Raw genomic sequence first — 243,793 nt, 5'->3', positions numbered from 1 at the left:
ATATAGCCTTAGAAAATCATTTCCCTTCTTTGGGTTTCAGGGCTCATTTGACAGAAGAGCAGGGCAGGATGAGACACTAAGTTATTACAGAAAAGAGTTAACATCCTGCACAGGTCCTACGGAACTTGCAGACAAGAGAGAAAACGAGCAGGGGCTAAATCCTGAGAGGCAGCCTGGAGTTCCCGGGGAGCAGCGGCTTAAAAGGACGACTCGAAAAGACGTCTCGAGAAAACCAGGGTTGCGTTTTGCCTCGCTGCTCTAGAGGACAAGCTGGGGCGAACTGGGTGACGCTCACGTCCAACCTCCGCTTTCGTTTCGGACGCCGTTCTTCAGTCTCCACAGCACCCCCTCGTGCTCGTGTTGTCGTCCCCACCAAGATTGTCCCTTCTCTCTCACCTTACGGCGGGCCTGGCAGAAGCTTGCCGTCACTTCCTCCATGCGTACAGCGCTTGTGCCGAAGCGACGGCCACTCTTCCCCTTGGACGGCCGCGCGGCCGCCGATTGGCTGCGTGGGCACGTCAGCGGAAGGACGCACGGCGATGCGTTGCTCCTCCCTCCGGTATTCCTGGTTTCGGCCGAGAGAGCTGAGCCGGGCTGTTTGGCCAAGTGCAGCCAGTTGCAGCGTGCTACCGAACCAGTCTGCTGAGCCTGTCACTGCCGCCCCGGGCGCCGTTACCCACCACCCCAGACCTCGACTCCTTTCGGCTCGGCCCGCGCGCCCCAGGCCCTTCCCGGGCGGCGCGACGGGAGGATGAGCGGCGGGCGGCGGAAGGAGGAGCCGTCACAGCCGCAGCTGGCCAACGGGGCCCTCAAAGTCTCTGTGTGGAGCAAGGTGCTGCGGAGCGACGCGGCCTGGGAGGACAAGGTACGCTGGGATCTGGCGGGGTGGCGAGATCGAGGAGCCGGCTGGGATTCGGGGACGGATGGACAGACCCGAGCCTGTCCGGGTCCTGGTGCGGCCAAGTATCTTTGGTGATGGGGCGGGTGGCCTAAGGGTGTCAGAGCGAACTTGGCGGACCCGAGCTCGACAGCCGGGCTCGGGGCTCACCGCAGAGTGATCTAAAGGTCAGGCCACTTGGGTCACGCGGAAAGCAGCGTGGAGAGGGCAGAGGATATGTCACCCGCGGGTAGGGCGTGTTTCTGAACAGTGAGAGAGAGCTGAATTCGACTTGACCTCCAGTAAGATCTTGAGGGATTTAACTTCTCCAAGATAACACAGCTGTTAGCACGAACTGTAACGGTAACAGACATTTGAATGCTTTCTATATCAGGTGTTCTCCGTGCATTACCTGACCTTTCAGAACAACTCTGAAGTGGGGGTACGGTGGTGCATTAAAAGGTTTAGCACACAGATGAGCTGCCAGTGCTTTATTGTTGAATGAGAAGTACCGAATACTTTAAATGTGAAAGCTGAGAGGGGTGACTGAGACCACCTTGTGTGTGTGAGAGAGAGACAGACAGAGACACAGAGACAGACACCACCAAATATTTGTGAGGAATGGTTGGGGCTTCCAGATTACCATCACAAAGAGCTTAATTTCATTTGGTCTGAAAAGAATATTATATTTGCAATCTTTTCTTTGTTTTGTTTTGTTTTTTTTTGGATTAGTAAAATGGGTTTTCCTTCCTGGAGTTCCACTAAAGTGGGGATGGTAGGTACTTCCTGAAGGTGCCCCAGCCCTGCCCAGCTCTTGCAAAACCTTTCTGATCTGCTGTGTCATTTCTTTTTTTTCCTTCTATAAGGACTAGTTTCTGCAATCTAGGGCAGCTCAGAAACCTGAGTCTACTGTGTCCTTGTATGTGAAATAGATATACTGGCATCTGCCTCCAGCACTTTTATTTCTAATCTTTTCTCTCCTTTGTCACTTACTCAGAGTTCAGTTTCCAGAAAGAGGGTGCTGAGTAGGTTGACTGTCAGCCTTTTTGCCTTAGGTTAGTCTGTTTAGGTCTCCCCAGGTCAGATAAGAGTTATCGGTGGCCATTAGCACAGACCAACTGTCACATCCATTTCATTATAAGCCATTGCATTTTTGTAGCTTCTCAAAAAAGGTAAATGATTAAAAATTTTTTTTTATTTAGAGCACAGCCCTTAGAAGTCATCACTCAAGATATCTAAATATTGGGGGTTTTTTGTTTGTTTTTGTTTTTTTTAACCACATTTTGCTATAAAAAGTGGAGATGCAAGAGCCACATACTATTGCTTTTGGGGGAAAGTCCCTGGAAGATGTGTTCAGCAGGAAGCTTTTCTGTTCCTCACCTTTTACTAGAGGCTCTCCTGCGGCACCCACTCTAGATAATGCATGCAGTCTCTTTTTTCCTACAGGATGAATTTTTAGATGTGATCTATTGGTTCCGACAGATCATCGCTGTGGTCCTAGGTGTAATTTGGGGAGTGTTACCATTGCGAGGTTTCTTGGGAATAGCAGGGTAAGTCTTGGGTATTTTGCATTTTCATATCATTTCTTTTCAAATAGAGATTTTGTTTTCCTTTTATGGAAAAGGCCATTGCTACATTGGAAGATTTTTTTTAAAAAGTATGTGTGTGGGTGTGTGTGTGTGTGTGTGTGTAATGACTAAAGCAAAATGATGGCCTCATGATGGCACTCCTGGGTCTGGTGTAGCACTCCTAGGTTCAGCAAGCCCAGGAGCCGTCTTAGGCCAGGCATGTTAACTTCCCGAAGGCTAGGCCAGTCCATTTGTTCATGGGTCCGAAGTGGTCTCAGGCAAGGAGCTGCCACATGCCTGTTGTTGGCAGGCATCATCTGGTTTTAGTCTGACCTTTGTATAGAAGTTTGGAAAGTGGAGGAGCTATTGTACTTGATGACCAGTTGTGTGCCACTATGCTGGATGTGCTGAATCTTGGTTTAAGGCAGTGAAAAAGTAGAAAGTTGGGCCCTCCTACCTTTACTGTGCTCCTGTGCCCAGTGTAAACAGTTAACACCAGCCGCTGGTCATGGCTCAGCCTAACAAGCCACTGAAAGTGAGTCCACATGCCCACCAGATTGAATTAAAAGGATGTGTGGGAGTTATCTTAAGATAGGAATTGTGGGCAAGCTATGGTGGAAGCCTATAATGTTTAATCCTTTCACGCAGGAAATACAAACTGTCACACCTATCATGGGAAATCACATTGATTTCTTTTTAGGGGCGATCACATCTCTTATTCCATCACCCTAGGGTGAAAAGAGTGAAATAGATTTCAAACTCATTTGAGTTGCTTGTTTTCTCAGAAGATATCCCATAAGGAATATCTCTCTCCTAACCAAAAAGGTTTTTGATTTATGAAAACAAAGCATTTGTACAAGGAAACTAGTAAGGGTTCATCCTCTGCCTAACTTTGGCAGAGTGGACACTTGACGAGGGATGGTTGAAGGTGATGAGACAGAGGACCTGGGGCTCACGGAGGACTTCCTAGGTTGGAGGTGGTATATAGATAATATTTTTAGAATGTTGGTCACCCATTTGAACTTCCTATAAGAGAAAAGGCAGACGAGGAAAATATCAGGGAAAGGGTTAAGGCATTCTAAGGGCAAGAGGGAGTTTCTTATCTTCTAAGGCCTCTTCTCTTGTCTAGGAGATAACACTGGTTCAGAGCCCCCTGCACCTGTCATGTCTTATAGGATTCTTAAGGAGTTCTCTGAAGCCACCCAATCTGGAATAATATAGCAAGGACTAGAGCTAGTCTAGTTTCCTTCCCACTGTGGTAGATGAGTTAAGCTGCCCAAACAGACCTGTCTTTAAAACAAACAAACAAACAAAAAACTTTATGGAAAGGTCTGGATTCAAATTCCAGCTCTGCCACTTTCAGACTACATAATTTTGGGCTCACCTCTCTGAGACTCAGTTTCTTCATCATTAAAATGAGGACAATAAAAGTATCTTCCTCATAAAATTGATGTGTGAATTAAATGAGATAATGCAAGTAAATTGTTAAATGTGCTTAGTACATCATAAGTGGTTCACTGCAATTATATGATTAGCTTTACAAAGAGTGGTAAAATATGGCTATTGAAAAAACAGAAAATGAGGTGTTCGGGGGTGAATTCACCTTGGAGTGTCTCACCCAGAGTCTTAGCGCTGCTTTCTCAGCACTGCTTCCCGGGGTTCAGTCCCACACTGTCCTGCCAGAGCCCAAACTCAAATCGCTTACTTCCTTTGGTTGGCACCTTTTCCCCTGTTCTGGGAAAGGGCCCAAGGACATTGATTTTTCCGCACACCTCTCCCCTCCATCTGTCTGACCCAGCTGCCTGGACTTGAGGGCAGAACTGCTCTGGTGCTCCGTTCTGGTGACCCTCTCCTCCCCACCTCCTGCCTTAGCTGCCCTCTGCCTTAACCCCAGCTTGGCTTCATTTTCGGTGTGGCCACTAGTTGGGACCCATTAAGGTAAAACCATTTCCTCGGGTCTCATAATTTTCCTGAGAACTGAGCGATGGCTCTGTTCTGTCTGTTGAGGTTTTGCATTATCAGAAGGGCCCTGTCCACCCCTTCCTGCCTGTCTCTGTCATAGAGCTTGGCACATGATGAGTAGGTTCTCAGTGAATGATTCCCATTGACCCTTGAAAGCTGGGCCATACATTACTGTTGTGTAGCTTTCCAGCCCTGAGATCAGAATATGTTAAGAGATCCCTATTTTTGTTAAAATTCTGATAGGAGTTTTTAGGATAGAATTTTTAAAAACCCATTTGAGAGTCAGTCTTGTTCAACCCCCAGTCTAGCATATTCATTTGTCTACACGTTTGTGTGTTGTTCTCTCCCTCATTTACAATGTAGAAGTTATGCTTATCCTTAAAGCTCTGTTTGAGCCCTCCCAGTCCTTTCTGGACCTGTCCCCCTTGACCACCAAACCTTTAAATATCTATGTTTCTGTGACCTCACTTTCTACTTAGTGTGTAACCCTTATAAAGCAGGGTTTATGTCAGCCCTTTTCTTTCTCGCTGACATTTCTTTATCTCACCTTTCCCTTGTATTTACTTCCCTGTCTCATCTCACTAAGCAGCCACTCTTACAGCCAGAAACTCTCAATGATTCGTGTCATTCTCCAGCCTCCGCTTATTAGCTGCGTCCCAGAGTGACATTTCAAAGTCTCATTACTAGTCTCTCTCTAGAGTCACTAACTCAGTCTGTCCAAAATAAAACTCTTGTCAGAGAGAGAGAGGTGCCCGGATTGTCCAGGTCCCAAGATTTCTGGCAGAAGATAAGATGTGGCCACAACATGACCAAGGGACTCTTTCATGTAAAATCCAAGAAAAACTATCTGTTCTTCCTGGTTCCCAGCTTCTGTTACTGGAACCATTGTACTCCCAGGCACTTCAAGCCTTTGGGGAATTTTCCTTCCCCATTCAGCCATTGTCTTCATCCCTGTCCTCAAATTTTATTTGTGCTCGTTTCCTGAAACAGTACGGGTCTAAACCAGTCTCTCAGCTATGGTTCCTTTTATTCAGGAGAAAGCCCACATTTTCACTACTTAGAAACTAGACTTTTTCAAGTGTGCACACTTAACTCCCCCCTATGCTGCTCAGACAGCCCCAAGATCTGCCCCCACCTTTATAGACTAATTTACATTTCTCAGCATCATTGAACTCCCCTGCCCTACACCAGCCCACACTTCATCCATTAGGAAGAACCAGTTCTCTTTGCATTTTTCCACCTCAGCCTTCAGAAAGTATATGACCTAAGACATGCAGTCCCCTGTTAGATATTGTAACTGGAAAGATCTAAAGTCTTGATCACTTTATGAAAGTTACTTTTTCATAATGATGGTACCAAGGGATCAGTAGAGCTGGGTGATACATTATTGCTCACTGCATTCTAATTCTTGCATCAGTTAAATAACACATCATGAGGGGCAAAGACCATCCTGGAGGTACTCACAAACCTCTGGTTTCAATTCTACTCTCGCTGCTGTTTTTAGCCCCTAAAAGATGGCTAGCTGAGGGCAGGAACTGTCATTTTCACCTCTGCATCAAGTGCAGTAGCAGATAGTGGACATCCAGAAATTCCATTAGGAATTATGCAGGGGCTGCTTTAGTATGCCCTTGCTTGCTCAACTAGGCCATGATGCAACAGCTTAACATATGCTTGGCCCATGGCCACCCTCTACCTCATTTGGAGCTACCTGGAGAGCCATGTCAGGTACTAGTCCTGTTTGGGGTGGCTCAGCAGCCAAAGGGGCTTGGAGAATTTACATCTGCTTTTTAGTTTATTTTTGCTTTGGCTGGGCAACTAAAAAGAGTTGTTTCTTCTTTAACCATGCAACAGTGAGTACCTTGATAGAGCTGGACTGTAGTGTAAGGAATGCCGAGTCTTCTAAGCTTACAGTTTATGTTTGGTGCTTGTCCTCCCCTACTCCAGATTCTGCCTGATCAATGCAGGGGTCCTGTACCTCTACTTCAGCAACTACCTACAGATAGATGAGGAAGAATATGGCGGCACATGGGAGCTCACTAAAGAAGGGTTTATGACATCTTTTGCCTTGTTCATGGTATGTGTAACTGATAGTTTTACAGCAAGTGTTATCATTTCATTTTACAGCAAGTATTGAGCCACTCAAGGGGAGCCTACTGATTGAGCTACACTGTCATTTGGGTACCATTTTTCAAAAGGCTCCTGAGGTTGGAGGGCATGTCTACTCTTGAGTACATTGTCCCAACAGATCTGGTGTGATATACTCTACAGTTTCCCTGTGCTGTGCAAATTCAGGGCCTGTTGTCAGCTCCTATATCTGATTCTCAACTCAGGCTGCATATTAGAAACAACTGGGAAACATTTAAAAATATTCATGGCATTATTCATAATAGTCAGAAAGTACAGTCATCAACTGATGAATGGGTAAGTAAAATGTCATATATCCGTACAGATTATTATTTGACATAAAAAGGAATGAAGAAGTACTGATATGTGCTATAATATGGATGAACCTTGACAACATCATGCTAAGTACAAGTATCCAGACAAAAGACCACATGTTGTGTGATTCCATTTTTGTGAATTGCCCAGAATAGGAAAATTCATACATACATAAAGTTAGATTAGTGGCTGCCACTGGCTGTGGGGGATGGAAAAGGGGAAATAACTGATAATAGTAACATATTTTCTCTTGAGGGTGATGAAAATATTCCAGAATCAGTTAATAGTGATATTTGCACACCAGTGTGAATATACTAAAAACCTCTAAATTACATACTTTATAGAACATAAATTACATATCAAAGTTTTTTTTAAAACTTATAGACCCTAGCCCAAACCAATACAATAAAAACCTCTGGGAGGTGGCACCTGGGCATCTACACATATATTTTTTTAAGGTCCCAGGAGATGTAATAGGCAGCCAGTTTTGAGAATCTGCTGTATTTGATATGGCACTGACAGAATGTGATGGTGGTTTTGTTTTCACATTTGTTGCTGATCCTAACACCTAGCAATACAGTCTGCTTCACCTGTATTGTTTCCACATCCATAATGCCCCTCCCTGGATTGGCAGCGGAGGCTTGTCTGGGGTCCCTTCGGGAGCACAGGTGGGCGGTCCTGGGCTCTGTTAGAGACAACTTTGTTTCAGTGAAATTTAGGTCCCCAAGCAGGTTATGCATTGGATAGTCCCTGGGAAGCCTACTGTGCACGCATCTTATCTGACACTGTTTTGTGGAATAGGGGCCTACATTGACCAGGTGACCTATGAACATTGCTTGTCTCTCTCTAGGTCATCTGGATCATATTTTACACTGCCATCCACTATGACTGATGGTGTATTCGTCCCTGTCCGGTCCAAAGGACCCTCTTAGTTACAGCGCAGAAACATGATTGTAGGGGTACCCCCAGCCACGTGGAACCTGGAAGACCATGTTTCCTGGACCAAGAATCAGTGTGTTGGGCGTCAGAGTTTTCTGCAAGAGTTGTGACCTGAAACTTTTTAAAGAACCATCCATCTTTTGGGGAAGCATTTCTGAATTGTCCATCACCAACCATTTCTTCTTGGATACCATCATGAAACACCTGTTTGCCGATTGGAGCTGTCGTTTAAGTTGAGGCACCTCTGGATCCAGATGAAACATTAAATTGTCTTCCTCACTTCTCCATCAGGTGTACAGTTTTTAAACTATCAGTGGCAATTCAAGTCTTCTGAAAACAGTATGGCAGTATGTGCGTGGTCTATAGCACAGTACAAGCAGCATCTAATAAGTTTCCATTGTAGAATATTTTCAGATACTTGAATAAATCAGATCTTTAATTGACAACCTGTTGGTGATAACTGGTAAAGCGTTTCCCACTTCACCTCTAGCCTGAGAACCTAGTAGGAACACTAGGGTTGGTGCCCTCCCATCCCCATCCCTCTCCCTGCTCCCTTAGCACCTCCAGCCAGGCCTCTTTTCCTTTATGGGTTTAGGCTGTGGCCTTGGCTTTGTGGATAGAGGGTTCACCACTTTCTGTTGCCTTCGTGCTCCTTCCCAGCACTGAGAGCCTCACATGACCTTCCTGGAGTGTGCCTAGCTCAGAAGGTGTCATTTCACATTTGGCCACAAGATGGCAAGGCCATTGTAGCTGGTAAGGCTTGGCCAAGTCCAAATGATAAGCCACAAAATGAAATAGAGATCTTAAAGCTACAACTGTCCAGGGAAGGGGCTTGATGGGGACATTTGAGGACCTAGACTGCCCAAGGTCCTTCTCTTTGTTCTGGTGCTGGGGGCGGGGGGCAGGGAGGGCGGTCTGGACAGCCCAGGTTCTGCTGCTGTGGGGAGCCATCCACAGTCCTACGTTCTGAGGTATGGTCTTATACTGAGTGAAGCTCGTACATTTTCTTTAAAGGATTTTTTTTCTCTTTGATGCCAGTGGTTGTTTCCACCTTGTGGGTGGGGCTGGTTGGCAGTGTGGGGCCGGGAGGCGGTGTTTAAATAGGACTCAGCTGGCAGAGGAAAGAGTGCTGAGAATCCCAAACTCAGGCACTGACTATATCAGACCCCAGAGAAAGGTTGGTCTCTCTTGGGGGACCTGGCCCTGCTCTCAGTTGGGCTGTACTTAAACTAGAGGTTGCAGGTTGGGCCATGGCACTGGGGCTGAGATGAAGGAGCAGAGGATACAGGCGGGACCCTGAATGTGCCCTGGGCCCCTGCCCTCCCCTCACTCAGTGTACAGCCTTGCCTTCGGGGTGCTCAGGCTGAGATGAGTTGGGATTCTAGGTGCTGTAGCCTTGGTTCCCCTTTTGGCCTCGGCTTGGAGTTTTGATATCGTCCAAGGAAACATCATCATTCAGGGTGATGTAGGAGCTGACGGCCTCCCGGATCCCCTCGCTGAGGAGAGATGCCTCTCCTGTGGCAGATACTTCAGAGAACAGGAGGGAGCTATGGAGAGGGGAAAAGAGCTCAGTCAAGGAGCTTTGCCCTCCCTGCACTCAACACACAGTTCAAGTCATTCCTGCTGAAAATGCATAGTGGCTCCCCATTCCCTGTCAGATCAAACCCCAGCTTGACTTCCCTCAGGACTGGTGCGTTCTCTGTTCAGTCCCATTTTGTCTGACCTTACTTCCATCCTGGCCACCTTGGATCCAGGCATGGCCGATGTCCACGCCTGCTTTCCTCCCTGCCAGTATCCCCTACATACCTGCTGAGCCTGGGCTGGCCTCTACGAACTCAATCAGAGCTCACTGCCCCGCCCCCTGCCCCCCTTCCCACCCCCGGTGTCCCTCAAGGTGGCAGGCTCATTCTGGGTTGTGGATTCCCAGGAGCGAGTCCTTCTAATTCTCTTTTGTTCCGCCTTCATGTCCTAGGGGTCCCCTCACCTGTCTAGTTCTTTCCAATTCAGTGGTGTTTGCTGCACAGGCACAGGTAGGGGTATGTTCTTGCCGGGAACTGGGCCAGCTCTCTGCATGACACAGGGCTCCTTGAGGAGGCAGCAGATGTCATCCGCCAGCTCTGAGGAAGAGACCTGGACCCTTGACATGGCTGACTCTTGCCTCCCCCAAAACTCCCACCCTCACCCCAAAAGATTTATACACTTGGCGGGTGTGGGCATGGTCTGAAAAGGGTGACAGGGCACGAGTCCCAGGCTGTTGGTCTTCTGGAAGCCAGGATGCAATTAAAGGTCATTCTGGGCTAGATTTCAGGAGACTTAATTTACTATGATTTTGGGTAAGTTGATGGACCTCCTTGAGCCCAGTTTCTGGCTAGGAAAGTGCTAGGAAGAAGAAAGGTAAAGAATGCTTGATCTCTGCTGTACAGTAAGGATCTACTGTCTGAACTACCCCCCAGAAAACCTCTGATCAGTTTTCCCAGTTTCCTCTTTTCCCGTTGACACTATGCCCTAGTAACTATATCCACCAGTGCTTGTTACTGAACAGGTACCAGGAAATGCTAAGAATCAACTAAATTACACAACAGCCACAGCTCTGGGAGGCCCCTCTTCTGTCCGGATATTCTTCAGTAGGCTAAGTGTCTATAGGGCACACTGTCTGCCCACCAGATCCCACATCCCAGTCTACTCATGGAGGCAGGGAAAGGCCATACCAGAGTAATGGTCCACCAGGGCCTGGAGTGAGGGGAAAGTAAGGCGTGGCGAGATGTACAGCCAGCCATTGTCAAGGCACTGGATCCTGTAGTGTCTGATCCGGTCCCAGGATGCAGGGCGGCTGAGGCGGACTGACAGGGAGTAACAGCCTAAGGAGAAAAGGGTCCAAGGTGGGATGGGAGAAGAAATGAGGGAGGTGGCCACAGAATGGCCCAGACGGAAGGGAAGTGGGCAGGGGGAGGACAAAGACTTGATCTTTTGGTCATAAATGACCAGTCATGATACACGGGCCTCCAGTAGTTTTCAGCAGGATGAATATGAGAGCCCTTGATAACTGTGAAGTGGGATTCATTCTTAAGTCAACACTTCATCAAACCCAAATGGGAAGTGAAATAATAGTGATAATCTATTATTACTATCATCTAATGATCCAAAGCTGTCTGTAGCTTTCATTAATTGAGTGCTTACTATGTGCTTTATATGATTATCTAATTCTCATAACCACCCTATGAGGCAGGTATAATTATCCCCACTTTATAGATGAGAAAACAATGTCACAGAGAACCTGGAAGAAGAGGCAGTTGACTCTGCCTCTTCAACCTTTTCCTGTGGAATGCCAATAAAAGGCAGGAGTGAATCTCAAACCACAGGCACTGCTCAGTTTTAGGAAGGATTTATTTTGAGGACATGATCTAAACATTCCCAATTAAATGGCAGAGATGTTTCAAACTGGATTTTAAAAAGTAAGACCCAACTATATGATAAACACACTTTCTATATAAAACATAGGCTAAAAGTTAAAAAATAAAATGTATTATGCAAACAGTAATCATAGGAAAGCTAGAGTGGTTATATCGATATCAGAAAAAGTAGGATTCAAGACCAAGAATATTACCAGCGATATGAGGAATATATCAAGAAGACATAAAAGTCCTGAATTTGTATGTACCCAATTATAGATTTAAAATATTTGAAGTATAATTATAATTGGAGATTTCAACATTCCTCTCTCAGTACTAGATAGGACAGAAAATCAATAGGAATAGAAGATTGAACAATACAATCAACCAGTTTTACTTAACATAGAACACTGTGCCTATAAATAACAAGCCAAGGTCAGTCTGAGGTTTTTCCCAGTATATAAAATATGTAAGGAGCCCCTGTTGGCAAATGGTGCTAGACTCTAATTATTCATAAAATCTGGACCCGCAGTTGATCATTAGGAGTTCATTTCAACAGATATATTTTTTCTAAGGGTTCAAATCAAATGAATCTTCCTTCTCAGGGCCCACACCAATCTTAGAGAGAAAAATTCAGTCTTTCCCACTAAGTATGATGTTATAGATTTTTCACAGATGCTCTATGACAGGTTGAGAGGATGTACCTTTCTGTGGTAGGCAGATTAGCCCCCACAAAGATGTCCAACAATTTTTCCATATTTCTCCAGGTGATCATGTTTTTCTCTTTTATTCTATTAATACTGTGAATTACACTGATGTTCAATTCTTAAATAAACTTGTACTCTTGGGATGAAGCCAATTCAGCCATAATGTATTATCCTTTTGATATTTGCTAGATTCAATTTGCTAACAGTTTGTTAAAGATTTTTTTGTTTATGTATATGAGGCATATTGGTCTATAGTTTTTTGTAATGTTTTTGTCTGGTTTTTATATGAAGGCAATGCTAGCCTCGTAAAATGGGTGGGGAAGAAAAAACAGAGAAAACAAAAGAAACAAAAAAGAAAAAGAAAAAAAGGTGCAGAAGTGTTCTATCCGCTTCCATTTTCTTAAAGAGTTTGTGTAAAATTGGTATTATTTCTTTAAATGTTTGATAGAATTCACCAGTGAAGCCATCTGGACTGTCATCTTTGTGGAAAGTTTGAAAGTTATGAATTCAATTTCTGTAACAGATATAGGGCTATTCAAAATTTCTATTTCTTATGTCAGTTTTGATAATTCGTGTCTTTCAAGTTCACATGGAATATTTGAGATAAGACTATAGACTGAGCCATAACAAATTTTAAAAGATTGAAATCATAAAAGGTACATTCTCTGACCACAACAGAATTAAATTATAAATTATAATAACAAAGAATCTGGACAATCCCCCAATACTTGGAAATAACCCAGGGATCGAAGACTGAATTTTTCCTTCTAAGATTGGTGTGGGCCCTGAGAAGGAAGATTCATTTAATTTGAACCCTTAGAAAAAATATATCTGTTGAAATGAACTCCTAATGATCAACTGTGGGCCCAGATTTTATGAATAATTAAGAGACTAGCACCATTTGTCAACAGGGGCTCCTTACATATGTTATATACCGAGAAAAACCTCAGACTGACCTCAGCTTCTCACACTATGTTCTGCTTGTTTAGGATGAGTCAACCACTGTAGGGGAGCTCCAGTTTTGTCTTTTGACCAATGGATTGACACCTACCCCATCCAATCAGAACTGCACAATTGAATCTTCATTTGCATCTATACCGACCAATCAAAAACTGCACAAATTTGGAAACTTCATTTGCATGAGATTGGACCAACTGGGAACCTTCTCTATAAAAGGCGGCCTCCCCTTTGTCTTGGTAGACCATACTTTGGGTTTCTACTAGAGCCTGTGTTTCCTAGTTTGTAAATGGTTTCACCTGAATAAAGTCTTTTCCTCACCTCTGGAAATTTTTGTTGACGTTGGGAATAAAGCAAAAATGTTCTCACCAGTTCACTTTTTGTACTAGAGGTCTTAGCTAGTGTAATAAGGCAAGAAAAATAAAAGGTATATGGATAGAAAAATAGTTAAACTGTATTTATAGATAATATGATCATATATGTAGAAAACCCTAAGGAATCTACAAAAAAGCTACCAGAATGAATAGGTGAGCTTAGCAAGAGTATAAGATACAAAGACAATATACTTTGCGAAGTCTGGAGTAGGGTCTCAGCTTCCTTTTCCTTGTTCTCTACCTGGTTCTGGAAGACTTTTGACTACTGTACCTTTAAGAAGAGTCTCTTCAGGATCTGTGTTGTAACCCTGATAAAGCTCTGTGGTTGGAAAAGGGCTTAATATCTGAAAATAGGTACCAGAGGCCAACCAACCCAGCTAAACTAAGTGACCAAGTTCCTACATCCTCTGCATGATTCTTGAGCCACCCCACCCTGGCCACTGTCACCACAGTTAATAGAACCAGGAAGGGTAGCTATACCGAGGATGTGGCTGGTAGGCTCAGGGATAATAAACAAGCTCTGTCAAACCCGTGTGGGGCTGTCAACCCCATTGTGGGGACAGGTCACCTACCACAGCCATCTGTGACTGGCCTATGTGCCTGGTATCCTGCTGTTCCTTCTCACTGCATGCTCTGGCCAGTCCCAAATACCTGCTGCTGTTTCTCAGTTCCAGGACATCTCCCTTTTAACCCAGACTCCCTGCGTTCAAATTGCACACAGACCAGGTACCATAAAAACCCTGATGCCCCATGCTCACTAGCTGTGTCTTTAAAGCACATTATTTGACCCCTCAGATCTGTTTCTTTATCTGTGAAAAGGATAATAATTGTCCCAGTCTAACCAGATGATCATGAGGATTCAGGTGGTGAAGTAGGTAAACCATTTAGCAGTGTCTGGCATGTAGCAAGCACCCAATAACCCTTATTAGGCCCCTGGTCCTTAGCTCATGCTGTTCCTTTTATATGGAACTCTATTCCACCAGAGTGACCCCCAGCCTTCCTTTTACAGCCCAGTGCTGCTCAGACAACTACTCCAGAACATCTACACTGCTTGGGAGAAGACTCAGCTCTAGGTTTGCCCAGGCATAGTGCTTTTGTGGTGCCAAGGGTCCTGCTGTGATCTGTCCCTAACTCTATCCTTTACCCTCCCACACACACAAACACATAACCACAGTGAGCATCTTGAGGGATGGTTCTGATTTATCCTCTTCCCATCTCAGAAAACACAGCACTGTTAATCCATTACTAAGCTCCTAACCCTGGAGTCAGCCCTGACTACTACCATTCTCTCACACCTCACATCCAGCCCAACAAAAAACCCTACTTACCATATTCAGAACATATCCAGAATCTGACCACTTCTCACCCTGACAGAGCCTGCAACAACTTCCTATGTGGCTTCCCACTTCTACCTTAGACCCTGCCAAATCTGCACAGCAGTCGAGGTATCGAGTCATGTCACTTCCCTACTCAGAACCCTCCCTATCACACTTAAATTAAATCCAAAGTCTTCACCCTGGAAAAGCTCCATCAGGTTTAGCCAGTGTCACATCTTGGCCCGTAAGGACTTCTGGGGTCAGGCACCATGTTTTCCCTGGTGTGCTGATGATGATGCCAGAAGGAGGGGTGAGGTTTACAGTGGTGTGAAAGATCAGATTAGGAGCTATGTGTGAGAGGTGGACCTAGCAGGACCCCCCTGAACTTCCTCTGCTGAGGTCTCTGAGAAGCTGAAAGCCTTGGAGATGCTGCGCCTTGGGCCCTCCACTGTGCAGCTTGAGGACAGGAATCACGAGTTAGCAGTCCTGACCAAGAGATGCTCCATAAGTGTTTCTCAACTGACAGAAGGGACAGAGGTGAGCCTCTGAGTGGCAGGAAGCAGGTCTTGCTCATCAATTTCTCTTAGAGTGTCCAACACAGAATAGACACAAGTGTGACAGCAGGCAGGCAAGTGGATGATGATGTTGGGGCCTGGCCTTAGCACTGACATCTAGAGCAGTCCTGAGACCTCCACAAAGCCTTTGAGGCCCCTTTACAGACCAAGGTTTTGGGCCTGACTTGGGCTCTGCCATGGCTCCCCCACCAGGCATAGAACACAATTAGGTATGCCAGGAACTGGGGGGAGGGCTTTCCTCCTCCTTCTCCAGGCTCTATGTAGGGTTCTTGAGAGCTCATAGGCCCCAGGCCTTCCTCCTTGGTCCATACACAGTCCTTGTTGAATTCCCTCCCAAGAGGTACATCTAGACCTTGGCCAAAGAAAAGCTGGTCTTGATATCACTCGCTTAGTCAATCAATAGTTAACTACTGTTATTTATATATGATAAGATGCATTGTGTATATGTAAAACACATTGTCTCTTATTACTTAATTCTGGGTTCCCTAGATTGGAAACATGTTTTCAAACTTGAAAGAACATAAGAACCATCTGGAGAGCTTGTGAAAGATTTCCAACCTCTGTACTCAGCAGTCTGATTCGGTATGTCTGGGGTGGGGTCCGAGAGTTTGCACTGTCAGGAAGTCCCCCCAACAATTCCTGTACATTCAAATCTGAGAACCACTGCTCTAAGACGTCACTCAGGCCCCAAGAGCTTCAGCATCAAACTTTTTTTGACCACAAACCACAGTATGAAATTTTACACTATGACCCAGGATACAAATAAAAGTTTGATGAAACATATTTTCCCCAACCCCTGTGATGCAATCCCAATTTTTTCTGCTATATTTCACTTCACTCACTGGTCCAGATCCACTAAATCAGGATTACAGGGCCCTGGGTTTCGATTCTGGCTGCACATCAGAATCACCTGGGGCGGGGGTGGGGGGCAGGGCTTTTACAGAGTCTCTGGGGGTGGGTGCAGGCATCAGTGGCTGATAAAGCTCTCCAGATGATTCCAACATGTAGTCAAGGTCTAGAGCGGTTCTTAAGGTGTGGTCCCCATCATCTACAAACTTTTTGGAGAGGTAAATTCTCACGCCTCGCCCCAGACCTACTGAGTCAGAACTGCTGGGTGTGGGGCCAGTTCATTGCTCTAACAAGTCCCCCAGGTGATACTGATGCCCACCCAGATTTGAGACCCACTGGTCTATCACCAGTGAATTAAACTGATTCCTTGGCCCACAGATGAGTCATGGCCTGCAGCTTGACAAACTGTCCAAAAAGAAGCCCCAGATGAGAGATTAGAAATTAGTACCAAGAAAACCTTTGGTTTTCCTATATAATTGACAAATCTCTTCTTTCTTTGATATCAAGAGCTACATTCTAATCTATCCTGTTTTGATGTTGGCTATGCAGAAGCTCAGAGTCAAATCTAAATTTAATCCTACTAACAATGTTGATCCTTATCTGCTTTCTCTTTTCTCAGCTATTTCCACTGTATATGCTCCTTTTTAGAAAGGGGCAGAGTGACAATAAGAGCTGGTCACTGTGTTGTTGGCGTTGAACCAGACCAGAGAAGGGGTGAAGGTGAAGAGCTGAGCCCGAAGCACTTCCTGTGGCTTTCGAAGCTCACCGGGGCCCTGGTCTGCAGCACCCCTGCCCCTACTCAGCTTCTCCATTGTGGTTTCCTGTTTGCAGCTACTACACTCGGACCAGCCCCCGCGCAAGCCTATGCGTGTGTGTGAGGGTGGGATGCTGATGCTGCATGGAAAATAGAAGGGGATAGCGAGAAGTCAACTCGGGGGGCTTCCCAAGGAAAGGAAGCAAAGGTAGGACTCGCTTGCTGGAGGGGCCCCAGAAGGGAGACTGAGTAGAAAGCAAAGGACTTGACAGCCCACCACGGTTGGCTCAAATTAGGGCAAGCACTGGAGTCTGGTCCTCATCCCTGAATATCTTCTTCCTAGTCCGCCACTGTGCTTGTAGTTCCACCAATATTGTCACATGTGGGCCTTCCTTGTTTGTCGGAAGTGAGATGAACCCTGGCTGGGTTTAAATCCCAGCTCTTCGCTTCTTAGCTGTGTCTATGCAAGCAAAACGTGTCTCTTCCCCAAGCCTCAGGGTCCTCATCTGTTAAATGGGGATAATGGAAGAGCACCACCCACAGGGTTGTTTGACGGCACTGAAAGGGCCAGCGCAGACGTGGGCACTGCCTTCCCTTCAACGTCCCTCTTTGCCCCTGCTGTAAGGGACTCAGGGCAGCAGCCCAGAGGGAGGCAGGCGCATCAGAGACAGACTTCATCAGCTTTGTGTTTTGTTTGCAAAGGCCTGGTGCCCGAGGTGAGAGAAGTCTCATATGAATGTGCAATGTGACACATCCCTACGCCTCTTCAGGCCTCTGTTTCCCTATCTGAACAGCAGAGAGAGGAAGATCGTGAGATGACTTCTAGTGGATTTGCGGCTCTGGCTGGCTGGTGACCCAAAAGCACAGAGACCTCGTCAACTTTCCGCCAAGAGATCAGGATCATGTTGTGTCTTAGGGAGGAAAGAATCATAGCCATCAGGGCAGGGAAATCCTGTGACTATTACTAGTCCCAGTTGACAAGTGTTGGCTGAGCCTGGATCCCTACTGTGGGTCATTCATACCCACTGTTAGAAATGCAGGTTATTGCTCTGTTGCTGATGAGCTCTCATGGCAGCAACACGGTGGCCAGTCAGCTAGACTGTCCACCTCCAATGCCAAGTACTCCAGCCTTTTGCACTTGGCCTCCGACCTCTACACTGAAGGCATATCACACTCGGTTCTTGGCATTCAAGGGACGAGCCCGAGGTGGGGCTGAGCTTACCCACCTCTCCTGGTCTGGCTCTCCCGGATGAGGAAGGCCCCTCCAGAGTTTCCAGGCAGCAGTAGCAGTTCCTCGGCTTTCTGCCTGCTCAGGCCCTCATACAGCCACCTAAGGGGAAGAAGCAGAGAAGGACAGGGTTAGCCTGGGGGCGGATGGGCCAAGACTCTAAAGGAACCCCTCCTCCCTCTCTGGGCCTCGAGTTCCACCTGCACCATGACAAACTGGCCTCTAATCTCCAAGGGGCCCCCAGGTTTGTCCTCCTGGTCCTGGTTCCAGGGGCCTCAGAGAACAACCTCATGGGGTCGACCCCAGTCTTTTCTGCCTGGAGACCTCCCTCACTCCCAAGAGTCCGTCCAGGGAGTACAGGAAGGTTGGGTGATCTCGGCCTCTCTCCTATCACTATCCAGTCCCCCCAGCACCCCTATGCTTTCCTCTCACATTTCCAAACCTTCGCTTTCCAGGAATTGCGCTTTTTTTTTTTTTTAATTTTAGTAAATATTTTAATTAAACATTTTAAAGTTTAACTTTGTGGCCAGAGGTATGCGGGTGAACCTTTATTCGGTGTCACTGAGATCTAACTCCCATCGAAGCTTATTTGTGGATAGAAAGGTTGGGACTCAAGACGTTCAAGACGTTCTGAAGTTTGAGAAAAAAACCAGTAGCCCTTCAACCATCAATGTGCCTCCCAAAGCACAGCTCTTTCACAGTCCTCCTCCTCGGTGCCTCTTTCCCTGCTGGGATTTCGATTACGCCGATCCTATGTTTTCCTTCCTCTTTCTACTTAATCCCTCACCTGTATATGTCCCTGAAGGACTTACCTGCAATGGGAAATTTGGGGTAATTTGGCAGGAATTTTTCGGTTTATTAGTGTATTAGCCTCCTAACTCCCTAGGGTCATGCTCTGTAGTCCCAGCAAAGCCTGTGGAAAGTGACTCGATGGAAGTGGCTATCTCCCTGCAATTCTGTGACATTCCGGTCAAAGCCAGAGTCAGGGTTGAGTTGATTTCAAGTGAATAAATTTGAGAAGCTGTGACTCGCATGGTGCCAACAGCGAACTTAGCCTAATTTTATAGTAAATAAGTCATTCCATTGACTTATGAAAATTGTCATATGTCTTATCAAAATTGAGGATGTAAACAAAGGAGGAGCAAGGGAAGGGGACTGTTGGAGGTAGTCACTGTTTCCTTGGCTTAAACTAGGTTTCACACTGTGGATGCAAAACTTCCAACCAGTAGGTCCAAGCCATCAAGAAATACATGGCAAGGTGGGCTTCGGCCGGCTTGCAGACCTCTGTGTACGCTGAGCCTGCAAGGTATCCACACGTCGCAGGATCCCTGTGTCACTTTCATCATGAGCCTCAGAACAGGAAGGTCATGCAGTGCTGGAGCTATACTTTCTCTCAGAACTGAAGAGTGGCTGTCACAGCAGTGTACGTGCACAGAGACACATTCCTGATTGCATCGTCAGGTGGATCCCACTGAAAGACAGTTCGCTTCCCCTCGCTCCTGGCATAGAGTTTGCTCTGGAGTCAGTTTCTTTTGTCGCTCACTCTTGGCAAGAGGCTGGTGCTTGGTAAGAGACCCTGTGCCCCGTGTCTGGCCCTCCCTGGGAGGCACCTCTTGGAAGGGCGGGCCCCTGATGTAGGGTGCTGCCCCCTTGTTTTCTTGCCTCATGCAGCCTGCTCCCACCTGCGAGTCCCTTTCAGCAATCTCCACCACCACATTCCTGCCCCAGGCCCCTCTTCTGGGCTCCCAAGTCTCACAGGAAGATCTGAGTTAACTATCTACTCCTCCAGAGGGCAGGGTCTGGGTGTGATTCTCTTGTCTGCAGCTTTGCTCAGTACAGGACTGGGCATAAAGGACTATACAGGAAGGTCCCCTAAGGTGGGGTCTGGGGTGGAAACTCACCCATGAGAGATTTTGGCCACCTGGACGCTGGGGATGCTGTACTCTCTGCCTGAGACCTCTGACAGCACCGTCCACCAGTCTCCGTCCCTGCAGAGAGAAAGGAGGGGGACGGAGGGCTAAGATTCACAAGGACCCTCCAGGCTGGATCCCACCTGATTCCCAGGTTTCCTTGCACCAGCTAGTCCAGGTACCTCTTGGGCAGTAGATGGCATAATTCAGGGCCCCCTGTATGGCTGACCACCCGCTGCTTCTCCCTGAAGGCATGTCAAGCCGCCTGAAATCCCACCATTAGGGCCAAGTGGGAGCTCAGCACCAAAGGCCGTCCTCTTCTCTTCTGGAGGGAGGGGCCCCTTCTCCCATCAGTGCATCTTCAGGTACCAGAGGAGGGAGCACAGCACCCTGCCCAGTGCCCCTGGAAGGACTTACTCAGAGATGATGGTCAGTGGCTCCCCCAGTCTCAGTGACAGATCTGCCTGCTCGCCTACCGGGAAACTGCCCAGGGCCACGGCTGTGGGCTTGCACCTCTCTGAATGGAGGGACAGAATAGTTGTTACCCACTTGGCCAGCTCTTCCCTAAGGCGAGAGGTCTAGTGGAGTCTGTTTTCCCACCATCATCAACCCTCCTACAGCCACACCAGACTGGTTCCATCAAGTCTTCCCAGACACATGTGGAGACCCAGGTGGAGCTCCTCAGAGACCAGGGGTCTCTCCTTCTCTGAACTGTCTGCAGCACAGGGCTCGGCCATCCCATGGTGCGGGGAAACATCCGATGCCCAAGTAAGTAATGCAAGTCTTGTGGAGGGTATCTGCTGACAAGCGTGGAACCAAGTGGCTGGGAATGGCCCCTTCCCCTCCTGGAGCCCTGGCCTTGCACCTCTAGATGCTGCTCAGCAGCATGTGCTGTCCCCTTGATTGGCCCCCTTCACCTGGCTGACTCGTCTTCATCCTTCACTCCCCAGGTGAAATGCCCCTTCCTTTGGGGCATTGAACCCCTTAGCAAACACTCTGGGTCAGAGTCCCTTAAAACACACTGTTGCCACAATCAAACACGATTGTTATTGATTATTGGTTAAGCACCTGTCTCTGGGACTTGACTGTCACTGAGGGCCAGGACTGTGTCTATCTTGTTCATTGCTGTGAACCCTGGTCCTGCACAAGGCCTGGCACCTGGTAGAGCCTTAGATTTTGGGTGGATGCAAGGCTGATGGACACAAAAGACTCATGGAAGGGTTTGCCAAAAACCTATGCTTCTACTGGAACCAGAGGTAGACCTACCGAGAGGCTAGTCCTTCCCTGGGAGACCCTGGCAGAGTGGGGACCACAGTTCCCCTCAGGCCCTGTGAGTAGGGAGGCCCCAGGACACCTGCTGTGGGGAGGAGTCACGTTCCTCAGCAGCCCAGGCATGACTCAGAACAGCCTAGATTCAGAGGAAATGAGGTGGAGGTCTGTGTGGTTTCCAGGTCTCTTCCTCCTGGGCCTGCTGGGCCCCAGGCTTTCTGCTCCGATTTAGAGGCTAAAAGAGGGCAGCTGCCTCCCCAGCAGGAGTCCTAGACCTTGATACCTGTGGGGCTAGGAGAGGCTGATGTAAGGGAGATAAGGATATGGGGGCCGGGGCTGAGGAGTGGAAAGGAAGCCCCAGCCATTGCAGGCGATTATTCAGATTAGGGACAGCTCCTGGCCAAACGCTGATATGCAGTCATTTGGCTTTGCAGTCTCCTCGTTCTGTTTAAGTGTTTATGTCCTTCCTCCTAAAAGTGCTGCTTGGTTTAGAGTAGCCTTGTTATCTGTGATGGTTAATTTTATGTCTCAAAGTGACCAGATATCTGGTCAATTGCCAATCTAAATGTTGCTGTGAAGGTCTTTTTTAGATGAGATTAACGTTTAAATCAGTAGACTTTGAACAAAACAGATTACCTTCTGTGATGGGGGTGGGCCTCTTTCAGTGCAGAAAGAGAAATGGACTGAGGTCCTATGAGAAAGAGGGAATTCTGCCTCCAGACTCAGCTGTGGAATTCTGTAGAATCAATCCCTTCCTGGCTCTCTAGCCGGCAGGCCAGCCTACCCTGCAGATTTCAGACTTACCAGCCCCCACAATTATGTGAGTCAACTCTTAAAATAAATTCTTAAAATAAATTCTCTGTAAACGTGCGCACGCACACACACACACACACACACACACACACACACACACACACACACACTCTTGGTTCTGTGGTTCTGTTTCTTTGGAGAACTCTGACCAATACATTATCAAAACCTCAAATCAGGATGTAATTTGAGAAAAGATTTTTGTGGCTATTTTGGGGAACAAGAAACAAACTAGTTTTGAGATCAAAATATTAGAACTTATTTTGATTGTCTCATTGTCCTAAAAAGTAGAATTTTTAGTTAGGACTATTTTAGAAAATCAGTTATAGATTCAGTATGTGCATTGCATGTGCCAATTTTTTCCAACTGCCATAGCTCTAATTTTGCTTCAAGTGTTTCACAGCACCTCTCAGGATAAGAAGCAAGATTCTGGAGCATCAGAATCTAGTAGAACTTCTTGTAATAATGGAAATGTTCTATAATTGTCCTGTTCAATTAAGGTAGCCACTGGCTTTGAGCACTTGAAATGTGGCTAGTGTGACTGAGGAGCTGAATATTTAATTTCGTTTAAATGAATTTGTTTAAATATAAATAGCTGCATGTGACTGAGCTATTGTAATAGACATTTCAGCTATGGGGAGGTACAGGAGTGGGGTTGATCTTAGAGTTTCCAGCTCAGTCTCCAAATAAACTGGTTGAGGAGGAGGGAAGCCTTGGGAGACACCTGAAGGACCATCATACCTGGAGGACCATCATGCCTGTCACTGATTAGAACCTGTCACTCTCACATTTTCTATTTTACCTGGTCGTTTAATGTTATGGCTAAAATGTAAGCTCCACAAAAGCAGGGCCCTGCCTGCATGGTTCACCAGGGAGGGCCTGGGATACAGCAGGCGCCTGGTGACACTTGAAGTTGTGTTGGAGTGGCTGGTTAAAAAAGACCTGTGGCCTGGCTGTCCCAGACCTCATAGCCTACCTGCTTGCAGGGGCACAGGGCCCTGGCCTTGGACAGAGGGGCTTGAGCTTGGGCTTGGCAGGGTTTTCCTTCTGCTGGGCTGACTTCCCATTGTTCCTCAGCAGAACTTGCAGAAGCACCTCATCAAGAGAAATCTGAAAGAGATGCTATGATGGGGAAAAAGCTGTGGTTTAAGGCCTAGTCCCCAAACGCCTTCCCACCCTGGCTCAGCCCTGCTGACCTCCATGTTGAGGCATACAAATGATCTCCCTCCCCTCATGACCAGGCTCCGGCCCCTCTTCCAGACCCTGAAGGCTCTCTGCAAACTGCACCTGTTTTCTCTGCATCGCTTCTCTGCACTGCCATAACCATGCTCAGTTCTGTTTCTGGGCCTTTGTGTGTACGGTGGACCCTCCTATTGGCTGGAACACCCCTTTTCCCCTTCAGGCCCGTCTCAATCCTATCCTTCCCGAGCAAGCTTTCCTGAATCCCCAAGCCCTCGCTGATCATTCCGATGGCCTTCTCAGAGCCATTCCTGACCTGAGATCGCATTCTGCCACTGGGTGACAGGGGACAATGACCAGAGTTCACTCTGGGCACACCAGGACCCATGACTAGAGGTGGACAAGAGGGATCTGAGGGGGCTCGGGAGCTGGTGTCACAAGCAGCTAAGGCGACACTGAGCATACTGTATCGGTGTCAGAGGGCAAAGTAAAACGACTGGAAGACTCTGTGACATAGTGATGACTTGCAAGGCTTTGGAGGATTGGCTGTAGAGCCACTTCCCTCTTTTTGCCTCCATTTCCTCATCTGAAAAATGGGGATAACAATACCCGACATGTGAGTCTCAGAGATAACGCATGCGGAAAGCCTGGCCAGGGCCTGCTTTTCTCTTATCATGCCCCGTCACTTCCCAGAGGCTGCCCCTGGGAGCCTTGCCTTTCCTCTCCCTTGGCTCCCTGTCGTGTTCCTTTCCATTCCAATTATTCATTTATTAAAGCTTTTACTCGTTCAATCTGTTACTTGTTATTCCATAGCTCAATGAGTACAGGGTCTCTTTGTGCCCGTTTCTTAAGCATTTCATGACGTATTTGGCCCATAGAAGGCACTCAATACATATTAACTAAATGGATGAAATTATTAGCTCTTTGGGTCTTATCCTTAGAATAATTTAGATTCCCTGGTTTCCAGGGTAATGCTGATTTTTCCCAACACAATTTTAAAATATTTCGGGGAAGTGGTTCGATTCTTTCAGAGGGTTTCATTCTTTTCAGTAGACTTAAGGCATAATGACACGAGTTTGGTGACATGGCACACTCCATGCTGGCCTTTGAACCCTTCGCCACACCTGGGTGAGGATGGGTCTGTCACGATCATGGAGTGACGTCCACAGCCTCACAGCCTATCCTGCCTGAGGAATGAAGAGCCTGCCTTAGAGGAGGGAAGGACTATGCGAGGGGCTTATGCTCTATTCTGCAGTCCCGAGTCACTGACGTGGGCATGACGATGCTTGTTTGTTGCTGCCTCCCGTGGGCAGTTCCAGTATTCATGGGACAGGGGCTCCTGAACACAAAACCCACCTTTAGGAAATGGCTCCTGACAGCCACTTCCTGTTCAGACTTTGGGATCTCGAAGCGTTGGCAGACTGAGATCGGTGCTCTCTGCCTCCACAGGTCTGATTCTCTCACTGACAGGGCGCCCAATTCAGGTCATGTTTTGACACTTAGGCTGCTCCCCAGCCTTTCTTTTCCCCATGGGTATGAAGTACAGGCCCTATGCTTAACTGTGCAGATATCCAAAAAATCCCAGGGAAGATCTTTCCTGGGTAGCATGAATAATTCAGAACAACCTGGAGCTGTGTGACCTTAGGAAAAGCATGAAACCTTTCTGAGTCTCATCTGGAAATCAGGGATGATATCAAGTCTATGGGGCTTTAGTGTGTGGAGGGGGTGTCGCAGAGCCTGGCACAGAGTGGGTGCTCAGTAAAGGTTTCCTTTCCCCCCTTCAGCAAGATAAAGTCACCACAATCACCAACTGCACTAAACCTAGAAACTTCTTCACGTAGCAGGTGGAGCTGGGGGATGGGCCCGAAAGAGGTAAAACTGTACTCAGGCTGGAAGCCCCCAGCACTCTCTGCTGGCTCCCTTCACCTGGTCTGGTCAGGAAGCCACCTGGAGGGCAAAATTAAGACCATGGGGTGGGCAGGCCCTAGGATGAGGAGGTATTGGCCAAAACTTTTTAGAGAACCTAATCATTACACAAGTATTTAAACAATTTACTATGTGTTAGGCACTTTCTAGGGGACCTGGGCCAGTGGGTGGAAGAGTTAGTAAAAGGCAGCTAAAATCAGTACACTGCCCACAACTGTATTTTGATCATCTCGGTTGATTCTTTGAAGGTTGGCAAAGTTTGAATCCCATTTCAGATACAAGAACCAGGGCCCAGAGAGGGCGACCTCGTGCTCACCGTTATATAGTTGGTTGTAGAGCTGAGTCTACAATCCACGTTTTTGTGTTTCGAAAGAATTTCTCAGCAGTGAAATAAGAGTAATGAATTTAGATTGAGCTAAAAGGTGACCTCCCTCTTCAGCTAAGAAATATCACCCTTTTGAGAGGAACTCATGGACTCTAGAGCTGAAAGTGTTTAAGAGATTATAATCCAGACTCCTCTCATTCACTGGTGTTGGAAGGCTAGGGACCTGGGAATGTCCAAAGTCACATAGCAACTTGGTAACTGAGACGGGACCAGACCAGGCATGCAGACAAGCAGGAGGGAACAATATAATTCTCCAGGACAGTCAAAGGTGGAGAGCGGAGGCCTCGGTTCCTTCAGGGACATTCACAAATCACCCCTCTTACAGCCTTAGCAGAACCACTCCCTTTTCTCCGTGAGCTTGTTTTCCAACCTTGAAGCCCACTTCTAGTCTCTGAGGGGACCATCCTTCCCCACAATTCCAAACCAAAAAACAAAAGCAAGCATACTTACTGGTTTCCTGTCATCAGAGGCTTGGGGTGGGGGCTCAGCTAAGAGGCATGCTTTGGCTGAAGATGTTAGGGCTTTGAGGGGCCCATCTGGAAGTCTGCCAACATCCTTAGTTCTAGGACATCCAGGACCCTCTCGACCTGGGAGAATCTTCAGCGAGAGGCTCTCAGTATCGCTTTGGGTAGCTCCACATCTGTCTGTGGTCAGCAGTTTGTACACTTGGGATGGGACAAGAATCCCTTGCTCCTTAGAGACCCCTGACTGGGCGGTCCTCCCAAGCACAGCTGGGTCTGGGAAGATGGCTCAGAGTTTTGTGAGCAGTCATAGGGTCCGTGGAGCTCCCGGCTCACATCTGCAGGCTCTGTGGTTCTCACAACCACCCATTTCCTCTGACGGCATCACAGACCATCGAGGAGCTACCTTCCTCAAGTTCCTGTTTCTGAGGAAGAAGTGGCTGCCTTGTCATGATCCTTGAGGGAGAGGTTTCTCTCTGGCTTTACGGCTTGGTCTTGCCCAAGGAACACAAAACCTTGGTAAAATTTAGCAGGAGTTTTCCATGCTTACCTGATCATAATAATCAGGTGAGGGGCTTGTTAGTATGATTCCTAGGATCCTCCCACATCTGAACCCAAGAGGAGCAGCCTGGGAACCTGAATTTTAAACACTCCAAGTGATCCCTTTGACTGGCAAGTCTGGGAAGCACTGCCTTGGAGTGCTGTCTCCCAACCTTTACTGTGCATAGGAAACATCCAGGGATCTTGTTACACAACAGGGTCAGGTTCAGTGGGTCTGGGGCAGGGGTTCAAGATTCTGCATTGCTAACTACTTCCAGGTGATACCTATGTCGCTGGTCTGGGAATCACACTTTGAAAGACCTGTGGACAGCGGTTTTCCAAGTACGATCCCTAGGCTAGTAGCCTCAGAATCATCCAGGATGGCACCAGCAAATTCCCTGGTCCCATCTTAGATTTACTGAATCAGAAACTCCGTGGGTGGGTTCAACAAGCCCTCCAGGTGATTCTGATGCACACCCCTAGCTTGGGAATCACTGAGCCACGATAAAGCAGCTCTGATAGAACTGCCTTTGGTTTTGGTATTAACCTCAGTCATTGAAACTTAAAAAAAATCTCCAGCTCATTAAACTCTGCATAACCACACCCATTTGCTTTTCTGTTACAGGGGTCCCCAACCCTCGGGGCTGTGGACCAGTAACTAATGGTCCATGGCCTGTTAGGAACCTGTTAGGACCTGGCTGAACAGCAGGAGGTGAGTGGCAGGCTAGCAAGCAAAGCTTCATGTGTATTTGCAGCCGCTCCCCAGTGCTAGCTAGCATCACCGCCTCAGCTCCACCTCAGATCATTAGGCATTAGATTCTCATAGGAGCACCAATCCTGGTGACAAAAAGATTGGGGACCACTGCATTAGGGGGCTTAGTATTCCTGGAGGCAGTCACTTTTTAAAACATAAAATGACCCACTGCACTGAAATAGCTCCTGCCTCCAGCTTAAACTATGTAGGCTTTTTTGGGGGGCTGGCCAGCGGGAACATACCCCTTTTTCCCAGGGGAGACTGGTTTGAGATTTAACTTCAGGAACTTGGCATGGAGAGGAGCCACACTGGAGGTGAATGCTCTATAAGAAAATTTTAACCACCGCATTTGAATGGGTGACAGCTACTGACAGATGTGGCCTGTGGCAGAGAGGGAACTAAGCAAAGGCTCACCCTCCTGCTCCTGCCTGCATGCCACTCTGATGTCCATTACCTCATCTGCCAGGTAGACTTTTAGACTGGCCTCAAGGTAAGGTCCACAGAAGCAGGAAGTAGGGATTCTTTGGACTAAAAAAAATCCCACATTATACTTTCTTTCCACTCAGGAAATCACCTAAGTTTTAATTTAAAAGTTTAGCTCTGCCACTTATTAGTTTGTGACTATTTCCATAAAAATGACTAGTGTGTAGCTCACTGGGTCGATAGAAGGAATATAAAGGAAGTTGCTAAGGGCCTAACCTGTAAGTAGGTGCTCAATAAAAGGCTGAAGAAAATATGCAGATGCATTGATTTTGGAAGAACTGGGAATTTTTCCTAGCTACATGGCTTTGGCCAAATCTTGTAACTCTCCTCAGCTGTTCCTTGTCTATAAAACACTGCCCACTTTGCAAAGTCGCCCTGAGAACTGGGTAAGACCATTTATATGGAGAGCTTTATACGCTCATCATGTGTAGGGTCTACCTGGCTACTTCCTTGCTTCTCACAAAGTAGGCACCCAAGATTTTTTTGGACTAAACAGGAAGGAAATGAAAATGAGAAGAGGAATGAGTGCAGCAAAGACCAATGAGGTGCATTCAGTTGGGGCCTGACTCCAGGCACAAATCTAAGGTAGGAAAGCAGGTGACCATCCATGCTGAGTATGGCCAAAAAGGCTACAGCAATGAGGGTTTTAAGAGCAACCGTAACCATCAGACCACCTCCAGCTCTGGAACTGTGTTGGCCTGCGAGGTCGGAAACTCCGCTTGATGACCTGTATCTGGTCCATGTGCATTTGTTTCATCTCTTCATGTCATTTTACAAGTTTCTCCCACAGACATAGCAACCTTGATGTACTATGGCAGTAGCAGCTCCTGGATCCTAATATTGACCCAAGATGGTGGCCTGCTGAACTCATTCTTCGTGGGTACAGAGACAGCCATTTCTGGAGAAATAAAGCCTGGTCTGTCTGAGGAACCAAGTGGTTGCAGATTCTCACTGAAGGGTGGGACTCAGCAACCCCACACATTGCCAAGATCTCAGCTTCTACTCCCATCACAAAATGCAAAGTCGGGCTTCTCATGATTCTTGGTTTGAGGAAAACAGAAGTGTGTCAGATGCACTTGGAATTCAATCCCTGCCAGGCTTCTGGTATGACCTTGGGCAAATTATTTATCTTGAGTCTTCGCTGGGTGGGATAATCAAGTATGTAAAAACGCCCAGCACGGAGCCCATATACAGTAAGCCTGGTCCCTCCCTGAGCCCCAGTGAGTGGCTTGAGAGAAATAACACCAGCGACCGGGTAACAATTAGACATATACAGCTTTATTTAATAATCTGTAAAAAGTGGTACTCTGGCAGAGTGACGCATTCCCTATCTCAACAGAAAGCGAACGCTATATGTGAAAAGCCCCTTCCTAAGATTTGGAATTGTGTCACCCTGCACTTACATCTTGATGCCCTCAAGAGCTGGGGCCTGGCTCTATGGCAGTTGGTTTCACCCTCTACCCAGTGATATACAACAGTAGACTGAACATAATCTTACCTGAACAGGCTAGGCTGCCCTTACAGATTGGCCCCTTCCCTCCTACCTACAAAAGAGTTCACAGGATTAAAGGTCTTTCTGAGAAATGAGTTCTATCTCACTTTCACTAAGTTTCCATTAAGTCTGCTTAAATCAAGGTTATACTTATTAAATATGATATTCTGTTAATGTCTGTTCCGCTCTCCCCTGTCATTTCCTTAACACCTACATAACTTTCAAGCCACAGCTCTCCCTTTTTTGAGGATGAAGGGATGGAGAAACACTCTCCATTGTAGACCTGGGAGGCACTTCTTGTGGACATCTGGAAGTGGTATCAGATACTGCAGCGACGGTTTTGCTCCAGGAGAGCGAATGCCTGGCATTTTGTTTTTCACCTTCCTGTGCTACAAGAGTCCGGTAATTAAGCCACACTCAGCCCTTGGGAACAGCTTCTTGTTGCATCAGAACCTCATCATCCATGAGCTTCCAAGAGTACATATCCCTCCCTTTTGTTTACAGAATAGTGTATGTAAATTCATTTGAACAGAAGGAGGTGGCTGGCCATCATTCCCGCTTCTCTATGTAACAGGCTCCCTTTTACTGGTCACGATCAATCAATAGTCCAAATAGTAATTATGATCTTCCACATTCCTCAGAGCTGCTCCTTCCAGGAGTCACTCTGAAAATCCTACTGACCAATTTGGAACCAAAAGAGAATGCAGTGGCCTACCCAACCTAGAAATCTGTTCTGCATACTTCCCCTAAAAACATCATTGAAAATGAAAAAAAAAAGTCCCTTTTTTTTGTTTTTTGGGGTTTTTTTTTTTTTTGCAGAAGCTCTACAGGAAAGCATGTCTAAAATTACAGAACTATGCACACACAAACACAGACACGTGTGCTCACACACATACATCAAGATCAAAGAATCTTATCAGATACATAGTTGGGAGAGCATGGGGTAAAGTTGACAAGGAGATCTGATCAGCTAAAGATGTTGGAATGTTACAGTAATGTCATGGAAGTGGTTCTTTGTACATACAAAAGGGGTGGGGGCAGGCAGGCAGTGAATAATAAATCCAAGATACTAGAGAGTAAGAGTCAGTGGCCATGCATGAGTTAAAGACAGATGCCAGTTTGCTGGATGAAATGTTATATTATGGAGTGGCTGTTTGAAGGAGAATGGACTTGCATGGTCCAGGGAGGAGCATCTGCTTAGCAGGACACCTCCATGGTGTGGTGTCTGTCCAGAACATCAGGGGACTCAGAGGATTCTTGAGTTCCATCTGACTGATTGCTGGTGAGAGATCGGCTGAAGGCACTTTCTCCAGAGCCGATACTACTTGAGGTTGAGTGGGTTCGTGATCGGACGAGCCGGGTCATGCTGGCAGATGGTACTGTAATAAAGAACCAAAACCACTAGAATATGGAGCCCTGGTTAAACTCAATTAACCCAGAAGTTTCACCAAAGGCTTTCTGATTAGTGTTTCCAACCCATTTAAGGTGACACCCAAGACAAGACACAGCCATCTTCACTTTGTATTATTTGCTCTAGGTGAATGGCTATATGTAAGGCTGCTTTAATCCTTTGGATCTGGTTGAAATCTCAGCTGATTCTAGTACAAAGCAGAACAAAGGGAAACCTAAGTCTAAAGTATAGCCTCCTAGCTATGCCCACACCATTCATAATGAATAATTAGGAAGGAGGCTTTGGGAACCCAAAAAGATAATCAAAACCTGCAGTGCATGCAAGACTAAACCAAAAGAAAGACAAACCACACGAGTATGGAGGTATTTCACAAACACAGTGCAAGCCCGATACAACAAGACTACCATCCGTGTCCACAGGCTATCCGTGCTACCTGGGGAGGAGACATGTAGGAAGATGTGGGTGCAGGGAGGGCTGGTAGGCCTGGAGCTGGCCTCTGCGCAGGCTGTGAGGTATAGGCTGCCTGAGAAAGAAGGGCTCTGGGGTGGATGTTTAACTCAGACTCGGGTTCTGCCACTGCTTTGAACCTAAGGTCCTTCCAGCTTGGCCAGTATAGGGCCTTACCTGACATAAAATTCCTGCCTATCTTCCTGAGGCACTAGCCATTCCCCCAGCTGTCATTTCAATGATGGGTTTAAAGATGCCATCACCTGCATCTGGGTACAGGCTCTGACGCTATTTAGAATCAAGGCTGCCCTGGAGGTTAATGCAAGGATCAACAGGTAATGGTGGAAGAGGAGCCTATAAATTTCAGCTACTCCTGTAACTCAGCTGGGGACGACGAGAGGAAGTCTGGTTATTACTACCCACTCCTGTCTTCCTTTCTGGGGGCCCAGGGTTGGATCTGTAGGCTAATACTCTTGGGGCACAACGAGCCACGTTCTATCGGGCTCTCACTGCATAGGAAAACCGCGGACATGCTGCAGGCAGCCAATGCAGCCAAGAGAGCGTGGCTGGGAGGCAGGGGCAGGGCCAGCACAGAGGAAGGTACCTGACTCGGTGCTCAGGTGACTGAGCTGCACATACGGGACTGGAAGCAGGTGGATACAGGAAAAGGCAGGTTAGTGACCTAAGAGTGCCAAGCGGCAACCTCAGCTGCCTAGCAGACACTGACAGAATACTTTAAGTCAGAAATCAAGATTATTTTAAGGTTTCAGAGAAGAGGTGAGGCTGACGGATTCTTCAATAACATCTCAGATGTTATATCCCTTGACCAAAGGTAACTGTTTTCCCCTCCACTATAAACAGCCATCCTGCTTTGGATCAAAATGGGCTGGAAGATAGTTTGTTTCCTAGGAAACCTAAGAGAGAACCAGACAGGAGAGGGAATCCTGCTCCTCCCAGTGAGCCAGGGGGACATGGTGTGGGCTTGGTTGGTAGTGGATCACACACAGGGATCACAGAGCCACTCTAGACAACATACACATCTGCCTGCCAGGTACAGGGCGGTACCCAGGGGCCCAGCTACTGCCCAGGCAGCTGCCCAATGGCTATTATCCACACCAATACCAAAGACAAGAGAAAACCCCCACATTGGGTAAAGAGCTCTGTACCTGGGTGGAAGAATTTTTCTTCTTAAAACTCCAAAAAAGGCGCAAGTGTGGATTTCAGTGACAAATGATAAAGCTCAGAGCCTCACAAAACAGAGAAACCAGGACAGCAGCACATGATATGAACACATCCTTGAACTCTCTCTAAAATACTTTGCAAGTTCATCTCTTGTGGTGGAATAGATTTAACTGAAATGACTACCCTTTTCTTCTGGAGTCCCTGTTTTGTTTCTCTAGGCCAGGAGTCTTTAACCAGCTGACTTCAAATGTAAATCATAATTTCAGATTCACAGCTCGGACAGCCTAAGCTCCAGTGGTTACAAATGTGGGCTCTGGAGTCAGACTGCCAGGATTTGAGTCATAGCTATGCAGCTAAATTGTTACCCTAGGAAATGTGGTTACCCTCTTTGAGCCTGTTTCTTTTTCTATAAAATGAGACTAACAATAGAACTTACCTCTTAAGGTTATAATAAATACAGAATACCTGGCATATAACCCCTCTAAGTGCTTAATAAATGTTAGCTCATCTTATACATGTGCCTAGATGAATGCTCCATAAATATTTTGGTTTCCACTTGACTTCAGGCTAGCTAGCACAGAGGATTGAGAATTGTCCTGAGAACTGTGGGCTCCCACGAGATGTCAAAATGACTCCAGCATTAATAAATCTTTGCTAGAAAGTTGTGTACTACTCACTGTAGCCCATGCCCTGCAAAAAGTACTTGAAGGCCTCGGTGAGCTTCCCGGGCTAGAGGGACAAAATAAGAAGTCATTAATCTTTGCACAGGCAATGAGGTACAGTCAATTGGGTGCTTTAAAAATACTTTCCTTACCTGAACTACTTGAGGCAGTCCACCACAGTCTGCCATCTAGAAAGAGGAAATACATGGAAGTCAACTGGAACTTATACTTAAGGGAAATACTTTGACTATCCAAGAGTCCTTTCAAACAGGATAGGATTGAATTTTAGGTTCCTTAATCTAATGTTTAAGTGCATCCAAGTGTACATCTTCTCAATGCACTTCTAATTAAATTTTTTTTTGCGTTACCTCAATGTACTCTTATATAAAAAGACTTAGATCCTCGCAATAACCTTGGATAGAAGCCTGAAAAGATGCATTCAATACAAATTAATCAGCAAGGTGCAGAGCCTGGCTTTCAGGCCCATGGTGGGAATTTTCTGTCTGGGGTAACAGTGAAGTTAACCATGACTTTTAACGATGGTTCTGCCTTCACTTGAAGAATATTACTTTTAGAGTCCTCAGTGTGACCCTAACTTCTCAGGGTTCCATGCTTTCTAAGTTCCCTCTCAAGTCTATATTATCTTTATTCCATGACTAAGGGAATTTCTCAAATCAGGTGATGTTGAATTTGGCCAACTTGCTTGGTCAGCCACTTTCCTCTCACAGCTAGACTTGGTGAGCCTCTCTCTCATTTCATAAATCTTTACAGCTGGTTATTCTCACCTGTGCAAGTATTTCCAGAGTAGGGCTCTGTTAGCATGCATCAGAATTACCTGGAAGACTTGTTAATGACTCAGACTCTTAAGTTCTTGCCCTGTGGATTCTAGGGTGAGAGTCAAGAACTTGTAATTCCAGCATGCATCCTGGTGATGCAGATTCTGTTGGCCTGCAGAGATCACTGTTTCTAGAGTATAATGGCCAACCGTGAGCCCACCTCTTCCAGCTGTTATGCATTCTGTACTCCGATAATATCCTATTCAGGCTGACTGGCATTTTTAAAAGAGACATGAACCCTGTGGTTTCTATTCACTAGTACGAAAACTTTCTTTGAGTAAGGGGCTTATTTAGCAGATGGAATGCCACAGAAGGCACAAGAATTTGAGATTAACAGGAATAGTCCCCCGAAAATTCTAAGAGCAGGAATAAACATTTAACCTGATTTAAGTATAAAATACACCTAACTGGCACAGGTTATAGTTTCATGAAGTTTAAGAGTCAAATCCAATTAGAACCATGAAAGAGTTGCCATGTCAGAGAGAGACTACTGGGAGAGACTATTTCCAAGCTTGACATCTATCAAATAGTTGGAGAGTAAGTTCACTCATGCTGTTGTGGATAGAATTTTTGCTCTGAAATAATGACATCCATGGCTACAGTACAGTTCAGTTTTGTGCTTTTGGAATACAGAATCAAACCTGCAGTAAAGAATTTAAAACCACATACTTAAAAAAAAAATCATATTTTAGACTAGTTCATCAATCACTTGGACCTCAGAACACTGAGTTTTGTCACCTCAGAGCATTAACCTCATGTTATATTTCCAGGAACTATGGGCTGCTTCTGGTGACAGCACTTCCCTTTCAAGCAAACTTGAAAGAGGGAAGAAAGCAGAGGTCTTTCAGGCTGAGAAAGCGGCAGTAAGCAACATAAGATCAGCACTTAAAGCTACAGTAATCCAAATTCAAACTAGGAAGTCAGGTCCCTGAACAATTTACTAGAGGTCCTGGAAAAATCAAGATTGATGCTCTTGACTGAAGTACAGTCCAAAGGGAGAGAAACTTGATACTAATCCTAAAAGTGTGGTACAAGAATTGTGCTCTATTTGCCCTGAGAAAGAAAATGCATCCATCCTCATCACTAGAATGTTATCAGAAGTTTCCTTGTCAAAAAGTTGAGGAAAACAGACACAGGGCTATAAACATATTAATGATCTAAAAATGTACAGGAAAAAAAAATATCAATATTTTTACTGAGGATTACCATTGTGTGGTAGGATTATAGGTAATTTTTAAATTATTTCTTCTTTTCTCTATTTCCCAATTTTCTACAATGAGGATATATTCAGGAAAAAAAAACATTTTTAAAAAGAGAGGGAGAGAGAGAGAAGGAAGAGTGTTCCTTCTTTCTGGGCAATTATTCCAAATATACAGTAATTTGAACCATGTATTATAAATTTACTCAAAAATGGTTGGCAATGAGGAAAGAAGATACATTACCTTTAGTAAAGTTGTATTTATAGGATTCAGGCGAGAATTGCATTCAACCTTAAAAAAAAAAAAAAAAAACTTAATGAACTGCGAGAAAAATAAGAAATAGCCTGGCATAAGAATGATCTTCCGGGATTAATAGCTCAGTCTAGAGGCACGTGAAACAGCCAAAGAAATTGCCAAAATATAAAGTGGGAGAGCTATATTTGTATGATGCACTTCATATCTGGTATTTCTGGGTAGATCTAAAAATCTGGATAATTTCATTTTCTGAATCTGTTATGAGTCTTTAAAGAACTACATATTGAATTTAATTCCTCCTACATGGGTGGAGTTATCTACTTCTTTAAAAAGTGAACTGGATTACGGCCATCACCTACTGGGGTCCTGATGGCTTCCCGCACAACTGGCCCTGACTAGCCCTGTGCACATCCCGTAACCATTTCTCACCCCCTTCCTGTGCCCTGCAGGTCGTGGGTTTGCCATTCCTTACACCCTGAGTCTTCTTCCTTGAAGTCTTTGGCTGCATCTAAAGTTGAACCCTTTATGGTTTTTCTCTCACAGCAGTCATCATACACAATGAAGCAACACAACCTTGTGTATTTACATGTTTGGTATCTTGTACTTTTGTATCCACAAAGGCAGAGACCTCAAAATAAACATTTAGAAAGATAAATCTAGGTTCAGCAATGTTTTATGGCCAATTTGATCAACTGGATCTCTCCTTTTACACATGCTTGCCAAATACACATATACAAAACACTCAAGAGTTTGGAATCTAGTGGGGTGAAAACATAATACAAGGCGGAATGACATCACTTTAAAATTTCACAACTGAGGTGAGTGAGTATAGCAAGAGTAGGGCTTCTAGATAGAAAATAAGAAGGGGTAAGTGTTTCGCGGTTTCCAGAGTCAGGGGGAAAGCATAAGCAAAGACCCAGGGGATGTGAAGTGAATGTGTATAATACATGTGGGGTTACAGAGGCAAAGGTGGTGTGAGGATGCAAGCGGGGCGAGGCTAGAGAGGCAGACTGAAGTTGGCTGTGGAAGGCAAGAGCAGAAAGTTTCTGAGGTGACAGGGTTTGAGCTGTTTTAGGAAAGTACCCAGTAGTGGCCTGTATAACAGACTGTAGAGGCAGTGAGCCAGTTAGGAGTTACTGAAATTACCTAGGTGAGAACCAGCAATACAGCTGAACTTTTGCTCTGGGAATTGTTGACAGTAGCATAAAAGCCAGGATCACCAAATCAAAGTTTTTGCTCTATACAAATGAAAATGCAGGCAGTGATAAACAAACATACCAGTTTACTATAAAATATGCATTAACCCTAAAGGATAGTATTTGAAAACTGCCAGGCACAGTGCTTACCAGATATGCAATACATACTTCCTGGAAGAACAAACTCCAAAGTCTGGATTTAATAAAAGAAATCATGCTTTCTGTGGTGTACCACTTTGTAATTTCTATAACTTTACGAGAAGTCTCCATATTTGGTAGGCCAAACACAATGATTGTTTTATGACATGTCTACTTTTTCCCAAGCTCCCAAATGCAAAGACTCCATCTTATTCATTTTTGTATTCTCCATAGCATCGAGCAAATTGAAGCTCAAAAAATGATGCTGAATGAATAAGTGAGCAAGAACAGCTATCGACAGTGACCAGAACTTGTGGTTTCTTCATGCATGAAAAGCCCTTTAATCCCTACCAATTTGTGAGATAAAGTGCTCTGGCTGGGGAGCTAGGTCTGAATCTGTCTAGAAGAGCATCTACTTTGTGGTACAAATAAGGCTCCTGGAATCCTTCCCTACTAACACCGAAGGTATGAAAATCGGAAAAAGGGACCTTATGTTTATGGGCTAACCTATAAAGTCTTGGAAAATAATTGGAAATGTTACTTTAAGTTCATGTTAATTTAAAAAAGACAAATAATGGCATTATTAGGGAATTCTGATAAGGATATTTTCTAAAATCAACACTATCTTCCTGTTTTAAGTACATGTTTATGAAAAAAATGTTTTGGATAGATATTTTCATACACCTATCTCTACCTTTTCAGCCAGAAAAGAGAGACCTTTATAAAACTCCTTCTTAGTAAATTAGGATCATCACTATAACTTTATTACTTTTGGGGGGAAAAACTGTTTTTTAACTTTAGGGTCACTCACCTCTGTGCTCAAGCCACATCATGTACTTTACATCAGACATAATGTTTTACAGAGCAATTCAGGGTGGTATGAATATATTCTAATGTCACATTTATCTAACCCTACAAACATTCCACCTGCCCCACAAACCTCCTGTGTGTCTTACACCCCCAATTAGTTATTAGACTACCTTTCTAAAAAGCCTTACTCCCTAACATTTTGCTCTAAATAGGAAGTGAAGCCTGCCAAAGAAAACCACAAGCAAATGCTAATAGACATATGCAAAACTATCGATTTCATTTGTAAATTAAAGTGCAAATTAAAGAAGTGGAACACCATTTTTAACCTATTGAATTAACTAACAGAATTTAAAAATCCAATGCTGGACAGAGTGCTGTGAAACAGGCACTCTTACATTGCTGGTGGCAACACAATGGTGTGGGCATTCTGGAAAGGAAACTGGCAAAAAAGGTACCAAGAAACTTATGAAAGTTTATGATTTTTTGACACATTAATTCCATTTGTGGAAATCTATCTCAGAGAAATAATCGAAGATTCTGGCAAAGATTTCATAAGGATGTTCAACAGAAACATTATTAAGAGGGCAAGATCAGAAGTAATCAACAGGAGAATGAGGTTAAACAAACAAAGGTACACTTACAAGACTGAATGTTCTATAGACATACTGTCTTTATAATATGGGAAAATGCTATCGGTAATGTTAAGTAATCAAGTCCCAAAATCTTGTATATCTAATACAGTTCAATCTATCTTAAAAAAAAAAATAAATAATAATAATAATAATAATAATAATAATAATAATTTGTCTTTGGGTAACTGGATCATGATTTTCCCTTCCATCTATTTCCCAATTTTTTCATATTTTCTACACTGGGCATATATTATTTTTACCAAAGTACTATGTGTTTGAGGAGGTAGAGAAAAGCATACATGCTCTCAGCAGGCTTCCAGCCTGCTGACACAGTTCCAGATTTATGGTGGCTGCAGAATGCCAAGGTTGGCAGAAATCTGACAACAAACAAATGGTGTTTAGTTATACTACTTGCCACAAAGTGAACTGCACCACACAAAACAGTATTGATCCCTTTCTCATGAAACCTAGTGATCAATGAGGAATTCATTTCCCAAAATGGATGATAAAGAGCAAACTCTGATATGTATAATAAGAAATAACAAAAACTAGTATTAGTCAACTGTTTCTACTGCATCAGCAGCAAGCTGCATATATTTTATTGCATTTTAATCTCATTAATCTTCACAACATCAGGGCATACTTACCACAGCCTCAACTGCAGGTGAATTGTCCCCTACCACCAATAAAGTAGAACACCTGAGGAAAGGCAAAATAAGTGGTGACACTCAGTAAGCTGCACACATGCGCCACTGAACACAGAACTCATCTATGAAAGGCAAATATATTTAGCAATATACAGGGGAAACTGAGAGACTTACTTTAACGTCTTTGATTTGTTGTCATTTTGGCCCAGCATGGGTCTTTCAATCTCCAGGTCTCTGCGTCTAGAGAAACAAAGGAAGCAATGCCCCTTTCAGGTAAATCATGGCAAGTCAGGTTATTTTCTGGTCATGAAAAATAAAATGTCAAAACTCTTCTCTCCTTCACACCTGAGGAAAGAGGCCCTTGTGCAATCTGTTCACAAGCAGCCATGTCAGTGGCATCCTTAGTGGTACAGAGCAGAAACAAGGCTTCTAGCTTAACCCTGAGGGACTCTGTGGGACGCTAAAAGAAGGCGACTTTAAAACTCAACAACATTACTGAAATCCTCAAGTCCTAAGTATTTAATTTTCCAGCTAGTTTATAGGAATAAATTCTTTAAGAGAAAGGAAACTTTTGGGGGGTAAATTTTCCTTGTAACTAACATAGTTTAGTGTAGTATTTAGTAAAACTTTCTGATCTCAACTAAAAAAAAAATGAGGCTCTGTTATATTGAGGAAGAACCTAGACAGACCGGGATCAATACCTGGCTTTACTCCTTACTGATTGTGTTACTGTGCGTAATTTACAACTGACTCATGTCCTCAATCTTTTTTCATGTACCCAGAAAGGAGAGTTAACATTTTAACCTCGGAGAAACTGGTCCCAAGATAAGAATCAGGCTCTCTCAGTGGCTGGGGCAGATGTGACAGGTTTTGGAACACACAAACAAGAGAATTTACTAGTGTTCACGTGTTACTTCTGCCTGATGATAAGATGTCAGCAAAGAGAAACTGAATGAAGGCCCAAGACTTCTACCTTTTGTCTCCCCTACAGGCATTTTTTTGTGCCACCTCAAATTGCATGTCTTTGTGCATGTACATAACTTTAGGTACAGTTTGTCTCAAAACACCTAAAAACCACAACTGGTATTTAAGTTTGCCTAGAACAGCCGTTGGTTCATTTGTCTTGAAATTGGTTCTCCTGTCTGAAAGCCCTTCTTCTTCTATTGTGGTGAAACAGTATGAAAGCAACCCCATCACAAGACATTGGAAGAAGTAGTTTATTTCCCTTTCCCCTTTCCCTTAAATGTCCATTATCTTTTTAGACCTGGTCTGCATTAGTGAAGGTATAGGAAACAACTGTACCCATTATAGGAAGCCAGGAAGAGATGTAGGTTTTCTTGGTTGATATCTTGGGCAATATGCAGTCTGTAGGTTTGAATCAGATCCAGGTTGGCCTGCAACTCTTCCTAGAACAATTGAAAGACACGGGTAAACTTTTGAGCTACAGTACGAATCTATCTCATTTAGTCTGCATTCTCAATGTCCAAAGCCCTGTCCAAAATGGGGCTGGCTAAAATCTTTTTTATTTGCATCATCCAGTGCCACATTTTGATGAATGAGGGCACCAAAGAATTTATGATGGAAAAGGCTGGTAATCAACTCCAAGCCAAGCGCAAAAACTTGGGGATACGCCGAATATCATTACCTGAAGCACAGTGGAAAACTGTACTAGACTTGGATTCAAGTACTAGTTGTGGAACTTAGAACATCTGACCATTTGGAACCCTACTTTCCTTGTGTCTGTGTTTTTTTCATGTTCTGCCATTTCTCATAAAAATAGAGATAGTGTCTGTAAACTGAAGATAATAACTAGCTACCTGATAGGGCTATTTTAAAGATTAAAAATGAAAAGTTATATGAAATGTAAAGTATAAAATAAATGGGACAGTAAAATTTCTCTTAACAGCCAGAAACCTATATAATTAACTTATCTATACCTTAATTGATAAAAGCAGTGTATTACCTGTTTAAATACTAATTAATAGTAATAATATACATTATAGAATTATACACATTTCATTTATGGCATTTTATTAAAGATTTATTTAATCTTATTACTAATACTATTAAAAGTATAAAATTCAAGAGAAACAAAATGGTATATATAATAAAAAGTGAGTCTCCTACTACCCACTGTCCGATCGTCCCTCTCTTGCTGGCCTTCTCCGAGGCCATCAGAACCAGCTGCCAGGTTTTTGTGTACATAAGAATATATGTCCATGTGCATGCGTACACATGCACACACCAGTAATCAGTTTTAAGCAGAAGTGAAATGTTTGCTTGGAGGAAAGAAATGTATCAGGGATAGCAAGAGAGTCAGTTAATCCAGGGCAGTGTGTAAAGGTTACCAGCAAGCTTTGTAGAGAAAGAGAGAGAAAGAGAACATTTGTTTGCTTTCTCACTACCGTAAGGGTGAAATGAGCCAAGAACACAGTTGGAAACTGACCAAATGGATTAGAGTCTACCTGAAGCTGAAGGGCACTGGAATCACTCCAAGAAAACCTAGTAAATTCCTAAGATATAACAGGAAAAGTAAACAACAAATGAAGCACACAGTAATTAGGGGTGAAATGATGTAGCCAGCTCCCTCTCAAAGGTCTGAAGAGGAACTTGAGCAGCAAAGCAAGATAAAAAAGGGAAGAAATGATATTCTATAAAAGGGATAAAACTTGCTTAAGTGCTAATGGAATTTCTTAGGCAAAGTTGTTGTGTATAAACTGTCACCCACCTACCTTTTTTAAAAACACAAATGTTAGACATACCGTTTTACACAGTGCTTTTCCACTTAAAGTATGGTAGACATCATTCCTTATTAGGACATTTGGAGCTATCTCACTTATTTAAACGACCTGTTTTCCCACATCCTTGTTAGTACGAATGATCACTTTCTAATTTCTGCTAATTTGATAGGTTAAAAAAGGGATATCACTGAGGATTTTTTCTTTTATTAGTGCAGATGAACTTATTCATGTTTAAAAACCTTCTTTGATTGCTTTTCAAAGCAATATAAGCAATACAAACATTTGCTTGCTTAAATTTTAAATGATTAGGCCTTGTGATAACCCATTGTCTGTGACCTCATTTTTTAAAAATTAAATTTACCGGGGTGATATTAGTTAATAAAATCATATAGATGTCAAGTGTATAATTCAATAATACATCATATGTGTATTGCATCGTGTGTTCATTCACATGTTTTCAATTAAACATACATTATATGTTTTTCGAGGATGTTCTTGCTTTACAGAAATCATTAAAATTCTGGTCTTAGCCTCCCCTATTTGAAAGTGTTTCTAACATATTTGAAAGCAAATACCTCAAAGCCTCATTCTTCCATGTTGGGCACTGTAAGAAGGCCTTAGAAGTAACTCCTTTGGCTAATCAACCTCCCACAGGTATCCTACACCAAGTCTCCACCCAGGTTACTTAATATCCCTGAATACCTCTTATAATTCCTTCCTCTTTGCGTTAGAGAAAATTATTCCTCTTCCCTGGAATGATCTCCCACTTCCTCTCCAAATCTAAAATGTTAAATTTTATCTATCCTTTATGGCCCAGCTGGGATACCTCTTCTATCCTGAAGCTTTCCCTGATCCCCAAATCAGAAGTAAACCTCTCCTGCCTTTGAATTCCTCTCTTAAGGCATCCTGGAATGGTAGAAAGAGGAAAACAAACTTCAGAGTCAGGCACATCTGGTTCAAATCTCCTCCCCTCCATATGTTATTAGCTACTGACTTTGTGTAAACCAATTTGTTTTTCACCTATAAAGTGGGAATTGATTAATACATATAAAACGTCTGTCTGAAATTTGAAGGCAATCAATGTATAGTAGTTCTTATTCCTTATCTTTTTACCTGTGTTATAATAGTATTTCTGCATATTTCATCTTCCAGAATGAGCTTCTGGAAAATGAGTCATCTTATATAAGATGAGTCATCTTATATAAGAGACCTTCGTCTCTCCCAGAGCACTTAGAATAGAATTTTGTAAATTTTGTGAACTGCTTTTTAAGGTCTGTAGTCAAAATCAAACATGTTATGTCTTCAGGAAAGTACCTACTGTACCCAGTATTATGTAGTGGAAAGATCGTGGTCTTTGAGAATTATAATTAAAGATGTTGGATTAAAACAGCTTTGCTTCCAGAAAAATCATAAAAATAATATCAAGAATTTTCTTTACAAGTCATAAACTCATAAGGACAAAGACAATAGGAAAAGTCACAACAGCGATAACATTCTAAAAGTGGGAAAACAGAAGGAAGATTGTAATCACTCATTTAGCAGACTCAATAAGGCTGCTAGGCTGGCAGTGACGAGAGTGAAAGAAATCAGTGAACATGTACAAAGAAGCTTAAAAAGGCTCAAGAATTGTTGGCACCAGTTCTCTCAAAGCAGAGGGTAAAGATGGGGCTAACAAGGGAAGATTAGTTTAGTAACAATTAAAATACATGAAGCAAAACCAAACAGAATTAAAAGAGAAACAGACAATGTCAACAGTAATAGTTGGGAACTTTAATATCCCACTTTCAATTATGGATAGAATGATGAGCAGAAGAAGGAAATAGAAGAATTGAACACTATAAACTACCAAACCTAACAGACAGTTATAGAATACTCCACTTAAGAGCAGCAGGGTGAACATAGTCTTCTCATGGTGTACACAGAACATTCTTTAGGACCATAAGTTAGGACATAAAATAAGCCTCAATAAATTTGAAAAGGAATGAAATATTAAGTGTATCTTCTGACCACAATGAAATGAAATTAGAAATTAATAACAGAAGGTAATTTGAGAAATTAAATAATATACTCCTAAATAACTAATGGGTCAAAGAAGAAATCACAAGGAAATTAAAAAATACTTTGAGACAAATAAAAATATCCAAACATAGTGGATGCAGCTAAAGTAGTGTATAGAGAAAATTTGTAGCTGCAAATACTTGTATAAAAAAGATCTTATATCCATAACTAGCTTTCCACCTTAAGAAACTAGAAAAATCAGAGCAAACCTTTTTTTTTTTAACAGTAGAAAAGAAAAGTTTTATTAGAAGGGAAAGTACACTTCCAGACATGGAAGTAGGCCTGAGCAAGAGAAGTGTGGCTCAAAAGGCCCAGAGCAAACTTAAAGCAAGCAGAAGAAAGCAAACAATAATGACTCTAGTGGAAATAAGTGAAATAGAGAATAGAAAAAGAATAGAGAGAAATATGTAAAACGAAAACTTGGTCAGCTAGATTGACCAAGAAAAATAGAGACAAGATTCAAATTACTAAAAACAGGAATGAAAAAGAAGACATTACCATCAGCTTTACAGAAATAAAGATAAAGGGAATATTATGAATAACTGCATGTCAACCAATAAGATAACCTAGAAGAAATGGAAAAAGTCCTAGCAAGACACAAGTTACCTATAAAGTACCTCAAGAAGACTCATGGACATGGACAATGGACTAGTAGTTACCAGAAGGGAGGGTGAAGGGAGGAAGGGAAAAATAAAAAAATAAAATATTAAAAAAAATAAAGTATCTCAAGAAGAAATTTAAAAATCTGAATAGATCCATAATGAGTAATGAGGTTAAATTAGCAACATAAAAACTTTCCACAAAAAAAAGCTTTGGCCCAGATGGCTTCAATTGAATTCTACTAAACATTTAAAGAAGAATCAACAACAATCCTTCCCAAATTCTTACAAAAAATAAGAGAGAATATTTCTCAATTCATTCTAAGTGGCCAAGTATAACCTTTATACCCAAACCAAGGACATCATAAGAAAATTACAAATTAATATCCCTTCTGAATACAGACACAAAAATCCTTAATACTAGCAATCATGAGCAAGTGGGATTTATCCCAGGATGCAAGGTTGGTTCAACATACGAAACAAAAAAAGTAATATACCACATTGAAAAAGAACAAAAGTCACACATACATCTCAATAAAGAAAAAGCACTTGACAGAATTCAACACATTTTCATGATAAGAGTACTCAATAAACCAGGAAGAGAACTTCCTTTACTTAAAATCAGAAACAAGACAAAGATGCGTCCACTCTCATCACTTCTATTCAACACAGTATCAGAGGCAGAGGTTCTAGCCAGGACCTGGAAAGTCATGTTTAGGCAAGAAAAGAAATAAAAGGTATCCAGACTGGAAAGGAAGAAGTAAAACTATGTCTATTTGCAGAAGACATGATCTTGTATATAGAACATTCTAACGAATCCACAAAAACCATTAGAGCTAATCAATTAGTTCAGCAAGGTTGAAGGATATAAGATCAATTTACAAAAATTAATTGTATTTAGGCTTATTCTCTGGAAATGATAAAACACAAGGTCTTTAATCTGGGAGATCACAGACTCAGATGTCAGTAGATATACCATACAGAAACAGAAAGGTTAAGTGTAAGTTTAAAGCCCGAATGTTGAGGCTCTCAGGCATTTGGGTCCAAGAATACTAATGTCTGGTATACAATCTCAAAATTTACCTGGCGAATCTGACTAGTCCCACAGAAAGGATCTAAAAATGTTGACATTAGGGGTTTCCCAAAGAAATGGCTGGTTCTGACTGCCCATAGCAATAAGCCTCACGTGGTACCCACAGGCCTTTTAACGATCCACTCTCATTAAATATGGTCAGCCAGCCAGGGAGCAGTAGCTATTTGGGGAAAGCTCCTGTGCTTTCAATCTCTGGTTTCCCAGCCTCAGATGTACCTTCCTTATAAAACAGGAGCTAAACTGCGTAAACACTTTCCCTTTGCCACTCCTTTTAAAAAATTTAGCACAGGAGCCAGTGGCTCAAGTGTCAGGAATCTTCATGAACCAGCTGCTGCTGCACCCTTAGCCCATACTCCCCGCAGCCAAATGCAGCTTCTGTAGCAGCTCAGACCTTATTTTAGACAAATATCTCCCTCATCTGGTAAGTGGCTCTATGGACCAGTTATGGCCCTCGCACTCTGGCAGGTTTCTTTGCTACTGGTTGGCTATTTTCTGTGAGAACCACATCTTCAAACAAGCCAGGCTCTTGGGCTTGGTGGTGGGGGATCAACTAAGTCAGTTGGGCCCCTCAGAGTCCTCTTTTACCACTTTGAGAAGTTAACTACCTTCTACTAGTTAACAATATTTTATTTTAAATTTCCTCTGCTCAAAGTATGTGCTTTCTGTCTCCTGACGGGGCTGTACAGAAACAGCCCACAGGACGGGGAAAGTGTGACCTGAGGGCTGCTGAGTTGAGTGTTACCAGGCCTGTATGCGAAGCCCAGGGCTACATTTTTAAAAAAAGGAGCCAAAATCTGGAAAGAAAGTGTCTTCTTTCCACTGTCACCTTGCACTGTTCCTCCAGTATCCTTTATAAATTCTAACACTATCAGCTGGCAAAAAAGAAATGTACAAAAGAAAGCAGTCACGGCACAGATTTGAATAACATTTACATAGAACAATAGTGGAAATGCTGGAAATTTATCTAATCCAAATTATGTTACATTGGAAAGGTGGAGTGGTGGAAACCACAAATGTGTGTCATGGGGTCGAGTGTGTATTAGGGATAGAGAAAAATCATTTTCCATAATGGAATGCCAACAGATAATACCTACAACTAAAAACGTAACAAGTAGAAACATCTTTACATGTAAGCGTATTTAGAAGTAGGCAAAGAGAATTGAGTGCATATATCCAAAAAGACATGTATGAGAACATTCATAGCAGCTTTATTCATAATAGTAAAACAAATAAACAAACACCCCCCCCCCAAAAAAAAACCCTCCCAAACCAAACCTGGAAATAACTCAAATATTCATAGGTATATTAACACAATTCACTGCTATACAGTAATAAAAAGAATGAACTAATACATAGAATGACATGGATGAGTCTCAAAGACAATATTTTGAAAAAGAAGCCAGATCCAGAAGAATGTACACTATGTGATTCTATATATATGTAGTTCAAGAACATGCAAACCAGCCTTTACAGGTAATATAACAGTAAATACCTTGTTTGGGGAGGGGGATTAGAGAGTAGGAAAAGGTACAAGGGAACCTTTTTAGGGTGATGGAAATGTTCTATATCTAGCTTTTGTGGTAGGTACATGAGAATACATGTACATTAAAGGTCACTGGGATGCATTTTTGATTTTTGCCCTTTATGTAAATTATACCTCAATTAAAGAGAGAGCAATAAGGAGGCAAAATCCAAAATAGCTAAAAGAATTAAAGTGGTTATCTCTAAGAAGCAAGAAATGGGGAGGGTGGCAGATTCTTTGTATTAAGTCCTGTAGAACATCTCTACTCTAAAACATGTGAATTTGTTAAATTCAATAAAATATAATCTAAATAAAAGACTGAACTTTGGAGTTAGTCTGACCTGGATTCAAACCACTTGCAATCTGGATAATGGTGGCAAGGTTATGTGGCCTCTCTGGCCCCCAGTTTCTCCTTGAAAATAGTCTAATAGAACCACGTGAAAAATATCTGAATTTGAAATACTTGTCAAAGTGCTTTATACATAACGAGTGCTCAGTAAATGCTAGTTTCCTCACCACCTACCACTCTCCTCCCAACACACAGACTACAGTTGAGTGCACTTTACTCCTACTTATTTATTCTCATCTTCTCACAGCTCTCCAACCTCACTGCTCATTTATTCCCTCGCTCCTTCATAAGTCACATGAGATACTGGGATTTATAATAAATATATATTTGGTCTATATTTCGTTTCTGGCACAGAGATCCTAAAGCCCTAGGAATTTTGGAAGTGAACAATAAAGTTGTCTTGTTAATGAGGTGGCTTTTGGAAAGCCCCTAAAAGATTTCTGAATAGGGCTGGTTGCCAGGGAAACCAGTCAAGTGATTAGAGGATTGGAATTTTCACTCCCACTCTCTGACCTCTAAGGAGAGGGGAGGGGCTGGAGACTGAGTTCAAAAGCCAATAGCCAATGATTTCATTAATTGTGACTATGAAGCCTCTATAAAAACCTGAAAGTTATACGGCTTGGAGAGATTCCAGGTTTGTGAATACGTGGAGGTTCTGGGACAGAGGCATACTCTGAAGAAGGCACGGAAGCTCCACACCCCTTTTCACATACCTTGTCCTACGCTTCTCTTCCCTCTGACTAATCCGGAGTTATATCCTTTTGAAATAAATGGGTAGCCTAGTACGAAAATGTTTCAGAGTTTTGTGAGCTGTTTGAGCAAATTAATCAAACCCAAAAAGGGGGTTGTTGAAACCTATGATATACATACAGCTGGTCTGTCAGAAGCACAGGTGACAACCTGAACTTGTGACTGGTATCTGAAGTGGCATAGTCTTGTAGGACTGAGCCTTTAACCTGTGAGATCTGACAATATCTCCACTGGGTACATAGTATAATTGAGTTGAACTGTAGGACACCCAGCTGATGTCCAAGAATTGCTTGGTGGTAACTGGTGTCAGAACTGTATTATCCAATTGACTTTCTCTTTGAAAATAGGACTGGGATCCCCTCTCTCACCCAAAATTATCCATATAAACTGTCTCTTTCTCTGTAGACTTCAGTTTCCTCACCAGTAAAACATGGAGATTGAATAGGATAATCTCTAAGGTTCTTTTAGTGTTAACATTTCTTGTTTTTTGTTTTTTTTTTTTTCTGTGAAATTTATGTTTCTGTGAAGCCTTTCCTAGACCTCATTTTGGCTCTAATGATGTTTAGTGAGGCACGTGATGTTGTCAAACAGTAACATATGGCATGCTGCTTACAGGGAACAGGTGTGTGTATGGGGTAGGGGTAGGGGTGGGGATGATGCCTTCTTTCATCTCTCTACAAATGCCAAGAGCCACGTGGCATTGAGTTAATGCTTCTCCCCTAAGACTGGCCTTTCCTGGGCCATATGCACCTCATACGGCACTGAAAGTATTACCCACTAGGATCAGGTGAATTCTAAGGCACCTCTTCTTTCCTGAGATAAACCCCTTCTTTGCATGCAAACCAATAAACATAGCTCTCCTGCTTGGAATAGGCACTTACCTGCCCAAAGTGATGAGCCAAAATAATGTCCACAACATTGGTTGTCAAACCTGAGATCTAAAAAGATAAAACTTTGTGTCAAGGGACTAAGTATACGTACAAAATTATCAAGCTGTCCATTAAGACTAATGTATTTTACTGTATATATGCTATCCTTCAATAAATAAAAACACAACTCAATGTCACATATTTTCCTGAGATAGTAGTTTCCAAAGACATGAGAACAAGAAACAAGTCAGAAAAAAATGAAGTTTTGCTTCCAGGGTAATAACATAGCCTGCTTTGAAATAGGCAGCTGGAAAAAATGGGGCCACAACTTCTTTGAAAATTTGAGACCAAAAAGTCATAGCTATTAGTTACTTCATTCCTGCCTGTATTTCTGCATCTGTACTGTATTTATGGATAAGAATCAACTTATAAGCATTTCCAAGCTATCCAAGAGACAAAAACAAAATTTTTTCTTTGTCTACTTTTTGCTATCTTCATTTCAGGGAGTGGGAGGAAACTGCTATGTTTACAGAATGTTACTGCATTTCAAACATTTTTCTCTTAATTTTCCCACTTCAGAATGATGCAGATCACAGTCTAATAAATGCAGCAATCTGTGTAAATCTGTAGATTAGTCTATTTTCAGAAAAATTTCCAACTCAAACTTTGTTGAGTCCTCTTAAGCCTTTTTTGTTTGTTTTATGCTAAATTACGACTTGGATCAGAGGTGAAGTACTGAACTGGGGATGGAGAAGAGATGAGGGGGACATTCTTGGATATGGGTGGAATAGGATCACATAGTCCCCGGAAGTTTAAGGAAGAAAGAAGTCCAGGAATCTTCACATGGGTGATCAATGATCCACAGATTATAAATTAAAAATAATTAGAATTAAAAACCAATCTCATTTCATGTTTAATACTTATAAGGTTATTCTAAAGTTTTATAATTGGATTAGGTTGTTACACATTATTGAGAATGTTCAGGTAAGTTTTAATGTACTCATGCTAGACAGAAATCAGAATAAATTTTAAATAAGTCAGATTATAAAAAAGAATCTCCACGGCATCTGGAAATAGCATTGTTAATATATTTCATTCAAAGCAAGGGCATACAACATTTCTCCAGAACTCAAATGTGGGGAGAAATGGATACATTTTTTAGAATCTGGTCTGCTGGTAGGTGAAATATTTTAATATTTTAAAATAATTATGAAAGCAATCAATAATGCTTATAATAGAAAATTAAGAAAATGTGTTTGCCTACTGAAATACAGGTAAAAGAATGTGCATAGGATCTTTATTTATAATAACCATCTAACCACTCAGTTAACTAGTTTGTTAATTGTTATGATCTTTCCTTGCGAGGATCTCTTCGGGAGACATGTTTTTTATCTCTACAGGCGAGGAAGGCACCTGGTATTCACACAATATACTAAACAAGTAAAAAGAGCTACTGTTACACACATCAATGACACAGACAATGATGAATCAAAAAACTATAGATAAAAGAATACATATTCTATTATTCAAACTATATGAAGTTTAAGAATAGATAAAACCAGTCTATGGTGACAGAAGTCAGAATAATGGTTATTTCTGGGAAGGAAAGGAAGTATTAATTAAGAACAGAATTGGAAATATTCTGTATATCAACTGGGTGGTGATTACAAATGTAAACATTCATCAAGCTGTATATCTCTTGCCCTTAACTGCATATCCCTCAATGAAATTAAAAAAAAAAAAAAAAACAAAAAACAAAAAAACAGATAAGCCTTTCTGAGAAAGGACCTAGAGATGAGCCAATGAATACTATTTGGTGCTTACTTTGGAAGCTGCCCAGTCAATCCAGCCTTTAGCACATGGGTCAACATTAATGAGCACAAGGCCTTCAACAAGTTCTGGATGATTGAGCTGAAATCAGAGACAAAGACAACAGTATGAAAGTTCCACTCTCAATGTTCTTCTAAAAATATTGGAACATGGTTTAACTAATTCTTACTATGCCTTAATGCCTCATTTGAAAGTAAGACTTCAGAGAGGTGCTAGGAAGAATATACAAAAAATAGCTCTTTAAATCTGACTTAGCATCTGGAAAACTAGTTTGTTAATTGTTATGATCTTTCCTTGCTAGGATCTCTTGGGGAGACATGTTTTTTATCTCTGCAGGCGAGGAAGGCACCTGGTATCTCTGCAGCTGTTTAGCTCATTGTGGGTCTTCCCGCTGGGGAAGTGCCCTTGGAACCACTTGACGTAAGGGCTGCTGAGGCTTAAACTGGCTATTTCATACTCATATACCTTTGTTCCCAAAGGGGCTTCTTAAGGTTTTTTTTTTGAAGCCACATGATTAAGTGACACCACACCCAGAAGACTGTCCTATCAATCAGGAGGCATTTGAAAAAAAGTTCCTTAAATAAAAATCAATTGGAACATTTCTGTATAAACTCAAAACTTTCTAGCTTATTTCCCCTACTCTGATTACATTGATTATGCTCACTACATAAAATTTAATAAACAGAGAAATTATAAAAGGCAGAAAATAAAATTTCATATTATCTTACCACACAATATCAATCCCTGGTAATATTTTAGTAAATTTCATTCTACTCCTTTCCTATGCCTAAGACAAACTTTAGGTGAATCTGTATTCTAACTTGGTTAACATTTTAGTACATGTCAATCTCATCATTACAAGCTCTTCTTACAAAATTTTAATGGCTGTATAAAATTCCATTGTAAGTATTCTCTAAGAATTACTTTTTATTGATGAGGTACAGCCCTCATTTGTAATTTTTCAGGTACCGTAAGTATAAAGCAAGGCTTTATTCAAACCTATATCTGGAACTGATAGAATTATTTTAAAACTGACATAGACCCACAATAGTATCTGGTCACTTAACACAGCAGTAAGAGCTGTGATCTAGGCAGTAGCTCAAAGGTGTTGAGACTAATCCACCATGTACTTACTGCAAATTTGCTGAGGATGTAAGCTCCAGCCCCGACTCCAATCCCAATGATGCTTTTCACACTGTGAATGAAACACACGAACATTGATAAGGTGAACTCATTTGGAGGTAGCATGACATAATAGAAAGAACACAGTGGGGTTCAAATCCTGGCTCTGATGCTTACCAAATATAGAATTTCGTTAAGTTTCTTTAATTTTCTGAGCCTTGATTCCCTACCTATAAAATAAAGATATAATCGCCTACTTCTAAGTTGGTTTTAAGGTTAAATGAAGTATCACTAAAACCTGCAAATCATTCTTGAGATCTCTCTCCGATCACCTCCATGTCTAACACAACATCAAGTCCTATAGAGCCTACCATCAAAATATTTCCATCTGCCTCCATTACTTCACTCCATTCCCATGACAGTATTTGGTACCTCTTGCCTGACTATTATAATAGTTTAACTGGTCTCCCTACTTTTTTTCTTCTACTCCTCTCCAACCCGTTCTCTCTACAGCAAGAGTAATCCTTTTTAAAAAATTGTAAACAGTTTTATTGATGTTCAATTTACATATTTGGAATGGTCATTTTAAAAGATTAAATTGGATATCATGTACCTGCTTAAAAGCCTTTGTTATTTTTTTTTCTTTTGAATAAAATCTCAAATTCTTACCCGATCTGTGAGACCTATATAATCTGGTTCTCGTCTATTTCTTGAATTTCACCCCACACCTTTCTCCCACTTGTTCGTCTGGTCGAGGATTTTTGGACATACTACTCCTTCTGTCTGGACTCCTCTTGCTCTGGCTCTCTGTCTAGGTGCTCTTTTTTATCCTCCAAGTGTTAGACTAGAAGCCACCTTCTTAGAAAGGCATTCCCTGACTAGCCTTACCTATGTACCTCCTGCCCTAATTCTTTATCATTCCCCCACTGATTTCTTCTATAGCACTTTAGTTGTGATTATTTGCTTACTTGTTAATTATTTCCCTAAGACATAAGCTTCATGGAGGCAGTGACTATTCTGTTTTCTCACCATCACATCCCCTAGAAAGTCCATAAACACTTTATGAAACAACTGCAGAATGAACCTACCATAAGTGGGTAAGAACAGGTGGCAGCATTTCAGCCAGCTCATCCATTGTGGGGTACTGGTACCTGAAATCCAGAAGAATACCTCCGGAATTAGAATGTACCCACATTTCTCAACTACAAGAACAGCTAGAAAAGTATAGAGTTCTTAGATAAAAGCATTCCCTTTACCAAAGGCTCAAAGAGGTGATGTGCAGTCTGGAAATGATTGTGGCATGTTGTGCAACTATTTACGACTGCCATGCTAAGAAGAAAATAAAAGAAACTACATGTTTCTATGAACAGTCTCTCAGACTAAAGGATGCCATTTGAAAAAAACAGGTAATATGGTTCTCTCTCAGATTCCAAATCTCTGACAATCATGTCAGTTGGGTTTCAGGCTCAGTAAACTTCCAACAGAAAGAATCAACTCAGGAAGTAGCTCTTGGCCCGCTGCTTATATTTAGGCAGCTAAGTGCAAAAGTAAACAAAGCTTAGCATATTGGGCTTTATGGGACTTAAGCATAATCACAAATTCTGAGCTCCTCATTATGAATAGTATTTGTTTACTTAGGCGTAGGATAACACAGTTACCTTATGGCCTTTGAATTTATGAACTATTAATCCTAAAAGGTCAAGCAAGCCCAGGAATGTATTTAGACTAGGAATCCAAGAAAAGTAGGGAGTACCCACAGAGATTACAGAATTAAAGATAGAAAGGGTCTTAAGACAACCTCCTATATATGATGTAGGATCTGCTCTACATCTGACAGGGAAGCCAGCCTGCCTCTACTTGAAGCACTCTAAGAGATGAAGCGCTCTTGAGCCATTCATGCACAGACAAAGGAAATGGCATCTAAGTCTCGTTGGATAAACTACTCATTGGCCGATTTATGTTTGAGAGACACAATAGCTTGGACATAGTCAATACATGGATTCTGGAGCCTGACTGCCTGAGTTAAAATCCCAGCTCTGCTGCTTATTTGTTATGGAACCTTGGCCAACTTAATATCTCTGGGCCTCAGTTCCTCGCTTGTAAAATGAGAATAATAGTAAACCTTAATACATGTAAAGTATTTTAAAAAGTGTTAGGAATATTGCTTAAGTACTATATAAGTGTTGGCCATTATTTGTCTGCAATGTTCTATTTAATGGCAGTCACTAGTAAAGGTAGTTCTGGAGATGAGTAAAGGCAGAGGGGAAGAATTAGCATTGTAGAGTTTGTTTTCACTCCTCCTTCAAGGTCTTCTCAATAATTATACTGTGCAGGGAAGAGCTGGGGAGATTGGCTCTGCCACACAAAGCAGGTTTAGGATGAGGCCAAGAGCTCTTAAGTCCAGTAAAAATGCACCTCTACCTGACAAGGCAGCTCAGAGGGACGAGTCTGGGCCTAGGTATTGGGCGTTTCAGGGAGGAACACAAAAATGACGATTGTACATAACAGTCCTCTCAGAGCAAGTAGAGGAAATATAAGAATGGTTGGTTGATACCTACAACTGTAGGTTACATAACATCAGCTGGGAAGGGAAGCACACATTACTTCTCCCACTGGACTCAGTCATTTGCTCTTCTGAGTGCATGTCTTCCCAGATCTTGCTTCTGGCCTTACCCTGTTGGGAAAGAGGGTGCACCTTCCTGTTGCCCTGGGGCATCCACATGACAGACAGCAAAGTGCTGGGTGATCTCTTGCATGTCCTCAAAGTTAAAGAATGCATTGAAACAGGATTTATCTGCAAGAGGAAAAATATGAATAAGTCACAGTCTCTCCATTTCTCCCCAATTTTCTTCCAGTCTATCAATTCTGTATCATCCTCTTTCACTACCTTTTAATCACTGTCCCACTACACTGAAGTGTCTGAACAATCTGTCTGATTCAAGCTGCCCTAAAGGCTGAATACCAGACATCTCAATGACCTGAAAACAACAACTAATTCTTAATGCCACACAATATCTATAAAGTAGAAACCAACCCAAGCGTTGCACAAAATACTGTCATTTTTCCATGTACTTTATTCCCTTACCTGACATAGAGACACTGACTATATCCCACAAACCTGGCTAGAGCGAGTATCTTGGGCTGCTTACATTTACCATGTGAAAGACTGTCTCTTGGAAAAATTGTTGGGGTGCAAGAAAGGGCTGCTGCTTCAATTGTTACCCTGTTACTATAACTGTTTAAATTACTTCTTAGGCTATACAAGCTCTAGCACTAGACTGTAGCTTTAAACGCAGATCACCTCTGAAAGGAGAGAAGCATGCAAGAAAGTACTAGTATACAGACTCCATGTGCCTGTGGCAAGGGCCAGAATCTTTAACTACCGTCTAGAAAAGTCCACTTAAAGTCACTGATGACAAGCTATAGCAAGAGTACTTTTACCAATTCACTGAAGAGTTTAATATAAAGTTAATTACAAACCCTGGATTTTCTAATCTGGAATATGCAAAACCAAAGTAGCATAGACTTAAGAAAAAATGATTTCAGTTCTACTTTCTTAACCAGTTCATTATATAACCTTCGGTCCTTTTGCAAACATGACACACAGGTGAGATTTAATTCCAGTATCCCCCAAATGTATTCTCCTGCCCACTTCACAGGAACTTTAATCCTGCCATTAACATATGTAGCAAAGAAGATGGACTATTAAGGAAGAAAGGAGAAAACTTACGTTCTATTAGAATACTAGGATCTCTTACGTGTGCTTTTTTTTAATATACAAAGATTAGGTATTCTAATAAAAAGGTATAAAATCAAATACATACGATTGAGGCCAATGTCATGATATGTGAGAATAACTGGTCTGTTTCCCTTCGGAAGGCCTCTTATAGTGACGTGGACCATACCATGAGTTGTTTCTATGTCATGTTCCTGTAATGAGAGAATGTAAGGTCTCAGCAAAGGCAGAATGGACTTCTCAGATTGCTGAAGTTTCACATTACCTGATTCACTGCTATTTTCCACCAGCTGGGGCAGGATACATCATTGAACTATCAGCATACCAGAGAGATGTTATATTATGCAGAATATTCCTACTTTCTAATTCCTTCTAGACAAATAAATGAGGGGGAGAAAATTTCTTCTTATCTACAAAACTCACTTTCATACGTGGGGGAAATTAGAGATCTGTTGAGAATATATTTGCAACTGGCTACTGAAAGGAGATCATAAGTTGAGTAAAGAGCAAGTAAGACCTGGGGAAAGAAAAGCAAAGGAAGCAGAAGATATAGAGTTGCTGGGTAAAAAGCTGGAGGCTTCAGAGCCTTTAAACACATGTTCAGCAACTGATAAGTTCAGTAGACACCTATGGTGTGTATGCCTAAAATCTCTCCCCTTTCCTGGGAGCTGCTCTTCTGTGTCACCTATACATTACAGCAGTGGCTCTTTGGCTGTCATGTTTATGAACTGTAACCTAATGGCCACAGCTTACTGGAGTCAGGTGGGCATCTGGTCCATGCTGGATCAGCTTCCTTCCCTGAGAATTAGTAAATGCAACAAAGAGATTCCATCCTCAGCAGCTTATATTATGGTAGGCATTTCCGCTGCTCTGATTCCTGGTTCTAGCTTAATTTGAGACATCCCTGGATTGCCACCGGTTTAAGCTAACTTTGGTAGGTCTGTTCCCTGCACCTCAAAGGATCCTAACAAAAGCAATGGATAAAGTTTACAGGTCAGAGCAGAGCTCAGGAAATGAACAAAGCTGAAACAAGATGCAATCAGAGCTGCTAAAACCAGCACTAAGAGTGGTTGGGTACAAAAGAAAAAGACTGTAAACAAGTTAATTGAGATTTATTCTAATTTCCTTCAAAATCTGTATTTCTCAAAAATAAAAAAATTATGCGTAGCTTAGTGAACTTTTGATGACAAAATCATCCATATCTATTTTAGAAAGTCTTATAGTAGATAAGATTAGCTATATCAATAAGAATCCCAACAAAGGCAAAGGGCTTTCAACTTAATTTCCTATAACTCATCAGAGTCCTCATTTCTTTTCTGATGTGGGACACAGAACAATCTTAGGCTAAGCCTTTGACCATCGGTATATTTCAAATCACAGGCTAGAGCAGATATCTCTATTAAATCACAAATGACTCAAAATTTCTGCTATTCTCTATTACTGATACATCCTATTCAAAGGCTTGAAAATGGGAAGAAATGGAGAGAATCAGTTATCATGAACTGGATATGAAATAAAATACAGGGTTTGGATGGGAGGACTATAAAGACAAATTCTTGTTACTGTATGAGCATATGTCTTGTAGCAATGTCAGACTTATTGAGGAAGCCCTCAACCACTACCAGGCTCATTCATTAAACAACTATTTATTGAACCCCTACTACCAGTGATGTACACTGCAGCCTTACTTATAGTGTCGAAATAATTGGAAATAGCCTAAATATTCACCAATAGGGAAATTGATAACTGAATTATGACATAATAATATAACAAAATACAGATAAAAATGAATTAACTAGAGCTAGAAGCATTAATACATAAAATCTTGAAAACACAATGCTACATAGAAATGCAGGATATGTATATAATACGTAGATAATGTGTATTATCTACATTTTTAAAAAAGCAACACTATATAGATATGTTTATGTATATCTATATATAGATATGTATGTTTACACATATTTAAAGCATAAAAACTTGGAGAAGGAGGAATGTAAACTAACTTTAGGACTTGTTTCCTCCTGGGAGGTGACAGATTTGGGAAGGCAACACAAGGAAGCTTTGTTCTTTCTCATGTTTTACTTCTTGAGATAAAGGATAAATAGGAAGAGAGAGAAACCAGCCCCGGCCAGATGAATGACACTACAGGAGAACCCAAACTGGAGATGATGTCCAACAAGTTGTCATCTTGACAATGTAGTTGCTGGAGAATTCCTTCTGTCATATCCAAACCTTCAGCAGAGACTTGCTTAATATTCCACCTAGGCCTTAGCTGTGCTACTGAGACCTGAGGGAAAAACCGGTTTACTTTGGCCCTAATGTTAGCAGAACCTCCTAAGGCCAGGTAATTGATGGGGATAGTGTATATGGCAGTTAGGGATACTGAGCTGTAAGGAAGTTCAGGAGGATGATAATGAAAAGGGAGATGTAACAGATGGGGTAAAAGAGAACATGTTAAAAGTAGATGAGGGAATAGGGCAAAGTAATTACTTTGTCATTCATTTCATCGGATTTCAGGTGGCCTGAAACTCAGAGTTGAAATTGGCTTACAAAATTTCAACTTTTTAGGGAGATCTCAGCTCCTACCTTCCATAATATAACCTCAAATTGTGTAATGACCAAAGTATCAAAGGGCCAAGAGCCCTGGGCTCTATTCAATCCTGTTTCCCTATTTGGAGCAACCCTTGGTTGTTAGTGTCTTACACAGTTTCTCTTCATTTCAAAGTATGTAAATATAAATGTTTTTAGCAGAATAAAGAATATGGGAAGAAAGGAGACACTCACCTCCATATGGATTTCTAAATATATCCTTTGTAACCCTGTGTGTGAAGAGCTTGAAGAAGACTCCATCTAGAGATGTGTATGCAGAGACCCTGGCTACAGAGCTGATTCAATGATTAGGCCACTGGGAGAGGGTAAAGCTGCTGCCACCTTTCTGTTTTAGTCAACTATCATCTGTTTCACAGCTGTTTCTTCCAATTACCTCACCCTGCATCCTAGCATTCTAGAGGGTGTGACTACACAATGAGTGTTTGTGCTCAAAGGGCACAGCCCGAGGTAGTGTTAATAGGCTCTCATCACAGATTTTTTTCCAATACTTTCTGATTATTTACCATATCCAAGGCTATGTACTTGATCATTTTATTCTCCAGGCTTATAAAAGAACTTGAAATCATATTGGTTCCTGACACACTTTTCCATCCTGGACTGCCTTCCTCTGAATCAAAGAAGTAGTTTAAGACTTTTTTAAAGAATTTAAGAGTTTAGGATATTACCATTATTTGATAATAATCCACTTTTACCTTTTTTTCTTCAGCTAAATGTACTGTCACCAGAATTACATAATCTGACTTTTCATATCTCTGAATTCAAATTTTGATCACTTCATATCTGTTAGTGCTTCTTTTTCTCCCTGGCCAGTCTGAAACAATTGAGGTAAACTTATATGAAAACATACTCTTGAAAATGTCCACATTTTTATTAGTATGAAATTTTATTGTTTCTAGTATAAGCAGATTACTGTATGAGTCTTGGTAGTATAGCTTTTATTATTATATATTTTACTATATTATATATTATATTTTTGATTTAATATCTCCACGATTATCCTACCTCTATGTAGTGGTATAAAGTTCATTTGTATAATCTTATTTAACCACCTAGTAAAAGATCGGCCTCCACAATTATTTAGCCTTTTGCCTATCAGTAAGAACACATTTCCCTTTTTAAAATTCTGTAATACATTTTCTCTGTCTCTAGCCTCGGTTCTCTTCCCTCTTCCCTCTTACATCTTTCAGCCCAGTTTAATCAACACTTTCAATCAACCCTTACTTTTACTTTTCAACCACCCATAACTCTCAAGCCTTCTCACAAATCATGCTCTTCATTTGAAAGCTGCTTTTGCAATATGTCAACAAAAACTCTCTCTTTTCTTCTTCAAAGCCAACTCCAATATCTTCTTCATATAGCCTTAGATAACAATGAGGAGAAAGAGAATGAATGAGTATTTAACCTACACACAACAGCTCAGAACACCTTCAGAACATGGACTCTGAGGAAAGTCCAGGTAGGAAAGGGCCCAGGTCTGGCCAATTCAAATGGTTCAGGACATACATATGACCCATACACACATGTGCTAATAAGCCAATAAGAATCCTCTCCTGACCTTTTCCCTAGAATTACAGGTAAAGATCTTCTCTTTGCAGTGAGGCTGCTAAGCTGGAATGATGTGAATTTGAGCAGTTGGCAAACATCAAGCCCATGATGGGACAGAGGTTGTCAGAAAAATAAGCTCTCTCGTGACAGGGAAAAAGGGAACTGAGATTGGGGGTAGTGATTAAACTACGAACAAAACAAAATAAAAAACTAAGCTTTCTCTCTAAGATTCTTTTCTTCTCCCCAAAATGAGAAAGTCACCTACATTAACCTCCCCCACCTCCCTCAAAAACCAACAACAAAAGGGTGGAAGGTATCACAAGGGGAGGAACTATAAACAAAAGTCATCAGAAATGAAAGGCAAAAAGCAAGAGGGCAGGCCAGCAATAATTCTAGTTTTCCTGGTGGGGTATACAAAGAGAGGCAGTGGTTGAAAGGTAGATGAGGACCACATTCACATTCTTCAAGGCCAGGGGAGGAACACAGAACAGATCAAGATCACAATCACAATTGCAGCAGGTAGTCAATCTCAGTTCTCTTCAAACACTTCTTTTCTATGAAGGGAACTTTCGGGATATTTATTTTACTTAATTCTAATTTTGTAACAATGCCCATTCACCAAGTGATTGGCAAGAGTTTAAAGCTGTTTAAAACCCTTTAGAAGAGGCCAGTCAAATATGTACATTTGAATTATGGTACTAAAAACCAGTCCTCACAGTTGGGTTCTATAAATCAGTCCTCTAAAGAGTTACTCCAATTAGCTAGCCAGCATGGAATTACTCAGCCCTTGGCCATGCCTGGGTTATCCTAGGAACAAGAACGCCTTTCTTGTGAGTTCTCTCCATTACCAGCCTCTTCTACAGAAATGATATATCCTGGTAGACAGCAGCTTTTCACTCTCCATTAATATTTACTGAGTACCCTTCTGGTGGAAGTGAAAGGCAATTTGACAAGATATGTCAAGAGCCTTAAATATGCTCATTCCAAGAATCCATCTAAGAAAAAAACCAAAGTGTATATAAAATGTATGCCCCCAAATGTTCAGTGAATTGAACATATTCTAGCAATCTGATTTCCAAAAATAATGAAGTAGTTAAGTCATGATACAGACATGATGAAATAATAGGCAGCCATTAGAAATTTTTATGAGTAACAGGGAAATGAGATCATGTTCTAACGTTAAGTCAGAAAGGGGGATACGAATTGTATATCCACCAATGTGACCAATCAAATCAATTTAAATTAATTATTTTAATAAAAATTATACACATACAGACACATATCTCAACACTAAACATTAACATGGTTATCCTTGGGTCACAGGACTATGAGTTTTTTCTCTAGCTATATTTTTTAATTCTAATTCTCTGTGCTTTCCAAATATTCAAATATGAGCATGTACTCTTTCAATAACCAGAATATAAAGTAAAAACTAGAAATAAATATAGAAGAATAAGGGTAGCTCTAGGTAGCAGGATTATAGGTATTATTTTTCTATTTTCTGAATTTCTAAATTTGTTTCTGATTATACACAAGATAAGTGTTATTTTTTAAAGTAATATATCATATACACAGAGAAACTATATCATTTAATTCCAAACTTTTGAATACTCACAAGGAGAGAATTTATTCAGCACTTAAGTTAGATAAATGGATAATAAGCCTAATGATTCATTGTTTTAGCTAGTAACAGGCTCTTTTCTCATCAGTTCTAATCATATCACCTCTAATCACCCCCTTCCCTTGTTACTCTTATATCCAAATAACTGCTGTTTACCTCAGAGGAGCTATACAGCAATGAAGTCACTTAGGACAATCAAAGAACCAAGAGAAATGGTACACTTTTAATTACATTTTCAATTATTGGTGGGGAGGGGGGAGAGGTGGAGCACGTAGTTGATTGATTAGCAAGGAAAACACAGGAGGAAAGGTCAGTTCAGACTAAAGTTGTGAGCTTGGTCGATGATGCTAAGATAACTTCCTCATATGTCATCAAAGACTTCTCTAAGATTTTCTGAAGCAAGACAAGAGATCAGAAGTAGCTCACAGTTAGATTAATGGACAATACCAATGCCAAGGCTCAATGCCTTTCCATTTAGTGACTTTAAATTTATTCTGCTTTGTCTCCTAAGAATGCCCAATGGTCTCTGAGAAGCCTTCAGGAAAACTGGGCCATTCTAGACGTCTCACATCACAGTTCCTAACTCCCAGCTCTTTAATCAGCCTGTTGATGGACTCTTGACCCAGCTGACTGCAGTCTCTAGAATGTCACATACGCCTTTAACAAAGAGACAGGTGAGAATGGCCGTAGAAGAGCATTCATGAGTGCTAGAAGGAGGAAAAAAGAAGAGCCTAGTTTTTTCCTTTTAAAACACAAAGAATCTGTCCATTCAAAACCAGTGGCAGACATGTGACACTGACAAACACTTGTCATCATTCTATTTGTATCAGAACTGACTAAAAGTTATATTTCATGAGGCCAGATATGTTACTAAAACTTCACCCAAAATATCTAGCATTTTTGCCAGACTATTTTTAAGTATTGATCTAAAGAGCAAAATCAACAACAACAAAAGCGGAAATAAACTCCATAGACATAGAGAATATTTTGAGGGATACTAGATGGGGGTGGGGATTGGGGGGGATAAAAAAAAAGCAAAGGGATTAAGAGGTACAAATGGATAGATGCAGAATAGACATGATGATGTAGAGTGTAGCATGGGGAAGATGGTTAATAATGTTAATAAATATGTAAGGGGAAGAGGGGTACTAGATTTAGTGGGGTGATCACTTTGTGAGTTATGTGGATCCCTAATCACTCTGCTATACAACTGAAACTGGTATATTATTGTATGCCAATTATAATTGAAAAAATTTCATTGAATTTTACAATGTAAATACAAGAAACTAATTGTTTATTATATTTCAATAAAGAAGGAAAAAATCAGAAAAAAGTGATAATTATATTTCTAAAATTCAATTTAACTTATAACTAAGTATATTTATGCATGGAAAAATCCTAAAAGGCATATATCAAAATATTAATACTGGTGAAACAGCAGGTGGTTTTATTTACTTTTTGGTATTTTCTTACCTATTTTGTAATTTTTCATATTGCAATTTTCCCTTTTGGGGAAGGGGTGCTCAATTTGATGAAAACGAATTCTTCCATACCTTTGGTAGCAGTATAAATATACTATTTTTGAAATTCTTTGCCCTGAATTTTACTGTTACCCTTTCTCACATGGTCTCCTTCTAGGTAAATTATATCAAATATTTACGGCAATCAAGTTCAATGGGTAACCTAGGATCCAAACCATAACTGAAGTTAGATCGAATTAAAAACTAAACCTAAATTTCACTGCCACCATTTATAATATGATTAAAGAACTAAAATGAGTAAAGGACTACAGTAAATGATTCCCTAACAGTGCTAGGCTGATTATGTTGTATGTATAAAGTACTAAATAAACAGTCACATGAAGAGGTGTTTGGCCCTGGGATTCAGAAATCTGCAACAGTGCTATGAGCCTGCCCCTTCCAAAGCAGGTGTCATTTTTCCTGCCAAGGAACCTCAGCTTTAAGTATAGCTCAGCTCCTTACAACATCTCAGCTCTAGACATTTCTAGGTGGGAAAGAAGAGGCAACAAATTCAGGAAGAATGGTGCTTTTCAACTCCAACTTCACCCAATGGTAAGTTAAGAAACCTGACTCTCAATTTCATCTGTAAAACAAGAATAATAAAAACCACCTTGTGATATTGCTCCAAGGACTGGAGATGATGAATGTTTAGTATCTAGAATAGGTATCAATAAATTATTATTATATAATTGGTTTGTCTATATGTATTAGTTCTTTCTTTTGATGTTAATGACGTAGAGAGATTCCACTATAGTTAACATAAAATGCATATCTGAAAAATAACTGTTTGCCTGTGGGTGTACAAGTTGGCTGAAATCTGGAAGCAAGGAAGTCAGTTTCCTAAAACCTTCCTTTTCTGCCTAGTACCCTCTGAGCCTGCTTCATGCTGCTTCTGATAGCCACTGCTATGACATCATCCCAAAAGTAAGAGAATTGGGCTGCTTGGGTTTATAAGGTTCCCATTTCCATGCACTCATTCCTTCCTCCCATTTCTTTCAGGGTCAGTCAATAGATAAAGTAGATAGATGGAAAACTGGTTCATTCTATTGATTTTCAATTTCACAACAGAGCTATAGCAAAAGCAGTCTATAAAATATCACTTATGAATATACTAATGAGTCGGTTTCAATTTTGCATTTCTAAACATAAAGTCAAGAGAAATCTTCATTTTGTATTAAAAACACTTATGTTTTTCTTTTAGGAAAAGATTTTGTTGTTAAGTCTCCCCTCCATACTGCCCCTTCCCCGCCTTCTCTGCAATGAGGTGACAACCCTCCATTTGACACTTGTGGCTGGGGTTTCCAATATCACTTGAGGAAAGGGGATCATAATCACAAAGGCCAGCTCAACCCAATAACCATAAAATGGGCACCTGGCAGAAATTTTTTTAATATAATAGCAAATTATTTTAAATAAACTTGATCCGATAACCAAAAGAACATGAAGGAGCCGCAACTGCTATGAAGAGAGATCCACCTCCACAAGACCAGCAGCACAGGGAGGGAAGCACTGCAGAGGGCCTGCACACAGCCCCCCTTGGTGCTTGTACGGTCCTTACCTGACAGTCAAAGTCCTGGAAGTTTCGTGTACCATTCTGTCAACAGAAGGCAGAAAACACAGTCAGTTTCCCATGTGGCTTCCCCAAATGTGCAGCAAATTTAGTTCACAGTGAAAGCAGTGCATGTGCAGCCTCTTGGTTGCCATTAAACTAAAATGGTTCTTCTCATCAAAAAGCTTCAGAGGCAGGGTAGGTTTCTAATACGGGTTAGTAAAAGGTGAGCCTTCAGAGGTGAGATGACACTTCAGAGGGCTTCCTATGAAGATAAAAGAAAGGAGCCTGCTTTCTCAGGAAAGCTTGTAGCTTCTTGCCTCCCTATCTTAGGAGAGCAGTGAGAACTTGTGGGAAGAGGGTAAAGCATGGATCAGAGTCTGAGAGCACAGTCATGACCCACAAAGAAGCACCTGAGAGGAAGGGGTTAGAGACCAACCCCGAGAGAAACAAAGGAGGACACAAGCCAGAGTGCCCAGCCAGAAATTAAAGAAAAGATTAAGAAGAGAACAAAGATATAGATAGAACAGAAATGGAAGACTTGACATTTAACAGAGAAGAAAGGCAGTGTCACTGAAGGAGGGAAAGAAAAACAAGACAGGGTTTTTAGTACATTGGCGTATCTGTTGCATCCCATGAAACTGCTGAATCATTTAAAAAGTAGAACATAGTCAAAAGACCCAAGAATTCACCAAGCTTCTAAAGACAGATTACTTCATAGTAATGTTGATTGAAAAGAAAAATCAATGGAAATGACTCACAGGCATTTTTGTACTATTTCAGATGCCAGAGTTTCAAGAATATGACATAAGTATAAAAAGGGTAATAAGTGATGTGTTTGAGAGGGGAAAAAAAAAACCCTTCTGACTTGGTTTTACATAAAGCAAAGCCTGTCCCCTGAAAAAAAAAAACCCTTTATTTAGAAACTACATTATCATAACATATCTATTCTGTTAACCAATGGCTTCCAGAAGGTGTGGGGCTGCTAATAAGTACTTTCCCAAGAGCTGTCCCTCCAGAGAAAATCTAGATATCCGATTGCAAGGAATACTAGGTAGTTCCATTCCCCTTCAAGAAGGTCCTTAGAAACAGTTCTGTATCCCACTACCCACACTGCTAGCAGGAGGAACAGAGATGTTAAAAGCACAGCCCAGTGTTGTTAAAAATAAACACGCAAACAAACAAACAAACTGCCCTCGTCATGAGAGGAATTAGGAGAACCATGTAGGATGCGCTATAGCAGCACTATCCAATTTGCAAGCATTAGTCACATGTGGCAATTTAAGTTGAAATTTAAATTCAGTGTCTCAGTTACATTAGCCACATTTCAAGTGCTCAACAGACACATGTGGCGACCGTATCACTGGGCAGTGCAGACAAAGAATGTTTCCTTTTATTGCAGAAACTTCTACTGGACAACAATGATCTAGAGGCAAAGCTTTTAAAGGAATAAGGTTATGGATGAGCAGCCCCTTATTTTTCTAAAGGTGGCAGTAAAACCACAAGAGCTACCAATCATCTGTCAATCTGGAGAAGACAGAACAGGAAAGAGTGGTAGAGACAGCTAGTCTAAAGTATCATTCCTGGCATTAAACCAAGTTCACAAAATAAAATCTGATGCAATCACAGCATGGAAAGATAACTAAGACATCGTGCAGATGGGACTGAGCAGCACATTTCCAAGGAATATTGTCACTGGTAAAAAGATCACAGTGTTCCGTGCCTCCCACTAGCCCCATAAAACGTCTGAGAACTCCATTAGAGAAATCATTGTGTTTAATTTCCAGTTAGACTATGAGAAGGAAAAGGAAGGGCCCTTTCATGAACTAGGGTAGATGGTTTCAGTAGGCTATAAATGACCAGCTGGTGAGCCCCTGGTTCCTAATTCAACTCGCACCTTCCATAGCACAGGGCCTAGTATAAGTCAGATGCTTGATATATATTTATAAAACAAATAAGCCAGTATAACAAAACGTTGAAATTTCTTTGTTAAGATTTTGAGTTAAAAACAACAAAAACTCAGTTTAAAATATGATATGGTCATTAGATAAAAATGAAGATACAAATGGTCTTTATAGTTTGCCCTCAACTACATTAAAACATGCTCTAAAAGACTAGGGAAAAAAATACCAAAACATTAACAATAGCAGTTATTTCTGAATAGAGAGATCACAAGTGATTATAATTTTCTTTATATTTTTCAATAATAAAAATGCACTTCCTCTTCTGTAATTAGAAAACTAGGATAAAAAGTTTTCGTATGGTACAAAAATATGTTTTGTAACTTAGTATTTTGTAATATAAGATTTAAAGATTTATTTAATCTTTTAAGGAATAATTTATAATGATGTCAAAACAGATTGTGGTAGGCCTTTGATCTTACAGGGTTCACAGAGGTTCCTCAAACATCTTTTAGAAGGATTAGAGAAAATCACTCTAGTTTGAACTAAAATCTTGGTCATGGAATACAGAGACACAAACTCTGATGAGCTATTTGGGAAGCAGCTGTCACTGCCTGCATGAATTCCCCTTCTTCCCAATCATGTGGTCATAGTCACAAGGCATTCTGTGAGGCCCTGAAGCTTCTAAAATGAACACAAAGAGAAATGCCAAAAGTGGAGATGATTCTCTCTAGAAGCCAAAATGATCTCTTCTTTATTGAGTACTGAGCCAAAAAAAAAAAAAAAAAAAAAACTACATGCAACTAGACTCTCAAAAAAAAGGTACTAATATTATAGGAAGAGTACCTATCACTTGTTTTGTTGGCCTATTTTTTTTTTTTTAAAGGAGATGCCAGACCCTCTCTTAGAATGGCTTCAGGCTTCACGATTGATCATCCTGGAGAAAGGATATAACTGGTTCAGTTTGACAGTATTTGCCATTCAGAGTTTCTGAATGGAAATCCTCAGCTGGACCCCATTCGACTGGTAAACTGAAGCCATAGTCTCTGAACTCGTTAAAAATTTAATACCACTCACTGGGTGTATTATACAAGGAGAAAGACTTCCCCGGGGTCCTTCCCTGGGAACTTATTTATCTCTTATATTTGAGGTACATGATTCTACTCTAATAAAACCTTTAAAAGTCTCAAGTTCTGTGTTTTCTTTTTCTTTCTGTCCATTTTGAAGATACCATTAATTACAAGTTCAGAGAGATTCTTGCACTAAGCAGACTTAAGTAGCAGAAAGAGATTCAAGAAAAAAAAGTAAGATATAGAATAAATAGGTGAGAAGACAGAAAAAAGCGTTAAGTCAATGAAAAAAAATGAATTATTACTGAAAGTTGCATTCAAAGCAGAAGCTTGCTAAGGGAAGTGCTTTCTGGTAGAGCCTCATGCCAAGTATAGAAGATAAATGAAGCAGCTCCAGAAGGTAAACTGAAAACAAGTAATTCTATTAAATACAAGCCTGGAGAATAAGTGAAACACAACTAAGAATAGGTCAATAAATAAAGAGAAGTATGAAAAAAAAGCCAGGGGGAGGGCAGGGAAAAAGTTTTAAAAACCAAATAATTACTAAGGAGAAGATAAATGTGGTTTCCTGGAACAAGACCTAGTTAAGAGGCATATAAAGTTTCAAAAGACTGAAAGCAACAGATATAACAGAAAGGAAGATATGCTACATAAGACAGTAGAACCAACTACTAACAGGAAGAGATAAGGGGTAAATCTACCTGTTCTATGAACGTTAAGGGGGAACAGGGGTTGTGTCTGATTTACCACTCTGTCCCCAGTCCTGGCACTTAGTACATGAAATAAACTTCATTTTATAGAGATTATGAGCATCTCAAAACATATTCTCAGTTTGAATAAGAAATGAATATCGAAGAGGAAGGATTATATGCAATTGATATGCTGGGAACTAAAGTGGGGAAAAGGAGCTGTTATAACAGTAAAAATTTTAGAAATGAGCTGATTTAAAAATAATTGTCAGAGAATAAAATATGGCATTTCTATTTAAAAAAGATAATAATCGTTATCAACAGAAAGTGGAAAAACAGGGAACTGTACAAGCGGAAGGGTAAGACAAGTCCAGAAAATACGGTTTTTCTTTATTAATAGAATATAATGAATTAATCTAAATTAAGAAATTGATGTTTTACAATCAGTACACCATTTCTAAATAGAAATCTGTTCAAGCTGATAATCCAAAGACAAAAGTGAAAGTTCTATATCTACCTATGCTAGTGTGTGTTTGTATGGATATATGTATATATATATTTTAAATATCTATATTATTACCTTTGAAAAATACTAATTAGAGAACTGAGACTTCATAAGGAAACTTATAAAGAGGTCAGATAATTTCAACTCTAAAATAACCTCTATCCTAACATACTATCAGGCTAACAGTATGTGTCACTGACTCCCTGCATTAAAAACTCCATGGGCACCATGCTGAGCTATGGCTAAGGCTTGGGCTCTTCCCACCATCTCCTGCTGATCTTGTATAAGGTCTGTCACAGCGGCATCACTACGTGCTTGGAAACTCACTTCTTGCTCCAGTTCCATCTAGGGCATTTCTGATAACAGATGTGATGATCACCTCCTAATTAGCACATTAAGGGACACCTACCCTCTAGTTTGCAGTAATTTAGCACTTTGTGAATATTCTTTAATAAAAAATGTCAATAAATCTGTTTTTAATTTTTATAAAAGAAACCTTGGCATTAACCCTTTGTCTCTGATATCTGGAATACATCAGATTCCAGATACAAAAATGCTCATCCCTGGGTTTTCTCTTCCCCCTCATCTCCTCACATTTCCAGTGACTAGTTGAAAGGGAAAACTTAAACTGTAATAGGGTCTACCTCACTTCCACTGTAACAATCAAAAGAAAGTAAATAAGTTGTTTCTGTTCTCCCTATTAAATATTTATTTCCCTTCTTGATATTTCCTCAGCTCTCAGAGGCCAACTGTGGCCTTCTACTTATTTTCTCAAGCCTGGCCTTTGGCTTTTACCAGGCTCACTAGTATTTAAACCAACAGAGGGCAGGGAAAATGAAAAATGAAGCACAAGCTAGTCAGCTCTTCTGCTTGTTATGAGGTCAGGTGAGGCAGTGGGAACTACCAGCTCTAAGAAGTAGATGATGGTGGCAAGAGCTCTAGATTCCAGATCCAAGTTTACATCAACAGATGTGGGATCTAATCCTGGCTTCACCATCTTATTAGACACTAACATTGAACAAGTCTTATAACCTCTCTAAGCCTCGTCTATAAAATGGAGTTTAAAATACTTTTAAGTACTAATTTCATAAGAAGTTAAGAGATTCAAATAAGCTAACATTTGTAAAAATGCTTTGAAAATGGTTAAATGCTATTTTTTAAAAATCATTTCATATGCCTGTGCAATTTCTGCCCCGCAAAACAAAGATAAGTGCTGGTGGGTGCTTCTTTTCATCACTGGAGCCAAAACAAGCATGACAAAATTATCCACTTCTTCACAATTCTGAGCCATAGACAAAATTACAGGCATACTAAAATTAAATGGGAAAAGTACCAACAAATGACAAGAGATAAATTAACATGAGCCTCACTTAAAGCTATTTTGAGAATGCTTCTTTATAATTATCTCAAGACAAATTTCTCCCTAAAGCTTGGAAGGGTATAGTGATATCTTTGGCTAAGAGTATATCTATTAGGTCTATGGCCATGCCACCCTGAACAAGCCCGATCTCGTCTATCTCGGAAGCTAAGCAGGGCCAGACCTGGTTAGTACTTGGATGGGAGACCACCTAGGAAGACCAAGTGCTGTAGGTATAAACAATAAAAAAATAAGAGATTGTAAGCTGACAAGGTACTTGCAATCTGTGACGTCAACCAAGGGTTGCCTTGCCTAAAAAAATAAAAGAGTATATCTATTACGAGAATGGAGAGAAAGATGAAGTGAAATAATACACATCTCTAGGCTTCTCCTTAAAGAGATAGGGCAAACTATCGAACTGATGCCAAAATATCTATAGGGTTAACATAATAGAAAGGCCTCAGGTTTGGGAGTAAGAAAGACATGGGTTTTAGTCCTGGTTCTGCCACTTACTAAGTGGACAAGTCAGTCTTTCAGTCAAATATTCATCTGCTAAGTGTATAATACTACTATCTACCTGAAAGGGATACACTGGTGATTGAAAGATAGAAGGTATGTAAAACACCTGGCTTATAAAAGGTGCTTAATAAATAATAGCAGAATAGGCTAAAAATATTCCTCAACAAAAACCACAAAAGATCTCCTATTCAAACCTGAAGGCTCAACCCATGACAGCAGTGGACACTTTGCCCCCTAGGAGACGTTGGATGGTATCTGGAGACATTTCTGATTGTCACAACTGGGGGAGGGGGAGTGACTACTGGCATCTAGTGGATAGAGGCCAAGGATACTGCTAAACACCGTACAATGCGCAGGTCAATCTCCACAAAAAATACTTTTCTAGACCAAAACATTAATAGTGCCGAGACTGAGAATTCCTGCTCTACAGCAGGCATTCTCAAGTACTCAATCTGAGTAAGCTACTTCACCTCTCTTAGCCTTAGTTTCCTCATCAGCGATATGGGAATAAATTGATCTGTGTGCCCTATATCACCAAGCTATTGGCAGGATCAAATGAAATAATGGATGAGAGGCATTATCATCATTATACTTTTCACAATGTATGCAAAAGCACCCACTTGCTGGGCAAGGGCAGAAACACTGATATACTGGGATGGAAAAACTAATGCAGGCAGAATTCTTTGTTTGAGAATGGCACCATCCAAAAGGGCCTCTTGTCAATCTACTTCTTCTATAAAGCTGGGCTGGAGCAGGGGAGCTCTCATGCACAGTGATGGGATAAGAGCACTTCTCAAGGAGAGAGATGGAGTGTGAGAAGTGTATAGGAACATCGCAGGCATATCAAAGAGGAGCGAACAGATGTTAGGAGGCATTAGTTTCGTAGACTGGGCTGCCTGAGTGGCTTAAACAACAGAAACTTATTTTCCCACAGTTCTAAGGCTGGAAATCCAAGATCAAGATTCCAGTGGGTTTTGGTTTCTTATGAGAACTCTCTTCCTGGCTTGCAAATGGCCACCATCTTGCCGTGCCTTCACCAGGCAGCCATCCCCGTGTCTCTCTGTCTCTCTGTCTGTTGGTCTGTATGTCTGTCTATCTCTCTCTTTAAAAAGCCACCAATCCTATTAGATTAGGCCCACACCCTCATGACCTCATGTAACCTTCATTACCTCCTTAAAGGCCCTATATCCAATAGTCACATAGTGGGAATCTGGAGGGAGAAGGGCATAATCCTGTCCATAGCACTTGGGCATACATCAGACACAGCCAAGGCATCACTGTGGCCTCAGAGAGGAGTATCCAGACATTAATTCAATGCTTTTCTATGGTCACATTCACTGAATCTTTCCTTTTCCAGCTGCTTTCTCTATGAGCTAGCTATCCAGTCAATTAACTCCTGCAACTCTTTCATTTAATTGCCTCTTCAGGCATCCTGTGGACTTCTGGGGTTAGAAAAGAATCCTGCTCTTATTTGTGCCCCAGGCCTCAAACATTTGGGACCCATCAGGTCGTCATGGGTTTCCAACACTGGCTTACTGTAATCACTTTAGGCACAATTCTCGAATACGGAGTTTTTAAAAAAGCTCAACCACACCTCAGACCAATTCAATCAGAATCTCTGGAGGTAGAACCTAGGAACTGGTAATTTTTAAATCTCTCCAAGTAATTTGAATAAGCAGTCAAAGTTGAAGACCACTGATCACAGAGGTATGTGTATGTGGTCTGTTCTCTTCCCTTCAGATTTCAATTTAGTTGGTCCAGAGTGAAACCAAAAAATCTATATTTTTAAATAATTCCCCAGCTGATTCTGGTGATTGGCCAGATTTAAGATAAGTTACTGTCCTCCTGAAGCTAAACTCTTACTACCACCTGCCTTATACCTGTTCATTTCTGTGGCTATACATAAGGTTTATAAACGCAGAGTTTATTTCCTTCCTCCTCTTTGTGGCATATCATTTCTGGTATAGCCCTTCACATGCACCAAAGGACAGTACTTAATGGAGAGTCTTTTGAACATGTGATGGGGAAGCAACAGAAGAAACCAAGTGGGGGCTAAAAAAAGTGTGCAGCTTACCAAGGAAAAGAGCAAGAAATCTGGTGCAAGATAATGGAAGGGGTGAGAGTGGCAATGGAGAGATGACGTCACAGGGAAGAAAATGAGGCTGAAAGGATTCAACAGCAAATTAACAAAGCACATAGTTAAGTCAACACCACAGAAGTTATAGGTGAAGGGCCTTCTTTTGGACAAAAAAGATCACAGGCAACAGCATGTTTTGGTGTACCCCTCATCCCAATCTCACCCATCTTTACCCTCACACTCTTCATCAATACTTCCCTCAGGAAAAGATGCCATGCAGTCATTCACACCAAGTTACAAGAGTATTTTAATAGAGGACAATCACAATAAATGAAAAGAACAGGATTGAAAAGAAGGAATTTCAGGCACGTTTACTTAATAGAGAGGAACAGGAGAGAGAGAAAAAGCCTTTTTCAGTTTTTTGGTAGCTTATATCACTGTGCTCTTTACTTTGTGTAGTTCTCTAACATTAACAAAAAAAATGAGGTAGATTACAGACATCCAGGCATCCCGGATGAAAACCTCAATGTTGACAGCTCACATCACATACTTGACATACTTTAGGGAGAGTGTTGCAGCCTCTGTACATCATCAGCCATAGATATTAAATTTTCCTCATAGAAACTGAAACACAAGACACCTGGGTTCTAAGTCAAACTCTACTCATATTTCCTACTTAATTTGGCCTTACTATTTTTTACCTTAATATCTCTATCTGTAAAACAGGAAAATCTCAAAGATAACTTGATTGAATTTGGCCAGTAGAAACAAGTAGAAAGGAAAAAGAAGAAAGGCATCAAAAAGAGGGTTAAGAAATATATTTTTAAAAACTTCCCTCTATAGAAAGTCAAGGTAAATATGTTTTGAGTTAGTTACTATTTAAATATAGAAAACAAACTAATCAAAGAAAAGACATTTTAGTGAAAACAGAGTTGTCTTTACCTTATCATTTAGAAGTGGTTTGATCTCTGTGAGTTGAACATCCTGAAGTTCATCCATGAGGATAGATGAAAGTAGAGGATTCTCAAGAATAAATCAGTAACTCTGAAACAGAACCAAAGGAAGTGAAGAAAGAGGCTTAAACTAGGAGCTGGAACTATAATAGTCATATTATATTCATTCACTCAAATATTAGAGCTTAGTATGTGTCATGCACTGCTCAGGGTGCTAAAGACATAGGAAACTACATAGTTATTGAAGACAGATTCAAAATGCCCTCCATGATCTCTACCTCTTGTATTCATACCCTTGCATAATCCCGCACCCCCCGCCCCCACAAGTGTGAGAAGGACTCAGGCTGACTGACACCTTGACTGCAATCTTAGAGTACCCGGTCAACCCATGCCAGACTCCCAGAAACTGTGAGATAATAAATGTGTATTGTTTTAAGCCACTAAATTTGTGCTAATATTTTTATGCAGCAACAAACCGTTAATACAATAGTCTTTGCCCTCATGGAGTACACATTTTTATTACAAAAATGTTTAAGTAAGAGAATAGTATGTTCTTAGCTACACTCCAAGAAGCAAGAGTTTGGAGGGTGAATTAAAGGGAGGGCAAAAACTGAAGGTTAACGCTATAGACTAGAATGAGGCCTTAAAATAGGAATGGCAATGGGAATGAAAAGGGAGATGAACCAAAGCTAAGCTCATTAGCCTTCACTTAGGGAATCACAGCAGTGGATGAAGAGTATGGTAGCCAGCCACTAAGGTGGTCTCTGAGGAACCCAATGATCATTGACTCCTGATATTTGTACTCATGTATAATCTCTCACACAAATAAATCAGGGATGGCCTGTGTAACTAATAAAATAAGCAGAAGCAACAATATGTACTTCTGAAGTTACTTCATAAAAGGCATTACAGTTTCTGCTTCATGACATTGCAGTCTTTATTCACAAGCTCTGAGAGAAGCCAGCTACCATATTATGAAAACACTCAAAACATCCCCCTTAGGAAGCCCATGTGGAGAGGAACCAACTTGCCAGTACCAACCTGCCAGCCATGAGAATGAGCTACCTTGCAAATGGATCCTCCAGTCCCAGTCAAGACTTAAGATGAGTGCAGCCTGAGACATCTGACTGCAACCACGAGACCCTGAGCCTAAACCACCCTACCAAGCTTCCACCCAAATTCCTTATCTGCAGAAACCATTAGAAATAATAAATAATTCTGCTTTGGAGCAATTTGTTACATGGCAATAGATAACTAATATGGAGAGGGAGAAGACAGAGAAAGAAGAGTTCTAGAAGAAAGATGCTGGTGTGCAGAGGGCAGGATAATGACCCCAAAATCCTTCCTCCCTCCCACTTGTACGAGAAGCCACTGAGAGAGGCTGCAAATACTGCATATTACAGGCAAGTGATTCCCACCTAGACTTCAAAGCTCCAGGCTTATCTCCTCTGCCTTGGCCCTGAACTCATCAGTCAGGAAAAATGCCAATTCAATGAGTTGAGGATTTAGCTATTCAACAACTACATATTGAGTTCTCATTGTATAAAGAATTATGAAAAATACAAAAAGGTCTCTGCCTTCCAAGAGCTTACTAGAACAAAGATGACAGATATCTATAAAACTAACTACAAAATGAGAAATAAGAGAGCCACAGGAGTTCAAAGGAGGAGTAATTACTTCTGATTGGTGAGAATCAAAAAAGCCTTTACAAGACATCAGTTTGCTATACTAATAAACCTTTTTTCTTTTTTTCTCTCCAGGAATAGGATTACATGTTTTGTCTTAGCTATGGAGAGGGTATGTATTCTAGGTTACCTTTTAGCTGTTACTGATCAATACACCAAAATAAATCCTGCTCCCAACTGTGCCTACATGAGGACAGACTAACAAAAGCCCTTTTAGCATTCCTTCAAAGGACTCAGAGGATGCCAGTTGGGAGTACTCCTCAACCTATGGCTCCCACATGCCAATAACAAGCATCCCAACATTTGTGCCACTTAGCACAAGCCTAATTAATCTTCCTACAGAACAGACCCCAGGCATCTTATAAACTTGATTAAGCTACTAAATGCCCAGAGGATGAATTTTCGTTTTTTTTTTTTTTTTTTAACCAATTACATGTCAAAAAGAGATGCAGTGGCTTGAGTTTTATCACAAACTACAGCCAGTACCTACAACTCTCTTCTTTACAGGTCATGTTTCAACCCAGTTAACTAAAAATATTGGTCTAACTGGGATCTACTTGTTGTCTGTTTATTAATCACACTATAAAGTGTAGCTACTTTCCATTTGTAATTCACTATCAGTAATTTAAAATGGTGATTTTAAAGTTATTTTTCTTATTACAAAAGTAATATGATAGGTGCTCACTTTAGAAAATATAAAAACTGCAGAATAATGAAAAGATATATTAGTCCTTCCATCTAAAGACAACCAGTGTAAACAATTTAGTCTATTTCCATTTGCTCTTTTTTCTCACGTAAAATGATGATTTCCTTAAATTCTTTTTCCAACCTACCTGCTTTATACCCTACTCTAACTGCACTCACTTCAAAGCAGGGCACTTCAAGATGTTGATCATTCAAATAGGACTCCACATAAGGCTTGTCAAAGAGGAAAGCCTGAGGTGCCCTCAGCTCCAAAGTGGCGTTCACCTAGTGTTCCCATGCATTTTTCAAAGATGAAAAAAAATGTGATGTTTGTGCCAAGACAAACACTTAACAAATTAAATGAGAAGGCTGTCCTTATTCGCTGGGCCCAATGCACACTCAATGCAGGGCAGTAAAATGCTACAGTGTGACTTAGGAATTGGCATTAAGACAAAAGATATTCACCTTCCACATTACAAGAGACCTAATGCATTCTTCTGGAGATTCAATTTTTGCTTAGTTCTCATTGTCCTGTGCCCTTGCCAGTGAACAGTTTTATAACACTTATAAGAAAACTAAGACCACATGGTGGAAAATTCCATCTCCAGATCCCTCGGCTACCCAGACTGGCTCCCTCCTAGGGATCTAAGGCCTGCAGTTCCCTCATCTGCACAAATATATGGCTGCCAGATCTCATCCTGGTACTAAGGTATATTAATATTTTTAAAAGGCTAGTAGGGATTTTATAAAGTGCAGTAAAAAACAGAATATTCACACTCTTTCCCAGCTTTATGAGGTAGAGGGAGGACTGAAAAGTAAAAACCAAACACCCTTAACCTGAGGAAGTGAGCCTCGTACCAAAAAGCTAGAAAGGGAAAGGGAGAAAGTAAAAATCCTATACTGTGCCAGGAATTATAACTTAAGCACCTTACATTTAATTCTCATAACAGTCCTCTCACATAGATCTCTTCATTTCTTACTTCATAGATGAGAAACTTAGGCTTAGGGAAGTTGAGAGACTTTTCCGATATCCCACATCTAAGTAAATAATAGGGAAAGGATATAAAAACCTTTGCTTCTCCCACTATACCACAATGTTTATGCCAGGCTCCATCTACTGGCTGCAGGGTCCTGGCAAGTTTCTTCCCTTTTACCCATAAGAGTACCTCCTTGAAGTAAAGGTAATAAAAAACTGGAACAATCCTATACCACCAATGATTTGGATGCCTATGACTTTTTAGAAATATAAAAACTGACATTTCTGAATTTAAATGTAAGCAAAAATGTTCCTAGGATGGCTGGGAGAGGCACCAGTGTTCTTTGATATTCACAGTTAGCACTGAAAGAACTTTTAAAGATCATCAAGACTACCAACTTAATTTTTGCACCAAAACTCTGAGAGAACAGGAAAAAAGTGTGTGGGTGGGGTGGGGGAGAGACTGGTTGCAGTGGTGGTGAGATGGCTAGGGTTCTGCAGAATAGTGTAAGTAAAGTCCAGTGATATATTTGAGTGCAACCTTTGTTCACTCAGAAAAATGGATGCCCAGATTCTTCCAGTCATGGGAAGAGATCATAAGAACATCAGATGTGGACTCTAGACCCAGGTGGACCACAACCTAGCTGAGTGGCACTGGGCAAAGCATTTTCCCTTTGTAGACCTCAGTTTCCTCATCTGTCAAGGGAAGAGGTTGGGCAGGATGACCTTTTTAGCTGGACAGTAGACATTCTATATCCCAGAAGCTCCCTGTAAATGCAGTATTTTAAATTTTACATTATTCTCCAAGGTAAGTGTTCCCCTGTCCCCAACCTCATTTGATTATTACTACAATCCTAAGAGGTCAATAATTTATCAAACTGATGAGGATCAAAGACTACCTAAGGTCACTCAGCAAATCAGCTGGAGGGCGCACTTGGCCTGATCCCAAGAACATGATGGTCTCAGGCTTTTATCTCACTATGCACTGTGTCCACTTAGTCAGAGAAAGTGCACCGAAGTTTCCAGTGCTGAAAAATACTGCTTTGCTCCTTAAAAAAAAGACAGTAAGGAACTATACATACTACTGGCTTTTTAAACTACAAGCTGTCTTGTTTTGTAGCTTTTCCCCATGACAAAGGTAATTTGTTGGGCCTTTGTCAGGCTTTGCCAGGATGTACTGATGCCAGGCCACTAGTTTGTATTCTAGTAGCAAAGTCAATCACTTTTGGTTTTGGCAAGACTGCAGACAGACAACCAAAACAGAATGAAAGCAGCAAACAAAGAAGGCATACTGAGGAGAATGAGCTGGAAAGGGCCAGCTGGAGCTGGTGCTGAAGCAGTTATGGATGAAAAGCTGTAGGAAGTAGCCAGAAGACTAGCTGAGAAAGCATACAGTGGTGCTCCAGTAGGAGGCTGACACACATCCTCTCTTTTTACCTATAAATCACTGGCTAAATGAGTAATTATTATAGCACTTTACAATTTACAAAGTACCTTTACATCTAAGATCTTACTGGATGATCGCAATGGCACTGTGAGGTAAAACACTGGGGCTCTTGGATTCTATTATAGGATGAGGAAACTGAGGCTTAAAGAGGTGAGATGGATTGACCAAAACAACACAACTAAGAAATACAACAGCTGCAACCAAAACCTAATTTTCTTCTGCTCTCAATGCTCACTCTATGCCCTGTATCACATTGCCTCTCAGGTTATTACAGATGAAAAGACCTGTAGGTGAAAAGGAGAGAAATTCAGCAGACTGCCTCACTGCACCCACCCCACACTGAGGACCTCTTTATCTCTGGACCTAAATTACACTGAGTAGTGAGGATCAGGCCACAGGCTCTAGGATTAAACCCTAATATGAAGTTAATAACAAGAAAGCTGAGATTTGGGACTGGAATTTGCCTTCGACCATTAATTCAATTGAGTAGGAGAGATTAAGTCTAAACAAATCACTACAGTCCAAAGCAGTATAAACATGAGCCTATGAATTCGACAAACCCTAGGCAGTTTCTCAGCCTCGAAACCACTAACATTTTGGGCCAGATGATTTTTGTTGTGGGGGACTGTCCTGTGCATTTTGCCCCCAGTTGAGAACCAATGCTCTAAGGGTTAGAGAGGTTTAATGCAGTTTTGAGTGCAGAGAAAAAGATTCATGGAGGAGGTAATATTTGAAGAACATTACTAGGCCTTGAATAATAGATAAAATTCCTGTAGGTGAAGATCAAAGAAGACCAGAAGAAGGAATTCTAGAAAGGGAGGATCACTTAAAATGCAAAGAGATGAAAAAGCACAGGTCTGCTGGAAAATGATCCAGTTTGGCAAGAGCAGAAGGTTCCTGTTGTAAACAGATGATAAGGCTAAAAATGTCCATTGGAGTCAGGTCAGAGATAGCTATCTATCAACTAATATTTACAAGATATACATAATGAGATAGTTAACAATATAAGATATCACACAGATATTTAACAGTATACAAATCAAACCAGTGGCACTGCCTTATGTCCACCTCCCCAAGAGGACAGAATGTCACATCTCACACTGCATCTAGTGGCTGCATTTACTCAGAGCTATACCAAGCCTGGAACCAGTGCGGAGGTGGGAGAAATAATTAAGGACTGGGATAGTAAAGAGTTTCCTAAAGGAGTAAGAATGATGGGCTCTATATAGATAGATGGGCTCTATATAGCTGGAAAGGAAAAGAGGACATTTCAGGTGAGGACATCTGGGCTGGTACAGAAAGAAATGCACACAACATATCCAGGAGACACCAAGAAAAAGAACTCAGCTGGGAAAGAAGACAAGGCTAGTCAGAACACAGAGCCCATGAGTCAGACTTTTAAGTATGGACAACCACTGAGGATTCCTGAGGAGAATGACAGAGTTGTTTAAAACATAGTCATCTTATCTGGTAGTTATCTTAGCTACACATTAGAAAGAAGGGGTGTTTCCTTCTTTGAAGGAATAGCAATTCCCAGGCCCCAACCCTACAGATCCAATTTAATCAGGCTAGGATAGGACCCTAGTATTGTTTTTAAAATTCCACATGCAATTCTGTGACTCCAACATGCAACTGTGACTGAGAACCGGCAGTCTAGAATCATGCTTCATCTTTAGATGAGAAGAGAGGCCTAGAAATTTAACTGATTTAACTATATTCACACGGCTAGTTACATGAAGGTTTGGGACTGGCATCTGGACTCCTATTCCAAGCTCTGAAAGATCTCGCAGAGTGCTGGGCTAAGTTCCATACTTCAGTCTGTAAGAAGCACAATTATCTGATGACTTGGCTCTCAAGTATTGCCAGGGTTAAAGCCAGAATTAATCTAATCATAAAACTATTGACTTAAGCATCCTCACAAGCATTGAAAGTAATGGATGTTGGTTTCATGGCTGTCTCCTGGGGGCCCTTAAGAAAGGGTCTCAGGGGACTCCCCAGAAAGCCTGATAAACAGGCCAAACCACCCAGCTCCTTGGAAGGAACAATGACTTTTTAAAATACAGCTCACTGAGCTTTTATACTACATAAAGGAAAGTCTGGGTACCTCTTCACAAGAACACTGAGATTCTATCCCATAAGCAAAGCGGAGGGTGAGGGGGTGATCAAAGGCAGCTGCTAAAGCATGCTCACAGACCCTCATTTTAACAGGAAACACCCCTTCTGGTCCTCAGCCCTAGATAAGGGCCATCCCACACACCTTGTGTTTTTCTGAAAGGGCAGCACACTTTACGACAGGCCCACCTTTCCATTGTGTCATTCCTGGATTCTGGCGGCAGGTAATAAATGGGAAGTCTGCAAAGACTGATGAGCTGGGATACTGAGTCATTTCATTCATTCCAGGGTACTGGTACAGACAACTACTATAAAAAAGCAACACCCATCTTGGAGCTTTCTCATTAATCCCAGATACCCATCAACCAGCTGAAGCTCTAACATGGGGGTCATTCCTTGAAAACAATTTGTTCTTTAACACAGACTTAGTGGAGCTAAAGAACAATCCAGAGTCCTAAGATGCAGTACTTACTACTCATATACTAGCCTAATCTATTGAGCAGTCACTCTATGCCAGATACCATGATAAGCACTTCATTCATTATTTCATTTTATTTTCCAACACTCTTATAAAATAGGTATTGTAATTCTCCCCATATTACAAGTGAAGAAACTGACACAGCTAGTAAGTAGCAGAGTAAGAATGTGAATCTGAGTAGCCTGCATGTAGAACTTGCAGGCCTCTATAAACAACTTTCTCCACTTGATGCCAAATGGTCATTATTCTTCTACTTATTTTCTCAGGTTTGGCTACTGGAGTTTACCAAGATCTTATTGAGCAAAGAATTTTGAAACGGAAAAACATCATAAAAAGTTTAGGTACCATTAATACAAAGTTAGGTATTATTAAGTATTATTATTATTATTATTAAGCATTATTATTTTAATAGGAGAGAATTGCACCTATCTGGGGGTATTTGAAAAGCAATCCTGTTGACTGTCTTAATCATCCAAAGTCACATTTTAGTCAACACTGTGGTTAAACTCACGTTCCAACACAAACATTTAAAAGAAGCAACACCTTCAAAAGCTGAAGAAAGCTTTCTCAACTGCACAGAGAAAAAGGCAATAGCCTGATACCTCCCTTCTCTCTCTGCTAAGTACAGTATTATGGCTTCACATAAAAGCATTCAACCATTTATCTGTAAGTTGAAAGTTCAGATTTAAAAATGTAGAAGCATTATAAGGATAAAACTGTCATTTTAAATAAACAATTGTTTTGAAAGCAAATGGTATTTCTGGAAAGATTACCATATGACAATGGTATTTCTGGAAAGATTACCATATGACAATTACCAATTAAAGGAAAAGCTGACAAGACTCCTAATCTTAGGTTATCATTACAAAAGGGAAGCAACTTAGTACTGTTTTTATGAGCTATATCCAATTTTCCTTACCTTGATTTATTATGTTTATGAGTTTTTAGGCCATCACCCTCCCAGTGCCCCCAAAATATAGCTAATGCCTTCAAAACCTGAAACAGCATTTCTTTAAAAAGATATTGCAAAACTTACAACGACAAAAAAAGTCTTAAGTAATAAAATCAAGTGTGAGGAGTAACAGTAGTAGAAATTTTTACTTGATCCATTGGAAACCCCAAACTGTAGACTGTGGGCATTTTTAGGTAGTGAAAAGATTATCATCTAATGATATAGCCAAAGCCTAGGGGAGGTCACCCCCTCCCCAGGGAAGATAAAAGAGCCCCACCATATGAAAAGATAGGGAGAACACCCAATCCATATCATATGTTCTTTAAAAGCAACCAAGTTTAACAGCATAGCCTGTCTGGTAATGTAAGTAGTATGTACAAAGAATTCAACTCAGAATGCAACAAAGCCATATTTCCTTCAGAGTATACCCTATGCAGCCATCGACAATGGATATTTATTTAGGACTGGTAATAATATGTCATCAAACTCTGTGAGGCACTGTGAGACACATGACAGAATTTTGAGTGGACTGTACTATTCCTTTCTCACTGAAGAGGTAAGGTCAAAAGACATAACACAACCGTGTATGGTATTTAAAACATCCTCCATGCACTCAGTTAACTTCACGTAACATGTAATGGCCAGACTGTAGGTAAATATTATAAACACAATAGAATTAGCACTATTATTAAGAAATAAATTTCACTTACCAAAGAAAGCCCTGAAACCTGGTAAGTACTCATACTCAATCTAGGTTAAGTTTTCACATGTTATTTCCAAGCAGTCTCTTTTTAAAAAGGGGGGGAGGGGAGGCATGGGAGAGTTTAAAAAGATCTTTCAGGATAGATGACTTGATATCCAGTTCTGCAATAAATCCAAAATGTTATCAACATTTAGACTTGAAAGTCCTTGACATACCCCTTCCTTTCAGCATTTCTGTATCACTATTCAGGCTTGTCAATTTTTCCTCCAGAATCTCTCATTTGCTCTTTTCTTTCTGGTTATCTTCATCTCTTGATTGGATTTGCTAATGTATTCATTCATTCCTCATTTACCAACTGTCTATTATCTGTCATACATAGACCTAGACCCTCGTCCTTCCTCTTATGAAGCTCAGGATACTCAGTAGAACTATTATCTGCCCATCTTGATTGCCAGATTGTAAACTTTAGCAAAGGCTTTGTATTTCCAGATCCTAGCAGCATCTGGCATACAGCAGGCACTCTAAAAATGTTTGTGACACTAGATTACTTTAGCAAGCTTTTTTAATCCATAAATATTTTAGTACAGCATGTATCTTCAAAAAGGACTTTTTTAAAATACAAAAGCAGTATGTGCACAATGCAAAACCCATGCAGAAAGATATAAAGAAAACAGTGAATTCTCCTATCCCCTAAATCCCATTTCCAGAAGTGACTACTACTACAGTTTGGAATGTATCTTTCCAGAACTCGCCTATGCTGGTATATAGTATGCACATATATACAACCACACTTTTTTGAACAAGTTCTTTGATAGTTTCTCATACAAGCTTCTCAACCTTCTAATCCAGTGATTCTCAAAGTGTTGTCTCGGGATTAGAAGCATCATTAGGGAACTTGTTAGAAATATAAATTATTGGGCCCTACTCCAGACCTACTGAATCACACATTCTGGATTTTGATAAACGTTCCAGGTGATTCAGGTATGTACTAAGGGCTGAGAACCATTGCTCTAACCCAGTCAAGTTACTGAGGTCAAGCAAGTTTTCTTTTCTGTCCCCTAAACATGTCAAGCATTGTTATCTTGCTTAAGTTTTACCACCCTATTTCAAAATGCTTTCCTTGTCCTTTAATTAATTCTGACCCTACCAATCTGTCAAAGTTCAGAAAGTCCTAACTCCTCCCCAAAGCGCTCCCACTATCACAGCTCATACTGCTCTCTCTCGCACCCCTCCCAATCCTTATGCCTAGTCTTTCCACCACACAATTTAACAATTAGGTACACACTATTTTCAATGTCAGGGAACAGTTCTTTACTATTCCCCAACAGATCATAAACCTTGAAGACACGAATCATTTTTGTTATCTCTTCCTCAACCCTGTGCTAAGCACATAAATGGAATTTTAATAGAGTTGCTGGTTAATGTCTTTACGTATGAATTCATTCATTGGAAACACTGCTAGAACTTTTAATGGATAAAAAATCTGATTTCAAGTTGTAGCCCCAGTTTTGTGACCTTGGACAAGTTCACGTTTTAGGATGAGGATTATAAAATGGAGAGGACTGTACTCAATGACTTGATGGTTATTAAGCTTGAACAGTGTTATGATTTTATGACATGTCCCATGTTGGAATACCTTATTCCATTATACTCATATTACTTTCCTTGTAATGCTATTATGGCAATTTTTAGACCTGACTTAAGTTACAGTTAGATATGGTATTTCTTCTCAGTTAGCTAGTAAGTTCTTTCAACAGGAGCCATGTTTTATTCAATGGTGAATCTTCTACCATGCCCAACAGCATACCTTCCACATAACATTTCAATATATTTGCAGGAAATTATTTTAAAAAACCCTTTTAAAAGCTTCATTTATGTAGAGAGCCTGTGCATAGATCTGCTGCCTCTCAAAGGGTCTTTTTGAATACTTATTATTATAAATACTATGAAATGATTAATGATAAAAATTGTGATTACTCTGATAGCATGAGGGGCAGTCAGCCACATAAGGCAAAGAATGTAAAAGTGAATCTAACATGCATCTAGGAACAGACTAAAAGGCCATAAACCTCAGGCAACCTTACTGTAACATGCTAATAAAAACTGCTCTGTACACTTGTGGCATATACCAACTCCACCGTTGGAGATACACAGGCTTCATAATGCAGGACCCTTATTTACAAATTTTCGGGAACAGGGTGGACTGGAGACCTCTGACTGGTGAGTAACGACCAGAAGGTGAATCTAAAGGCAGGGGCATCACAAGGAAACATTTTTTTTCTTTATTCTTTTCTTTCTTTATATTGTATCTATATGAGAAGATGGATGTTAGCTTAACCTATTGTGGTAATCATTTCACAATATATGTGAATCAAACCATCATGCTATATGCCTTAAATTTATAGTGATGCTTGTCAACTATTTCTCAATAAAACTAAAAAAAAAAAATGAAGGAGGGACAGCAAAGATAAATGGAAGGGCAAGAAGGAAGAACAGAAGGACAGCAGGAAAACACTGCTCTTTGACTAATGAAAAAGAATAGCAGAAATTCATTGAGTCTTTATCAAGGGCCTACTATGAACCAAGCACTTGGGGCTGCAAAAATGGCCCCTGACCAAAAGGAGCTAAAAGCCATAACGGGAAGACTAAAGCCTCTACCCTACTGTATGCGTGTATATATCTAATTGGGAAAATCAAGCAAGGAAGGATTCACAGAGAAGGTGGTGAGTTAGTGGAGCTTTGAGGTATATAAGGAAGATTTGCTAAGAAAAGTTTGAGCTACTTATTCCGGGGAAGAAACATTCACATATTTTTATAGCTGTTCCTTTGAGACTTTAAATTATGGAGGCTTCTTATATTCAACGCCACTTTGTCAATGCTTTCTCTTTTTACTTTACCTTAAATATTAAGATGTTCAAACCCAGTGTTGGAACAGAGCCATTAGGCCCCAGAATGAGGTGAGTGCTCGCCAAATCTGCTCTGTCACCTCCATATGCAGCCAGCCCAGCTAGCTTTCCTGGCAGCCAGAAAAGGAAGGCTAATTATATCCTCTCGGGGCCAGGCTAGGGGGAAAATCTGGATGCAGGCATACCCCCTGTCCTGCCAGTAAGCCACCGAGGGAGAGCTTCTCTCCCTCTTAAGCCATGAGTCTCCAAGTCTACCTGTGACAAGGAAGCCAGCTCTGCAGGAAAAAGGGGTGCATGAAAAGGAAGGGGAAAGCACTGGATAAGGAAATGCTGAGGTTATTAAGTGAGATAATCTTAATTAAATATTTAGCAAGATCCCTGGCACAAGGCAAGCGCTGGATGAACATTAGCACTTACTAATAACATTACTATTACTATTATTATTACAGCAACACTTCAATTGCACGCCAACAAGAAAATACTGTTTTTGCAATCTTGACAGTGAAGTGACTCCAGAGATAAGTGTATTTCAAATTTTTCAAAGTGCAAGATGAAATTCCAACTGTAATGGCCTGAAAAACCCTGAGACAAGAGCCAGCCCCGCCTCTTGCCAGCTGCGTGACCTTGAACCAGCGCTTTACCTCTCAGCCTCAGTTTTCTCATCTGTCAGGTGGGGTGAAGAAGCCCCTCCCTCTAAGAGTCGTCGTCGGGTCCCGCCAGAGGGTACTCTTTGCTGTATCAGGGCCGCACGAATGTAAAGCGAGCTCACTGCCCATCCTCCAAGCCTCCTTGGCTCTGGAGTGGGTGGGACAGAAGGGTGCCTGACACCGAGGAACACCGAGCCCCGCCTCCGGCAGAACAGGAGCGGGAAAGGGGCAACCAAAGATGTAGGGCGCCCCGAGGCTCGACCCTGCTGCCTGCACTCTGTCGCCAGCGGGTTAGCCACGGTGTGCCGCAAGCTGGGCTCTGGGAGCCGCCAAGGGAGGCCGGGCTGACCCCGGTGCCGCGGGCCGGGAGGGTGGAGGGCGCCGGAGGGATCCAGAGAAGGTGAGCAGCGCGAGCGCGGGGCCCCGCCGCGGAGCGGAGACTAGGCGGGGGAAGAGAGCAAAGGGAGCGACGCCCCCGCAAGCAGCGCCGCGCGTCCCCAGAGGGCCTGGCTGAGGTGCTCACTCACCTGAGGCGCGGGTACCAGCCGTCAGTGCAGCAACCGCGTCGGCGTCGGCGGCAACAGCAGCGCCGAGAGGGGCGGGGGAGGCTCTGCGGCCGCGCAGGCGCACTGAGGTTGCCAGGGTTGCGCAGGCGCGCCGGGCTCGCCTGCCACGGGAACTACCAAGATGGTGGCTGAGCCGAGAGGGGTCTCCGGCACCATTTTGGATGTAGTTTTTCTGGCTGAGGATTGGCTTTGGAGAGGAACTTTAAACTAGAACGACGCGGTGGGGAGGTCGTTGAGTCTTGCGTGTGGCCGACCTCCTCCCTATTGCCAAGTCACATCCTTATGAAAACCCTAAGAAATACTATCTTTTTACAGGGGTCCAGAGCCGTTACACAAGGTACATGGCTAGCACAGTGCTTAGCACGGGAAGGGAGATAGTAAATTATTGCTGAATGGATAGTGACTTAAGCATTAGAATCCAACAATCAAGGCTCTTAGTTCCTAGTTCTCCATTATATCACTCTATTACAACGCCAGCCACACCATGTCATTTCTTGGGTGCAAAATAAGAAATCGAATTTTTTTTTTCAAAATTATTATGCACATTAAGCTTAATGACCCAACAATTTACATAATACCAAAACGTACAGGACCAATTCCCTTTATCAAGAATTTATAATTTAATCTTGTGAAAATTAATAAAGGAAAACATCGTTTAAAATGGAGTTGGGAGTCCAGAGGGAGAGCCCTCGGGCACTAGTACTTAACATGAACTACAGACTCCAATAGGAAGAATTTTCAATTACCAACTTCAACAAAAGAGACGAAACTTGCAATACCACAGTAAAAAAAAAAAAAAAAAAAAAAAATTCGACCGATTAAATGTGGAGCGCTAATGAGCTTCATTAAGCGATTCATGAATGGAGTAGTATCCCATCTAGCAAGTAGAATAGTGCTTTGTGGAGCTGTGCAAAATGGAAGGTTTTTATAGGAAGAAGACTGAGGCAAGGGAACTATTTTTTTAAAAAAAGGAATTATTATTGGGCCAGGACACCTGCTTGGAGTGGGGATAGAACACAAGGGAAGGTTTTTATCATGCAGGAAAACCTGGGCGGCAACCTGGGCTCTAGGAGCTACCAAGCGAGGCTGGGCTGACCCCAGTCTTCTTTCCATGGGGGATGCGGACAGTCCACATGACGTTACCTGATTGGTGACCAAAATATTCCAGACAAGTAGATCAAGATTGTGTTTCTGGGAGATGTCGAAACTGCAATTAAATATAGGTTTGTTATCCTGGGCTTTTAGCAAGAATGATGCCATTGTGGACCTGTGGTTTTCTTATTAACACTGCTCCAACATGAGGAAGATTTCCTTCATTGCCCAGCAATTCGGCCAGTGAAAAACTGTCCACACCCTAAACTCTTGATTTCCTCCAATGGACTTTTGTTGGAAACAACCCTCCCAACTTCTTCCTTTTTCTCTATAAAGCAGTATTCTTCTGTTTGCTAGACTTGCCTGTGGTTTTTGCTATAGCATGCTTGTCCAGAATTGCGATTCTCTGATATTCCCAAAGAAACCCATTTGCTGGTAAAATAACTGGCTGTCTTATTTTTAAGGTCAACATTACATCACCTGGGCATTGATGGTAAGAGCAATAAAGATTACCCTATTCTCTCACATTGTTTCTTAAGTATCATTAACTAAAAGATATTCTCTTAACTAAATTAGAATGTAACAAATATTACCAAACATATCAAGGGTAATAACGGTCTACAATATTGTTATTCATCAAACCCAATTCCTGAACCAAATTGAGGAGAGGAAAAACTAATATTAACTGAGCACAGCCTTTTTATATATTTATTAACATTTACTAAGTGCCAAATTAGTTCTAGTTCACCCTCCACTACCATCGATATGTCCTTGGTTAAGTTATTAAGCCTGTTCAATCTTGAGTTCCTCATCTATGACCAAAAAAAAACAGAAGTTATCTCATAAGGTTATGGTCTGTATACATGTAAAATGCTTAGGACTTACTATTTTTCTGGGCTCTATCCTATTTAGCTGTTGGAGACAAAAACACACTTCTTATGATTTTGAACAAATTCTTATGAACAAAAAGTGCAATAGTGTAATAAAATGGAGGAAAGCATGATCACCTTTGAAGAGAAGTGACCTATCCCCATTCTACAGATGAGGAAGGAAATTGGGGATAAAAGATGAAAATTCACTTCAAACTCCATGCTCTTTCCATTATACTACTCCGCTTCTCAAAGTACAGGAAATTAACACCACTCCTCTGGTTCATAAAAGCCCCAGCTTTCCTTGGGGGCTCTCCAAAATTTCCCTTCTTGCTCTACTCCGGACGATATTATCCACTCTCAAGGTTTCGATAACTAGGTATCAGTAACGTCCAAATTTTATCTCTAGATTTTTCTACCCAGTTTTCCAGTCTAGTTGACTTCTTCACTTGTATCCCAAATTGAACTACTAGCTTCCCCATCTCATTAACGGCTCTATTATCCACCCAGTTATTCAAGTTTTCACTCCCGCCATCATACTGTCACTGTTCTAAACTTAGATTATTTAACCCTTATAGAATCCCTGTGCTTCATAGTTCCCGTGATTCTCCTAATCTTACATATGAGGTTAAATAGCTTTTTCTTTTTACAAATGGCAGCGATAGGCTTCTAACTACATGCCTATTATGTTCCAGACACTACGAGGATCTTACCCCACTCACCCACTGCCAACACCTAGTGCAGGCCATCATTTTCCATCTAGACTATTGCAATAGCATAACTGGTCTCTCACAACTATACCTTACTTGCTCCTGTTCTCCATACAGCAACTAAAACGATCTTTTAAAAATGAAGTCCTGATCCCATCTCTCCCTCTTTTAAAACCTTTCTAATGACTGAATTTGTCTCAGATGGCTCTTCTAATGGATTCAGCATGCCTATGTTACTTTTTTTTTAACATGCTTCATTCTCCCTCCTCAGGTCTTTGGAAATGATCTTTTTGCCTCAAATATTTGACCTATTTAACTCCCTCATCCTTTTCAAATCAACTGAAACATCACTTTTGCAGTTGTTTCTTCTTATTCCGTGTCCCCACTAGACTGTGAGCATCATGAGAAGAGGTCCCATGTCTGCTTGTTTTTTTGCTCTCTAGCCAGTTCCTAGAACTGTGCCTGGCATACAGGGGAGGGCTCTGTAAATATATGAAATAAGGAATTTAAGTCAAAGCAAGAAGGTACTAATTGGTGCTGAGGCCAAGGTTTAAGACTTAAGCTCATGACTAGGTATTTAAATGAAAAAGGTTTTGTCCTACTAGGAGGATCAGAGAATAGGAAACATTACACTCTTTCCACCATCTTGCCATGCCACCATAATGGTATGCATGAATGTCCTGGCTGATGCCCTCAAGAGCATCAAAAATGCTGAAGAGAGTGCAGGTGCTTATTGGGACGTGCTCCAGTTTCTGTGATGGAGCACAGTTACATTGGTGAATTTGAAATCATTGATGATCCCAGAGCTGGGAAAATTGCTGGGAACCTCACGGGCAGGTTAAACAAGTATGGAGTGATCTGCCCTAGATTTGATGTACAACTCAAAGATCTAGAAAAATGGCAGAACGACCTGCTCCCATCTCGTCAGTTTGGTTTCATTGTACTGACAACCTCAACGGGCATCACAGACCATGAAGAAGCAAGACAAAAACACAAGCAGGAAAATCCTGGGGTTCTTTCTCTAGAGATGTACTACATACATGCAAATAAAATGCCTCAATGGACAAAAAAAGAAACATTAACAATAAATTAGTTGGTGTTTTATCAGTAACTAATGCTGAAGCATATCTCTACACTATTGTTCACTTCCACATCTTGGTAAAGAATCCTATTTTCCTTACCAAGATGTTCTCCCTTTTAATTTTTTTTACACACTCAAAATGTACACAAAGACAAGGAAAATCTTTTAATTATGTACACCTTTATAATGCAATTATTAACAAATATAGAGAACAATGAAAAGGAATACTTAGCCCTCTTCTTGAATCCAGAAGATTTAAGATGCTGACTCAATATTAAAAGCTGAAGCACACTATAGGCATTAGGACATAGAGAATAAGTGGTATTTCCTTTGATTTAGACATCTTGTGAAGTGATATAAGTATCCACATGATGTTAAACAATGCCCACAATTTCTCTACCTAAAGTCACCTCAGGGCCACACTAGAAAATTAGTCTCATTCCTTTACAACCAGAACCCAACTTGACCCCCAAAAGGTTTCACAGGATTTGATCCTGAATAACTCTGGAATGACTTGAAAAACATCTACACAAGATGAAGATTTCTAATGACAAAGAATATTTAAAAGAATTGGCTACTAGTTCTTAGGTGATTCCAAAAATTTAAAGTATTTGCACATTCTTGGAAAAAGTATCTATACATTTTTTTGGATGCATAAATGTTGAAACTTTAAAAAAAAAAAATCAAAGTGCTCTATAGTCAGCCAGTTATCCTTAAAGGCAAAAGGGCAGATATCAACGGCCCATTTGCCACACAGTCACCATGCACTGGGACACTCTTCCCATTTTTCTCCTCTAGAGCACCTTGTGGCAGAAAAGCTGCATAAGGTTACTGACAAGATTTAGAGCAAGGTGCAGTAGGCAGCTTTTGTAGTTGGAGCTTGAGCAGTTTTCGAGCTGGTGAGGGATCTAATTGTTGCATGCTTCTCTTCCCTGCAGAGGAAAAGAGCCAAAAAATAAATTTCAATTAAATGCAAATAACATTTATTGAAAACATATTGTATGGACTCTGTGCCAGACATTATAAGCATTATAATGACAAATAAGAGTCTTTGTCCTCAAGGAGATGACAGACTGATAGGAAAGCCAGCAGTAACTACAACCATAATATATGTGAAGAATAAGAAAAGGAAGCTATATATAGCAATAATATAGGGGTGGAGTAGGTCAGAAAAAACTATGAAGAAATACTATCAGTGTCACTTAGTGGATTCTTGAAGAATGAAAAGGGGGAAAATGCAGTGGGTATTAAGTCTTGGATTTACAAAAATGAGATGGTTTGTGGGGATTTTATTCTTAGTCTACTATGCTTCTGTGGAATTTACATCTAGAATTTCCCATTAACTTTGAATACCTACAATATAATAGTTATTGTGAGGGGGGAAAAATCATTTGATATAGACCTTATCTCTGAGACCATATGTTTGCAAGGGCAGTTTGTATCAGAGGATTATCACTCTGGTCCCCTCAAGAGACACACTTACCAAGCTGTACTGACACCTTCTGGAGGCATTGGGTACCTTCGTCCATAAAGGCGTGCAGCTGCTTGACTGATCCTTGCAGTTCGTCCATCTGCAGATGAAAGACAGTTGTAAGCTTTAAGGGTCCATGACTTCTTTGATGTCCCTCAAATGTTACCAGGTAAGCTCCTACTCAGGAGCTTTGCTTTTACTGTTCTTTCAGCCTGGAGTTCTCATGCCAGGCGTATTCTTTCTGATCCACACCCCTCTTTCCCACATCGCTCTATGCCCCAGCTGGCTGACCTGGATAACATCTAATATGTCCTGACCATGTCTTGTGGCTTCTGGGTGGGTCTAGTCAAGAAGGAGCCCAAGTGGGAGGAAGCTGAATGAGGTCAGGGTATTTCTACCCAGGCCTGCTCCGGGAAGGATGATCTTGAGTTAGTTGTCTCTCAACAGGTCATAGCTCTCTCAAAGCAGCCTACTGTGTGACTTTCTACCCAGAGGTGCCATAATAACTGTTCCTCCTTTCCTCCCTTCTGGCCTAGGGGCAGTAAGAGCTCAGCTGCCTCTAAGCCCTAGGTTACTTCACTAACCCTTGTGGTTTCCCAATACCCACACTTTATATATAGCCCCTTTATAAATAAACTTTCCTTGAATTACCCTTTCTTGACTGCTTCCTGTTAATACTTGGAATGATACAATATTACTCTCCGAAATGTCCTCCTGGATCACTTTTCTTTCTAGTCTGTTAAAATGGCACCTTAGAGGGACTTTCCACACCTGCTCTATATAGCAATCTGCTGCCCTCCCTGTACTGTATTCTCTCTTCCTTGCTCTGCTTTATTAGCACTTATCGCCATATATTTATTTTTTATCGGCCCTCCATGTTTTGCCAAGGTAGAGTTAAATATACTTATCTCATCTTATTACACATATTCTCCAGGTCTTTTCATTTCCAAGGATGACAGGGTAGCAAAGTTGGATAACTCAACCAAATATAAACAGGAGCCAACTCACCACCAACTCCATACAATCAAAGATTTTGCTGTGATTCTGTAATATTTTCTGGTAGTCAGGCTTTGTGTTAAGGACTTCAATCTGAGAAGACCCAAAACATGTTGCAGGTTCCACTTCAACTTCAGTAATTTCAGCTTCAGTTGCTCCTCTAAAAACAAAATAAAACAAACACAAAAAGAGCTTTAAAGAAATGTTAAAATTATTTTCTGGGGAAGATATGAAAAGATGACCTAGGGAAAAAACCTCCAATAAGACTTTATTAACCTGTCCCAATACTTTTCCATCTGACCCCTTATTAACAAGGGGTTCTGGAACAATTATCCATTATTAATGTTTTATACCACTGAACTCCAGGAAATGCTAGAAGCTACATGTTAGTTGATTCTGCCTAACAGTAAGGTCCATTTACAAAAAGGACTATAGGTGGGGTGGAGTACAGTCAAAGCTTGCTATTCTGAAGTCAATGTACATGATCTTTCACCAAAAGAAAACTGGGCCACTTCAACTACCTAAGAAAAACAGTGTGATAAGGAGTTCATGAAAATTGATAACCATAAACAACTACTACAATTTAACTGAATGCCAGACACTGCTAAGCACTTTCCACTTAACTCCATTTAATATTCACAATAACTCACTCAGGTAGGTAGGTACTAACATTATCTCCATTTTCAAATGAGGAGCTTCAGGCTTAGAGATTAGGTGGCTTGCCCAAGGCCACAAAATGAAGTAGTAATTAGGATTTGAACAGAAAACAGCCTGCTTCCAGAAGCATTCCTCTTAACCAATAAGCTATGCCACGTCAAAAGTTTTTATTATGAAACTGCCATCTTATACATTATCGATCTTCATGAACAGAACATGTAAGGGGTAACTAAAGATAACCATCAATGCTTGGACTGGGGAATTTTTTCACACCATATTTCTCAAAGCACCTCTCTACAAAGAGGCCACTTTTGCAAATAGAGTTTTGGCTAACATTTTATATTTAAGTTTCTAGCTAAGATTCTATTTGGAGAAAAAGCTTAAAGTTACCGGCTAAGATGGCCAATGAAATCAAAATATAGCACTTTCTCACTTTCTTAAAGCTTAAAGACCCAGACAAAATCCTCTCTCCTGTACAGCCTCTTCCATCACCTTCAGGTCTTTGCATCTCCATGAAGGCTCTGACCAAGGTTCTCTCCCACACTTGGCAGCTCTCAAAGGCCAGACACTCACTCAAGTCCCCTGACTATTATCTTTGACCCAGCCCCAGGTTGCCAGGTACAGGGCAGAGATGTGCCTGTTTCCCCCAGGACGGGGAAAAGCAGCCAAAGACACAGAACAGAAGCAGTTCTGTTCTTCGACTGAAAATAGTGTCACCAACCCTCCCCTCCTTCTCCCAACTCTCCATTATGGTCAGAGAGTGCTAAAATACATTTTATAGAGCTTTGATGAGTTGATTGGCTTATGAGAAAGGATTCATCATTCAAACTGTGCTAACAGCTATCAATTCAAATCAAACTCCACACAAAGTAAAAAGATAGCTTCTGATGTCCAGTCGTAGATCTAACCTAGATACGATCTCATCAGCCTCCTTCTGGTAGTGTAGCAAGAGCTGATCCCAAGTCTGACGTTCTAAAGAAAATCTATAGAATCAGAAAAAAAAAAAAATCAGTTAATTTTTGATTATCTGAATCACCCAGGGCAACAAGAAGTACATTAGGTGCCTACTCTGTTTCTAAGATGTGAATAAAAAGATTATTAAAGGATAAGAAGTCAAGACTGACTCAGAGGAAATTAATTTAGTCAAATCGAACTTGAGTTCTTAAAATCAAATTAATATCTTTATTCCCTAGACTCCATTCTATGAAACTGGCCATCAATACAGCCCAAAAGATCCCAATGTGCAGCTTTCTAACTTCTAGTATTGATATACTAGTACTGACACTCAGAAAAAGATGTTTATTATTCATTTTCTCAGGTTTAGTTATTGTCCCCAAATGAATTTAGATTTTCCAACAAAGGTTCACTGATTTTCACTTACTTTGTTATGTATTCCTTCATTTCAGCCACTGATGTTTCCAGAGACAGATCTGATGCTTTTCTAGAATACAGATAGGACTTTGAGATTAACACAAATCTTTCAAGAGCACTTGCTTTCAATATGACACCTTATATAATTTTAATGGCAATAAAACATGTTCAGAATTTATCTTTAACAAATTAAACAAATATTTATTCTTGGACTCTATCTCACTTTTGCACTAGGTCTCATCTTTTATTTCTTTCATCAATTCTAATTCACAAATGGCCAAATTAACTTTTCTTAAAATATTCCTTTAATTTTTCCTTGCTTAAAAACTGTGACTGTTTTCTGCATTTATAAGAAAAGTCAAAAATCCTTAACCTGGCACTTGAAGCTCTCTGTATTCTTGCTCCATTCAGTTCATTAAGTTTGATTCTTCCTGTTATCTTTTATCTATTCTGCCCCATATAATCCCACTCATCCTGACCCTAAATATCTGGGGTCTTCAATCTCCAAACTTTTGTTCACATGAATTTTTAGTCTCTTCCCCTCCCACTAATCAAAACCTTAACATCTTTTAAGGACCAACAATACTTTTTCATATGACTATCTTGTCTTTTCACTTAAACTGATGCTATTGCAGGACAGGGATTATGTTTTACTTACATCAATGGCTCAGCTCAGTTGGATAATTAATCCTAATGGAAAGGCAGGCACTGAAACTGCCAAAATTTTGCAGATATATTTGGTCCTCTACCTAATAAAGACAAATTAGTTGCGCCACCTTTCGTGTTTTTCTACCAAGGCCTGTGACACACAGCCTCTTTCACTGTGGGCTGAGATGCAGCAGCCAGTAGCTTAAACATACTGCATTAAAAGAGATGCTATGTTGAGCCAAAATATTTTTCATTTCTTGAATACCAATGTTAAGTTTAAGGATTTTTGAAAAGTAGACCTTTACAAAGTAAAAACTAAAAAGTTCATGACGTAAGCTCTAGTGACAAGATTTGTTGCAGGGCAGGGGTAGAGGGCTGGGCTCCATCCCTGTAAAGGAACTGCAAGTTTAAGGCTGGGATTTCTAAATTTCTCTTAATATTCTTACTTTTCAATAGCTAAAGAACATAAGTTTATCTCTAATTTGCACGGCTAACAAAGATCTGAAGAATGCTTTTCCTATTTATCTTCCCATGGCTGGTTCTTTCTCACCATTCAGGTCTTAAAGGTTTCAGTCTAAAAGTCAATTCGGTAGAGGTCTTCCCTGAACCCTACCTAACCCACCCCCTTAAGTCACTATCATTATTGACCTCTTAGATTATCACTATCTTAAATCATTATTTTCTACATATCTGTCTTTCCAACTAAAAATGTATACAAAAAGAGACCGTGCTTGACTTAGTCATCACTATATCTCCAGTATCTAGAAGAGCCTGGTACGTAGAAGATGCTGGATAAATGTTTGTTGAGTAAGTGAACAACTGACTGACTATAATAAAAACTCTTAATTCAATTATAATTTAGGACAGAAGGGGAACTGAACTTACGCTTTTGAATCTTCAAAACATTTCTGTAGCGTTCCATTACTTTCCAGGCTGTCTGCAAAATGTTTTAATTCTTCAGAAAGAGAAGATGCTAGAGAAAATAAATTTACCTGTTATGAAGAGAATATAAATTTTCACAGCAAGTTGCTGACAAAGATGTAACACACTTTAAGGGGTCTCAGCTCTAGGGTCCCCTGTTATACTCTGGCTCTCTCGCTCATTCAAAAAAGTGGTAAATATGAAGATTTTATCACTTGTTAAAAGGGTATATTAGCACTGATATTCTTTTTGAGAGATCTGAACTGCTGGCACTGAAAGGAAATACAGAAATCAGGCAACAGGTAAGAGTGTAATGAAAAATGTTTAAGGAAAATAAAGAATTATGGGCATAAGGTGAAAACAGTTTTCTGCTTATGCCTGGAAGGGTCCATAATTACATTCAGGTGAAGAATGCAGAGGGGAAAGGATACATTAAATAGCTATCAAGATAACCCTGACATATCTACACTAATTATGGTGATGGTCCAATTCTGAGATAAACAATTTTAACTGACAAGTCCGAGTTCATGTATTTTCTAGGTCTTTTAAGCGGGTAACATCTAGTATTCTGACCCTGAATAATTGTGTAGTTACACTGTAAGAAGAGTTACTTCCCAGAAAGCTGAAAATTGATTCCTAGAAAAAAAATATTTATAACTTATATCACAGATGAACAGCTAATTTCCTTAACATATAGAGTTCCTACAAATCAATATAAAAAACCAAACATGCCAATTTTAAAAAATGAACAAAGGATACAAATAAAATGAAGCACATATGGTTCTAGAAAATAAGAAAAAAAATGCTATCCTCTTCAAAAGAAACAGATTAAAACTACAAAATACCTTTCCTCACCTATAGTAAAAAATCTGAATTGTTTAAAAAAACCATGTTAGTGAGTATGACAAAACAGGGACTTGCATATAATGCTGATGAAAGAATAAAATGATACAACCTTTCTGGAAGGCCATCCGGTAATTCTTACCATTTCATTTGACCTATTAATTTCAATTCTAGCAATTTATCTTCTTTTTACTTGCACATGTGCCAAAAGGCTTGTGTAAGAACGGTATTCATTACCCTATTCATTGTAATAGCAAAAGACTGAAAACCCTAAAATTCCATCCATAAGAAACTGGTTAAATCAAATATGGTACATTTATAAAATGGAATATCATGTGGCTACTAAAATGTCAAGACAGCGCCATATGTGTGATATGGAGAAATATACAAGACAAATTCCTAGGTTTAAAAAAAAAAAAAAAGACAAGGTAAAGAACAGTACAGAGAGTATTATTTGATTTTAATGTATAAATGTTTGCAAAGGCAATATCTCTGTAATGATACACAGGAAGCTGGTGGTGATGGTTGTCTCTGTGAAAAGGAGGTGAGACTAGAGTTTGGGGTGGGAAGCAGGCTTACTTTTCACTTTTATACCTTCTAAACTTCCTTAGCATATGTTCTTATTTTTTTTTAATGCAATTAAAAAAGGGGGGGCTGGTTTTGTGAAGTAGCAGCAGCTCCTTTAAATGGGGACCCTAAACATGGGGCTTCAACTGACTTTAACAGAAGGTACAGCTCAAGATCAAAGCTCGCTCATCTATTCTTAGCAACTTACCTTTGGCTCGGAAGCTTTCAAGACTGAAGCCCTCAGTGCCCCTTAAGAAAGGTTCAAGTTTCTGAACAGAGAACTAAATAAAGAAAAGCATTTTTAGTATGACAACCAAGATTTTCTAGGCCAGTCCCAATGACTTTCATGTACTTTTATGATGTTTAATAAATGTGAAAGTAAACATGATTTAATGTTTATACCTAAGATCTTTTTCATATAAACAAATGGATTAGGAAAAATTGTTAGTAAGACTATATATTTTCATTTTTAGTTTAGGGAAAAAATGGTCACTTAATTCGCACAAATGACTTGCTTATCTAAACTGAAGTAATTACCAGTTAGCCAAATACTGACTTAGTGTGCAGTCAGATCTCAAAGGTCTGCTTTAACTTAGATTTTGACCTCTACCCACTTTAAATTTCCATCATTTCCTGTCATTTGCTGCCAATGGGCAAAAGATATGAGCCTGGGGAAATCTCTCAGCTACTCAGCAGCAGCACCAAAAGGACTGACAGAGAGCACAGTCCAGAGGGAAATCAGCTGCTAGGATTAAATCTGGCTTTTAAATTAATCTCAACTAGAGAGAAACATCTTTTAATCTTAACAGATAACATTACATAGGACCGATTTTCCTTGGGGACTCTATAGTAACAGTTTTGTTTTTTTTTTTAAAAAAAAGGAAAAAAAAGCATTTCCCAATCCCGAGAATCTCACCTGGAAACTGGAAAGCAGGAGAGAGACAAGCCGTTTGCTTTCTGCTAAGTTGACACTGATGGATCTGCTGAGTTCTAACATAAAATATCACATTTAAGGAGCTGGATGCTGACAGTAAAGTAAAAAAATTGGAAAATTTCCTCTCTTGATGCAGGCAAACTTAAGGCAAGAATGCCCAAGCAACCTTCTCTAATTAAAGAGCGAATTCATATATAATCACATCTGATTTTTTTTCAAGATCACCAAGGAATGAAATTTACCCATTAGTGCACCCTAACTTTAAAAAGTTACAAAAACTTCTTATGTATTACATTAAACTCATCTTGTTAAACAAGGTAGATTAATAATATAACTTTTTTGGTGTTTTATATTGACCAAAGAACAGAGATAAGAACATTTGAGCATTTTTATGATAGGCCCATGTATTTAATCCTCACACAATCCCATTGTTTTAAGAGTCCTCTGATAAAATATGACCTCCATTTTATAGATGGGGAAACTGCTCAGAAGGGAGATGACTTGTTTGAGGCCAGAGACTGGTAAAGTGAGATTTCAGTCCCAAGACTGTTACCGAAACCTGTTTTTCCCAGTTATATCTTGCTGCCTTTTTATAATGACCTAATAATATTAATAGTAATTTAAACACTTACTATGTAAAAGGCTTTTTATTAAATGCTATCCACACCTCATTAAAACTCAAGACAAGTATCTTATCAATGCCAACTTACAGATGATAACACCAAGGCACAAAGATTAGGTAATAGGTAACTTGCCCAAAGTCACAGGGTGAGTCAGCCTGAATTGGACGGGCATTTTATACAATAATGCCACTGAATCCTCAGGATATATATACTGTTTTTTCAATTATGTCCATTTAAAAACATCACTTATTATTCAGCAAAGTAAGTTTGCTTTGAGAATTTGAGATACATATCTTTTGGTCCTCTAGCTTCAGCTGGTTGTGTTTTTAAAGTTCTTTTGTCTCCTCTTTCGATTACTTCTTATTGCTATTAGTCAGGATACATAGGATACCTTCTGCTTATAACCAAAGAAATCTGGCGAGTGGCCAGGAATAACTGGAGATGACCAATCTTATTACTTTGGTGATCTTCTGTTATACAGAATTTTAGGTGCACATGCTCTGGAATAGTGATAAATGTAGGAGTAATCTTAAGGAACTACTATTGTTTTCTTGGCACACCTATGGAACAAAGTACACGAGCATAAATGTGGCAGCAATTTTCTGATATGCTAAATGGCTGTTTTTATCCAGATTTCCTGTTAGATATCAGGCCATCTGGAAGTGAGGTAACATCTTTAAAATAATCATAATAGCTTAACATCTGAGCTATTTACTATGTGCCAAGTACTGTGTTACATATCAATGTATTTAATCCTCACACAATCCCATAAAATAGGTATAATTTCATTCCATTTACTGATGACCATAAGGCAAAGGGGTTTAAGGAACCTGCTTAAGGTCACATAGCTAGAAGGTTTTCCCTGAAACATGTTAGACTTTCCACATTAAATCCTGTACTTTAATGCTTATTGAGATGTATTATTGTAAACTCACACAAAATCACATTCAAATACGTATCTAAACACTTGGTTTTCACTCTATGTATTTTTATGTGCATCTTCCCTGAGATATTTTCAGTTATAAAACTTAAAATCAGGTAGCAAACCCATCTACCTTCTGTTCCACTTTAGGATATGAGGCAGAAAGCCATAGGAAGAAATCTTTAATGCCTCTCATCCCAGCAGAGGTGAGCATTGAACAGTTGTAAATCAGAATTTCTGTTCATGGTACAGGTTACAATGGGCAGCTAATGATTATAATAAATAGCAATAATAGTGAACACTTACTAGGCGTTAGAAATATTTAGAATATCCCTCTTACAGATGAGGAAACTGAGGCTCAGAGAGGTGATGCGATTTACTCAGTCACATAGCTAGTTAGTAGCAAAGTCAAGTCTATCCTACTATGTGCTCTGTCATACCTCACTGCCTCTTATCTGAGCTGCAACTCCACTGTTTTATATATGCAGCACCCCACCTGTAATCCCCTGATGAAAGGGAGGCAATGATTTTCGCCGGTTCATTTCTTTCATACTTGCTCGCCGCCAGGATTGCCTCCTGTCTTGATGATGGGCAGACTGTTCTTGGGGGGACAAATGAAGAGATGTGGACTGAAGTCCTTCTTGGTGGCTGAGATCACAACTTCCCTCTTTTTTAGAGCTAGAGTCAAGGTGAATTCTTTCCTTTGAAACACTTTGAGTCATCTCCAGGGAGGCGGACGATTTATTACACACTTCCACAGGGCTGGGATCTGATTCCAATTGATGGTCATGAGTCTTAGATGTCACTTGTTCCTCTTCCATCACTTGTCATAAAAAGGTCAAAGTACAAAATCAAACTCGCCACAACTAAGCATCTGGGCAAAAAGATGGAGAATGAGATGTGTGCCCCAGATCATGGAAACACTGAAAAAGCACCTGTGCAAGTATGTGAATACGTGATTCCAAGTCCACCAGGAGCCACGAAAGCATTTAGGTATAGCTGAGAAACCTGCACCCAAGGCAAGAGGTACTGAATTTCACTATAACACTCACCTTCTACAGAGTCTGATCTAGTCACTGAAGTCATCCTGGGTGGTAAACCCTGAAAACAGAAAACTGAGGTGATCTGTTCTCCACATTTAAGCCTGTCTCACTAGGGCTTTACTACCCTAGAATAGGCCTTGTGCTTTTCAGCCTCTCTAAAGTGCCCATCTCTGCCCCATGAAATTTAGCTCCCTGACAAGGCCCAGCACAATGCCACCTCACCCACCACCTCCATAGACTATCAGCAAGGCTCATCATCTGCTCTGAATTTCTAGAGAACTTACCACTAGGAATGCTCCTCTCTTCCTTAACACATACCTTATTTTATTTCTCAATTATTTTGAGTTGAACTTGTCCCTAATTCCCTAATTCAGCTGATGGCATTAAGATCTACATGGTCCTCCAAACTAGAAAAATCACATCGACCTTTACTTTTTAACTCTCCAGATCCAAAATCCTGTCCATTCTACCCCTAACAGTCTCTAAATCTTTCTTTAAATTTATTGAAATAACATTGGTGAATATTATATAAATTTCAGGTGTACAACTTTATAACACGACATCTGTATGCTCCATTGCGTGCTCGCCATCTGAAGCCTAGTCTCCTTCTGTCACCATATATTTGAATCCCATTACCCTCTTTGTTCTTTCCTAGTCCCCTCCTCTGGTAACCACCATTCTGTTATCTGTATCTGTGAGTCTGTCTCTAAATCTTTTCTCCATTTCCAGTTCTTAGTTTAGTTCATTTCATAATTTCCACCACCTCCCTCCCCTTTCCCCGAATAATCTAACAGCCTCTCCACTAGTTTTCCTACATCCAGGACTGTTCCTCTCCTACTCACTCATTCTTTGGACAGCAGTAAAGATTTCTGCAGTGTATTCAACACTTTTCACAAGCTAGTTCCAATCTAGCCATTCCTGCTTTCTCCTGCCACTCCTGTTTCCTGCACCACTTTTGAATCTTTGAACATGGCCTGTAAAACGTATTCATCCTTCCCAAACTAGCTCAGGTGTGAAGGTTTCACACCACTTCTCTTTGGCAGAGTCGGTTGCTCCACCCCTTGGTATCCCTAGCACTGGCTGTAAAGTCTGTTTATGTCTGTCTCCCCAGAAAGAGGGCAGGGACCTGACTGAGGCATCTCTACACCTACCATGCTTACTCGTCTCCCAGCAGAAATCTGTAGGGGTTGTTGCTTAAAAAGAAATGAATATAGGCAGAGGGACAACATGGAAAAGATAACAGAATAAGAACTGGGTAGGTCAAAGATCTAAATCTTCAATTATGACTGTAATCACAGATTCAAGCCTAGGTAATAATAGCAACAATCGTCATTTGTTAAGCTGCTTGTTAGGTGCTTATTATATGTCAAGATCTGTGTTATATGTAAGTGCTTTATTTGCATCATTATCTTATCCCATTAATCCTTTTACAGCTCCTGCATGAAGTACGATTATTCACCCCTTCTTGTAGATAGGGAAACTGAGGTTCAGAGGGCAAAAGGCTGGTCCACGCTTGTTACACTGGTAGTCTGGGGCCAAGGCGAAATTCGAACACAGGCCTGTGACCCACCCCAACCTTTTAACCACTGTTCTAGAGTCTAGACCGCTGGCTCTGCAAAAAGGACAAATGAGAGGGGCGCCGCCCGCCTTCGGATTTCCCAGAGGAGGCCGCAGCGCCCCGGGGAACCCGCAGTGCCCGCTGTCACAAGTTGGCGACAGGACTGAGCTGGGCAGAGATCCGACGACAAAAAAACCGTTGCGAGGGTGAGTGGGGCCTATTCTAGGGTAAGGTATGCGACTTCCTGACCTCAGAGCGAAGCCCGTCCAGCCTGGAGCCTCCGTTCTTGAACTACGAGGCCGAAGGTCACTCTCCGTAGCCACCTCTGGGTCACCCTGGGACCCTCTGCTCCACTGCAACTGTCTTTCTACTTCTCCGCCAGGCGCTCCGTCCACAGACCACGCCCCACACCCCCACCACCGCTCCCGAAACTCCCGCCAATTAAGGGCGCATGCGCGGCCGGCGGCCTCCCGGACCCGCGCATGCGCACCCAGATCGCCTGCCTACTTCAAAGGCGCATGCGTAAACTGGTTTTCAACGCTCTCGCCAGCCCCGCCTCCGGGTCCAAATTCTTCCCTGCCTGGAAGTAGCCGTGTTACCACCTCCCCAGCTATGCAGCGTCAGGGCAATCCCTGCCACACCATCATGATTTTTGACGTCCCATGGGTCCAGAGCCCATCTAAGATGGGGAAACGGGCCCACAGAGGTGCTTGCCAAAGGAATACAGTGCATCAGCGAGCATCTGAAGCTCTGCTCCTGTCGCTAGGTCATGTTTCCTTTTCCCTTAGTCTTAATGCCAAAAATGTGGACCATGACTCTCCCAGGACGGACTGAAGCTATACGCTCAGTTTGCTTTATCCAACCCTACTCCTGCTCTAGCACTTTTTTTCTCCCGTGGCTCTTTCAACACGTGGCAAAGTTCAAGAACCCACCTTTGCAGCCTCATTGCAGGCCTCCCCCTCCCCAAACTGCTTGCGTTACCCCCTTAGCTTTTGGCCTCTGCTCCTTGAATAGCCAATTCTCTCTACCTGGGAATCCCTTCCCTGCTTTTTTTCTGGCAAAATTCTCTAATTTTAAGCATTACCTGCGGATTCATTTCAGCCTTTTCTGAGGTCCCAGGATGAAAAACAAGATGCCCCTTCTGTACTCCCAAGAGCCCCAACCTGTATCTTTCCCACCATCCCTTATTGGCCCCAGAGAGCAGACTGCTTCCTCAGCACCTATGATGCCATGATGCCATGAAAATGTCCCCTTGCATGTACAGTTCTTTCTTCCATATCTGAAACCTCCCATGTTGAATTATGAGCAGCAGTCCACAAAGTCTGAAAGAGAGGTTAGGGAGTGGCAGCTGGAACATAACTGTGGTTATCCTTCCACCCCAGCTGCGGTCCTTGGAAAATTTTTCTGAGAGGCAGAAATCTGCCTTCCTGAAATTTCCACCCTGTGGTTCTAGCCTGCTGGCTTCAATAGCCATCTGAAAGCAGATTTGCTGTTGGTTCCCTGAATATCAGTTTCTGGGACTCAGGGGTACCCAGTTCCTTCTGTGTCCATCCCCCTCCTTCAACTCTTCATTCGTCATTGTCTCAAGAACAGAACAGTGTTCTCAGCCAGGGTGGGCCACCCTGGAGCACAGCAAGAATATAGCTTCATGGAATCCCAATACTTCCTCTATTTCCTTCCCCTGCTTTCAAATCTTCAGTGGCTCTGTCCACAGAATATGCACATTTGTCCCCTCACAAGGCACTGTATGATCTGACCCAGCCTCTTCTTCATTGTTCCCCATTCCAGTGACATCGAATTTCTTACAGTTTCCAGTTCTGCTCTGCTCTTTCAACTAGGTGATCACGCATGCTGTTTCCTCTGGAACTGTCTCACCTTAGGCTCTTGCCTACAGCACACCACCATCTCCTTCATGTGGCCAGCATCTCAATCTTAAGTGCCAGTTCAGATGCCCCTTCCTCTGTGAAGCCTTTCCTGATTTCTCTTGCCTCCCTGAGCACCCTGGGTTCCCCTTCCCCTCTACCCCCCACCCCCAGCCCCCTCGCCGCCATTGACATTTGCTCCTCTGTTTTCCAGATGCATCTATAGTATCTTCAATGCCTGGCTGCTGGTCCTTAAAAAAAGAGATCTGTATTTTTATGAGGTAGCCAGCTTCCAAGATGGCCCCCCAATGATCCCTGCTTCCAGTGCGTAGGACTGATCGGTATAACCAATAAGATACTGCAGAAATGATGGTGTGTGATTTTCAATGTTTAGTCATAGAGGACATTGTGACTTCTACTCTGCTCTCCCATAGATCACTTGCTTTGGGGGGAGCTAGTACCATGTTGTGAGGATACTCAAGCAGCCCCATGGAGAGGTCCAAGTACAACAGAACTGAGGCCTCCTGCCAACAGCCAACACTGACTTGCCAGGCATACGAGGCACCTTACAAATGGATCTTCCATCCCCTATCGAGCCTTCACATGACTGCAGCCTGACTGATACCTTACCACAACCTCAGGAAACCCTAAGTCAGAACTATCCTACTCCTGATTCTTTACCCACAACATCTGTGATATAATGTTTGAAATTAATTATACTGTAATAGATAATTTAACCCATGTCTAAAGTGTCCTTTATTTCATGATAAACTTTAAACAGTCTTTTGTAAAAAAGGTTCATTTCCATTTTTGAGCACTCCACATTTGTTTATCAGTGGTCATATCACATTCAGTGGGAGACTCGGAGGTGTCAGCAGCAGGGGACAGACACCCAGTGGTCCCTCCCAAGTTCCCCTGAACCAGTTAGCAGGTTGTGGCATTCGTAGGTTTCCCTCCTTTCCAGGGAACTGGAGGTGGGCTAGTGTCAGGTTTCAAATCCGCTGGAGCTTTACCCACCCCACAAAAGAAAGAGGAGGCCAAGTCCATGGATACTGTTCATATGACATACTTTATTTCCTCTACAACCATTAAAAACCCTTTGTAAGTTTACACTGTACAGTTATTCTCATGTCTGAAATAAGACTTGGGGGCAGGGAAAGCTGGTGGATCGGACCACAGTCGTCCTAGCACCTAATCCATCCTAGGAAAGAGCGTTTTGAAGACAGAAGTGGGAAGGAGAGAACAGTGGACAGGAGAGGTGGACAGTTTGGCCCAAGGATGCCCTTGGTCCCTTCCCTCCTGAAGGCCTTTCCCTGGGGGGTCTCCTAGGGTCCATGACTGCAGGACCCACACCGGGAAACTAGGCTGGGCAGGAAGGGGGCTTCACAGTATAGGCAGGGGTTAGTGGGGCAGGATGAAAAGAAAGGACAGCTTCTGGCTCCCTTCCCCGATTGCTGGGGGTTAGAGCCAGGTTTTTGTTTTTGTTTTTGTTTTTGGCACTATCTACAGAGTCTTCCTGGAGGTGGGAGGAGGAAAAGAAGGAGCTGGGGATTTATGATTCTTTTCTTGAGGAGTTAGGTTTCTTTCCATTTGAAGAGAGGCCATGAGCCTGTAGTGAGGTTCTCAAGGGATAAATGGTCAGGATCTTTTGTCTCCTGCCCCCCAGGACACACCTACCCCCTGCTTGGCTGGCACAATCCTACACAACTTTTTTTTTTTTCTTTTTTCCCTTTATACCTTTTTATAAAACCAAGACAGGTGGGAGAGGTGAACAGAGCTAGAACCAAGTCAGGGGCAAGGAAAGGAAAAACGTATGCCGTCTTCCAGTCCTCCAGCTTCCAGAAAGAGTACAGAGTTTTGATTGTTTTGTTTTGTAGGGCAGGTGGGAAGAGTTCCTAGTCTCTTAGGAGTCCAGAAGTTGGTGTTTCTCATGGGTTCCTGGTCCAGCCTCAGTCTCTCACCAGGCTGCACTAATTGCTACATAAGTCAGCAGATGGCAAACTCCTGTTATGTCAAAATCACTCAAGAGGGGCTTGTTAAACTCCAGCTTGCTGGGCCCCATCCCAGGAGTTCGAATTCCATAGGTCTTGGGTAGCACCAATACTTTGCATTTTTGTGAAGTTCCTAGGGGATGCTGTAGCTGATTTCAGGCACCTCATCCTCAGAACTCTGGTGCCCTGAGGCAGTTCCAGGAAGCTGGGCCATAGCTGGCAAGGCCTAGCCTTGGAGGCACCAAGTAACCTGGGAAGCTGCTAGGAATGGTCTTGTGGTGAGCCCCCTGTGCAGAGAAGTAAACTAAGGCACAGAGATCAAGGGCAGAACTGAGAGAGGAGCCAGGATACCAGGTCCAGTGGAGAGAGGACAGTGATGGAGGACCCCAAAACACAAGCAATGCCTTGGGGCCCTAGGGATCATCCTGGTGCTCCTTATAAAATCACACAACCAGCTTAGCCCAGAGAAGTTAAGAGGTCTGCCCAGATCTGGGCCAGGTCTCGACTCCTGGCTGAGGTTCCTCTTTATGGAAGCAGTTTGAATGGTGTCAGAATGGAGTGTGACAAGGCAGCCAAGCCCAACTACCGTGGCCCTTCAAGTAAGCTTAGAGGAAACCAAAGCTCCTTTCCTTTGGGCACAGGGTCCAGAGGGCTGGTGAAGGGCAGGAAGAAAGGGGAGCAGGGTTGATGGGCTAGACAAGGGAGGGTCCAAGGAGGGTGAAGGAGGAGTGGGGAGGAGCCCTGGGCAGGGGACTCAGGTCCAACACCAAGTCCCCTTTGGTTCTTGAACTTTGCAAACTGCAAATGATTTTGGCAGGGGTAAGGAGCAGAACCAGGGTCAGCTATAGGTTCCGTCAGGATGACTTGTTTTAGAGCTGGGGAGGCCCAAGGAAGAGCAGAGAGGATGGTGGGATGTCAAGTGGATATACGACCAGGGAAAGAACCCAAGCCAGGCTGTATCTCCTCAACCAAGCCATGCAGGACTGGGCAGGGTAGAGGCCAGAAGTGGAGATCCAAGGGCCCCCCACTACACACACACACCACGCTCTCAGTGGGAAGTGCTGGGGTCCTTCTGGGAGGCTATAGACAGAGAAGACAATGTGACTCAGAGTGAGATTGGGGGATGCCTTTCTGGGCTAGGGGGTTGCTGGAGCCTAGCCCAGTGAGAAGGGCTGGCAAGGCTGGAGCCACCTGGGGTGTTGGGAAAAGGTGTCCCCTTTGGTGTGAGAAAACATGAAATAAAACATGAACCCAGAAAAACACCCCCAGATCTGAAAGTAAACCTCAGAGTTGGGAGACCGCAGCTGAGGGCACTTCTCAGGAGTGTGAACCTCAAGGGGCAGCAAGGTGGGTGCCGAGGTTATGGGGAAATCCATGGGAGGGCTGAGGGATGGGTGCTGCAAGTAAGCCCAGGGCCCAAAAGATGAAAACGTGGCCATTGGCCAGGGCTACTGGGTCTGCTGGCAGAAGCCAGCAGAGAAGAAGAGGCAGGAGGAGGCAAAGCCTTGGAGGAAGATGATAACAGAGAGGATGGGTGAGAGGTGGGAAGTGAGCAGACAGCCCAGAGAGGAAGAGGCTCAACCAAGACCATAGGATGACAGTGCAGTATCTCATCCCCCATTGGGAATGCAGAACCTGCTGGGAGTCAGGAAACCTGGGTTCTGGTCCTGGCTCTGCCTTTAGTTTGCTGTGTGACCTTGGGTGAGCCGCTCCCTTCTCTGGGCCCAAGTCCTCATCTAAGAGGTTTGACACAAAAGGACAAAGAACACACGATTTCACTCATCTGAGGTACCTAGAATAGGCAAATTCAAAAACAGAAAGTAGAGTAGGTTACCGGGGTCTGGGGGCAGGGGAATAGGGAGTGTTTAGTGGGTAATTTCAGTTTGGGATGTTGAACATGTTCTGGAAATTCAGATTGGTCATGGTTGTATAATACTGTCAATGTACTTAAAATAGCTAAAATAGGAAGTCTATGTTATGTATTTTTGCCACCAAAAAAAAGTGAGGGGGTTGGTCCAGATGACTTTGCAGCCCCTTTCTATTCACTAAGACTAATGAGGGAAGTGAGAAGGATGTCACCCCCCCAGGGCCAGGTCACCTGGGGTCTGCCCTGGGGACAATGAGTGTGTTCAGACCACTTTTCATTTGTGTAGAACTCTGTTTTTCCAAGTAGACTTGTAGGCACAGTATTGTATTTGGTCCTCACCACAGCCATGTGAGGTAGAAGGACATTTCCCCCACTTTGTAACTGGGGAAACTGAGGCATAGAGTAGCCAAATGATCCGAGGCCAAGGTCATTCAAGTTGGTGGCAGTTTTTTTTGTTTTTTTTTTTTTAAGTCTTCTGGAAAACGTCCTTGCACCTTAGGTTACCTGTTGAAATACCAGCTGGCTTAGTGGTCTTTGAAGAAAGGACACGGGCTATAAGTTAGTAGCAGAATTGTCTCCTGGGGCAAATATGCTTGCTTCCCACGACTGGTTGATAAGAGTTATGAAACTTGATGTGTTTCTCTTTTACCATGGATGCCAGGAAACTCAAGAATAAATTTTAATTGTATGATTCTGGGAATTACATCAGATAGATTGAGGGGATGATAATTCTTGCTTTTGATTTTCTATTTACGTTGTATTATTAAACTAAGATTTTAAAAGATTCTATTTCTGTGGTATTATGCCTCCGAATATAAATTGCCTCTGATGATTTTTGGAAATTCTCAGGGTAATTAAACCAAATCAGAGCTGGGTTGAAGACTAGGTCTCCTAATTCTAAGCACAGTATTCTTTTTAAGATATAGTTTCATGGTTATTGGTTAAAAGAAAGATGGTCTAATTGGTCAGGGCTGTGAACACAAATATGTAGGTTCCTGGCTCAGAAAGTGTGGGTGGGGCCCAGGAAACTGCATTTTGGACGTGCCCTCAAAGGATTCTTATGCAAGGGGTCTCCAGGCCACCTTCTGGGACACACAGGTCCAGTGATTCAGGGTGGGCTGCTTTCATGTCTGGGTTGGGCAGTGGCATGTTCTGGGTGCCCTATATCCACACAAAGCCCGCAGTGGAGCAATGAGTTTGCACAGCAAGCAGGACAGAGTTTGGGCTGGGGGATCCAGTAGACCCAGGTTTTAGTCTAGACTTGATGACTTCCCAGTTCGGTGACTCTGGGATGAGACCCACACCTCCATTTCCTCATCTGCAAAATGGGAAGCACTAATCCCTTCCTGCCAAGGCTGTCTCCCAGAGTGGTCCCTGAGAGCTGGAAAAAGACATGGGATGAGGGAGCAATTTCTAAATAGTAAAGTGCTCTGGGAAGAACGTGCAGGGGACCATTATTATTATTAATGAAGAGGTCAGCTTGTGGGGCTGATGAGGCTGGAAGTGGGGCACATTCTGGGTGGGAGGAGAGAGGGAAGAGCCTGGAAGTTGGGGTGGGCAAGAGGAGAACATGCTAGGTGATGAAACTGTGACATGTACATGGTGTGGGATGATGGAGCCATGTGGCGGCCAGGGTGTAAGAGGGTCAAGTTCTTGAGCCCTCAACTGTGTCACTTGGGAGAGCGGCTGGTAAAGGAGTGTCTCTGGGGAGGCCAAGGGATAGGGCCCATTCTAAGTTCATAGAAAGCAAGATCTCTTGAAGGTATTTTGAAATTGGTCAGCCTTAAAGAATTGGGGGGAAAGGGCTGCCAGGGAGACCGGGAATTGGATTCTGATGCCTTGTACATATAGGGTCTGTATTCCTTTCAAATACAGATGTCACAGCCCCCAGGAGGGTCTAATTTGGCTCTAGAAAGAGGTCTGATATAAGAAACATGACGTTGCCCAGTTTAGGGTCAACCAAGCCAACTAGTCTTCCATTCCCCCCCTAACCAAGTCATGCTGACACCATGACCCAAGCCTAGAGATCTATAGTGGATTAGGCCCCAACATTTCATGAGACTTTGGTTGAAGAGAGTAGAGATGGAGAAAAAGGAGGAAGAAGGATAGGGGAGGAGGAAGAAGAGAAGGAGGAATATGCCAGGAGTAAACATGGCAGAGTAGTAGTAGAAAGGGGAAGGCGGTAAGAAGGGCAGTGTTCCTTCCTGGGTCCCCAATGTTCCAAGGGGAATTTCTACTGTGAGTCAGGCAGTTTTCTGCTTTGGGAATGTTACCAAGACTTAAAAGGCATCTGAAGAAACAAACATAGAAATTACATTCCAAAAGAGTAGAGAGTTTTTACAAACCAATCCCCCCCACCCCCAAAAAGAAAACACCAGTTACTAATTAAAATGCTAAAAACCAAACCAAACCAATATTTACACATAACATTTTCAACCCCATCAAGCCCCATGTCCAGAGGCTTCTGTAGGAAGAGTGATGAGTGACCTTGCACAGTGGCATGCAGGAAGTAGAAACTGGACTTTATAGGAAACTGAGATCTGGAGCCTCTGACACTGGCTGGGAGCTGGGCGGCCAGGCGCTGATTCATGAGGGATGGCAAAGTCAATCTTGGATGAGGAGGATGGTAAGGCTGAGAGGGTCTGTAGGCCACAGGGTTCAGGTCTCACGAGGATTTCTCCCCCAAGGCTGGGAGTGCAGACTCCTTGGCCCTCTGCAGCTCGGGGAGGTAGCAGAAGGCCTCTGGTGGCTTGTGGCCTATTGTGAATCCCCTCACCTGGAGAGAACCTTGGAGGGGCCCCCTGACCTCTCGTGTGGGAGCATGGCATCCCAAAGGGGCTTGGCCCATGGCTCCACTGGCCTGCCTGCTCTGCCCACACAAGTCACTATGGCACGAGGAAGTGGCTGGACAGACATGACCCTGGTGTTCTTCCACTAGGGAATGGAGATGAAGGACTTTGGGTTACTGGTCCAGGTGACCCTAAAAGGGCAGAAGGAGCAGGTGGAAGTGCAGAGGCCTCTCCAGAGTCCTGGGGGGAAACTAGAAAAGCCACTGGCTTTCATTCTTCCTGATGGAAAGTTCCACAGATGAACCATTTTGTCCTGGCGTTTCTACTCTGGGCCCCTAGCCAGTTATAAGAGGGCCACATATCTGCATATGTGTGGGCATGTGTACAACCAAAATGGGCTCATTGGCGCCGATACTGCAGTGAGCCCTATTGCAATCCATCTGATGGCTTAAGTAGCTTGGGATGTGAGGAAGAGTGGACAGTGGAGTTAGGGCTGAGAGAAGAGCCGTGAGAGGCCATAAGGCTAAGGAGAGTGGCTGGTGAAAAAGGCTGGCAGACTGGTGAGAACTGAGGCAGGATGGCAGATACGCTCAGATCCATGTGCAAAGCTGCAATAACAACATTCTCAAAGTTCAGTTCCGTTTTCCTGCAAATTCTCACTTGGGGAATTTGGAGAGATCTCCGTGCTCTTGGTAGAGCCTTAGTAATTCATGTTTGACTCATAAAAAAGGTGTGAGAGGGAGGAAGGAAAATGAGAAGGGAAATGAAGAATGGTTGGGAAGCAGTGACATTGGTCCAGCCTTTCATCCCGTCATTAAGCATTCACAGAGACTGACTGCTGAGCGCTGGGCAAGTACCAGGTGTTGAGTGAAAAGCAGTGCTCTGAGGCCAACGGTCAGTGGTGTTGGGAGAGCAAGCTGCGGGGCTCCAGCTCTGCTGGGGGCGGGGGGCTCCAAAGCTGACCAGGAGACCATAACTTGGCTGCTGAGCTGCCTCGTCCACATGGGGGACCACACGCCTGTCCATCATGTTAAAAGCCTTGCATTGTCCCGGTGGCAAGAATACATGTCTCAACCTCCAATAAATTACCTTAGGGACTTTGGGGTAAATTAAATTATTAAAATAAAGTAAAACCACCTTAAATAGTTATAGTAAGAAAAATTCAAATAAACAACGTAGGCAAGAAATGCGTTTCCAGGCCCCAGTCTACCACTGTGTCCTGGAGCACCAGCCTCCTGGAGTGCCCCTTGGCTTGGCCTGGCCACCTGGGCGTCTCTTACTGGCACTATCCTTGCCCTCCACCAGCTGCAGGATGTAAACACAGTGGAGAGGTGGCGCCCCTCCAGGGTGCCGCGGAAAGAGGCCCCAGGGATCAAGGCAATGGGCATTTAGGCATTTATCTGTGCACCAGGTCTTAAGAGAGACTATTTCTGTCCTCAAGGACTCTCCTGGGAAGGCTGACACCTTGGCAAGGGAGGCAGTTCCAGTGGCTCCCCAACCCTGAGCCCCCACACATTTGTCTTCTTGTCCTTGCTGGATTCAGGCCTAGGGAGGGAGATCCAGGGCTCCAGGATTCCAAGCAGATACTTGGCCCTGGCCACTGCCCTATCATACCCCTTGGAGTCACAGCAATCCAGAACAGCTGGGCTGGGAGGAGGAGGCGACAGAAGGAAGGGATAGGGATCTGCCCAGCCCAGCTCTACCTGGAATCCCCGGCTGAGCCCTAGGGCAAAACCTGTTCTTCTTATTGATGTTTCCTCCCCCAAGAAAGGGGTGTGATTGGCAACTAGCATCTCCATGAGCCCTTTCCCTGAGGGCCGTGGCCAGAAGTGTATCCTTTCCTGGGCTCTTCTGAGAAGTGGGTGTGGGTAAAACCAGGCAAGGCTCTCTCCTTTAGGACCCAGGGATAGGCTCCCAGTGGATCTCTCTGGAGGAGCTTGCTTCGGAAGCCCAGTTTTGGTCTTTCTCTCCCTCACTGCCTTCCCCTGGGTAGTCAGAGATCGCCACCCAGTGGCCAGTCGGAGATCCCCGCTTTACCTGGTTGGGAAAGCTGTTCTTTAGCCGTGGTGCAGCTACCGTCCCCCAGGACGAGGTGACGCAGAGGGCACGGCCCTCCTCTCTGCTGGTTCCGTTCCCTTTCACTATCCATTTGACTGGGCTGGTTGAGGCGGGGAGCTCACTTGCTCTGTCACTCGCTGGGAGGGGCTGCCCTCTCCTCCCCACCCCAGCTGGACTCTGAAGGGTGCAGCCTGCACTTGGAAGGAGAGTGGCGGACGGCAGAGCGGGACGACCGGGCGAAGCAGGAGGTGAGAGACTGGGTGCTACAGTCACAAACAGCATCCTAGGAGGAAGGAGGAAGAGAGGAAGTCAGGAGGAGCCAGGAGACACTGACTACCTAGGCAAGGAGTCTGGGCTCAGCCATGCGCAGAATCCAGTTCCCGGGGGCTACGGCTCCTCTCTCAACCAATTTTTTAAAAAAAATTTTTTTTCCATTAGAGCAATAATGAACGTTCATACATAACACTCCAGAATGTCACAAATTATGGAATATACAAAGAAGAAAGTGGATGTTGTCCATGGTCGGTCCTACACATCAAAGATAAATTCTCACCACACTGCACTCATGTACAATTTACCAAAATGACCTCATCCCTTATAGCCTATGCTGCAATTGCAAAACACAAACACTTTTTGGTCACCATGCATGTTTAGAACTCCTTTTTAATAGCTGTCTACTATTCCCCTAAGTAGAAATGCTTTGATTTATCCAATTCATTTTTATGTGCATTTAGGTAGTTTCTATTTTATTTTTTTTTTTCACTATTACCAACACACAGGGACAATGGTTGAAAGTGCTGTTACAGAACTAGAAAACTTGATTCAAATCCAAGTTCTGCCATTCACCAGTTGTATAACCTTGGATGAGTTACTTAAATCTCTGAGCCTTGATTTCCTCCTCTCTAAGATGAGGAACACGATACCTTTCTTAAAGTTGTTCTGAGGGTTAAATCAGGTATGATATGTAAAGCATTCGGCATAGTGTCTATTAAGCACTTAATAAATGCTAGCAATTTTTATTAATAATGCAATATATTTCTTTATACTAATATGTTTCGCCACCTCTGTATTTCCATAGGCTACATTTCTAGGAGAACTACTGGTCAATGGGTAACATGTGAATTTTATATACTGAAAAATATTCGAATCAACATTCAAAATACGGCCAGCTTTGTACCTTTGTTACCTGATGTAGGTGTGGTTATATGGATGTGATGGTTAATTTTATGTGTCAGCTTGACTGGGCCTCAGGGTGCCCAGATATTTGGTCAAACACTATCCTGGGTGCTTCTGTGAGGATGCTTTTGGATGAGATTAATATTTAAATCTGTAGACTGAATAAAACACATTGTCTTCCTAATGTAGGTGGTCCTCATCCAATCAGCTGAAGGCCTGAGTAGAACAAAAAGTCTGACTCTACCTCAGTAAGAAACAATTCTTGCTGTTTGATGGCCTTCGAGCTGGGACATCAGCTTTTTTCCTGCCTTCAGACTCAAAGTGAAATATCAGCTCTTCCTGGGTCTCAAGCTTGCCAGCTTTCAGACTAGAACTGTATCAGCTTAGTGTACTGTACACCACCAGCTCTCCTGGTTCTCAGGCTTTTGGATTCGGATTGGAACTAACTTTTCAGGTCCCCTGATCTCTGGCCTGCTAACTCACCCTGCAGATCTTGGGACTTGTTAGCCTCCATAACCACATAAATCGATCCCTTATATTATTGGCATAAATCAATCACACACACATGCATACGCACATGCACAAACACACGGCCTACTGGTTCTGTTTCTCTGGAGAACCCTAGTATGTTCAGTTTGTGAGAAGTCTGTGAGCCATATTCTTAGGATATGCTCAGGATACATGTTAAATTCAAAAGTTTTTAAAAAGTTAAATAGAAATAAGTATTTAAAGGATTTTTAAAAATGAAACCAGCTGAGTGAAAGTATAGAGAAGTAAAGCACTCGGCACACAACACTGGGGTCTGTAGAAATTGGACAAACTTTTTTGGAAGACAAGTTGGCAACATTTATCAAATACCTTTAAAAATTTATATTTTTTTTTATCCTGTAATCCTATTTCTGCAACTCAAACCTAAGGAAATGATCTGAAATGTGGAAAAATGTTTTTGCACCAAGATGTTCACCACAGAATTATTTATAGTAGGGAAAATTAGAAACTCCCGAAACATACAAGACATACTACTGGGCCAATCACATCCCACTCCACTCCTCCGTGCTCCTGCCTGCCACCCTCAAGGAGTGCACTGCACGCCATACGATACTACCCTTGGCCACAGCTGACTGAACCAGGGGGTGCACTGGATTTGAACTGGATCAGTTTCTTTCTTCCAAAAATATGGAATTGGGACAGAAGGATCTGAGTCAGTCTCCCTGACGTGCTTGATATTATAAAACCAGAGCTGGGACAGCCCTCTTGAGCATATACAAATGCAACAGAGATAAAGAGAAGGAAGAGAGAGGAGAGGGAGACAGAGAGAAGCTGCTGAGGCCTTCGGGCCTATGGGTCCTGGCCCTCGGGGTCTATAAGCAACTCTGTCATTTTCCTTTCTGGGAAGCTAACTTACATGCATTCTTTTACTAATATGCAAATAATCTCTAATGAAATATGAAATTGATATCAGGAGTGGGGTGTGCAGTGAAAGAGTCTGAGAGAAAATGGGAGCACCTAGGCATGGAGTCTTGGGGTGGGGGCCAGTGGTGTACTGGTCAATATTTAATAACTCGTTTTCTGGAGCAAGGGGAGAGGCCCTGACTTGTGTCATTTGCCAGTTTTCATGAAGTAAATCCTCCCACTGTGGCAGATCTCAAAGCACCAAGGTGATGTTGCTCAACACAGAGATGTGCACAGTCGGCTCCCTCGAATCACAGGAGCTGGCTCCAGCACACCACTGGTGGTGGGGGTGGAGTCAGCACTCCCCTTCCCTGTGGGGGGTGCTGGCAATTTCTGGTATGTGGTGCCAAAGCAGCTAGTTAAGCCATGCTCACTGGTCTCTTGGTATTCAGACCACGTGTCCTTCCGGGTCTGGAGCCTTCCAACCCCCACCTCAAACTAGCATAAGAACTTTTTCAAACACGTGAACTACCTTCCCTGAGTTGGAAAAACAGAAGAGCTCGGACCTTATAAGCCAACCCACCTCCCAAGAAAAAGGGCAGTTCCACCCGCTTACCTCGTTGGGAAGGACCAGGGCTCCGTCTCCGTCCCGGAGGACACCATCCTTCCCCACCTGGGGCAGCACGGAGGGTCTGGCCTCCTCGCCGCTCCCTGACTTGGTTGTCTTCTTGTTCAGGATCCTGGCCATGCCCTCTGGCTGATGGTAGCTGGCGGGGGAGAGGGGCTCGGGCTTCTTGGTGCTCTCCTCCCCGGCCACCGAGGTGGGGCTTGGTGCCCGGCCACACACGTTGCGGAAGAACTCCTGCACGATGCCGTACTTGGGAGGCTCGGGCTTGGCCCGGGCCTCGGACATGCCCAGTTTCCAGACGGACTCCGTGCTCCCTGAGTGCTCCACCACACTGAAGAGGCTGGACAGCCCGTCGTTGATGTTCCTCAGTACGGGGCTGTCCCGTGTGGTGGTGGAGCGGGCCCAGGCGGAGCCGTTCTGCTTACCCTGGTGCAGGTTCCACAGGCTGCGGTCCTTGGCGCCGTCCAGCTTGGACACAGACCGCCTCTGGAGCTTTGGCGAGCCGTACTTGGGCGAGCAGCACGGACGCTCGATGCGCGAGTGCACCTTGTCCAGGGAGGAGGAGATCTGCTTGCTGCGCACAGACACGAGCGAGGAGCTGCGGGGTGACCAGCTCTTGCTGTGGAGGCTGCTGCGGGGCGGGTCGGTCTGCAGGCCCACGCTGACCGTCCGGATGGTCTGTGTGCCCACGCTGGCCAGGCCCACTGTCTGGCTGGACGTGCTCTTCACTTTCCTCTCCAGGGAGCCCGAGCGCATGGCCTGGCGCACACAGTTGGTGATCTCCTTCATGTCGTCGCTCATGTTGCCTGACATCTCCAAGTTGTGCAGGGCTGCTGGGAAGCCGGGCCCGGCTGCCGAGGGGCCACCCGCTGGGCCTCCGTCCAGACGCTGCCGTGAGAAGTTGCAGAGCCACCGGCCATAGGAGCTCTCCGCCAGCCCGTTGGCCTCCGCCGACTCTTTGGGCTTGGCGGTAGTGAAGAGGAAGCCAGGCTCTATGATGATCTTGCCTTCCCTATCATGGACCACGGGGACACCCAGGCGCCGGGCCACGGGGGGGCTGTAGTAGACGCGGATGCCCGTCTTGTCGGGAGCCGTGTAGCTCCGCTGCATCTGCCTCCCCGCCGGGTCCTGGCAGGCCAGGGCACCCAGGTGGTTGCAATCCTGTGGCTGTGCCTGGGCATCCTTCTCTGTGTCCACCGGTTGGGAGCCCACAAAGGCAAAGGCAGGGCTGTTGGGCAGCTTCTTGCCTCGGGTGGCTTCGCCAGCCAGGTAAGGGGAACAGTCAAGCAAACTTTCAAACTCGGACATGGAAGAAACAGATTTGGTCCTGGGAGAAGTGGAGGAGGAATAGTGGTGTTAGTGGAAGGTAACAGAGCAGGCACGCTGGTCTTCCTCCCTGGTCCTCAGGCTGCATGAAGGCTGTGACCACGCCTGCCCCGCTCACCTCTCGTGAAGTCTGCCAGCGCCCTGCCCCCATCCCCTCTACATTCACACCTATACACCCAACACCGCACGCTCTGAGCACCTGCCGTTCTCCAGCTGAGGGCTTTTTTTTCTGACTGTAGGAGCGTACTTGGCTTCCACACAGAGGAAGCTGGAAATATAACAGCATTCAGGCCCCTAGACACAGCCCTCAACAAATAATGGGTGGCATTTGGAGGCTGCTTATTCCTCGGGTGAGACAGCTCTGAGTTGCACGATCTGCTCTGGCTCCCAGCAAAACTGAGCTTAGGTTCCCTATGGAATGATAACATCCCCCCAACTTGCTACTTTCCCTTCCCTGTCTCACTTCCAGGTGTTTCCTCAGAAGCTTTGAGGCATTTCTCAAATCCTTGTCTTTGCTTTTGAAGGAACCCAAGCTAAGACTCCATTAAATCTCCTGGCACACGGCTGCCTGATGACTGAAAATGCCGGAGGTACATAAATGCATCTCGCATGTCAGACCATTCAGTCCTCCACTAATTCTAGGAGGCAGCTTCTATTATCCCCACCAGACGGAGATGTGATATGAGGCCAAGAGCTAGAAATGACAGAGCTAGAATTCAAACCCCGCACTTGACTCCACAGCCCGCCCTTCTACCCTGGGCCCGTCTGTTTTCCGGCTGCTTCCATGGCTCCTGCCGGGTTCTGCTGCCCTCACTCCTTTCATGGGTTTCCTGATAGTGGAGACATGGTCCCGAGAGCCCTAGGGGTCTCCCTGGCCACAGCATAGGGCTGGGCCCAGAGGGAGCTGCTCAATAATCCCAGAATAGGAGTCTAGCTTGACTCTCCTAAATCCAGACACAAGATGAAAGGATCCCAAGGGGAATTAAACAGTTTCCCAGCTAGGATATGGTGGGGGCAGGGGGGCAATTTTCCATTCCCAGAGTCAAACAAACAAAAAATCACAGGCAGGAATTCTCACTGCCCTAAACTTCCCAGCACTTCAGTGGCTTGGGTTCTACAGCAACCATATCCCAGAGTTCTCCCAGCTCTGCTGAGGGAACATGGGCACCGGGGAGAAGAGAGGCAAAGGCGTGGTTCAGGCATAGGGCGGATGGAGCAGGGGGTGGGGCGCAGGGCAGAGCAGGGGAGGGGATGCCGGCACCTTTTTAAGCCTGTTCCCCCCAGCTCAGCTTCAGAAACAGCCTCCTTGTCATGGATCTTCTCACTGCGTGTCTGTCAAGGAAGAGATGAGAAGGGTCACTTCTGGCCACCAGCCCCTTCAGGGATGGTGACAGGAGGTCACTGTGGGAGTTGACCCCACACCCCATGCCTGAGTCTCCTTGTAGAGCAGGAGTGACGTCAGCGATGATCTGGAATGACCACTGGTCAGTTTCTGGCTCCAGTGCATCTAACCCCCTCATCCCTCCACCCATGGGTATGTGATCCAGGCTTGGCCAATGGGAGAACCAAGAGAGAACCCCAAGGAAACTGAGTCTGTTTAGAACTTAATCTGAATGTGGTGGCAGCACCCGCTGGCCACTGTTCAGTTGGCAGTAACAGTAGTGACCTGCAGGTTCCTGCTCTGACCCTTCTCTCACCCTGGTTCCAGAGCAGGTCCCCTGGGACCTGCACTAGTTTTCTGAATCTGCATCAGCAGCCCTCTTCAGCTCCTAATAAAATCCTCTCCTGCCTCAGTTCCCAAGAACTGGTTTTATGGCTTGCAACAAAGTCTCCAAACACACCACTTCCTCAGGCTGTCATGAGGATTACATGGGATGATGCAAAGGGCCTGTCTGTTCACCGTTTGGTTACTCAGTGTGCTGCTTTATGGACAATGTGCCCGAGTCTTAGGAGCAAACTTTACCCATGTGACCTAAGAGACTGCCACAATCAGGGCTGGCTAAGGCAGAAAATGTGATTCTCATTTTACCAATGAAGCAGCTGGGGCCCAGAGGGGGAGAATGACTTGCCCAAGATCACATGACTATTTAGAGGCCCTGCTCTTCAGAAAGGCATATGTGAAACTAAGAGAAGGCAAGTGGCCTGGCCAAGAATACACAGACACCCAGCCTTTCTTCCAGGTCTGGAAAGATGGAGCTGGCAGAGGATCCTTCACAAGTCCCCAACTATAGGCTGGAACCATAAGGGTAGAGACCCCAGGTGCAAGGGCATGACCTGTGGGACAGGGTTAGCATCTTCTTTGTCATGAACCCCACAAGTGAGAGACTTTCTGGTATAGCCTGGAGCCAAGAGAACAAGGGCGGCCTTGCTACTCCACTCACCTCTTTCCAGCTATTGTCCTGCTTTTCCAGGTCTGAGTGCTTCAGGACCCAGGGGTCGGCAGCCTTCTGCAGCTGGGCAAGGGTAAAGAGGGCAGTCAGTGGTGGGCAAAGTTGGTGAGCAGGGCCCCACTCTGTGCAGGGCCACTCTCCAGGCTCCTCTCTGCAGCCTGGAGGACCCAGATCATGGGTTACGAGCCGCCTTCCCAGTGGCAGCAGCTCTGACCACCAACAAGGTGGATCTAAGAAATCATCATGAAAGCAACCATTTACAGGCACCCTCATAGATGACATGTCCAACATTATATATACTCTAACGTAGTTGTTACTGCTGTTAATTCATGCTCCATTTCCTGGAACAGCTAGATCAGCTCGACAGCAGCTGAATCACGTCTGAATGGTGTCTCCATATTAGGAATGCAAAACAGCAGTTAAACTGAATCAGACTGGCCTCTACACTCTGTCATGAACAGCTCTCCATGAAAGAGATAAAGTGTGAACAAAATATACATTATAATTCAATTAGTGATTAAAACAAAGAGTGAGTTGGAGTATGCTTTTGCAATATTTGGGTCTTATATAAAGATGAAGCCCTTATTTATGTAATTAAAATAAAAAGTAAAACAACGGAAAACGCCAAAATAAAGAGGGGCGCATAGCAGCTTCATCAACTGGGTGTGTGACGTGAACTGTAGTGGCTGTAATGGTCAATGATTGTTTTTCCTATCCCCCCTCTTTGGGTCTGAGGACTCCAATTTTCCCATGCGGGCCCTTTCTCGGTTCTTCCCTCTTGGTTCCTGGATGTTGGCAGGCTCCAGGGGTGGGCACATGACTCACACCAATCAGAGCCTTGTGAAAAAGGAAATTCTTTCTGTCGCGATCGCTCAGCTGTGAGGATATGAGCACAAAACTAACAGTGGCGATATTTGAGGACAGCCTGCTTAAGAATAAAATGCAGAGGAAAGCAAGTCTGAGAGAATGGCAGAGAAAAAGACCTAGTCCCTACTGCATTCTCTGAATACCTGGATCCAGCTAGACCTGAACTCCTACCCCAGGCCTTTTCCTACAGTGACTCCCCCTTGTGGCTTGAGCCAGCTTGGGCTGGGACAGGCCTCACCTGGCTCAGGCGGTTCTGCAGCTCCTTTACCTGCTGCTCCACCTGCTGCTTCTCACCCTGAAGCCGTTCCACGAGCTGCAGCTTCTCCTGGCTCCAGTTGCGCTCGCTGATCTGCAGCTGCCGTGTCAGCTCCATGACGGCGCTGTAGGACTCAGCCAGGAGGTGCTGCTGCTCCTCACGCTCCCTCTGTAGGGCTGCCTTCCAGTCGGGCCCTGCCCGCTCCCCAGTGCCCTTTCCAGCCTTCAGCTCCATCTGCAGAAAGAAAAGAAAACTGGGTGTGACACCAGGAGGCCCCTCCTCTCTGTCCTCCTGGCCTCCAGGACACCAGCAGGGGGCAGGGGAAGAGGGCTCCCCTCATAGAAGCCTTCGCTGATCTCCCCACTCTGAGGTAACCCCTCCTCCCAATCAAGGCTAAGGGCTTTTCAGGTGCTATCTCAGTCTCCTCATGCAAACTTGGCAAGACAACTGCCATTTACAATATTTTACATAGGAGGAAGAGGTTCAAAGAGGTAGGGTATTTATCCCAGGTCACACAGCCACAAAATGGCAGAGGTCCCTAGTTTATTGTTTCTCATGATACTGTACTAACTCTTACCAGCGGTATGGGTTTACGGTTAGTGGGGGACGTGCTCACAGCCAGGTAATGAATGTGTTCAGGAATCACTCCAGCATAATGGCTTTCTCAATCTCAGACTGCAGGAGGTAAACATGCAGCCTCTAGAATCAATGCACCGCACATCCCACAGGCTGTGGTCTGGGATCTTAACCCTCATGGAGCCATTCAGGTTCCCAGTGAGGAGCGACACTTGGAGTAGCTGGGTTTGGGGGGGCAGCAGGAGCAGTGGACACTGTGGAATGTGCAGATGGGGCAGGAGCTGCAGGGAGGGTTAGGAGAGAATGGTGGCACCGGGAAGAAGGTGAGATCATGGTCATGGGGAGCCAGGAGGGGAAGAGGTTTGAGGAGTGAGGGTCAGGTCTGCCACTTACTAGCTGGGTGACCTTGGGAAAGAAACTTAACTCCTCTATGCCTGTTTTGCTACTTGTCCAGCAGAAATGAGTGTACCCACCTCCAAGGGGCCCATGATGCTCAGGAAGGCAGCCTGCAGTAGTGGCAGGCTGGAGGAAGCTAGACCCTGCAGGATTGTGGCAGGGGATGAGGGTAGTCGGGCATTCTCCCTGCGTGGGAAGAAGCCCACACTTTCACTGAAAAGACCAGAATGGGGCAGCAACTTGCCTCCAGGTACACAAAAGAGACCAAACCCCCAGAGCTCCTGGTTAAGGCTCCTTTGGTCATGTTGGGTTGCAGGGAGGGAAGTTACTCGGTTTGAGTGGAGGGAACAGAACAGAGCCAGGTAGCAGGGGGTGAAGGGGATCTTCATGAGGAGGAAGAGAATGAGGACGGCAGGCAGCTGAAGTCTGGGCACGTGTGCGCAGGACATCACCAGGTACAGACAGGCCTTTAAGCATTCTGGCCTGAATTGTGAGCATATGGTGCAACAGAGGTGCCTCTGAAGCGTCCATGCCCTTTTATCAATTGCTCACCTTCCCTCCCTAGCTCCGAGACTCCTGGTCCCCACTGTTCCTGGTACCCTTGCTGTGTGACGCTAGGAAAGTCTCTCGCCTTCTCTGGGTCACAAGGTGAGGTGATGGGGGTTCCTATGCTTCTAAGAGAATAGTTTGGACATCCTGCTCCCAAATCCAACAGCTGAGGGCTTGGCTGAGAGAGGGGAGATGTCTCTGACAGGTGGGAGACTCACCTGGGCAGTATGGCTCTTGAGCTCTGCCCGCTCCGTCTCCCAGGTGGCCTTGGCCTTGGCGAACTGCTGCTGAAGCTCAGTCAGACCACGGCGCTCATCCCGAAGCAGCCAGCACAGCTCCTTCAGTGTCACCTTCATGTCAGCCAATGTCTTGATGTACTCGTTGGGCTGCAGATGGGGGCAAGGCCTGGGTCAAGAGTTGTTGGAGGGGCAGGGAGGGGAGCCCAGGCTGCTGGCACTCACCCAGTGTCCAGCCTAGGACTCTACCAGGCCTCGGGCAGGTCCCACAACCTCTCTGAGTCATCTCACCCATGAAGTCTCAGCCCTGAGTTTTCTGAGCTGAGTCATCTCAGCCCTGGCCACCTCCTAGGCCAAATTGGTCCTAGCTTCACAGAAAGAAAAATCCCTTTAGTTACAGCAGTAATTACTCACCCTAAATCTAGGCTGGACCCTGACTTCTTCAAGGCCCTGTTGCGTCTAGGCCCTGAGTCCTTCTCCTGGCTCAGGACCTGCCTCTGACCCACCGTGGGCCAGATAAGGAGTCCAAACCATGGAGCCTCCCTGACTGCCTGAATGGGTCCCCATCTTCTCTCCTTGGCCCATGATCTGTTTCCCATCTGTACCCAAGCTATTGTTCATGCCTGGCCTCGTTTCTCTCTCTCCCATGGCTTGATTTGAGGGTTGCTGACCCCAGACACCTCTTACTGACCCTCACCTGATGCCCTTACCCTGACTATGTAAACCCTAAGCTGCAGTCAATCCTGGACTACCTTGCCATACCTCTGCATACATAGTTCTCTTGGTCCAGAATGGCCTTTCCTCCTTTCTCTATCAGGCAAACTCCTATTCATCCTTCAAAACCCACTATGACAGCTTCTCTGTGATACTGTCTACTGCACTCCAAATAGAAGTAATTGCTCTCTTGCCTGTGACCCCACAGTCCATCATCTGGCCTTCTGTCACTGCCTTGGGATGACTTATGTGCTCCACAGCACTGAGCACCTGGGGCCAGTGACCAGGCAATAACTCTCTGCAGCTCCAGTACCCAGTGTAAGATGGGTCAGAGAAGGTGGCAGGAAGTGATCACTAAACAGATAAAGGAACAAATGGATAGGATAGGACAGAGAACAAACCGTGTTTTGGGTCCAGCTGTCCCCCGAGCAGGTCTTGTTATCAGAATGCTGAGCATTTAATTCCTCTTCCTCCATTAGCAGGTACAGCTCCTTCATGCTATTTACCTATTTTTTAAAAATCACACTCAACAGGGCATGGGAGGGCATTGTGCCTGGGGGTCTGACCCTCAGGGGTAGGGGATTCAGGCCAGGGGGACTACACAGCCAGACAGGAAGAAAGAATGGGGTTCATGGTACAGGATGGACCAAAGGCACCCAGCTTGGCACTGATTTCCCACATTTTAACTTTGACCCCTGGGCACCATCTGGGCTGAGGAGGAGCAGAGCTGGAGAGTCAGGCCCTTCTTTCCTCGCACCATCTCCTCTGCCCCAAGGACCATGAGACATCCCTGAGAGCTACTCAGAAATGACCATGCTGTTTGCCCAAGTCAAGGCAGGCACTGTGGCTGGAATAAAAGGGCCACAGGCTCCCCCATAATTATTCAAAAGGGAACTGAAGGTTTAGATAGACAGAAGGTAGATTTTCTGGGAGGCAGGTTTATTGCTGATGGAATCTGGGTAGAGGTCCCAGGCCAGCCAAGGAGACCCAGGTACGAGTTCAGGATGAGAATGAAGCAGAAGAAGCCATCTTTTGACTTGGGCATACATTCATCATTCATTCAACAAATATTTTATTGAACAACTACTGTGCGCCAGGCCCTGTGTTCAGAGCTAGGGATACATCAGTGAGCAAGACAGACAAAAAACCCTGACCCCCTTTAGCTTCCATTCCAAAAGAAAAAAAAAAAAAACAAGTATGTGGAATGTATGAAATGTCAATAAGTATATGGAATTTCATACAATAATAGGTGCTACGGAGAAAAAGAGAGCAGGAAAAGGAGCTAGGAGGTGCTGCACGTGGGCGGTCAAGGAAGGTCTGAGAGAGAAGGTGATATTTGGGCAAAGTTCTGAAGGAGGTAAGAGAATAAGCCATGGTCATAACAGCAGGTTGAGAATTCCAGGAAAAGGACAGCCAAATGTAAAAGTCCTGAGGTGGGAACATGTCTGTTTGAGGAAGAGAGGTATGAGGAACAAGGCTGGTTGACCAGGCCGTTATAGGGGCTTCAGCTTCTACTGTGGGTGAAATGGGAGCCAGGGGAGGACTGTGAGCTGAGGAGTGACACTGGCCTGACTTTCAGTTTCATAAGGTCCCTCTAGTGGCTGTGTTGAGACACATAATAGGGCAGCAACAGAGCCCCATATTGCACAACTCCAGGGGTACCATCCACACTGAGTACGCGCTGCCTGGTACCTCCTGTTTAAATACAAGATGCGTGGGGGGAAGGGTGCAAGGGCAGAGGTGGAGAGACCAGTTAGGCTACGGTGACAATCCAGGCAAGATGGTGGCTAAGATTGTGGGGGGCAGTGTGGCTGGGTCAGATTCTGTAGATTCTAGATAGATTCAGAATATGTAGGTAAGGGTATTTAAGCCATGAGCTCAAATGAGCTCCCCAAGGGAGTAAGGGCAGGTAAAGCCCTGAGCTCTGAGCCTTGGTGACTCTGATCTCAAGAAATCAGGTGAGAGAAAAATGGAGGGTTTGGCCAAGGGGACTGAGAAAGAACAACCAGTAAAGTAGAAGAAAAGCCAAAAAAATGTCTAAGGAACCAAATGAATAAGGTTTTTCAGGTTCAGGTAGGAACTGAGGCTGGGAAGTATGTGGAGGGAGCAGGACCTGTGTGAATAAACACCCCGATTCTGTTCCTGGTCACGTGTATCTAAACATACAGCTGTCTGACTATCTATATACACAGGTGCATGATTCTTCTCTGCAATCCTTGGGGCCAGGTGTGCCTGGAATTCAGAATTAATCAGGATTAAGAAAGATAATATGGTACCCACACTATGTATCATGTAACAGCCTCGACGAAGTCTGGCTTAACATCCTGTGCTCAAGGACACCAATATTTCCCCTGAAAACATATGAATATTAACATGAAATGGATAAATAAAGGTTTTGCTACCAAATGAATGTTGGGCCAATTTTTTGCAACTGAGTTAGACACAGAGAAACATAATTCTCAGAGCTCCTCTTTCAGAATTGAGGACAAAGAATCAAAGAGCTTTATCTGTAGTAGAATGAGGATAACTGTCTCCAGATCAGAGGGTATTTGTAAAAGTGAAATGCAATAATCCACTTAAAGCATTTAATACGGTGTCCAGAACATTATGAATACCCAACATCTGAGGGTTGTCATCCACACACATAGTTTTAATTTTGTATGTGTGGATACGTACATTCTTCAAAACTATGAAAGTATATCAAGTTTATTATTTGTATAGTTATATGTATTTAATATGTATTTATATGTATTATATACACATATGCTTTTATCATATTATATACATATGTATATTTTACATGTATGTGGTTATGTTTATATCTTATGTCTCTTTCAGTAAATATATATATTTCTATTAATTATAGGCATCTATATTTCCTTTTCTATGCTTACACATTGTTGTTTTTGTAAAGTACATTACTTTTTTTTTTTACTTCTGTTACTTTAATACATGAAAATGGCTGGAAAGATTTTCACTAAATTTGGCAAGTTTGCCTGAGAAAAACTAACTTAAAATATAGGCTATGTGGCCTGTAGGCAATTCACTTTGGAGGGTATGAAGGAGTATCTTCCCTAGCAGCCAAAACTGGACTTTAGCTACAGACAACAGTATCGTGGTTTCCCCAAAAATGTAAAAAAAACAGTAGAACTAACATGATCCAGCAATCCCACTTCTGGGTGTATATACAGAAGAAATGAAATCTGGGTCTCAAAGAGATGTCTGTACTCTATCATGTTCACTGCAGCATTATCCACAGTAGTCAAGATATGGAAACAATCTAAGTGTCTGTTGATGAATGAATGGATAAAGAAGATATGGTATATACACACAATGGAATATTATTGACTCCATTCTGCCATTTTTAACAGCATGGATGGACCCGAAGGATATCGTGCTGAGTGAAATAAGCCAGACAAAGACAAAAACTACAAGATCACATGCAAATGTGGAATCTTAAAAAAGTTGAACTTCTGGGGCACTGGAAATGTGTTTGTTCTATTGTGATCTAGATGGGGGCTATACAGATGTGCACTATAAACTTCATCAGGTGTATGTACACTTAAGATGTGTGCTTTATGAAAGTTATACCTTAAAAGAGTAAAAAACGTTAATATATAGTTAATATATATTTGAATATAAAGCAGTAACGAAACTAGATCATTAAGTTCACCTAGATATTGTTGCCTGCTGAAGACGCTCACGTTTGTGAAAAGGGAAACGTGCAAGTATTAAAGAAATGTTAAAGACCTACCAGCCCCCAGAGAGACTTTCCCCTGGTGAGGCCAGGACCGAGTCTGTCTTCTTTACCATGGTATCCCCAGCAGGAGCCATAGCGCCCAAAAAAGACCTGGTTCTCACAAACAGATGCTGAATGAGTGAATGAATGCAGAGATGGAGAGGTGCAGGCTGATGGCTTATATGTGAGCCTCAGGGCTGTGCTGATGCCAACGGGGTGTCCCCCTGGTCCCCGCTCCTCCAACTCCCCATCCCCTCACTCCCCCCACCTCTCCGATCCCTACCCTAGTCCCAGGAGAACCATACCTCAAGGAAGTCATCGCCCTCACTGGGCAAAACCTTGCCCTGCCGCCAACGCTTGAGGAACCACCTCAGCTTCATGAACAGCAGCAGGAAGTTGTGCTTGAACTGCTGGGATTCCTGCACCATCATGTTCTTCTCCTGGCTCCAGAATTTCTGCTCCAGCCTCCGCTGGAGGCTCAGACTCTGCAGCTCAAACTCTCGCCTCAAGAGCGCCCTCTGCTGGTCTTCCTTCAGCTACGAAGTGGACAGGAGCGTGAGCAATCCCAGTTGTGTTCCTGTGCACCACCCTACCTCACCCCATTCCAGGCTTCTGACAAGGGCAGAGAAGAAAATCTGGATGGTGCTTGTTGGTGATCCCTGCCAGGGATTCCACCACTAGCAGGTCGTTCTGTTGAGATAAACACTGCTCTCTGCTACTCCAGGGAACAGAAACTCATAGAAGCAGCAGCATAGTCACTGAATCAGTGGACAGCTGGGATTTGAACCCAGCTCTGTGTGATGATTAAAAACCATGACATAATATATTAAGCATGCCAATGATTCACATGAACTTCTCACATTTAATGAGGAACCTGGGAGGGCGAGCAGTGAAGGCAGGGAGGGGTGACCCACATGGAGAGCAAAGGGCATGCTGGGAGTGAGGCAGGCGGAGCACATGTAATACTCTAGGAAACAATGCTGTGTCATGGTCAAGAAGGAGCCAGACCTGAATTAGAATCCCAGCCCCACCTCAACTGGATGTGCAACCCTGGGCAAAGCACTTCAGCTCATCTGTAAAATGGGGACACCTCATAGGGAAAGGTATGAGGATTAAAGGACATAATGTGTGGAAAGTGTAGTACATAGGCCTGACATACAGCAAGGGCTTAATAAATACTTCCTATTAGCAAGATTACCATCTTGATTACCAGACAGACCTATGGCCTTTTGGCTACACGTTTTTCAGCTCTGGTGGGGGCAGTATTTCACAGATGGGAAATTGAGGCCCAAAGAGGAAATGAGATTGGCCGGAAGTCACACAGTCAGTCAACGACAAGCTCAGGATTCCCCCTGCCTGCCTAGAACAGTAATGCATAATCTCATGAGCAGTAACACCCCACAACCACAGGCGCAGCACAGGGCAGGAAGACTCCGGTTTCTCCTGCTGCTCTTGCCTTCTGAAGATCCCTGGACCTTTGTTCAAGGAAGAGAGGTTGGAGTAGGTGTAGGGAGGGCACTGGGCACCACGCACCTGGACCATTTTCTGGTTAAAGGTGTCAGCCTCTTCCTTCCGGAGCTGCCGCTCCTGGGACAGCTGCTCTTGCAAGCCCCGGAGGCTGTCATGGGCCTCAGCCAGCACCAGCTGCAGCTCCTTGATCTGGGGTAGGGATGAGGGACACAGATAAAGAGGATAGAAGCTATGGTCAAAGGACGAGAGTGGCAGAGAAGCAAAAGTCAGACTCAAGGTGTCCTTCAAATACGTATCAGGCACAATGGCTGTCCCTACCTCAGCGAGTTGTGACAATGATTAAATAAAACAGTGCACATCAAACCTAGCTACTATAATTTTAATTTGATAACTTCTCTCTTTGAAATTTATCTGAAGAAAATAATAAACTATGGAAATTAAATTTGATTCTCAGAGATGTTCATTGCCTCATTGTTTATAATTGCAAAAATTTAGAAACAACTTAGATGGAGATCTAAGAAACAACCATGATGGAGATCTATATATGTTTAATAGGTCTACATATATGTAAAAATCCATGCAACCACACACTTAAGGACAGTGTCCTTTATTGTATGTGTATTATGTTACACTTCAATAAAAAGTTTAAAATATGTACATATCTCAATGGAAAAATGTGAAGGTCATAGATACACACATACTAAATGTGAATTATATGATAATCTTGTGATCTTGACTTTCTTCTTCATATCTTTATGCAATGCTGCTTAAGGATTTTGTTGAAGTTATTTGTTGTTTAATGACTATGTAATAAAATCTTAAGAAAAAGACAACAAAACTATATTTTTCAAGGGAAATTGTGTTAAAAGCTAAATAGGCAAAACTAATCTACTGTGTTAGAAGTTAGGATAGTGCTGGTTTATTCATCTGCTTGCTAATTATACAGGAGTATACCATTTGTGAAAATTATTTGAGCTGTACACTTACTTACAAGTGCTTTTCTGTATGTATGTTATACTTCAATTTAAAAAGTTTTAAGGTATTTCTAGGAACAGATGGAAATTTTGATGCTGTCATGTTAACCAGAAAGATAAAAAAGGAATTGTCAACTCTAACTCTTAACATAAAACTTTCCCAGGCATGGCAAGATGTCCCTCTATGAAGGAAAAAACAAAACAAAACCATTTATTATCTGGCCAATAAGGTGGAAATTTGGCAGTGGAAGGTACTCTGACTTGAGATGTATCTTATATGCCTGTTTTGCAGGGCTAGATCTGCCATCTCTGGTGTTCCCCTTCAACTCAGTACCTGATATGGTGCCTAGAAAACTGTAACTGCTCAATAAAGAGTGGTTGAATGAAACAATAGTTGAATGCATACAGGAAATTATTTTCTCTGCAGGTGAGCTGGCCTATTTCCTTTTCTCAGAAAATTAGAACTATGTATCTCATGGTTTTCCTCGTTTTTGCCATTGCTGCTAGGAAACTCAAACCACTTAAGAGAGTATGATCTACTCCCCCTGCACAGTAGCAGACCAGCCTTCCTGGGACCACAAAGTTGCTTTCCTAGGGATGCTCAAAAGAAAAGGGTGCTCATGTTGGGGCACGCACAGGGTTCTTCATGATTCAGAAATCTCGGGGAGGCTCCAACCAGTCCATAGGAGCCTTTTCCTGCTTCGGGTTCATTATGCAGTGCTAGGGGGAGGCTCAGTAGGCTTGGGAGGGGCTCAGAACCACCCAGAATTCCTTGAGGACCAGAGAATCCTAACAATTCCATAGCCACCACTGACTCTAATCCTTCCAATTTACAGATGGAGAAGCTGCAGTTAGAGTGAGAATGTGCCCAAGGCCACACAGCCACACTGGTGGGTCCTCTGAGGCCCAGTGATGTGTCATCATTCTCCTCATCCTCACCCAACATGGACCAGGCACAAACTGAGGCTTTTTGTGTATTTAATCCTTTCAACAACCCTATGAGAGATCACTTCTATGTTAAAGGTGAAAAACTGAGAGTCAGAAAGGTAAAGTGACTTATAGCCAGTATATAGTGAACCCATGATTTAAACCTAGTCATCCTGTTGCCTTCCTGCTATATAAGCTAATCGCTCCATTAAGTGATATAAATTATTGAATTCCCAGTGAAATTTAATACAGGAAAAAAATCAATTTTTTTTCAAAATAGGTTATAAGCATCCTTTTATCGAGCCAGGAAAATGGCCCAGATTTCCTTGTTTTCCTTTTTGTCCTGGCTTCCAGGAAGCTGGAAGCCAAATGCAATACTCAAAACCCATATCATCACCAGCTAAGATTCCCCATGGATCACTCTGCTTTTGGGAAGTCCCAGCCACTGTCCTCCTACCCACCCCCCTGCTTACTTAGGCCTAGGCCCACCTCAGAGGCGTAGGAATCATTGTCTTCAGCTCGGTAAGGCCTGAAGTTCCGGCTGGGGTCAGGCTTGGAATCCAAGTCACCAGTACGGAAGGCCTCTCGTATCCTGGGCTCCCATTCCGGCAGGTCCCTGAAGTCAGGTGGCTGTACCCAGAGGCACAGGCAGAAAAGACCAAAGGTAACCATGGGGAGGGGCCTGGGGGGTGCCAGAAACAGCCCCACCCCAAGCCTCTGAGTTCTGTAAAGGCTCTGATCACCTATCTGAGGGCTGGGACCCAGGTGGACTCACCTCCGTAGCCCCAGCCCTGGTGAGGGCACTGCAACCATTCAATGAATGTTTATTGAAAGGATGAATAACTAGGTAAGTGGTAAGTGAAAACACTGATTCTGTGAATGTCTGTCTTGTGCACAAACCTCTGAGCCAGCCTCTACTGTCCTGCCACGTGTGCAGCCCCAGCTCATAGATACCTCAACGGGAACCAAGACGGTGACCTAACATGGGACAGTCTGCTTGCTTGAAAAAGCAAGATCAAGCCAGATCGACAGGGCATTGCTTAAAGAAATAGTGGCACAACCACATTGTGTAGTTGTGAAAAAGAAAGAACTAAATCTCTGCATAGACATGGAAAGCCCTCTGCCGTTGCCCTCGGCGTGAAGACTGAATCTTCCTGATGTGCTCTGCAGTCCACCTTCACTCCTTCTAGTTCCTGGACATGCTACGTTCCTTCCGGCCATGATGGCCTTTGTACAGGCTGTCCCTTCTGCTTAGGACATTCTTCCCCTAGTAATCCATCCTTCTGATCTGAGTTCAGATCAGAGGCCTCCCCTGATCCAGGGTCTAGGTCAAGTTCCTTGTTCACAGAACCAAGGAGAGTTCCTTGAGAGCCCTCATCTCAGTTTGTAATTTCACATTCACTGGTACATTTTGATTAACATCTCTCTTCCCCACTTTATGATATGGGCTGGGGGCAGGACTCATGTCTGTTTTTTCTTACCGTGGCACCTCCAGCACTGAGCACGAAAAGTATATGAACAATAAATCCAGCATCATAAGTAAATGAACCATTACATGAGAAAAATAAGTCGTTTGGTAACAGTAGGTATAACGTAAGAAAATTTGGGTGAAGAAATAAATATATGAGAATATATTAAAGAAAGATTTAAAAGGACCTGCTGTGATGATGAAATAGTCTAGATCTGCACCATTTGACACATACAGCTACTGAGCACTTGAAATGTGACTACTGTAACTGAGGAACTGAATTTTCAATTGTATGTGATTTTTATTAATTTAAATTTAAGTAGCCACGTGTGGCTAGTGGCCACTACAACGGCCAGCACTGCTCTGGTCTATTAAAAGTTGTACCTGTAGGGAGTGAGAAGCAGTGAGGAGGAGGCTTTTAGGTCAGACAGTCCTGAAACACTTTGAAGGTTTATGGATTACTTTGGCAATAATGCTTTTGGGGGGGGATAGATACATTTGCTATTTTAATTCTTTTCTAAGTAGTATTTTATAGACATCAAGGCTGGAAGTTTAGAAAGCCAAGTTTCTTGTCTTTGCATAGAACCTAAATGAAAGTCCCTTTTTAAAAAACAAAACAAAACTTGTTTTAACATACAAAACTGTGAAAGAAACAAAAAAAAAAAAAAAAAAAAGAAGGAAAGGCAATATGGCAAAGAGATAGAGCCTCAAAATCAGCCCCTGTATCTATCAACAGTAAATGAGTAAGTGAATTGTGGCATATTCATTCGATGAGATCGTATCTGGGAATGAGAATGAACAAACTTGTCACATGTGACAACAAACATAATGGTGAGTGAAGGAAGCCAGGCACAGGGCGTACTGTATTTATACAAAGTTTACAGACAGACCAAACTGATTCAAGGGGTTACCCTTGGGAGCGGGCATTGTGGCTCGAGGGGGGCGTGAGGAGGGGCTTCTGGGGTACTAGTCGCGCTCCAGTTTTTGTTCTGGGAGATGATTACAGGAATGTGTTTGCCTCGGGGAAAGTCTAAGCTCTCCTCCACCTGTGCTTTGTGTAATGTCTGTATGCTATGGTTCAGTAAAGTTTCTATCAAAGAAAAAAAAAGTAACAAGGTCTGTGACAGGGAACTCTTACCTGGAAGTCTGAGCCAAGGTCTTTGGCCAGAAGAATCTCCTTAGAGGGCCCCTGGGAGCCCAAGGGGGGCAGTGATGAGAAGGGCTCTGGGGGCTCCTTGGCAGAGCTTCCGAGGACCGCGTCTGCCTTGCGCGTGAAGGCATTGAGCTCCTGCTGGAGCATGCTCAGCCGTACCAGGATAGCATGGATGAGCTTGGTGTCCGTGGGGCCCTCGCTGTTGTCGGGGGCCTCATGCAGCCGAAAGTCCGCACACTCGTTGTCCAGATATAAGCGGAGGCCAGCTGAGAAGCCATTGGCATCGGCCACTAGGACGTCGATGGCCTTGCTGACCAGGGCAGCCTGCTCCCTCAGCCCAGGGAGCACCTCGGCCTCCCTGGCTCTGCAGAGCCGGGTGGCATGGGGACCATGGGTCTCGCCGAGGGCAGCAGGCACGCACTGGGCAGAGTCCCCTGCCTCGGCATCTGTCTCCAGCATTGGCCGCGTGCTCTGGCAGGAGGCAAGATCACAACGCTGGAGGTTGGATAGAAGCACGCGGTTCTCGTACTGGAGCTTCTTGACCTTGCCACTGAGCTCCCCGATCTGCAGTTTGGCAGCCGCCAGCTCCTCCTGCGAGGGCTCACTGAGCACGGAGCAGCTGTCCTCCGACAGCGTCACGTCCAGCTCATGCTCTGAGCGGTACTTGGCCAGCTCGCTCAGCAGCAGTTTGTTCTGGTCCTCCAGTTCCGCTGAGGAGCGTCGCAGGAGCTCTGCCTCCTCCTCCACGAACTGCAGGTGTCGCCGCAGCTCCGCCAAGCTCTCCCCGCACTCACTGCCACCCAGCGCGGAGAAAGCCAGGCGTGCCTCTGGGCCCCCGCCCCCGCCCCCGTGATCCTTCATGTCGTCCATCTCAGCCCGCAGGCCCCGGTTCTCCACCTCCAGCTCCACGATGCGGCGGCTCAGCAGGTTGGCCTCCTCCTCCACCAGCTTCAGATGCACCTTCAGCTCGGTCTCCCGCGAGTGCGGTGCATCCGCCAGCTCCTCCGCCGACAGGGCGCTGTCCAGATCGCCGTAGAGCGAGCGGTACTTGAGCAGCTCCTCCTTCATGCTGTCGTTCTCCTTGGCGAGCTTAGTAAGCTTCTTGCACATGAGGGCCGACTCCTCCTTTGCAAAGTGCAGCTGGCACTTCAGGTCTGCACTGTCCTCCTGGGGCCAGATGGGCACAGCAACAGACAAGACCAGGGAAGGTTAGTGTTGGGAGGCTCAATACCAGCTACAGCACTTGGGTGAGCACTACCTATGTCCTGGGGACACAGGAATAAAGCAGACACAGCCCTGACCCTCAAGGAGCTGGCAATCCAAAGGAGAAGCAGAGGCGGAGACATTAATATAGCAGCAAGGATGGAGCACCACACATACCTTGCGGAGTCCAGGAGGGCTTCCTGGAGTAGGCAATGTTCTGCCAAGGTGACTATTGCTTCTACTACCACCACTATCATTACTACTATAGTTTCCTCACCTGTAAAATGGGGCAGTAATGCTTCTTCCCTCACAGAGTCATGCAGAGGATCAAGTGAAACAATGTATGAAAATTATCTGGCACCCTGACAATCCAGAACCACTAGAAACTAATTGTATTCTATGCCTGGCCTGTGCTACATATAGCATTTTATCTTTCTAGTGTGTGACAACCATGGGCTCAGGGTATAGTTTTAGGAAGTGAAGTGGGCAACAAAGTTAAGAAAATGAACAAGGGGAGGATTGGGTAGAAGCTGGGGAGGGGTGGACACTTAAGGGACCTCCCGGGCCACATGGAGTTAGGCCTCAAGCCTTAAGACTAAAACCTGGAAGTGGGGCTACAATGGGGTTTGTGGGGGCTGCAAGGAAGTACCTGCACCGAAGCCTTCTTGTCCGTCTTCCCCAGGGAGCGAGTTCCTCTTTTCTTCAAGGAATGCTGGAGGGAGATTAAAAAACATCAGAACTGAAAGCTCATGAGGGTGATGTGCCTCCAAAAAGCAGTCACAGAGCCTAAGGATCCACTGAGGACCCCCTCTCCCCAGCCCAACCCAGCCACGTCCAGACCTTAACCAGCACCAACTGTTGAGCCAGAAGGGCCCTCAAGACCACCCAGTGAGTGGGCTGCCAATGGGGGACAGGCCAGAAACACTTGAGATGATTCTGAACACACCTGTTCAGGGTGCCTCCCCTCTCTCCCAGCCCCACACTGTGATCCAGCTGACCTAGGCCAAGCCCCAGAAATCTAAGTTTCCATTCTTATCTTTCATTCATTCACCAAAGACTTCCTGAGCACCTATGATGTGCCAGACACAGTTAGGTGCAGAGAACACAGTAAGAACCAAGACAGAAAAGGTACGTGGGGAAAATGCTATGGAGCTCCGCTAAGGCCTTGAAAGTGAGTCCCCCTCCTAGTGATGCCCATTGGCTAAGGGCAGCCTATATCCAAAGACTGGTCCATGCTCCCCTGCCTCAACTTGTGACAACTCTAAAGGCTCATCCCAGCTCCAGAGCTCTCCATGGGATCAGCTGAGCCACTGGTGTGACAGCTCCACACCCCAACTTCTCCTCCCTCTCTCCCTGATGGCATTATTCCCAAGGAGTCTCTTCCAATAGCCTCTTCATGCAAATCTCCGTCTCAGAGGAAATCTTGTCATCATGGAACTGGCATTTAGTGGGGACTTTAATTCAGAATGAATAACTACTGGTGCAACAAATCATAATTACACAGGAGGGTTGGAAGTGATGAGTGACCACAATTTAAATTGTAAAAGTTTGCCTGCAAAGCAAAGCAAAATAAGACTGTAACAACCATGGTTAAAAAATCCGGAAGTGATAGGAGAAGAAAGCTGATACAATTGATCAGATAAGCAAATGCTACATGGAAAAAAATAAATCCCTTAAGAAAAGTAAAGCTATAAATGACAAACTGGGAAAAATACTTGCAATTTGTAACACTGACAAAGGGTTAATATCTTAAATATGGAAAGAGCTTCACAACAACACAGAATAAAAAAGCCAGCAAACCTATAGAAAAATGAGGTAGAGATATGAAAAACAGGAAAAGAAAGGTAAATGGCTCCTTACCAGAGAAGATGCTCAACCCTGTTCATGTTAGAGAAATGCAAATTAAAGCTACACTGAGATACCATTTCTCACCTATCGGATTGGCAAAACTCCAAACATCTCACAACATATTCTACTGAAGCTATGGAGAAACAGGGACACTCGTATATCTCTGGCAAGAATACAAAATGGCACAAACCCTACAGAGGGGAATTTGAGGAAAGGTTACAATAACCATTACTGAAGTTTCTCGATGTTTAAAAAAGTCATTCAATTAGATGCATGATTCCACTGAACACTTCTTCCCATGAGAGGGGTGATTCATGTTAGTAGTGTATAAAACCACACTTTGGTTGCTTCCTACTTTTCAAGTTGGGCAGGTATTCTTTTTTAGAACGCTCCAGCGTGGTTTGAATACATGCCCTCCTCACCTCCCACCTCTCATATCCCACATCCCTGAAGGAGAGAACGACTGATCTAATGCAAGCCTCCTCCCACCCCCCACGCCCCTTGCCTCTTTACTGAGGGTGAGAAAGAGGTCTCACAGAAAATCCATAGCTGACCTGGGTCCCGTTCTTGACACAGGTCTAGATCTAGTTCCCAGGACTTGGATAGAGAAAATGTGCCTTTTTTGACGAGGGCCACAGTGGAGGTAGCACAGTGGTTCTCAGTCTGGGTACACATCAGAATTATTTTTAAAAATAAAAATACTAACGCCCAAATTCCCATCTCTGCAGATTCTGATAATGCCTATCAGTATTTTTAAATAGCTTCCCAGGTGATTCTACTGTGCAGCTCAGGTAGGAACCACAAAGACAGGAAGATGAACTCCAAGTGTGCTCTTAAGTATAATGTAAAGCACGATCAAATCCTAAAGAGACTTTATGAACTACAAATAAGGCAGGAGGCAGAAGCCGATATTTCAGTTGCTGGGTGCCAAGGGCAGGGAGCCAGTATTTGAGAAAGGCTGACCTGGGATTTTTCAAAATAGAGGAGGAAAGAATAGAATATAGGGTGTGGGCTGCAAAACAAGTCCCCCCACAAAGATCCCTTCTCACAAATGGAGTCCAGGAAGGGGGTGAACAGAGGGAGACCCCCACATGGAGTAGTTGAGGTGAGGGCTCTGGGTTGCAGATCTGAGCTTGCTTATCAAGAAGCTGAGTGGCACGGGCTGTCACCTCAGCTAGAAGCTGAACTCTGGGAACCCCACAACACTGAGTTGATGATCCTGGGTGAAACCCTTCCTCTCCCTGAAATTCCACTTCATCATCTATAGAACTGAGCCATAGACTAGGTGACTATAGCCTCTTCAAGCACTGCAGACTCCCTGGAGGAAGTGGGGTGACAGGAAGCAGATTCAGGGGTCTCCAAAGGCAATGAGAGGTCCCAGCAATCACGTATAAAGGAATGAGATAGTATAAAGCCATTAAAAAGGACAGAGGGAGCATGAGATTCACTGACATGGTAAAGTCTCTGAGACACTTTGTAAGGAAAAGGAGAAACTTGCAAAGCGAAACCTACAAACCAAATAATTGTCCACCAACCGCTGAATGAAAAAACAAAATGTGGCATATCCACACAAGGGAATATCGTTCAGCCACGGAAAGGCATGAAGTACTGACACATGCTACAACCTGGACGTACCTTGAAAACATTATGCTAAGTGAAAGAAGCCAGTCACAAAAGGCCACACAGATGATTCCACTGACACGAAATGTCCGGAATAGGCAAATCCACAAAAGCAGAAAGTAGGTAGATGAGTGGTTGCCGGGGGGGAACGAGGAGTGACTGTGATGGGTTCGAGTTTCTTTTTTGGGGTGATGAAAAATGTTCTGGAATTAGAGAGTGGTGATGGTTGTACGACTCCGAATATTCTAAAAACCACTAAACTGTGTACTTTAAAAAAGGCAAACTTTATGGTATGTAAATTACATCTCAATAAAGCTGTTATTTTTAAAAAAGAAAGCATGTTACCATTTTTATAAAAATAAGATGTGTGTGTTTGCACATGCACACATGCGCATGGGGGGGGGGAGGCAGCTGAAGGATAGCCATACACGAGCCTGTTAGCGATGAGCATACGGAAAAAAAGAAGAACAACGAGAACACAGGGAACTCGCACTTTTCTTCCTTAACTTTTTTTTTTTTTTGAGGGAGGACATATTCCTCCAGCAATTTTTTCTTAAAATTACACAGTATTTAAAAAAATAAACATATGAAAAGACATTCTCACTGTAAATCTATACCATGCTGACAAAGAGAAGTTCCCCTGTCCCCTATTTACACCCCACTGGTTCTCCTCCCAACCTGAGGGTGACCGCAGCTGATGGTCAGCTGGAGCTCCTTCTAGACCTTTGGTTCTGTGTTTACAACACTGAAATAGATGGTGCTCTTTTAGACTTTCTTGTCTTCCTCTGCTTACTTGACTCTGTGATCTTCGATTTATATAATAAGCACCTTAGGTAAAAGAAAACCCCAAACATCCAGCATTATAAAAAACAGTCTGTACTCATACTACATTCTTTTGTATGTGACAGAAACTGTGTATATAATATAATCCCATCTTTATTTTTAAAAATACAAAGAGAGAAATATACAGTGTATGAGCAGAAAGAAAGGCCCGGAAACATACAAACCACACTGTAATCACGGGTTAGGCTGAGTCGGGAGTAGACTTGAGAGAGGTGATGAGGAGAGACGTTCTTTTCTTTTATGTATGGTCATTATTTCTATTATTTTTTTAAATAACACTCACGTGATTCAAACTTCAAAGAGTACAAAAGGAATACAGTGAACGCCTCACCAGTTCTCCTGCCCGAGGCAACTCATGCCATCAGAGGCTGATGTATACATCCACGAGATATGCCAGGCATGCCTTTGTACGCACTTTTGTAATATTTGCTTCACTGAGCTTACGTTATTTTTTTTATTAAAAAAATGCACATATACATATACATTTCAGTATGCATATGTGTATAAATAGAAAAACTGTACCAGAAATACATATATCTCTCACTCGAACAGTAATTTGATAATTACTCAGAGTAATTCCCTCTGAATATTGGATTACAGGTGCATTTTTTCTCCTTATGGTTTACATACTTGTATTTTCTAGTCTTTCTCTACTGAGCATAGTTTACTTGTTAGGTGGAGGGGGAAAGGTCACAGTACAATATTTTTAAAATGTACTCGCCCCAAGAAAAGTCACTGAACACCTTCCAATAGGCAGACAGTGAGCTATGAGTGGCTTGACTCTCACCAGAAAGGGAAGGCAGTGGGCCGAGAAGAGGGGCCGAAGCAGCAAATCTTTTCAGGACCAGAGTGGTTCCACCCTTTTTGGGTTGGAAATGCCCCTTCCCCCACCTCGTCTAAGCCATGTGTGGGCTCCCACACTGCCCTTCAACTCTGGAGGGAAAACAAGGCAGACTCACAGAGCACAGACCTTTCTCCATTCTGCAGGGCAGCAGCTGGCCAAGCGGCCTGGGGGCTGTGGTGCCCCTCAAGGGGCCAAGGTCTATCAGAGCCTCTTTGTGGAGCCCCCAGGAGCAGATGTTCTGGCTCTGGGCCTTGGGAGGGTGGGACAGGGCAGGGCACGACAGTGCCTGGGCACCAACAGGAATGCCAGTTCCAACTGCTAGACCCCGAGGGCACATGCTTTAGCATGGCATGCAGCAGGGACTTCCCCACCCACCAGCAATTCACAAGGCCGCCTTCGAACAGCCAGGGTGGTGCCTCGAAGCATTCTTGGTCTAACGGCTCCCAGTAGGAGCATGAGCTCTGTCCTCCCTTGTCCTTCTCTAGGGGACTAGTGGAGCCTGTCCCTGCCCCTTAGCCCGCACAGAGAGGCTGCCTGAATACAGCTCCAAAGGGGTCCCCTGCCCTCTAACACTTTCCATGCTGCCAGGAAACAAAGACCAACCTTCAAGGAATAAAATGAATCTTCTGCCAAAACAGCTGGGTAGATTTTCACCAAACTTTGAGGGGATGTTTGGAAAGGTCTCACTGAAACACAGACTGTGCTGTATTTGCAAAATTTACTCTAGAGGGGACATGGGGCAGGGGTGCCTCTCAAAGACTGAGGCATTCTTTCTCCAGAGTGGTTGAAACAGCTAGACAGAGAGGCTGTGTGGCTTCTGGCTGTAGGAGACCATTTTGGGGGAGGAAACAGAGTGGTTTAGGCATGAGCCCCAAATCAAAAGGCACAGGGATAGACGTTGCCAACTGTAGGTGTTCATTTGCAATGTAACTGCTCCTTCCATGGGCGGCTGACAGCTTGATATGGTAAGCTCCTTGCCAGAGACAGCAGAAATGTACTGGTTTAATAAAGGTAAAAGGTTCTCCAGACCCGCAGCCCTCGTAATGGTTGGGAGGGTAAGGATAATGATAATCAGTTATCAAGCCCTATTCTCTGCTAAGTACTTTACCTGCTTGTCTCCTCTAATTCTCACGAACACCTCTCAGAAGTGGGAAGTCATATTCCCGTTTTATAAATGAATAAACTGATCACTGGAGCAGTTCTATGATTTGCTCAATGTTACAGTTATTTGCAAATAAGTGGCAAAGTCAGAAGTCAAACTCAGGCCCAAGAGACTCCAAGTTTGCATTTGCCACACACCACACAGACCATGGCTAGGTTGCATCAGATGACAACGCCAGGAGAACCAAGATTTGAACCCAGGTGATCTGAGGCCATGATCAGCGCTCTTCCTACCCCACCAGAGTGGGAATCAGCACAGAAAGCCTGTACCAGAGAAGGAGGTACTTGATGAAGTGAGCAGCCTCTTCAGAGGTTCTGAGAACACAGCAGGGCCCTAGAAAGGCCCCTGGATGGGGAACGGAAGGCAGGGGCATCCATAGGAGTCAGCGTGGCTCTGGGAGGTAGAGTTCTGGTTTCAAATCCTATCTATCTTTCTTTTTCCCTAGTCCTACCTATATACAGCAAGTCTACTCCTTGATATATGCCCCCAAAAACTAAAAACATATATTCACACAAAAACTTATACACAAATATTCACAGCAACATTATTCATAGCCAAAAAAGCAGAAACAAGAGAAATGTCTATCAACTGATAAGTGGACAGATAAAATGTGCTATATCCATATAACACTTATTATTTGGCCATAAAAAGAATGAAGTGTTGATACATGCTTCAAAACAGATAGACCTTTCATTATGTTAAATGAAAGAAGCCAGTCATAGAAAAATCACCTATTGCATGATTCCATTTGTGTGAAATTTCCAGAGCAGGCAAATCCATACAGACAGAAAGTGGATTAGTGGTTGCCGGGGTCTGGAGGGAAGGGAGAATGACTGACTGCTCACAGGGGCAATGGAAATGTTCTGGAATTGCACAACATTATGAATATATTAAAAACCATTGAACTGTATACTTTTAAATGATGAATTTTATGGTGTGTGGATTATATCGCAATTAAAAAAATTGCCAAGAAGATTACCACCTATGCAATGGGAATAACAGGACTATGTACGTAAGGAAGCTGTTGTTGCACATGTGGACTTACATAAAATGCTTGGTGTGGTGCCTGGTACAGAGCAAGCACTCACACAGCAGCTATATTATGATAAATCACGTCAATACTGATATTGGCTTTCTGCTTAAAATACACGAAGGGGGAATGATACTGATGAAGGGGAGGCTTGTGTTACAATTCTTGAGCTGCAGCCCAGCTGGGCAACAGTGCTACTACAGAGCATGGCTAGGGATGGTCACCCTCTCTAGCGAAGAGCGATCTCCATGGCAACCACATCAGCTCAGGCCAAGGGCTCCTGTTCTCAGCCGGGTGACAGCATCGTCACAGCAACCTGTCAGGATGGCAAAGGCAGATCTTGATGCTCTGGCAGAAGAATTACTAAGGGACCCTTGTCTCCATAGAAACCATGTCAGGAAGGAAAGGGAGTAGGGAGAGGGCAAGCAGCAAATAAACACAGAGCCACGTCTCCTTGCCCAGATCCTGAGATACCAAGGAGCCCATCAGGGAGGGCTAGACCAGCCTTGCTGACGTCGCCTTCAAAGGGGCAGTGAACTAGTGTTTCATGAAGACCTACTGTGTGCCGGGCACTGCAAAGGGCTCTCGACATGCTTGACTGTATTTAAAATTTCACTAGTAATACCCAAATATGTTATTATTAAAAACAAATAAATCGAAATATGGTATTAATGTTAAAAAAACAAAAGTGATACCCAACTCCACTCTCACTATTTTTAACTCTTCGGTTTAGTGGATTTTCCTCCAGACTTTTGCTATGCATTTGCATATATACATACATACATGCTTCAAAACCAGTTTGCCCTGTATGGCTTTTCAAAATAATTAGTGGATTGCACAGTATGTATAGTCCTATAACTTTCTTTTCCTGCTTAACTATGTACCTTAAATATCTTTGCATTGGTTCGATCCCAGGTTTGGGGACCAAAAAAAAAAAAAGATCTTTGCATGTCAGTACATACAGCTGACCCTTGAACAACATGGAAGTTACACACAGCCCCCACCCACAGTCAAAAATTTGCATGTAACTTTTGACTCCACAAAAACCTTAACTACTAATAGCCTACCATTGCCCAGTAGTAGCCTTACTGATAACACAGTTGATTAGCACATATTTTGTATGTTACACTGTATTATTACAATAAAGTAAGCTAGAGAAAAGAAAACGTTAAGAAAATCATAGGAAGAGAAAATACATTTATGATACTATTGGATAAAATCCATGTATAAATGGACCCTTGCAATTCAAATTCATGTTGTTCAAGGGCCAACTGTATATATCTACCTTATTCTTTTTTATTATAGTAAAATAAACATAATAAAATTACCATTTTTAGCCATTTTCAAGTACACACTTCAGTGGCATTAAGTACATTCATATTGTTGTCATCCATCCCAAATGTTCATCTCCAGAACTTTTTCACCATTCCAAACTGAAACTCTGAAGCGACTAAAACACTCATTCTTCAGCTGCCCTTCCTTCCAGCCCCTCATGACCACCATTCTACTTTCTGACTCTATGACTTTGACTACCCTAAGTATCTCATGTAAGTGGAATCACGTAATATTTGTCTTACCATCATGCCTTCAAGCTCCATCCACATTGTAGCCTATCAGATTTTCCTTCTTTCCTAAGGCTTATCAATAGTCCACTGTGTGCACATACTACGTTTTTGTTCATCCACCAGCAGACATTTGGGTTGCCTATATCAATAATGCTGCTACGAACACGGGGGCACACATATATGTTTGAGTCTCTGCTTTCGATTCTTTTGGATATTTTCCCAGAAGAGGAATTGCTGGTTTATTTGGTTATTCTCTGTTCAGCTTTTTCAGGAAGTGCCATACTACCTCATTCTTTCTAACTTCTCCATAGTGTTTGATGGTCACCCAATGTTATTGATGATCATAAGCAACCTCGTATGATGCGTATTATTATTATCCTGACATCACAGATAAAGAAACTGAGACTTAAAGGGGGAAGTGGCTTCAGGGTCTCAGCCGCTTCTCTGCCAAGGAAAGGCTGGCTGAACTCAGGCAAGCTGTCCCTCTTTAGGGCTCAGTTTTCTCTCCTTTACAATAGGAACGGGCCGACCTCCAGGTGCTTTCTGAAATCGTCTCCCCTTTTCACTACTAAGGGTGACAGTAACAAGATGTGTGATGATGTCCTGTGTTATGGGGCAGGCCTCTGGAGACAGGAGGCTGCCTGAGAGAGGATCCCTGGAAGGGGCAGGGTTCCACAGCAGCAAACGCCCCTTGTCCCCAAACTATGAAGCTGTTAGTACATCACACCAACACGCCCAGAGGGAAGGGCAGCTGAAGGACTATGCTGGCTCAGGACTGTGGTGTCTCAGTTCTAGAACGCTGGCATGTCTGCCCTCGGGGAAGGTAAAAGAGTGTGTCCCAGAATGATGTACCCATGAGCAGCCAGACAGCTGAGGCTCAGCTATGCCTCTGGGGCCAGAAGCCACCGTGGGGCTGTCTGGAACATAGACCCCTGGAATCTACAGAATTCTAGCCTTTAGAGGTCACCTAAGCTGATGGTTTCCAACTGGTATTCTACAGAGCCCACTTGGCCCTACACAACCTTGAGGACATCCTCTCCCTCCAGGGGCTATTTTTTTAATCTATAAAATGGGTATAATCACACTTCATTGAGCCTTTATGAAAATTGAAATCATGTGTCCAGAACAATGCTGGGTGCCTTACATGTTGTTCACCTAACTTAACATGCAGGAAGAAAGGACATGCCAGGTGGAGGGACTAGAATGATCAAAGCAGAGAGGCTAGTGTCTGAGGGGTCATATTCAGGAAGTGACCAGTGCCCTGAAATCTCTGTTGATACACTGGCCAGAGGCCTAGCCCCAGCACTGACTTTGTATTGAGCAGTTGTGCCCAGCAGTCCCTATAGCATGTACACACAAGTTATCCCAACTTGTCCTCACAATGGCTTAAGGCATTATTATCCCATTTTATAGATGAGGAAACTAAGGCACACAGGGCTGGGCCTCACGCTGGGCATTATTGCATGTTCCTTCAGTTAATCCTCTGACAGCTGTGATGGATGACTGTCTTCTTCAGAAGCCCATAGTCTAGTTGTGCACAGGAACTGGTATCTTTCACTATTATGTCCTTAGTGTCCAGCACAGACTGTACACAGAAGGTGCTCATGAAATGTGTGCTGGAGGAACGAATAAATAAACAGCTCTGCCAGGGAGGCCTAACTGTGCCGAGACACTGGCTGGATGGGGCCAGCACATGCCCACTGCCTCCAGCCTGGCCCTGCCTGGGATAGACCGGGTCCTCACCTCTCTCGGCCGCTCCAGCTCCGTCTGCAGCACCTGCTTAGCCAGCTCTGTCTCGATGAGCCGCTGCCGAAGCTCCTCGTTCTCCTCCTCCAGCCGTGCCCGTTTCTTTTCCACCGCCTCAAGCTCCTTATGCAGCCTCACAGAGATGTCCTTAGAGACCTGGGCAAGGGCAGGTGATGAGCAGGGCATTAGCAGGCTGAGGGGCCATCCCATTTGGGCCGCAGGGCAATCCCTGAGCAGGCAGGTTCATTCATCATCTCCACTTAGCAGTTGAGAAAAATGAGGCACAGAGAAGTTAAGTAACTCACCAAGGGTCACATAGCCAGGAAGTAATAGAACCAAAACCCAAACCCAGGCACCCCATGTTCCTTATGTCTATATAATAGTTCAGCTCCCAGAAAGCTGTAAAGTCCCTGCCTGTTCTTAGAAATGTTTTTTCATTCACATGGGGCCCTTAATGCTTCTAAATGCCTCTTCCAGCTACCCTGTTGCCAGTCCTCACAGAGCCTGTGACTGGACCAGAAGATCATATTAAAGAGGAGAAACTCAGAGCAAGATGGGCAGCCCCAGAGCCATTTGAACCCCTTCTCTGCCACTGACTAGCATGTGATTCTGGGCAAATCATTTCCCCATTCAGTCTTCTTAACTACAAAATGAGTGCAATAATAACCGCACCAACCTCATGGGCCCAACAGGAGGACTGAATATTGCACAAAAGGCTTGGCCCACTGGCTACACAGTGAGCGCTGGGTGAGTGGTAGCTGCTGCTTCGAGAAGCTGAAGCCCAGAAAGGGGCAGGACTTGCTGAAGGTCACAATATGATCCCGAGGCCTGTTTCCAATCATCTGGGATATAAAACATGCCCCAAATGACAAAGCCTGGGCAGGTGTCCAAGTCATCCCTGCAGAAAAGAACTAATAGAGCTACAAACTCAATGCTGGTTCCAGCACTGTGCAGCAACAGCGCCCCATTTCCTCGAGGATACCCTCTGTCCTATCCTCTGCCAGCTGGGGGTGAAAGGCCAGGAAAGGGGGCCTTTAGAGATGAAGAAGGTCCTTCTGAACTGGTAGATCACAATCAGCCTTGAGTGAGCTGGGCACTATCATTGGCTGAATACCTACTGTGTACCGGATTCATTCATCTTCTCCCAATTCTGTCCCCACTTTACTGGCAAGGGAACTGAGGCTCAGAGTGCAAGTGACTTGCTCAGAGACACACAAAGTTGGTGTGCACGAAGCTGGAGAGGAGCCCCAGGGATTTGGCTGAGGGGCCAGTGTAGCCAGGGCTCTGCAAGGAGTATTAGGGTTTGCCAACAAGAGTGGGGCAGACAGCCCAGCACCCAGCGCCTGCCAGTGTCGGAAATGACCACGCACCTCCTCCCTGCCGGAAGGGAAGAGGGCCCTCCCTGGCTCTGCCCTCTGCCTGGGCCCAGGCCCAGCTCAGCACAGACCCCTTGGCAGAGTGCGACGCAGGGCAGGAAAAACAACGGCCAGAAAGGAAATTCAGCACTGCCTTCCCCTCCCTCCGTTGCCCACTGCCTCTCTCTGCCCCTGAAGCTCTCCAAGGACAGTCAGAAGCTGGCCCATAAGGCTATTCTCACAGCCCCTCTAGGCCACCAAGCTTTCCTCTTTCACAAAGTGGGGTGAGCAATCCCTCACTATCAGAACAAGGATTTTGCAAGTGGAAAAACCAGATCCTTCAGCCCGATTCCAGCACTCACCGGGTCTGTGACCCGGGACAAGTTAGTTAACCATTCAAAATCTCAGTTTGGTCATCAGTAAAGGGGATTGACATAGCCGAGTCACGAGGGCTGCTGTGAGGAATAAACAACATAGTGCTTGGGCTGGTGGCTGGAATTTACTAGGTGCTCAAAAAGTACGATCTTGAATACATCGTCAAGATTATTTCTCCACCTCTATGCACCGATTTTTACCTGATCTCACCCAACACCCCACAGCCTCACTCTTAAGGTTTGGTGTCAGGGTTTTTGCTGGAGGTGTTCATTCAGCCCCAGGCTCTAGGCTATGGTCTTCAGTTCGGGGCTGTTAGGTTGCCCAGTGAACCCCTGTTCTGATCAACATTCATTCATTCATTAGTTCGTTAGTCCCTCCGTCCATCTGCCCGCCCACCCATCCTGCTTAGGCCCTGGGAATAGGAGTAGTGGGGCACAGAAATCAAGGCCCTGGACCACACCTGGGCTCCTTCACATCTCTGAGTCGCAGCAGCAGCACAAGGTCTGGCACACACTAAGCCCCTAACAAATGCTGGTTGGATGAACAAACAAATCCAAGGCTCCAACAAGCAAAAAGATGGATGAAGGAGTAGATGACTGAAATATGAATGCTGCACCTGCTCTCACTTGGCTGGGGATGCTTCCCACAACTGCCCACCCCACCCACTACCCAGGGACGGCTGTGTCCTGACTGGAGCGAGAGAGCAGCTGCTGGGGGCCAGGGCTCCTCTCCCAATTATGTTTCCACCTGGACCAGTTCCTCTCCATCTGGGGGGGTCGCTCTGTCCCAGCCATGACCTGGGAAGTGCTGCATTCCCCATCAAGAAGTCATGATCTATGTGGATTCCTGGATCCTTTTGGGTTCCTGAGCGACTCTATGGATTTCATCCCTCCCAGGAGTCCCCATTGGCCTTCTGCTGCATTCCCAATGGGATCCCCGTCCCCGGGTGCTCCCTAACCTCAAGGGTTGCTATGTCAAGAAAGCCCAATCTCAGGCAGCTTACAGGATTCTAATGTAGACAAGAGCCCTTAAACTCAGATCCCACAGAGCCCTGTGCCCCTGATGGAGGCCCATGAGAGCAAAGAGCATGCCAGCCAGGAGGGCAGGAGCCTGTGGCCTGGGCTTGTCCCCTCTCCTCTCTGAGCCTCAGTGGTCCTGGGCCCCCTTGGCTCTCACAGGTGATTACAGAATCATTTATTACTTCCCAAGCACCATGTGCATTTCTTTCCATTAGATAGTGCTTTGATTAGTATCCCCATTCTGAGGCTCAGAAAAGAAAGGTCATTTGCCTAAGGTCACACAGCTAGGAAGCTACAAGACCAAGATTTGAAACTGATTCAACTCTAGAGTCTTGCTCTCAACTTGACCCTGTTATTGGCCTAAAGCGAGTTAACAATTTATATTAATATCAACAATAAAACTATTAATAGTTAAGCCCAACAGTGGGCTTGCCCTGTCAGGTGCTCATTGGGCCCCACCTGTTTGTCTCATTTGATCACCTTCTGATCCTCCCAACTCCTTCCAAGGTAGAGGGGCTGAGATACTACAGGAGGCAAAGCAGCTGCAGCTTCCGGAAACCAGGGCAAATCCCCAAAGCACAAACAAATGCGCTCAGCCATGAGGTCACTGTTTACAGCGCTGGGCCCTGGCTCCTGCCAAAGGCAACCAGCAGCATCCAGGGCATGGCAGCCGTGCTTGCCAGTTAGCTTAATGGCCCCTCATGCATCAGGCCCTCATGGGCCTCAGCGTGTCCCTGTCATTCTGAATCCTCTGGGAAGGAGATGGGAACTCACTAAGGGACTCCTCCAGCAAGGCAGCATCTGAGCTCTGTGTGGTAAAATCCTCCCAGGAACCCTGGGAGGGTGGGAATGTCACCCCCATTTTACAGATAAGGAAACTGAGGCTCAAAGAAGGGAGGTACCTAGCTGGGTCACTCAGGAATAAAACCCAAAGCCAGAACTTTTTCTCCAGCAACATGTTTCTGGAATATGCATTGTGAACAAGCCCTCTAGGTATTCTAATCCACCTGGGAGGCTGGATTCTGTCCTGCCAGTGCTTTATAAATTTATAAGTTATAAGTTCTCCTGAACAATAACACCATGACCAACATTCGCTAATTTGCTTAGATATGCATCCTGCGTCAGACGCTGTGCTCAGCACTGTCTTTATTCCATTTTATTCTCATAAAAATCTCTATAGGTAGGGATTAGTTTTATCTCCATTTTCCACATGGGGATACTGAGGCTCAGAGAAGTGAAGGAGCTTTCCCAAGGCCAAATAGCAAGCAAGCAGCAGTGTGGGTCTCAGCCCCACTTCCTTCTCCCCGAGGTTTGGTAGGTTTTGTAGGCTATGAGGACTGGCAGAGAGTGAGGGAGCCTGGGTTCAGGGAGAGGGTGAGAGAGGGGACAGACCAAAGCCAGAGGTTTCATTCATGGCACCCTCACCAATAACCTGCCTGCTCGATAAAGCCACTGGAGCTGCAAAAGCCCTGAAATTTTGGCTCATCTAAGCCCCACATTTAACAGAGGAGGAAATTGAGACCCTAAGAGGTGGGGGCCACTCAGGGCATGGGCCAAGGAGCTGGCAGAACAAGTCAGAGAGTCCCCAGGGATACCCTTCCTAGGCAGCTCCTGGACACGTCTCCACCCAGGTCCATCCACCCCTCCCTGGAGGTATCCAGGAAGTAGGCACTTTGAAGACCTTTAAAAAAAATGCCCAGAGCACCTACAGCACAGAGGTTAAAGTGTGGTGGCCAGAGGCATCCAGCCCAGCACGTGTGGTGAGCTCAGCACTCCAGCTGCAGAGCAGGGAGAAGAGGGAGGGAAGAGGGAAAGGTTGATGCCGGCTGATTGGCTAGTTCAAATCCTAACAGAAGGGGCCATTCCCCTCCCCTCTTCCAAGCCTGACCCCCCCTTCCAACCCACATGTGAGCGCGCGCGCGCACACACACACACACACACACACACACACACACACACACACACAGCGCTCTCAGCTCCTCCCAGGGAGGCCCAGGCAATCCAGCCAGCCAGTTCGCAGCCCCTGAGGCCCTCCACCCTTCTTCATGGCCCCAAGGCTGACTTTCTGTGTCTCTGCCCAAAATCCCCAACTACCTGGACCCAAACTCAGATTCCTCTGAGCTTCCCTGGCTCTTCTCCACTCCATACAACCCCCAATCCAGTGCCTGGAGTTTGAATATCTGTGCCACCACTTGTCCCAGGAGTTGCCTTCTCAGGTAGAGATGCACTTTGGACTTGGAGACATAACCTTTCTGAGCTCCGTTTCCTCACCTATAAAACAGACCCTGAACCTACGGTGCACAGGGAGACGGTGCACAGGGAGACGGGAAAAGATGGAGGCTGGCACTCACTATTCACCTCCCTCGGCCTGTCCAGGGCCCCCTTCCTCCAGAATTCCTCCTTCCCCTTCTCACCACACCCCCTTCTGCCTCAGGCCTCAGCTCAGATGTCGCCCCTGCAGGAAGACTCCCTAGGAGCCCCTGGTAGGCTGCCCCACGTCCAGCTCCAACATCCCCCCTGATCATACTGGGCTGAGTTCTAAGAGCAGGAGGCGGGCTGGGTCTTCCCCTCACACAGGCAGGGTGGACCTCTCTCCTGGAGGCCCCACCTGCCAGCCGCCAGCGCACCCCTCTACTGATCACTGAGGCATAGCAGCGAGGTCAGGCTGTGAGGTAAGGCAGCGAGGCACGGGAGGATGAAGGTCACGTGACTGTGAATAAGTACTTCCTTTCTCTGAACTGCAGCTTCCTCATCCGGAAAATGGGGATAATTCTGGGGTGCTTGTAGTGATATTTTACCTACATTATCTCATCTAACCATCATAAAACCCTGTGAGGCAGGGGCTGCCATTACACTCATTTTACAGATGAAGAAACTGGAACTCAGGTGACTTGATCAAAATCACAAAATTAGGGGATACTGGAGCCAAGATTTAAACCAGATCAATCCACCTCCAGGTTTTCGCTACTCTCCATTAATCAGCACAATAACGAAACCTTCACAGAACTATGTGGGGACAACCAGAGCCCCAGAGCCAGCACTAGGTGTGTGGGTGCTACTCAGACAATAGCTGCTGTTGGTAGGGTTCATATTATATCACTTTGGGACATCCCTGGTCAGTGGCCTATTGGTTCACCATGGATCCCCACTTTACAGGCGAGAAAGTTGAGGCTCAGAGAAGTGGTGTGACTTGTCCAAGGACATACAAGGAGCGAGCTGCAGGCTGATCTGGGCCTCACTCAGACTCGTGGTCCACCTATGGCAGTTTGGGGGAGACCCTGGGTTTACCTTGACGTCCTGCTCTAGGCCACGGATGAGTTCGCCATCCACCTGGCCAGTCTGAGCAGCACGGAGGCTGCGGCGCTCGGCCTTGCGCAGCCGGTACTGCAGGATGCGGCAGGTCTTGCTGGCCTGGTCCAGCTGCTGGCGCAGCTCCTGCAGCTGGTACACATCCTCCTCCATGTAGACGTCCCGCATCTCCAGCATCTCTGCCCGCAGCTCCTCAATCTCGTCCTGCAGGGGGAAGAGGCGGTCAGTCACTGGGCTCTCTGGCAGTGGCTAGGATGCCTGAGTGCAGGCCACACCCAGCTCTGTCCTGGGGCCTGGGTGTGATAGGCTGAATAATGCCCACCCCCCAAAGACGCCCCTGTCCTAATTTCCAGAATCTGTGAATATGTTAGCTTACATGGCAAAAGGGGCCTCACAAATGTGATTAAGTTAAGGATATCGAGACTGGGAGATTTTCCTGGGTTAGCTGGGTGGCAGGCACAATGTAATCACAAGGGTCCTTAAGGGGATCAAAGTGGGAGAAAGTGATGTTGTTAGGTAGCTAGTCAGACATGAGTGACAGGGGGAACAAAGAAATAGGGGTCCAGCCTAGAGACCGCCCAAAGAACACCCAATGATAGTAGAAATCTGGGTACGCACATGCACACTAGGCACACTAGGCAAAGAGTTATATAGCAGCCAGGTGTCAATCAAAATGACCTCACTTGCCAAACACCTAAGAATGCCTTGAAACCACCCATCACGGCCCCAAATATAACGCAGACTTTGCCCTCCTCCCGGGTTACAGCTAGCCAGTTTTAGGATGAACCTGCCTTCTACCTCATAATGTGCTTTTAATAAATGAATATTTTATTAAATATTCATATATAAAATATTCACTGAGTTGAAATTCATTTCCCCAGCAGTGAAAAGGACCTAGAAGCATGTGTGTTACCGGAACTCCTCCGATGCTCCAACAGCAACAATGTGACAACAGAAGCAGAGGCTGGAGTGATGTGCTTTGAAGACGGAGGAAGGACCTTGAACCAAGGAATGCAGGCAGTCTCTAGAAGCTGGGGAAGGGAAAGAACCCTCCTCCAGAGACTTTACAAGGGTTGTAGCTCTGCCAACACCTTGCTTTCCAGACTTCTGACCTCCAGAGTTATACAATAATAATCCGGGATTGTTTTAAGCCACTAAATTTGTGGTAATTTGTTAGAGTGGCAATAGGAAACTAATATGCTGGGGAAACAGGAGGCTCATTCGCCAAGCATTTTATAAGTGTCAACTGTGTACCAGGCCCCTGATCAAGTGCCAAGCATAGGGGCGGGGAGAAAGATTGGTGACCTAGACATGGCCCCTTCTTTATCTTCTGCATGGAGCCCCAAGTCTCACTGGGGAGAGACATAGTAATCCAACAGATTAATTCAAATTCAAATACTGTTAAGAGTAATGAAGACATTCTCTTTCTCTCTAATATATATATATATATAATTTATATGTATTAATTTATACGTGTGTGTGTGTGTGTGTGTGTGTGTGTAAAATATGAAAAACCACCACTTGGGTAATATGATAAAGTACTACTGTGTTAGAGGACATGGTCAGGAGACCATCTCTCAAAAAGAGATATTCGAGCTGAGGCAAGAAGGAACAGCCATGAAAAGAGAGAAGTGAGCGCCAGGGAGAGATTATTCCAGGCAAAGGCCCAGAGCCTGGCTGGAAAGAGTGCAGTGTGTAAAGATATAGCAAGGTCGCCAGGATACCTAGAGGGGTAAGTTGAAGCTGGGGAAACAGGGATCAGCCATCCAGGGCCTTGCAGGGATGAGTAGAGTCTGGGTTTGGGTTTTAAGTGGAGGAGGTTGTGGGGGGTGACCTCGCTTCCTCGGGCAGCTTCTGCTTACCTCTGTCACCAGCTCTCAGATGTTCCTCACTTCCCCTTTGTCACCATGAACACATCTGCAATTCTTTATTTAATAGTTTGTCTCCCAGAGACACTGAGTGTCTGGAGGGCTGCCTTGCTCCCTAATGTGTCCCCCGCACCCAGAACAGGGCTTAGCATCTTGCAGACTTCCAACAAATGTTAACTGAATGAATAAATACACATCTAGTTAGGTAAACAGCCACAAAAAGATATACCAAACTATAAGGGGATAAGTGAGGAGACTCAGAAAAAGAAGTGGATAATTATTATGTCTAATAACAAATGTGAAACTGAGTCACAAATGGAAAATAATCTCTACTCTTAGTGACTGAATGAGTTAAATAAGATTATACACTAAAAGAGAAACTGAGTCATGAAGGATGAATGATCTGCCAAAGGCATCCCTGAGGAGCCAGAGCACCCAAGGATAGTACCGATGGGGCAGGGGGGCCCAAGAAGCAAAAAAAAAGAAAACAACTCTGTAGGCCCTGCAGAGGAGGCCACAGTCTGGACAACTGGGTTTACAAGGCCTCTGAGCATCCCTTCCACAAAGAGAATGAGTGGCTTCCTAGGGTGGAATGGCCTGGGGTGGTCCTGTGCCCCATGAGACTAGGTGGGTCAGTTTAATTCTGGGGCATGGTTAGAAAGTGGTACCTTCCAGGCCAGTTCTTAGATGAAAGCCCACTGAGGTTTTGACATCCATAGGATTGACTCCTAGGACTACTTCAAATTGTTCTGAACTCAGGAGAGGAAGAGAGAGGAGACAAGCATCCGCTTCTGCCAACCCCAACAGACACTTCCTGTTCCCATTACCAACTGAAGGGTTTAATCCTCACTTGCCGCCATAGCTTTTCTCCTGGGGTGGGTTCAGAGGCAGCCCCCAAAGTGCATGATTCTGCTTGTACGAAATGCAGAGGAATCGTCACCTCACCAGGACCCCCACCTCCACCCTGATATACACACAGACTCACCACCCTGATATATGCACAGACTCTACCACCAAACCAAGTGGAGAAAACTAAAAGAGGAAAAGTAGGAAGTGGGACAGTCAATGATCACACCACTTAAAGAAATGAGGAAGTGAGGGGTCCACATGCTATTTCAGCTGGTAGATTAAGGAAGAATAAAGGAAACAGCACTCAGAAGTGCAGGCCAGGAACTATATCCAAGCTAAACCAGCTCCCAGAAGTGCCTGTGTTCAAATCCTAATCACTAGCATCTCACTTATTCTTTCTGTAGTCACATCAATAGGACCTGGTGAAAAGGAGGATATGGGGGTCTGAGTGGACCTGAAGCTCAGGATGAGCCAAGGGGAAGTGCAGGGGACATGCAAGCTCATAATGCTGGGCTAAATTAACAGATGTATGACTTTTAGATCATGGGAGATGACATCCCTCAACATAGGACCACATCCAGAACAATGGAGTCAGTTTATTATTTTAAATTTTAAATAACTGGTTTTTCTATTTATACAAGTAAACAGCAATCATAGGGACCATTTTGAAAATACAGAAAAAACAAATCACTCATAATTCCTCTACCTGGTACTGAATCACAGTGGCTCTCAAAGTCTGGTCCCTGAACTAGCAGCATTAGCATCACTGTGGAACTTGTCAGAAATTCTCATGCTCCAATGGTGACCTACTGATGGGGCCCCCCAAGTGACTCTAATGCAGGGTGTTTCCTTCCAGTCTTTTTTCCTAAAAGGGCAAGTGTCATGTGTCTCAGCACAAGTCCCCAGCCCAGGGCCTGACACAAAGCAGGGTCTCAGTAAGCATCTATTATATAAACGAATGAATGAATGATCTTTCTCACATGAGCAGCTGTCTCTCCAGGGCCTGCCCTTCACCACAATCAATTTCTGAAAATGCAGGATGTTGCATTCAAGCCAGCTCCATCTCTCCATGGTGGCTAAGGGGGGGGCCAAGGCCCCTCAGGGGCTTGTCCCAGCTGCGGGCAGAATGCGGTCAGCCCCTCCTGGCACAGTCCATGTAAGAGGGCAAGTCCACAAAGGCTAGCTTGTGGCCTGCACCGGCCGAGTCTGCTGGGATGTGGGCAGCAGAAGCTGGTGTATGCAGGACTCAGGCAGGGGCTGAGCTTTTAGAGCCCAAGGTGGTGGGGGCAGGGACATGGGGCTGCTGGGACATGGGGAGGGAACCCAAGAGGGCAGGACCCTGTTTTAGTCCAGAGGTTCTTAGACCTCACTGAGCCTCCTGGGACTCCTCAGTCCTGCAGTCCTAAACCCTGTCCCTAGAAAGCTCTCCAGCGACAAATCTGGCTAAGGAAGCTGGCTGGGAATCGCCTGGGGAATAGGGTGGTGTGGGGGTCTGAGTCCAGCCTTCCCAGCTCCTTCAAAAACCGCTTAGTGGCATTGCTGAGCCCCCCAACTGTGTGAAAGTAGGAAAGGAGGGGCCAAACTCCACTAGACTCAGCAGGCCTAGTGGCTACCCAACAAGGTTGTGAGATTCCCCTGAGCATCACTGGGGTAATTCCCAAATTCACCTTCCCCTGCAGACAGAAAAAGGCCACCCTGCCCAGTAGTGCCCACCTCAGAGTATGGAGGCCCCCAATTCTCTCCCAGTCAGAAGGCCAGACCAAAGACGCTGGGGAAAGGTGCTCAGACCAGGTACAACTGAGCCTGCCAGCCATCCCCCGCCCCCCATCCATCCCTTCTGGCCACTCTTTCAGCTGACCTCTCTTTTAACCAAGACTGAGAATGTGGAGTGGAGGAGGGAGGATGAGGAACAGGGTGCTCACACTGCTGCCAGGGTAGTCAGCCTTTCCCTTTATAGAAAATGTTTATTTTGTTCCGATTATAGATGTAATACCTGTTTGGAGAAAATTTGACAAAAAACTGATGGCTTTCTATCTTCCCCATTAGTTCCCACTGGTTCTGCATTAGGTCCAAGCCCCTTACCCTGGAGCCCAAGCCACCCCTGGTCTCCTCCCGACTCCTGTGTGACCCCTGTCCTTGCATCCTCTGACCCCCACACCTACCCCCACCCCAGATATACCACAATCAAAAGGAGCTACCACCTATCAGGAGGCTCAGTAATTACCAGGCCCCAGTCCAAGCACAGGATGTACATAATCCTCTTACCAATCCTGTGAAGTAGGTCCTGAAAATGTTCCCATTTAGCAGATGAGGAAACTGTGGCTCAGAAGTTTCCCAGAGCTGCTCAAGCAAAGGAGTGGTGGTGGAGCTGGAATCCAAAGAAGTCCTGTGGCCCTGGGCTCGTGAATCTTAACTGTGTTCTACTCCCAGGTTTGCTCGGGCTGTTTCCTCTGCTAGAATGGCCTTTGCTAGGCTAACTTCTAATTAGTTCATACTTCCGGAACATTCCCTCTTCCCCCAATCTGATTCTACTCCCAAACTCTGAACTCCATTGGTCTCTTGTGCTAATAACTTCAGGCTGCATTTGCCTGGTTTCAAGTGTATCTTCCCCAAGAGCTGGTCCCCAGCATCGCTCAGGATGTGGTACAGAGCAGGCACACATCACTGGATCTGGGTGGACGAATGAATGAATGAATGAGTATGGCTTCTGCCCTGCCCAGTCTCTCTCCATAGCCTAGGACACAGGCTCTCCTAATCCCTGCCCCAAGCCAGCTCTAAAAAGTTAGGAAGAGCCTGGTCAGCTCCAGAGCTGGTCTCAGTCCCCTACACCACCCCAAATCGATGTTCAGGGCCTGTCTACCCAGGAACCTCCTGCTCACCCATGCACTCCCTGCCCACAAAATGCATCTCTGTCCATCCTCTCACATTACCGCCCTCCCCTCCATGATCCATGAAGTCAGTCTGCTGGAAGCAGCATCTCAGATGCAGATCCGATCCCAAAATGGATTGGTTCCCAGGAATCCCAGGGGAATTGTCCAGGAAAAGTCTCTTGGTCCATGCTAGATCAGGGGACCAAACATGAGCTCATGCTACTGCTAATAATATGCACAGGGCTTCACAGTTTAAAAAGACATTCCATCTGAATCACCTCATGGGTCCTCACAGAAACCCCATGGACAGGCAGGGCAGGAATCATCATCCCTGTTCTAGAGATGAAGAACCAGGAGAAGCACAGGGAAGGTGGGCTGTGCCCAGGGTCACACAGAGGGACCTCCAAGCAGGACAGATTGAGGACTTCAGGCTCTTTCATCTGCACCAGAATTCAGGGAGTCCATGAACTTGGATGGGAAGGAAAAAAAATCACAGCTTTATTTTTACTAACGTCTAGCTAAAAATGATCATTTCCTTCTATTCTGGACAAGCCACGGTTGTATTAGCAGTACCTGTGACTTTGCCACCAAAAGAAAACACGGATATTTTCATGTTACATAACAGTTGTGGCAGAAATGTCAAAATATTGTTTACTCATCAGTGCTTTAAAATTACAGTAGTAAGTCGGCCTGTCAACAGACCTTATCAGTTAATAAACACACATATTACTATAGCATAATTTAAAAATGTACTTTGATAACTGTATTTTAATATATTTAGTTTCCTTTATACATTACTTTAATTATTTTTAAATGTTATTCTGAGAATTATACTCAGCCGACAGCTTAAGGGGTCCTGGCACAAAATAAGATGAAGCCTCAGTTCTCTCCAGAGCTGCCTCATCTGCAGGGTCTGGATCGCTACCCCAGACTCTGGCCCTCCACCATCAGGGCATAAAGCTGGAGAGCAGAGCAGCGCTTTCAAACCATATTTTAAACGTTCCAGGAAAGAATGGTTTCTATGGAAAACCTACACCCAATATAAGGTGATTAATCTTTGTGTAATGAGGATAGAAGGGGGAAGTTTAGATTTGGGGACTACTGAAACATTTGCAAGTGACTCCAGATGCATGGGTCTGATGGAATTGGTCTGTAGGAGCAGATAGTGAGGAGGTCACCTGACCTGCAAGGCTGAAGACACCAGGCCCCTCTGCAGAAATACAACAAGTGGCAATAGGTAGTGTTTGAACCTGAGCAACAGCTTCCAGCTGGTCCTGAGGTCCTAAAGACAGGAGGAGGTCACCTCTTACCAACCACCAAGGATCAGACTATTCTAGAGCAGAGGTCCCCTGGCTATTGCCTACCTAAGAGTCAACCTCCAAAGGGCTGAGGGTAGACCCTGGGAGGTGACTGTTCATCCATTACTCCCAGGTAACTCTGATATGAGCCCTGCAGACCACTAGAAACCCTGGTACACAAGGATGGGTCAGGAGTCGGGAGCAGGCATCTCACCTTACCCAGTTCCCACAGAAACTCTGCACTGCCTGGGCCTCCTTCCTCTCTATACTTGTCTCCTGTCTTTATACTCTTCCATCTCAAATGCCACCCCGGCTGCCTGAAGGCACAGCCCTTCTGTATGAACAATTAGTAAGTATCTATGGCGGGCCAGATTCATTACCAAATCATTGGATTTAATCTTCATGACAGCCAGTTTGTTCCCCATTAATTTGTTCTCCACTCAGTACATGGAGTGGTTTTTTTCTTAATCCCATTACTCTCCTGTTTAAAATCCTCCAACAATCACCAAAATTTGGAAACAGCCCAAATGTCCCCCACCTGCTGAATGGATAAACAGTGGCACATCCATATAATGGAATACTACTCAGCAACAAAAAGGAATGAACCGTTGATACCATAACACCATGGATGAAGCATGAATGCATTATGCTAAGTAAAAGAAGTCAGATTGACTCAGTAGGCTGCATATAGTATGATTCCATTTATATGACATTCAGGAAAAGGCAAGACTATAGGGGCAGAAAACAGATCAGTGGTTGCCAGAGGCTGGGGGAGGAGAGAGAAACAGACTACAAATGGGCACGGGGCATTTTAGGAGGCAATGGAAATGTTCTATACTTTGATTGTGGTGGTGGTTACAGAACTGTATGCATTTGTTAAAACTCACTTTACTATAGGTAAATTACCTGACCTAAAAGCCAAAGAAAAGTCTATGGCCATGCTACCCTGAACAAGCCTGATCCCGTCTGATCTCGGAAGCTAAGCAGGGTGTCGGGCCTGGTTAGTACTTGGATGGGAGACCACCTAGGAAGACCAGGTGCTGTAGGTGTAAAAAATAAAAAAATAAAAAAAAGGGATTGTAAGCTGACAAGGTCCTTGCAATCTGTGAGGTCAATCAAGGGTTGCCTTGCCTAAAAATAAGTAAATAAATAAATAAATAAATAAATGCATACATACATACATACATACATACATACATAAATAAATAAATAAAAATAAAAGCCAAACAAAAGCCTGACCCTGCCCACCTCTCCATCTTCATCTTCCTGTATTCTTTCCCTAGTTGGCTATACTATACTACAGCCACTCAAGTCTTCTCCCAGCAACTTGTAGACATGTGGCCTGTCCCACCTCTGAGCCTCTGCTCTTGCCATTCCCTCTGCTCGACTTCCCTGTCCTGCACCTCTGCATTACAGGCTCCCCTTCCTGCTTGAAGTTTGTACTTAAATGCCACCTCCTCAGAGAAGCCTTCCAGACTTCTCTGTCCATCTCAAACCTGTTTCTGTCACAGAATGTCTCACAGGCTTATTTGTGATACCAATTGCTTATTGATCTGTTTGCTTGTAGAAAGTTGGTCTCAACCAGTAGTATGTAAGCTTCAGGAGGGCAGAGCCCAGCATGGTGCCTGGCACACAAAGGATCAGCTCAATAAACAGCTACCAAATGAATAAATGGGTCCTAGGAGAGGAAGATTACCATCCTGTTCCACTCCCCTGCAGAAAACCCCTTTTGGTCAGTGCTGGTGTGTCTAAATTTAATTCTTTGGTTCTGTAAAGCTAATGCCCATGGAGGCTTCAGACTCTTGTGGTGGTCCTCAAATCCCAGCCCACCAACTCCCAGGCTGCATTCCTGCCAGATTCCAAACCTTACTCAATATATTACCTCCTCCCTAGGTTCTAAAGATCTGACCAGCTGATGGGCAAACAGAACCAGAAAGATGGACAGAGCTGAGGATCCAGAACCTTTGGTTTGTGGGACAGCAACCACCCCATGAAGGGACAGGAGTCTCTGCCTGGCCCGCCTTCTCCCACACTGCCCTGGCCACCACAGTCCCTCCCTTGGGCCAAAGCCCAGGCTGCCTGCCCATCTGCCACCCTGGCTCTGACATGGGCCACACAGCCCAGCCAGAAGGGCTGACCTGCAGGGTGGGCCAGCAGTGGCCACAGGGGCAGCATGCCAGGCCCCTGAGAAGTCAGGGCAGCCATCTGCTGTCCCTTCTGCCCATCCCCCAGGGTCTGTAAAGGCTCCAAATGAGATCATCGAACTGGGACCCAAAGGGGGCAGAAAGCTCTGCAAAGCTCCACTTCCTTCCCAGCTCAAAAGCAAAAACTCTAGGCATAGCAATAGAGCCAGGGGAACCCAAAGACTCCAACCGTTCACAGACAAGGACACTGAGGTCTAAAGAGGGACTGGGACATAGGCCTCAGGAGGGTCCAGAGTTAAGTAGGAAGAAACTCTGGGCTCCTGTCTCCCAGCACAGATCTCAGCCTGCCTTAGCCTCCTTGGTGGAAGCTGGGCTCTGGTTTTGGAAGAGTCAAGGTCAAAGGTCTGGGAGAAGGAGGGCCAGTGCTATTGCCACACAATGTTCCTATTCTAGCTAACACAGAGGCTGCCCCAGAGGGTCATGAGGGAACACAAGTGTCCTCAACTTGCATCTCCAAAATCAATAAATATGAGCAAGTTGCTTGCTGAGCTCCCCCTCTGCCAGCCACGTGACCGGCAGCACGGGTTATCTCAAGATATCTCAGGTGGCTTAGCCCCAACTGACTGATGAGGAACTGAGGTCAGAAAGGTCAACTATGGTGCCCAAGGTGTCACACTAAGTGGCACAATCAAGATGTGAGAATAGTTTGAGCTGTGATAAACTAGACAGTCTCTATAATGGGACGATAGTGACAATAATTATAGCTCATATATACAAGGGCTTACCATGTGTCAGACACTGGGCTGAGCTCTAAATCGAGGTCCATTATCTTGTGCTCAACAATAGCCCTTTTTTTTGGGGGGGGGGGGTTATTATTATATGCCCATTTTACAGATAAGCAAAGGGAGACTCAGGAAGATAAAGGCTCCACAGCCAATCAGGAATGCCGCCCCTGATCTGGCACAGCTGGGTGCTTGAGGCCACAGACATTCCCTCCGGTGGGAAGCTATGCGTGCATGCGCATGCGCGTACATATATTGGCTGAGAGCTGTCCCAACATCTGTGGCCACCAAGGCCGGGCCTAGCTTGTCACTGCCCCGTTTCAGGCCTCACCGGATAGAGCAGGGAGACATCTGCAGCCCTTGTTGCCTCTGGGGAGTGCTCACAGCAAGGGCGCCTGCGGGTGTCCCTACTTTCCTTTCTGTGTGGACAGGAAGGAAGGCAGCTTTGGATCCCAATGTGTTTAAAACATCCCCTAACCCGGCCTCTGGGCTGCAGCCAACTCTCTGGGCTGGGAGAGAACAGGGCTCAGAAGTCTTTGGGGAGGGAAAGTGAGGCTGGAAGGTTAAGGGAGTGGCCCTGGACCACACAGCCTGAGGCTCCAGCACACCCCATCATTGCACACAGCTGAGCCTTTGCTCCTGCGATTCCCCCTGGCAATCTGGAAAGAGCACCATGAGATCCCAGTCTGCCTCTTGCCTCTTGCAGGCTATGTGACCTGTGGCAAACCCCTTAACCTCTCTGAGTCTGTTTATACCTGTGTAAAAAGAAGGGGCTAAGTCTCAGTCTGGTAACATTCCTGTCCTAGTACAGAACACATGGAGGGAGGGGCTGACATAAAACTTGTAATTACCCAATTAATAACCTAATTACAGTAGAGATAAACACCCCAAAAGAACCTACAGGAAGCTCCTAGGTGTCTAACACAGAAGCCTGGCCTGGCGCTGAACGCACTAAGGTAGAGGAGGAAACCAAGGGCAGGAGGAGGGAAGCACAAGTGCGAAGGCCCCAGGGTGGGAACAGCACTGGAACAGAGGCCTCGGGTGCATGGAGCATGTGGGAGTTTGGGTAGAGTGGGGATGAGGTGAAGCTGAACGAGGCAGCATCACAGGAGCTGATCTGACACTTGGGCAGGGGCAGGGAGGGGCCCAGAGAGGAGAGGCTGATGCCACTGCCCCAGAAGATAACCCGATCTGGGGCAAAACCAGGGGAAAGATGTTCAGCTGGTCTAGCCCTGCTGCACAACCCCAAACTGGGTTTCCACTGGAGCCTGAGTGCTCTCTATAGCCCAGGCAATGAGAGATTATTCGCTTTGGTCTTAGAACGAGAGACCTCAAGGTGGCCCTCCATCAGCAAAGGGTTACAGGGCCTGCAGCACTGACATCAGCTGTTCAAAGACTGGGGTGGGAGGGAAAGGGGGGGACATGAGGGAGACCCATAATGCAATTCTGCTCTACGCGTACCCCCCAGGACCCTGCTCCATGCCAAGAACCACACCCAGAGCCAGGCACAACTTTGCCCAGGGCCCACTGGCAGTCAGACCTGAGCCTGATGATGAGTGATGAGGGCGGAGAGCCGTTGAGCCCTTACCATGAACTGGCCCCGTCTAATCCTTACATACCTGCGTTCTGATTTAATCCTCATAGCAACACTGTACAGAGAAGCATGCCCACTTTACACATAAGACAGGTTCATAAAGGGAAAGCTCAGAGGAAAAGGCAGAGCCAGGACTCAAGCCCAGGTCAGCTTGGCTGCAAACCATGGTGCCCTTAACCACCTTGGACACTGGAGATGGGAAGGGCCAGTTTGCTGCTCCCACCTTCTCTGACTCCCTGCCGCTCCTCAGGAAGGCCAGAATTATCTGCTAAGAATACAGACCTGTGGCTTCCAGTGAATGCCAGGATCAGTCTGGCCCAGAACACCCCAGTCTCTGGCTCTTTCCCCACCCCAGCTCCAAGTTCCTTCTGGCACCAGAGGGCAGAGAATGTGACTACAGATGAGGTCATGCCTATGGAGCCCTGGAGGAATGACCTTAGTAATAACCTTGGCTGCTGGTCAGGCCCCTGCCTGGAACTTAGTTGAGGCCCTCCCCTGGGGAACTCCCTTTGTCCAAGAGGCTACACAGAATGTGGGGCTCCCTTCCTTCCTCTGTGCCCAGGACTGTGCTGGACTGTCATATACCTGAATGCTAACCCTCCCAAGCGCCCTTCAAGAAAGGGATTCAATTCCCATTTTACAGACAGGAAGACTAATGCTTGATAAGGGGATTTGCACATGGAGATCATACTCAGGGAAGAGGTGACAAGACCTGGTGGGTGTCAGGCCCCGGGACCTGACCCCAACTGTGAAATTTGTCTGTGAAACCACACAGCCTTCCTTCCCTCTCATGTCGGGCCCCTGTGCCTTGTGCCCAGTGCTACAGACACATGGAAGGGGGGCCACTCCTAGCTTTGCTATAGGTCAATGTGGCCCCCTCACAGCAAGGTGTTCACAGTGCGTCAGCTCAGCTCGGCATTCAATGCCCTTCCCAAGCAGGCCCAACTCGCCTTCCCAGCTTCTCCCTCCTCATTGCCCTCACCCACCATTCCCTCCAGATCTTCTCGGTTAAGCCTGCAGCCCATCTGCAGATCCTGATAACTGCTTTTCATTCAATCACACGACAAATATTTATTGAGTCCCTACGATGTGTCAGGCACTGTTCCAGCAGTTAGGCACAGAGGCAGCCACTCAAGGCTAACTCCTCAGCTCTAATGCCTCCAATTCCAGGCCCCTTCTCTGCAAGCCCACATCTCCTCCACCTCCTCTGTCCTGGCCTCCTATTCATCCATTCCCGGGCAGAACAGGGCACCCTTTAGGGATGAGAGTGGCATGGCTCTCCACAGCCTCCTGCAAAGGGAGAGGGGGAGGAGTAAGGAGATGAAGGCAAGCAGGAAATCCCAAGGAGATTAAAAGGGAGTTGCCCCTGGGTAGTGTTTCTTCTGTGGGCAGGCCTGACAATTGCTCTATTTCACTCAGCCCACTGGGCCCAGGCCCAAGTGCTGGGTATCTGGGGCCTGAGGGCCTTTGGTACAGTTTCTTCCGACTTGGTAACCTACCGGTCCTCCTCCACCTCCCACCCAGCCCTGGCCAGGTTTCTAGGGCCCCCAGATCCAGGTTACAAAATCAAGCCCCCACCATACTTCTCACTGTTCCCAGCAGCCTTATGGAAGGAAGCCTTGTGGAGGAGCCAAAAAGAGTAGTTTGTACACATTAGCTCCAGGGAGACACAGACCAGGATTTCCTGTGTTTCTGTGTGGGTGAAATGTCACAGTTAGTGTGTGTATGTGTGTCAAGGCACCCAGGTTTGTGGGTCTCTGGCTCCCATTAGCAAATACTTCAGGCCTGATGTTTGAGTGTCCATGCTTATGTGTATATGGCTGGTGTCTGTATGAGTGTCTCTGGGGTGTGTGTCTGTGAGCCCTGGATCGGTGTGCAAAGGCCTCTGCTGCTCTCTTTGTGGAAGAAATGTGTGTGTGTGTGTGTAGGGGGGGTATCTTGGCTGTGAGCTTGTATCTGTGCCCACTTGGCAGGGCTGGATCTGTGGATTTCCGTGGATGCTAGCGCCTGTGCGGAATGAGTCTGCGTGGGTTTGTGTGTGTGCCTGCATATGTATGTATACTTCCGATTTGTCTGAGGCTGTGTTTCTCCAGACTGCGTGTCCATCTCTGGGACATGGCCAAGTGTGTCTGGGAGTATAAGATGTGTGTGTGAGGGTGCGGTTCTGAGTTGGGGGTCTCCTAGATAGTGTGAGTCCCTGTTGTGTCTGTTTGGTAATGTGTGGGTGTGATAAGACAGGAGGTTGTGTATCTGTGTGTTTGTGTATTTCTCTGAGCATGTCTCCTCTCTAATATGTCTGGGGGTGTGCTTCTGGAAGTATGTAACATAAGTGTGTAACTGGATATGTAATTGAGATGTTTGTGAGTGGTTGTGAATCTCTGAGTATAAGCTGTGAATATGTGTATGTGTGTTTGTGTGTGTAAGAGTGTGCCCAGGGACACAGGTCCAGCCCCTTTGCAAGGAATGCTGGGAGCCCTGGGAGCCATGGTTCCCCCAGGCCTCAGCAGCAGCTGCCTCACATTTTCCATCTTGCTAGAGCTGTCCCCTTCCCCCATGACAGACAGACTGCTGAGGATCCTTAAAGACCCAGAGCTCAGAGCAGCTTCTTCCACGTCACCTCTCAGTTGCCACAAGGAGGGCTGGGACTCAGGGTAGCGACCAGCCGGGAGCTTTGCTGACCACCCCTCTCCCCTACCCAGTGACAGACTGGAGCCCTCCCTCTAAGCTCCAAGGAGCTGAGAAGAGCTTCGCAACTTGCTGGGTACTGTGTCACACATCTGCCACAGAGCCTGGTACCCAAGAAACACTCAGAAAATATGTGTTGAATGAATTAATGAATGACTGCCTGGAGAAGCAGGTAAGGGAAAGGTAATGGCTCGAACAGGCATTGACATTTACTGTGTACTTGATCTATATCATCACACTGAAAAGGGTCCCTATGACCCTGGGGCAGGCATACTTAGCCCCTATTTTACAGAAGAAAAATCAGAGGCTCAGAAAGGCTGAGTGTTTCACCTAGTGTCATACAGCTTGTAACTGGCAAGCCAGGCAAGAACTCTATTCTGAAACTCAGAGAGTGGAAGAGCAATGGGGGACGGGGAGTTCTTCAGTGTTGTCTAATGAAGGTCTCAAGTATATCAGCTGTGCAATCTTGGGCACATTACAGAGCCTCTTGGTTTCCTCATCCGTCCAATGGGTCTGATATCAGAACACCCTATACAGGACTGCTATGAGGATTAAAGGGCTTACTTAACCCAGAGCTGGCACACTAGAAGTGATCAAAGTTGATAGCATTTGTGAGACAAGAGCCATAAAATTCCAGGGATTAGTGGTCTGGAGGTGCCCAGGTCAGCTCTAACATTCCAGCTCTCTGGGCCCCAGCCTAACTATTATCTAACCCTTAAGGCTAAATTGAAACCCCTAACACTTCCTCCAGGATCTCAGACCCCTGTTCCGGACACAGTTTTCATTGGTGTAGGTACATATTCACATATATCCATACATGCATGTCCCCCAACTGCACCTGCAGGCTCCAGATCCCAGGCCCCATTATATGTTATTCTTCACTTGTTCCCAGCCGATCTTAGCCTAGAGCCTGGCACACAATAGGATTCCTCTCACCAACCAATGTCCAAGATTAGACACACTGTTAGCAACCAAAAGCTCACTGCTCCAGTCCTACTGCATGCAGAAAGGACCTAGAGTTAAACCAACCAGGTTTGGAATCCTGGCTGTGTGACCTGGAGCCTCCATTTACTCAACTGTACAATGGCAAGTGGAGGTGGATTACAGGCTTCTTCTGGGCCCTTCTGGGCTGACATCTAGATTAGCAGCACTTCAAACACTCGCATCTAGAACCTCCAAGGAGGTGGGGAGGCCTTGCTTCATAGAGTCCACACAGCATGGAATGTGATCACACCTTTTTGCCCTGCCTGGAGCAGCTCCCAATTTATTAAGATCCTACAGCTAAGGGGGACCCACACTCCCAGTTCCCTCAAGAATGATGACATAGATATCCTGTCAGCTCACTGGCTAACGATACTTACAATTCCCCAAGAGATGAAGGATTTCGCTGCTTGCAAATGTTTTCTTTTCTATTCATACCTCCCTGATTCCTGACAACAATCCTATGAAGTTGCCCAGGCAGGTTCATCTTCATTATAAAGATGAGAAAAAAAAAAAGTAGCTCAGAGAAGCCAAGTGACTTGCTCATAGTCACACAGTAAATAACAGTCAGGTCTCAAAGTCAGGTCTTTGGGATCCAACTTTCAGATTCTTCCATACACACCCAGTGAGTTCCCAGCATGTCCTCATCACATGGTATGTGGGAGATGGTTAGTAGCGATGGACAGCTCAAAGACCTCAGACCACCAAGGCTTTGAAGGTCAAACATAATCAATTTGTCTGTTCTGCAGCTAAAGAGCTGCATCTTAGAATCCTGGAACCTCAAAAGTTAATAACCTTCAGACTTCCTTGGCTGGAAGGAACCCTAGAATAGGCAGCTCAACTGTAGCCACCAAATGAATCTCCCCCTGAATCCTCCTCGAGTAATCACAACCACCAACATTCTGTACAGTGTACAAGCTGCTTTCTACAAACCCTATGTCTATCTAAACATGAGGTCATCCAGCTTCTCTTTGAATAACTCAAGTGACAGTGAGCTCACTCCCTTCTCTGTGGCAACTCCTTCTCTTGTCTCATTGGGAAACAGCTGCCCATTTACACTTTCCCCACTTGGGCCCCAGAGCAGGCTTCATGCTACAGATCTGCCATCACCCGAGAGACTCTCTCCGGTTGACAATTCCCAGTGCCCCTCACCAGCTGGGGGTGAGCCTAGCGGGGCCCCATCAGATTCTATAACATTCAAACCAAGTAGCATAAGACCTGCAGAGAACACACTGGGGATCTGGAGTCCTTCTCCTGGTAACTCAGGTCTTGAATCTTAGAAGCAAAGTGGCCCAGAGGGACAGGAAACACGTCAAGAGTGTAACAACTCTTACTCCAAGCCCTGGCTGCCTGAGGAACCAGCTCTGGGACCTGGAGCAAGTCCTTACCCACTCTGGTCATGGTTTACCATCTGTAGAATGAACAAACCAACACCTCCTGTAATAGCCCCTACACTTACGGGCCATATGCAATCTCCAGATTTCACCTCACTTCTGTGAGGTTGGCAGCTGGATTAAAATGGAGAAGTTTGGGGACCAACCCAAATGTACACAGAGAGAACTGCACACTCTGGCCCTGCTCACCTCTCTCATCCAATTGCCGTCCTCTCTCTAGCCTGAGCACCGTTCCTCAAAATAAACTACTTCTTACAGCCTGGAATGTTCTTACTCCAGCTTCATATTCAGCTGGCTCCATCTCATCCTTCAGCCCTTGGCCTCTCTGAGCAGCCCCAGCCCCGATGTGCTCTTCTCACACTGTATCCTTCTCTGCCCTTATACGATTCATATTGTGATTTACTTAATGACTGTTTAATCCCAGTCTCCCCTACTAGACCCAAAACTCCATGAAAACAGACAGTCGTCCTTGTCCACGGCTGCATCCCCAGAGTTGCACTAGAGCCTGGTACACAGTAGGCACTGAACAAATTGCTGGTGAATGAATGAATGAATGAACGAGGGAGATGCTCGGGAGAAAAAGCCCAGCCTGCTTCATATGGGGAGGAGGATCTATTCTGCCCCCACAGAATCCACAAGAGAACATGAAAGGCATCCATGGAAATGTGTCACATACCACTTGAGAATAGCAGTGATGACAGCTACTCTCATCTGAGGCTCACTCCATGCCAGACGCTCTAGTGGTGTTTGCACACATTTTCTCATTTAATCCTTAAGGTTGGAAGATATGTGATGTGCCTTTTTACAATAAGGAAAACTGAGGTCCACAGACATGGAATAACTTGACCAAGATCACATTGGCAGGAAGCTATAGACCCCAAATCCAACAGTAGCCTGAGGCCTACGCACAAAGCCTGAAAGTGAATGAATGGTGGAAACTGAGGCTCAGCCCTGGGCTAGGCAGTTGGAGGTCCCCAGCCAAACTTTGGTATCTGGGAGACCTTGGGCTCAACCCCCAGCCTTCTGGGACTATGTTCTATCTTAAAAGTCATGGGTGAGTCAGATGGTCTCCAGAGTTCTACTTGGTGACTTCCTGGGATAGACAGGAATCCATGGGGGTAGGTGCACGAGGAGACTCTGAAGCAAAGCTCTATGGTCCATTTTCTCTACTCCAGGCAAACTGTGTGGGCAGGAGGTAGGAGTGAGGACCTCAGGGTCTAAGTTTAGAGCAGCTCAGGCAGGGGCTACAAGAAGTAGCTCAGAACACCAAGAGGGTAGCAACAGGCCTCCTTCTGCCTTGCCTCCTTCCTCCTTCCCACCCTCTACTTGTCTTCTTGCCACTGGCTTCTGAAGACTAAAGGAGCTAATTGAACCCCTGCTTGTCAACACTAAATGAGGCCTTTGGGAAGACTCACCCAGGGGTGGATTATCCTGATTGAAACAGGCCCTGTCCTTCTATTCTATAAGCATTTACTAAACACATGCTGGATAATAGATCCTGGGGAAATGGGGAGGGGGAGGCACAGTTGAGCAAGACTTCAAAACTTATAAGAGAGAAATGCATTTGGCCAAAAGAGCCATACTGCAAAGCTAAGTGTTGCTGGGCAGACATAAATCAGCAGAGTGCCGTTAACTCTCCGGCTCTCAGCCAGGGGCATGCTGGGTGTTGTGCCAGGACATCAACTGACAAAAGTAGGCAACATTTCAGCCTCTTCCAGAACCGTGCCCAGCCAGTGGCAGTAGATCAGAGCCTATGCAGCTTCCAGTCTGCTTGGCCAAGGTCGACACGCAAGGGCTAGGGTGTCCCTAAAGCTCCCACAGTGCCAGGTAGTGGGCAGATGGAGCCTGGCTTGCACCCAGTAGGTGCTCATGTCCACTAAACAGCTGAAGGCAAAAGATTCTCCTGGGGAAGCTCTCAGGTTCCCACATGCCCAGAGGGAATGCCCCTTTCAGATAGGCAGCTCCCTTCCTCTCACTGGGAACATGGGAAGGACATGGGCCAGGCCATGAGGGGCCAGTGGAGCCACTGTGTATACAGGGCCTGCCCCAGAGAGGGTAGAAGACAATATCCTGGGATTTAGGAAGCTGCCTCTGAACTGGTTCTCCCACGACATCATCCTCCCGGGCTGTGTAACCGTTAGACTGGGCGGAAGTGGACTCCAGCCAAAGGGATGTTCCCAGATGTCATGCTTTCAAACAGGACCCGCCCTGAAAGGCAGGCGGGGACAGGCCTGCGCCCAGGAGAGCCCTGAGTAAAGACTCAGGATGGTGTTCCTGTGTTTCCTTGGCACGGGCTGGCCGCAGGTCTCCCTGACAGCATGCACACCAGCACCTACCCCAGCAAGAAGCGCCATCGAGGCCTCGCCTCTGGCTTGGGAGTGGGGGTTCTGAGCAGCTGAAGGTGGAGGTCCAGCCCCTCACAGACTATCTACCCGGCCATCCCAAGTAACGCATCCACACGTCTTCCAAAGCAGTTTTCTCAAGCCCCCCTCCCCTTTCCAAATCAGGGCCCTTTGGCCAGTATCCTCATCCAGCTTCCACCTCAGAAGGTTTCCCAAAATAAAAAGGGAGGCGGGATGTGAGGGAGCCTTGGATAGACTTCGGGGTGGTCCCTGAGGATTTAGTCCCCTTTATCCAGCTTGTTCAATGTGGAAGCGGGCCGGCTGGTACCTCCACCCCGTGGGGCCGTGACAACCAGGCGCCTCCCGGGGCTTCCCTCCTCCCCATCAACGCCCCAACCTTGAGATAGTCGTTCTCCGAGCGCAGCTCCTCCAGCTCTCGCACGAAACCGCCGGGCCCGCAGTCCAGCATCTCCTCGGTGAGGTCGGAGAAGGCGAGTGAGGCACTGAGTGGCAGGCGGCTGCTGCCTCCCGACGACGCGGCCACCGACGGCTCGTCGGGGGAGGCGGGCGGCCGCAGAGGCTGCTGTGAGGGCGGCGCGGGCTGGGGTGGCTGCCCCGTGCGGGCCCCCGCCGGGCCCCCGGCCGCGGACTCGGCATCGCTGCTCAGCGCCAGCTCCAGGCCCAGCAGGCGCGCCTCCTCCGACGCGCAGTCCGACACTTCCGAGCTGCTGTCGGTGAGGCTGGGTGGCGGTGGAGGCGGTCGCGGCCCGGTGCCCGGGCGCGGGCGGCCCTTGGCACGGACCCCGGTGCGGACGCCCGCCACCCGTGTCCCTGCGCCCCGCGCTCCGGGAGCTACCGTGCGCCCCTTCTTGTCGGGCCGCGAGGAGGACGCGGCGCTGCAGGCAGCTGCGGCTCCCGGGCCTGGGCCACGGCGGCCCTTGGCCAGCGACCAGCCGGCCACGTCCTTGGGACGGGCTGGCGACGGCGCGCGGTGGCTCTTCTTCCTCTCTGGGGCGGGCGCAGGCGGGGGGCCGCAGCCCCGGGCCAGAGGCTCCCCCGCCGGCGCCTCCATCTCGGCCTCCCTCGGCCTCAGCGAGCGGCGCGCATGGCCCGGGCCCGCCCGGCCTCCGCGCCCCTGGGGAGGGTCCGGGCGCCTCTCTGGCCGCTCGGGCCGCGGCTGCTCTGGGCTCACCTCAGCCCCCGGGCTGCGCTGCCGCCCCGACCCCCGCCGCACTGTCTCTCCGCTGCTCTGAGCTCGGAGAGAGCGGCCCGCTCGCCTCCAGGCGCCCCGGCTCCGGCTCCGGCTCCGCCCGGCGCCCGCCCCCTCGGCCTCGCCGCGCCCCCGGAGCGCGCCCGGGCCCCGGCTGCCTACACTCCGATCGCTCCCTCGGGCTCCGAGTCCGGCTGCGGCCCGGGCCCCGGCTCCGCCTGGCGCGGCCCGCCCCCCGCGCAGCCCCGCCAGCTCCCCGCCCCGCCGCCTGGGCTCGGGGGCGCGCGGCTCCGCGAACAAAAGGCGGACGCGGCGGGAGCGGCAGGGAGGGACACAGGCAGCGAGCGAGGGAGGGATCTGCGAGGCAACAGCGACCCCCTCGAGGGTCAGGCAGGCCGGGGCTGCCGCGGCCCGGGCTCCCTCTTCGGCCGCTCCGCCGTTGTCCCCTCCCCTGCCGGCCTGGGGAAGGCACCCGGCGGGCCCCCCCCTTCGCCCAGCGTCTCGGCAGGGGCCCCGCGAGCGGCGAGAGTGGGGACTCCCAAGCAGAGGCCGGGCGGACCTCAGAACGCAGGAGCCAGCATCCATATACACACTCGGTACCTCTCCCCTCGCCGCTCTGCGGAGCGTGCGCGAACTCCGCCCCCTTAACGGTGCAAAGCAAGACCAATTACCCCATTTTACAGATGCGTAAACTGAAGCCTAGGGAAGACTCGCGACTAGCCCAAGGTCAATGGCAGAGCCGGAATGAAACCCAAACATCACACTTCAAGGACGTGCTCAGGTCTTCTGCCTCGGCTCCCCTGTCACAGGCGTAGGCACCATGGAGCCCTGGGTGCATGCCTGGCCCTGCACGCTTTGACCCGCATCCTCCCTCCTCCCCGACCCCGGTTTCAGGCTTCGCACGGCTAAAACGGAGGCGACCCGTTATGGGGTGTCAGACCAGCTGTATTTTGGGAGTAGATTCTGGCCTCGGTGGGGGCCGGCACGGGCTGGAGACGGTTGCATTGAGCCTCACACGTTCCCTCCCAAGAGCGACTGCGGATGACTCGGGAGTCCTGGACCTGGGGTGGCGGGGGAGGGGGTCGCTTTTTTCCTTCTAGGGCTGTCTCTACGGCTGTTGATTTCCCTCTGTCTGTCACACCTCCCCCACTCCTCTCTGCTACTCCCTGTCGCTGAGCCACCGCTAGGCAGAGCCAGATTAAGTCCTTTGGCTGCTCCTCCAGCGGACACTCACCCTTAGGTGACACCTACTTTGCCACAGGAGAGCCTGGGGAGCAGCAAGGTCTCGGTGGGGAGGGTTTCTGGGGTTGGGTGGGCCAGGCAGGGGCTCTGGACTAGCGCTCAGTTCAGACAGACCAGGGAAACTGCAAAAGGAGTGAGATCTGCTGGGAGTCCGCAATACGCTACATGCAAGCAGGACGACGGTCTGTGGCTTCCTGACCCGTGGGTACTTATGACAGGCTCTGTGCTCAACAATTCATTAGAGGCTCTCGGAAAGGTTAAAACTTCTGTGACTGCTTATATTTTCCAAAGATAGGCACAGTGGTATATAGCTCATCCCAATTACTCTTTTTATCATATGTCATTGACTCTCTTCCACTTGGCACAAAAAGTGATAGGGTCTGTGTTCCCTTCTTTTGAACCTGAGCAGACCTTTGTGATTACCTCAACCAAAAGAGAATGGCAAAACTGACACTGTCACTTCCAAGGCTAGGTCATAAGACAGTATAGCTCCACCCTGTATAATCTCTCTCTCCCCCCTCCCCCAGCCACACTCCCCTTTCTCCACTCAACCTTGGAACGCAGCCACCATGTTGGGAGGAAGCCCAGGCCTTATGGAGAGGCCACATGTAGGTGTTCCAGCCAACAATGCAAACCCTAGTCCCCACTAACCACCAGGCATGTGAGAGAAGGAACCTTCAAATGATTCAGCCCTCAGCCTTGGAGCTGCCTCAGCTGATGCCAAGTGGAGCAGAAATGAGCTGTCCTAAACTGTAAAATAAATATTGTTGTTTTAAGCCACTAAGTTTTGGGGTAGTTTGTTACACAGCAATACACAACTGGAATGCTTGTCCAAGGTCATCCAGCTTGAAAGTGGCAGCCCTGGGACCGATTTGAAACCAGGGCCATCCAATTTCAAAGCCTGCTGTGTTGCGCTATTGAGCAGTGTGTGCTGTACAAAGCTCTTCTCAAGAAGGCACGAGGCAATATATTTGTAAGATATTTGCAATATATCAGACTGTAAGAAATGAAGATGTCGACTACCCAGAGGAAAAAGTTTGTTCTCTCCCATTCGAGCTGCTAAATTGACCAACATAATGGCAATTGAGTGGAGACTAAATCCTGGAAGCCTTGTAAGAGGAGGTGGTTTTTCTAAAAAGTAATATTTTTTTCATTATATCGATCATGAAAAGAACAAACCACTGGCTGAGGGAGGATTAGAGAAACTAGTAGGAAAATCTACTTTAAACAAGGTAGTTAGAAAGGTCTCTAAGAGGAGGTGAAATTTAAACTGAGTTATTCAAGGAGCCAGAGTAAGAGAATTCCAGGCAGAGGGAACAGCAAGGGCAAAAACCCTGAAGGAGGAACAAGCTTGATAGATGTTCAAGGAAGGGAAAAGGTATGTGTGACTGGAACTTGATGGGTAATGGAAGAAGGACAAGACAAAGCTGGAGTGGACGGCAGGAGCCCAAGCATGCCCTGGGCAAGGGCTTTATTCTTGATGCAGTAATGAGCCACTGGAAATTATAAGCAGGGGCATAATATCATTTAATTTATGTTTTGAATAGCTCACTCTATCAGCCGGAAAGGGGAGAGGCTAAAAGATGGGTTAAGTGCTATTGAACCAGTCTGAGAGATAATGGTGGCTTAGATGAGAGTGGAGGCAGTAGAGAGGAAAAGAAGAGAGCGCGGTCTTAAGATACGTTCTGGAGCTTCAAAGAGTCAGACATCTTTGGTTGGAGGTGAGGAATCAGAAAAATGAAGTCAAGTTCAACTCCCAGTTTTGGGCTTTACTTAGAGGAGGAATGATTTATAAGATAGGACAGGCTGGGAGGTGGTCGGGGTAAGAGAGACCAGGTTTGGAGGAGGAAACGAAGAGTTCTTTTTGGACACAGTCAGTTTGAGATGTCTATGAATACCTTTAAGTGGAGAACCCAGATAGGCAGTTGATATATGAGTGTGGATCCCAGGGTAGCTAGCTGTCCGTCTGGAGTCATGATGAATCATCAACATTTAGACAATATTTAAATCCATGGGACCAGGTAAGGTCTTGCGGGGAAAAGAAAAACTGACCTAGTACTAGGAAGTTAAAAATCCTGGTTCTACGAATAATCCTAAAATTTATATGGAACCACAAGAGACCCCAAATAGCCGCAGCAATCTTGAGAAAGAAAAACAAAGTTGGAGGTATCACACTGCCTGATATCAAACGATACCACAAGACTATAGTAATCAACACAGCACTTGCTGGCATAAAAACAAACACATAGATCAATGGAACGAAATTGAGAGCTAGAAATAGCCCATACCTATATGGTCAATTTATCTATGAAAAATGAGGCAAGAATATACAATCGGGGTAAAGACGGTCTCTTCAATAAATGATGTTGGGAAAATTGGACAGGTGCATACAAAAAAAAAAAAAAAAAACTAGACCTTGTCTTACACCATATACAAGAATAAACTCGAAATATATTAAAGACTTAATGTAAGAGCTGAACCTATTAAACTCCTACAAGAAAACATAGGTTGTAAAGTCTTTGAGATTTGCTCTTAGTAATATTTTTTTGATAATATCTCCCCAGGCAAGAGAAAGAAAAGAAAAAATAAACAAATGGGACTATATCAAACTAGAAAGTTTCTGCACAGCAAAGAAAACTACGAACCAAATTAAAAGACAACCTTCTATATTCACCAATGATACATCAATAAGTGGTTAATATCCAAAATGTATAAAGAATTCATACATCTTAACACACACAAAAAAATCCAATTAAAAAATAAGAAATGTCGACCTGAATCGACATTTCTCCAAAGAGGACATATGGATCGCCAATAGATATATGAAAAGATGCTCAATGTCACTAATCATCAAGGAAATGCAAATTAAAACCACAATGAGGTATCACCTCACACCCATCAGAATAGCTATCATCAATAAATCAACAAACAAGTCTTGGTTAGGCTGTGGAGAAAAAGGGAGCCCTTGTGCACTGTTGGTGGGATTGTAAATCGGTACAGCTACTATGGAAAACAGTATGGAGGTTCCACAAAAAAATTAAAGATAGAACTGTCATATGACCCAGCAATTCCATTTCTAGATAGTTACCCAAATAAATCCAAGACCCCGAATGGAAAAGACATATGCATTCTTATGTTCATTGCAGCGTTATTTACGGTAGCCAATATATAGAAGCAACCTAAGTGTCCATCAACAGACAATTGGAAAAAAAATGAGGTGGTACATCTCTACAATGGAATATTATTCCACCATAAAAAAAGAATGAAATCTTACCATTCGTGACAACATGGATGGACCTAGAGGGTATTATGCTAAGTGAAATAAGTCAGATAGAGAAAGGCAAAATACTATATGATTTCATTTCTATGTAGAATCTAAAACAAACAAACAAACCAAAACAAAATAAATGAACAGACAAAACAGAAACGGACTCATAGATACAGAGAACAAACTGATGGTTGCCCTATGAGAGAAGGAAGGGTTGGCGCCCTGAGTGAAAAAGGCGAAGAGACTAAGAAGTACAAATTGGCAATTACAAAACAGTCATGTGGGGATAAAGTACAGCATAGGGTGTATAGTCGATAACACTACAATAACTCTGTGCGGTGTTAGGTGGGTACTAGACTTATTGGGGGATCACTTCATAAGTTATTTAAGTGTCTGACCACTATGCTGTACACCTGAAACTAATATAATATTGCATGTCAACTGTAATTGAAAAATTTTTAAAAAAATTTAAAGAATCCTGGTTCTAGAAAGAGGGTAAAAGAGGAATCTAGGGAGACGTGAAATGAAGCAGTCATGGAGGGCATTGTCCTGTTGAGATGGAGGAGATTGTCCCATTGAGACAGAGGGGTAAACGAGAGTTGGATGAGGCAGAGAAAGAGACGAGGCAGGAGAAGGGGAGACAGATGGGAGACTAGCGTTTGAAAGGATTTATTTGGGTAACTACCCAGAATTGGAATTGCTGGGTCATACGACAGTTCTAGCTTTAATTTTTTGTGGAACCTCCATACCGATTTCCATAGTGGCTGTACCAATTTGCCTTCCCTGCATTGCCCTGAAGGGAAGGCAAAGAGATGGGTGAGATGCAGGTGGGACTGTAGGGAAAATGAGGGAGTGAGTGATGATGGCTTCTGTTTTCTCGATAAAGAATGAAGTCACGAACCCAAGAGCGAGGAGACAGGAGTGAGGGTTGTTTGAGGAGAATGGAAACCAGACTTCCCAGGAAGAGCGAGGGGATATGTCAGGCCATTTATGCACCCATTTGAAATTTAAAGTGAAGCCAGTCAGCCCCAGCAAACACCGAGTATATTCTAAAAGTTATTTTCTTTTCAGGTTTATTTGGCATAGCTAAAACCGTACTGCACATACAATTTTATATCCTGCTTTTTATTCACTTAGTGGGACAGCAGAAGCATTTCCCCAAGTGTTTATAAACTCTTTGCAAACATCACTTTTAATACTTAGAAATAATCCGTGGAGCGAATGTTCCACGGGTCACTTAACCTTTCCCTCTTTTATTGGACATTTAAATTGTTTCCTGGCAAAGACTACTGCAGTCCTGAAAGAGGCGGTGTGTGGTCTGGTGAAGAGGAAAGGAGAAGGCTAGCTGCAAGGCAGAGCTGGGACGCTTCCTGGCTGGCGCCTAGAATCCCATCATGGAAATTTTTTAGGGACCTATTATATGGCAATTGGTATTCCCGACATTCTGGGGTTTCCTGGGCATGAGGACAAAGAATGGGACAGCAAGGCAAATCTCACCGGCTTCTCAAAGTGCCTAATGGTTCAGGCGTAGAGCATGGGGGAAACAGGGTGGAGAGAGGGACCCAGAAAGCATAGAGGGCCAGGTGTGTGACCCCTGAGCCGTTTACAGTTTAAACATTAATTGCAACAGCCATGTTTGAAGTGAAAACAGGGCCTTTCACTTGCCTGTTTCCTGCATAATACAAGTCCTTCTGGCATCTCACCCTTCCTGGAGAGGCACTGCCCCAGCAGACCTGGCCATGGGCAGAGTATCTAAGGTCTCTCAGCTGTGCGAGTGAACTAGTGGGATCACCCACCCAAATGAGGCTGGGGGACCACTTGTGGCGATATTTTCCAGGAGATCCTGCCCTGGGTAGAGGCTGCTTGCCCTGAGACTGGCTGAGGCCCCTTCCAACTTTGAAGTTCTGTGATCTGATAACACAGTTTTCACTGAAGTCCTACTATGAGCTGAGGACAGAGAAGTATCCCCCACCGACAGAGTGCCTACTGTGTGCCAAACACTGGGCTTCCTGTGCGTAATTTCCCCTAATATCAGGTCAGGCCAATGAAGAAAAAATCACCCCATCTGAGAGAGGGGAACCAGCAGGGGTGGAGCAGGGCTGCTTCTCCCCGCCCCCCAGCCCTGGGCTTCCCCTGAAGCATGGGGTGACTGATAGAGAACCAAACAGCATAACCCTTTCCTGTAGCATTTACACCCCAGAAGGGAAGGGCCTTCCCTGGTAGGCCCTGGTAGCTGTGGAATTCAGTGTCCCACCTCTTTGGGCTGATGGAGGCAGAGCTGGGTGCCAGAAGGTGATAAGGTCTTGTTTGTGTGTGTTTGTGGGATTCGAGTTTCTGACAGATGATAATCAGTGCCAGGTCTTCCCAGCTGGAACCAGAGCAGGCACAGGGCCAGCGCCTGCCACCCTCTGGGCAGGTATAAGAGCCAGGGAGGAGGGCCTGGAGCTGAGTCAGGACGGAGGTGCTAGCTGCCCGCGAGGGGGCCAGGATGCAGAGCTAAAGCTGCTGCATATAAACCACCAGGCGGGCAGGCCCAGTTCTGGAAGTGGGCTCCTCTCTGGGAGATCTGGGAGAAGCACCAAGGAAAGCATCAGGCTGGACAGGCTGGAGGAGGTCACCTGAGCCAGGGCCGGGCACAGTGAGTACATTTCCATGGTTCTGATTCTCCTCCCCCCTGAGCTCTGCACCCCTCAAGGGACTGAGTGCCTGTCTCACAGGTGCCCAGATGGGACTGAGTGGCCACTCCATCAAGGATTTGAGCCCTGGAGTTCTCAAAGAGGCGTGATGTGTGTGTGTGTGCGCGTGCGCACGTGCACACGCACTCAGGGCAGGAGGGAGTAGCAATAAGCACTGTCATTTATCCAGCACTCACCAAACACCAGGCACTGAGTGTTACCTCACTGAATTGAGAATGGAAGGATAGAGGTCTGGCTTAGCATCCTAGTTGTTCCGGAATTATCTTCATTTACCGTTACAACAGTCCCACGAGGCAACTATGTTACAGGTGAGCAGACGGAGCACAGAGATGTTCAGTAACTTGCCCGAGGTCACACAGCAAGTAAATGGCAAAACCAGGATTGAATTCCTTCACTCCAGAGTCTGTGCTCTTAACCTCCATGTTATATTGTTGTGTGGCTGTGATTAAGTCCCTTCCACTTTCTTAGTGGTAGTTTCCTTGTCTGTAGTTTGAGGGTGTAAGACCTGATAATCAGAAAGATATTACCCTGGTCTGTGGCCGTGCCACCCTGAACAAGCCAGATCCTGTCTGCTCTGAGAAGCTAAGCAGGGTCAAGCCTGGTTAGTACTTGGATGGGAGACCACCTAGGAAGCCCAGGTGCGGTAGCCATAAAAAATAAAAAAAGTAAGGGATTGTAAATTGACAAGGTCCTTGCAATCTGTGAGGTCAACCAAGAGTTACCTTGCCTAAAAAAAAAGGAAGAAAGAAAGAAAAAGGAAGGAAGGAAGGAAAGAAGGAAGGAAAGATAGTACCTTGAGTTTCCCTAAAGTTCCCTCAACAGCTTTAAGCACCAGGAAACTTGATGGAAACTTTTGTCCAGAGCTATTTGTATGCCATTTGATCCACCATTCAACTTTTGAAATTTATCATAAAGGATAAAATCAGATTTATAAACAAGGAAGTTCATTACAGATTTGCTTATAGTTGCAGAAAATTCGAAGCAAACAAAATTTGAGAAATAAATGATGTACTATGATAAAATAATATCCAGCCATTAAAAATAATGTGCTCAAAGGGTACTGAATATCATTGGAAAACTCTCATTTGTTAAGTGGAAAAGGCATTTTATAAAACTATACAGATGTGATATATTTATAAATATGTATATATACATGCATATGAAATAAATATAAAAGACTGAAAAAATTACCCTTAGGAGTTGATAGTTTATCTCTGAGAGATGGAACTACAAACATTTCTGTATTTTTCCTTATCCTTTTCTAGATTCCTCAAATTTTCTACAATAAGTGTGTATTACTTTTTTAATTTGAAAAATGAAGGGTTATTTTTGTTCGTTTTGTTTCATTTTTTAAAGATCTCTTTTTTTGGTCTAGGCTCAGCCCCTTTCAAACTTCTGTTATAAGGCACTCATTGACTTTGAGAGGGAATTGAAATGCAGGCTGTCAGTATTGTGCAGGCCTCTGAAATGACCCGATCTAACATGTTACATGTGAGGAAACTGAGGCCCAAGGGTGCAAGGGACTTAGCCAAGGCCACACAGGGAACCAGAAACCCTAGACCTCCATCTGCCCAAAGGGGCACACTCCCTAGATCAGACTAATAGAAGGGCAAGGAGGTGGAAGGGAATTTACTGTGTATGGCTAATGTGTGTTCATTACTAACTGCAAATGAGGCCTTGAATGCCGAGTATAGCTGACCTCACAGATCCACCCAGTGCCCACTTGAGCTGTGAGTAACAGGTGAGAGGGAGCAAAGGGCAGCTGGCTGGGTGTGCCCCAGGCCTCTCCCTCTCATCTGCAAACCTCACCCAGTAGTGCTTTCTCCCCTGGCAGGACTGAGGCCTCACTCACTGCCCACACCTGGGCTCGGAGAAGAGAATGAAAGGTATTCGCTGGCGTTACACTCGACTGGTAAGGAGTCCAGCTTGGGCTGGGGCTTAGGTGAGGAAAGGTGGGGGGAGGTGAGCTCTCTGGCAGAGTGGGGTCTGGGCTAGGATGGATGCAGGCAGGTAATTTGTTCCTCCTCCTAGTACCCACCCCCGCTGGCCTGGGATTCAGAGCAAGGACTCAGGAGCCCAGGGCCTTTGCTCTTAGTGCCGTGGGCCTGAGACTCTCAGGAAGCACAGACTGCTCTCTTCCTCCCTAGAGTAGGTGCCAGATGGAGCTCTGTCCAGACGGCTAGGGCCCCCTCCTCAGGCCTGACCCTGGGGAACAGGAGAGCAGTGTCCTGTTCATCTCTCATCCTTGAAGAGGTCTCTCCCTTCTATAAAAAGCCCTGAAGTCATTGTGTGCAGGCACACGTGTGTGCACCCACACACACACAAACCCCTACCCTCCCCCACACATGGTGATACAAACTGGAAGTTCATTTGAATGAACACATGAATGAATGAATGAATGAATATACCAACACACATGCCCAATGACACATGTATATTTACACAATCCCAGCTCGCACTCATTAACATATTGACAGTAAACACACAAAGTTACACTGAACACCTCCTCACACTGATTTGCCTAACCAACTCTATTTTTAGCCAACACACACATTCACGCAGACGAGCACACATTTTACACAAACACGCACACGCTTCGCCTACAACTACGTGATGGTTTCACTGGTTGACAGGGAGGCCTCGGGGCCTCAATCTCTTCTTTTGTAATATGGGGATAATAAGCACATTCTCAGGATTCTTGCGGAAATTCAGAGAGATCGTGCATGGCGAGCACTTCACACAGGCCTGGTCAAGTGTGTGCTGATCAGCGCCAGCCACTCTCATTATTACTGTTGTTACTATTACCATCATTTCATGTACGAACGCACATGGTTCCAGTGCCCAGGGTTGGGCTGTCGCCTGCCCTTCTCTCCTACCCCCAAGCTGAGAACTGATCCCTGGCGCCCACTCTGGATCCAGAGCAGGCAGGTAGACGAACCACGGGGCACATGGCCACATCTGATGGGCGTGTGTGCCTTCGACCTTCAGCTGGTGAGGACCTGGGAGGAAGCCGGCTAGAGGCAGGGCCGTTTTGTCTGGGGTGGACTCTTCTCAGCCTCCTCTGGCTGGGCTGGTGGTTGCAGGAGCCTGGGAAGGGGCGGCTGAGGGTCTCAGGCCTGGGGGATGTGGAAGCCGCTGTCTCCTGTCTCTCAACTCACCAGGCCTTTGTGTTTTTACAGCCCAGCCAGGTGGAGGACGCTGTTTCTGGGAAGGAGAGTGAGGGTGAGGAAGAGGAGGCAGCCGCAGCCCCAGCCCCACCTCCCGAAGACCCCGTGGAGCCCCAGCTGGCAGAAGCCAGCCAGGTTCTGGGAGCCTTGGAGATTAGGCAGGTTCGGCATGGCCCACAGCACAAGGATTTCAGATCTGAGCCTGCAGGTCCTACCCTCCTGCCCTACCCCAGCCAGGTCCAAGGACACCTGAGGTCCTCTGTCTCTAGCTCACTGTGTCACTTTGAGCTAATTCTTTCTCCTCTGGGATTTCCTTTCCTTTCTTATAAATCGGCCCAGTATTACTAGTGCCACTCTCTTCACTGGGCCAGGAGGTTAAGAATACAATAAAGTAAGCTTAGTTTAAAGTAAAGCCAACCCTTGGGAACTGAAGCCAAAGCTGGGGTGGGGGATTAGGAGGACGGATTCAACATCTCATCCATTCTCTGGCCGCTAGGGGCCAGGGCGACCAAGGGAAGAGGGTCCTCAGAGAGACCTGGTTCAAATCCTGACTCTGCCACTTGCTCCCCATGGGGGCTTTCGGCAAGTTGCTTCACTTCCCTGAGCCTCGGTTTCTTCATCTATAAAATGGGACTAATAATCCCTCTCTCTCAGGGCTACTGCTAATAGGTGTGAAAGTCCCCTGGAAACAGGAACCTACTCTATAACCTATAAGGCACCATGCCTATGTGAGTGGTGGCTGTTTAACCTCAGTCCTCCTCAGACCGCAAGGAGGCTGAGGGGACAAGGATTCCTCACTCACCTCTAGTCCTGTCCCCAGCTTAGCCTCCACCTCCCCTCGAGAGTCATCGGGCATCCCTGGCATCTGGCCTTCAGCACGTCGAGGGACGGCTTTAGTCTGCGGAGCCTGTACAGGCAGATGGAAAGCTGCAGTGGGCCGGTGCTGCTGGTGCTGAGGGACCAGGATGGGCAGGTGAGCTGGGCTGGGGCCTCAACCAAGGGAGTGTTAAGGAAAAGGATACATATTCATGGACCCATAGGGGTCTCTCCATCCTTAAGCTCTGCCCCAGGCTCCCCAGGTGTCTCTCTAGAATGACTCTATATTATCAAGCTTGAAAAGTAAGGTTGCCAGGGGACTCCAAACTCCCTTCCAGCTGCAAACTGCTCTCCTGCTTTCCAGATATTTGGGGCCTTCTCCTCCTCGGCTCTTCGACTCAGCAAAGGTTTCTATGGTACTGGCGAGACATTCCTCTTCTCCTTCTCGCCACAGCTGAAGGTGATGTTCCCAACCCTCTGTGGGGGGAGTGGGGTCCATGACAGGACAAAGATCATAGGGTCTCAGTGGCCCCCAGCTCCGTCCCCCATGCTAGGGTGCCTAGTGTCCTTCCATATTTTCAAAGAGGGAATACAGGAGGGCAGTGACAGGCAGAGCATCCTTGACTGGCCTATCTTCATTAGGTCAGTAGGTCCCTGGCCACCAATGATGGGCTCTGAGAGTTTCGTTGCTCATCAGATATGGGTGGGAAGACAAGACTGGTCCAAGTGCAGGTACACCGGTGGGTGTTAGGGTAGGAAGATGAAGACAAATACGTCCAATGGTGTCAGTTTTCTTATGAAGTAAGGTCATCGGCTGTGAGTGAGGATGGAGGAGAGGGTGTGAAGGTTGAGGAAAGAGGGGTTTCAAATAGTCTTCATGGGAGTGGAAAGGGAAGCCTATGAGAGAAAACTAGAGAAACAGAGTACCGAAGGTTAGAGACTGTGAGTTTAAAGCAAGCCCGTTACTTTGGCGTATGCTTTCCTCCGGCAAACTTCAGCTCCTCAGGTTCAGGCACAGACAGAGTGGAGGGGAGGGGTCATCTGTGACTGGGGTTTTGCCAAGCTGGAGAGAGGAAAAAGGAAGTTGAGGGAGTGGAAATACGTAACAGATGGGGAACTAGTTGTGGGTGCTTTGGTTTGCGATTAGAGGCCTCCTCTCCATGCACAGACCAAGTCACCTACAGATGCGTCCAGCAACTCAAGCATCTGGTCGCATGACGCGATCGCAAGGAGCTATGGACTGCCTCGCTAAAGGCAAAACACACCGTTGCCTCCATTGGCCAGCTTGGTCATCTTATCAGGAAAGAGGGACGGGGTTAGTTGTTCATAGAAACCACGCTGTGTATTGGTCATCCCCACTTGCCTTCCAGGGTTCACATACTAGAATTCTAAAGTTCCAGATTCTCCTCTTATTGCACCGACAATTTTTTGGCAGAATTTTTTGCTGGTTCCTCCTCATCCCTCCAACCTTTTAATGTCACAGGGTCCCAGAGCTCAGTTTTGGCTTCTTGCCTCTTCTCTGACTACCCTCTTTTCCTTCCAGGTCTCGTCCATTCTCACAGCTTTCTGTGCCTTCCATGTGATAATGGGCTCTTTCTTCCCCTGGACTCCAAACTCACATATATCCAATCCCTACCCAGTGTCTCCACTTCGATCTCAAACGTGGCATTTCAAGTCTCATATGCCCAAAGCCGAGCTCCTGACTTTCCCCCACAAAATCGCTCCACCTGCCATCTTCCCTAACAAAGTGCATGGGCTCCCTGTCGTTCCTGCTGCTGAAATAAAAAATTTGGAGCCCGTAATATCTCTTTCACAACGTACATCTGAGCTGTCAACGAATCCTGACAGCCCTGCCTTCTCTATCTATATCCGGAATCTACCACTTTTCACTATGTCCTTTGCTGTCACCCTGGTTCAAGCCACCACCATTCCTTGCCTTCATTCTTGCTCTAGCCTCCTAACGCTTCCAGCTTCACTTATCACAGTAGCTGGAGTGATCCTTTTAATAGGTAGGGTCAGAGCATGTCACTCTGGTTCCAAGCTGCCAGTGGCTTCCTTTCTTATTCAGAGAAAAGCCAACGTCTTCACAATAACCTACACGTCTCTGTGTCTTCTGGCCTCTCTCTGTTATTTCTTGCTATTTTTCCTTCCCCTCACTCTGCTTTAGTCACACTGCCCTCTGAGCTGGTCCTTAAACATGCAGGCCTACTCCTCTCTCAGGGCGTTTGCACATGATTTTCTGCCCAGCACGCCCTCCGCTGGATCTCCACGTGGCTGTTCTCCCCGCCTTCGGTCCTCCGCTCAAACGTCACCATCTTGGTGAGGCCCTCCCTGACTATCTGATTTAAATTGATACTACTCCGTCCCTTGGGAACCCGATTACTTTTCTCTACTTCTTTTCTCCTTAGCATTCGTCACCAGCTGACATGCTATTTATTTTACTTATTTATCTGCCTCCCCCCACTAGAATGGGAGTCCCATGAGACACGAATTTGCATCTTTTATGTTCATCATTCTACCCGGTACCTAAAAACAGTGCCTGGTGCTAAATGCTAAAAGAAGTTGTTGAGTGAAATGAATGATTTTTACAGGGGCTTGCTCTGTCTTACTAGCCTTTTGTTAGGGAATCTCACTTTTTCAAAAATTGGTCAGTTTTGCCTGTTGGTCTTCTGGGACCTCTTATGTTCTTCACGAATCCCCAGCAGTTCCTTGCTCACTATTCCAAGCAGCATCATGAGCATGGTCTCGATTTTTTTTTTTTTCTGTAGCAATATTTATCTTACTCCTTCATATTTGAAGGTCAAATTCCTTGATGAAAGTAGAGGGGACTTGAATGCTTCTATCTTCTCCTGGTCACTTGTTAATGTTATCTCTTCTGAGCCGGGGCTTATCTTTTATTAGTCCATTTTTTTTCTTTCTAAAAACCGTTTGGTTGTTCACAGTGTTCTTCTCTAACTAAGTATAGGAAAAAATATACTATGCTTTTGTGGTCCTTTAAAAATCTTTTTATTAGCTAAATTGACTCTTGAATAATTTATTCATTCAACAAACATCTATACTGTATCTTGGGAATACTGCCAGGAATCAAGAGAGCCCTCACGGAGCTTACATGTTAGGTTGCAGAAATGGTACAATGACATACGAACAGGGTCATCTCAGAGAGCTAAATGCTAAGGAAAAAACAAACAAACAAACAAACAAAAAAACAAAAAACAAGGCCTGGGAGGAAGGGCTACTTTAGATAGTGATTGCAAACCAAATGCAGGAAGAGCATTCTGGGCGGAGGGATCAGCAAGCATGAAGGTTAAAGAAGGAATAGCTTTGAGTGTCCCAGAGACAGAAAGGCCAGTGCAGCTGAAGTGCACTCAATAACGGGGAGAAAAATCAGGGGTCAGAGCAGGCTGCGCTTTTGGCTATAGTAAGGAGTTGAATTTTATTCCCAGGGCTTTAGGAAGAGGAATGATAATATCCAGTCTGATTCTGGATAGACCACTCAGAATGCAGTGTGGAGATGGGCTGTGGGCGGGAGACAGTGGAAGCTGTGCTCCAGCAAGGAGTGACTGTGGCATGGATGGGGTGGGCGAGAGTGAGTAGAGATGGATGGGAAAGAAATAGTGGTAGTCGGGGGGTCTCTTTGGGGTGGGGCCTGCAAGACTCGCTGAGGCACCCAGTGTGAGGCAGCACTGGGGGATGGGCAGGCTTGGTGTCGGCTCCAGTGTGAGACTGAGGAGACATTTAGTTAATGGCAGAATCAGGACCCATCTCCTGACCTGGATTTTCTCCTCCTCTCTCCAGCTTTGGAATAAGGAAGCCTCAGAGGGTTCTGGTCCATTCCTAGAACAGTGGAGCTTTGGAGCTGTGGGACTTCAGACTGGAAACAAAGAGGAGATGAACTCCAGAGAGACAGGAAAGAAATCGCAAGAGCCAGGAGCCCAGAACACTTCCTGTGCCTTAGTTGGGGCCGGGAATGTTCTATTCCCTCCACAACACTGCCTCCCAGTGGTGTAGAGTCAAACTGTAAGGGCTTGCCTAGTAACCAGAGCCTTTTCCTGTTATCTTATCTCAGGTCTTTAAGTGGACAGGACACAACTCTTTCTTTGTGAAAGGAGACTTGGATTCACTGATGATGGGCAGTGGCAGGTGCGTGCCTCAGTTCTCCCAGAGTCTTGGGGTGGTCTGTGTTCTGGTCCCGTCTCCTGTCCGCAAATGCTGGGCCAGGCCGCGCCATATAAAATGGGTAGACTGGTGGTTAACTTTCAGGCCTCTCCCTTTAAGAGCCCCAGGGTGCTGCCCAGTCCCCTAGCCAACCCCTTGACCTTGCTTTAAGTCAACACTGACGGGAATGGATGGCATGGACTCACCCTCCAAAGTGACTACAGTTGGTGACAGCTTAGTCTGAATTCATGTAATTTGGGGAGCAGCATTCCTCATGGTGGGATAAGGCTAGAGTTGAGCAAATTGGCTAGCCTCCAATTTACCTGTAAGCCCTATAATCCCAGGGAATGAACCTCATTGGAGAAAGGCAGACATCTGTCTAGGAACTAGGCCTGAGTGTGTGTGTGTGTGTGTGTGTGTGTGTGTGTGTGTGTGTGTGTGTGTTGAGTGATAGGAGGTGGAATGGGTTAGGAAGAAAAGGTTAGTCTCACATCTGGTGTGACCTGCAAATTCAGCAGAATCAATCTTATGCTGAGGGCAAAGATGCCAATATTGTTTGATTAGTACCAGGCAGGATCTCTGCTCTCCCAGCTGCCTGAAAAGCCTCCTTTGAGAGGCAGCTTGGCACAGAACACACCAGCCATTGCTGACTTGCAGCAAGTCACTTCCCAGCTCCAGCCTCGGTGTGCTGTCAGATGAGAGAAGGAGAATGGATGCTCTCTGAAGTGTTGTGAGCTCAGGGCCCATGCCTGTGAGATTCACTCCTTTAGTTAAACATTGCCATCTTAGAAAGGTTCCAGTTCTAAAACTGGATTGTGGTGAGGGCTGCACCACTGTATACATTAAATGTAAAAAACAAAAAACAGTACTCTAAATCTTGTGGGGAACAATGTGTAGAGTCTCCAACAATTCAGGACAAATTGGTTTAGGGGAAGCTGAAAGGTGGGCAAAACTGGGCTGCAGTCATGGTGCGGTCATGGTGCGGCCAAGGGCTGATAGTGTGGATCTGAAAGGTCTTGACGCCTAGGAATGAGCCATACCAAGCCCTTCCTCTTCTTTTTAGTGGCCAGTTTGGGCTGTGGTTGGATGGAGACTTGTATCATGGGGGAAGCCACCCCTGTGCGACCTTCAACAATGAGGTGCTGGCCCGGCAGGAGCAGTTTTGTATCAAGGAGCTGGAGGCCTGGGTTCTGAGCTGATGCCCCTGCAGCAGGCAACTTCCTGAGGTAACAGGGCTCATGGATGCCGTCTGGGCCTCCCACATGCAGGACAGCCCATTCTGTCTGAAATACAGGGCTGAAGTGCCCTGGTGCTGACTGTGGCTGTGAGCCAGCCTCCTGGTGACCTCGGGTCCCACGACAGACTTGGGGGTGGTGACTGAAGAAGTGAAAGATGTTTACACCTGCAGAGGTGACTGAAGGAGCGAAAGATGTTTACACCTCATCTGAGTAGTACAAAGTCCCTCATGAATGTTATCTTTCTAGAAATTATACAACTAATATGTGTTTATTGTAGGAAAAAACAGAAGACATTAAAAAATTAAAATTGCCTAAAATTCAGCCATTCCCCAAAACACTAACACTTTCATGTATATTCTTCCAGACAATTTTCCATGCAGACATATATGTATATTTTATAAAAATAGGATTCTACTCTATGTTTCTGAAATTATTTTAACTTCCAAGTTAGAGGATATTGTTAAACCACAGACACCTCGGCTCAACCAGTGACACTAATAAAGACTGTAGCAGTATCATTCTTTTTCTAGAACACTGAGGGCTTTTTGTCTGCTACCAGTGTGCCGGGTGCTTGCAAACTCTAATTTCATGAGCAAGATATGAAAGTAGCAAATGAGCCATATGCATATTTGATAAAGAAGCTGAAACTCTGTAGATAGGAACCTTAGGGAGGTTAAAAGAGAGGGAGGATGTGTCCTCTGGCTCAGAAATTTAAGAAAAATCCACATCCCTCCCCATGCTAGTGCCTACCCTCTTCCAGAAGGAAAAGATTCTTTATTGTGCTATTACTCTCCATTATTGCAATAACGAAGACTAAAGAACACAGGCCATGTAAAAGACCACCCGTTCTTTCACAGACCCAACAGTGAGTTGAGGTGCTAAGAACCACCTGGGTAGATTCTTAGACCCATTTCCTTTGCAAACAGGGTCAAAACTGGGCATGCAAGGGTGAGAGAGTCATGAAAGAAGACACGTTTGGTTTTAAGATGAAGATACATTCATGAAGCTTTATTGCAGCTGTTTCCCTCACCCAAATGAAGTAACCAGTCATTTAAACTTGCAGTTCTATTTACATTCTCGAGGTGATAACATTCAGTACTTTTGGAGGCTAAGCTGTTAACGACTCCATTTTTATACAGTGAAGATGATTCTTAGGATAAATCTAACCTTGTAAATGGTACATGGTTCTCATAATTAAAACGGTTGTAAAGAGCATAAAGTGCAGTTGCCTTATATGTAACAAAAGATGCAAACAAAATGGATTCAAACTGTTTCTCAGACAGCACAGTGATACAATATCGGGACTACAAAATTCCAAAAAGTAAATTATAATGATTTAAAGGTAGAAATTGCAGAAATAAAACAATCTTAGCGGAAATACTTCACATTTTGACTTTGGGTAGGAGTACACGAAGTCTGAGGCCTAGACTTTACTCCACTCGATGTTTTAGAGGCAGGCACCTTGGCTCTGAACCACAGCTGCCTTCACCTGTGGTTGTCTGAGCCTAAGTGTGAACACTTCCCCATCCATGCAGCATCATGATGGAAGTGAGAAGGGTTTTAACTATTCTCCCATGGATTAGGGTCAATTCTTGATTATCTACTGAGGGATGGAGGAAGGGGGTGGTGATAATGCAGAATGGCAGACATTCCAAATACTTTCCACCCTAGTGTCAACAGAGCAGACCCTGGTTACTCAGCGGGAGGTGGCGGCACTCCTAAGAGTCTGGATAATCTGCTGGCCTGCGGTGTGAGTTCCTCCTTTCCACCACTCACACCTGCCCAGAACCAGGGCTGGCGCCCCACTCTCAGCTGCCACAGGGAATGCCAAAGCATAAGAGGCTGGGGGCTCATGACTACCATTCCTCGCTGCTTTGCATCCTCAGCACCCTCTATCCACCACTGGCTTTGGCTCTAACTCCAGACTGTGTTCTTGGTGGATTTCTATGGTATCTGGCGTTGGGGCAAGGGGTGGGAGGAGTGGGGAGCATGGCGCCCTTGGCACAAAAGCACAACTCAACCATAGTGGTGCCCACTCCACCGCTAGAGATAAAGAACATTCATTCACAAAGGGGAACCTGGAATTCATTGGGTAATCATTCAGCTCAGCACGGCAGCTCAGTCTTTGCTCTGAAACCATAAAATGCACTGAACCACCACAAACCAAATCCCAGCTGAGTAGCCCTGAGGATGGTTCCTGTGCTGGCCTCTGCTCAGCTCACAAGTGAGATGCAGGGAGCAGGTCAGAGGGGAGCCTCCTTCCCCAGGCTGGGCAGCAGTAAAGCCCACGGGACTTGGGCAGTGAGTACACAGGGGAAAAAGAAACTGTCCAGGGCCAGAGCCGCAACTGACCCAGAGGCTGGCCTGCTTTGGGGGCTACCTCTGCCACTGGGGATAAAGGTCTCCTCAGAAGTAGTTTTATGTCCCACCTCAGAGGAGGCCACGGCCCTCAGCTCTTTTGCATAAATTAATCAGGCCTCGCACCAGAGTTGGAGCCCACTCCTGGTTCTCATCTCCTATTGTTTACCCTAACTTGGCTAGAAAGGTGAGAGATGGTGTCTTTCACTAACGTTTAGATCACGTAAGGAGAGCTGTCCTCAAATTCGGGGTGATGGGCACCCCCTCAGGCAGCTAGCATTTCATTTTATTTTTAACCATGGCTGTACATGACAATCCCAACTTCAAATTCCGATGTGCACCCTTGTCTCATTTCAAGTTTTCTTTTTAAAAACAATCATGTTATAAAAATTCAGAGTATATAAAAGAACTATTCTATGAAAATAGACTACTAAAAGAGAAAGGCTTTAATATTAAAAATAGGCAAAGTAATGCTTTTCATAGCATGTATATAGTAAGATCTGCCTAACAAACACCTTTTTTTCCCTTTGAATAAAAGTTGCTTAGCTTCAGCATTTGTGTAATTCAAAATATAAAATAAAAAGCGTTAGTTGTTACTGAATTTGTAGAACTATATGATCAAATTCCCTCAATTAATTGATTGTGTTGGGGAGAAGAGAGATTGTAAACAAATGATTGCAGACATTCACATCGAGTTATCCTCAAAAAGCCGTCGGGCTCTGCGTACCTCTCGGGTGGCATCTGGACTCTGGGCTAAATTCGGGTAATTCCATTCCAATTTTAGAGGTGTTATAAGTGGGGCTATAACATCGCCATCCTGTCAAGAAGAAAGCAACTAAGAAGAGGAAAACCAGTTTTCAAAATTTTAGCCAAAGTCTCAGGTATACACATCCTTATCTGAGAGACTGCCTGCCTCTAGACATACTTACTCTTGGGAAATCCCAGATTATACATATGCCCTGTGCTTGGATCAAATCAGAAACAGGACAGTTCTAAGTGGGTAAGAGCCTTCAGAGCAAAACCCGCCAGACCTGTTCTCTTCAAAGATGGTCAGGAGCAGCACACTGCCTGTTTCTCCGACCCTCTCCCTTCATACACCTTCACAGAACACAAACTCTGTCCTGTTTGTCCAGGAGGACAAAGAAGGACTTTGCTGGACCCCTGCTCCTCCCTTGCCTAGCCCCTCTGCAATATATGGCCCCGGTCTACAAGAGGGCAAAAAAAGAGGATGGATAGTACATAACCATAGAACTTAACTAAAACTACAGCTTTGGCCCATCAGCATAGACTCCATGCAAAATGATGGGATGGCCTCAAAGTGAAGTGATACTATGACTTGAAAGCAAAGAGCATAAGAATCAAGACCCTTTAACACCTGACTCTATCCTAAACATTCTTGAATTTGTGGCTAGATTCTCAGGTTATACAAGGGCATAGGATCTTGAAGAGCCTTTATTGCACTAGGAATATGATGTTCGTGGTAGAATACTATGCTCTTCATTGGCCTATTTGCTCTCAGATCCACTCTTTACCCTTCCTCTACTCTACTCTGTATAACAGGAGCTGCTCTTGTAAATTACATTTTCCCAGCTCCCAACCTATTGGCATCTAAATAGGTTTGGCCACTGAGATGTACCAGTAGAAGACTGGAAAAGTGCAGAGAGGAGAGAGGCTTGGGCTTTTCTCCCCCATTCCCTCTGGCACAGGTAGTAGTGGCCATGACTCTTCTGTGGTTCTAGCTTCTGCAGGTGACCCTAGCGCCTGCTTCTGCAGGTGACCCTAGCGCCTGACTCCCATCTCTCACTCTAGAGGTGGGAGCGGCTTCCTGCTGTTGTCTCACTGTCCTCTGCTCGTTTAGCTCTGCCAAAAACTTTGTATGTCATTCCCCATATTAAATTTCTTCTGTTGAACTACACTGGATCTGACTTGATAGAGTTACTAAAAGCACCCATTCAATTGCCATGATACTCATAGTAGGAAGACCAGTCTATCTCAAAGTTAACATTTTTCATCTTCGAATCCATCTCTATTTCTACCAAACATCCTTATTTCTACCTATTCTAATTTTTTTTAATTCTAGTGAATTTTACAAATGTAAACCTAAATATGTCACTCTCCTGCTTAAAATACTCAGTGACTCCCAGTGCTCTTGGCCTACAGGACTATGCATATGCCCCAGACCCCTGCCCTAAACATACCTGATTATCCCAAGTCCTCCATAATCTAGTCTACGTTTGCCATTTAACCTCTCATCACTCAACAATAAAAGTTTTCTACGACAGTCAGCAGGTCTCCTCAGGGTCCCCCCAGACACACACGTCTTGTTCCAGCTGCATGGCTTTCTGTTGCTCCCACCGCCATATATGTCCACATTTCTCTTTGCCACTCGCCCAAACACAATCGACCTTCTGGAACAGGTAGAACCTTCCTTCTCTCAGAAGGTTTTTCCGTCTGCTCTCCCAACTCCGATTCCTGACAGAACTCATCTGGATCGATCATCTGGGGTTGTCATCCTGAGCTACTCGTGCATGTCTGTCTGACCTTTCATTTTTATTTCCTTCATTATCTGAGGCATGGCGGTGGGGAGGGTGGGGAGGCAGCTATGGTGTTGTGAGAGGGAGTCCTAGCTTAGGAAGCAGAATGCTGTTTCCCACCTGTCTGCCAACTATATTCATTTAGTCAATCAATAAAGATCAATTGGTCACTTTCTCTGTGCTAGGCACCTCCTACCTGTAGGTCAATAAGCATAAGCAATCCTTTTAGCAACATTATAGGATTGACAGCTATGTACGGCTTGGCTCCTCTCCCTCACTGTTCTCTTATGCTATAGAACTTAAATAGCTTACATGTTTGGGAATGCTGAATTTGAAATAAGAACTTAGGAAACTTATTATCAGTGGTATGTGGACTCAGGCAAGTAAATTACTCAGTGTTGGTAACCCTTTCTGAAAGATAGGGACATTATGATTCACTCCCAGGGTCACTGAAAGAACTAAATGAAACAATTGGTGAGAACATTATAAATACTAGTCGCAGGCTAGTATTTATTTATAAACTGAATACTCACTCGCAACTGGTATAGGAAGAAATCACTAGTTGACAGATTCGAACATTTTAAAAGGAAAACTTAAATGGAAAAACTTTTTTTTTTCAAAACCATAACCAAATGACTATAATTTAAATGAAAAACTTTGAGGGGGAAGTAAGGATCTCTTGGTTTTTACTTAAGTCTAAAAAATTATGCCAAGGATGTGAATACTAAGCCACCCACCTGAGGCTTGCTGAAGTTCTTGAGTGAGCACCAATTAACGAAATGCTGCCGTGCAGCAAACAAACTCTTTTCATCCGTCTTCTTACAATACACTCGAATCAGCTGCTCTGAAAATTTCTGTGGCAAAAGCTGGGAAACCTTTTGAAAGAAGAAAAGATTCCATTGTCCCCTTGAATTCCCACACGGAGGACAGATCAGCTGTTCCTAACCTCCATTCTTGATGCTATACTAAAAGCACCACATTAGTTTGCTATTTTATCCCAATTGTAATAGAAAGAAAAGAATTCGTGTTAGTTGTCATATTGCAAAATGTCCCACAATTTCCTGCCGATTAATAAGAGACAAAGGTTTTATATAACTATACATAGCCTACGGACTCTCATGCAAAAGATAGGTGAATAAGCACATTTAACTTACATGGCTTCAACCATATAACAGTTCCTTCCCAGTGGATTTTTCACCTATCCTCTAGACCAAAAATGTTTTTATCTATGTTTGGCAAACAGGACAAACTAGATGATCTAGTTTACATAAAGTCAGGTACACTTTAATTTTAAAGATATGCTTCTGTTTTTTTTTAACATTGACTTTAGGACCTAGACTGCAGGTAAAATGCAAATTTACTACAAAGATCTACCAAATGCCATGACAGTACATATATTTTTTTTTACCTAAGTAGTTACCTGATTTTTATTAATCTTGATTGCTTTCCTGGGGTCACTCTTACAATAGAAGTACACGTGATCAATAGGATTCTTGTCTTCCAATCCATAATTCATGTTGATAATCTTAATAAAGACAATAAATAAATGACCACTTACATATTTAATAACAATGAGAACTGAATTCAGGGTTGTAGGGGCACCATGGGAAATGGAGCAGAGCTCTCTAGAGGTTCAGAAGTAAGAGCACTGGTTAGATGGCTCCAAGTGGAATAAAAATGGTACATGACCCAAAAGTCTCTGAAATCTGGGGTGGAGCGTGCTAAGGTATATGTGCTTTCAATGTAAGTAGGATATAAAGTCAATACCTACTATGTGATAGACACCTGCGAAGGCACTTGAGATATAACAAGAAATCTTGATATACTCCCAGCCCCCACAGACCATGTGGCCTGAAATGAGGTTGAACAAATAAATATAAAAGTAATTGTCACAGGATTTGAGATCTTGCTTCTTGGTATATGTTGTCAGTTTGGGCCCAAATCAATACTTATAAAAAATTCTCAAAAAAAAAAAAAAAAAAAAAAAAAGAAAAGAAAGAAAAGAAAAGTAATTATCTAACCACATTTGTCATAAGAGCTATCAAGGAAAAACAAATGGTGCTCTGAAAGTTTGTAACTGGGGAACCAAGTCGTTTGGGGCTTCTGGGGAATGGCTGGAAATGTTTTCCTGGGAAAAAGACTACTAAGAGAAAGAAATATGGCACCTAGAAAAAGTAAGGGGAGACAACTAAAGAAGAGAGGGTAAAGAGTGTGGTGCTCGTTATTTTCTTAAAATGAAAGTCTGTTTAACAGCTGATGGGAAAGTCAAAGACAGGAGAAACTTGATACCATAAGCTTCCACAGAAGTGCTGAGAAGAACGGCTCTGTGGTCACATTGCCCACTGCGGAAGCCCCTAGCCACAGATGACTTTTAAATTTCAAGTCATTAACAATAAATACAATAAAAAAAGACTTAGTTCTTCAGTTGCAGTAGCTGCATTTCAAATGGTCAATAGCCACATGTGGCTAGGGGCTGCCTAAGTGGAAAGTATAGATCTAGAACACTTCCATCATCAGAAAGGTCTGTTGGGCAGCCTTGGTCTAGAACACAAGTAGAAGATAAGAAGAGAAACATTGCCCTACTGTAGCAGAGGGAAGGCTGAACCCAGCTGCAGATGGTGGTGTAGGTTGAGGAAGTTCCTACCTAATGGCCTATATTTTACTCCTGAAATAAGAGCCAAAGTGGGGTTAGTTGCTGAGGGTGAATACAGTTGGGGTTAGGGAACAGTGTTGGAGTTCTAAGAGGAGTGAAGACAGTGGTTTGAAATAGTCATTATGGAGACTGGAGAATTGTACTTAGCCTGCCAGAAAATTAAGGGGGCCCAGCTAAGATTAGTGACCATTAATTGTCATTCAGCCTTATGCTATGTAGATGCAAAGAGAGGCAAGGATGTTGAAGATAACTGCAGAAAATGACTGAATTAATGGATCATAGAATCTAAGTTAGATTTAGAGAGAAATACAGATAGAAGGTCATTAACAAGCTGGAAGAAAGTGAGTAAACAATAAACTGGGGTCCTAATGACCTAAGAACAAGCACAGAAGAAAGAAAGGAGTTTGCAGACAGATATAGGATGCCGGAATTCGCGATTTTAAGAGGGAGGATATTTTCAAATGTTGACAAGGTTCAGAGTTTGATCTGCTGAGAGTGTTGGCTGAAGTAGAGTGGATGAGGTCACTGAGGATGAGGATGAAGAGACCAGAGTGGGCCAGCCATGTGGACTATGGCGTCACTAAGGATAATAGCAGGAACTGAGGTAGACAGGAAGACTCTACACTATAACAAAATCTTCAACGAGATGGCAGTAGCTGCTTTGAGGATGTTAGTCTCAGAGGAATAGAGATCTTGCATAGGATCTTAAAGTGGCACTAGGGAATAACGGAACTGATGAACAGGAAGGTCTCCTGACCCTGAGGAATGTGCATTTCCTGAACAAGCTGCAGGGGAACCAGGTACTCAGGGGACAGCAAGGCTGCAACAAAGACAAAGAGGTCATTAGACAAGAGGCTGAGGCTACAAAGGAGTTTGTTAATTACAAAGTAGAAATTCCAAAGGGCTCTTTGGATAGGTTTGAGAGAAGGGGAGAGGCTGGAAATGAAAGAAGGGGTGAGGGGAAGAGTAACGTGGCAATGATGGTCCAGAAAAGAACATACGGTAAAAGCTTAGCCTGTGAGTGGTGACTGAAGAAAACCAGTTTATGAGGTTTGGTGGCTGTATCATAAGTAGCCTGTGGGAGAAAGGTGCACATTTGAGATTCAGCTCTGGTACAGAAGTGAGTGTGCTGCATCCCTTCGCCTGGGAGGGAGCAATTGCTTAGTCCTCCCCATGATCCCAGGGTCGGTGCTATCATAGGCTTTTCTTCCAGGTGTCACTTCACGTGGGGAGGGACCCAATGCAGCCCTGACATTTTTACACATAAACACTATAAAAATTTTCAGCAATTTCCAGAAGTGACACTAGCTCTTCAGTATTTAGTTCCTTGGCTTTAGAATAGGAATAAAAAGCAATCTCTATTGTCTCTATAATGCACAATTGGAAATTCCTCCCTAAAACAGAGTTGATAAAATGGTTATTTTTCCAGAAGAGCAATGTTATAATAGTTGGAGATCCCAAGGACTCAAGACTTAAAAGTAGCTACAGACCAATAACTATGAATCTTTAATTCTAAATAGTAAAATCAAGTTTTATTGCCCATTAAATGATCATAAAAGTTACCACACACAGTCCTAAAAAAAGACAGGTATGGTAAAATCTATCACATAAATATATTATACTATCAAACTAAAACTGAGATGCTTATACATAATAAACCGCCTAATTGGTCATTTTACTTGTTTTCTCAGAATACAGAAGGGCTTTATCTCTCCTAAAATGGAAAGATTTTTTTTCTGATTATAAAATTCATGTATTGTGTATCAAAAAAAAAAAAAAAAAAGGCTGTAATTTCACCACTCAGGCAGAAACAATGTTAATATTTTACCATTAATATATCCAGAATTTTTTTCAATGTGCTCACTGTATACATACACTCACATATATATATATTTAAAGAAACAAAAATAAAATCATTCAGTGTATACTGCTTTTTAACTTATTACAAATATCTTTCCATGTTAAAAACAAATTTAATGTTTACATTATTGCACTACATTTCCTATTGAGAGACATATATATATTTTTTCTAATTTCACAAAAATTGCTGGGTCAGTTAAAATTGACCCTAGTTTGGTCTCTGGTATCAATTTACCCTCCCATTTTCACGTACCCTTATTATCACACAATCTCATACAACTTTTTGTTCTCACAAGTCTGATAGTCCAAAAAAAAAAAATCTTTCATTACTGTATCAATCTGTCTCTAGGTTAAAAAGAAGGTTAAACTTCTTTTCATGTCTACTGGTCATGTATATGTCATCTTTTCCTATACACGGCCTCTTTAGGTATCTGTGATCCGACATCCGTTAGGAGATTTGAGAGAAAAACCAGATGGGAGGTTGGAGATTGACTAGGAGCTGTGCTGTGTTGAGCTTGATATAGCAAGGGTAGACACCTGAGTGCCAGGGAGAACATTCTGGAGAGAGAAGTCTTTCAGAGTCTCAGGAAGTCAGGATGTGAGATCCCTTTATTCTGATGGAACCTCATCTAATGAAATAGAAAACTGCAGTCTGATCTGCAGATCTGAGACACTATGGCACACAGCCAAGTGAATAGAGAGTGGTTAGGTTCAACAGCAATTTGCTCATTGTATTGCTTGACAAAGAATGGTTATGGAGAGATCACCCATCACTCATAAATGTGTCAAGAAAATAATAAATGAGAGGCCTGTGTTAAAAAAAAATACTTAGGGAGCACAGTCCTGAAATCTCAGAATAGAACTCTGAAAAGTATTTCCTATAAGAAACAAAAGAAAATATGAGAAAGCCATTTGGCATTCTCATTAGGATACAAGAAGACACTACAGCCTCTATGAAAATAGGAGTCAAAAAGTCTTAACTTTTTCTTTTGCGTGTAGGCAATTTCTAAAAATAACTGGCATTTATTATTTTTGTGATAAAAAAATGTTAAAAATTCAATATACACAATGTTCTACTAATCACCTGTCCATAATTCCATTAAAAACATTAACATGTCAAAGAAAATTTAAAAACTAGTTAATGTTGGTTCTCTCTGTGAATTCAAAAGTGATCTTCTTCCTTTAATTTTTCTATTATTTTCCAAATTTTCTATAATGAAATATACACTTTTATACTTAGCATATTATCAGGCAAACTACTTACATCCACTATGAAATCTTCAGCCTTCAGCTCAGTTTCTAGGAGTACTTGTTTAGGTTTGGCTTCAGCAATGTTTCTTGGAATTTTTTTATAGTCTTCCTAGAAAAGACAAAACTTCTCATGTTAGAACCCCAGTTCTTCACCATTATGTGCTTGTGCCATGAAGAGGTTCCCTCTCTGAAAATGGCATTTTAAGAAAAATGAGTAGAGATACACCCTTAACAAATATAGAGCTTCTGCCTATGCCATGCTTTAAAAAACTTTAAAGTATTTATTTAGTTCAATTTATCCAATTTTTATCATTCAAACGTATACGCAATATTAAAATATTAATGAAATATTTTACTTTTTTTTTTTTTTGGTACTAAGTTTTCAATATCTGGTTTGTATTTTACCCTTATGGCACATCTCGACTTGGACTGGTCATATTTCAACTGCTCAATAGTCCCATGTGACCAGTGGCTACGGTATTGGACAGCACAGCTCTATATTTTCCTTCTTTCATTCACAATTTTCTTGCCCTTAACTAAACTAATAGAAAACAGTATGTTATGAAATGGTGCTATGTATGGAAGGATCCTTTATGTTTAAGGTTTGGATCATGTGAGCAACATGAGAAATGTGCCTATGCTATCCTTTAATCAAATCACAATAGGGCAACTTTTATAACAGGATTCTCACATTTAAAAAAAAATGTGGCATTAACCTATTAGTAAAACAAGAGGAAGTAAAGTGTAGCCCAAGGAAGTATTATAAGGTAAGGTGGTTATCAGTATGGCTCATGTCACTGGCTTTCTGGTAAAGAGTAAAATCTTCAATAAGCATGAGAGGAAAACGATACATGAACTGAAAAAAGACATGCATGCACCATTTGGGAAACCCTGATAAACTGTGAAAGACGTTAAGTAGTAGCAGGTCCTCAGAGTCTCAATTAAGCTCATGCTGAAACCTTATTTTGAGGGTCCCTATCATTCCAGGATGAGAGAGTAAAGGTGTGGAGTAAATTAGACTTGGCTTTGAATCCTGGCTCACTACCTGTGCATCTCCAGGCAAGTTATTTAATCTCTTCCCAAGCCTCAGTTTCTTCATCTATAGGACAGACCTAAGAACACTGTATTTATGTAAATGAGATTAAATAAGAATGAATGTAAAAGGCTTAGAACAGAATCCTGGTATTGTGACAGGTTAATGGTTTTTTTCACAAGGACAGAGGACTTTTCACTAATGAGAAGGTGCTTGACGACTCAATTTACCTTATGAATCTTTGTTTTTTCATCTGGCTGAGTCTCACCCACATACTTGTACAGATTACGGTGTTCAATTTTTTCTAAAATCTTTCGTGCTGCTTCCAATTTGGGATCGGTAGAGTATAAAATCTCCAGAAAAATGTTATCTGCCAATTTGATGAAATTTCAGTTACATTGAAATAAAAAACCATAATTTAGAAAGACTCACACATTGCTGTACTTCTAGAGTGATTTTAAGCAGTTTACAAATGTAGGCACACTATGGTTATAACAATGTGAAAATCATTTTTAAAAGACTGAAGTGAAAAAAAACCTTTGTAAAAACTTTCCAGTCAATGTCCTGGATTAGCTTCAAAGTAATCTAGTGAGTGGGAAAGGATAGAGATGAAACAAGACCACCCTGGAGTTGATGATTTGAGGCTGGGTTATGGGTACATAATGTATTAATTTATTGTTATGTTTTGTTTCATTTTTAAAGAGAATGATACTTAGGGAATTACAAAATAATGTCTGTGATCCATTTCAAAAATGGTCCAGTGTCTTAAGGAAGTAAAGGATGAAGCAAAATTGCTAGGTGTTGATAACTGTTGAAGCTAAGCAATATAAATTTCCTTAATAAAAAGTTTTTAAAGTTGCATTCTATGATGATAGTATAAGGTACTTTTTTCCTTCTTTCCTTTTCCTCCTATGTTTTATTTAAACAAATTTCAAATAAAATTCCCTTCACCTAAACTCATCAACTGTTAGTATGTACACTCTCTCTCTGTGTATGCACACACAAATTTTTGAGGAAACCTCTCAAAATTACAGACATCAAGATTTTTTACTCCTAAATACTTCAGCATATATCTCCAAAGAACAAGAACATTTCCCTACATAACCACAATCATGTCAAAAAATTTAACAGTGATATAAAAATATCTAACATATAGTCTACTTTCAAATTTGCTTAATTGTTCCAATAATGTAATTTATGGATTTTTATTGTTGAATAGAGAAACCAATCAGATATTATGGATAACATTAGTTGTCAAGCTTTTTAGTCTCCTTTGATCTAGAACTAGAGTAATTCCCCTGACTTCTTGTTTTTCATGATGTGGACATTTTAGAAAAGTTCAAGTAGTCATTTTGTAAAAGGTCCCACGCTTTAAACTTGTTCAATTGTTTCTTCATCATTAGATTCAGGTTAAACACTGTTGTCAAAACGCAGTCCTAGGGATGTGCCTCACTCACTGCATAGCATCAAGAGTCATATGTGAGCTTTACCATTGTCGGTTATGTTAAGATCCATCTTTTGGTTAAGCTGATCATCTCTAGCTTTCTCTATTATAAATGTATTTTCCTTTAGTAATTAAATAATCTGCAGTGTAATATTTTGGGACTGTAAGATTATCCCAATAAGTTTTCAACCAAAGGTTTAGCACTCATTGATAATCTTTGAATCTAATGTTGCCTTTTATAAAATGAGTTTTATTGAAAAGCCCTTTCTTCGCAAAATAAAATATTAGCAACCTTCTGTCATTCAACTCACTTGTGCATACAGCCTTCTCTATACAATTTATGGTTAACATATTCCTCACCCACTCAGTGATAGTTCCTATGAACAATCTTCCCATTTTTGGTTTTCATTAATTTTTCGTATATTATAATAATTATATATGTTATAAACTGCAATACTGTTTAAAAAACCGAGAAATTTTAATATAAGACTATAGTATTCTAATCTATGCCTTTATCTACCTTATCTGCAATTGAGTTAATGAAATGCTTTCCTCCATTACAGATTCTCACTTCTTGAAAGTCTATCCAATCAGAGATTCATTTTAAAAGGCAACACACTGCAAAGCCTTCCCCAGTCCATTGAAACCAGAGGTGTAATTTCTCCTTCCTTTGAACACCATGAAACTCTACTGATACCTTTCTTATGCTTTTCATCTTATTCTAACAGGCATAATTTTTTTTGGTGGGGGAGGGGGAGAAAGGACTTAGATTTTCATCTCCTTTGGGTAAGTAGACAGAAGAGGGGTTACTAGGTCATAGGATAAATGTGTGGTTATAAGAAAATGTCCAATGTTCTCCAAGTGGCTGTACCATTTGCGTCCCCTCTAGCCATGTATGAGAGTTCTATTTGTTCCACATATATGTTTTCAGAAAAGAGTTATAGAAGAGAAACTGGTTGTCTATTAAATTTCGTGGTTAAAATATCACTCTAAAATAGTGTAAACAACATTTAACTTGGGAGCGAGAAGACTTGGTTTGAGTTTAACTTTGTCATTTATTAGATAAATGACATTTTTTTTTTTTGCTTTCCTTTATTTGGCTTTAGTTTTCTCATTTGAGGAATTTTAAGTAGATGATCCCTTAGGTCCTTTTAAATCTAACATTCTATGATTCCAACTTGATTAAGGAATTTTGGGGTTGTGGCTTGCAGTGGAAGAGAAAGTAGGGCTAACGTACACTTGTTGCTAAGTAATACTGAGGGATAAAGACTAAGGTGAGAAAACAGTCATCTAAGACAGGGTCATAACATTTGCAATGATTAAAATAGCTATATCCAGATAAGCTGAAACAGTCATTAAAAATAGGAATTTAGGGAGCAGAAGGAATAGATAAACTATGGCATATCCATATGATGGACTACTATTTAGCAATAAAAAGGAATGAACTACTGATACATGCAATCTGGATGAACCTCAGATACATAATGCTGAGTGAGAAGCCTGGCACAAGAGTAAACACTGTATGATTCCACTTATAGAAAAGTCCAGAAAAGGCAAACAGTGGTAGCTCCCAGGGGTGCAGTGGGGGACAAGAATTCACTGTGAAGGGGTATGAGGAAGCCTTCTACCAAGAAGATAATGTTCTGTGTCCTGCATTTGTCAAAACTAGCAAATGTACATTTACAATTTGTACATTGATTGAAACCACATGGAAAATTTCTTTACATCAAAAGGAAAATATCTATAAGTACTGAACTTTAATTAATCTGCATGCTGAAGAAGCTAGGGTAAAGTGTACCAATATTTGCAATTTACTTTAACATGCGTTAAAATTAAGATGTATTAAGGCTCACATAGTCCTATTCCTTCAAGGTCATGTAGTTAAGGACAATAAAGATTAAATGACTGCCAAGAATAATATGCAAAAGGAATGGGATTATCCCTGTCTCAAATGATGAAAGCTGGAAAGGCCATATGCTTGTTCTCTCTTATTCTGGCAGATAAAGCACAAAAGTGTGACCTAATCTTTTGTCTGGGATTCTGGACATTTCTATAACATCCAAGTGCATGATGAGGGGACTCATCTCATTGAAAAGGGTGAAAGCCAGTTTGGGTGTTACAGAACCTTTATGGTGAGCGAGAGCTATGTATAGTCATGTGCAGTTAAGATCATATTAAAGTGTATAGTATTTTATGGTTTGTCAGTTAACCCAAAAGTCTACAAAATCTAGAATTCATTTCCTTTCACCAAAATATAGTTCATATATAACATAGGATAAATCGTTAGAACTAATTATGGCTTCTGATAAAAACTGAAGATTCCTTTAAAACACAGCATCACCCGCTTCATTACAAACGAAACTTAAAAATCAATATCCCCAGCTTGCTCAAATTCCTTTACAATCTTTCTTCCATTTCTATCAACATATCAATGGAAAACTAGTTTTCTACTATGATGTTATTAAAACAAAACATAGAAAAAAATTAGATATATATTATCTCGTAACTTTGTCATCAATCCAACCTAGATTAATGAGCAAGAAGCAAACTCACATGTCACATTATAAACCTTAAATATTGATGCACACAGTGTTCTCAGTGCACAAAGAAATTTAATATGGGGAATCGTTATTTCACTTCTAATTTTTGGTTTAGTTATGATTGGAAAATGGCTAAAAAGTTACAAGTTTAAGAGAGACTTTATATTAATTGCCTACATGTATATTTTTAAAGAATGTATAGTTTTTATAAAGTTTTTCCTCTATCATGTTCCTTTCGATTATATTTATAGAAATGTATGCTCTGTCAAATTTAATAATAAAAATTGGGGCTTGTATTTTGTATGTCCCCCCCTCCGCCCCATTTCATTTTCCCAGTAGTTTGTTTTTATCGTAGTTTAGAAATGTATCAGTCTGCGAGGAGTTGGAAATAAACAATGTTGGTTCTTCAAACAGTTTGAGATAAACGGGTTTAGGTTTCATTCTGGCGCTGTGCGGCACGCAGAATCTAGCAGTGAGGGAACAGCAGTAGCACACCAGGCAGGAAGCTGATGCCGAGTGATCTTGCCTGTAGCTCAGGCTGCTCAGCTTCTGTTGTTTTGCTCACTTTCAGAACCTCCAGCCTTTCCGCTGATTCTGTAAGCCATGTGGTTGCTATCTCACTTTATTTTTAGTTAAACAGAGTCAGTTTCATGATCTGCAACTAAGAGCTCTAGCTGCCATATACATTTTGGTCTACTTCTCTTGCTTTACTGATCTTTATTTCTCAGTCTATACTTTCCCACACTAAAGAACCACCTTCACCTCTCTTCCTTCCCACCCTAAGCTGCAGATTTTGTTTCTGCTGAAGTGTGAAGAAATGTTCCTGGTATCCTGCGTTTTGAAACAAAAATAATGATAAAAGGGCAAGTCAGGTTTTTGGTATTAGTCTGCTGTTAATCCAGCTGTGTTATAAGTTAAATAATAGTAAATATTGAGTACTTATGGGCCAAATACTATACTAGATGCTATCCCTCATTTAAGCATCACAACATAACTATATGTTAGGTATCATTACTACCATTTTACAGATGAGGAAACTAAGGTTCAGAGAGGTTAAATAACTTTATTAAAGCTATCTTGTTAGTAAAAGCAGAGATAAAACTCAAATCTTGAAGTATATAATCACTTGAAGAGCTAAAATCCATTGGAATGTTTGAGGAACAAAAGAACCCATCTGCACTCCAGGGACAGCTTATACTTTATCTGAAATAGACCACTATATTACCTTTTGGTTCTTACCTGTTAGTTTAGTGAAGGCTTCCATGTCATCAATTGCTGTAGAAATGCGATACTTTTTTCCTCCAGCACCTATAATCTCTATGTAGGGGTCTGCTTTGAGAAAAGCATCTGTAATCCTAAAAATCATTTTATAAAAATTTATGCTTATGAGAAATTTTAAATATGTGCTATAGTCTTTGTTTAAAGTTACAAAAACCTACTTTAGGGAAATAAAATCTTGGGACACAATATTCTAAAGACAACTGCTTCTCGATTATACTAGGTAAAGGTGCAGTGATTTGTGAGCTACCTGTTTACTGTGTTCCAGGAATTATGACAGGCTTTAGATATCTTGTCTTATTTCCTGTTTCTACCAGTAAAATTGGTAGAAATTTGCACTCAAAGTCAATTTTACAGATGCAGAAATTAAGTAAATTTTTATTTTACCTAGTTAGGAAGAAGCAATACCAGGCTGAACCTAAATCTTTCTGACTCTCCAAATTAAAAACAAACAAAAACTACAAAAAAATCCTCCTATCAAAGTAACAATCATATAAATAGGAGAATGTATTCTAATTAGTCAGCTCATGACAAAAGATGGGTAAATAATAGAAAAAGAGATAGATTTCCTCAACACAAATGTAAACATGAACATGAAAGGCTTATAATAAAACAATTAAAATCTGTTTTAGAGACATGGTGATAATTTGACTCATACTCAACTTTTGATAATTCCTCTTGGGGTCTCTGAGTCACCAGCGACTTGACTATACTTTTCTGTAATAGTTCTGACTGGATCAGGGAGAAGAGGTAAAATTCCTATTGATTTTACTACTTGATACTAATTTTGATAAATAATTGACAGGGTAAGAACAGAGATTAATCTTAATCCTTAAAATTAATGTTTTTCATTAATTTCAAAATGTCAATTATCTATGTCCTATCACTCATCTTAATGACTAATATCTGGTACATAAGCAATTGCCTATGCAGAGGTCCTAGGCCATTCCAGCATTGCCTTTTCATGTCTAGCCTAAGTCAGCTCTTCTGGCCTTCATCCATCCCTTTTATCTATTTTCTTCCTCTTTCTCCGACTAAGTTTACTTTATGGTGGTTTTTGTTTTATTTGTGTAAGGAAACTGTTTTGGATTTATTCACTTAAAATTCACTATAATTTATCTAAAAAATCTCCAACTTGATCCACGTATGATACTCTAGCAAAGCATGGAAATTTTTATAGGGATGTAACAATTGAATTTCTTACATTGTGTCAATGATGTTGCCAACTTTGTGTTGATAAGCTCTCCGGTGTAAAGAGCTGCGGGTATGAAACATGTCATACAGATTCCCAGCCTCCTGCAGGAAAACGTGAAATAAATATTAGTGTAGGATCAGATGGCGTTACCCTTGTTAATGGACAAGTATATAAGACAAGGAGAAGGGACAGTGGCAGAAAGAAAGGCTATGCCCGAGGGCCACTTCATTAAAATGCCTGAGCACACTAAAAAACCAGCCAGGCATATTAGTAAAACTATTCATTGCTTTGCAACTTTCAGTCTTAGTAAACCAAAATCTGTTGAGTGTTTAACTCTGTGGCAGGTTCTGTTTTATGAATCTTAAATATATATTTTAATCTTCTCAATAACTCTAAACGTTAGGTATTACTATTCTAATATTCTTCATTCTCAAAAGAAATACTTTCTGTACTATAATACTATACCACTCCTTAGTTACATGACTCTAATCTAGCAGGAACTAATGATTTTAGTATTTGAACTATTCTAAAACACTAATATAGTGATTAAGGATGAGACTTGTGTCAAACTTTCTGAGTCGAAATTCCAGTTCTGCCATTTATTAATTGCATGTATTCTCTGTGCTTCAATTTGCTCATGTGTTAAGGGGGCAATAATAGTATCTATGTCATAAGGTTGTGAGAATTGAGTTAATCTGTCTAAAGCACTTAAAACAGTGCCTAGTACAACACTCAATAAATATCCATTGTAGTTTTATTATTTAACAATGCAATAGAATTAGAAAGAACCTTAAAATACTTAAACGTTGAGCATGAAATAGAGATGAACAATTTACCAGGTACTGATTTTTCCAAATTATTCAATGGTTATCTCTAGATTTCAAACTAGGAATTGACTATGACTTCACTGATGTTCCTCTGACATAGCTTACCTTTTCTCTACTACAAATATGCATCTTCGTTTCTACTTTACAGACACGGGCAAACATAATAAAGCGTTTGTAATCAAAATTATTTTGGATACCAAGATGATGGCAGTCCCTAGAAAGATTCCAAAGCAGAGAGATAAAATTTTTCAACAAGAAAAGTGTAACTTAAATACTAATACTAATATAAAGATTTTATTTTTGTTTGCTTAAAAAAAAAATTGCATGTATTTAAAATACACAAGGATTTTAACCAAATTTTCTGAAGTGTTTAGTGCATACCTGGCAAAATAATCCCATTTGTCCACATCGATGCCATTTCTTTTATTGGCCACTATTTCATAAAGGAAACTTTTTTCTTCAGGACGCCCTTTGTATGGCCACTAGAAGACAAGACAATCCTCTAAAAGTTTTAGGATAGAAATCAAATCTATTTATAAGCAAAGCAAAGCAATTGTATTAATCTGAATGTTATAAACAGATACTTGAACGGGAATGTAAGGTAAGTTAGAAGGTTCTATTCTTTCCTTCTTCCATTTAATTCCTATATTAGTAGAAAAGGGAAAAGAAATGCTAAGGTATGTGATATCTTGCTAATACTAAACCTTTTTGTGCCATTGAAAAGATCCTAACTCTACTACATTTCCTATAACTGATGAGCTTTGTTTTCCTGGTTTAAAAGTTTTCAAAAATATAATATCCAATTATGAACTGGAATGTTTCTTATATGCTAATGCTTGAATTTGAATGTGAAATTATTTTTTGATTTCTTTTTTTTATAATAAAAAAAGATCAAAAAGGAAACAAAACAGATTTTCCTCTGAACTAATTCAACTTTTTTCTAGGTCTTCATATATCTAAATATTTCAAATATGTTAATTTTAATGGATAAATAAGACACACAATTTTACATTTTCCAAAAGTTACTTCAGGTTTCTATATAAAATATTGATACATATTCATTATAAAATATTTATATATGTATTTTAATTTGGGGGATAACTTCTAATGAACTCAGTTAAGAAGTGGAAAAAAATATATAAGCCTTTCATTTTTTGCATTAATCAGCAGAAATATACAACATATATTATCATCTAGTCCCTCTAAAATACCCAAATATCTCTCTTCAAATAGCTCTGAAGGAATCAAGACCAGATAAAAAGCATGAGTCACTTCAAATTAAATTGTACACAAACTTACCGAATCATCTTTGCTTGGTGATTCAAGTGGTCCTTTAATTTGCTCCTTGATAAAGCAAATATCTTCTTCAGGGATGAGACCATACTGTTCCATGACAGTTCTGAGTCCATTAGAATTAATTAGGTGCTCGAACATATCAACTGAGCCCTGTTCGTGCTGGGAAAAGTCAGTGTAATATGGTCTGTTATAAACTCTAGTCCATAGGGACTCTGGATTACCCAAATTACTCTTGATTCCAGATAATTCAGAGATTAGGTTCTACTGCATGTTAATTATCTAGTTTCCAACTACAGTCTTGCAGATATTTTAAAACCTGTCAAGGTAGTATTATAGCCAATGACGTTTATCTGAGGCATGATTGTTGCTAATTAAAGCCTGTCAGATTTGTCTATATTTTACTAGTCTATAAACTTTTTACAAACCATGTTCATTATTTTATATATTTAATGAGATATGATCATTCACAGTACAGAAGTACTGTACAGTACAGTAGAGAAGAATATTACAAGGCCATACGGGCAGAGTCCCATAACAAAGATCACCATAAAATTCAGTACTATTGTTTAATCAGCCTTGAAATGTGAAGTTTTAAGCTCTGTTAGCACTTCCATCTACTGGTGGAAAGGGGTAACTGCAAGCTTGCCAGTAAAAAGTGTTTAGAGCTCTGAAATCAAGATTTGGGTGAGAATCTCAAATCGGCCTTATTTAATTCAGCTGTTTCTACTCATTCATAATCATTGTAAAGATAAAATGACTCCCTGGAGACATCTATCCTATCACAATTAATACCAAAAACTGACCTAAAATGAAAACAAAAACCTGAATGGTTCTACAACCATTTTTTTTTTAAATTGAAGCAATAAAACATATTAATAATTATAAAGGGGAAAAATAGTAAGTTTATAATGAAAAAATTTGACAGACATTGCCTTAAACAAGCGATCAAAGTTCATATCACCAGTAATGGCCAAACGGATTTTATGTGCCTCTGAAGTGATTCACTGAGGGCACAACATGGCATTCTGCTGAAAATGTCTAGTTTCACACTAAGAGGAAACAAAAAGCTCAAATCAAGGGGCATTCCACAAAATAACTCATCTGTACTCTTCTAAAAATGACTAAAGAATTGTTCCAGATCAAAAGAGACTAAAGAGAAAGGGCAACTAGGTGCAATGTAGGTATAAATCAGGGGAAGAAAAAGTTTCCCTCCCCTTTTTCTATATGCACAAATTGGTGAAATCTGAAAGAAAAGTCTTTAAATTAGATAATAGTACTGCATCAACATTAAAATCCTGATTTTGATAATTGTACTGAGGTTATGTAAGAGAATATTCTCGATTTTAGGAAACCCACTGAGGTATTTATTTATGAATGGGTATCTCTAGACTTTACTTTCAAATAGTTTAGGAAAAAATGTATGTATACAGAAAAATTTAAGTTCCACAAAGATAGCATGGACAATAACAACTAAAATCATAAGCAACTTAACAAGTAAATAGAACAAAAGATGTCTAAGACCTTTATGGAGAAAATTATAAAATTTATAATAGAATAGCAAAGGAAATCAAAACTATAATGAGATATCACCTCATACCTGTCAGAATGGCTATGTCGAAAAGACAAGAAATAACAAGTGTTAGAGAGGATATGGAGAAAAGGGAAACCCTGTCACGGTTGGTGGAAATGTAATTGTTGCAGACACTATGAAAAATGATATTGAATTTCCTTTAAAAATTAAATAGAAGTACCACAAGATCCAGCAATTCTAATTCTGGGTATTTATCCAAAAAATAAAAAAATAAAAATAAAAACACTAATTTGAAAAGATATATGCACCCCTATCTTCATTGCAACATTATTTACAATAGCCAAGATATGGAAGCAACTTGTGCCCATAGATAGACAAATTGATAAAGAAGATGTGGTCTATATGCCATGAAATATTATTCAGCCATAAAAAAAAAATCTTGCCAATTGTGACAACCTTAACGATATTATGCTAAGTGAAATATCAAGCAGAGAAACACAAATACGTATGGTTTCATTTATATGTGGAATCTAAAAAACAAAACAAAACCAGACTCACAGGAGAACAGACTGGTGGCTGCGAGAGGGAAGGAGGGCTGAGGGGGTGGGCAAAATAGGTGAAGGGCATCAAGAGGTATGAAGTTCCAGTTATAAAATAAGTAAGTCATGGGGATGTAATGCACAGCACAGGGAATGTAGGTCAATAATACTGTATTAACTTAGTACGTCGACAGATAGTAAATGTACCTATTGTGATGATCACTTCAAAATGTATAGACATAGAATCACTATGTTGTACACCTGAAACTAATATAATATTGTATGCCAATTATACTTTAATTTTAAAAAGGGTTTAAAAAAGAGCAGAGGGCTAAAGATATTCAATAAAAGAACAATGCGTGAACAGTTGTCTTGCCAACTATCAAGACTATAAAGTAATAATAATTAAGAAAGTATGGAATAGAACAGAATCCAGAAAAGTTCATGATATATAAAATTAATAAATGTTGGGGTTAGTATTATAGATCAGTGAGGAAAGGGCAAACTATTCAATAAACAGTTATCTACCATAAAAAAAAAAAAAAAGTCGACTGCTGGATACGTCTGGTTTTGCCTACCTTTAGCCTCTTATTGCAGAGAGGCAAAAACTAGGTTTAGATCTGCTAATAAAAACATTTTATGCTTTGTCAGTAAAAGACATGTGTTTCTAAAGGTCATAAAATATTCTTAAATCTGCCAACCTAAAAAATGCTGATTACATACTTTTATTTGTTACTAGAAATTAAGGTTCTAAGGGTTATAATCTAATTAATATAGAAGGAAATAATATGTGTTTTCAGGGAAGGAAGGCACAAGGTATGGAAATACATTTTTGAAGGAATTTTAAAAAAGTGATTTCTCTTAAAATAAGGTTGGTTATTTCTAAATGAGCATAAAAAGACAAACTAAGAGTGATCAAGAAAGTTGTAGAAGGCTTGTGGGAAAGGGCTCCTAAAAAAAGGCATTTTATGTATGATCAAGCTGAATAAGATTAAAATAAATTTAATAGAGTAAGTTAACTTAAATATCAAAAGTAAGCTGATACAAAATTAGAGTTGGATTTTCTCACTTGCTAAATAGGAGAAGGTTTCTTAGACTATTGGTCTGCTATTGACATGAAAAAGTTTTCTGCCTACAGAACAGAGATTCTGTGTTTTATCAAAATAATTTTGTGGTTTATGTTGTCTAAATCAGGCCCTTGGTTACTTAAGAAAACCGAATCTCCACAATAGTAAGAACTAAGTGTCGTTAATAATTATATACATTTCTGCATTGATGTTTAAAGTTTTCTATTGTCACTCTGAGTAAATAATTTAATATTGATTTTAAATAATATGATCTTTTAATCAAGCATATTTGACAAACTTCCCAGGATTCAGGAGACTCTTCCTGACCTGAAGTAGCTTTGGGTTATTCCAGGGAAATAGCTGGAATGCCTCAAAGATGTGTTTTCTCTTTGTAAAAGAGAAATCTTTAATTAGGTGTATTTGATATACTAAAGTTATCTGGGAAACTTTGTCAAATAAGGAAATAATTATGATGTATTTGTACGTATATATTCTTATTATTAAAGTGAATTTTCAGGAGATTATGATCTCTAATAGTCTACAATATCCTAATATAATATTTTCAATTGTAGTTCTATTTGATTTCTTAAAATGTTATTTTTCAGAGAAAAACAAATTTTGTCAATCACATTATAATCGGATCTATAACAATGTCATTTTAGTTTTGTCATTTGCGGACTGCCATCGTTTTACTCTGATATTTTTGTGAGTATGTTTCATCTCCAGAAAGATTCCTAGAGAGGACTCTGGCTTAGTTTAAGTGCAGGTTCCTAAAAGCATATTTTCAGATTATATCTTCAAACTAGATGAAGATTTGTAAAACTCTGAGAAATAACTAGATTCATGAAAATACTGATAAAAGGGGATTTGTTTCTCTTAAGCTAGCTGTGATTTAAAGCAGTTTGGTAAATTATATCTTTGTAAACTGGATTGGAACATTCATTTTTTTCTCCCTTACTTACCCCTCCAGAATCCAAAGGCTCTTAATGAGTATTTTTATTTTCAAATAATTACATATACAAATGTAATTATTTGTATAAGTTCAATAAGAATCTATTCTCTTTATAACAGGACATGATTGCAAACTGGTTTTTATTAACAAACCTTTGACTAGAATGTCATGTTTGAGAGAGGCATAAACTTGGGCATGACCAGACTGCTTTAAGAAATTAAGATTGACTTATGGAAGCCAGGCAAGAGCAGTAAAAGCCCTTGGGAATGTTGGCCTGGCACCTTACTTATATAGTTCCCAGCAGCCTTACCATATGAGTAAAGAATGTCACTTCTTGGCAGGTGCAGGAACCTTAAGACTTTTGGGGACCTCAAGAAGAGAGGAACTCATCCAAAACCTATTGGTATTGCAGGTACCCTCTGATGGCAAACCCTTGCCTTGGCTTTTCTGGCCTTGCGAGGCCTTTTAAATTCCATCTGAAGATTCCTTATGAAGGATTCCAGCGAAGCAGAATTAAAAGTATATACAGTTAATTAATATTCTTGCTAGACTTATGCAAATGAATAAGCCAAGTTTATTTAAAGGATTTATTTTACAAATAAATTAGTCTTAATTTGGCTATCTTTAGCAAAAACTGGGGTAATTAGAGAGAAAAAATGTTTCAATAGAAATTACAATATACTTTTGTGGATGTTAGTTTCTAATGCTATTTACTGTCTTTTGAGTTTTATTTTGTCTTTTACTTATAAATTGGACTAGATCCTGAATTCTAGTTAATATTTGCCTATGTCTTTTCAAACATGTTTCCAATTTTCCCTGCATCCTCTGCCTAGGAATCACTGAAAACTAAAGCTGTTTTCAAGCTATGTAAACCAAAGATGGGCAACTTAATATAACTTTCAGAAAATTGCAACAACAGCTCATGTTTGAACAATCTTGGTGACTAGCGCTATGTGGGCCATGCAGAGAGTTTGCCTTGGCATCTGATGACATCATTAAAAACATTCCAAGCTGCAGGAAATGCTATCAGCCTTATATTTAGAAACCTCTACTGACAGCTTTATAGACTCAGAGGATGATTTATAATTTATTCTGATTATTAACCTTCTGTTTTGTTTTGTTTTCACAACATTTTAGGGACTAAAGGTAGGTCCCAGAGAAAATGTAAACATTATGGGAATATAGAATATTCATAGTAAACAGGAAAAAATATTTTCAATTGAGCATAGAACGGTGTTATTCCTCTAACCCCCAAACTCCACCACTTTTCAGCAGGAAATAGCCAGAGCGTGTATCGTCTCTGTTCTCTCACAATTGAAGAATAATCAAAGAGATTTTTCAGCTTTGATCTATCTCGACTCACCTCTTAACTCCCCAGCATTGCTGGTCCGAGGGAAACATTTCCTATGTTTCTCTTTTATTATTATAGGAATGTGTCTTGCTATTGCATTCTGTGGGCTCCCACTTGCACATCCATCACCACTAAGTACCAAGTACCCATCAGTCACCTGAGGCCCAAGCCCTCCTCCAACATCACAGCCATCAATTTCATCTTAAACTTATTTCATAGATATGAACTCTATCTATTTGACTGCAGGGAATTGAAGAAGGATCTGATACAAGGACCCAAAGAATGTGACATAAAGGAGCTATTTCAGGATAGAACACAGAGTTAATTCAAGCATAGCCCCTCTGCGTATTCAGAAGACAAAAAGGGCTGCTTGCTTAGCAGCCCCAAGGAAAGACAATGAACAAAGGACTCTCTGGGCAATATCTGCTCCCAAGGACATTTTCTGCTGTTCCAATGGACACCATTTTCAAAAATGCTATCTGCTCCTGCAACAAAGCGCACATTTTGCTCTCGCTCCCTTGGGAAGGCAGTTACTCCCATGATGAGCTAGTTTTGCCAAGGAGCAAGGTCATGGGATGAAGCAGCAGCTGATGCCAGGACCAGACACCCGGTACCTCTTGCTATCCCTCCAGGTGGCCTGGGAAACAGGCCCTGGCTGAAAAGACAAGATTGATGGCCTTGGCCATCTCCATTCCCTTAGTTTCAATGACTAGTGATTTCTCTAGGTAATCAGTGCTTCCAAGACACTTGGGGAGCTAGGCTTTTGAAGCAACTCTCTAATAAATGCTTATTCTATTTAGCACAACTCCTGTGTCGGTCTTTTGGCTGTGAGTGGCGCAGGTAGCACAAACTTTGGACTAAGTTTCTCTCCTATTTCAATTCTACTTGCATCAATTCTAAAAACAGGCAAAATGAATCCATGTTTATAAAAATCAGAAGGTGATGGGGGGGGGGGGGGTAGAAATTGACTGAAAGGTTCACAAGGGAATTTTCCAGAAAGATTTGGAAACATTCTTATCCTGACTTGGGTAGTAGTCACATGGATGCATACATTTTTCAAAACTCACTGAACTATATACATTTAAGATCTGTTCAACTTATTATATGTGAATTATACCTTTGAAAAAAAGAGAAAATAGTGGTCAACATGTAGGAAGCATTCAATACATATTAATATCCTTTTCTACTCTAGGATCCAGAAATACACTGTGACCAAAAATGGAAGCCCATCTAATTTTATTTCTCAAAACTAACTTTACTTCTCAAAAACTAATTCCAAAAATATGGGTCAGCCACCTGCAAATCCCTAATTATAAAATGGTTCACTTAATATATATGATGAAACTTGGCAGCAATCAGTTACTTCATGGTCATACAAAATGAGTCCAAACTGAAGTTGGCCTCTTATTTATTTTATTTTATAACAGTATGATAGGGTAGAAAGGCCATTAAGTTAGCACCTAGAAAACCTGATTTTCTAGTGCTGGCTCTACCATTTAACAGCTTTGTGATTCTTGGTGCATCAATACACCTCTGAGTTTCAACTTCCTTTACATTTGTAAAAATAGAGATGATGATTCCTTCCTTACAGATTGTGAGAATCAAAGGAAAACATATATAGCAATTTGAATTTCATATATATACAAAAACTGCAACAGGGAAATATACTGTAACACATCAAATAGTCTTTATGTTATTGACTACTGAATATGTGAATACATACCGTCCATTGCACATTTTGGCGAGCAAGTGGAATAAATCTTCCATCAAACATGTGAGAAAATGGCCCATGACCTTAAAAACAAAAGCAGTCTTAGAACAAGCGAAATATATGTAAAATGACAGAAAGCGAGTTGACTTTTTTATCTTTTTAGTTCTAACTTGAATGTCAACAGAAATCAATAATCTATCAATAATAATCTAATAATAATCTAATAATCTATCAATAATACAAGGAAGACAAATCCTTCCTTCCTACTTTGTAAAACAAGAGAATAGGAAGTAGAATTACATAGGAAAGTAAGCTCTCCAGAGCGGGGTCTCTAAATTACCAGAGCTTACATAAATCTGATGAAAGAACAGTTTTGTGTAACTTAAAGGAATGTTAATAACAAAAACTTTGGTATCTTCAGGTGGAATATTTGTATTAAAACAGCGGTTTTAAGACAATTCACTGGAATGTAGGAATAATATTAGAACTTTATTATTCTCATCCTCTAAAAATATATATTTTTATGTAATTTTATAATGTATATAATATATTTATAATAAACTACACATATTGGGGCTGTTTCTTGGGTTTTTACTGATGAAATGAGCAATCAAAAGTGGAAAACACATGTTTACTTTATTCATAAGTGATTTTAACATTCCACAACACAGTAATATAAAATTTTATTGAAACATAACTCTGGAATTATCAGAATTTTTGTAGAAGTGAATTACTTGGCCAAAGAGGGAGCCCACCTGGACCAGACAGACCTGGGTCTTTCAGCATGTCACAATCCGTACAGAAAGGCTCATTACTGTAGTGCTCAGACTCGTGGAGACTGGCAAAGCTTTCCCAATGATTCCCTCTCAAACGACCAGGAATATGTTCAATTTATTGTCTGGGGGTGGTATTAATTCTATTAAAATCTGCAACACGACATGCTGAAGAGAATGCTCTACCCCTTGAAGTATCTGGCTATTGAAACACAGGTGCCTTACCTTCCCTGCCCGGAGGGCAAACACAAACTCTCAGGTCCTCTAATAGGTAGGACTAAACTATAGGGATATGGGTAAAACTCCTGTGATAAAAGAGTGCAGTCTCTTGTCTCTTTGTCAAAGGAAAAGGATGATATTCTTTTACTCGGAGTTCAGTGGCCCAAGACCTCACATGGATCAGGGAAGAAAAGAATTTCTCTAAATCTGTTGTTAATCTGCTAGGGTTGATTGCATAGTCTATGTATAAAAATGGATCTGACACAATAACTGAAGGAAAAATGGCAATTTTATTCAATAAAGAATAAAAATAAAAGAAAAAGAATAAAGGATAAAAGAAAAATTGAATTCACATCAAAACATAGTATAGAAAACCTCACTATCAGGAAGTCCTTTCATATAACTTGTAGCAATGATGTTTAACATGGGAAATTCACTGAAAGGCTGCAAAGAAAATAAAATAGCAATGCCTCGATCTTACAAATCATTCTAGGAAGACGCAATGGCACATTTATGTTAATACTAACTGAAGAATTAAAATACAACTTTCATATTTTTCTTGGTTAGTTGGATTTTTTAACTTCAAATGGAGGTAGCAGGTTACAGTTTTTCATAACAGCTTTGGCTCTTTGTACAGCTTACCGAGATCATGACAAAGCCCAGCAATCTGAACACAGAGTATGTCTCGTTCATTCAATTGCAGCTCTGGTTGTCTCTCACTCAGTGCACGAACTAGACATCCTGCTAGATGTGCTACGCTGCAGAGCAAAAAAAAATTTAAAAAGTGACTCTTTTTTGAAAGATGAGTAATACTTCTGGCCCTTAAGACCTTTAATATGTTTCTCAAATATTGTAATATATCTCAGGTGAAATTTAATAGACTAGTCTTTTTTGAAACTAGGCAGAAACATACAGAATCCCAAAAGCAGAACCTCTTGGCCCAGCATCATTAATCATTAGGGAAATGCAAAATCAAAACAACAACAATACCACTTCACATCTATTAAGATGGCTATTACCAACAAAACAAAACAAAACAAAACAAAACAAACCCTTGAAATAATAAAAAACAAATGTTGGCCAGGATGTGGAGAAATTAGAACCCTTGTACACTGTTAATGGGAATGTATAATGATGCAGCTGCTGTGGAAAACAGTATTAAAAACTGAATTACCACATGATCCAGCAATTCCAATTCTGGGTATAGACCCAAAACAATTTAAAGCAGGGTCTTGAAGAGGTATTTGCACACTCAGGTTCATAGCAGCACTATTTACAATACCCAAAAAGGTAGAAATAACCCAGTGTATACCGACAAATGAAGGAATAAAAAATATTCGGTAGATACATTTAATGGAATGTTTGTTATTCAGCCTTAAAAAGGAAATTCTGACACATGTTCCAACATAGATGAACCTTAAGGAAATTACGTGACATGAAATAAGCCAGTTACAAAAAGGCAAATACTGTATGGTATCATTTATGTGAGTTACCCAGTACACAGAAAGAGAAAGTTACCAGGGTCTGGGAAGGGAAGGAAGGATGGAGAATTGTTATTTGATGGATATAGAGTTTCATGTTTGCAAGATGAAAAGTTCTGGAGCTTGGCTGCACAATAATAATATGGCTATATTTAACATTATTAAACTTGTACTTAAAAATGGTTAAGATGGTAAATTTTATATTCTATGTATTTTACCACAATTTTTAAAAGAATAAGCAGGACTTCTGGCTTTGTAATGTTTACAAAATAGATTGAAGATGTCTAGCAAATGTTAAATATGCTTTTAGCATTTCCTCCTGAAAGTATTTCTGAATGAACACAGTGTCTTTCTTCTCTAAACTCTAAGCTCCATGAGGATAGAGACAACTGCTACCTTGTTGGTTTGGTAGGGCCAAGTAAGTTTTCAGTAAACATTTGTTGATGTATGAAGGAACATTTGAGTTGATACATGTGTTCTGGATAATTAAAAATGTTCAAAATAAACAAACAAACAAAAAAACAAAGTAATATACTGTGAGTACTTCATGAGAATCTAGGAAACTATACAGTTCCCTGCCCATGTCCTCCTGACTCTACATTTTATAACAGAAAAGCAGACCAAAGTCTCAACTTAATTGTACATAATGGAAGAGTCAGCTTCTCTAAGCTTGTGCTTTTCTGATTTACACCATTTCCTGGTTTCGAAGGGCAACATGACTAAATTAAGACTAAGGAAATTAAATAATCAAACTTACAGGGTTACTTGTAACAGTAAACAACCTTATTAGCTTTTAAGTAATATGTAAACCAAATATTTCATCTTACTGACCTGCCAATAGATATTTTCACTATCTTTCTAGGAAAGATCTGCAGTGGTTTATAACAATATATAAAAAAATAAAATATAGCAAGATAAATTAAAGCCTCAATATTTTCATCAACAAAACAAGGATATTTATTACCATTTTATAACACTATTCTCTAAAAGATGAGACAATCATTTCCCACCTCAATTTCCCTCCCCAGATCCCCTCTTACCCTAGACTATGCTCAAATCGATTGTGTGAAGCTCCTGGAAAAACATAGTAAGCGCTTCCCAACTGTTTAATATAGCGAAGCCTCTGAAATTGAGGTGTGTCGATGATTCGGATGAGAAGAGGGTGGAATTCAATGTGGCCATGAATAGGATCATTAATGACCTAGAAAATGATGTTTAAATTAATGAGTAACAACAAATAACTCCATCTAAAATTTTTTGTGCAGCCATCACTATCTACAGTGCAAAGTCAAAGCCATCTAATTGTTCTCAAGAACAATACAAAGGGAAATGACAAGATATAAAAATTATCATCTTATTTAGGTATCATGATCAGAAAGATCAAGTATGTTTTAGTTCTTAATGGATTCTAATAACAGAAAGATAAGGATTTCAATCTTTTAAATATGTGATTTAATTAGCCTTTAATAAGTTAGTCTTATACTCAAGTTAAACATTTATTTAATACACTCATTCAGATCATATAAGCCACATTACTACTAGCACTGTGTCTAAATTTTTTTTCTAAATACATCTATATAGAACCCATCACTAGAATACTAAGGAAGGAAGGAATGAACAGGAAGGGAGGGAGGGAGAGAAGAAAGAAAGAAAGAAACCCTCCTATTATAGACAAAAATCATAGGCAGGAAGGTAAAAGTCTATAGTAGTTAACGTCACTCAGAAATGCTTACTTAGTAAAGGTAAATTTCACAATTATTCATTACTCTAAGTTTAAACAGGAGCTTTAAATATGGGCAAAGACTTAATGCACCTCTGTTTCTTTAAATATACTTCTTAACTGTTCATAACTGCATTTTTAAAGAGAAAGCTACAGAATAAAAAAGAAGCCTGATATATAATCTAATCCATGATTTTCAAACTGCTTCAAATTGAAGTTCCTTGTCTGTCTTATTTATTGCCATATTCTCAGAACCTATCACACAGCATAGTTTGTATCTTCTATTTCTTTTAATAGGATCTTATAGTTTTCATCATATAGTCCTTCACATGTTTTGTTAGATTTACTCCTAGGTATTTTGTTCTTTTGTTGCAATTGTAAAAAGAATCATTTTTTCCACTTCTTTTTCTGACACTTCATTATTAGAGTATAGGAACATTATGGATTTTTTAACATTGATTTTGTATCCAGAAACTTTACTGTATTTGCTTACTGTTTCCAGTAGTATTCTTGTGGCTTCTTTAGTGTTTTCTATATAGAGAATCATGTCATCTGCAAATAGTGATAGTTTGACTTCTTCATTTCCTTTTCAGATGCCTTTTATATTTTTCTCTTGCCTGAGAGCACTCGCTAGGATCTCCAATGTTATACTGAATAACAGTGGCAATAGTGGACAGCCTTGTCTTGTTCCTGACCTTGGCTGAAAGGTTTTTAGTTTTTTACCATTAAGTCTAATGTTGGCTGAGGGTTTGTTGTATATGGCCTTTATTATGTTAAGTTACTTTCCTTCTATAGCAATATTGGTGTGTTTTCATCATAAATGGATGCTGTATCTTGTGAAAGGCTTTTCTTGCATCTATTGCTATGATCATATGATTATTTTTAAATGTTTATTTGGTGTATCACATTAATTGATTTGCATATGTTGAAACAACCCTGTGCCCCTGGGATGAAGTCCACTTGATTGTGGTGTATAATCTTTTTAATATGTTGCTGTATTTGGTTTGTTAGTATCTTATTTAAGATTTTTGCATCTATGTTCATGAGAGATATTGGTCTGTAGTGTTCTTTTTTGGTGTTATCTTTACTAGGTTTGGGTATCAGAGTGATACTGGCCTCATAAAATGAGTTGGGAAGTATTGCCTCCTCTTTGATTTTTTGGGAGAGTTGGAGTAGAACAGGTACTCAATCTACTTTGAATATTTTGTAGAATTCACTGGTGAAGCCATCTGGTCCTGGACTTCTACTTTATGGTAGGTTTTTGATGATTGTTTCAATTTCCATACTGCTAATTGGTCTATTTAGATTTTCCAGTTCTTCTTGATTCAGTCTAGGTAAGTTGTATCTTTCTAAGTACTGGTCCACTTCTTCTAGGTTATTAAATTTGGTGTTATATATTTTTTCATAGTATTCTTGTATGATTCTTTGTATTTCTGCAGTGTCTGTCGTAATTTCCCCTCTTTCATCCCTGATTTTGTTTATTTGTGTCCTTTCTCTTTTTTCTTTAGTGAGTCTAGCCAGCGGTTTGTCAATTTTATTAACCTTCTCAAAGAACCAGCTCTTTGTTGCATTTTTTATTTGTTTTCAATTTCATTTAATTCTGCTCTAATTCTGATTATTTCTTTCCTTCTGCTAACTTTAGGCTTCATTTGTTCTTCATTTTCTAGTTTTTAAAGATGAAGTGTTAGGTTGTTTATTTGGGCTCGTTTTTGTTTTTTGAGAAAGGCCTGTAATGATATGAACTTTCCTCTTACTACCCCTTTTGCCATGTCTCAAAAGTTTTGATACATTGTACTATAATTATCATTCGTTTCTATGTATCTCTTGATCTCTCTTTTTATTTCTTCTCTGACCCAGTCATTCTTCAGTAGCATGTTGTTTAATCTCCATGTATTTGTGGCTCTTCCCACTTTATTTTTGCAATGATCTCCAGTTTCGAGCACTATGATCAGAGAATATGGTTGGTATGATTTCAACCCTCTTATATTTGTTGAGGCTATCTCTGGGTCCCAGTATATGGTCAATCCTTGAGAATGTTCCATGTGCACTAAAGAAGAATGTATAAGCAGCTGTTTTGGGATAAAAGGCTATGTAAATGTCAATTATGTTAAGTTGGTCTAATGTGTCATTTAAGGATGTTATTTCCTTATTGATTTTCTGATGGGATTATCTGTGCATATCTGACAGTGGGGTATTTAGGTCCCCTACTATGATAGTGTTTTGGTCTGTTTCTCCCTTTAGTTCTGTTAGTAATTACTTTACATATTTTTGAGTTCCCTGATTGGGAGCATAGATATTAATAAGTGTATGTCTTCTTGGTGCATGATTCCCTTTATCATTATTAAGTGTCCCTTAGTATCTTCCTTCACATTTTTTATTTGGAAGTCTATTTCATCTGATATTAGTACCGCTACTCTCAATGCCATTTGCTTGAAATATCACTTTCCACCCTTTCACTTTGAGTCTCTATTTGTCTTTGGGACTGAAATGTGTCTCCTGGAGGCAGCATATGGTTGGTTTTTGTTTTTTGATCCATTCTGCAACTCTGTGCCTTTTTATTGGTGAGTTCAGTCCATTTATATTTAGGGTGATTATTGAAATATGAGGTTTTCTTATAGCCATTTTATTTTTTGCTTTCTGGTAGCTTGCTATAGCAATTCTCTTCTTACTGTTTAAGCGTATAATGCCCTGTTCTTAGTAAGGGTTGCACTCCTCTGCTTCTATCTGCCTGCTAGTCACCTTACTCCTAGTTAGGGTTTGGGGGTTATTTATTTATTTTTTTGTCATTTTGTTTTAGGTGAGCTGATCCTTCCATTACAGTGTTTCCTTTACCGAAAGTCTCATAGCGGAGAATTCCCTCAATTTTTCTATGTTGGGAAAGGTCTTTATTTCTCCTTCATAGCTAAAGGCAAGCTTTGCTGGATACATTATTCTTGGCTGGTAGTTGCTTTCATTTAATAGTTTGAATATTTGATTCCAGTCCTTTCTTGCTTGTGAGGTTTGTGCTGAGAAGTTCGACGACAATTTAATGGGTTTTCCTTTACGGGTTACCTTCTTTTCCCTGGCTGCTCTGAGAATTGTTTATGTCATTGATTTTTGATAATTTTAATACAATGAGTCTTGGAAAAGGACTTTTTGAGTTGAGATAATTGGGTGTTCTGTTGACTTCTTGAATTCTGAGTTCCACCTCATTCCTTAGATTTGGAAAATTCTCATCAACTATTTGTCTGAAAATGCTTTCTAATCCCTGCTCCTTTTCCTCCCCATCAAGAATGCCCATTATTCTTATATTTCCTCTCCTGATGGTATCAGCTAGTTCTTGTCTTTCTCTTTCATTATTTTTCATTCTTCAGTTTATCTCTTCTTCCTTCTGATGTATTTCTAGATTTCTGTCTTTGATATCACTGATCCTGTCCTCCATTTGGTTGACTCTATTTCCCAAGCTTGCTATTTCATTTTTCATCTCTTTCAGTGTGTTCTATATCTCCTGAAGCCCCATTTGGTTCTTTTTGAGGGTTTCAATCTCCTTGCTAAAGAACTCATTCTATTCATCTAGTTGTTTTTTCAATTCCTGAAATTTTTGATATGAATTGTTTTGGATCTTATTGAGTTTTTTCAGAAGTACCACCCTGAATTCTCTGTCATTTAAGTTGCATATTTCTACATCTTTAAGCTTATTTTCTGGACATTTTTCTCTTTCTTTCTGAGATGCCTTGTCACCTTGGTTGTTCTTGGTGTTTAATAGACTATTTCTCCACCTGGGCATTAATGGAAGTGTATTCTCCTTTTTTTCCAGAAAGAAGATTTATTATATAAAGGTTTCTCTTTTTAGCCTGTTACAAAGGCGTTTTTCTTTTGGTTTCCAGTAGGTGGTGTCTAAGCCTCTTGGATCCTTGCTTTATATAAAGTCTTAATAATGCCATTTCCCCCCTTATATCTAGATGTTTAATCACGCTTGCTACCCTCAGTCTCAGTCCTTGTCAGTGTTAGTAACAGTTTTGGTAGTGTTTGTTCAGATTCCCCTGGGGCTCCGAGGTGTTTGGTCCTGGAGGATATGGGGCGAAGGAACCTTTGGGTTGGGAAATGGGTGCTGTGGCATTTTGCATCCACAACTGGTAATAATCGACTGTTGTTTCTCTGCCATCCCCACTTCTCTGCTTTCTGTCCTGATCCCTGGGCACTGCCACCGGCCGCATGGAGCTCACAGCTCCCATAGGCAGGGTTGTTCACGGAACCCAAAGCATCTTCTTCCCTCCCCCTCCTCTTGCAGAGAGCTCCAGCTGCAAGAGGCAGCTTCTTTGTTTCTCCCAGTGTACCACTGGACTCCTGAGGTTCTGACCTGTGGTAACTCTTATGCAGATTGCACGCTCAGACATGCTGGTGGGCGGGTGGGTATTCTTTGTTCAGTTTTAGATGTTCAGCTTATTGTTGTATTAAGAGGAGAGATCTGGGGATGCCTCTCACTCTGCCATGCTTCTTTTGTGGGTTTTTAAAACAGTTATTTCACCCTAAGTTTGCTAAAACAATAAACTTAAGAAACTTTATGAAAAAATAAGAACTTAAAAATTATTTTTTAACTTAAAATCATAATATACATGCATTCTTTTCATGTCAAAATGCATCATGGACACTCATGTTTTTACGAATCTTAAAAATTATCAGTTTAATGGCTCCATTTCATTGATGAATCAATATTTTAAAACCATTTCCCTAATGTTTAGGCAATGAGCTGCTGGACATTCTAGTTACATTATTTCATATTCCCTTCCCAACTTTTAATGTGTGTGTGTAATATTAAAGTGTTTTGACCATTGTTTGCAATCTGTTATTTTTGTTCTCCTGGATTATTTAATATAAACTGTTCCTTTATTTAGTCACATGGTCCACTTTTCACTTTTAAGGGCTATATGATATTCTCTATGTTCCTAGTTAAGCAAGATGAAACAATCATACTGTCTATTAAGTATCTTCTGTATATGACAAGCATTAGAGATAAGATAGGAGCAAGGCATCATTCCTGCCCTTCTGGAAAGATAACAGAATCTATATCCAGAGTAGTAGGAAAAGAGAATGGGGAGAATGGGGAGAAAGAAACAAAAGGAGTGGTCAGTTCTACTCAGAAGAAAGGAAAGAGGAGGCCATCAGAAAAAGATTTTGTTTTTAAGGATACCAAATTAGGATAGGAATCAATTCTTTGTTCAACTGTATTGGTAATAAAGCTAACGTCATATAAGATATCAATTTCAGAGGGAGGGAGCAATTGGGGGGGGTCATTTTATGAACTATATAGATGTCTAACCAATGTATTGTATACTTGAAACTAATCAAAACAAATTAATTAAAGTGTATAGATCAATTTTATTACTATATAATGACTCACTGACACAAGTACTTAGCTTTAAAATCCATTTTTGATTACTGTGATTTGTCATTTATAAATGAGGTTAAGCAATTTTCTCTTTTTGATGATTAATAGAAAAAAAAAAGAATAAAAATGGGCAAATGAAACCACTAACAGCCTTGAGTATTACTTTGAAAATATTTGTGGTTGCAAACTGTACCTGTGAAACTGTGATTTCAGAGATCATCTGAGATAATCTCACCTAACGAAGAAACCTCATCTCATCTATGTCTGACCTGAAGAGAGTACCCTATGCTGCTGCTACTGAGAAGGGACAAAAGAGAATACAGGACAGCAACTTTCTTCCAACTGCAAGACAAAATATTTAGATGCCGTCTTTGATAGGTGATCGTTCTATTTCCTTTTCATGGAAAAGAATAAAGTATTTTAATATTAGGAAACTTTTTCAGAAAGAGCTGGGATTTGATTAGCCTTCAAATAAAGTATTTGCTGTAAGAACTATGACTTTATCTATAAAAATGAATTACTGTAGGACTGAATCGAACCTATTAATTAAATATTTTCAAACATCACTTTTAATGGAAATTAAGCAGGCTAACTTGAAACAGTAAAATTGAAATACGTATCTCATGATTTTGAGATAATTCTAATGCTTTACATTAAATAGAGAAAGCATCTCTGATGAAAAATGCAAATGATGATTATGCATTGTGATGATTGTGTAAAAGGGGGAATGAGACACCCTACACCTTCTTCCAGGTTTGAAACTTAGTATCCTTAACCTAAAGATGTCAAAGGCTAAACAATAAGGTATATTTCCTGTCACAAACCAATCAAAAAACATTTCTTTAGTTATGGTATTAGAAGCACCCTAAAGAGCTTGTAAAAAATGCACATTCCTGGGTCTCAACTCCAAATTCCCAGAAAAAGAATTTCTGAGATGGGGACTGAGCTTGTTAAAATGATTCTTGGGACATTGAGTCTGAAAAACAGGGCTTCTGATGTCTGTAAAGGGCTGAGGGATGAGAAATAAACAATTATTGATATATTAAACTTTAAGAGTATAGCCACACTTTGGACTAACATTTAAACAAAAAGTTTATCAAAAGTGAAAAGAAAATTTAGTACAACTTTAAAAGTTATTCTATGACTGAAGGTGGCAACTAGGGCTATTTGTATTGATATAGAAGATTCTCAAAAATATAACGTTAAGTGAAAGTTTAGAAAGTTACTTACTATGAAATATGACTTACATAAAGTTTTAAAAACATGTAAAACAATATCATACATAGTTTATGGCTATACACAAATATATAGTGATAACACAAAACTTTCATGAAAAGTATTAAATACCAAATTCAAGATGACAATTACTTTTGAGTTAGAAAGGATGGAAAAAGAATCAAGGAGGGGTACAAAGGAGGCCTTCCATTGTCTATAATATTTTGTTCTATAAACAATAGATTTGAAGCAAAGTAGGCAAAACGTTAAGATTTGACAAGCTGGGTAGTGTGGTCTGCTTATGCTTTTCTGTATGCTTGTAATATTTCAGTTTTTCTTTGATTTAAATATTCTGTGCTTATTTTAGAAAATACAGAAAGTTTTTAAAAGTCAAAATCCATTATTCACAATGCTATTACTGAGATTCCCTTCCATTCTTTTTTAAAATAATTCTAGATAATTGAGTTACATCATTTTATATTCAAAAAACATGACAATAAACTTAGATTCCTCTTACCTTCCCTATAGCAACAGAAGTTTGACTCAGTTGTTGGATAGAGTTGAGCAGCCTCTTTCTCTCTGACAAGGAACTAAAATTATAACAAGATAAGCAAATCTATCATTATGTGCTTAATAATAATTGCTAGAGTATATAATAGTATATATTCCACCCTGGATTATCTACATTAATAGAAAGAGAAGTCAGATTAAAAGGAATGGTTAATAATTCAAATTTACTTCTCCTAGAAACTCTCCTTCCTTTGTTTTTAAGACATAAAATTCTCCCTCTAGGCTTCTGCCTTTGATCCTCTTCTCTCTTGGTAAATTCATATTTCAACATCTTCTACCACTCTCCTGAATGCTCGATTTATACTTCAGACTTATTTTAACCTAACCAAAGTAAACATATACCCTCATAATCCTGAATTTGCATGGCTCAATCATATAACTGAAAACTCCAGATAGTACTCTGCATAGTGATAATGAAAAAGGACTTTCAAATAAGACAGAACTGGCTTGCACCTGCACATGGAATCTGCAAGTGACCTTGGGAAAGTCACTTAACCTTGTTTGGTACATTGATGTTCTCATCTATAGCTTAGGGATGACACCATCCACCTTACAGGGCTGGAGAGGAATTAAACAGTATGTGCCATGCTGGGGTTACAACACTCAGTTCCTGTGCTCAAGAACTATAGGATAATTTTAACTATGATTACAGGTGCTATGGAAATTATTACTGATTATAAATTTAATATTTATTCCATAAGAATCTAGGAGTTTCAAAGTTATCTAAATTGACCAAAGATGTTATATACATGAATATTACATTTGGTTAACAAAATGAGCCTTTGTCATATCAAAATAACTTTTGGAGAGAAATAATTATTTACTGCAATTAAGATATAGTCAAATTGAATGCAAATGTCTAGGATACAATAAAAGTCTTGGAAATGTAGGACAATATGAGACCTCTTGGCAGGGGTGTTTGTTGGTCACATGATCAGTCCATGAATGGACTTCAGTGGTTATAGTGGTGATCTGCAAAGGTCCAAGTTTGACTTATGAGCACAAGACATGACTCATGAATGAATCAACTATATATGAAAGTTTTACCTTTATTTATACCTATCTTCCTTTGTTAGTAATCATTCCCTCATAATGCTCCAGTTTTGAGAAGACATCTAATAGAAATTAAACAGTTCAAAATCCTGTAATTCATTATCCTGCTTTATTTACACTTACTAATTGGTCCAGTCATGTTAACCCAGCTGAATGTCAACAGAAGCAGCAGTCAAGGGGTTCATCCTTATTTATTTACTGGGTAATTAAATTGAAAAAATAAATCTTTGGCTAAAAGTCCTAGATATACTTGGAGTCAGAAGTACTACAATTAGCTTCTATGTTGTACCTTGAGGCCCATGGTACAAAATCAAAATCTAAGAATGATGTTCTTGGGATGTATAGAAGCATTATTACAGCTGATAAATCATTAAAGCAGCACATCTTGTGTTTTACTATTCCCCTATCCTCCTCATCAGTTTCAGGTAACAAGCACAGGAAAAGGCCGGGCTTTGAGGGCTTATAAATGAGCTATAACTGACTCAGGTTAAGTACAGTTGCTCAGTCAAGCATAACGAAGAGTCACAGCATAAAATACCAAATCTAAACCCAACTTTACTGCCTAGTATTTTCCTGAGCTGGTACTCAGTATTCATCAATTAGTTAAAAGCCCAAAAGAAACTATTCATAAAGAAATCACTGATTAAAGTATATAAAAATAGCCACCTGAAATCTAGAGGGGTTTTTTTTTTGTTTGTTTTAGCAAAGGCTATAGCAAAATAAATACTTTAAAGATCTGTAGTAGTCATGGGCAGGACAGTTAGACTATAGTAAGATTTAATTTCTGTATTTTATCATTTCTGCAATTTAATATTTCTTACACCTGTTTTGTACATTTAAAGTGACAATGTTGCCTATTTCCTAGAAAAACCTTTTAAATTAAGTCGATCATAAAATTGAGGAAATACAAGTACTTGTCAAACTGGATTCCCCCTAGAAAGCAGGGTCTAGGACAAGAGCTTGCATACAGTTAATTTATTATAGGATGTGAATCCTGGGAATCGAAGTAGGGTGCTAGGAAAGGTGAAACAGGAAATGGCAGGGGGAAAAGTACAAGGGTACATTAGTAAGTTGGCTGCACTGATACCACTGTGAACAACTTCAGCTGATCTCACTGGGATCTTCAAAGGAAGCTCTGTCCAGTAGAACATTGTCATGATAGAAATGTTTTATATCCGCCCTGCCCAATAGGGTAGGCACTAGCCGTAAGTGGCTATTGAGCACTCGAAATATGGCTAGCGTAACTGAGAAATTTACATTTTAATTTAATTTAATTTAATTTAAATTAATTTAAACATGCAGGTAGTAGGTGCTACATAGGAAAACACAGCTCTGAGGAGCCCTATAGAATGCATCTTAGTAATAAAGTGGGGTGTGCTATATAGTGTTCCTTTGGGAATTTTATTCATTTTCTTCACTCATGTGTCCCAAGTTCTTGGAAGAATGCCTAACACATATGAGCCCTCCATAAATATTTGTTTAGTAAATCAATATCTGGGACAACAAAGTATATGGTTCCTTTAAAAAAAAAAAAAAAGACTCTATTAGAACCAACTCTACTCAATTAAAATAGTAAGCAACTATTAACATTAACAAATCAGATTGTAAGGGGGACTTTGAGGGGATATAGGGGGCTGAAATGTGCATTATGAAAGAAGCAAGATGAGGTCCACCAAGATTCTGATCCAAAGGACATTTATTAAAAAGTCAGTCAGAAGTGATCTTTTTTCACAATCTACTTTCTTTCCTCTCCCCCCCTTTTTTTTTAATGCCTACAGCATTTGGTATTCCTACGTGGTTTCCCATCCAAGTACTAACCAGGCCTGACCCTGCTTAGCTTCCAAGATCAGGCACATTCAGGGTAGCATGCCCATGGACACAATCTACTTTCATTATCAATGATTAAGCAACAGTACATGAAGCTACTCAGTATAATCTTTTGTTTTGATTCTTTGGTTACAGTTACCACAAAAACACTCAGCTAAGTGGACTTCCAGAAAAAAAAGACCATATTTCACCACTGTTGCCAATTCTCTAAAAGAAATAGTCTCCAATTTAAGGAATAAATATTGTATCCTTAACTAAGATCTTTAAAGTAGACCCACACTAATCTAGACCCTAGAAACTCCAGTCATACTTAAGGATCTCTACCTATATAATTTATTAAGGGCTTATCATGTGCTAATCACTTGACATACATTATTGTCCATTTCACAGGTATTGAAACTGAAGGGTAAATATCTTGTCCCAAATCATAAAACTAAAAAGTACCAAGCTACTTTGGAGACTGTCTTTAAATTACACAGGAAGGATACATTCCCATCTTAAGATAGCTTGAAGAAGACCCAGAAATAGATTCAATATAGGTGCAATGATTTTTCTTGCCAACATTTTTTTCCCTATCAGTTCTTTCTGGCATGTATAATTTAGTCTAAACTTGAGAGTAAAAAGTTGGTCATTACCAACTTCATGAAGGCTTGTGAGCAGAATCTGAAAAAATAGGAATCATTTAAAAACAAAAATCCTCGAGTAGGATCACTCAAAGTTGTTTACAGAAATATTAAACATAGGGTCTACATGGCAAAAACAACTGTGTTAACCAGCAGGCAGTGGGTTGTTTTAAAATATTTCCTAGATTTAAAATGAGGACGGTTAATATCAGCAATCTTGGGCTTTGCTCCTCAAAGATGAATAAAAAGGTCACAAGTATGCTTGGCTACAATGTGAATTTTATCATTCTTACCTTATACCAAGATTTTCAAGAAGACTCTCATCAAGAAAGGGCAGGAATGAACCTTCGATTTTTTTTTCTATGGAAGAAAAGGAAAAAGAGATGAATGATTTCAGTATTTACAGCATATGTTTTCCAATTTCTTTCAATTTGAATCCATCAGAACTTGCTCAGATCAACATTTATTGAGTGCACCCATTAGAGGCCACAGACTGTATCAAATACCACTTTACAAATTTGCCACTGGGAAGGTCTTAATTTTGATTAGCAAACTATACCAAGAGGGTTTTTTTGATAAATCAGGTGAAGATTTTTTAATTACTTGAGTAAGTTATTTGCAAGAAAGTCTAGCCATGCAAAACCAGTGCTTCCTTTTGAAATAGGTAAGGTTTGAGGTGTTTCTAAGTCAAGTCAAAACCAAAGCCCGAATTATGACTGAATTATTGATTTTGTTCTAAAACCTTCAAGCAAAGCATACAATACTCAGTATTTTGAAAGACATATATGGTTTATTTTTCTTTCTCTATTTACATAATTAATTCTAGTCCTTCTTGACTTCAGATTCCAGAATTCTGGATTGTTTTCAGACAAACAAAAATCTTCTTTCCTTTTAAAGGTAATGAGAGACCTGAAGAGACAAAGAACAACCTGATGGTTGCCAAAGGGATAGAAGAGTAGGGGAGATGGGTGAAAAAATCTTTTTTAAAAAAGGTGAATTTTTCATGGTCACATAAAAAAAAAAGGTAAGAAGAAAATAAGGAAGAAATTTCAAAAAAAAATTTAAATGAAAATGGCACTTTTGTATTTTCCTAATCATAAAAAAATTATTCAATGTAAAAAATCCAAACAATATCAAAATATGAAGTATAAATAATCAAAACTTAAATTCCCCCAATAACCACTGTTAACATTTTGGGTATCATTTAAGACATTCATTCATGCAATATGTAATTTGACACAAATGAAATTATGTTTATAATCTATTTTTTCCACCCAAAGATCTTTCTCATTGATTACTAAATTATATCATTTTTAATGTTTGTCTTGTATTTACAATATAGATATGCCATATTTAATCTTTTTCTGAGCCTTATGCTCATCTCTAAAATGAGTAATACTGAACCTACGTTACAATTGTTATAAAGATTTTATAACATAAAAGATGTGAAACCCATAAAATAGTACTTCACACAAAGTATACACTCAATAAATATTAGCCATCATTATTATTTACTATTACTACCAATTAATATTTAAATAATTTCTCTTTTTTTTTTTTTTGCTATTTATAACCAATGGTTAAAAGTATAATCTTGAATATATTTCTTTGGACATATAAGTGAAATTCCCTATAAGAGATATCGCCAAACTGTCTATGGTTGAGCCAACTGACACTTTCATCAACTTTATTGGATTGCTCATTTCTCCTATTATCTTTAAATATTTTCCAATCTAAATTTAAAAATCGGTATTTTTTTAAACTACTGTTGAAACTGAATGTCTTTTTCTGTGTTTACTTGCTGGTTGTCAATTGTCTATTCCTGTGTTTTGCTCAGTCTCCTCCCCCACCCCCTCCCCGCCCGCCACTCTCAAGTGATTTTATGATTTTGGTTATGTGGTCCAATGTTTGTTTGTTTTTTTTTTTAAATTAGTTTGTTTTGTTCCCTTATGGTTGAGGGGAATCCAATGGTTTTGATGAGAACACTTGTTAAGGTACAGCTGGCATGAATTCTGGAATCTAAATACCTAACCTTAAAACCTAGCTCTGCTTTTTTGTAGCTGTGTGACCTCTGGAAAATTACTTACCATCTTTGGACCTAAAACATGTCACCTGTAAAAAAATACGGATTATAGTGGCTAAATTTCAGAGTTCCTGTGAGACTGTATTCCATGCGGAAAGGGACCCAGCACCTTGTGCTTAGTTTTGTCAAGTTAAAACAAATCTGAGGTAAGATGGAAAGAGATTTAAATTAGAAAGAAAGACCTACTGCAATAGGGAGAGCATTCTGATCTCAGAAATTGACATGCAGTTCAAAATCAAACAGAAAGGTGTTGCTTTTTGTATAGAGTAAAAGAGGGGCAAGCAGAAATAAGCAGGACCTTTGGAGAGGAAGCAACCCTAAACTGGGTCTGACAGGACAATGTCCTGCTGTGGTCAGCTGGTTCCCAGGAAAAGTTGATCAGGGGACATATTTCGCTTTTTTTAGCGTGTGCTCAGTTTTGGAGGCAAGCAAGAGTTCAGGGGTAGGAAAGAGAGAAACCTAACTGAAGTTTGGTCAAGACAAAGCAGACAGTAAGAAATGAGCAACTGGACACTTGGTCAGCTTTTACCAATAAAAAGCGCACAATGTTTTCTATTAGCAATTGACTGTAAGCTCAAGAACAAATCTTTCTGAAGGCTGAAGAAATAATCTACAGAACACCACTGAAACAGAGAGCCAACAAAGCCAATCACATTTGGGAGACAGAAAATATAAAACTACTTCATCCCTACCTGTTGCTATTCAAAGAAAAATTCCATCCCAGCAGTGGAGGGAAATAAAAGGGGGAAAGTGAAAAAGAGAAGTACAATTTCCACACCCATCCTGTTATCTTTAAGTCTTCAACCACTAAAGTTTCTCCCACCCCAGTCCTCCATCCTAGGCAAAGAGGGATCCACCCAACAATTGAAAAAGTTTAGAGACTATGCAAACCACACTACTTTCCTATTGGATACCACAGAGGATAAGTCATGAGCTAAATCTCATATACATGATGGGAAATTGACTGGATTTCAAGTGAATAGAAACTTGAACTTGAGCCAGCCGGTGAAGTCTATTATAACTTGCACACCTCCCCATTTGATGTTGCCAAGTTGTGAGCCACTGGGAGTTCAACGGTCAGCTGACCAACCCCAGTGTCCAGATTTAGGAAGAGAAACTGCTTTTGAAGAAGAAAACAAGATCATTACCAAGCTCTGCATGTACAGTCAACAAACATTTATTGAGCCCTAACTGGGATGCGATGGTATGCGAAGGGGATTTAGAGGTTAACTCAAACAGGTTCCTTCCCCTTCGGGAAATCCCCAAATTGTGTGTGTGTGTGGGGGGGTGGTGGTAGGGAGGAAGAGTTGTGCGGAGGAAACAAATTTAAAAGCATCAAAACATATTCTAACGTGGCAAGTGTTCAGAGTGCTGAGGTAGCACAGAGAGGTGTCCCCAGCCTGGTAAGCCTTAATAACCAAAACTCTCCGACCAGAGGCCAGGTAAACGTTCTTCTAACTTAAAAATAAATAAATAAATAAATAGATAGATAGATAGATGAATAAATAAATAAATAACCTGAATCTCACCTGTCTGGCCCTGTAGTGGCAAGTTCCTGAAGAAACCCCCCAAATTTAGACTGACTGTCCTACTCAAGTTCACAATCCCCAAAGTCTGCTTTCTTCCTCAGGGTCCCCAATCCCAGACGCTCCATTTCTCCTTCCTCCATCTCAGGGTATCATTCCTGGGCGCCCCCTGCGTCAGACCCACTCCCTCTGATGCCTCCCGCGTCGGGTCTCCCTTCCCTTCCTCAGGCCCCTTCTCAAGAGGGTTCTCCGCCTCAGGTCATCCCTCCCTGGGCGCCCTCCACCTCAGGTCCACCCCTTCTGGTGCCTCCCACGTCAGGTCTCCCTTCTCGGCTTTGGGTCCTCTTTGAGGCCCCCGGCTCACTCGCGCTCTCTCAAGCCTGCTGTCCCCGCCTCGACCCCTAGCCCTCTACCCTGGCTACCTCGGACGCGGTCCAGCACTTCGGGATCTTTGAAGTCATTGTCGATTAGGAAGCAGCACACCTGCTGCGGGTCCCAGGTCTTGTAGTCACGGGGGAGCTCAGAGCCCGGGGACGCTGCAGCTGCAGCCGCAGCGGCAGGAGTGTTCGGCGGGGTTCTTAGAAGGCTGTTATCAAGTCGACACCGTTTGGGGGTCTGCTCGGAGTCAGAGCGCTGCATGGCTAAAACCAGAGCTCCACAGAGAACAGTCAAGAAGAGCGGCGCCTGGCTCTCACGCAGGCGCACTGACAGCCCGGCTCTGGCGGCGAGCTAGCTAGCTCAGCGTTGCCAGCCTACTGGCCTCTGGCGCAGGCGCACTGACAGCTCAGACCTCGGGGGCCAGACAGCCCAGCCACTTCAGCCAGCTGGTACCCTGCGCAGGCGCAATGATAGTCCAATGGCTCCCCCGCCCACACCCCCCTCCCCCACTCTGCCTCTGGCATTTACGGGAAACTCAACTGGGAGAAACTGAACTAAGGGTGGTGCTAATAAGGGCGGGGAGGAGGAAAGAGTGTGCCCAGAACCCGTGGAAGTCTGGCCACCATCGGAGCACGGCCTCGTATAGTGGTGAATTGAGGGTATCTTTCTCCAAATGAGTACCCCAGGCTTACTTGTGTTTCAGATGCCCCAAACTTAAAAGAAACCTAAAAGGTTATCAGGATGCCAGCATCTTCCCAATGAAGAGACAAATGGGCAAGAAGCTGAACTAGAAGACCCTGGAATGACTCCACATCTGATTGAGAAGGTGTCTTTTTGCATTTCAGAAGTTCTCCAGTATTGCTGGACAGTGAGAGGGCCCTGAGGATGCCTGTCTATGAACTCTTAACCTATCTTCAGGTTTCCATATAGGAACTGACTTCAAACTTCTCTCCAAAAGAATCCTCGACCCCTCTCTCCACCCCAACCCCCTGCCGAGAGGAAAGCAAGTGACCAATATGATTATTTAGAATTTATCTTCAAGGACTTTTACTACCTGGTGGTAACAGCCTGTGAAAGTGGCAGGCATCTCCCTCTCATTTCAGCCACTCTGGAGCAGCATCCAAACTTCCCTATAAATCCTGCTCCATGTGGGTAACTGGGAAAAGGACCACTGCTATCACTTCTAAAGCCAATATACCTTCCTATTAACCCAGGATAAATGAGGCAGGTAATCATCAAGCTGTATGAACTAGCAGGCTAGTAGTGAGCAAAATATTCTGAGCAAATGCTTCGATCTTTACTGTGTGCCAGACACCGTTGTAAGGGCTTTACAAATATTTATTCTTTTAAGTATCACAATAACCTTAAAATGTAAAGAACTGAGGTACAAAGAAACAAGTAATTTGCCTAAGGTCACACAGCTAGGAAGTCATGAAACCTGGATTCAAACCCAGGCACTCTAGCCTGGTTCCAAAATCCATGTTCTTAATTACTTGCCAACAATTGCTTATTAATGGGAGTTTCAATATAAAATTATATTAATTAACCCAAATTTTAAAATTTCTTCCTTGTCCTATATACCTGTGGGAGAAAGTATAGAGAGATATACTCGCCCTCCATCTGCAAAGACGGGCTAGCCTCAGAATAATTTGAGGGAAAACAAACAGTTGTCATGACTTGTGAAACCAAAACGAAGTGATAAAAGAGTGTGCAAAACATATTTTACCTCGGAAACAGCTGGTTTGAAAACTCGTGTTTATAAGACGTGTGGGAAAATCTGCCCTGTTAGCAGTTTCCTGAGCAGCAGCAGATGATATAAGTAGGGTTCTACATTTAATTAGATGGGTTTTCTCAAAAGCAATTGCTTTCTTAAAAATTTTTAAATTTTTTTCGATTGCTTTTGAGAACCTTACTTTTCTATTTGTTTTTGAACAAAATGCCACATTTATTATTTTTTCTCTAATCCCCTACTTTCTAGGGTCTCTAGATCTTGTGCAAGTTAGTTGGTTACTTACTCAGGGTCACATGGCTGGTAAGTAAGAGGATCAAGATTCAAAGTTGATTCTAAAACTTCAGTGCTAGTCTATGGCCATGCTGCCCTGAACAAGCCTGATCCTATCTGATCTCAGAAGCTAAGCAGGGTTGGGCCTGGTTATTACTTGGATAGGAGACCACCTAGGAAGACCAGGTGCTGTAGGAGTAAAAAATAAAAAATAAGGGATGTAGCCTGACAAGGTCCTTGCAATCTGTGAGGTCAACCAAGGGTTGCCTCACCCCCTAAAATAAAAAAATAAAATAAAACAAAACTTCAGTGCTTTCAAATCCCCAGTTTGGGATTCTACTTACAGTCCTGGTTATCTCTATCCAGTTACTCCTGGGAACAAATACCTACTGCTCTGGTCATATTGAGAGAACTGAGTCCTTAAACTCTCTTCTGATCTCATTATGTTAGACTAGAAAAGACTATATCTCAATGCCAGCCACAGCTACCACTCCCTAGTCCTTTTACTTTCTCTTCTGCCTTTACTGAACCTTACCTCCTCAAGACATTCTTTTTTTCCATCTGCCCCTATTCCAAAGCCAAGCCAAAACTCACATTTTATTTATTTTTTACACCTACAGCACCTGGTCTTCCTAGGTGGTCTCCCATCCAAGTAATAACCAGGCCCAACCCTGCTTAGCTTCTGAGATCAGATTGGATCAGGCTTGTTCAGGGCAGCGTGGTCACAGACTAGCATTGAAGTTTTAGAATCAACTTTGAATTTTCTTGATTTTCTTGTCCGATAAAAATAGTGCCCAAGAAAGAAAACTTGGAAAACACAATGTATATATACATACATATAGATCTAAAAGTCACCTCCTGGTATGTGCCTCATAAGTCTTTTTCTGTTCATGGATATAAAAATTTATCTCCAGGTTTGGCAATCCTTTGAAAAAAGGAGACCTTGCAAAATTACAATAGCTACCATATTTGAGTACTTACTATGGGGTCAGACATTTTATTTATGCTTGACTTTATAGCCATAATTTTTAATCCACTTAACGTCATTAGATAGGTATTATACTAGTTGCACTTATTTGGTTATTAATATGTTTGTTCATTCATTCAACAAATTTTAATATTTACTGGGTACTTACTAATTTGCCTGGCATCTAAGACACATCATGAGCAAAAGAAACAAAAACCCTGCCCTAGAGAAACTTATATCTTAGTGAGGGGAGACTAGCAGCGAATAATAATATAATTAACAATAATAATAAGCATGTTAGAAATTGGTGCTATGAAAAAAATTTTAAACAGTAGTGGAGGGGCATAGAGCTACAATTTTGGATAGGGTGGTCATAGTAGGCCTTTTGAGAAAATGATATTTAAGCAGAGACTTGGAGGAGATGAAGGTGTCAGCCATTCAGGTATCTGGGGGAAAACCATTCCAGACAAAGAGAACAGAAAAGGCTTTGCAAAGTGCAAAGGCTTTGAAGCAAGAGCATGTCTGGAATTGAGAAACAGCAAGGAGGCCAATGTGTATAGGCAAAATGATTAAATGGGGAAGTGCAAACAGCTTAAGGATTCATTCCTCTCAATATGACCAAAAAAGGAGAGTGCAAACCATGTAGGAACACCAGGGCTATAAGCAGCAAGCAGCTCTCAGGTCCATCTTTATGGTTCCACATCAAGAGCTGAAAGAAAAGCCTCTGCTCCTCCAGTTCCAAAAGAAAATTATAAGGGGATGACTTCAACAAGCTTCAGTTGCGTTCATTCTTGGGCCAATTGCTGTGTTATAAAATGATTGACCCAATCAGGTCATGCGTTACTCCCTGGGTGAGAGGGCAAGGTCTTGTATCAGGAAGAAGAAAATTAGTTCTGGACAAAGACCCCTCATGTTATTAAACTCGTTTAGCAGATACGGAAATGAAGCTCAGAGAGGTGACATGACTTGTCTAGGGTCATGCACATGTAATAAGGGTTTTGGGATTTGAAATTAGATTTGCCTTGAAAACTATTGTTTGTTTTTTTTCCCTGCAATTTGAGCTGGGTACAAGTTCAGTTGTTACCGGTCCAAAGTCTGTGTCCCTGATGCTGCAAAAGGCCAAAATTTGAAACATCAGAATTTGGAGTAGGGAAAGGTATATTGATCAAGAAGCTGCTAATCAAAAATATGGGAGCCCTAGTGGTACTTCAATCCATCTTAAGAAAGTACAGAGTTAAGGCTTCTTTTATGTCAAGGAAAGGGAAAATGGGAGGGGCAAGAAGTTATTGACCCAGCAATTTGGAAGACAAGGTAGTGGAAAACACCCATCAGAAGAGCAAAAAGAAAAAAGTGAAAAAAATGGAGATAGTTTTAGGGGCCTCTGGGACAACATCAAGCATACCAACATTCATGTCATTGGAGTACCAAGAGGAGAAAAGAGAGAACAAATAATTGAAAACTGCTTTGAAGCAGTAATGATAGAAAACTTCCCTAACCTGGGAAAGGAAATAGACATATAAGTCTGAGAAGTGCAGAGATTCCCAAACAAGATGAACCCAAAGAGGCCCACAGCAAGACACATCATAATTAAAATGCCAAAGGTTAAAGACAAAGAGAGAATCTTAAAAGCAGCAAGAAAAAAGCAGTTAGTTATAGGGAGCTCTCATAAAACTGTCAGCTGATTTCTCAACAGAAACTTTACAGGCCAGAGGGATTGGCACAAAAGTGATAAAAGTAAGGACCTACAACCAAGATTACTCTATGCAGCAAGGCTATCATTTAGAATTGAAGAACAGGTAAAGAGTTTCCCAGAAAAGAAAAAGCTAAAGGAAGTCATCATTATCAAACTAGTATTATAGGAAATGTTAAAGGGTCTACAGCCATGCCACCCCGAACATGCTGGATCTCGTCTGATCTTGGCTGCTAAGCTGGGTCGGGCCTGGTTAGTACTTGGATGGGAGACCACCTAGGAAGACTAGGTGCTGTAGGCCTAAAAACTAAAACAAAAAAAGGGATTGTAAACTGACAAGTTCCTTGCAATCTGTGAGGTCAACCAAGGGTTGCCTCGCCTAAAAAAAAAAAAAGGAAATGTTAAAGAGACTTCTTTAAGAAGGAGAAAATAAGATCAACAATATGAATAATAAAACGACAATAATTACTTAGCCCATCGATGATTACTTTAAATGTAAATAGATTAAATTAACATTATTCAGCCATTAAAAAGAATGAAATCTCGTCTTTTGCAACAACATGGATGGACTTAGAGAGAGGATATTATACTAAGTGAAATAAGTCAGACAAAGACAAAGACCATATAATTTAAATTATATGTGGAATCTGAAAATCAAAATAAACAAACAAACAAAACAGAAACAAATTCATAGATAAAGAGAACATTTTGATGGTTGCCAGATGGAGGTAGAATGGGAGGGATGGGTGAAAAGAGAAAAGGGATAAAAATGTGCAAATTGCCTGTTATAAAAACAGTCATGGGATATAAAGTACAGCATGGGGAATATAGTCAACAATATAACAACTATGTATGGTAACTTTTAGGCAGTCACAGGCCATGGGTACTAGACTTATCAGGGTGGTTGCTTCATAAGTTATATAAATGTCGAATCGTTATGTTGTACACCTGAAACTAATATAATATTGTATGTCAGATATAATTGAAAAAAATTTTTATTATTTTTAAAATTCCAAAAAAGGGCATCCTACAATGTCCTTGACCAATACTCTTCAGAACTGTCAACGTCATCAAAAACAAGAGTCTGAGAAACTATCACAGTGAAGAAGAGCCTAAGAAAACATGATGACTAAATATAACATGGGACAAAACAGGAAAAAGAAATTAGGTAGAGACTGAGGAAATACGAGTTAAGTATGGATTTTAATTCTTTTTTGGACTTTAATAATAATGTATTGACATTGGTTCATTAATTGTAACAAATATGCATTACTAATGTAGGATGTTAATAACAGGGGAAACTGGGTGTTAAATTAATGGGAACTCTGTACTAGCCTTATTTTTCTGTAAATCTGAAACTGTTCTAAAACATAAAGTTTATTTAAAATATTTCTATGAAACCAATAAATACTGGCAGTTGAATCTAAAAAAAAAAAGAAAAGAAAAAGGTGATTTACCACCACAGACATCTGGGCTTCCATAGAGGTCTAAGGAAGATTATGCTAATTGCTGTGGGGTTCTGCAAATCTTTGAGAAATAATACAAACTTCTCTCAGTTCCTCAAACCTCAAGCAGAATTCCTCTGATTAACATGTCTACATGTAAGACTAGGCAGAAGCTATTATTCTAAAGGCAGTGGGGATAAAGCAGGCTTGAACAAGATGGAATCAGAGAGACCAGACCAAGCATTTTACTCTATTACACTAACGCTTTTAGGCAGTCACAGGCCATCCCATCCTAGAGTTTAGCTTATTGTGACTCTCTGTACGTGTCTCTGTGTGGGGTGACCATGTATTTGGAGGTAGGGTTTCTCTAACACATAAGATAGTGGCCAGACTTTATGGACTTTTGGATCTTTTTAGAATTCATTGCTAAGAGCCAATCTCAACTCACATTTCAAACATAGCATTGTCACCTAAATTCAAATGGTAGTTGCATCAGTCAGTTTTATTCCAACATAGATTTGCTTGGGAGCCCCTTAGCTACAATTTAAAAAAAAAAAAAGCAGAGTGGGTGGGGATTTGCCATTACTATGGTTAGCTATCTTAAAGTCATTAGGGGAAAAGCTTTAGGTTGAAGCGAGTACCATAGACAGACCTTGGGTCTTTGATGCGAATACTCAGCCATTTGATTAACCCGAAAACTCATCTCGTCTTTGTACTTCCAACCACATGAGCCAATAAACTTCCTTAGTTTTTAAACCAGTGTGAGCTGATTTTCTTTTGTGTGGGTGTTTTGAATTTTTAGATTTTCTCTCATTTCTAGCTGAAAAACATCCCTGATACACTTGATACACTTCGCAACTTCAGTATCTGACATGGCTCTCTCAGAAATCCAGTGTAATCTGTCTGATTTTTCCCCTTGTAGTGATATTTGTGTCCAGTCCAATCTAGTCTGATCCATCATTATTCATATAGAGAGGAGGCAAGAGAACTAGTATTAAATCAAGCTACATTCAAAGACTGCAATATGCTGATCAGCCCTGTAGCCAGGCCAGTAGGACACCTACTTAACAAAGGAAGATTTCTGCTGGGATTGCTAACAACTCATTTCCCTTACCTGTGAAGGGGAAACAGGAAAAACAGAGCCATTAAGTGGCTGCCCTACACAAAATAAAGGAATTCATTCTCTATGGGTAAAACAATGGGGCACCTGTGGATTAAAGACTGGGAACTGCTAGCAGGGCTTTCAAACTACATATTCTTATTTTCTTGCACTACATACTCTTATCCTTTCTCACTGTATGCCCATATCAAAGGAAATGGGTAAACTAAGTCTTTAAACTGTAAGGCACAGGAACTAAAGAATAATGTATGAACTGAATTCCCTGAACACTGGGAGTCCTTCTCAGTGCCTTTCTCTCCATCTCTCTCACTATCTTTACTCTGTCCCTCTCAGTGCCTTTACTCTGTCTCTTTCACTGTCCTCGTCTCTATTGTCTCTGTCCCTCTGAGCCTCTCTTGGGCTCTCTCATTCTCTGCCTCTGAGAGGAGACCACTCTATCTATGGAGTATTAGTTACCCCTTCTCCAGTAAACTTTCTTTTTGACTCTGATTTTGGCATGTGTTTGAATTCTTTCTACGTTCTCTGCCAAAAACCTCTCTTCTTCTCTCGGTGCAAGGCTTGGTCTCCCCCCACTTGGGGGTTTTTGCCCTGTCCTGCCCAGTGAATACAACTGTCAGTCAAGTTCACAAAGATTCTTTTCTCTGAGAAACTCCTTGCTACTCATTGAATGGACCCCACAGTGTTATGGACTGAATTGTGTCATTGTGTTCCCCTCCCCCCTGAGTTGTGTGCCAAAGCGCTAGCCCCCAAAGTGACTGTTTTTTGGAGACAGAGACTTTAAAAAGATAATTAAGGTTAAATGAGGTCATGTGGGTGGGGCCCTAATCTAACAAACAGGACTGTAATCCTTACAAGAGACAACAGAGCTCTCTACTTTTCTCTGTCTGTACACAGAGGAAAGGCCATGTGAGGACACAGAAAGAAGGTGACCATCTGGAAGGAGAAGGGAGGTCTTACCTCCCTTGCTGGCACCTTGATCTTTAACTACCAGTGTTGACTGTGAGAAAATAAATTTCTGTTGTTTAAGCCACTCAGTCCATGGTATTTTGTTAAGGCAGCCCTAGCAGATTAAGACTCACAGGCAACATGTTTGTATTCCTGCGCTGATAGCCTAAGTTGGACATTTTGATTTAGTAGTTCCCAATCTTCATGCCCCAGGCTTCTGACAGTCACAGAGTTGGTTATTACCAAGAACTCCTGTGCTATTGGATATCATGTATTATAAAGTCTCACACATACTTATCTTATTTCTCCACTCTGAGTGTGCTATCATTATCGACGACATGCATATCGAGTGTTACAGAAGCCTTCCATTATTTTTTTATGTCCCTTCCTCAAAGTTAAATATCTTATTTACATAGTGATCCTTCTCATTTAGTAAATGTGACCCTCATCTCAAGGAGAAGGTCTGAAGGTGCTCCTTTGCTCCGGACTTGTTAATCGCTGTGATTAACGAGAAAAATTTTTCCAGAATTTCTAAAAAGGTGGAGCTTAGAGCCAGTAACCTGGGTGGGATTCGAGAATTTGTCTTTGGAGTTGCATTTGCAGAATGAACATATTACATTTACCTGTATTGTGAGTTAAAGCCGATCCATAAGTAGAGTAGTGTTTAAGATTCTCTTATTCACCTTTTTCGCAAGACTGAAAACCTCAGTTTATCCCTACGAAAGAACAGTGTCATTTACTCTTGAGGTGACTGCTGGGAAGTGAACTTCCCCGATCTAGTACGTTCTGAGTATCAGAGGAAAAATTGGCACTAGATTCTGAGGAGGAGGAGAACGGTGTTCCTTGGGAGATGGGTTAAGGCGGCACTGAATCCTCAGGGCATTGATGGAAACTGATGCTAAGCCTTCAAAGGTAGGAAGTTTTTGGAAGGCACAGCAAAGGCAAGGAACTTGGGGTTCCCAGGAGGCATCTGGGTGATGTTAACCTAAATTGTCAGGATGCAAAACTCATGCAAAGAAAAAGAAAAGTGTTTATTTGATATTAAAAGAAACTGTAATCAGAGCGCACCCAAACAATGTCCTGCTGGGAAACAATAGCCAGATGTTTTTGAAGGCAAAAGGGGAAGGTTGGATAAGTTATTCACAAAGAATTTTAATTGGTGCTGGCAATGGAAAATTAAGCTTGGCTAAATATAAATGATTAATAGGGGCTATCACTAAATAAAAGTTCATCTCTGTGACAAGTTGCAGATGTTCTTGTTCTGGAATTTTATGGTTGTGCCCAGTTCAAAATTTTATATTCCATCTGGTGAAGATATACATAAGACCCACTTCCTTTAAAGGTCTCCCAGACCAATTTTAAAGGCTTTTAAGTACTCCATTTTATTTCACATTTCACAGAGGGTTTGGAAGAGAAGGATCAAGTAAAGGGAGAAGAT

General features: G+C 42.8%; 7 protein-coding genes, 1 long non-coding RNA gene and 6 pseudogenes across 24 annotated transcripts; 8 read left to right on the top strand and 6 right to left on the bottom strand.

The window, feature by feature from the left end:
- Positions 1-544: 544 nt before the first annotated feature.
- LOC107512611 (respirasome Complex Assembly Factor 1) lies at positions 545-8,231 on the top strand. The gene is made up of 4 exons (XM_016148333.2): positions 545-865; positions 2,324-2,427; positions 6,352-6,481; positions 7,697-8,231. Exons 1-4 carry the CDS (start codon positions 752-754, stop codon positions 7,736-7,738), a joined length of 390 nt encoding a protein of 129 aa, XP_016003819.1. The 5' UTR covers positions 545-751; the 3' UTR covers positions 7,739-8,231.
- SLA2 (Src like adaptor 2) lies at positions 2,541-27,119 on the bottom strand. Of its 2 annotated transcripts, XM_016148326.2 has the most exons (8): positions 25,864-27,119; positions 22,900-23,033; positions 20,262-20,361; positions 19,836-19,922; positions 17,933-18,036; positions 10,494-10,643; positions 9,770-9,902; positions 2,541-9,332 (listed from the first exon to the last, which is right to left on the bottom strand). In XM_016148326.2, the coding sequence occupies exons 2-8, from the start codon at positions 22,988-22,990 to the stop codon at positions 9,167-9,169; spliced, it is 831 nt and encodes a 276-aa protein (XP_016003812.2). In that variant the 5' UTR covers positions 22,991-23,033; positions 25,864-27,119; the 3' UTR covers positions 2,541-9,166. The 2 variants fall into 2 exon arrangements, with proteins under 2 accessions (XP_016003812.2, XP_016003813.2); XM_016148327.2 differs by lacking the exon at positions 10,494-10,643 and having other exon boundaries at positions 25,864-25,976.
- A 1,788-nt stretch (positions 27,120-28,907) lies between these two features.
- Positions 28,908-86,369, bottom strand: NDRG3 (NDRG family member 3). 2 transcript variants are annotated; one of them, XM_016148315.2, is made up of 16 exons: positions 86,264-86,369; positions 73,136-73,237; positions 64,085-64,120; positions 55,316-55,421; positions 54,165-54,285; positions 52,580-52,642; positions 51,504-51,564; positions 50,364-50,450; positions 48,552-48,608; positions 39,861-39,964; positions 38,733-38,798; positions 38,559-38,610; positions 35,124-35,171; positions 32,998-33,033; positions 32,861-32,912; positions 28,908-30,522 (listed from the first exon to the last, which is right to left on the bottom strand). In XM_016148315.2, exons 2-16 carry the CDS (start codon positions 73,190-73,192, stop codon positions 30,341-30,343), a joined length of 1,128 nt encoding a protein of 375 aa, XP_016003801.1. In that variant the 5' UTR covers positions 73,193-73,237; positions 86,264-86,369; the 3' UTR covers positions 28,908-30,340. The 2 variants fall into 2 exon arrangements, with proteins under 2 accessions (XP_016003801.1, XP_036085334.1); XM_036229441.1 differs by lacking the exon at positions 73,136-73,237 and having other exon boundaries at positions 86,264-86,317.
- Positions 69,716-69,833, top strand: LOC118610524 (annotated as a pseudogene).
- A 3,147-nt stretch (positions 86,370-89,516) lies between the features above and the next one.
- Positions 89,517-90,108, top strand: LOC107512607 (annotated as a pseudogene).
- Positions 90,109-90,206: 98 nt separating this feature from the next.
- DSN1 (DSN1 component of MIS12 kinetochore complex) lies at positions 90,207-103,028 on the bottom strand. 9 transcript variants are annotated; one of them, XM_016148317.2, is made up of 11 exons: positions 102,202-103,024; positions 101,060-101,108; positions 100,504-100,830; positions 98,445-98,518; positions 97,737-97,809; positions 96,083-96,170; positions 94,560-94,619; positions 94,087-94,161; positions 92,534-92,681; positions 91,538-91,625; positions 90,207-90,986 (listed from the first exon to the last, which is right to left on the bottom strand). In XM_016148317.2, the coding sequence occupies exons 1-11, from the start codon at positions 102,277-102,279 to the stop codon at positions 90,883-90,885; spliced, it is 1,164 nt and encodes a 387-aa protein (XP_016003803.2). In that variant the 5' UTR covers positions 102,280-103,024; the 3' UTR covers positions 90,207-90,882. The 9 variants fall into 9 exon arrangements, with proteins under 9 accessions (XP_016003803.2, XP_016003809.2, XP_016003810.2 ...); XM_036229439.1 differs by having other exon boundaries at positions 90,759-90,986; positions 100,504-100,881; positions 102,858-103,023; XM_016148320.2 differs by having other exon boundaries at positions 90,759-90,986; positions 102,858-103,023.
- Positions 103,029-104,674: 1,646 nt separating this feature from the next.
- On the top strand, positions 104,675-105,211 carry LOC118609989. The gene is made up of 2 exons (XR_004953616.1): positions 104,675-104,811; positions 104,905-105,211. It is a non-coding gene; the product is annotated as an uncharacterized LOC118609989 (long non-coding RNA).
- Positions 105,212-105,520: 309 nt separating this feature from the next.
- Positions 105,521-171,577, bottom strand: SOGA1 (suppressor of glucose, autophagy associated 1). 3 transcript variants are annotated; one of them, XM_016148312.2, is made up of 15 exons: positions 170,536-171,576; positions 151,311-151,535; positions 145,271-145,429; positions 135,265-135,327; positions 133,398-134,579; positions 131,281-131,421; positions 128,954-129,079; positions 127,726-127,956; positions 124,083-124,187; positions 122,950-123,117; positions 121,223-121,444; positions 120,079-120,150; positions 118,959-119,029; positions 116,360-117,698; positions 105,521-113,458 (listed from the first exon to the last, which is right to left on the bottom strand). In XM_016148312.2, the coding sequence occupies exons 1-15, from the start codon at positions 171,208-171,210 to the stop codon at positions 113,306-113,308; spliced, it is 4,932 nt and encodes a 1,643-aa protein (XP_016003798.1). In that variant the 5' UTR covers positions 171,211-171,576; the 3' UTR covers positions 105,521-113,305. The 3 variants fall into 3 exon arrangements, with proteins under 3 accessions (XP_016003798.1, XP_016003797.1, XP_036085330.1); XM_016148311.2 differs by having other exon boundaries at positions 121,193-121,444; positions 170,536-171,574; XM_036229437.1 differs by lacking the exon at positions 131,281-131,421 and having other exon boundaries at positions 121,193-121,444; positions 170,536-171,577.
- Positions 159,145-159,265, top strand: LOC118610218 (annotated as a pseudogene).
- Positions 171,578-178,194: 6,617 nt separating the features above from the next.
- On the top strand, positions 178,195-188,967 carry TLDC2 (TBC/LysM-associated domain containing 2). Of its 4 annotated transcripts, XM_016148308.2 has the most exons (8): positions 178,201-178,496; positions 180,389-180,466; positions 181,734-181,883; positions 182,542-182,694; positions 182,902-182,997; positions 186,604-186,677; positions 187,756-187,918; positions 188,857-188,967. In XM_016148308.2, the coding sequence occupies exons 2-7, from the start codon at positions 180,434-180,436 to the stop codon at positions 187,889-187,891; spliced, it is 642 nt and encodes a 213-aa protein (XP_016003794.2). In that variant the 5' UTR covers positions 178,201-178,496; positions 180,389-180,433; the 3' UTR covers positions 187,892-187,918; positions 188,857-188,967. The 4 variants fall into 4 exon arrangements, 2 of the variants coding, with proteins under 2 accessions (XP_016003794.2, XP_036085329.1); XR_001597334.2 differs by lacking the exon at positions 188,857-188,967 and having other exon boundaries at positions 178,195-178,496; positions 186,333-186,677; positions 187,756-187,825; XM_036229436.1 differs by lacking the exon at positions 182,902-182,997.
- SAMHD1 (SAM and HD domain containing deoxynucleoside triphosphate triphosphohydrolase 1) lies at positions 188,924-234,556 on the bottom strand. 2 transcript variants are annotated; one of them, XM_016148307.2, is made up of 16 exons: positions 234,231-234,554; positions 230,493-230,559; positions 226,644-226,716; positions 218,864-219,024; positions 216,985-217,100; positions 215,363-215,433; positions 208,203-208,358; positions 207,285-207,385; positions 207,009-207,117; positions 206,086-206,177; positions 204,843-204,958; positions 199,850-199,989; positions 198,600-198,695; positions 194,243-194,347; positions 193,560-193,697; positions 188,924-191,105 (listed from the first exon to the last, which is right to left on the bottom strand). In XM_016148307.2, exons 1-16 carry the CDS (start codon positions 234,445-234,447, stop codon positions 190,974-190,976), a joined length of 1,890 nt encoding a protein of 629 aa, XP_016003793.2. In that variant the 5' UTR covers positions 234,448-234,554; the 3' UTR covers positions 188,924-190,973. The 2 variants fall into 2 exon arrangements, with proteins under 2 accessions (XP_016003793.2, XP_036085328.1); XM_036229435.1 differs by having other exon boundaries at positions 191,015-191,123; positions 234,231-234,556.
- A 1,711-nt stretch (positions 234,557-236,267) lies between these two features.
- LOC118610268 lies at positions 236,268-236,386 on the top strand (annotated as a pseudogene).
- A 413-nt stretch (positions 236,387-236,799) lies between these two features.
- On the bottom strand, positions 236,800-236,918 carry LOC118610371 (annotated as a pseudogene).
- A 2,109-nt stretch (positions 236,919-239,027) lies between these two features.
- Positions 239,028-239,146, top strand: LOC118610321 (annotated as a pseudogene).
- The last annotated feature ends 4,647 nt before the right edge of the window (positions 239,147-243,793 follow it).

The sequence above is a fragment of the Rousettus aegyptiacus genome, unplaced genomic scaffold, assembly GCF_014176215.1.
Source record: "Rousettus aegyptiacus isolate mRouAeg1 unplaced genomic scaffold, mRouAeg1.p scaffold_m13_p_12, whole genome shotgun sequence".
Classification (NCBI taxonomy): Eukaryota; Metazoa; Chordata; class Mammalia; order Chiroptera; family Pteropodidae; genus Rousettus; species Rousettus aegyptiacus.
The sequence above is the reverse complement of the archived record's forward strand: the minus strand, read 5'-3'. Positions and strand labels throughout refer to the sequence as shown.

Bases quoted from the DNA above. Each gene is read 5' to 3' on its own strand.
- NDRG3 (XM_016148315.2), bottom strand. From the start codon at position 73,192: ATGGATGAACTTCAGGATGTTCAACTCACAGAGATCAAACCACTTCTA. The intron at 39,965-48,551 runs GTAAGTGCCTAT...CAATTGTTCTAG, and splicing joins TGGCTCATCACTTTGGGCAG to GAAGAGTTGCAGGCCAACCT. The intron at 38,799-39,860 runs GTACAGTTGTTT...TTGTTTCTCTAG, and splicing joins TTCCTGGCTTCCTATAATGG to ACGCAGAGACCTGGAGATTG.
- SOGA1 (XM_016148311.2), bottom strand. From the start codon at position 171,210: ATGGAGGCGCCGGCGGGGGAGCCTCTGGCCCGGGGCTGCGGCCCCCCG. The intron at 134,580-135,264 runs GTACTTCCTTGC...ATCTGGCCCCAG, and splicing joins ACAAGAAGGCTTCGGTGCAG to GAGGACAGTGCAGACCTGAA. The intron at 113,459-116,359 runs GTAAGCGGGTGG...CCTTCCTCCTAG, and splicing joins CCCTGGTCCTTCCCAACGAG to GATGCTGTTTGTGACTGTAG.
- SAMHD1 (XM_016148307.2), bottom strand. From the start codon at position 234,447: ATGCAGCGCTCTGACTCCGAGCAGACCCCCAAACGGTGTCGACTTGAT. The intron at 230,560-234,230 runs GTAGCCAGGGTA...TTTCTTCCATAG, and splicing joins AGTGCTGGACCGCGTCCGAG to AAAAAAAAATCGAAGGTTCA. The intron at 194,348-198,599 runs GTAAGTAGTTTG...GTCTTTATTAAG, and splicing joins CTGAAGATTTCATAGTGGAT to ATTATCAACATGAATTATGG.
- LOC107512611 (XM_016148333.2), top strand. From the start codon at position 752: ATGAGCGGCGGGCGGCGGAAGGAGGAGCCGTCACAGCCGCAGCTGGCC. The intron at 866-2,323 runs GTACGCTGGGAT...TTTTTCCTACAG, and splicing joins ACGCGGCCTGGGAGGACAAG to GATGAATTTTTAGATGTGAT. The intron at 2,428-6,351 runs GTAAGTCTTGGG...CCCCTACTCCAG, and splicing joins GGTTTCTTGGGAATAGCAGG to ATTCTGCCTGATCAATGCAG.
- DSN1 (XM_016148317.2), bottom strand. From the start codon at position 102,279: ATGTTGTCCCTCTGCCTATATTCATTTCTTTTTAAGCAACAACCCCTA. The intron at 96,171-97,736 runs GTAAGTTGCTAA...TATTTTCTCTAG, and splicing joins TGAAAGCTTCCGAGCCAAAG to CATCTTCTCTTTCTGAAGAA. The intron at 92,682-94,086 runs GTTAGATCTACG...TTTTGTTTTTAG, and splicing joins GCTGATGAGATCGTATCTAG to AGGAGCAACTGAAGCTGAAA.
- TLDC2 (XM_016148308.2), top strand. From the start codon at position 180,434: ATGAAAGGTATTCGCTGGCGTTACACTCGACTG. The intron at 181,884-182,541 runs GTTCGGCATGGC...TCCTGTCCCCAG, and splicing joins GAGCCTTGGAGATTAGGCAG to CTTAGCCTCCACCTCCCCTC. The intron at 182,695-182,901 runs GTGAGCTGGGCT...CCTGCTTTCCAG, and splicing joins TGAGGGACCAGGATGGGCAG to ATATTTGGGGCCTTCTCCTC.
- SLA2 (XM_016148326.2), bottom strand. From the start codon at position 22,990: ATGGGAAGTCAGCCCAGCAGAAGGAAAACCCTGCCAAGCCCAAGCTCA. The intron at 20,362-22,899 runs GTAGGCTATGAG...CCCTCCATTCAG, and splicing joins CCCTGTGCCCCTGCAAGCAG to AGAGGTGCAAGCCCACAGCC. The intron at 19,923-20,261 runs GTAAGTCCTTCC...TTCTCTCTGCAG, and splicing joins CCACTGACCATCATCTCTGA to GGACGGAGACTGGTGGACGG.